Source organism: Tiliqua scincoides, chromosome 5 (assembly GCF_035046505.1).
Source record: "Tiliqua scincoides isolate rTilSci1 chromosome 5, rTilSci1.hap2, whole genome shotgun sequence".
Taxonomy (NCBI): domain Eukaryota; kingdom Metazoa; phylum Chordata; class Lepidosauria; order Squamata; family Scincidae; genus Tiliqua; species Tiliqua scincoides.
This window is the reverse complement of record NC_089825.1, coordinates 87,169,782-87,458,139: the sequence shown is the minus strand read 5'-3', so window position 1 is coordinate 87,458,139 and position 288,358 is coordinate 87,169,782. Positions and strand designations below refer to the sequence as shown.

Sequence of the window (288,358 nt, the reverse complement as noted above, 5' to 3'; positions counted from 1 at the left end):
GCTGGAGGAAGGCCATAGAACTGGACGGAGATTACGTGGAAAAATAGGGAGTGTAGAAGAAACATCATTCTTTCCTGTGTGTAAGTTTCATTGTGTTCAATAAATAATTGTTGAAGAAAAAAAATGTGGTGCATTACTTTCTGGGCGACCCTCGTATGTAACAGGGATCAAATGTGTACACCAGTCAGCTGGGCAAAAATTTAATCTGAGGTTAAGCTTATCAGGGTTCAGCCCCAGAACCAATGTGAAATTCTAACGCTCTACTGTAGATTGGGTGGAGATGCCTTTGAGCACGTGCAGAGTACATTTTCTGCACCACTGAGTGATCATGACACAACTAGCCCAAACAGACCTAGAACTGGAGAGGCAAGGAGGGAATGTTAGAGACTATGCCTAGCGTTACTGGATACAAAGCGGGACAGAACGCCTAAACGTTTTTACCATTGCATAGAATTTGGGAAGGTGCAGCTTTTTTAACCCTTCCATGTTAAGCTGCATCTGCCAAAATTCCCTCTTCTATATAATGGTTAAAGGTAAAGGCACTTTGTCCTCCTTTGTATCTGGTAACTGTATAGGCTGTGCTTTCCAGGTAGGCCTGAATCCCAGCACTTTTTAAAGCATTTCTACCCAATGTTGCATATACGCAACAGGGACAGAATGCGTACACCTGTGGACCAGGCAAAAATGGGTTAGAAGAAGAAGAAAGTAATCAACTAATTGGTAAAAAACAGATTTTGATATTTACTTTCAGTTCCCGTGAGAGGAGCTGTAACTCCAATTTAAAGACACAGGCTACTAATTAGGACTTTGAAGTTTAGAATGGAACTGTGGCTAAGTGGTAGTGCACCTGTATGCCTGCAGAAAATCTTGGGTTTAATCTCCAGCATCCACAGGGCTTACTCTGCCTGAAATGCTGGATAGCTACTGCTAGTTTGTGCAGACAGGACTGTGCTAAACTAGACCAAGGATCTGACTTGGTTGAGCACAGTGGAGTCACTAGGGGGTGACTAGTGCACTGGATGATGCCGCTAGTGGCCAAAACTGTGAAAATCTTGGTATTTTTGAATAATTCCATCATGTTATACATCATTTGATGTTTAATTTAATGCAGAATGCAGTGAAACAAACTGCATTGAAATATCTGCATTCTATCAAAGGTTATAGCCAAATAACTAGAAAAGGAAAACACAACTGCCTTCTGTAACAAGAAGTGGATTTTTCTAACTCGAGACTGACCAGTGAGATTGATTATTCTGAGAGCCAATGAGGTGTCATTATGACACAGCAGGGAACCAATAAGGTGTCATTATGTGTCAGATCTCATTTCCATGTCTCAGAGCTAATAGGAGACCTCTTATTTAGTTGTGCGAGTGCCAACAAGTTGGCCACTGGTTTTTGGTTGGTTACTGATTCGTTGGGTGACCTAAACTATTACATGTTTAAATAAATAAATAAATAAATGACATTAATGGGGGTTACACTAACCCTAGCAATGCCACTACATTTAGGTTGTGTGTATGATATTGTAATTTATTCTGTGTGGTCTGGTACGAGAGGAGGTCCATCTTGGGGGGTGACACAATGAGCTCTTGCACCAGGTGTTGCAAATCCTAGTGATGTTTCTGATTGAATAGCATCCTATGTTTTTTTTTAAAAAAAGAGTAGTTTGAATTTGACCAAAGAAGCAGTTCCATGATTTCAAAGCTGACTTGAGATTCATGTGGAATGCATGGGCTGCCTTGTATTGCAGGCCCCTTTTCCTGCTTGTTGCTACCCATGCTACTGTATTGGGGGAGGGGAAACTAAAGTTGATGAAAAGAGGTACTCTTAAGACTTGAATACCTTGTTTATCCAAAAGGAAACTGCCCATGTGTAACGTCCATGGTGGGAGGAGGCCCCTGCCCTGGGGTCTGTACCGAGCGCAAGGGGCTTACCCGGTCAAGGCGCGGTGGTCAGTGGTGAATTAATGAACGGGAAGCAGGCATAGTGGCTTTACACAAGCAGTTTAATTGAGTCAACCTCTTTACATTCATGGGGGCTCGTTACTTCACAGCCCCCCTCAGTCTAGGCTAACTGGTGTCAGCAGCGTGGCTCAGGCCCCGGTCCTTTGGAGCTGGTAGTCCTAGCCTTCCGACCCAAGTCCCTCAGCCCTGTACCTAGGCTCTGGAGGGCACTGCCCCGGCAGTCCGGGGTCAGGCTGGCTGGCCTTGGGAGGGCCCACGCTACCTTGCTGTTTGCTCTCTTCTCAATTAGTCCCCCTGGGTTGGGGTTGGCGTCGAGCGTCCATCTGGACAACCACCTTTCTCCAGGGTATGCTCTCTGGGTCTGAGCAGGCCCAGGGTCAGGGAGGTCTCTGCCCAGGCCTCCTCTCTCCAGAGATGCCCCCTGCCTATGGAGACCTTTCTCCTTTCCCTTTGGCCTGGGTCACCTTCTCTCACTGGCTTCCCACTGGCCTCCCACCCCCCAGAGAGGAGCAACCTCCTTCTTCCCTCTCCAGCTCCCTTATGAGGCTTACCTCAGGTCTGCCTAGCGCCACCCTTTCTGCCCATGTGTCTTCCTGCTCCCAGCTGTTCCCTGTCCCTACTCCTGTGTAGGTGTCCGGCACGGCCCCCAGTCCTGCTGCCACTCGGGGTTTACTCCCGAGTAGACCTTGACTCCCGAGGAGACCCTTGTGCCCAGGGAACTCCTGGCCACCTGGGCTGGGACCAGGTGACACCATGTTAAAAGTCTGTCCTGTATTATCCCTGGGAAACCAGCAGTGCAATGCTATACATGTCTACTCAGAAGTAAGCTTGGCTGAATTCAATGGGCCTTATTCTCAGGTAAGTGTGTGGAGGTCACTTACCCAAATACAGTAATACGAAATTAAATGCAAATTATGAAAAATAAGCAAAAGGCCTCTTGCTAACTGAGCAAAAAAGGCATTTCTTCAAGTGGTGCTCCTCTTATATTTAGCAGGGAAAAAATAACAATCCTTCTTCACCCCAGAGTGGTTTCACCCCAGCATAATGTCTTTCCATTGGCTGTTTGCTGGGGTTTCTTCTGCATTTTTTTTAGATTGTGGGGCCTTTGGGGCCAGGGAACAAACTAACAAACGATTTGTGAACCTTTCTAGTTGTTGAAAAGTGGCATATAAATCTTCTTTATGACAATAACCACTTTGGCTATATGTGCTTTAATATGGCACGGGCAGCCCAAACCTAACCTGTGCTGGAAAACCAGGCCACAGTGGCAAGTTAGATCTAGGCTGGAGGTCACCTCAGGGTACTCTTACCCTCTGTTGAGTCCCAGCCAGCTCTACGGGGCTACTTGGATCTGCACCAGTTATTTAGCCTGAGAGCGGGAGGTTAGGATCTGACATGTGCTGCCAGCACTGATCCTACCCCTTCCCAGGCCTATTCTGCCTCCCGATCTGTCCTCCCTCACCTAAAAATGCCCCTCCCCACCCCAGAACAGCCCCCTCCCCCGCTATCCTCTCCCACCCCGCACAAACTTACCCCTCTGGCCAGCGTAGGGGCTGGATCTGGCCCTTCTGAGCTGGCGTGGGCCTTTGCACTGGCCTGGCTGACTCCTAAGTCAGCACAAATATGCTTTGACACGTTTGCGACACTCAGGAGACAGCACAGGCCCTGCACCAGCTCATTGGCCAGTTTAGATTGCGCCTTAAATGTGTTTGTGCAGGCTTTTATCCCATTCATTCTCACAACAGCCCTGTGAGAGAGACGCACACAGCCACTTTATAGTCAGGGGACCTGTGGTCAAGAAAGAATGACTTGGTCAAGTCCAGACCGTAAACCCACAGCAGCAGAGGCAGCACAGTTGAGCCCATCCAGTGGGCTGCACTTCCCCTTAGAAACCGACACCTCTTCCCTTCTGAAGTGACTCTGTAAAAAGGGAAATCAAAGGATATGTGAGCTACAGTGAAGGAAAACTGGCATATCAGTTAGCAGCTGGCATATCTGGATAAACTTAGCAGCTGGCATATCTGGATGCCATGGGGCATGAGCTGTGGGCAGCCCACCAAACCCTGCTGGAGAGCAGGCTGGCACGCCAATGTCTGTGCCACCCACTGTTCATGATTCCAATTTCCCATTGCCTTTGTTAAGTTTGATTTCATAAGCCTCTCTCTCTCTCTCTCTTTTCAGTGCCAAAGGCCCTTCAACCAGCTAAGGAGACCTACATGCAGGCCAATCCAGCCAAAGTCCATCAGAACAGTCGCCTAAGATCAGATTTGGGGGGGGGGGTGTGTGCTGCGGTGGGGAGGGTGGCAGCAGCTGATATGGAGAGGGGAAGCTTGGGGGAGGGGAGAGAGGCTGGACTGATAAACAAATATTCTTTGATGTTTGATACCGATGACCCCAAATTTAACCCCACTTACCGCTTTGGAAAATGTTACCCCCTACATAGATCAACTCTGACAGCTGAGATCTAACCCCCTGGCTGGATTTGCTGAGGCACTGTCCACAGCAGAGGAGAGAAAAAATACAGAGGGAGGGGGTCCGGGGAGGGGGAAGAGTCATGTATAGTAATGTCATAGGAAGTTCACTTCTGTCACCTCCCGACAGCGAGATCACTCGCCCTGCGGGCCCTTCCGCATGCTCTGTGTCTTGGGTATTTACACACACACACAGATTTGAAGAAAGGAAAAAGCCCTCCAAAAGCAGGAAAAACCACTCCAAAATGTGCCATTTCCCCAAAGCCGTGACTTGTCATTCCTCTTTCTTCTACATCTTGTGATCTGGGAGAGATGTGCGCATCATGCCAGATCCAGGCCTGTCTCCATAGTTAATTTTAGGTCACTGGACTTTGATCTTTGGCGCGTGTTGATATTTCATCAGGGTAAAGGAGCAAAGTGTTGGGTTAAGGCAGCTTGACGCTTGGAAAGAGAACTTTTCTCACTCTGGTGCCACTTGCTAAGGGCAGGGGAAAGGAAAAGACTGTTACGCATCCCCCAGCAACTGCGGGCAATGGAGACGTTCGTTCTCCTTGGCACTCGAGCCTCCCAAACTCCTACACCTGTCTGTCAGCAGTTGCTCAGAAAATGAAAAGGCCAACAAATGTCTTCCATGACTGGGAGGCAAAGCTCTGGTGTTGTTTAGGAAGGAGAATAGTTTCATGGTTGTAATTTGCTCCTCAAGATTCCTGATTTCCCCTTCCTGCTTGCATGCATGCACAAAATGGCGGAGGGGGTATGGGCCTAATGAGTGGGAGGCAGGCAGAGCTTATGAGAAAACGGCAGGAGAGAGAGAGAGAGAGGCCATTTGCACATTTTGAAATGGAGCTAAGAGAGGCAAGAAAATGATGCCCAGTCTAGACTCTGCCGCTGGAGGTCATGGGAGCACACAGCAGACTTCACATATGTTACTTCTTGACCTGATGTGGCTGGATCTGAACTACAGGCCACAGTAGTGTGAAGGGAGAAAAATCTTACTAGCCCAGGCATTCTCAGGCAACGGTTGGCTTAGGGCAGTAGTTCCCAATCTGTGGCCCAGATTGGTAGTCCATGAGCCCTCAGGTAGTCCATGAGCCCTGGAGAAGTGGTCCACAAGGACTGAGGGAAAAAAGAAAAGACGATCAGCTTCGATCACTTCCAGTGATGGACCACTGAAGTGTTGGCTGTGGCTGTAGGTAGTCCGTTCTCCTCCCTCTCTGGTGGTCCAGTGCTTGCTGATGTGCCAGCTACAGGAGGATCCATTTCCCACCCTTTCTGGTAGTCTGTAGAGGAGTGCTCACTCAGTGAGATGCTTCCCCATGGCTCACCAGAGAGGATTGAGAATGGGCCCCCACCCTGCAGCTGGCATTTCCAGTGTCTTGCTGAGTGCTCCCCCTGCTCTATCACATTGAATGGTTTTTGTGTGTGTGGTAGGGATGGCGGGGTTCCACAACAATTCCAGTGTTTGCCTCAGTGGTCTGCAAGCTACTAAAGGTTGGGAACCACTGACCTAGGGAGTAAACCAATGGCTGTGAGAAGGAGAAAGAAAATCAGGTGAAAACTCAGAGATCAGGATGGCAGGAACTGGGGGGACGGAGACATAGCAAGAGCTCTGCCGAAGGCCCATCTTTGCCTTGAAGAGATCAGGCCAGCCCATCTAGTCCAGCTTCCTGTATGGCGCACCAGATGCCTCAGGGAGTACACAAGACAACAAGATATCTGCATCCTGTTGCCACTTCCTTGCAGCTGGCATTCTGAGGTAGCCTACTTCTAAAACCAGGAGGTTGCACAAACCCATCATGACTTGTAACCTGTGATGGATTTTTCCTCCATAAATCTGTCCAATCTCCTTTTAAAGGCATCTAGGCCAGATGCCATCACCACATCCTATAAGGAGTTCCACAAATGGTTGGCAACCTTCAGTCTCGAAAGACTATGGTATAAGCCTACAGCACCCGGTATTCCCAGGCGGTCTCCCATCCAAGTACTAACCAGGCCTGACCCTGCTTAGCTTCCAAGATCAGACAAGATCAGGGATGTGCAGGGTAACAGTTGCTGCACAGATTACTGAACAAAGGAATATTTTCTTTTGTCTGTTCTCCTGACACTCAATTTTAGTGGATGTCCTTTGATTCTGGACTCTACACATCCCTGCAAGTGGAGTGCTGAAGCAGTGAGGCTGGGAGGGAAGCCATAGTCAGAGTGGAAAGCGCCACAGTGCTTCAGGATGTGCTCGGCTTGTGTCCACCTGGGGGCCTGTAAATGCTTTCAGCAGCTCTGGGAATAGGTGATGAATGGGTGGCTGCCCATTAATCTGCACCACACCCAAGTATCATATGCTCAAATTTATGCTCCTGTGTGCACCCCATCGTAAACGAAACAAGCAGGGAGAACAAGAGGCCTTTCAGCAGAGTGGAGCTCCTGTTCATTTCAATGGGGTTTGTGATGGAGAACCTCCCAATGCGTTTTGTCAGAAATTCATCACTAATCAGGGCGCATTTCCCATTCTCTTTCGCCTTCCCCTTGTTAAGTTGGTTTCTTTTCCATTACATACCAGTGGAGGGTTTCTCGCCTCCCTTTCCCCAAGCTCATTAGCCTGCACTGTTGTCTTCCCCATCACGCATTCAAAGTGAACCAATTTAGTGCTTTCCTTTGATAGATGAACCAGGCCTGTTCTCCTGGTCTCCCCCTGGCTTCTTGGTGCTTGGAGGATTATTTGGCGCGGCTGTTGAGCATGGACCATGTGATGCATTGTGACAAGGAGGGTGCGCACTTCTGCAGTGGATTTCGGGCGGAGCCTCCCACCCTTCTTTCCTTCCTCCTTCCCCCTGCCCCCTCTGTCCCTAGAGGCTCATCATCACCTAGAAGGTGATAATAGGAGAAACACGTTCCGTTTTCTCACATTAAGAATGAGAAGGGTGACGGATAGGAACTGTGATCCTGCAAAGAGTGGGAGATGTTCACATGGTTTCTTTCCCCCTTCCCCCCCTCCCCGCTCCAGGGTTCATACTCCTAAGGGGAACCCAAATATAGATCTGTGCCAAGGGTTTTTGTAGCCACGTACTGAAAGTAAAATCTAGAAGGAAGAAACCCACCACAAATCAGGGATTAAGGAATTAATTCCCATGAAGAATTCTTCCTCCTTAAATGTGTGTGCAAAAATCCAGATTTACATTTCCCCAGTCAAAATTATTGTAAACATTCCCACTTATAGATACTGTTAGATTCAGCAGCTTTATGGGGAGGAAGCATCTATTGAATTTAGCAAGTGGATACTTTAGCATAATTGCCCGAAACGTCATCCACAGAAGATTCATTTCAGTGCATCCCTCCTGGCATTCAGAAGGAGGTGTAAAACGTGTATTTCTGAAGGTAGGTGGCCAAGTTTGTGCAGCTGGCCATTGCACTTTTCTGGAAGAAAAAATATATTTTTTTAATTCAAAATATATATTGTTGGTCTTTTAAAAACTGTCCGTTATTATCTTGATTATATAAGTTATTTGAGATTTTTGAATTGTTGTAAGCCCTCTTGAGACTGTGGGGGGGGGGGATAAACACATCACAAGTAATCATATAACCTTACCAACATATAACTACTGGTACATTACTGCCCCCCTCCTTGTAGCAAATATCCTTGATATGCAACATATATGAAGGTACTTGGGGAAGCAGCAGCAATGAAGAAAACTCTGCTGTGTCAGGGTGTGTAGTCTCCTACCAGTAGTCACTGTGGGGATAACAGATTGAATTCAGAGACATTCCCTTGCAGTCTTGCACTAGGGCAGCCATTTTCAAACACTGTGCCATGGCACACTAGTGTGCCGCAAGTGGTCCACAGGCTTGCAGCGGGAATTTGGGGATAGGGTCATTTATCCATAGGATCATTGGGGGATGTGAGCCCCCATTGACAGCACAGTGCGCCTTGTCAATTATCAAAAAGCCGATGGTGTGCCTTGACCATTTTAGTGCCTTGTCAGTGTGCCACGAGATGAAGAAGGTTGAAAATCACTGCACTAGGGAGATAGGAACCTGCAGAAGCCCAAGAGCTGGCCAGGCACCACAGCAAACAATCCTTTTAAAGCAATGTAGTCTTAACCCCACTGCCTTCCATTCACACTGGGAAATGGATGTTATGTGCCCACAGCTCCAGCTCAGCAACTTGAGCTCAGCTTCTTCCATATTGTGGCCCAGACTGGATTAGCTTGCCTCAAAGCCACATGTATGATGTTCAGGGCATCACTTTCCCAGCTTCCTTAAACAGTTAAACATCAGCTGCACACATTGGTCCTTTGACTGTCTTCTCCAGTTCTTTTCTATACAGAATACAAATGGCACAACGTCTTCCTTCTGTTCAAATGTGCATCATGTCAAATGTTCAAATGTGCATTATTTTAAAGGGGGTAGAATTCTGGCTCCCCTGCAAATCTGGTTTTTCCACATAACCTTTGATACGAAAGAAAAGTGTCTTTCTTTCCTCCAGTTCACATGAAACAGCAGGTTAGAGCCATGGGTAAACACTGCACATTTCAGGAGTGACTCACGCCTGCCTCGGTGTGGACAGGAAGCTGTGGGAGGAGAGAAAGCATTTGACTCCCTCGACAGGTGAGCGAGCCGGGGAGCGAGTGAGCAATATGCAGAGCTTTGAATCTGGTTTCTTATAAAAGGAGAAGCTTCTCTGAAACAAAGGCAGCAAGGTGCGTGGGGCCGGGAGTCCCGTGACAGAAGCCGCAGGCTCTCCCAAGGGTGCCGTGGGAGGAGGGGGAAAGATACGCAGAGAGGAAGCCAGCAGCAAAATGTGGTTCCCCAGTTTGACTGTTTCTACTGAAAGAGGCAAATCACTGGGGAATTATGGGAGTATGCAGCCCAGAACTCTGTATACTTAGGATGTTCCTGATGAGAAACGGGTTATTTTAATTTCTCTCCAATATATTTTTATTATTAATGACAGTTTTGCCCTGCCATTCCTCTATGGAAGCTTTGGGTACCCATGTTACCTTCACAACAACTCCCTGAGGTAGGTTAGGTTACAAGAGTGTGATTCATTGAAGGTTACCCAGTGAGCTCCATGGCAGAGTGGGAATTTGAACTGGGCTCTCTCAGGCCATTGTCTGACTCTCTAACCCAGCCATTTTCAACAACTGTGCTGTGGCACACTAGTGTGCCGCAAATGGTCCCCAGGTGTGCCGCGGGAATTTGGGATAGGGTCATTTATCAATAGGATCATTGGGGGATGTGAGCCCCCTTGACAGCACAGTGTGCCTTGTCAATTATCAAAAAGCTGATGGTGTGCCTTGACCATTTTAGTGCCTTGCCAGTGTGCCGCGAGATGAAAAAGGTTGAAAATCACTGTTCTAATCCAATGACCATGTCTTCCTGGTCCAACACTCTCACAACCCAATCCTATCCACACTTTCCTGGGAGTAAGCCCCATTGACTCTAATGGGACTTGCTTCTGAGTAGACATGCATAGGATTAGGCTCTAACCCAGCAATTGTCAACCAGTGTGCCGTGATACTTTAGTGTGCCACAAATGGTCTGTATGTGTGCCACAGGAGTTTGGAGGAGGGTCATTTATTAGTAAGGCCATTGGGAGATATAACCCCCCCCCCCAAAAGCAGCATGGTGTGCACTGTCAATAGTAAAAAAAAAAAAAAAAAACAACTGATGGTGTGCCTTGACAATTTTAGCGCCTTATCAGCCACGGATCTCCACCGCCCCACGCCCGGGGCAAAACTTCGCGATGGCACCCCCCATGGGCTATCGCCCCCTGCACAGAAATCCACCCCCCCCCACTCACCAGAGGCTCACAGAGCTTCACGCAACCTTCTCCCATGTCAAAGAATCCTCTCTGAGGGTCCCTGACGCTATAAACTGTGCTTCTGGCAAACTGGAAGCACAGTTTCCACCCCCATTGGGAGCCTCAGAGAAGCTTCCACGGGGTCCTAGCAGCTGGCGCCTGGGGCATTTGCCCCAGGAAAGTCTATGGGAGGTATGCAACTGTGCCTTACCAGTGTGCTGTGAGATGAAAAAGGGTTGAAAATGGCTGTTTTAGCCACTATACCACACAGTCTTTCCAGTAATTCTTCCAGCATGAGAAATGTTTAATTTTTGCCGTAAGTTACCACCTCTCTCCAGGTGAGCAGATGACAGAAAAGGAGCTGGTGTGCTCTTTATACTGCTTATACCGAAAAGGGGATATTAGCAGGTTGAATGAGAAAAAGTTGAATTTGGCGAAATTCCCTTTCGTACTCAACCACCAAAAGGTCCTTCTCTTCATTTGGTCTCTATGTGAGACTTGAATGTTTCATGATGACAACAGCATTGCTTAGGGGGCTGCCCCAATCACATATAGAGCTGGCAATGGTGGTTGGTCTTTAGAACAAAAAGGACATGACAGAAAGGAGAGGAGAACCCACACTCACCTGGTGCCCACCTATCCATAGCCTCTCTCCAAGGCATTTTTCTCCCAGATGAGTTCCGCTTTGGAGCCCCACTGCAGAAAAAGTGAAATGACTCTGTTGGGGGGGGGGGGAGAAAGCTACTTCGGGGGAGATTTGAGCATCTCATTCACATCCATGTGCCCCTCCTTACTATAAAAGTCAGGCCCACACCCCCTATTTTATATGTAGACAGACCCTAACTTAGACAAATGAACCTGACATCATCATGTGCTATTTGAGCCCAACAAACCCTTTGCACATTGACTTGTCCTCTGTGCTTGTGCTGGCACAAGCTTGTTGGAGACACTGGAACTTAGTCCTGCACTGGGCTCCTCATGCACTTCCTGCCCTCTCCTGATGGTGCATTGAGCACTGCCACTGGCATGGAAGTTTCTGAGGTTGGTCTGGTCAGGTGTGCCCTCTGATGGGCTTGGGCCAATAGTCTGAGCCAACCCCCCAATCTCTGATGCCCCCACTGCTCTGTGGAATGCCTATACACTGCAAAAGGTTCTGGTGGATATTCTAGGATGCACACTATATTCACCCATGATGCTCACTTGAGCATCACAGAATTGAGAGCATCTCCTAAGATACTCTCCTAAAACTGCATTAAATTGCATTATACATTTTGGAACGAACCTTTAATACACAGCTTTCCTGTGTCCGTTTAACCAGAATATGCTTAGGCTCTAGACCGGTGTTTTTCAACCCTTTTCATCTCACAGCACACTGACAAGGCTCTAAAACGCCCAAGGCACATCATCGGTTTTTTGACAGTTGACAAGGCACACTTTGCTGCCAGTGGGGGGCTCACATCCCCCATTAGTAGGGGACCCTACTAATAAATGATACTCTCTCAATTTCACATGGCACACCTGTGGACCATTTGTGGCACACCTATGTGCCACGGCGTACTCTGTTCAGACAGGCATTAAAACAGAAATCAGATTACATTCACACTAGACCTCCAAGGCTGTATTTCACATCTTTTACACAGAATCTAGTATCTGTCTTGGTTGTGGAATGCCAGACATCAGGTCTGAAGCCAATTTGATTTCTTTGTAACTGTATTGTGTGTCCCAAAAACATTCAATATGCTTCACTTTTCAATTTTGAATTTTTCAGTAGATGTAGAATTCCAAGGGGCCAAAGATCTTACAGACACACCATTATTGCTCAGAGGAAAATGAAATGCATTCAGCATCTGATGAGATGCACACTGTTCTTTGGGGTGAACTTGTGTGTTCAAGGGTAAGCACTGGCGTTGATAAAAGATTGAGCTCTGGAGAGGTTTGACTTTAAACTGAAGGGGAATAGAAGAGGATAAGCAAAGGGGTGAGGTAGCAGTAAGCAGGGAGAATAGAGATTCCTAGAACAGAGACAAGCCAGGTGAATGCTATGGCCTTGTCCACCTTTTTTGCACAGATGAATGTGCACAAGCCTTGCCATATCCCATGTCCTTTTCTTCCTTTGCTGTATATTTCTCACCTGTGCTGCTGCCACATGGCAGGCCCCACCTGGGCTAAATCAATGCTGACACATCTGTGAACCTCACCCCCGTTGCCCACTCCTGGGTTGGGCAGGCCAGAGTTTCCCCAGTGGTGTTCCACTAAGTGCTTTGCACTTCACAGCCACAGATATGGGGGTATTTCATCCAGGCTTGGGTTCAGCAGAAGGGCAAGTGCTGTTCTTCTGTCTCCATCAAACACCGCTGACATTTCACTTATTCATTTGCTGGCTCTGTCTCCTGCTCCCTTGCAGCCCAGCTGCTCTTTTTATTCCCTTTTATTTCATTTTATTCACAGCCAGGGATGAGGTTTGGAACATAAGAAGGAAGGTTGGGGTTTTTTTTTAAACCAAAGAGCATTTTAAGACACAGAAGTGTTGGCAAGAGGAGTAAGTGGGGGGGGGGGAGGCTGAACACTAGTTACTGATTTGCCTGGAACCTTTGAGAAGTTGCTTTCCTTGCAGTTGCGGTTTCGGAGAACATTGCATACTTAATTCACAGGATATCATTTATACAGCACTTTTTGAGTGTACAGAGTACTTCACATTCATTATTTCTGTCATCGTTAAAATAGCACATACTGTACTTTTACACTGTAAGTTCCTTGGGGCAGGGACTTGTCCTTTTACGCTCTGAAAATCACCATGCATACTGATGGTGCTACATAAATAATTTTTTTTAATCATAACCTTCTAAGATGCACTAACATCATGCCTCTCTCTCTCTCTCTCTCTCTCTCTCTCTCTCTCTCTTCCTTTCCCCTCCTTTTCCTTGTTTATTTTTCCTGTCATTCTGTTTCTTTCCTACTTTATATCCTTCTCTCTCTCTCTCTCTCTCTCTCTCTTTCCTTTTGTTCCGGTTCCTTCCTACTTTTCCCGTCTCTCCCATTTTTCTCCTTTCTCACTTTCGATTGTTTTCTTCCCCTTCTCTGCCTTGTTCCTTTCTTTCCTTGTGGCCTTCTTCTTGCCCCCAGAATTCCCCACTGCCTCTAACCCATCCTCTGCTAACTAATAAACTAATAACTAATATGGCTAACTAGGGCCAGCATGCCAAAGAAGTGGTGTGAGGCGACTGCCTCATGCACCAGGTGGGTGCAAGTGCATCATGCACCCACTGAATGCCTCCACCAGCCACTTCACCCATGGGCATCCCCCCAACGCTTACCTGGCAGCAGCAGTCACTGCAGTAAGGCTGGTTGCCCCTGCAGCTCAGCAATAGCAGCCACCACCACCACCCCAATAGATCTCCTGCTCTGTGCTCCCAGCCTGGCCTACTCTCTCTTCTCTGCCCTTTGAAAAAGACAGAGAGCAGGACAAAGAAAGCATGGAGATTTAGAGTAGCACTGTCAGGCTACAGCACTACTGTGTATATGTGTGTGTGTGTGTGGGGGGGAGCTCTGGTTGGGCATGGGGAAGCCATGCCTCACTGCACTAGTGGGGCAGCTGGCATCACCCGCAGTGCAGCTGGAGCCTGGGTCTGCAAAGGAAAATGGGAATTTAGTGTCTTTAATCATTGTGCAGGTCTAGTTGTCTTGCAAGAGTGAGAAAAGCCACAGCTCCTAAAATTCCTTCTTCGGCAACTACTAGTTATCAAAGCTTGGCTCTTCTTTCCCAGTTTAACTTTCAACAGGGGCTCCCATTTCTGTCTAGCCATGTTGCCAAAGGAAAAAAAACTGTTATATAATTACCGTATTTTTCGCTCCATAAGACGCACTTCCCCCCCCCAAAAGTGGGGGGGGGGAGTGTGTGCGTCTTATGGAGCGAATATTGCAAAAAAGAGTGCACGTTGGGGACCTTAATGAAGGGGGGATCTTCATGCCAGTTTATGATCCCATTCACCCTAATAAAGGGAGGGATCTTCGTGCCAGTTTATGATCCCATTCACCCTAATAAAGGGAGGGATCTTCGTGCCAGTTTATGATCCCATTCACCCTAATAAAGGGAGGAATCTTCGTGCCAGTTTATGATCCCATTCACCCTAAGAAGGGGGGGATGGTTCAAATGTTATTCTGTTATAGTTTAATAAATATTTTATTACACTATTTGGTTCAGAATATTTTTTTTCCTGTTTTCCTCCTCTAAAAAATAGGTGCATCTTATGGTCAGGTGTGTCTTATGGAGCGAAAAATACGGTAATTTATAATAAGGAAAGATAAACTTTCAAAGATAAACTTACAGAGATCACTTTCAGCTCATCTGCAGAAACAAACTGGGGCTGTGTGTGTGTTAGAGAGAGAGAGAGAGAGAGAGAGAGAGAGAGAGAGAGAGAGAGAGAGAGAGAGAGAGAGAGATTCTGTCTCACTGAAAATCCTGTGTATTCTTTTACTGATATAAATTGGTTGGATACATTTTTTTAAAGTTTTCAAGTTTCCTGTATTTTAGTTCCAGGGCTTTTAGCCCTGGATGAGGATGAAGATACTCTTGGTACCAGCCCTCTTGTGGTCAGGCACAGAACAAAGTTACACAAACTCACATCCTTTAGGACCAAACTGGGTAATGCACATATTGCCTGTGTGCTTGATCTTGCCAATGTCGATAGCAGCCACACAGGGTCCCCTAGCCTTCTGGTGGCATTCCGGCCTCAGCTTGTGTTTCTTTAGTCATTCATTTATCTGATTGACTTGTGCCACTGCCTTTCAGGCGGAAGCCTCCCAAAGAAGTTTATATATGTAGATTTTGCACCCTCGGCCCTTCAAAAATTTACAGACTGCTTGTGATTGCTCAAAGCTGAGAGGGAGTCAATGTGTTTATGCTGAGAGGCACCTTCCACTTGATTATATTCTATAGTAGCCTTTTGGCAGGTACCACCTTTACAACTATTGTCACTGCCAGCACGTAGCAGCTCTGCCCAGAAGCAGGTGTCTTGCACTACAGGTGGCACTTCTCTTGGCGCTCTCTTTTCCCTACTGTCTTGGTGTTCTTATGAAGGGCTAGGTGGCTGCCCAGCCCCATCTTGTCCATTGGGGAATTACCATCACAGCCACCTCCACTTTTTCAGCAGTGCTGCACCAAGCAGGGCAGTGCCCCATGGGCACCATAGCAATGGGCCCAAGCACCACTTGCCATACTATGAAGTACCCAGAGCCTGTGCCAGGCTATTTTGTATCCTAGGCAAGGCTAACTCCTGACACCCCCATAACTTTTTTGTAAGACTTTATAATTAATTATATTCCATAGCACTGTTGTGGTATCAGTCTTTATATATTGTTGGCATCCTTCAGTCTCAGAAGACTATGCTGTCACGCTCTGAATGGTGGTTCTGGAACAGTGTCCTCTCCAGTGCGCAAAGCCTGGGTAAAGTAGGTATGGAGGATAGGCTGTTGCCCATGCAGCAAATCCCCCCTCTCCGCGTCGCTGAAATGGTCCAATGTAAAGGCAGAGGCCAATACGGTTGGTTCCAGAGGCGTCGCAGGAGTTGCCAGAACGTGACTGTGTTCAGCCATGAACTGCCTCAGGGACTCCGGCTCCGGATTTTGCCTCAAGGTTGACTCCTGAAGCCTTTTCCATAACTGGATGTAGCCACAAGGCAGTGGAGGTTTGGGATCAGAGTTTTCCTTCTCTCAGATGAGCTGCCTTCCCAGGCTAACGAGTCCCATCTACCCGGTGGCTGTTTAGTTGCCTCTTACGACAAGTACAGCCAAACTGAGGGCCTAGTCTTATCCCCAGCCAGGGGATAGTCTTTATATATAGATATAGATATAGATATAGATATAGATATCTTTATAGATATAGATATCTTTATAGATATAGATATCTTTATATAGATATAGATATATATCTAATTCCTCTTTCAGACCAACAAGGCTGCTCTCCTGCTTCCTTGTGTTATGTCTCCTCAGTGATCTTCCTGACCCCTCTTGACTCATACAACACACTTTAGCCTCACTGGTAACCCCATTCCTCTGCTGAAGTAATTCAGGAGTGAGTAATTGCAAGTCAAATTGCAACAACTGTGGTGATGCTTAAAATATTATCATGTGATTTAGCAAAACAGAAGGGCCACCCCAGCACAAATGGAATGTGTATTGATTGACAGAGGCAGCAGCTAGACTGGGCCTGCATTGCGCATGACCTGCCAAGTCAAATGCAGTCCCCTGCCCAGGATTGCAGCCTACCCTGTGCTCGATGACTGACTTTACTGTCATTCCCAGCAGACAGAAAAACCAAAAGGACGTGTCAGATTTGGTAAGCCATCAGCCATGCAGGCCCAATGAGTGCAGAAGTTGTTTTCGGAGCAATTTGCGTGCAACCTTTTTGAACCTGCACATTTATACTGAAACAGGTACTTGTCCCCTTCTTAAAGAAATCCTCCCATATTCTGTAAGTTTGGAAGCCCAACTACACATGTTTGTCACACACACACCCCAGTGGTCACATGTCCAGGTTTCATGAGGAAAGAGCAGTGCCCACAACATGCACCATGAGACCTGGAATTCTGATTTCCCTCTCCTGTGTTGCGTTCAACTCCCTGTGAAAACCACATACGTGGCCCAAGGATGGGGGATGTGATGTGGGGAGAATTTATTGATAAGAGGGCTCCTGAAAATCACAATGGTATTTCTTGCAATTGCCCCAGTACACAACCAACTTAGGCGTAAGGACTACAACCCAGGTTTCAGTGGCATAGCTAGGTCATTTGACAACTGGGGCCCATAAATTTTAGGCACCCCCTATGCGACAAAATTACTGATTGATTTTGTCAGTATGTCAGGGGACATCCACTAAAATTGAGTGTTGGGAGAGTTAGAACAGACAAAAGCGTCTTTACTCGGCGTGTGGTTGGTCTGTGGAACTCCTTGCCACAGGATGTGGTGATGGCGTCTAGCCTGGATGCCTTTAAAAGGGGATTGGACAAGTTTCTGGAGGAAAAATCCATTACGGGTTACAAGCCATGATGTGTATGTGCAACCTCCTGATTTCAAAAATGGGCTATGTCAGAATGCCAGGTGCAAGGGAGGGCACCAGGATGAGGTCTCTTGTTGTCTGGTGTGCTCCCTGGGACATTTGGTGGGCTGCTGTGAGATACAGGAAGCTGGACTAGATGGGCCTATGGCCTGATCCAGTGGGGCTGTTCTTATATGTTCTTATGATTGATTAATATTTTCTCCATTTTCATACCAGCCTTTCTCTAAGGAGCTCAGGGTGGTGTGCATGGTTCCTCCCCTACTTTTGTGCTCACAACAGCCCTGTGAGGTAGGCAAGTCTGAGAGATAGTAATAGTCATGACATGAAATGAGTAATAATAATGACCAAAAAATAAATGCAGTGAGTATTTCCCCATAAGCAATGGATGAACATCAGTGCCCTCCCTTGCTATCGCTCTCCTGCTCATAGTACTCAGTGGCATACAGCCCCTGCATCATGGTGGTTATTATAGTCCACATGAATGTTTAGCATCTAAGCCAGTGACCAACAATACCTAACCTTCCCAGCAGTGGCATCACCCCGCCCGGTGACTCCTGGTGTCATCCCCATGAACTTTATTTTACTGTAGAACAGTACAGGTCACCCAAGCAACCAGTCACCAACAAAAAAAACAGTGGCCAACCTGATGACACTCACAGAACTGAATAGGAACTTGAGTATTAGCTCTGATGCATGGAAAAGGGAGCTGACTCATAACACCATCTTTTTGGTTCCATGCTGTGTCATAATAGCACCTCGTTAGCTCTCAGAACACTCAGACACATTGGTCAATTTTGAGTTGAGGAAATCCACTTTATAACATAAGGACACAATCCAATCTCAGTGCCGGTACTTGGTGTCGCAAATGTGCTGTGTCATAAATGTCATCACCATGTGGCCAGCCGACAGATGCTCCTGCAGCACTGGCTGGCGGAGAGTATTTTCAGGGCAGAGGGAGGTGGGGAGTAGGGTGGGGGAGGGTGGGGTGGGGGGGGATGAACCAGCCTGGGAAGGGGGGCAGGACTGGTAGAGCCCTGCTCCGCCATATCCTATCCCCTGATAGGCTGCAATGCCCAACATGGAGGCTCTCAAGTCTGTGCCAGCAAAGTAGCTGGCGCAGATTTGAATAGTCCTGTTGCAGGCCTGGGCTTTTCCCCCGGGGGAAGGGGACAGAAGTCCCCTTCCCTCAAGGAGACTTCTGCTGGCCCACCGATTTTTGGCCCCCATTTTGGCACCACTGCACCTGGCGGAGCCGCTGGGAATAGGAGTGGGCTGTAAGGGCCCAATACTATCCAATTTTCCAGCACCAGTGTAGCCGCAATGCAGCCCCCAAGGCAAGGCAACAAATGTTCCCATACCTTAAGGAGACCTCTGTGATTGCCTCCCCATCACAGGAGGCAGTGCATGCCCCATTGGCATGGCTGCACTGGCACTGAAAAACTGGATAGGATTGAGCTCTCAGTCAGTTGTGTTTTCTTTTTCTGGTTATTTGGCTATAGCTTTTGATAGAAATCAGATATTTCATGCGGTTTGTTTCATTGCCTTATGCATTAAGTGACAGAATGATATATAACATGATGGTATTACTCCTAAAAATAATGATTTCCACAATTTTGGTAATTAGCGGTGTCTCACACACACACACACATCCCGCTGGGTGTCACCTTACTAACACTTTATTGGTTCCATGCTGTGTCATAATAACGTTTCATTGGCTCTTTGAACAATCGCTCATTGGTCCGTTTGAGCTGAAGAAATCTACTTTTTGTTATGCAAGACAGTTGTATTTTTGTTTTCTGGGTTTTTTTGGCCACAAGTTTTGATAGAATTGAGATATTTCACTCCGGTTTGTTTCACTATTTTCATGATTTTGGTGTCACACATATACCCCCAAGGGTGGCACCCGGGTGGCCCACCCCCTGCTAGCTACTCCACTGCCAGGTTTTATGGCTGTTCATAGCCCTTCATCAGCTGTCAGAGGAATAACAGTGTTCAGTAAACACAACAAAGAGTCATGGAATATTTTGAAGACTGATTTATTTCAGCACACACTTTTCTGGACTACAGTCCACTTCATCAGATGCATCCTGCTGTTACAGCTAACCAGTCATTCCTTTGTTAGGGAGATTGCTTGTTAATGGGTCAGAATTGTTGGCTGATGTGGCTAAGAGAACTCTTCCAGTGTGTTTGACTGGAAGCCTCCTCCATCCGAACTTGGGGAGGGTGGCACAGAAGGAGAAAGGCGTTTGTGTGAAAAGGAGCTGTTTTGGAACAGGAGATAGAGAGCGAAAGAGGTTAAATCCTTAGCATCTATGGGTTAGGAGGGAGGCAAAAATTCCAATCTGAAACTGACATGTCATTAAACATCAGTGTCAACAAAACCAAAGGTCTGACTCATCACAAGGCACTTTCCTATGCTCTCCTTTTTAAAGTTTTGACTGGTGATCAACCCCAAACCCAATGCCTTATTTTAAGGGACTTCTATTCTTTATAACTGTTTTGATACCAGCTTATAATGGTCCCTTAGTGGATGTTTTTTGTTCCCACGCTAAGGGCTATTTCAAGACACATTGTTTGCTGTCTCTTGTTATTTCACATGCATTTTGATCTGAAAACTTTACCCTAAACAGCAACACTCTCTCCCCTCCCCTCCAGCACCCAATCTCATGTGGGTTATGCTAAGCGCTTCTCTCGCTGTGGGTTCTCAAAACTGGGTTCTCAAAACACAGAGATTAGTTTCTGCCGACGCTGCGACGGCTGCTCCGCCACAACCGTTTGTAAGCCTGGGTTATCTCGTTCACACCATCTGGCCAGGCCTTTGTGCTGGTTTGCTTGCTTTGCAAGCCACAAAAGATCTTCAGAATCAAGCTGAACAATGGAGGGGAAAGATAGAGAGGAGTGGGAACACAACCAAGACTGATAAGAACCCTCAAGAAGGCAACCCCAAGAGAGACAAACTACACGTTACACACAAATGCATGTAACAAAGCCCAGTGAGGCATTTGCAATGAAAAAACAGCCTGAGAAGGCCTTGGTTTTGAGTAAGGAGGGGTGTGATGACCGCTTAGCTCCTCCATCAGCCATTTTTCCTGCCAAAATTGCCCCTTCCTCCAAGCTCCTCCGCACAAGGTTGTCTTTGCTAAGCATTTAAAATGATCTCGAACAAGACTTAAAATTGCCAGTCTGTTTTCTGAATAAATCTTTGGTGTCTTTACAGCTGTATGACAGGAAGGAACACAACAGATGCATTGATGTCGCTGAAGTTTAAAGGGGGGGGAGCAGAGACTGTAGCAGTTGAACTTCTCTGTCACCCAGCACAGTCTGTCAGGGAAGGAATTAGCAATCCTACCAGCGTTTGTTTTTGCTTGCTTATCACCTTAAAGTTTCTGATCTAGAAGCCCTTCCTTCTAATCCCAGATCAGTGGTGATTTTTTGTGTGTCTTTAGTAATCATGGAAGCCGCTATGCACAGAGAGCTTTCAGTTTGCCCCAATTATCCTGTTTCTCCATCTTTTTTTTTTAATCTCCCTTTAGCCAGATGGGTGGCCACTGTGGGACAACTCTCTTTCCTTTGGACCTCCTTAGCAGCTGGGCTTTGCCGTGGTGTCAGATATTTCACCCATATTTCAAGGGTTAGCAGTCTCATGACATCACCATGTCCCACTTCAGAAATCTCAGGTCTTTGGGTGCATCTGACCTGGCAACCCCGCTCCGTACTTGATCAGAATCATGCTATATTTTCAGTATTTGGGGTTAGAGATAATGATCTTTTCCCTCAGCTCCTTGAAGACAGTGTGAAAAAGGAAGTGTGTTGCTTGTGTTGCATACCACAATCGGTGTCGGCATATGGCATCCTTCTGCAGCTGCCCAAATTCACCAGGAGGCCCCCACCATTGACAGCTGTCCCAGTGCCCTGGGAAAGACTGGGCCAAGGAGCAACTAGCAGCTGTTGTGTGGGCCCCCATTCCCTTAACTTTGGCAGTAGGTGTGGCAGAAAAATAGAACACTATATCTTCTGCCAGACTCACTGCCAAGATAAGGGGGGGGGGGAATGCCTGCTGAATTAGGAGAGGATCTACCTGCAAGCACCTTGCAGATGCCCGCACCCCCAAACTGAGAGTTGTGCCAGGTGTCTATGCTCTCTTTTCACCTGATGCAAAACCTGTTTGATTAAAGGTGATGGTGGATCAGAAGAGATGTGTTTGTACCTTGGAAGTGAAACTCTCTCAAAGCACTTTTACAAACTATTGTGGGACTCCAACCTCAAACAACCCAGGTGAGCCTGCCAGTGTTGTTATCACACATGCTATGGCAGCAAACCTGAGTTTGCCACCAAGATTGCACTCAACAGGAAGCTGTGGCCAACCCTGATGAGCGCACCTGTCTGATCATTTGCATTGACAATCATGTTTGTCTCATTGACACTTTAGTATTTGGGAGCACACCTCTTGGGTGTGACCTGTTCAGAATGAAACACTTTTAAGCTCCATTGAATTTAACAGGAGAGCTCAATGTCTGCTTCAGCCTCTGGCATGGAAATCAATAGGATTTAAAAGTGCTTCGCTGTGACTTGGTCATGCCCTGTTTGGGCATGCCCCCAAAATATGTGTGACACAGTTCTTGTTAGGATGAGTCCAGTCTAGCAGTTTTTTTTTTTCTCTCATTAGAGAAGTTCAAATTTTTTTTTTTCTCAACTGATCCAAATCATAGCTTTTGACCACCCACTGTCTCACACTCCTTATCTTTCTTTCTTTCTGATTGGCATCCGTACATCTGTGCAGTGGAGTCCTAAGCATATTGAATCAGAAACCAGTCCTGCTGTATTTAATGAGACTGGAGCTCTGGTCAGTCTGCGTAGGCTTACATCCTTCAATGCATTTTGCTTGCTCATAGTGGCGAGACAGTGAATGGAGTGTGGGATTTGTACTGGGGAGTCACCCTGTCTCAGTATAACTGTAGTTTGCAAATGTGTGAAATTTTGATATACATTTCGCTCCAGTCCTTTTACATACTATTGCTCCAACCTCAGTATAACATATCTCACGGTCGTTTGATAAGGATAACATGAGTTGATCCCGTATATATTACCCTGCCTGGATGATGTCGTGATCTGGGAGTTGGACTTAGGACCCAATCCTATCCAATTTTCCAGAGCCGGTGCAGCTGTGCAAATGAGGTGTGAACTGCATCCTGTGGTGGGAAGGAACTCATAGAGTCCTCCTTAAGGTATGGGAACATTTATTCTGTTATCTTGAGGCTGCATTACAGCTGCGCTGGTGCTGAAAAGTTGAATAGGATTCAGAGCCCTTAGACCCTGAAGATCTGGGTTCAAATCCCTACTCAGCCATGGAGCTTCCTGGGTGACCTGAACCCAATCATTATCTCCCAGCCTAACCTACCTTAAAGGGTTGTTCTGAGGACCAAAGAAAGGGAGAAACAACGTATACCACCGTCAGCTCCTTGGAAGAAGGGTGGAACAGAAATGCGGAATGAGTCAAAAAATAAATTTGATGCACTCAGTATCTCAAAAATACAGGATATTTTATGATGCTGCCATCCCTCCCCCTTTTCCTATTTATTTTTAAAACTAGATTAGATTATGTGTGAGTATTGTTGGCAACCTTCGAAAGACTATGGCATCGCGCTCTGAATGGTGGTTCTGGCACAGCATCTAGTGTGGCTGAAAAGGCTGATTCGGGAGTGACAATCTCTGTCCCTGGTCTGTCTCCCTGGCTATGGGCCTTGCCTCTTTGCCTCAGTCTGTTGGACAAGTGTTTCTTCAAACTGGGAGAGGCCATGCTGCACAGCCTGCCTCCAAGCGGGCCGCTCAGAGGCCAGGGTTTCCCACCTGTTGAGGTCCACTCCAAAGGCCTTCAGATCCCTCTTGCAGATGTCCTTGTATCGCAGCTGTGGTCTACCTGTAGGGCGCTTTCCTTGCATGAGTTCTCCATAGAGGAGATCCTTTGGGATCTGGCTATCATCCATTCTCACGACATGACCAAGCCAATGCAGGCATCTCTGTTTCAGCAGTGCATACATGTTAGGGATTCCAGCTCGTTCCAGGACTGTGTTGTTTGGAAATTTGTCCTGCCACGTGATGCCGAGGATGCGTCGGAGGCAGCGCATGTGGAAAGTGTCCAGTTTCCTCTCCTGTTGTGAGTGAAGAGTCCACGACTCACTGAAGTACAGAAGTGTACTCAGGACGCAAGCTCTGTAGACCTGGATCTTGGTATGTTCCGTCAGCTTCTTGTTGGACCAGACTCTCTTTGTGAGTCTGGAAAACGTGGTAGCTGCTTTACCGATGCGTTTGTTTAGCTCGGTATCGAGAGAAAGAGTGTCGGAGATCGTTGAGCCAAGGTACACAAAGTCATGGACAACCTCCAGTTCATGTGCAGAGATTGTAATGCAGGGAGGTGAGTCCACATCCTGAACCATGACCTGTGTTTTCTTCAGGCTGATTGTCAGTCCAAAATCTTGGCAGGCCTTGCTAAAACGATCCATGAGCTGCTGGAGATCTTTGGCAGAGTGGGTAGTGACAGCTGCATCGTCAGCAAAGAGGAAGTCACACATACTATATGCGTGACTATGTGTGAGTAAATTTGCTCAAATTCAGCAATTGTTAAGGAGACAATTTAAAAATCCAAGTCTGCAATGCCTGGAGAAGGAAGTATATCTAAATTTTGTGTGTGTGTGTATCTAGATAATATAGTTACACATAGAGAGGAGATATACACACTGAACAAACCTTCCTGGCAATTTAGGTATATTTGTGCTACATATTTAAACTGGTTTCATAGTCATTCTTAGTCATTGTCATTCTTTCATCCTAGGGAACTTTGGGAATCGTAGTTCTGTACGGTGGTGCTATAGATCCCTGAAAACTTTCAAAATCTCATCAAACTACAATTCCCAGGATTCTTTGGAAGAAACTATGACCGTAACAATGATATAAAGCGGATATAAGTGAAGCATGACGATAGTACTGCTGTGGAGGTGTAGTGTTGGTGTAGAGTTGGCCAAAGTTGGTGTAGAGTTGGCCAAAGTTCCAACTCTAACTGAGCCTTTTGCAACATCTACAAATCCACAGCATCTGTACAATCACTTCTCAAGTACCAAATCAGTCCTTTGCTTGTCGCAGATAACATGAACTGCATCAACCCCTCCCTGAGAAGCAGTTCTTATTTGAGTCAAATTGGGTCAGCTAAGCTTCACAACAGTAAGAAAAGTTGAACAGCCTTGTCTTTGTGAAGGAGAGTGAAGAAGAGGTGTCACCTCCTTTACCTCAAAGAAGGAAGAGCTTATTAACACCTTCCCCACATTCTTAATAATGAAACAGGCCTCTGCACTGTGTGGGTTAGGGTGGTATATTTCTCCCCCACAAAGGAGCATGAAGTATCAGCCACTAATTAAGTTCTAATTATCCTAGGCAAGTTGATTTCCATTAACACGTCTAATTCACAAGCAGGTGTACGATGCCTTAGTTTTAAAGAAGACTTCATTAGCGCTATCCCACACCTGTTTCCGGAAGCTTCCAATAAGGTGGTGGGGGAAGCCATTTTGCTAATTTATTCCTATGCAGAGGCCTAAAAACCAGCCAATTTGTGTTATGCACCACCATCCCCTGGACTTGAGCAAAATGCAGATCAAGAGTTGGGTTATTTCAAACATTTACAAGAAGCCTATGTCTTCAAACTGTTCTTTTATATTTGGAAGCCTTCTTTTACTATATTGGAATTCTATATATTCAAATAATCTTGTGAGTTCTGACTCTGGGGAATATCCAGGAACCACCACCAGTTTCTGCTTCAAGTGTTAACAGCTATGTGTTGATGGTTGTAAGCCTGGAAGGCAAAACTCCCCTCAGCAACAGACCAATGGCAGAAGGATACGCCTGACTTAGCGCTGAGAAGGTGGCATTTCGCAGAAGATGCCCCACAATCATACTGAAAGCTTACAACAATTTTGGATGCCTACATATTGCCCTGGAAGCTACATTGACCCTAGCCTTGATGAAACCTGCTATTGCCTCAGTGCCCATAATGACTTAGGAGCGTGGGGCGGGGGGCGGGGGGTAAACTCAGCTTTTTATCATTGATTTGTAGTTGATTTATTAAATATGGGAACCTACAATAAACAAATACATTAACATATAAAATGAAAAGAATAACTGGAATTTTGATAATGCTGACACTATCTTTTGTACTCGGAAGATTATTGTTCATTTTAAGTTTAAGTTAAGTTTGTTTTAAACTAGTCATGATGCGTTACATAAGAACATAAGAACAGCCCCACTGGATCAGGCCATAGGCCCATCTAGTCCAGCTTCCTGTATCTCACAGTGACCCACCAAATGCCCCAGGGAGCACACCAGATAACAAGAGACCTCATCCTGGTGCCTTCCCTTAAGGGCGATTATTGCGTTATTAGGCGATTCACATCATAGAGAGACAGCTGAATAGCATCCCAGAATGCCTTGTGGCAGCTGGGTAGCATCCCAGAATACCTTGCAGCACCATAGCCAGTGCCGGCCCACAACCCACCAAAAATCAGGTTGTGGCCCACTGGTCACAGCTACACAAGGTTACAGAGCTACACAAGCCCTGCAAGGTTTTTCAGCTCCATTATAAGTGTAAGGAACCACTGTATATGTGGTCCGTCTTTGACTGAAAGGTCATAATGTGACACATATCTGTAAAAAAAAAAATACAGCTATATTAAACCTCTGATTTATATAGGGCTGAAACATGTTCAAAATGTATACATTTAATTAGTACATCAGTCAGTAATTGTTACTAGGCAGGGCCAGCCCAAGACCTCATGGCATCTTAGATGCCCCTGCTAATTGGGTAAGAGGCACTTTTTCAAGTGGGTGCTCCTTTTTTTAGCAGGGGGAGAGTAACTGGCCCACCTCACCCCAGCACTGTCTGTTCTGGTGGCTGTCTGCTGGTATTCCTTTGCATCTTTTTAGATTGTGAGCCCTTTTGGGACAGGGAGCCATTTAGTTATTTGATTTTTCTCTGTAAACCGCTTTGTGAACGTTCAGTTGAAAAGCGGTATATAAATACTGTTAATTAATTAATTAATTAATTAGGTGGTGTGCCAAATGCTATCCTTGTTGTGTTAGACTCTGCTTACCCCACTTCTTAGGTTGCAAAAGAAAGAGGGGGATAAAACAGAAGGGCAGCCCACCACTCAGGAGAAGGAGAAATGGAGGTGAGTGGGGAAACAAAAAGAGGTGCTCCAATCAATCTGCTGCCTGAGGCAACTGCTTCAGTCAGCCTCATGGGTGGACCAGCCTCCCATCAGAGTCCTAAACAAAGAAACAGTTCACACTAAGGTAGCAAATTTGTATCTGGGCTGTACCACCTCAGACTCTTAGGGCTCTTGCCACTAAGGGCTCATGTAGACCACAGCTGCGATACAAGGACATCTGCAAGAGGGATCTGATCTTAGGAGTGGACCTCAACAAGTGGGAAACCCTGGCTTCTGAGCGGCCCGCTTGGAGGCAGGCTGTGCAGCATGGCCTTTCCCAGTTTGAAGAGACACTTGGCCAGCAGTCTGAGGCAAAGAGGCAAAGAAGGAAGGCCCATAGCCAGGGAGACAGACCAGGGACAGACTGCACTTGCTCCCGGTGTGGAAGGGATTGTCACTCCCGAATGGGCCTTTTCAGCCACACTAGACGCTGTTCCAGAACCACCTTTCAGAGCGCAATACCATAGTCTTTAGAGACTGAAGGTTGCGTACAAAGATGGAATGCGCATTAAAAAATAAAAACTTCACTGTTCAGTATGTAGAAAGTAAGGTAGAAAGCTGGGATAGGACCCTCCTCACTGGAATGCTGGGGTGTGTGTTTTTCTTAATGCGAAGATTTTATTTAATTTTTTAAATCATATGGAGACTAGTTTCTTTATGAGAAGTTCACATGTGTAGCCTGAGGTGGTGCAGCCAACACACAGGCAGCGCTGGCATCAGGATGGTGGGGGCCCTTGGGGAAAGCACTGTACCGCCCCCCCCATGGCACCTTGTACCTGACACTGACATTACCACTGCCAACATTATTGAGATTTCAAGGGTTGACCTGGCCAAGAAGGGGTTCCCATCCAGTGGCTGATCTAGCTGACCCATAACATCACCCCTGTGTACAGGGTGATGCCACTTGGCCACCATTATCCATTTTGCCCTGGAAAGGTGTTCAGCAGTTGGCCATTTTATCACCTCTGGAGTATGACCGGCTACTCTGTTGGAAAGTAACCCAGTAACCTTGCAGCCACAATGCCTGAGTCAGACCGATCTTAGTTTTGTTTCAGATTTACTGTGCTGGTAATCTTAGAACAAATAGTCCACTGTGTGTGCAAGTATAAAGTTTTCAAAAAATAGGACAGCAAAAAAGAGGAAGTGAAGACTTTCAGCGAAACCTAGGAAAATCAGAGAGCAGAGCTGATAAGAAATGGGCTCACTGTTGCCTACCTCTGGTTAGAGATTTGCACAACTACAGACCAATACAGCTGTGCTATCTGGATTTACTTCTTAATGCTGCTGGATCAAAAATGGTTTGAACAGTGTCTGTGGTTCTCCCCCATGAAACCATACAACTACCTTAAAAGAAAATTAGACAGAGAATGCTTAACCTAAGGTCATCCAGCAAGCTTCATGGTGATGTGGGGATTTTATCCCTGGTTGTCTTTTGGGCCCTAGTCCAACACCCTAGCTGTTGAAAGGTTATCTTTTAATCAGCGAAAATACTTTTGAGGAGAAGTGTTCCAGGTGGAAACATACATGCCTACAAGTCCTTAGCTATATGCTTTTCCTTGGTGAGGCATGTCAGGATCCTTTCAAACATGGGGCTGGTCTAGCTGATATTGTCTACTCCGGTGGTCATGAATCACAAGTGATTAGGGACAGAACTGCTCTGGGACACCATTCCCCTTCCATACTCACACAGGTGGCAATTCATAGTATTTAAATCATATGCAAAGGGACGCTTTGGTTGAACTGTTACTTTCTCAATGATTACAAAAAGGGGTATATTTATTTGATCTTCTTCTGCAAACTGCTTTTGTGAACTTTTTTGATGAACTTGTTTGTTGAAAAGTGATATTAAATGTTCTTAATAAAATAAAATATTAATACTCATAATAGAGGCCTGGGAGAGGCTGTGGGGCTTATATGTTTCCCAATCCAATCCCAAACTGCTCTGGAACAGGCAGGTCGAGTGGCCTGCACTGTGTCCAGCACAAGATAAGAAGTGGCTGGTGGGCAACTCGTGGTAAGGGGATATTTTGCCCCTTACCACAAGTAATACCCCAGTACCCTTATGGGGCTACTTGGCTGTGCTCCAGCAAAATTGCTGGCACAAATTCAAGCAGCTCATGTAAGGCTGCCTGGCCTGGGAGGGGGGGGGTAGGATTTCACCTGTGTTGCCACAGCCTATCTCACCCCCCTCCCAGACCCAATCCACCTCCTCCTGGTCCACTCTCCCCCACCCAAAACCACCTCCTCCTCACCTGCTCTCCCACTACACTCTCCCACCCTCTGCCCTGGCCAGCACAAACTTTCTCCCAGCCAGGTTGGATCCTGCCTTCCTGGGCTGGTGTGGGCCTCTGCGGTGACCTAGCCAACTTCCAAGGTAGATCAAATGTGCTTTATGGCATTTTCACAGCACTTGGAAGCCAGCACAGTGGGCCTCCACCATCTTATCCAGCTTTCATCTTATCCATCATCTTTCAAGATTGTGCTCTCCATCACTAGTTGCACATGGGCAAGGTGAGCTTGGACTTCTCATCCAAGCCAGCCCATGGCGACTAACCACAAAATTAAGCAAGTTATTAGTGACCAAGAAACGCAGGCATAAATAATGTCTGTCAGTTGGCAACTTTTATTGAAGTTATTCTGTTTCACAGAGCACAAAGTTTCTTCAAAAGAGAAACACACACCAAAAAAGAAAAAAGAAAAGGAAGAAAAGAAAAAGGAATCAGGACAATACAAACAGACCAGTCTCTCTCCCAAGGGTTTTCCTCAGCCAGGTGGCTAAGAAGGCCTTTCGTGGTTCTTCATATTTGGGATTAGTAGAGTCAGGCTAACAAAAAGAGGCTAGAGCAGAGATATCAATTTTCTGATTGGGTAAACTACAGGAAGAAGATGGTTTGGTTTGTACAAATAGTGTGTTTTACTCAGGAGAAATTGCTAAAGCAAAGGTAAGAAATGCAATGAAAAATTTAGGAAGGTTGTTCACAAGAGCACTTAGCATGGATTAATTACCCTTAAATGCACTTACAGCACAATCCTATGCAAGTCTCAGAAGTAGGTCCCACTGTGCTCAATGGGGCTTGCTCTCAGGAAAGTGCGTATAGGATTGCAGCCTTAGCTACCTTTCTTTGATTCACAACCAGCTTTTAACAAGTTGCAAATGTCGCCCTGATGCTTTCAAAAGGCCTTTGACTGGATGGAGTGGAGATTCTAATCTATATTAGAGATTGTGAGAATTAACCACCTAAGTAGCATTGAACAAAAGGTATAAACAAACATTAGGTTGGAAGAACACTCCTATAAATGTACATTTGGAAACTATAAGAGACTTAGGGCCCAATCCTTTCCAACTTTCCAGCTTCAGTGTAGCCACAATGCAGTGCTGTGGTAACAGAACAAATACCTTACAAAGGCCCCAGTGACTGCCCCTCCATGAAAAAATGCTGTGCACACTCCACTGGCACAATTGCACCAGCACTGGAAAATTGGATAGGATTGGGCCCTTAATCACTCATCTTTTTTCTTCTTGAGAACAAGAGAGGGCTAAAGCATGTAAACGTATTCTTACCCTGAAAATTTGCCTTAGAGATTGGCCCAGTGATTCCAAGAACGTAAGGAAATGCCGTGGTTTGGGCCCATTTAATCTGGCATCCTGTTTCTAATTGTGACCTACCAGATGCTTCTGGAAACAGTGCAAGCAGTGCATGAGGGTAATAGTTTTCACTACTGCTTGAAACCCAGCAGTTGGCATTTAGAGGTCCCATTTAACTATTATAATTAATAGCTATTAACAGACCTAGTTCTGGATAGTTATAGCTCTACTACCAACTGCAAGAACAAAACCCAAAGTTGATTTCTTTTTTACCTTATATGCATGGGGTTTTGTATACCCCTAGAGAGCAATTTACTCTGGAGTATATGATTGCGATTGTGTGAATACCCTCCCCAACAGTGGTTTTATAATGGTCTGTACTCAGAGTCAAGGTTTATAATAGTGTCTAACGGAGAAACAGGAATATTCTGTCTTTCTCAATCTCTTGTTCATATCTTTCCCAAGCCATTTCCTACCCACTTTTGATGGGATGCAGGAATCAGGAATGCAGGAATCAGGAATGCAGGATGAGAATGTACATTGTGGACCTTTCCTAAGGAGATCACTTAGTGGGCTCATAGCAAAGGTAGGATTTTTAATCACTCTGCTACACTAGCTCAAATAGGTGTGAGGGATCTTGGGAGGAAATTAGATTCAAATCTTGATTTCCTCATCATCTCATGAGCCACTGCTTTCTCCCCACCCCCATATTTTTTTTGGGGGGGGAGTTATGATTGTGGGCAAGGAATAAGATCTGGAAAATATTTAAGCCCTTGAGATATGGTAAGTTATAGATTTATTTAAATGAAATTAAAGAAAACCCTCCTTCCCATCTTGCCCACCCCTCCACTTTTTGTTGCTTTTAAAAATTATTCCTGCTTCTCATTAACACTGAGGTAGTTTTCACATAGAGAAATGGAAGAAAGGTGATAAGAACAAAAACAGATGTGGGTTCAGCCTTGTTCCTCTGAACTTGGCTCTTTCCCACCCACCCCCTCTGAAAATTCCCAAACTAACATGACTTATGCGGATGGAATTTTTCCGTGGCTAATTTTTGGGGGGATATGTGTTACAGAATGTTGACATAATATGACCACCAGTGTAGCAATGTCCTCTCAAAGCGTTTCTTATGGTGAGTTGTTCCAGTGTGAGCAGCGGTTCGCCCTGTATAGTAGGGGATTTTCACATCACCTCAGCCTTTTCCACTTGGACCATTTGCAGAGGTGCCAAGAGGATTGTCAGCCTTTATGATGAGCTGCTGAGCTGAAGCAATCCATCTTGTGTTGTTAACTCACCAAAGAGAAAGGCAGACCTATCCCCTGCCAGTCCTTAGCACAGAGTGCCACATACAAAGCGCGCACAGCATATTGGGGGGGGGGGCAGCCAGACAATTCGAGAAAGGAAACATCTTTATTATTTACCTCCCCATAGGCCGGCTAACCTCAAATGGGCCACTTTGGACCTAAGTCAACTAGTTAGCTGGTATCAGTCTGAGGAGAGTCAGGGGTGTGTCAGGCTGGAGAAAGGGGAATAGGATCTTAAGTGTGCACAGCTGCCACAGAGATCCTCCACCTCCTGCCCCAATCCCCATGCCCCAAACAGCCCATAATCCTTCCACATCGCCACCTCACCTGCTTCAGTTGATAATCTGCGGCCTGCTACATGAAGCATGGGGCTTCCTGGCTGCTCCACCATCACTAACAGGCCACAGAATGGCAGAAAGGCTGGATTGACAGCAGGTCACAAGATTCATCATCATATTGTGCCCATAAGATTGGACCATGAAGGTGGACTTTATGGGCGGCCATGGGAGTATAACAGCCCTTTGTTATAAAAGATGTGGGAGAAGCATGGCAGAAAGAAGAGGCTTGATCAGACTCAAGTTGAGACAGACCCACTGTGAGGCAATCCCCTCAGGTGGTTTTGGGATTCCACAGAAGAGTGGGAGTCAGGTGCACTTAGCCCATGGGGCACAATCCACTAGGAATTTCTCTTGTGCAAGCCCCATTGCAACGGGTAGGAGATAACACAAAATCCAAGTTCATTTTAAACCTCCTTGCCAGCCAGAAGGGAGCAGTACTCAAGACTAACTTGCAACAAGAGTCTCTTTGGGCCAAAATGGGTCAACTTTCAGGTCAGGTGGGAAAATGTGAATTGCAAAACCGGTAGTTGGTGATGGAGAAAAGAAGCGATACTCATGAATCCTAGTCAATATACATTTCCTGTTCCCCTTCTCTCACATCATAAGAATTAAGAAGGGCCCTGCTGCATAAGGCCAAAGGCTCGTCTAGTTCAGCATCCTTCTTTTCCACTGTGGCCAACCAGATGTCCCTGGGAAGCCCACAAGCACAAGATAAAGTTATGCCCTTCGCTTGCTATTGCTCCTTTGCAACTGGTATGCAGAGGCGTATTGCCAGTGAACCTGAAGAAAACACATAGCTAGGACTAATAGCCATTGGTAGACCTGTCCTGCATGCATTGTCTAATGAGATGCACGAACACTCTGCCTTCACTAGGGACACACACATCCCGGTCAAGTGATGAACTTCTAGTAAGAACCAAGATGGCAGTTCTGACTCTTGGCAGGTGTGCTCCTTAATAGATAAAGGCTGCAGCAGGGCTGACCTTCGGTCTTCAAAGGGGTTGGTCTGAACCTGAAGGGATTCTTATATACCCCCTTATATCCGCAGGGGATAGGTTCCTGCTGCTATTACAGGTACCCAAAACCATGGATAGCAGTGGTTCAAATTCAATTTTTCCCTGTCACACTCATTACTCACCTATCGTGGTTTACAAACACTTTGCAAAAGGAAGATTTTTCTTCCTTTCTCTTTGGAACAGAATGTAGACAGAGAGAACCTAGACTCATAGATGCTAGAGGAATGCTACAGGAGGTGACAGTGAGAACTCTAATAGGAAGTGGATAGCAGAGTTACTTCCCATTAGTGTTCTCACTATTGCCTCCTGCAGTGTTCCTCCAGCAGCTATAAATCCAGGTTATCAATGTCTTCTTCTTGTTCCAAAGAGAAAGGAAGAAAAATCTTCCTTTTGCAAAGTGTTTGCAAACAAAGAGAGGCGAATCATGAGTGTGACGGGGGGGGGGAAGAGAATTTGAGAACCATGGATAAGTGAAACCACAGATATGGGACCCGCAAATATGGGGGCGACATCTGTATAAGGAGAACACATACCCTGCACAACAGCAAGGAATGAGACCAACTGTTTCATCTCTGGCCTATTTTAGGCTTTTGAAAGTAGGGGGATTGTGCAAGTCCCATCCTGAAGAGGAATATGTAGGACAGCAGCAGTCCTGTGTCTTCAAGAGATGAACTACCACCCAACAGCTGAAATTGTTTCCTATTTTACAAGTGGACATCTGGAAGGCAGAAAGCGGTCTGGAATCCTTCTTCCATCCATTGTTCCACTTACAAGCCTTCATCTTTAAGCAACTTTTCTCTTAATCCTTGATTTCTGAGGGCCAGTCGAGATGTGATGTGGCAGTTCCAATGATGGGAATACGCAAACTTTCTCTTTTCAAAAACCAGCTGTAGGGGGGCACAATCTGGATTGGGGCTATAGTAAGGGGGGAGGCTCTGCAAGTATACCAATTTCCTGGTTTAAATCTCCCACCTTAAATTGCTGTTAACCATGGAGGGGGAAACTTATTGGACCCAATTGTGCTTGTAAGTATTCTCCTCAGTGGCTAATGACTTAGGAGTAGAGATCAGAATCACAGCAATGGCACAGAGGGAAAGGGTTACCTCTCCCCCATGCCACAGTCCCAATCCAAATTCGTGTTTCCTACAGCTGCTTTTTGAAAGAGAAAAGAGTTTCAATATTTATTTACTTTGATATTTTATATATTTCTATTCTGCCTTTTAGGACAAAGTACTACCAAGGCAGCTAACAATTTAAAATCAAGGCAAGCGTTAAAACACCACCTAAAAACTACAAAAACAGTAAAAGTCCAAAGCAATAAACTTAAAATAATCAGTCAAAAACAGGATCATGGAAATTCCACATCATGTCTACTTTGATCCTGAGCCTGAAATAAGCCCAGTTAAGAGTAATACAGCCAGAGGGTACCTAGCTGCTAAGTCTCTATTTGAAATTGCTTCCTGAACCCTCCTCACTTTACTGTGGTCTGGTGTCTCCTGCTGACACATCTAGATCCAACTTCAGTATAGGTAGATCCCAGACTTTATACCATAATGGATATAACTCTGATGCATGGAAAGATGGAAATAAAATTTGGGTTAAAGGGGAGAAATGACTAGAGAAGTATCACAATGAAGATGGGGAGGAGAAAAGCGATACATTAATAATCATTTCAAGTCTTCAAAAAATGAGTTGGGGCAGATGGTTGTGGTTATGTAGAGATAAGAGTGTGAGAATTAAGGAACTACAAATGAAAAGGCTTCCTAGCCTATGTTTTAATTCTATCCTCCTAGTTCCCATGCAAATAAGACTGATTAGCCACAAAGACTCATGTCTATTTGCCGCTGGACACCCTGAGCCCTTGGGATAAGGCAAGCTACAAATCTCAAGACATATATTTATTAATAAAGAACCTGGTGATAGGAAGACAGTTGCCGCAAGAGGAGAAATTTGGTGCAGCTCATTTCTTCCCCCTTTCACTATAGCCCAATGTGTGGACAGGCCATTTTGAGGAGACGGTTTTCACATTATGGAGGCACCACACTTGCAGAGGCAAGGGGTCAACTGGACCCCACCCATAGTTTTAGATCAGTACAGCAAAAGATATGCCAGTAAGACCAGAGAGACAGATTGAAAGAGAAACTGTGGATGTCGAGTATGAATAGGGTGTTTTACATTTATGCCGTCGTCAAAAACAGTGTCAACATGCGGTCATTGCAGGATAATGATGATGCAAAGTGTGGCGGATACAATTCTTGTTATACAGGAACTAGCTACCTAAAGCAAGGTGAGGAGTTGTCTATGAGAAAGGTGGAAAACAGTCCCAAAAGAGTCAGATGGGGATGCTTCCTGGAGCCTGACTCAAGTCAGTGGTGCACAGTTCCTCCAGTGTTCTCAACAAATCATCATGGAGAAGGAGCTCCTTTTGTGAGGGAAAAATACACTTTGTGTGTCATAAAGTCCAGTGCAATAACTTAAGAACATTCATGCTACACCTGTGGAAGTTGGCTCTATTTCTCAGCAGCATTGTTAAAAGAAGACATAGACTTTTAATGTAAAAGACCAAAGATGAGGACGCTTGAACCGGTGGTTGGAGGCCAAATTTTTCCAAGTCCGATAAATGACCAACAAAGAGTGGAACCCGAATGCTCTTCTTAATACGTAGCTGAAAAGGCAGGGAGATCTGACCCGCTTGGGCATTCCTGCACTGAGATGGGCACAAAATGAAACCTTTTGATTTCTTTTCACCTGAGTGGCGGGCTATGCCCTCAGTAGTCTGGAGTTCATCTGCCCATTCCCCCATCCCTCGAAATCACACAACCATGGTGATTCCTCACTCGTCCTACCCTGAGATCTTCCAGTGACACCAAAACTGAACCATATAGACAGAGCCCCCCAGAAGGCAATCTCAGTTCTGAACATTCAGAGAGGAGGGGTGGGGGGAGCTTGTGCCCTGAAGCCTGGCCGAAGCATATTTCTCATTGCTCTGTCCCCTTTGGAGCTGGTTCAAGCATTGGAGAAATACTCCAGGTTCTACTCATTGAGGGCAGGAAAGAGAAGAAACCCACTTGAAAAACCAAGGCAAAGAGAAAAGGACAAGGGAGAGGCAAAATTCTTCACTGTTCCGCCTACTGGAGACTTGGAGGTATTTTGGAGAGAGCCCCTGTTGCGCCACCACTTTTCATGCAGCATCCAAGGAGGGTGGGTTGGAGGGGCTGAGGTGGATGGGTCTCATTAAGGAAGCCAGAAGAGGAAGGACAGTGGTGCAGGCCTCAGATCTTACTGTTTTCCAAGTGTGAATCAATGTGTTTTATCAATGCATCGTCTGGGTAACCAATGGGGAAGGCCACCTGGCAGAGAGGGCAACTTCGGATGTCCGAGTCCACCGTCTCCATCAGTAGCTAAGGGGCACAGGGTGGGAAAGAAACGAAGATGAGAGAAAAATTAATTTTAATCATTTTTTGCTGTTCACTAAACTAGATTACTGCATCTTCAGAAAAACAAACCCTTCAGCAGTGCCAGATTTAGGCATAAGGGGTTTTTTGGAAAAAAAAAAATTTGAGAGTGTGTGTAGACCTTTTTTAAATAGCTTGTGCAGCAAATATTGGTGTAATTTTTTTACAAGTGACTTTCAGTTTTTTTAACAAGGGGCCTCTCCAAGCTTGGACCTCACCAAGTCTAAATCTGGCACTGCCCTTCATACATTCCTGAGAGGCACTGCCTCTGTGCAAGAGCTTAGCTGCTCACAAAATTAGAGGTGAAACTGTTTTGTCACCAGAATGGGCAGCCTTCTCTCACAGAAAAGGGGCCACGGTGACAGGGAAAGCACATGGCAGTTTCTGGGAAACTCCCACAGGGGATGCACAGAACTGTTCACGGTGCTATTTAGAACCTCTGTACGATGTACTGCAAGCTCCAAGGTGATTCAGTAGTATTGCATCAACTGCAGTTATGAACCCGTGACCAATTATTTTAATACTGTGTTTAGCTACTCCACCGAACTTAATAGCAAGGTGCGCCAATTTGGCTCCAAAATTCATAGATCTAGCATTGTCTCTGGAGGCCAGGAAACTGCAGTTAGTTCACAATTCAGCTGCTAGGTTATGGACTGGGACTGGTCATGGAGAACATAGTCCATCAGAGCTCGAACAGCTGCCCTGGCTCCCCGTCCATTTCCAAGAACAATTCAAAGTGTCAGACATACTTTCAAAACCCTATATAACTTAAAGCCTGGGAACTGAAAGGATAACTTACGCCTACATTGGTCTGCTTGTGCGCTGTGGTCACCTACATAATACTGGACAAGCTGAGATGAGGTCAGTTAAAATTTTACCTCAGGAAAGCTCAACAACCGGTCAGATAGAGTCATTTCTTCTGAGTACATCCACTGGGTTTTTTGGTTACTTCTCAGTGTGCATTTAAGGGTGCAATCCCTACCCTGCATTGGAATAGGCAAGCCAAGAGGTTTGCGCTGTATCCAGCGCAGGATAGGCGCCAGAATCATAAGGGTAGGGACCAGAATCAATAGGGGCCAGGGTAAGGCGCCCTGGTCCCTATGGATCTCATTGTACCTGCACCACCTGCAGCGGTGGCGCAAGTCTGAGGAGAGCAGAGCAGTTTCAAGTCGCTCTGAACTCCCTGGGATCGGGAGTTGGAATCCAGCATAACTGCCGGATTCCAGCCTCACCCACCCCTGGGGCTGCCCACCCTCACCTGCCCACCACCCGCCCTCGCCCGCCCAGGAACACCTCCCTCCTGCCTCCTCCCCGCCCACCCCAGAGCCTTGTGTTGGCCCAGCTAGGCCGATGCAAGGCTCGCCACACAAGCTGCCACAGAGGCTGGACTCGGCCTCTGTGTGCCAGCGTGGCTTGCTTGTGAGGAGGTGCAAACGTGCTTTACAGCACATTTGAGACCCTCCTGGGTCGGTGCAAGGGACTTGCATTGGCCCAAGAATAGTTCAGGATTGCGCCTCATGTTACTTAATAGGGAAAGACATTTCTAGATTTTGGGATATTTCAGAGGAAAGTACTCCCAATTTATGAAAAATTTTAATGGTGTGGATTTTTCTTTTAGAACACTTTGGATTTAGTAAAATTATTAAAATGATAACACAGGCCAACACACATTTTACTTCCTTAAATGTTACACCAATTCATGGGTATATGTGGGGTGCTGATTCCAAAAATGCCATCCATTTTGCCCTGTCACGTCTAGTTTTGGGGACACTGCATATCCTCTTTAGTGAACGGTTTGAGCAGCTTCCTCATGAGGAAGCCTACACCATGGCTTCCTCATGAGGAAGCTGCTTGAACCATTCACTGAGGTTATACTATATCTCCAAAACTAGACATGATAAGGCAAAACAGATGCCATTTTTGGAATCAGCACCCCAAATTTATATCAAACCACCTAAAGGTTTGGGAAAAACGTTTCTGACCCTCAATTTTGTAGGCCTGTGTAACCTGCCCTGAACCCTAGAGGCATGCTAGGCTGGAAATGTAAATATATAAGTGCAATTTAGGACTGATTCTTATTTTTGTACCTGCAACTCCCTCCTCATGTATGAGGGCAGGGATATTTTGTAACACAGGAATGGCTATATCAGTCTGGGGCTTCTTGTTTTTGCTCCCAATTCCTGAAGCCAGTCAGTCTGATTGTTTTCTAGAAGACAATCCAGAATTTCTGGAACTTCCAGAATGTCTTCCTGTTCAGATTGAATTTTAACAACTGCATTTTGGCAAGTACAAGGGATTTTAATTTATTTCAACATACGGTTTTTCAACCTTTAATACATACTTTACCTAATTGGTTTTACTATGCTGTTGCTTTAACGTATTGCCATCAGACCTGAAAATGAATAATCAAAACATGACAACAATATCTGTGATGCATTGCCCCAGCTTCAAGATGGCTGCTGTTACCATGGAAACAGTGGGCATCACAAATGTTGTAATCCCATTCTTTCACTTGGTATGGTCCTTGGCCTCCAACACTTAATGTACTTCTACGATTTCTGTACAGAGTTCTCACCTATCAAATGTTTATGCCTAATAAAGGTTTTGTTGACTGACTGACTTAATGTACTTGCCATAAAAATCCTTGAAAGTCTTACAAAACCCTGGTTTATAAGCAAAATTAATTGGAAAACATCAACTTGTCAAAATGCATGAGAGGGGTTCTGGGTAGTGTGCTTGAACTGGGAAGGAGGAAGGGCACAGAATACATACAACACTGCATGTTGCTTACATTGATTGAGGGCCAGGACTGGGCGTGTTCAGCCCTGGAGTACGAGGCATCAGTCCGGTGCGTGGAGGTGTCGGGGATGGGGAACCCTGCACAGAAGGAGGCGCAGCGGATACCCCCTGCTTCAGGGCTGGGGGGACTTGGGAGGGCCCAGTCGTCTTCGTCCGAGGACTGCTTCTCAAAGCGCAAATGCTCTTCGAAGGCGTCTCTGGCATAAACCTCGCTGTAAGGACGGTGCTTTGGTAAAGTGGAAGCTTCCGGCTGGAGCCAGAGCGAGCGATTCTGCTGGTACAAAGCCGCATCGCTCACCTCCGAATAGCTCCGGCGCCCTTGGAAGCTTGCTTTTATGTGGTGGCTGGAGGGTTTGGAATAGCCTAGATCCATCATGCTCCTCTCACCGCCAGGAGATCTGTGCTGCGAGCTGATGCCTGGGGACGAGCAATTTGAGGCTGGTGAACAGCGCTGTTGGGCAGAAGGCTGGCTGGGTGGCGGTGCTGGAGAACGGCGCTGTGAGGCAGGGGACTGGCAAGGAGGCGGAGCTGGGGACCGACGCTGATGAACAGGAGACTGAGAAGGTGGGGCTGGAGACCGTCTTTGTAGGGCCGGAGATTGGCACTGAGGGACTGCAGATCTTCCTTGATGAGCCGGGGAAGGGCACTGAGGAGCTGGAGACCGCCGTTGTTGTGCAGGAGAGTGGCGCTGTCCATGGGGAGAGTGCCGTTGACCTGCAAGTGAGCAGGAGCAAGCGAGACAAGAATCACACTGCTGCTATGAGAAGTAGGTGTTCAAGACTGTAGGAGAGCCCTCCCCCACTCTTGTCAAATATTGGAGTGGGCTTTGAATGTCTAACGGGGGCTTCCATTTCAAATAGGTTAAGGCAGTGGTATTCAAACTGAAGGCCCTGGCCTCTACCTCCTTAAGGGGTGGGGGCAGGGGGAAAGCAATGACGCATTCCCCAGGATCGTGTCACTCAGGGGGCTGCAGGGACTGGGATGTACTCATCAGTCCCTGCAGCAGCCTGTCAGGGGTGCAGGGAGCCCTGTGCAAGCATCTGCAGGGCTCCCCAGCCTTCCAAAACCGGAAGTGGGGCGCAGTCACTCCATTTTCACTTTTAGAAGCCTGGGGAGCCCTGCAGGTGCTCACACAGGGCTCCCTGCACCCCCAACAGGCTGCTGCAGGGACTGGTGAGTGCATCCCAGTCCCTGCAGCCCCCTGAGCAACGAGATCCTGGGGATCATGTCGCTGCCTTCCCCCTGCCCCTGCTGCCTCCCTCCCCTTTCCTGCAAGGACTTACTGCAGTTTCCAAACTCCCAGAGAGTTTGGAAACCACAGGGTTAAGGGCTGGTGGGCTCCAGAACCATTGGCTGCACCCATTGATTCAGTCCCACAATAGCAGGGATGCAGATTGCACATGAATCCATGAAGTTGGGGTCAGTCTGTTGGGTTGTGCCGAGACAGGGCTGGTGCTATCATTAGGCCAACCTGGCAGCTGCCTAGGGCACAGACCTCAGAGGGACGCGGTACTGACCTTTGAGGGGGCGCAATTTTATACAGTTTTTGTAAAGCCTTCTGTAAAAAATGCAACTGACAATTTATATTTTTTGTTGTAAGCTAAATACCACAACATTGCTATAGAAAATAATTACAAAGTCTTATAAAAATTATTTGTGGGGTGCAGTAGTTAGCCTTGTCTAGGGCATAAAATAGCCTGGCACTGGAAGTAGGCTACGCTTTTTACCAGGATCCCAATATCAACTGACCATAGCCAGGTGCAAAATAGTATAGGGAGTATATATACTCTTTGACTCAAGGAGGTAGACGGGATTAAGGAACATCTGCTCAGACCAGGAATTTGTTGAACTGAGCTTGCAGTCCTTCCATGCAAAAATCCACTCCTAATTCCCCCCCTCAAAGGTTTCTTCATTTCAGCAGATTCATTGAGAAAATAAAGCCTTTTCGCTTTAAACATTTGACAACCCCTACTGATCTAACTGAAGCTGGGATCTCAGGTAGCCAGCTTGAGGTCGACTCAGCCTTCCATCCTTCTGAGGTCGATAAACTGAGTACCCAGCTTGCTGGGAGAAAGGCAACATGACTGGGGAAAGCAATGGCAATCCTCCCCACTTATAGTCTGCCATGAAAGCACTGTGGAAGTGGCGACTCCCCAAAGGTCAGTAATGACTCCGTGTTTACACAGGAGAACTTTCTTTTTCTACTGATCTGACTGCAGATCACCCAGAGGTCTAAAAGATTCTGATCTATCTTCTGCCCACCTGCACATTAAGGGAATGCCTGATGATCCTATCAACCAGAGGTCAAGCATCACAGTGCAATTCCTACTCCAAGCCACAGGGGTGTAACCTCAACTTGTATGGATGTGGAAATTTGCTCACACTCAATGATTAACATTCAGAGGGCCCGACCTCAGTAGCAGAGCACCTGCTTTGAATGAAGGAACTCCCAGATTCAATCCCTAACATCTCCAGAGAGGGCTGCATGTTACCCATGATTATATCTTTATGCCCAAAGCTCCATCTTCCTCTGAACAGCTGCCAAATTCTGCACACCCCTAGCTGATTCCTCCCACGCCCCGCTCACCTCCATTGATTGCCTGTTCCTGCATGAGTGTCCGGAGAATCTGGTTTTGGAGAGAGCTCAGGTTTCTCAGACGGCATAGTTCCTCCGTCAGCTCTGTGTAGGCAAGGGCCAGGTTCACTCTAACAAAAGGGGAGAAATGGGAAAGCCCCATGGGCATATGAATTGCAACCTCTGCAAAAAGAGACCATTAATTTAAAGGATGGAAAGATCAGCCGATTCACACTACTTTGAGGGAGAGGGGATCTTTTCCATCTGTGGTGACCTTTATGGTGGTGGTGGTGGTGGTGGGAATCACCACTTTTGGATAGTGAAAGCAGTACAGCCATCCTTCTATGCCCTCCCCTACAGTTACAGCTGCCAAACAAATGCACCCCAACATAACTCTCTTTGTAGCACAGGTGCATTCAGTTGGTCCCACTCAGTCATCACCTCCGTGTTCCACTTCTAGTGACAAAAACCAGCTGATTCACCCATGTGCATAAGATACCCAGTTCTCATTGCTCTTTTAGTTGTTTCAGACATTCATATGGTGAAAGTGAGAATAAATGCATACAAGTCATGCCTTGGCATCCGCAGGGGTTCTGTTTCCGGAACCCCTGCAGATGCTGAAACTTGTGGGTAATGAAATCTGCAGGTCAGGGCATGCCAGACCTCCAGACATGACTCCGGTAGCCTCTGGAGGGTGCAAGCCAGTCCGACGCCACAGTATACCCAGATAGTCTACCCGGATAGAACCCGGATAGTCAGTGGATAGCCAAATTCGCTGGTACTGAATCCACGGACAAAGAGGACCATCCTGTATGTTTCAGGGGAGGACAATAGGTCAGTGGTAGAGCACATGCTTTGCAGAATGCTCTCAGGTTCAATCCCTGGCATCTCCTGGTAGGGCTGAGAAAAAACTGACACCCTGGCCATCCATCCTAGACAATACTGACTTTGTGAGACCTATGGCCTGACTCAATATAAGATCACTTCTTGTATTGTGTGCAAGGCAGGTCACTCTCAAGTCTTCCCCATAAAAAAGGAGGGGGGGAGATCATATGAATGAGGATTTCATACATATTGATCTCCACCTGAAGCAGTCTTTCATGCAAACACCACTGTGTTACAGACAAGCAGTGAGAGAGTGTACTGGTTCACCCTACAGCAGTGGTTCTCACACATTTAGCACTGGGACACACTTTTTAGAATAAGAATCTGTCAGGACCTACTGGAAGTGATGTCATGACTGGAAGTGACATCATCAAGCAGGAAAATTTTTCACAATCCTAGGCTGCAATCTTACCCACACTTACCCAGAAGTAAGTCCCACTGACTATCGTTAAAAGAATATACATAGTAGCTTGTTAAAAGTACAGGTCTGTAACATTTCCCCAAATGCAGTTACGTACCATGTCAGCATCAAGTCTAATATATTAAAAATAAAATATTGAACTGAATGGGGACCCACCTGGAATTGGCTTGCAACCCACAGTTTGAGAAACACTGCCCTACAAATTCACGCATTACCACAGTGACACATGAACTGCATTAATAGTGCTGAATGGCATGACAAGTTATGCTCTTGTTCACACAAACACCAAACAAAGCAGTAAAACTATTCCTTGATCCTCCCCCTTTGAATAAGGGCACAGTACAACTCGGTGTTTTTCGATATAAAAAAAAAATGCAGCACATGCATACGTATGTCAAGGAGAAGGGTTCTTGTCTACCATGACGTTCTCTTTTTCTATACATAAGGAAGCTTTTTTTAAAACCAAAGATGACCTGAGATATTTTCATGCCCAAGGCAGAAAATCCCAACGACCCACACTGTGATGGGGAAAATATAATAATAGACTATGAACGGGCAGCCCAATCCTACCTAAACTTCTCCAAGCTGATGCAGTAGTGCCAGCACAGGCTGTGCTCAATCCCGCAGCATATTTGTCCCCTTGCCCCAGGGTAAGACCTAACCTGCGCAATGGGTCAACTCAGCCCCACACCAGTGATATTCCTGGCGCAAGTCTGAGTTTATGCATGACAACAGACCAGGTCCAGGAAGAGGGATAGGATACAGCGCGCCCCAGTGGTGCTAATCCTGGCCCCTCCTGGGCCCGATCCACCCATTCCCTCCCTATTAATCTCCTCCCCACTCCTGTGCTGCACAGGGCAGAGCTTATGTGCTCTGGCAGGTATGGGTTCTTCCACTGGCACCAGAGGAAAGGCTTCAGCCTTCCCGCTGGTGCTGCAAACAGGTGCACTGTCGCAATGTGCTTTATGGCACTTTACGACAGATTATGCTGGCAGAGCGCATGCTCCGAAGGTGCAGAGGCTAGATAGAATTGTGCCACAAATGCATGACATTTTGCTATTCTTTCCCAGGATTCCATAATTTTGGAAGACAAATATTGTAGTTACTTGTTATTCTTGCTAGCCACCTTAGGCAGCCAGCTTGTAGGCGAAAGGTGGAATATAAACATATTAAATAAATCTAGCTCAGGAACATTTTGGTATATACTTCATTAAACGTTATTTTATTTTATAAAATCCTTATCTCACTTCAGCTGTGTTTTCAGGGTGGCTTCCAAAAAACGAAATAAACATAGAAAGTTTAGCAAAAGATGGAGCCTTCTTAGTGGTAGGGCTGGCCCTAAGTTCTTGTATAAGGAGCATTCAGTATCCATTCAGCCTCATATCTCAGGCTGATGGGATACTGATCAGTGGGAGAGCACATGCTTTGCTTGCAGAAGGTGTGAGGTTCAATTCCGGGCGCTTCATTGCAGGTACCAGGGCTGGGAAAGACCTCTGTCTGAACCGCTTGGAAAACTGCTTGGTGAATAGGAAATTGACAGATCAATGGTATGACTCAATGTAACAGCAGCGTCACACATTCATATACGTTCAAAGGACAGGTTCAAAGCCCAGAAACACATTTTAACAACTCCTTTGCTTGTGGAATTAACTAGGTCATTATGTGGTTGCGTCCTACACCAACATAATTTGGCAACATTTATGTAGGAATGACCACATTTTTGGGCCCACTCAAGTAGTTCCTTTGTTGTTCACTGCAGAGAAGCCAGACGGAAACAGTTCCTGCACCCTTGCAGTAATATTTTGAATTGGGCCACAAAAGAATCACAGGAAATGAAGAGGGACTGCCATTGCTATAGTATTCACAAAGTCCTTGTGAATATGTCTTGTCTATGCAAAAAGCTTCATCTTGTAATAGCTTGACTGCCTTTGTCATTATCACAGCTTCCATAAGAATGGGCTCTTTGATCATACTGGTGTGATGCATTCCTTATTTTCTGCCCTATTTTCTTCTGTTTCCGGATACTTTTTCCTCCCCAGATGCCCCAGTGCAAGTTTAGCAGCTTCAAAAGCTGCTGGGACATACTTCGCAAGCAGTCTTTATTTGAGACACCATTATCTCGCACAGGGATTGTCACTCCCAATTGGCCTTTTCAGCCACACTAGACGCTGTGCCAGAACCACCTTTCAGAGCGCGAAACCATAGTCTTTCGAAACTGAAGGTTGCCAATACTAATATACTATCTCGCACAAGGTGTGTTTTTGGATTTTGCTCAGTCACAAATGCAATGGCTGGGGATTCCTTGAGCAATGTAAGTAGTTTAAGCTAGGGACTGTTAAGCTAGATCACAATCAAGGACTTTTGTTGCTTTGTCTACTAAGTGATTCCAGCCAGCATGCAAACTTCCCAGTGTTCAATGCAGCAAGGCCTGGAGGAAGGGGCTGTGGGCTAAGGGGTTTGAGTAGCAACCCAGTGCCATCCGCTGAGTGTTATTGCTAACTGCATCCATTTGGGGAAAACTTTTCTTTATGCCTTCTAGCCAAGCTCAAACTTTTCCCATCCACTTGCTTGTACTGTTACTACCCACTTTTCTTTCCCCACAGTGTTTAATTCCCTTTATTGCTTAGACTTTTAATACACTAGTTACTTTGTTTGCATGGTCCACGTTCACCGATAATTCTGTGAATTCTCATGTCTCTTTACTCTGCAGATGCTACTGTGGGTTTGATTTTTAAAGTCCAAGGCTTCCCAGGAGAGCCTTGGAGTTCAGGCTGTCCTGGGAAGGGAGTTTTTCCTCAGATAGCTCTCCTCTGTCTGGTCTTCGTAGCCTGGGATGGTAGCAGCAGATACAAAGATACAAAGTCATACAAACAGGGGTGAAGACGATTAACACCCGTTGCCCTTCATTCCCAGGTCTTAATCCATAAGGGGCCTAATCCAGCTGTTGTTTACTGAATAAAAAACAACCATGCTAGCCCTAGGCTAAGTAATGTCTTGTTTGACCTAAAGGCACACTTCTGTGAAAACCTAACATGTTTGGCTAGTTGCGCACATGTTTTGGCTGTGCACATTTGCACAGAGTCATATTTGTACTTGTGGCTTTGTGCTTGGAACAGTCTCCTAGCCCAGCAACTTTTAATCTTTTTCATCTCACGGCACGCTGACAAAGTGCTAAAATTGTCAAGGCTCACCATTGGTTTTTTTTACAATAGACAAGGCACACCATGCTGCTAGTGGGGGGCTCACATCCCCCAATGGCCCTACTAAGAAATGATCCTCCCCCAAACTCATGTGGCACTCTTGCAGACTAATTTGCAGCACACTAATGTGCCATGGCACACTGGCTGGAAGTTACTTCCCTAGCCTTTCAACACTCCATGGGCTTCCACCTCTTAAAGTTTACCAGTAGAACCCAAAGGAAACCTTCTAAGAAACTGATCCCCCCGTGGGAAAATCAAGCAAAACAGCAGCTGATTGTTCTGTGGAGCCACAAGGAGCTTGCAGCAGAAAGACTATAAGGCAAAATGTGGTACTATAGGTGCCCTCCCTTGACCTCCTGTTTTTTTGTGTTTTTTTCTGAGACTGAACACAGTCCTATTTGCTCAATGTTTCCTGAAGGACACAGTCCTATTTGCTCAGTGTTTCCTCCTCTTGCACTTGTTCACCAAGCTTCTAAATCCTTTCCAACTTGTCAATGTTCTTCCCAAAGAGCTGTCAATTCCCACCGTTTCTCCCGCCTCAGCAGATATGAGGCTATGGAGCCAAGTAGAGCTTCCAACAAGCTCAGGTATGGCGCTGCTCAGAGAGCGATGCAGAAGTCCAGCCCAACGAACACAATAACACTGGCACAATGAGATGACAACTAGACACTATTCTTCCCTTGAGGGGCTGACCCACTGCCCATCAACGCCCTGACAAAACCATCCACTCTCACAAAAGTCTTGCCCTGAACTTCGGTGTCACCTTGAAAAAACATATTGGGTACATTTATGAGAAGGGAGAACCTGTCTCATGAGGTTACTCGAGCCATATCACCAGGAGGACAACTTTCCCTGAGAAAGCCATGGAGTTAAACTGAGCGGCTGTGACAAGGGGGGAAATGGGATATGGGAGATAGGGTACACCTAACTACATCAGACAGCTATTCCCTTTCCATGGATTTGTCACCAATTGTCTCTTCAATGTTCCTGGGGGGGGGGGGGGAGGACGATTCAATTCTGCCAAAAGAAGAATTAAATTGGATTATTTTCCACTCCTGAGTTCAACAGGACAACACAATCCCCTCAGAGATACAATGGTTTCTCCCAACACATTCATCAAGGGACTTTGATAGGCACTCAAATGAGATGCCTTGAAAGATTCAATTATGAATGACTATCATAGTCTGACAAGTAGCACGTAATGCACACTCACTGAAAAGGCAAGCAGCTCCCAAGATCTGTGCACCTATGTCCAAAAATTGCACATCAGCCTCTCAGACGACAACATGTTCGACCCCAGCACCACACCTCTGGAATTACAGCATGTCCTCTCTTAAAGCTGTTCTAAGTAATTTCATTATAAAGTTGATGAGGGGAAAAAATGGATTCCCAGCCAGGGCAATTGTCCATATGGAGTTTGCACATTCTCCCCGTGTCTCTGTGGGTTTTCTCCAGCCTGGAAAGCTCACGTGTATTTCAATATTTAATATTAGAAGCATTTTGGGGGTTTTATTTAGAAGATTGATGTTTCTGTGACCAGAAATAAGCTGTAGGAACTTAGCTCTTTTTTCCTTATATCTATTAGCCTACTCTCAGGGAGAGTTTGAGCTGCAATAAGTGTGTGCAGGGGTGGGGGGAAGGCAGCAATGTGATACGCTAGTTCGCGCCACTTTGTAGGGGCGCAGGGGATTGCTGCCACTTACCAGAGTCTGCAGTAGCTTTCCGGGAGTGCAGGGAGCCCCCGCACCAGCCCCCGCAGGAGACCCTCAAAATTGCAATCGCAGTCACTTCCAGTTGAAACTGGAAGTGGTCGCGATTGCAATTTTGACTGTCTCCACAGAGCAGGGAGCCCTGCGGAGGCTGGCATAGGGGCTCCCCACACACCCTGGAAGCTGCTGCAGGCTCTGGTAAGTGGCAGCAAGTGTCTGTGCCTGTCCAAAGTGGCACAATCTAGCGCATCAGTCACTGCCTTCTCCCCCTCCTCACCCCTTAAGGGGGCAGAGGCCACGGCTCTCTGGCTGGGGTGTCACGACGCCCTGGTTTGAGACCCACTGGCCTATGGTAAAATTGGTTTCATTAGAAGTCGTTCTGCTTAAAGTTCCAAGAACCGAACAACAACTTTAAGTGAGGTCTTGCTGTAAAGTAAAAGAGGCACAAAGCAGTCTGCCAAATCTCCTGGATTAAAGTTCACTGCCTTCCTTTCCTCTTTTAATTCTGCTCTTCCGGCTTTATTTCTTAATTCAACAGACATGTCTCTTCCCACCATCCCAATCTGGGCCTTGCCACAGTTTAACAAATGCCAAGCATGACACCAATTAGGCTTAGGAGTCAGGCCCTGGGAAAGCAATGAGGCTGGAACGTTTCCCGGGCCATATCCAGATCTTTGCCGAACAGTTGCTCAAAGCTCTTGCCTGAAAATCTCAGCCCTGGCTTGCCAGTTCTTTCCTCACTCTCACATCCCTGAAGATGTCATCTCAGCTACTTAGGATACTGGCTCTTGAGTACATGAAGTCCAGGATTCCTCAACAGCAACCTGGGAGTTTCCAGCCCGATCTGGAGATGCCTGGGATTGAACATGAGGTCTTTAGCATGCAAACTGTGTGACTGACACACACACACCATTCTCCTTTCTTGGGGCTAATGACAATCTGATGGGCTCCTCAGCTCTTTTACTGAGTAGGTTACTCTTGACTTTGGCAACTGGACAAACAGAAGTGAGAATTATTCACAACACTTGTGCCTATTCCCCATTATTCCCATGAGCCCTGGTGTCCCAGAATCCTTCACTGCTGGCTCTGATCCCGTCATTTTTGTGGGGTTAACACATGACAGTTTCACAACTGAAAGCTACAAAATTCAACAGGTGCCTTTTTCCATCATGGAGCTGTTTGAATTTTTCTGTGAACTCCAGCAATTACAGAGCCAGAAAAGAAGCTGGTAACTCTACAGCAATCCTGTCAATACGCTTCACGTGCAAGTCTGCTAAAATTATAAGTCCTTTTCTACTGTCTCACATACCAACATCCATGGCACACACTTGACATTTAAAAAAAAAAAGGGGGCGATAACACTTTCTATATTTATTCTTTCTTTTTTTTTAAGTTTCTAGTTCTCATGGTCACGGGGAAAATGCTTTTTGTACCTATGCCATACTTAGAGAGTGGAACTGCCGCAGCTGTGGTTTCATAGCGCTAACAGCAACCACTAGTACTCAGTACTGAATACTCAACTGTGGCTGCAATCCTGTCCACACTTTCCCGGGAGTAAGTTCCATTGACTATAATGGGACTTACTTCTGAGTAGACAGGCATAGGATTGGTTCCTGTGTGGTCTATTTACTTGGTTAAGTTAAAGTTCACCTAGAAACTAATGAAACCACACCCTTTGTATTTTTTTTTTTTTTGCTCTGTTCCAGAGAGCAGTGGGATCATAGAAGGCTGCATAAATATTTCCTGAGTGCTCAGCGCACTTCACACACACAATTCTAACAATACCTACAAACAGCCCCACAAGGTAGGCCAGCATTATTAGCTGCATATCACAAAAGTGGGGGAGGAAGCAAATCTTACAGAAGATTCTTTGGAGAATCATTAAAGAATCTTTGAAGAATCTTACAGGTGGCTTATAGAAGGCCACCTTGCACAGTGTCCCGAGCACATCTCAGCTTAAAAGGGATGAGAACCAGGGATTTTCCTCATGTTATTCATGTTCTTAACCACTGTGCTGCACTAGCACTTGGATAAAAGTTTGTGACATTCTCAAAAATTATGCAGAAATTTGAATGGGACAGCAGATAATATATATACTGCATGATTGCAGGGTGTTGCTTCTGTGCATGGTGGATTGGTGCACAGAATCCTGTTACCCAGTGCAGATTGTGATGAGTGGATTCAGTGGTGTCACTAGGATTCTCGTCTCGCAGTGCGGGAGGCCTGCGCGTCACCCCATGCAGTGGGCGGGGCAACACCCCAGGTGGTGGGCGTGGTGATGTGCCATCGCCCCGCCCCCACTTGTTCTTTGGGTGTACCTTTTAATAGAATACAGATATTTCAATGTGGTTTGTTTCATTGCATTCTGCATGAAATGACTCATTGATTGATATATAACATGATGGTCTTATTCCTCCAAACTCTGATTTTAGTGATTTTGAAAACTTGTTGAGTCTCACACACACACCCCTGTCAACTTACTAACACCTTATTGTAGCAGTTCTCAATCTTTTAGCACCAGGACAAACTTTTTAGAATGACAATCTGTCCAGGACCCACTGGAAGTGATGTCATGGCCAGAAGTGACATCATTCAAGCAAATTCAAATAAATGATTACAAATAAGTAAATTAAAATAAAATAAATAATTAAATAAGGGGGAGCCAGCCCTGTTCCACCAAGTGAATTTTCTCTGTAGCCTGCCTACAATAACGACCCCCCAAAAAGAATCAGTGAGATTTCCAGCCCTCCCCAGTGCCCAGTTTAAAGTTCTTCTATTTCAGCCATATCAAGATAAAGACCCACCTGGCTTCACAAGTGCAAAATAGAAAACTTTCCCCTTACCAGTTCAAGCCTCTTTTTTGTCCTTTTTAGTGGGGGGGGGGGGCTGCCTTCTGGAGCATTTGTTGAGCTCCAGTTCCATTGGATCTGGACCATTCTGGTGTCCTCACATTCATACTCCTTTGCCTGGCCTGATCACAAGCCAAGGCACCTCTGCCTACTCGCTAATAAACACGACTGTGAGGTTGTTTCGCTTTCCATAGGGCTCAATACATTCACAGTTGGGTGGGAGGGAACCCCTTCTCAAAAAGGAGTGTTGGGGGGGCTGCACTCATTGGATCAGGACCATTCTGATGTTGTTGGAGTCCTCTTGGCTTGCCCTTTCCAACAGACTAAGGCAAGTTCACCTACTCATGAGTAAACGTGGCCACGTGGCTTCGTTTCTCTTTCCATAGGGCTCAATACACTCGCAGCTGGGAGGGAGGGACCTCCTTCTCCGGTCTTTTTGGGGGGCTGCATTCATTGGATCAGGACCATTCTGGTGTCCTTGTCTTCTTCTCAGCCTGCCCTTTCTGACGGACTATGGCACGTACGCCTAATCGTGAGTAAACGTACGATGCGGCTCGGTTTCACTTCCCATAGGGCTCCATGCATTTTTTTCTTTCTGCTTTTTTGGCCATAACTTTTGAAGAAAAGGAGCTACTTCACTCTGGTTTTTTGCATTGCATTCCGCTGGAAATTCCACACCCAACGGTGAATGGCATGACGGGGTTGCTCCTAAACTCACGACTTTAGCGCGTCATCCCCCAGTGCGCGTCACCCCCCCTTGCGCGTCACCCAGTGCGGCCCGCACCGCCCGCACTCCCCTAGCGACTCCACTGAGTGGATTGGTTAAAGCGTGGAAGAGCTCTGGTCTAAGGGTCACAGTACAATGCCTGCCAGGGGTATGCTGCCAAACTGGTCTTCAGGAACAGGTTATAATTAAGACTACTCCTGAGCATATGCAGAATGCTTCTCCAGCCCCGCCCTCGCCTCCTACCCCTTAGGGAGCCACAGTCTGCCTCCACACTCTTAGATTGAACTCCCAGTGCAGACTGTATAGCTCTGTCTAAATTATGATATTCTTAAAAATAAGTGCACAAAATATTATAGAACATAAGAAATACTGCAGCCTTCCCCAAATGTGAGTTCCATTGGTAGACTTTTTCATTCTTAAGCTTTGTACCCTTGCCATATGTTGATGTTGAACTCTGTACAGAATTCCCTTTCCTAGTCATCTGCCGACTAGATGAGAAGGGCTTATTTCTGATCACCGCCCCAGATGGATGCAACAAATCGTTCTCGCTAGTGAAGAGCCTGTTGCGGCAATAAGAGTGGAACGGGGGGGGGGGGAGGGAGATGGAAACAGTGTTAACACTGAAAACAAACAGCCATGTCAGGAGACACCTTTGCCTTTCACACCCTAGATATTTTGCACCTTTGCAGGAAACTGAAGCAAAACAAATAAGCCTTTTGCAATTAGCCTTTAGTCTGAGAACAGAATAAGAGCTGTTCATAAAGGAGAAGGAGTGGGTTCCAGGATGGGGAGGGGGAGAAAATTGCAAAAAGTCAGATTTTAAAGCACAAACACTTTAGAAGGGAAGAGTCGGTCTAGGGCAGCAATCTTCTAATTTTTTCATTTCATGGCAGACTGGTAAGGTGCTAAAATAGTTAAGGCACACCATCAATTTTCTGACAATTGACAAGGCACAAGGCACTGCTGGTAGGGGGCTCACATTCCCCAATGGACCTACTAATAAATGACCCTCCCCCAAAATCCTGCACCACACCTGCAGACCATTTGTGGCACATCAATGTGCCGCAGCACACTGGTTGAAAATCCCTGGTCTAGAGCGAGTGGCTTCCTTCAGGGAAACTAGTTTGTATATGGTCTATCTGTGGTTCCTGTTCAAAGTTTTGTTTGGGTATATATGAGGACCATAAGGAGGCTGTAGGCCACTGGAACTGGGATCAGATTAAGGATTGCTTCATACATGCTCACATTCCCTACGCTCAGTTCACAGCTGAGTTTGTGAGCCAATTCCACTGAAAAAGCATGTTTTGCAAGATGAAAAGTTCTCTCTCCAAACATCTGTTCATTTGCACATATATTGGTCACTGGATCCGGTTGTTAGGAAATGAAGAAGAACCGGCCCATGTGTGAACCAGCGCTCTGATCAAACCTCTAATTGCAGTGGTTTTCAAACCTTCAAGTTTTTGACCACAGTCTACAGACACTGCTTTCATCCTGAAGTTTTTTTGGTCACACTTCCAGTGCAGTTGCAGACCTGGGAACATTTAAGTAATTTTTCATAGTGCTTTATTATTTATGCAATGTTATGAATATCTTGAGCAACTTTCTGTGCTGCTCGTACTGCACAATATCTTGAGAATAGACAAAGAAAGAACCCTGCTTGATCAGACCTGAAGTCGAAGATCCTACTACCCACACAGATGCAGCAGAGTGTGGAGGAAATAGGTCTCCTCTGGGGTTGCCTCCCAGCAGCTAGTATTCAGTGGCATGCTGCTCCTATGGAGGGTCCATGTGAAGACTGTGAACAGTCACCATCAATAGATTTCTCTTCCATGAATTTATGTAATTTTACATGATTTAATAAATTTGCAGTTCCTCAGTATGCTCCGATATGATGTTCTTTGACAGCCTCTCTTACATCCCTAAAAAGATGTGCTTTTTGGACATCTAAAGAGCTTGGTACCACTGAAGACTGAGGCTGCAATCCTATACACACTTTCCTGGGAGCAAGTTCCAGTGAATGTAATGGGCCTTACTTCTGAATAGACATGCATATGACAGGTGGGACCTTGGCATCCACTGATTTGACTCGCCGCTGATACCTGAGTCCACCTTTTAAATGCCTCGCAACAAGGGGTAAAAGCACCAAAATCCAATGTCCTATCTTCGTGCTATTAAACTGCACTGGTTGCAAGCTTTTCTGGGTTAAAGACAGCTTTAAAGACCCACTTTCAGGTTTCTTGCTCCTCCATTGTCACCCCACCCCCAGAATGGATCTGCATACTGCACTCAGCCACTAGATGGGGTGAATAATTAAATCTAATGGAATGAAATTATTCCATTAGGAGCAATGAAGGAGCAAGAAACCAGAAAGTGGGTCTTTAAAGCTATTTCTCCACTGATTTGGTGTCCACTGATTTTCTTTATCCACTGGGCGTTCTAGAACAGAACCCCAGTGGATAACAAGGCACAACCTGCATTGTGCTATGACTCACATATAGTCTTTTATACAATGATTTCCATTATTATCCATTGATTATTATTGGATAATAATAATGGATAATGGATAATATCCATTGATTATTGTCCATTATTATTCAGTGATTTCCTGCTTGTATATATGCAACACAGCTTTGGGAGGGACAAAATTCTCTCTCCTTTCTTTTTCTTTTGTTAATTTTACTTGATTGTATAAGGCTGGTCTTAACAATACAAATGCAGTGATTTTATCAAGGAAATTAATCGAAAGGGAGCTGAGGTGGAAGGAAATGCCATGTAATTGCAAAGGGAATCACATAAAGGTAAATGATCACAAATCTCTGGTGACTGAGCAAAGAATCACAAGGTAAGTGCATTGCTTAGATTGAGTCTAAGCAACAAGTCCTTGGCATTTAGCTGGTTTTGGTATACATCTATGGTCCTCCTTCTGATATTTGTGGGTTCTTTAAAATTATGAGAGGGAGGGAGGGAGGGAGGGAGGGAAGAAGAAGAAGAAGAAGAAGAAGAAGAAGAAGAAGTTGCTTATTGGTTACTTGGAACACTTTGGAACCTTCTCATTCAGAGTTCACCTGTGTTCACATCCAGAGGCATGTATCTAGCCATTCCTAAATGCAGAATCTTGAATTAAATGATCTGTCCAGTCAGGCAATTCTTAGGGAAATAGATGTATCATTCTTTGAAAAGAAAATGTCATATAAAGAGATGTTCTTAAACATGTTTATCTTTTTGCAGATTTTGTTTTTTTTTCCCCAAGGAGGAAAAGCACTTTAAGTGGTGATGTGTTCTTATTCCAATGGTGCACTTTTATGAATTATAATTATAATTGTACTAGGTAGGTGGTATAGTGTCAGCAGATGCAGCCACAGTCATTACCCATGCACCCCCAACCCAGGGTGACCAGACATCCTCTTTTTCCAGGACGTGTCCTCTTTTTTAGACTTGCATCCTGGAAAAGAACTTAAATGTCCTCTTTTCCCCTATGAGCCGGCCCCTGCAGGCAGCACAGAGCCTTCTTGTAATTAATACACTATAGGTAATAAATTATGTGTAGTATAGTTTTAAATTTAACAATAATATGTTTAAATTAACCACATGAAATACATATGTGAGTATTTTTAGCTTTTATTTTGTCATGTCCTACATTTTGCTTAGACGTTCTACATTTTGGGAGGCCTTATCCTCTTTGCAGTTAGGACATCTTGTCACCCTACCCCAGGGGTGTCCAAAGTTTTTGGCAGGAGGGCCACATCAGTTCTCTGACACTGTGTCGGGGGCTGGGGGGAAAAAAAGAATTAATTTACATTTAAAATTTGAAAATTTACATAAGTTTACATAAATGAATATATTAAAGATGAACTTATATGAATGAATGAAGGTTTTCCAATAGCTCAAGGCCTATAAAAGGCCTTGCACAAAACAAAGCTGGCCTTTCCTTTGCTGCCGCTACTGCATCACAGATGTGAAGCAACAAGCAGTGGAGGAAGCCCTCATCCCCTTATCTACCCTTGCTAAGCCTGATGCCTGTACTCTTACTTGTCAGAATTTTCTAACGGCTGCAAGATCTAAATATGGATTAAAGGGGCTTTGCCATCTCATGTCACAGAGTTCTACACGCTTGATAAACTCTACCATATAGGCATTCACACATATATTTTTAAGGTCACCCCATGAAGGAAGTGATTTAAAAATACTATTTCACCCAACTGTTCTACCATCCCAAAAACAGATCTTAAAAATCCCCTTACTGTTTTTTAAAAAGTAAATGTCTATTTAAAAGACAATTGCCCTGCAAGGAGCTGAGCTTCTGCAGTTTGAAAGCATGTGCAAATATAGAGAGATAAATGTCTGAAGTTCTTTTTTTCTGGTTATTATTAATTCAGCTATACTGACTATCAGAAAAGGTTGCTTTTGTGGTTTACATATTTGATTTCAAATTGTTGGTCTGCTCTAGTTATCCCTCCCATTTTCCCCCTTTATCATAGAGCAGTGGTACTCAAACTTTTCCAGCCAGTGGCTCCCTTGACCCCCCTGGCTGTTGGCCATGACTCCCCATCATGTTCCTGACGGCTGGAAGTGACATCATTAAACAGGAAGTGGCCAGAAATATTAAGTATATTAATATTAATCATATCATTAATTAAATGCAAATCTTAAACAAGATGGAAAATAAAAATAGACCATGAAAATATATCAGAGCTGATAAGGGTTTGGTTAGGAAGCTGATTTGTCTCCTATACTAGGAGATGCACAGCTCAAGCCTATGCATGGTCTACTCAGAAGTAAGTCCCATTGGAGTCAATGGGGCTTACTCCCAGGAAAGTGTGGATAGGATTGGGCTGGCCATCAATGGCTGATAAGTATTCCCTTCAAATAGCAAGATTCATCACTTTAAAAATGCAGCCTTTCCTCTTCAGTCAAACAACAAGATTAATAAATCACTTTAAAAAACAGTACCCTTTTTCTGCTCCTGGCCAAGTAAAGTGTGTGCTTGTCTCTCCCCTCCCCCTTTGCCAACTGCATAGAAGCAACTTTAAGACCCCTGGGAAGTGTTATATTTGGGGAGGGAAGCAGGAAGGTTTGGAGATCAAAAGGGGGGAAGAGGGAGGGGGTTGAAAAGAGAGATTTCCTTTGATGAGAAGCAATCCCAGGCTGGGAACTAGGAACCAACCAGACAAGGATCAGCGAGGGTTAAGGACTGCAAGCTGAGCATGCTCAGTACTTGCCAGATGGGGGTTGGAGTCGAAGAGCTTTGGAAATAACATGCAGCTTCAGAGTTGAGGGAGAAGAGGGCGGGGTGGCGGCAGCCACTCTCTTGAAGTCCTTCTCAGAGGGAGCAGCTGAGCAACTCCCGTTTCTTCTGCTTTAAAAAAAAGCACAGATAACTGGCAGAAGATGGCTCGTATTCTGCCCAGGGGTGTGACTGTACTGCTGCAAGAGGACATCCTGCGCCTCCCCTTTGAGTTCCTGGCACCTCCCTAAAGAGCCGCACCTCACAGTTTGAATAACACTGTCTTAGAGTATGAAATGAGTCTGAATGAGTAGATTCTCTGAATAAGTTACTGACAAGTTTGAAAAGTTTCCTTAGTTTGATTGGTGTACAACTGCTATACATTCAATCTGTATCTGATTTTTGAATAGCCTCAGGGCTTGAGGCAATTAGTTATCTGATCTTTCCATCACCCACCAAAAATCAGGTCCAGATCCACAGTTCAGGAACCATTGGCTTAAAACATTTTCAATCAATGAATAGTAGACCTATATTTCCTGGTTATTTCTACTCCTTTCTCAGGGGTCCTGTTAACAAAAGAAATTTAAAATAAACCAAACTGAGGAAAAACTCCTCAGGGATTCCTTGACCCCTAAACAAGTTTCAGGTGGACATCTTTGCCATAAACAAACACTCCTCAAGAGCTCTTGTTTTAAGCAAATGCGCTGCTTTTAAGCAATATTCTTCAATAGGTTTTATTTCATATCCCTGGTAAAGCAGCCATAAACTGGTGACAGAGCATCTGCTTTGCATGCAAAAGATTCCAGGATGGCATCTTCCAGTAGGGCTTGACAAGCCACTTCCAAAAATACTGTAGGGTTTCTAAACAGTGGAAATACAACTGAGGTAGATGGACTGGGAGGGGGCTCTGCCTCAGTCAACGTTAGCTCATATGCATAAAACAGGACTGGGATATCAAGGAACAACAAAATACTATTCCCTGCAACCTCACCATCACAAAAAAGGCACAGTCCCTAGAGCAGTGGTTCCCAAACTATGGGAGTGAGACCCACCTGCGGGTCATAAGAACATAAGAACAGCCCCACTGGATCAGGCCATAGGCCCATCTAGTCCAGCTTCCTGTATCTCACAGCGGCCCACCAAATGCCACAGGGAGCACACCAGATAACAAGAGACCTCATCCTGGTGCCCTCCCTTGCATCTGGCCACAACTTGATTTTTGGTGAGCCACAAAGCTGACAACTAACAAGGAAAATATATTGATCCCTATGGAAAGCAAAACAGAGCAGCACATGTATGTTTACTCGTGAGCAGGCAAACATGCCTCAGTCCGCTTCAAAGGGCAGGTCAAGTGGAATGTAATGCCCCCAGAATTGTCCTGATCTGATGAATGTCGAGGTCAACAAACACTCCAAGAGGCAGCCCCCCCCCCACTGTAAAAAGGATAACAACAGAGGTTTGAGTGGTTGGTAAAGTGAAACTTGTTTTTTTATTTATTTATACAGGTATTTATATACCGCCTTTCTTTGGTCATCAGATTTCTCCTTAGACTTTAATCCAAGGCAGTTTAAATAGGCAGGCTGTTCTAAACCCCTGTAGGGATTTTTACAATAGTTCTAGTCTTTCCTAGAACTCCTCCTTCCAGCTGGATTCCTTCCTGGTCTGGTCTCTCTCTGGCCCTTCACCTCCCACGCTCCACTTGACGGCAACTCCTCTCTGCCACCGAGGGTCAGCTCATCAGTATATCAGCGTGTCGTCAGTTCTCGGGTACTTCCGGTTGTTTCGAACTGGCAGCCTCAGATCTTCAGGCATACAAGGCGGCAGCTCTACCAACTGAGCCAGACCTCCTGTCCTGTTTTAGTCTTGTAAAGCTAGGTGGGTCCCAATACAATGTCATTTTAAAAAGTGGGTCTCGGTGCTAAAAGGTTTCAGAAAAATCTTGAGGCTAGACCTAAAGGCTGGGGCACCCAAAGCAGGCTCTTTGATACAGATCTGAACAGCCAGGCAACATCAGACACCTAACAGCCCAGGTAGGGTTGAAAATAGGATATGCAGCAGAGTGTGGGGGAGAAACAATATTGCCTGAAAGAGAGAAACAGGTTTGATGCTTGGAGATGACAAGAAGCAGACTTGTGCAGGTCTGGCACTGCTTTACTATCTAGCAAAGTCAGAGTGCCCATTTGCTCTTTTTTTGTACAATATGCATATCTAAATAAGCACTGTACCAATTCAATATCACATCTACATTTATAATGCTCCCATCAACAAATGCCATGAGTCTCCATTCAAAAGGAAACTACACTCTGTTGCACAGCCCTTGAACCTTCTCATTGCTCAGGGGAATGGAGAATAAGTAACAGTGCATTTAGATACATTTCCTCTCCACTGGACGTAAAGACTGAGCACAGTATGACACCCTCCCCCAAGTCTGTCCCTTCCTCAAGCCATTCTCTCCCACAGTGTAACAGAACACAGGGCTCTTGGTGCGGTTGCTTTGTGTGGCAGGGAGCAAAGTCTGAATCTACAGCCACCGCAGGTGGAAGGAGCAGAGCGCAGGCCTCATAAACAGGACCAGCCCATATACAGCCAAGCAACAGAGCATAAAACCACAGCATTATCTACCATCTCAGCGTGGCTGAGTGGGCAGAAGAGCTGAGCTGTGTGGGAAGAGGAAATGGCCAGGCAGAACTAACACACCACCCATTCAAAGAACAAAAAAAAACAAAAAACACTGTGTGTGTGTGTATATATATATATATATATACACACACACACACATACACACACACACAAAAGAAAATGAGGCCACAGTGCCCCTATTAGCCACAGATACATTATCACAGCTATTTTTACAACTAGGCTTCAATGCCTGCAAATGTATTACCATTTTGGATGGTATACCAAGGATGGTAACGGCTAGATTGACTCAGGGGTCTGCTTCCGAAGTGAGAATTATCAAAGAATGTCTCATTTACCGTTGTGCAATGTGTCACAGAGACTCCAGAAAAGCCCTGGCTGTGAATTTCAGCAAAATATTGCTTGATTTTCTGATGAAAACGATCATAGACTGTAATTTTTGTGCAAGAGGGCTGACCAGAACCTCAATTCAAAGGAAAACCTCAGCCAAGCGCAGTCTTCCTTAGCTAAGGGTGTGCCAGCCTTTGCTCCTCCCACTCACCAATGTTGCAGCTAAGCACCCTCCTCTCCTATAAATTTCCTTTACTTCTCAACAACTCAACAACTCCCAATCCAAGGAGTGGGAGAGCAGCAGCGGAGGCAAACAGTCAGACAGAGATGGGCATCCACCACCAATCTGCTACCTGAGGCAGATTCAGCTGACTGTCAGTGTGGGAACAGATACTGGCTGCTCTGGATGTTTGGTTCAGATGTTAACATCAAGCCATCGTTTGGGCTTACTGTACATCAAACTGCTATTTGTTTTCCAGATTCAACAACCAACCATGGTTTGTGGGGGTTCCTTCTTCCCCACATGGTATCCCAAAACAGTGGTCTCTGAGAGCAGAGCAAATCCTAAGCCACAGTTTGTGGATTTAGATGCAGTGCCAAGCCATGGTTTGCCTGGACATCTGGTTGGATGACACTTAAGCTCTACAACACATTGTAGTAGATCCACACGATAAGGACTTTTCAATTCCTTTTCTCCTAGATAAAGCAAGACACCCCTGTACTGTCAACCCCCTCTACCATTTTTTACCTCCTCCCATTTTTATGTATTATGCATATGTCTGAAATGGCTTTCAGTAAATTTGTCTGTACGAATTTTAACCTGAACGATAAAATTAAAAACACACTCACACCAATCAAGTTGTGGTTTCAGATCCTGACTTGCTGGTGTCATGTAAACCATGGTTTGGCATTATGCCCAAACCATCATGGCTAAGGCTCTCTGCCTATGCTCAAAGACACTGATGGGTGCTGTATTGTTTCAGAAAGTGGTTCTGGTGAGCCCTTGCCCCTTTCTTACATTAAGATTATAGGGCTAAACTACACATTCCATCAAACATGATGTTTGCATATTAATTTTTTTCCAAATGGAATAGCTGCTGGGGGCTGGGTTAACCCACTCCTCGACAATAGCCCTTATCATGCTCCATTGGATCCAAAAGGAGCTTCTCTCCTGGGCAAACAACTGCCATAGAGATGCATGCTGCTGGGGGTGGGGAAATGATTAAAGCCCCTTCCAATCCTATTTCATTTAGAAAAAAGAAGCATTCAAGGACTAAGTGATGCATTTGCCATAGCATGCCATTTAGCCCATAATCTGTGTTCTTTTTAACATTTTAAGCCACCAGACATCAGAAATAGAACCAAAGGTTTGCTCTCAGAGTTCTACTACAAGTTTTCTTCCTCCCTGTCCTTGAAATGCCAATTAAGGGCCCAATCCTATCCAATTTTCCAGTGCCGGTGCAGCCGTGCCAATGGGACGTGCACTGCTTCCTGTGGTGGGGAGGCAGTCACAGAGGCCTCCTCAAGATATGGAAACATTTGTTCCCTGACCTCGGGGTTGCATTGCGGCTGCACTGGTGCTGGAAAGTTGGATAGGATTGGGCCCTCAGTCAGATAACAAGCACACTCAATAGCAGTTAGGCAACCTTTGGTGTGTGCTGTTTTGTTTTCCAGAAACAGATTTGCATGGGCGACCTCAGAGCAACTGAAGCAGGACTGCAAAATTCAAACAAGCGCCTGTGAAAGACGCATCCCAGAGGGACAGCAGCATTAGTCTGTTACAGCAAACAGAAAAAGTGTCACGTGGTACCTTAGTAAAGAACAGATTTATTGTGATAGAAGCTTTCGTAGACTAGCGACCTGTTTTGATGGATGCAGGAAGTGTTACCCTCAGCTGGTGGATGTACAGGTGGTACCTGTGAATTTGAATATCCATGGGTTCCAAACTTGCAGGGAGAGCCACCTGCAGCTCTCCAAAGACCTTCTGAAGCCTTCAGAGGGCTGAAAACCATGACTCCAATTTTCAGCCAAAGGCTGAAGGGCCCTCAGAAGGACCTCTGGACCTGACCAGAGCACAGCTTCAGGCCGGGTTCAAGGGGCTCGGGCCCACAAAAATCCGCAGATTCCAACATCCATGGATTTCAGTATCCCACGGGGGTTCTGGGAATGGAATTCCACAGATAACGCGCGCCGGCCTTTAGTTGCTTTCTCACATGCACACATTTATATCTGTGTAAAACTCATCCTTTCCACTTCATCTCCAAGGCCTGAAAGAAGTGTACAAAGTACACCATTAAAACTATCAAATCACTATTTCAAAAATGGAACAAACCAACAAAGTAAGTGTGAAAACACACACACCTACATACGCAACAACACAACCAGCAGCCAAAGAAATATATGCAAATACCATGTATGCTATCCACTTAAGGAGGGTACTGACCGGACCAGGGACTGGTAGCTGCCGTTAATGGCATTTCTGGGTTTCGCCACCACCAAACTTGGGTAAGTAAAAAAACCCATTTTTATTTATAAGTGTTTGGTGGTAGTGGTGGCAGCGGGGACAGCAAAACCCAGAAGTGCCATACTAACAGCAGCTGTGGATCTCTGGTTGGGTTGTGATCCTCCTAAAGGAGACAGCGTCCCCCTCTAAAATGTGCATGCCTGCCTGGGCTGTTGCAACCCCCAGGTTGGGAAACACTGCAGGAAAAAAAATAAATGGCACCCAGAAGAATTTATAGGGGACCAAAAGCCTTCCTGTAGAGAGAAGTATCTTTACTACATGCTTGAAGGTATGCAGAATAGAGGCTTTTCCGGCCTCCATAGGAAGAGCATGCCAGGGACACCAACACTAAAAAGGCCCTGCTCCCAATGGCTGTCCACACACCCAAAGAATGGGCCAGGCACCCAAAGAAGCATCTCAGATGAGAATAGAGCAAACAAATTGTAATCCACAGGGTCAAAATACATGAAATGTAGGAGGTACTATGAATCTTTTGTCTCATGGCCCCAGTGTTTATTATTTTTTCCCCTTACTCCTGTATATGTGTGAGATGCCACAACAGGCTGCAACTTTATACACACTTTCCTGGGAGTAATCCCTATTGGACGCAGTTCTGAGTAGACTAGCACGGGATGACACTGTTACTCTATCATGCGCCACATGACTTTTTTGGGTTTTATTTTTTGAAAAGGGAGAGACTTATACCCAAACCATTCACTGCAGGTTGGAAGAGCAGGTTTCAAGGAATAGGTTGCTGGAATTAATTTTAAAAGTCATGTCGCCTAACTAATACTTCACAGTATGTAAAACACCAGGCCCAGTGGAAGGACAGACATGATTCAGGTTAGGATGCTCTAGTTTTTGATCCACAAATATGCCACCTGCAGGTATTAGATTTTCTATGCCACCTCTGTTGACACTACTTGTGTGTTGGAATGTTGTTAACTGTGGATGCCCTTCATACCAATTAAACAACAATCCACTCTTGCTTAATTTAACTAGAATCGCTGTCAAGGGGCAATCTACTAATCACATTTAAGCTGCAATTAAGAGGGTTTCCTTTTGCCATCCTGATATAACCTTTACTAAGAAAAAATGTCTGTTGCTAGGGCAGGTGTGTGTGTGTAGAGGGTAGGTTTACACAGCAGTTTGCACACAAAGACACTGCAGGTCCATGCAGAATCCATCTTGGGAAGGCGAGCCATCTAGAATTAGAATGGAGTGCAAGTTTCACAGGTACTCCACCTCGAGTGCCTTGGAGGAAGGGTGGCATATAACAAATAAGAACTCTCAAATGCAAGATGCACAAATGAACACTCATGAATGCACAATCCTACGTGTGTCTATGCAGGAGTAAGGACCATTAAATTCAATGGGACTTACTCCCATATAAGTGAGCACAGGGTTGTGGCCTCAGTCACTGGTCTGTACAATGGGCACAACAATGACTAGCGACCTGCAGCAAAACGTCTGGCTGGTTCCTGTAAAACTGTAAAATCTTCAAGACCAACCAGTTTATTGTGACATGGACGTTTAATTATATATATTAAACGTCCATGTCACAATGTTCAGAGTGCTGACAATGTCTGAACATTGACAAAGCGCTGAACATTGTCTGTCACATGTTCAGAGCACGATACCATAGTCTTTCGAGACTGAAGGTTGTCAACATGAATGAATATATGTATGTATGTATGTATGTATGTATGTATGTATGTATGTATAAGACCTATCCCATCGGTTGCATGATAAAGTGGATATTTGGGGCAAGGTGCAGCCCTCATTTTCACCCCTTATTATTGCTCAGTCTGACTGTGAAGCTCTTCCAGAACTTTATTTAGCAGAGCAAAACAAACATATCAAAAACATGTAGTTGGAGTCTTAGTGCAAATGCTTTGGGCACTGAAACCAGTTGACCTTATGGAACACACTTCCTTGTGCAACCAATCTGGTTCCCACCTTGCTGACAGTCCACTGACTAGATTGTTAGACTGTGGCCCATAGCCATAGCCAGGGACAGACTGCACTTGCTCCCAGTGTGGAAGGGATTATCACTCCCGAATTGGCCTTTTCAGCCACACTAGACGCTGTGCCAGAACCACCATTCAGAGTGCGACACCATAGTCTTTCAAGACTGAAGGTTGCCAACAACACAGGGCCCTTTTAGGACAGGGAGCCATTCAGTTACTTGATTTTCTTTGTAAACTACTTTGTGAACCTGTCTGTTGAAAAGCTGTATATAAATATTCTTCTTAAATTATTATTATTATTATTATTAACAACATGAGCACATAACAATAAATGATTCTGTCTGGAATGACATGGGTGCTTTGTGATATTTTTAGCTGGTACAGACTTATCAGGGTGTCAAACATTTTGTATAGTGGGCCAAATAGCATTCATGGCACCTGCTGAGAGCCAGAAGTGCAGTTGTGTGCCTGCCATAGGCTGACCTGGGGCAAATGCCCCAGGGGCCAGTCTCTAGGGCCCCACAGAAGCCTCTCTGAGGCTCCTGACTGGGGCGGAAACTGTGCTTCTGGTTTGCCGGAAGCACAGTTTATAGCGCGGGGGAACCTCACAGGAGTTTCCCTGGCGTGGGAGGAGGTCGCGCGAGGCACCATGAGCCTCTGGTAAGTAGGGGGGGCGGATTGCTGCCCGAGGGGGGCGGTGATAGCCTACGGGAGGGCACCGTCACGGAGTTTTGCCCCGGGTGCGGGGCTGTGGAGTTCTGCAACTGCAGAAGTGACATCATTAAGCAGGAAATGTCATTAAGCGGGTGATGACTAGAAATAAGCACTTTGTTCTCAAGTAGGAACTCATCAGCTGCCAATGGCAGAAGAGAAAATATGCAAATCCTGATTATTTTCAAACTATGGGAGAGCATGGCCACCTTTTCAGCAGTGCTGCTTCACAGCTCAGCAGCTGAGAGGTGCTCTGCAAAGTGATGACGTGATGCTGCTGAAAGGGTGGCTCTGAATGGCCAATGATAACGGGGTCCAAATAAAGGTGGCCAATTATAAGGGTAGCCACCAGATAAGGGTGGTCAGTTATAATGGGGTCCAGACAACGAGCTTCCAGGAGCCATATTCAGCCTGTAGTTCAGACCCCTGGACTGTCCTGCTCTTTCAGCTTTATACAGTTTCAGACTGTATCCACTTTGTATCATTTCATGTTGCTGTCTTGACTCTGGTTACTGACCCCAGAGTGCCAATTCAGCAGAGACTGCAACTTACAAATCGCTGAGGTAATAAGCAATTACCACCTATTATTGACATCTTCCAAAAAATGGAAGTGGTGGTGCTGAATGTCCTTCGATGGTGTGAGGGAACATAGAAGCTTTGGCACAAGGCTGGCATGGTCGGAGAGCCAACCAGTCCCCATTTCGTGTACGGGTGATGAGACTCCCCTCTTTGTGCTTTCATTTTCCAACAAGAGAGAAATGAAAGGCGGGGGGTGGGGTGGGGAACAATGAAATAGGAGAACGTGATTAAAACCTGCAATTCCCTCCGCCTTTTTGCGGGCGAGGTTTGGGGGAGAAGTGACTCGTTCAGGAAGTTTAGAAGACCAAAGGAAACAAAAAACAGCTGCAAGTACGTATCACACACTTCGTCCTGTGAAGTGATGGAAAAGCAGAGCTTACAAAAAACGGAACAGCAGTTACAAGAAAACCAATTACAAGAAAGCGAAAAGCTCTGTTCTTTCCTCTCAAGGATTGGCACCGCTGCGAGTCTCTGACAGTGGCAACTTTTGCCCATGCCCAACTTCCCCCCACCCACAGGATTTCTTCAGAATTAAACCCCACTTATTTGTCCCACAAGAGGTCTCATGTTGTTATTACTGTAATTAATGTTCACCTTGAAATATCACACCTTTCCTTCACGGAGATTGGGGTGGTGTATATGGGACACCCCTTGTAACCTCACAATCACCCTGTAAGGTAGTTTAGACAGAGAAACAGCGGCTGGTCCAATATCACCCAGCAAAATCTATGATTGAGCGAGAGCCAGGATGGTGTAGTGGTTGGGAGTTGGGAGTTTGGGCCCAGTCCTAAGTAGGCCTAGTGCTAGCGCTGAGCTCCAGCACTGCTGCCAGGTGTTACAAATGTGCTATAAGGCACGTACATGGTACCTGGAGAGGAGGGGTCACCAACATTGGGCTAGTGTCATTCAGCATTGAGCCTCAGTGCCGCATGGATGGATGGACAGTGCTCCTCCAACACCAGTCAACTGTGATTATTTTTGGGGTGAGTGGGAGATGGGAAGTGGGCAGAATGGGGCTGAGGGAGGGGAGAATCGGGCCCAGGAGGGGCAGAGATGGCAGCAGGCTCTGTCGCCGAATCCTAACCTCCCTCCCAGCCCAGGCAGTCCAACACAAGCTTCCTCGTGTCTGCACCCGCACAAAAGCAGGGGCATATCGGAGGAGTTCCATTGGTGCCACAGTTGCATTACCTGGGGTAAGGGAGCAACCACATGCTGGGTTGCTACCACTTCCTTACTCAAGGAAGCTACCGGTGCTAGCCCGGCATCCATAGGATTCAGGAGCCACTATTTCTGTGCTGCTGGAGCCTGGGACTACCGGGGATATGATTTGGCTGCCCAACCTGAAAGATCCAGGTTCAAATCCCTGCTCAGCCATGAAGCTTCATGGGTGGCCTTGGGTCAATCACTCTGTCTTAGCTTCACCTACTTCACAGAGTTGTTCTGCAGACAAAAGGGGGGGGAGAACTGTGTAGGCCACCCTGAACTCCTTGGAGGAAAGGTGGTTTAAAAATGTGAAAAATTTGATGCCAGCTCTGCCTTGTCCAACATCCTAACCACATCTTTTGGCTCAGAGGCTCTCAAAGGCAGAAACTGAGAGATGGTTCACATAGGAATGTCCATCACTAGAGGGCTGTAAGACTGAATGACTTGCATGTATGAATGAGCAATCCTGAGGGACCACCATAGATATCGTTTTTATAGCACCTGATGTCTCAGCAAATGCAGTCATTTTCGGCTGAGCCAATTCACAGGTTGAATTGCCAGTCACCACCTCTTTGGTTTTCTTAAGCAAGTAATAGGGTACCAAGTGATGCACATGCATGAGCATTTCCAGCACCAGTGGCCAGTGTTGGAAACATGGCATGCACGTTTTTCAGTCACGCCTAATGAAAACACAATTGTACCTTGCTGCTGCAGCATGCTGAGAAATGCTATTCAGTGCATGGAAGCAACACAACAATAATCTTATCCAGAGAAGATGTTTCAGATCTCACTGATAAATTAAAGATCAGTAAGTCACCGGGCCCTGATGGCATCCACCCTAGAGTTATTAAGGAATTGAAGAATGAAGTTGCTGATCTCTTGACTAAGATATGCAACTTGTCCCTCAAAACGGCCACGGTGCCAGAGGATTGGAGGATAGCAAATGTCACGCCTATCTTTAAAAAGGGAAAGAGGGGGGACCCGGGAAACTATAGGCCAGTCAGCCTAACATCTATACCGGGTAAGATGGTGGAATGCCTCATCAAAGATAGGATCTCAAAACACATAGACAAACAAGCCTTGCTGAGGGAGAATCAGCATGGCTTCTGTAAGGGTAAGTCTTGCCCCACAAATCTTTTAGAATTCTTTGGAAAGGTCAACAGGCACATTGATGCGGGAGAACCCGTGGACATTATATATCTGGACTTTCAGAAGGCATTCGACACGGTCCCACACCAAAGGCTACTGAAAAAACTCCACAGTCAGGGAATTAGAGAGCAGGTCCTCTTCTGGACTGAGACCTGGTTGAAGACCAGGAAACAGAGAGTGGGTGTCAATGGGCAATTTTCACAATGGAGAGAGGTGAAAAGCGGCGTGCCCCAAGGATCTGTCCTGGGACCGGTGCTTTTCAACCTCTTCATAAATGACCTGGAGACAGGGTTGAGCAGTGAGGTGGCTAAGTTTGCAGACGACACCAAACTTTTCCAAGTGGTGAAGACCAGAAGTGATTGTGAAGAGCTCCAGAAGAATCTCTCCAAACTGGCAGAATGGGCAGCAAAATGGCAGATGTGTTTCAATGTAAGTAAGTGTAAAGTCATGCACAATGGGGCAAAAAATCAAAACTTCACATATAGGCTGATGGGTTCTGAGCTATCTGTGACAGATCAGGAGAGAGATCTTGGGGGGGGATGGACAAGTCGATGAAAGTGTCGACCCAATGTGCGGCAGCAGTAAAGAAGGCCAATTCTATGCTGGGGATCATTAGAAAAGGTACTGAGAACAAAACAGCTAATATTATAATGCCATTGTCCAAATCTATGGTAAGGCCACACCTGGAGCATTGTGTCCTGTTTTGGTTGCCGCATCTCAAAAAGGATATAGTGGAAATGGAAAAGGTGCAAAAGAGTGCAACTAAAATGCAACTAAAATCATGTGCAACTAAAATGATTGCTGGGCTGGGGTACCTTCCTTATGAGAAAACGGCATTTGGGCCTCTTCAGCCTAGAAAAGAGACGCCTGAGGGGGGACATGATTGAGACATACAAAATTATGCATGGGAAGGATAAAGTGGATAAAGAGATGCTCTTTACACTCTCACATAACACCAGAACCAGGGGACAACCACTAAAATTGACTGCTGGGAGAGTTAGGACAGACAAAAGAAAATATTTCTTTACTCAGCGTGTGGTTGGTCTGTGGAACTCCTTGCTGCAGGATGTGGTGACATCTGGCCTAGATGCCTTTAAAAGGGGACTGGACACGTTTCTGGAGGAAAAATCCATTATGGTATACAAGCCATGATGTGTATGTGCAACCTCCTGATTTTAGAAATGGGTTATGTCAGAATGCCAGATGCAAGGGAGGGCACCAGGATGAGGTCTCTTGTTATCTGGTGTGCTCCCTGGGGCATTTGGTGGGCCGCTGTGAGATACAGGAAGCGGGACTAGATGGGCCTATGACCTGATCCAGTGGGTCTGTTCTTATGTTCTTATGTAATCTTCAGAGAAAGAAAATGAGGCCCAGGCAATAGGAGATCAGGCTGGAAGGACAGTATTTTATTTTATTTTTATTAACTAGGCATACACACAGTTGTGCTAGCAGAGGCAATCCTGGCTCTGGTAGTGTCCAGGGCAAGATCGCAGGCTGCTACTTCCCTGCTGCCAAGCTGCCCCCCCCCTTGGGCAGCCACCCTTTGCCTCCCTTCTGGAGGCCCAAGGAGGCAGCACTTCCAGCTTCACAGAGGAAATGACCTTACAAGGTCCTTGCAAGGACTTGGGAGGGCCAGGGAGGCAGCACACTGCTTTCCAGCCCTTAGAACGCCTCTGGGCAAAAGGCCCTGGGTGATGTGGTGGGGACACTGCAGGGTGGGGGTGGATGCCAGCGCAATGCTGCCACTCCCCCAGCTGGCTTCTAGAACTTTTGTCCTCCTTGTGTTCCCCCCCCCCCAGGTACACCACTGCTAATGAGGTTGCTTGTTGCAGGGCTGGATTATAGGTTAGTGGTAATACCTGTTCTGAATGAGGAAGACTCCGACAATCCCTATTCTTCAAGTTCTACCCCCAGGCCCCTAGCTGAATGAATCACCAAGATACACTACACCAAAATCCCAATAAGGATCAAGTTCACATGAACTGAAGTGTGTAATCAGCAAACCTGATACGGTCCTCTGACTAGAGACTCTACTTGGCCATGTCAAACAGAAACAGAAAGACCATAACATGCCATTTGCTAGTGTTAGGTCAACTGGATTCTTCATGTGTTACATTATTTGCATTTTGATTCATTCTTTACAACACTTTGATATGCATGTGTGTATGCCTTTATTACGTAACATCTCACAGTATAGGGGTGACTGGCCGAGGTTATGCAGAGGTGAGGGAAATGCACTCAGTTTATGCTACAAGAAAGTTTACAAATGTTTCCCATACTCCTGGGCCACTACTTGACCTAGAAAACATTTAGGAACCGATCCCTGTTACGTCCAGCTTCAGAATTACATAACATTTATATACAAACAATTTTTGCATGGTAGAACTCAAGGCAGCATACAGGGATGCACAGATTATTTATTTTTCACATTTCTTTTTACTGCCCTTCCTTCGAGGAGCTCAGGGTGGTGCACATGGTTCCTTTTGTCCTCACAATAACCCTGTGAGGTATGTGAGGCTGAGAGTGACTGATCCAAGATCACCCAGATAGTTTCATGGCTGAGCAGGAATTTGAACCTGGATCTTTCAGATTTAAGTCCAACTTCCAAACCACTACACCAGTGGTTCCCAAACCTTTTAGCAACAGGACCCACTTTTTAAAAATGACACTCTATCACAGGAGTGCTCATTATGTTGATCGAGAGCTACCAGTCAATCGCAGGCTTCTCTCCCATCCACGCATCCCTAGGAGTGAGGCCCTGGCAGGCTTGTGAGCCCAGGGAGTGAGTCCAGGGAGCCTAGGGAGTGAGCACCTGGCAGGCTCCTCCCTGGGAGAGGAGCCGCAGGCAGGCTTTTCTCCCATCCACGCATCCCTGGGAGTGAGCCCCATTGACTCTACTGGGGCTGACTTACCTTTCCCCTGTTTTTGCATTGGTATGTATGGAGATTTGCCCCCCCCCCCCACTTCCATCTGTTGGTTCTGTGTGCAAGGGGTTTTGCACTGGTCTTGCTGTGATGTCTATACAGAGATCTTCCCTCCCCCACACCTTTCCCCTGCTTTTGCACTGGTATGTATGGAGATCTGCCCCCCCCCCAACTTCCATCTGTTGGTTCTGTGTGCAAGGGGTTTTGCACTGGTCTTGCTGTGATGTCTATATAGAGATCTTCCCTCCCTCACACCTTTCCCCTGTTTTTGCACTGGTCTGTATAGAGATCTGCTCCCCCCCCCCCTTGTATTGGAATCTGGTGAGGAGGTAGATGTGGTGTCAGCAGTGGCCCCTTTAAGGGTAAGGCCTGGGCATCCAGCAGAGCGTGCTGCACAGCTGCAGCCACATGAAGGCAATAGGGCCCTCAGGGATATAAGAGCACCTGAGCAGGAAGGGCTCCTCTTATTTATGTGAGTCAGCCTTTTCCTACATGAAGATCATTAAGTCCAAGTACCATTCCACCATGACTGATGTACATTTGGAAGTGTGCTTGAGGCTGGCTGTCAGCAGCTACTGTCCGGACTATGCATCCTTGGCTGATTCACTTCAGTGCAAGTCATCAAAGTAAACTCAAGTAATTCCAAAAAATGTTTATAGTTAATTATGTTGTGTTGTGCAATATTGGCTCATGCGGTTATGCAAGGTACACCAACATACATTGTACACATAAATGTTATATGTTATGATGGCACGAACATTGTAAAAAACTCTGGTAGATCTCCGGGCCTTGCTGGGTTTCAAAGTAGCTCTCCAGCCAAAAAAGTGTGAGCATCCCTGCTCTATCAGGACCCACCTGGCTTTATGAGGCTTTAAATAAAAAAGATATAGAAGGAAATATTTATAATTAATAATAACCAGAAAAAAGACCCTCCAACATTTATCTCTCTGTATTTACACATGCTTGCAACTGCAGGCTCTCAATCATTGCAGGGGAGTTAGCAGCTATCTTGCAAACTGCAGGAGCTGAGCTCTTTGCATGGCAATTAGCAGCTACCTGGTTTCTCAATAGCCTCAGAGCTTGAGGCAATTAGTTATCTGATCTTTCCATCAGCCTTTGGTGACCCACCAAAAATCAGGTAGTGACCCACCAGTGGGTCCCGACCCACAGTTTGGGAATCACTGCACTACAGCACCCTGACTCTCATGGCCCATTCAGACACTGACCAGACCTAGAGCTTTTTTTGCTACACCACAGTAGCAACACCATGTACCCTCAAGACTTGCCTTGCTTCCTCTGACCCTCCTATTGCTATACACCCAGGATGGACCTACTGGCCTGATCTGGTTCTTATAGCAATGCTATGAAATGCAGTTACTAACCCCATGTTCTCTAAGTTTTGCAGTCTGTATTAGCTCTGAGTTGCGTGCACGTGACCCCCTGGAGCTGGTCTCCTTTTGTAAACTTCTCTTAAAATCAGTGAGTCTCCAACAGGATTGCTCTTTCTTTTATTGTGAAAACAGAAACAAAGGATAGCAGAAGCCCCTTCAGCCCTCTAGCACCTCTCTGCCATCTGCACTCCCACATTAGCCCCTCAGCACGATGTCGTCTTCTATCTGTCCACAGGTTGAAGACGGCTTTGTCTCCTCCGTTTCGCTTTTGTTGCACACACAGTGAGGTACAATTTCATCCAGTCTGTGAAGAGTCATTGCATTCTCTTTTAATAATGCATCATTGTCAAAGCACCCCTCACACCTCATGAGGCATGGGTAATCTGGACGGCTGATTTTGACATGCTGGCAACAAAACAGATACCCCCCCCCCAAAAAAAAAATCCACACACAAAATATCAAATGACATTTGAGTCAGACCTGACAGTCTCCTCTGGATCTTTGGGTTCAAAGGAGGGAACATAAGGAAAGCCCTACTGGATCAGGCCAAAGGCCCGTCTAGTCCAGTTTCCTGTATCTCACAGTGACCCATGAGATGTCTCAGGGAGCACACAAGATCTGCATCCTGGTGCCCACCCTTGCATCTGGCATTCTGAGGGAAAGATGACAACTTTAATCACCGAATTTTCTCTTAGCATACAATTGGATAAGCCATTTGCTGAACAGATGGAAAGTGCCTAAAATGGGGACAAAACCAAAGGGCAAAAAAAACCCCCAAAAACTGAAAAACAAACCCAGCAATTCTCTCAGTGGTTCTTCCACAGCCACCCATGGACTACTGCTAGTCCGCGACATGCTCTCTGGTGGTCTTTGGACCCTCCAAAGAAAGCCCCAGGACCCCAAAGAAAAGAATAGAGGAAAATGCTGAAAGACTTTTGCCAAAGCAAGTGCTGTTAAATGCTCTGCCCGGTAGCTTCTACATTCTGATGCAGCTGTACTAAACTGGAGAGGGAAAAGATGAAGCGTGAAGGAATTATTTAGTTTGTGCACATGCCATGTCTGAAATATTTTAATTTCATTTATCACTTGCCTCTAACTTTTCCTTCCCAAAAGAATCTCAAACGAGCTAAAACCACTGCAAGGGAGGAAAAAAACACTACACGGGTTTCCAAACTGTGGGTTGGCACCCACTGGTGGATCACATGACCTGATTTTTGGTGGGTCTCCAAAGGATAATGGAAAAATCAGATAACTAATTGCCTCAAGCACTGAGGCTATTCCAAAATCAGGTACTGTAGTTGCTAATTACCTTGCAAAGAGCTCAGCTCCTGCAGTTTGCTAACATGTGTAAATAAAGGGAGATATTACTATAAATAAATAAAATATTTCTTTCTTGATTTCCTTTTCTGAAAGTCTGGTAAATCTGTGCAAATCTAGAGAGATAAATGTTTGAAGTTCTTTTTTTTCCTCGTTATTATTAATTGTAAATAAATAAATATTTCTTTCTTGAACTCCCTTTTTTAAAAGTCTGGAAAACCTAGTTGGGTCACGACAAGAGTGTCATTTTAAAAAGTGGGTCCTGGCGCTAAAAAGTTTGGGAACCACTGCACGACACCATTTCTATAAAATATAAGATAGTAAACAATATAACTATAATGGTGTCATCAGAAAAAAATGATAAATAAATCAAACCTCAAGTTTATATCAAGGAAAACAATACCATAAATCTCCTACAGTCCTAAAAATTTATTCACAACTAATCTGAAAGAGCAAAACAAATCAGCGAATAGCAGTCTGTTAAATACTTCAAAAACCAGTTTCGAGACAGATACTGCTGATATTTCAAAATCACTAAAAAATCAATTAATAAGATATAGGGCTTTGTGGGTTTAAAAAATGGAGATTTTACAGATTGGGGAGGCACTGAACTTTTTGAAAGGTTCAGGGATGGGCCATTCGTGGTGCAATGTTGCCAGTTGGTGGCTCTTGCAATTTATGTTCATAATCGCATATAGTTTTGCCACTGCCTGTGATGGAAACATCTTCCTGTTGGCTGGCAGTAGCCATGTCTCTTTGCCCATAATGCCCTGGGGTTCCACTAAGTCTTGGGCATTTTGGGAAGGAAACATTACTTTAAAAATAAAAAAGGATTTAAAAAAACCAAAACTACCAGTTGCTGCTGCTAAATCACCAACAAACCCCCAAACTCTTCAAAACATTGCTGTCCCCCAATTGTCCCCGATTTTACCATCAAATTTTATCCCCCTCCCTCAATTTCATCCGACAGACAACTTTTTGCTCAGCCCTAGCAACATTAACATTCTAACAATTCACACACAATAAAACACCTATGTTTGGCAACCTTCAGTGTCAAAAGACTATGGTACAAGCCTACAGCACCTGGTATTCCCAGGTGGTCTCCCATCCAAGTACTAACCAGGCCTGACCCTGCTTAGCTTCCGAGATCAGACAAGATCAGGCATGTACAATTACCCTGCATATGCCCAATCTTGTCTGATCTCTGAAGTCACTCCAAAAGCAGTTCTTTAAGAGGCAAGTCAGAACTGGACCTCTGTCACAGTACATGCCATTGTCACATGTGTTTACATGATATCTAAATCAGTGGTCTTCAACCTTTTTCATGCCATGACCCCAATATATAAATAAAGTATGAGACTAGAGACCCCACTGTCAATCCTGTCCCCCTCCCAGGAATCTATTTGCCCACTCTGGTGGCTGCCCACTCCCTGCCCCCATAATGCCCTCCCATCATTGTTCACTGCAGCCAAATATTCTTAATAGAGAGTGCAGAAAAACTTACCATGAAGCCCGGCACTGGTGAAAGCTATTTTGGCACAATTGCTCAGAACCTGAGCAGGACTGGGACACAGTCTCCTGGTACCTGAAGGGGTACACCAGAGGCCTCGCCCTTTACCTGGTGGTGCTTTAATCCAGTGGTCTTCAACTTTCTTCAGACCCATAAGTTGCTGCGACCCCATGACTGAGACTTAGCAACCCCATTGGGGTTCTGATCTCAAGGATGGAGAACACTGATCTAAATTACCCACTGATTACACAGGCCAACACACATTTTGCTTCCTTAAATGTTACACCAATTCCTGGGTATATTTGGGGTGCTGATTCCAAAAATGGCATCCATTTTGCCCTATCTAGTTTTGAAGACACAGCATAGCTTCTTTAGTGAATGGTTCAAGCAGCTTCCTCATGAGGAAGCCTACACCATGACTTCCTCATGAGGAAGCTGCTTGAACCATTCACTAATGGGGCTACGCCGTGTTTCCAAAACTAGACGTGATAGGGCAAAACGGATGCCATTTTTGGAATCGGCACCCCAAATTCTTATCAAACCACCATAAATTTTGGGAGAAACTTTTCTGACCCTCAATTTTGTAGGCCTATGTTACAGGCCTGAAGACTACACCCTCCTCTAAAGTATTTTTTTTTACATCCAAAGATACCTTTTCAAAGTATTGCAACATTACATCACAGATTGTATGAACTTTATTCTATGAGGTATCTTTCTACCTCATTTTGTTTTCCCCGTGACGTTATAGGTTATATGACAACCAATTCTAGGAAGTATCTTTCCACCGCAACTCCCACTCTTCCCAGATATCCCTACACCATAAGTTCCACAGCTCCCATTCTATGAGACATGGTAGACCCTTCAGCAACACCTTGTTTTCTCACACCACAGGTGATCCTGCACAATTCTTTCCACTTTAATCGACCCTCCCCAGGTATTCCAAGTTCCATAATTCACATTCATTCAGACAACCCTCAGGTTAAATGATACTCACTCCATAAGGCAGGGATTCCCAAAATGTGTGTTGCAATGCCATGGGTTGTTGTAGCACATTCACAGGGCCACCACAGGATGTTGGTGGTGCCCCCTCTTACCTGTTCCTTTGGATGCCACCATCTTGGATCTCTCAAAATTTTGCAAGATTCATGAGGGCGGTGCCTAGCTGAGCCCAGAAGAAGGGGCTGCGGGGATGTTGTGACCCCCATAAGTTTGGGAACCACTGCCATAAGGCAGAGGCCTACCCTTCTCAAGTACTCTTCACAGCAGATTACACCACATTTCACAAGATCTCTCTGCACCATTTTCCACAGGGAAACAGTTCTGCATGAGTGACTGCCTACACCAGTGATTTTCAACCTTTTTCCTCTCATGGCACACTGACAAGGCACTAAAATGGTCAAGGCACACCACCAGGTTTTTGACAATTGACAAGGCACACCATGCTGCCAGTGGGGGCTCACATCTCCCATTGGCCCTATTAATAAATGACCTTTCCCCAAATTCCTGTGGCACACTTGCAGACCACTCGCGGCACACCAGTGGGCCACGGCACAGTGGTTGAAAATGGCTGGCCTACACGGATACCGACATGCGCGCACACACATACACGGAATTCATCCCCAAGAAGTATAAATATCCACTTGATATGGAAGTGCACTTACTGGTCATCTCCAACTTTCTTCACCCATGCCATGTCCCTCTCGGACTGACTAGTTGCAAGATCCTATGAGACATTAAAACAAGCCCTGTTTATAATGGGAGGGAGACCAAGACGAAAGGAGGTGGGGAGAAGAGGACAGAAATAAGCCATCACAATTTTACATCCCACAAAGCTGCCCAACCCAAATTCCATGAGAACGCAGACTAGTTCTACAACTACTGTGTATTATAAAGATTGATTGTGTTAGGAATGTTGACATGGCGTATGTGACAGCACCAGTTGAGGTTCACACCTCTCCCTCCTAAAAACTCAAATGTGGGTTTCATGCCTGCATTGAACCTAGAAGCACTTCAAACATATTGAAGCACCAGCATTGACCTGGAAGCTTCCAGGATGAACTTAGGCAGGAAACCCACATTCAGTATACAACAAAAGCTCTGAGGCCTAAGCCAGGACTATCACCCACCAGCACCTCATTGATCATTATTAAAATAATATGCTATAAATAGAGATGGATGTTGCCTGCCGAGCAAATGGCTATGAATGGCTGGAGTGAGTGAGCCAGGCTATTGAAGGGGGAAGGCAAAGCAACCCATTCATATAGTAATCCAGCATGATCTGAGGAGGAAAATTCCTTTCCGATTCAAAATACAGTCCTTAGTCAGACCCTGAAGGTGTAGCAAGCCTCAGCAGGAAAATGTTATAGGGTTATGAGGCAACACCACCCATTATCCTATCTCAAATTGTGGCAGAACTCATGCCCCAGAGGAAATTAAAGGGGAAGGGACCAAAATCATATTTCACTGGGAACAGACAATAACCACAGGCTGGGAGAGGTTTGCGACACCTGGCGTACACACCTGTTCCCAGTGCCATTTCTGGTCAAGCAGGTTTTGCATGTTTTTGAAACCTTAAAACTTGCAAAATCTGTTTGATCAAAGGGGAAAGTGGGCTGAGGAACACACACCATGAGCACAATTCCTCATTCACATTGCCTTTCAAGTATCTAGAAAAAAATATTACTTGTCTCCAGCCTTCACTGAGCCACAGTTGATCGTGCAATCACAATGGCCTTCACCTCATTCTCAGGCGGCAATCCTAGTCACATGGTTCCTGGGAGTAAGCCCCATGGAACACAATGGAACTTCCTTCATAGGATTGCACTGTTAGTCACACAACATGCCTGCAAACATGTGGAAAACTCTAAGGTATGACCAGAGTCTTCTGGGGATGCAGCCCCTGTGCTCTGGCAGCCATTCCCTCTAGGGCAGGAGCATTTCTAAGGCTGCCACATGCACAGGGATCACTGCTGGGTTGTGTTAGCAGCTGTAGTCAAGTCCGGTCACAGGTTTTGTCTTTCATTTGATTGCATCCTCTGCAACTGATCAAAACATATTGCGCAGAGGCAAGGGTGACAACATAAACCAGACCTGAGATGCAGAAAGAAGCACTATAAGATATCCTTCATCCACGGATCAAAATATTTTCCACTGGAGTGAGCTTTTTTTTTAATCCAAGGAGACCCTTTTGGCATTTTAAGCTACTATTTCCATTTTGTATGCTGCAAATTTGCTACCTTTTGATTCTCCCTGACGGAGCCTCATTTAAACCAGAATTCTGCCCAGAGACTCTCCAAACATTCAACTGTTGGTGAAATCTTACTTTAATTTTCATCCTCAGATTGTTCATGGCCCAGCTGAAGCCATGGGCTCTCTTCTCCACATCTTCTTTTGCTTAACATCCCTGCCCTATAGCACTGGTTCCTCTGCTTTTCTCAACACTCTAACCTGTATCATATACCATTAACTACCACACCATTTCATCTCAGATTAGATGTGTGTTCATTCTATAGAAAGTAGCAAAACACCCAGACAGTTTTCTGAGTCAGGGCCCATTACTGAGCATGAGTATATGTGGAATTTCATGTGCGACAAAGACTGTTTTGGTGTTAGTGATCACCTGGTTTGCAGAAGCACTGTGCAATTCTGTTATCCCAGGATAAAAAAATTAATAATCCAGAAATAATACAGGTGGGATCCCACATTCACTGATTTGATACCCACTGATCTGACTCACCATTGATTGTTGAGGTCCACCTTTAAGTGACTTGTAGCAAAGAAAAAAGCATCAAAATCCAATTTCCTACCTTTGTGCTGTTAAATAATTATAATTTCATTCCACCAGATTCCATTGTTCACCCCATCTAGTGACTGAATGTGATATAGCGTCTATACCAATGCATTCTGGGGCAACAATGGAGGAGCAAGAAACCTGGAAGAGGGTCTTTAAAGCTATTTTTCCACTGATTTGGTATCCACTAATTTTTTTTAATCCACTGGGGGTTCAGAAACGGAAACCCTCAATGGATAACAAGGCACAAGTTGTATACTATTTCAGCAAGAGCACTGATTTTATTCCAATAAATAAATACCTGTCAGGACCCAGCAGAGCGAGAACTGGGAACTCACAGCTCTGTATACAGTCTGGATGATTCACATGGGCGCTAATGGATTCCCAGGTATTGGATGGACTCTGTCCAGGTTTGTCACCTGCACTTGTTAAAACTTTTAAAACAATAAAACTTTCTTGCCTGGGCAATGAGAGTCTTCCCTGTCTCTGACTTGTTCTACCTCTTGGCTTTGTTTGCTGGCCCCAATTCTGGGCTTGTTCCCCAGACTGATGTACTTAAGTTCTGACTCCTATCAGAACTGGATCATTGTCCTGCAACCCAGAATTTGTTGGCTCTGGTTCCCAGTCACCAGCACAACTTTGATTCTTGCTTGCTTACATCTGACTCTGACTCAACAGCTGCCTACAGCTCAGCCCCAACGATACCAACTTTTGACTTGGCACTCTCATTTCTGAGATAGCACTAGCATAACCTGACAATCTGTACTTCTGACATCTGTGAAACAATGGTCTCCATATGCAGAGTAATACAGGGCCCATTCATTTTGTGATCTGATCAATCACTTTTCACACCTGACACCATGCTCTGTTACATGGCATCCTTTAACAATGCAGAAACATTTGACCAAAAATGCATACAACACACTAAGCTGCTACAGGAATGACACACTGATCTTTATTAGACACTAGCTCTGTACATGACAGAAAGATGTAAAAGCACATTGAACTATAAACAGTTTTTCAGGCTGAGTGCTGTGGTCTGACTTTTTAACCTAACAAACCTAAACCAATCCTGAAAAGGGGGGAATGTGTGTGTAAAAGCAGTGTGTAGAAGCACGCTGGTGGCCCGACAGCCTACTCCAAGACCATGCCTGCAATGTTCCCAAATGCACCCTGGGATTTGTGGGCCCTTTCAGGGCCTGAACTCTTCTGAATAGAGAAGTCACAACACCTTCACAAAATTAAAAAACCCAGCATTCTCCAAGTCAGCCTCAAATAAGCTTTTAAGCCTGTTGTGCTGACGTGCCCAAGGTTCTACACTTCTTAAAATTATGTAACTTCTTAAAACTATGTTATTAGCATCACATACAGAAAAACAGGGGGCTCTTTTCACCTCCAATTCTTGCACCTCCATAGCTTTTTGTGATCCTTCATGGTTTGAACAAAAAGTGAAGGCACTGGGGTCTAGCATTTCATTCCAGTATATTTTATTAGGTTTTTTTTTTTTTTCTAATTGCAATTAACTGTTTTTGGTGTGGTATCACAGAAAAGCGATAGCAAATGCTCCTAAATGACTATCCGAATACTCTGCCATTACCCCTCACCCATTAGCAGTAGGTGAGCAGAGCAGTAAAGCGAGTAGGCTTTATACTCACCTGAGCCCGGGTTTCCTGCAGCTGTTTCACCTCTACCTGCAGCCTTTCACATTCGGCCTTCAGCTGTTCTTCCCGGCGCTGTGAGTTCTGGGCTGCCTGCCGTGTCTCTTCCAGCTCCGCTTCCAACCTTTGCACCTCCAAGCCACCTGCCTGTTCTAGGTTCCTGGGGCCCTGCCAGTTCATGGAACAATCCAGGACTGAGAGAGAGAGAGAGAGAGAGAGAAGGACCGAGAGGAAAAAGAGGCAAGCCGATTGACATGGGCCGAGAAGAGAACAGATTTGCTAAGTTGCTATTTCAGATGCAATGAAGTCATTGTTTTGTTGACAATTCCACACAGCTGGAATGACAAGGATCCTTAGTTCACATTAAAAATAAAAAATTCAAGTGGTAAAATGCTCCATAGTACCTTAGTTCTGACTATGGACAATCACCAGCATGTGGTTCAGCATCTCAAGTATTGATAAGCTGGCCACATATATTGATAGAATTAATACTTGGCCAGAATTTTAGAGTTCTACCAGTATGATCACCAGCTGGGCCTGCTGTTAGCATCAGAGGATATGACACCAAACAGAAATGAACCATTTTGCTGTTTGTATGAAGGCATGAGCTGTCTTAGGACAACACATGTCCATTAAAGCATCAGGTGGCAAGAGCAAGGGTGTCCAAAGTTTTTGGCAGGAGGGCCACATCATCTCTCTGACACTGTGTCAGGGGCGGATTAATTTACATTTTAAATTTGAATAAATTTACATAAGTTTACATAAATTAATATATTAAAGATGAACTTATATAAATGAATGACGGTCTTGCAATAGCTCAAGACCTATAAAAGGCCTTGCACAAAGCAAGGCCGGCCTTTCCTTTGCTGCCACTACTGCATCACAGACGTGAAACAGCAAGCAGTGGAGGGAGCCCTCATCCCACAGCTCACGCGAGAGGTGAAACAGTCACCCTCATGCTGAGAGCATTGCGTCAGGCAAGTGTGGGCTCCAACAAATCTCCAGAGGGCCAGAGGCTCATTGGAGACTGGGGGCTCCCTGAGGGCTGCATTGAGAGTCCTTGAGGGCCGCAAGTGGCTCCAGGGCCGGGGTTTGGGCACCCCCAGGCAAGAGGGAGGGAGGAAGGGGAGATGTCTGAATTTCTGCTCTAGTGTGCATTTGGGATTAATGGACACCGGGGCAACACACAGAAAGGCAAGTAGGGAGGGGACTGCTGGTATTTTGACAAAAGTATTCAGTGAGACTGACTCCTGCTGCCCCTAAAAGGGGTATAACCACCAACCACACACCCTTTCAGGGCGTCCTGGAGGGCCGAGCATTCAAGAAGTGTGTTGCTGCTATGGTAGATTTGAGCTCCAGTGTCCTTCACTGGACATCTAACATATGAAGCTGCCTTAAACGGGCTCAGACGCTTGGTCCATCTAGTCCTATATTGGCAGCCACTCCCTGGAGTTTTAGGAAGGGGTTGTTCTCAGCTCTATCTGGAGATGACAAGAATTGAACTTGGGGACCCTCTGCATGCAAAGCAAGTCTTCCACTACAGAGCTTCTGATTCACCCCCAACTAAATATTATGTTATTTATTTTTCACATTTTTATACCACCCTTCCTCCAACAGGCTCAGGGTGGTTACATAGTTCCTTCCCTCTTTTTGTCCTCATAACAATCTTGTGAGGTAGGTGAGTCTGAGTAGTGACTGTCCCAAGGTCACCCAAGAAACTTTGTGGCTGAGCGGGGAGTTGAACCTGGAACTTCCAGATCTGAGTCCAGCTCCCAAACCTCCACACCATCCTGGCTCTCTCAAAATTCCTTGTGACACGCCTCTGGAATCAGATTTCCACATCTCCTGGATCAAAACACATTTCAGATCACCTAGTAGGTGTAAAGCTGCCAGCCTTAAACACCTAGGATCCTCTTGGAAACACTAGTCAGACATATCAACCTGTACTACCTTCATCATCTAATAACCTTGTAAAAACCAGCCAGGAGAATTGGTCCTTCAAGGCCAGCCCAATTCATTCTAAATGTTTTTCTTTTTGGTTAAAAATTCTCTTAGGAATTCTGGGTGAAAAAGGATCAAGAAGGGTTTTTTTCTTCTTTTTTTCCCCCCAGCGTTTTGAAAGTGAACAGCATCACATGTTTTAAATCAAAGAATCACAGCGCCATCTACTGGCTGAAAAATATTGGGTATCAATCCAAATTATCCTGTGTATTCACACACAGAAAATCAACAAACTGGTTTACACCAATCTGAAGAATTAGGTTTTGCCTGTGGGCATAACAGCCCCAGGGATAAGTCCCAGAGTAAATTGGCAACAGCTGGTTTGCACACATCTAATTTATCTAGTATCCCCGATTAAAGTTCCTTTTTTGCTTCTGATCAGAAGACATCCACCTTTCATTGTTCATTGTTGGCAACCTTCAGTCTCAAAACTATGGTATTGCGCTCTGAATGGTGGTTCTGGAACAGCGTCTAGTGTGGCTGAAAAGGCCAATTCGGGAGTGACAATCCCTTCCACACTGGGAGCAAGTGCAGTCTGTCCCTGGTCTGTCTCCCTGGCTATGGGCCTTCCTTCTTTGTCTCTTTGCCTCAGACTGTTGGCCAAGTGTCTCTTCAAACTGGGAAAGGCCATGCTGCACAGTCTGCCTCCAAGCGGGCCGCTCAGAGGCCAGGGTTTCCCACTTGTTGAGGTCCACTCCTAAGGCCTTCAGGCAGGAGGTCTGGTCTAGAGGGTAGAGCCTCCGTCTGCCTGAAGATAACATCCACAAGGTCGCCAGTTTGAGGCCACCGGCACCCTGCGACCTTGGAGCAGCTGACAAGCTGAAGCCGAGCAATTCCATCTGCTCTGAGCGGGGGAGGATGGAGGCCAGAATGTGAAGCCAGATCGGAATGAAACACCTTGAATGTAGTCGTTCTTGAAAGAAAGAACCTTCTTTGAAATTGTAAAAATCCCTATTTAATAGGGATTTAATAAAGCCTGCCTATGTAAACCGCCTTGAATAAAGTCTTGAATAAAGACCAAGAAAGGCGGTATATAAATTCCTGTTATTATTATTATTATTATTATTATTATTATTATTATATTATTATTCAGATCCCTCTTGCAGATGTCCTTGTATTGCAGCTGTGGTCTACCTGTAGGGCACTTTCCTTGCACGAGTTCTCCATAGAGGAGATCCTTTGGGATCCGGCCATCATCCTTATTTTCTTTTTAACATGGCTATGGTTGTTGGATCTAGAGGAAGACCCATATGCACAGCCTCAGTCTGCTCAGGCCATTCTATACCCAGCAAGGAATGCCTGTGCACTATCCTGCTTCTGCATACATACAATCTCTATATGGATATTAGTGTGTGTGTTTTTCAGTCCAACCAATATGGCTAATCCTCTGAATTATTACCATGATAATCCATTTCTGTAGCACATTTCAAGTATTCAAAGCATTTCACACATATTATCTTAGTACTCCTTACTACACTGCTGGAAGGGATGCCGGTATAGCTATTTTGCAGATGAGCTGAAACTAAGAGATGCTAAAGCTACCTAGTGAATTAATGGCCAAGGTAATTTTTGCTGGGGACATCCCAGCTCACAGCTGCTGCACTGAACCAGATAACCCGCCCATCCAAGGCCATCTCTCATAGTGAAACGTTGCAACCCCAAACTTGACAACAGGTGACGCAAATGTCCTGTGACAATTGGGTTCTGGGAGAGCACATGCATTTGCAGAGGAAAAACCACCCCTTTTCCTAGACCAGAAATCGAAAAAGATTCACCATGGGTGCCGTGAAGGGACAGGTACTGAACTTCCTGATTTTGTAACTGAGAGTTGAGGCTCTGGAACGAGTTGCTATCTCGTTGCCTCAGCTGCTGCTCCAGGCTTCGGATTCGATTCAAATGGGTCTCGACCACTGCTCTCTGAGAGACGGAAGAGAAAAGTAAGGAATGGGGGGGGGGGTAGAGAGAGAAAGAGACAGGTAGAGAAGATAGTGAGAAGCAGTCTGTCAACTTTGCCATTCTGAATACTTGACCATGAGCTGCCACTGAGCCAACTTGCAGAAGGACCCTTAAATCTGATGTGAAGGCCAATGTCTGAAATAATTGTTCCTAATGCCTGCATTGATCCTCACCAACTTCTCCATCATTTTGGTGTCCTGAACAATATCACAGGCTTTCCAAGAACTAACAGAACCAAAGCAAAACCCCACCTGTTTTCTTTTGTTTACCTACCACGTTCTTTCCTCTCTGCCACATTTGTCTTCTCTCCATTCATTTTTTTCAACCAGCTTTGCAATTTTTTTTCCTACTAAATCAGCGGTGTCAAACAAAGCCCATGGGCCAGATGCAGTCCACAGAAGCTCTTTATTCAGCCTTTGGGCTCTCCCAACACCACCATCAGCTGCTCTCAGCTGCTGAGCTGTGCTGAGGTGTCACTGCTAAAAAGGCAGCCCATCTGATAATTGGGCTCTCCCATACCTTGAAAATGCGATCAAGATATGCGTATTTTCTCTTCTGCCATTTGCAGCTAATGAATTCCTATGTGAGAAATAAGTGCTTATTTCTGGTCATCACCTGCTTAACAATATCACTTCCTGCTTAATGACATCACTTCTGGCCCTCAGCAGGTATCATGAATGCTATTCGGCCTGCTTTATGAAACAAGTTTGACACCCCTGCCCTAAATCTTGTTCTCAATGGCCTAAGAACATTTTCTGCCCTTCTTCTCCCCTTTCCTTTGTTTTTCTACCTGCAGGCAGAGCTTTATTGATTTTGGCTAGTGCACAGATATTAGGCATTATCAGCAAAACTAGAACCTCCTCATGCAGAAGCAGAATATCTCAGGTTAAGAGATGCTAGGAAGCATATAAGAGGGTAAAGATATCACGCATCCAGCCCTCGGGCTCTCCCAGCACCTCCATCAGCTGTGAGCATCCAGAAGTCAAGATGACCCTTAGAGAGCAACCCTATGCATGCCCTCTCAGAAGTAAACCCCAGAAAGTTTGATGGGACTTATTTGTAGGTAAGTGTGTATAGCATGGCAGCCTTAGTGTAATATTACATAATCAACCATTAAGTTCCTCACAAAAGCACGTTTACAAATAATAATTATGGTGATAGAGATGAAATTTCTGGGTGGATTTCCAGCAATGAAGCCAAAAAGCAAACTTTGTGTAAAGAAAGGATACATCCTTCTCCTAGATGTTGTGAATTAACAAAAGGAGCTGCAGACACAGCCATCCTCTCACTGCACAGGCTCACGCAAAGAGTTGCATTTGAACGAGGGCCCAGCATGCTTTGAGATCTCACTGCAAAAAGGTTGAGCAAAAAACACACCATCTGTCCCAGCTGTGACTCCAGATCAGTCTTCTCGACACACAGCTTCTCATAGGCCTGGATCATCTCCCCCAGTTGTTCTTCTCTCTCCTTGTTTTTCTGCAGCTGGGAGAGAGGCAGAAAACAACAATAATGGATCAGCCACAGCAAGTGATACTCAAATCTGCGGTCAACCACTCTCAAAGGCTAGAAGCAGACAGTCACATTTAAGAGAGCACACAGATATACATAGTTTTATTTATTTATATTCATTTTTCATATTTTACACAAACAAAATGTAAACAAGATCCATTACTGTTCTCACTTTTATTTATTTAACTGAAGGCCCAATCTTATCCAACTTCCCAGTGCCAATGCAGCCACAGTGCAGCCCCAAGGTAAGGGAACAAACATTTCCTTAACTTGAACAGACCTCCGTGACTGACTTCCCACTGTAGGAGTCACAGCTACATCAGTACGGGAAAGTTGGATAGGACTGGGCCCTTAAGTTTTAGACTGCTTTCCCAAGAGATTAAAATGGTTAATCTCTCTTCTGATGAGAATAGCAATCACATCACAGATAATTATTATAAATATTAAAATAAAACTAACAAGTCACAGAGTCAGGAAGGCCTAGTAAACAAAAAACATTTTTAGCTCTTTCTGAAATCACAGATGTGTATGAGCTGTATGAGAGCCCAATCCTATCCAACTTTCCAGCTCCAGTGTAACCACAATGCAAGCCCACGGTAAGGGAGTACATGTTCCCATGCCTTGAGAAGGCCCCAGTGACTGCCCCTCCACCACAAGATGCAGAGCACACCCCACTGGCACAACTGCACCAACACTGGAAAACTGGATAGGATTGGGTCCCGAGTCTTTTTGGGAATGGAGTTCCACAACAGTGGGGCCACCACGAAAAAAAGCCCTGTCTCTTGGGGCTGTCAACAGGATCTCTGTCAATGGCGAGCCAGTAACAGTAAAGCCTCCAGTGTAGATCTCAGGGTTCAGGCAGGCTGAAATGGGAGAACGCAATCCTTCAGGAAATTCAATCCCAGGTTGTTAAAGGATGATAACATTTGTGAATTACCTTAAATTTTGTGACAATGTCAAATGTCAATGTCCCCACCCCAGGTGTCATTAGAAGCATTAAGATTTTCTAACCATCAATTCTTTTAGAAACTGGATGATCATATCCATCTAGCCATCTAGCCATCTATCTATCTATAACCACAAACAAAAACACACAAAGCCACAACTGAGTGGCAACTTCTCCTCTAGGACTTAGTGTGAGTGTATGATGTTATGCCAGGTAGTGGAGAAGGGGCTTTGAGCCAATTGGGGCAGCTATCATGGGAACGGGGTCATATGTTGAATGATTCCATGTGGACTGTCATGATAGATGCCACAGAGGCTTATGCATGCATTGAAACCCTTAGGCCTGATTCAAGATGGCCCCACCAACATTCAGAAGATACTGTTTCACCAGGATCAGTCAGGTGAATTCTACAGAACAATCCACTCTGCTGGTGGAGTGGATTATTCCACAGAGTTCTTTTCTAGATAAGCTCATCCATCTTTAGTTTTAACAGGCACCACATGACCTGCATAGTTAACTTTAGAGATGAACATTTCTTCTCATGAAGCATTTCAGAATTCTGAATCCAGTGCCAGATACCAAATTGTGTGTTTGCACATAGAGTGACTGCAGAACAGTACAATTAAGTATCCATTTTTAGCCCATCGTTCATAGAGAACAAGTCTGTCAAGAACTACTAGTTATGATCATTGTTCCGAGTAAGCTATGTAGCTCAAAACCCAGCCATGCCGAGCTCCGTGCAGCTCAGAGCTTGGCATTCCTGGAAGTTCCATGATGATGTACGACGTCATAGCTGTGCATCTGGAAAAACCTCCGAGCTGCTGCACAGTCAGTGAAGGGGTCCATGTAGGGATTGCACACCACCACCACCACCAACATTTCAGGTACGTTCCTGATTTACCTTATAGGTTTGTTGTAAGGATTACAAGTGATTGTACTCGAAGCACTCTCAGTACTTGAAAGTTCTGTATCAATGCTTAGTATTGTTATACTTAAATCAGGAAGCTGAACTCACCTCACGCTGAAATTGATTCAGCTGTTGCTGGAGATTGGCTTTCTCGCTCTTCAGAAGGGAGGTCTCCTTGGAGTCATAGGCTGAGAAGATGCGCTCCTCTCCAAACTCACTGATCAACGGGAACTGCAGACCAGGAGCCCAAGAGACACACACACACACACATTTATTTTTCTCATTAGCAAAATGTATTGCCCAAGTTTCCAAATATTTGCGCCAAGTGGGGACAACAAGAAATCAGTAAGAAAGATTAAAATTCCCGTTGAATGTCAGAAGGAAAGCCTGACTAGTCTCCGACAGCACACATAACAAAGAGCCTTCTGCTACCTGAAAGACGAACAGATTGAGTGTGGCAGAAGCTCTCGCAAACTACAGCCCACTTCATCGGACGTGTATCAGGAACTCAGCGATGCATGAAATTTTAAAATAACATCACACCAGTAAATCTGTTACTTCCTACAACATGAATGGTATAACAAGTAAATCCAGCATATCAAACAGCAATGGGAAATCTCAAGCCCAATGTCAACATGCCCACTGCCCAATCCTCAGGCAACTGTGGGGCCGCCGACCTGGCAAGGTTTATTGCCACTGCTACTAGCCTGCTTCTGGGCCCCAAGACCGCTTCTCTTGTTGGACCTCCCACAATGACTGCCCTGTTGGCACTGCTCCAAGCTGACTTAGGATCACACCTGAGAAAAAACAGGAATACACATGCTTAGGAGACCATTCATATGGCTCTGTTGAATAAGCCTAATTTATCTCTTACAGAGAGACAAGATATCTCTTACAAGCAGTTTTGCTCCTGGGGCAAACAGCAAGAGGGTTAACCCCCCATCCAGCTCCAGTCCCAGTCCGGACTGCCCTCTCCTACAGCTGCTAAGGACGAAAGAAAAACTGAGCCAATCATGACTAAAAGGTTTCAAGCTCCACAGATCACTGGTCCCAAGCCCTAAAGTTATCTCAAGAGACATAATAGGAGCAAAGTCACACAACAATGACTTCTTTATAGGAAATACTTCTGTCCCGCCTTCCCCTTCAGGAGGTGTCCACGGCAGCTCCCAACAACATTTTAAAAACCACAAAGCAATACAATCACAAATTAAGAGCAAAACTTAATCAAACGATTATAGCGGTTACCATAAAGAGAGCAGCAAAAGCAATTATCGAGGAAGCTGTGAACAAAAATAAAACTGAAGGCGGAGAAGAAGCGATGGCTGAAGATCTCAAGCTACGAGTACATTGCTACTCTAGGTGAATCTTAATTTTGCTGCCCCACATCCTGTTGCAGGTGGGGTGTTGCTGACAATGTGTCTTCCTCTACAGCAGTGGTTCCCAAACTGGTGGGTTGTGACCCACCAGCCAGAGAAGCACTCTCATCTGGCCCCTGAAGGATGGGGCAGGGGGGTGACAGTAACATGATCCCCATGACTGCGCTGTTGACAGGACCGATCGGGGGGGGAGGGTTACTTACATTTCACAGTACTAGCCTCGGGGGGGGGGGTATGGGGAGCCCTGTGGGTCCCTCCTGTGGGTCCCTCCACAGGGCACTCCAAGCCTCTGAAAGTATAAAAAAAGCAAGTAGAAATCACTTCTAGTTTCAAAATCAGAAACTGGAAGTGGTTTCCGATCGTGTTTTTTACAGAGGCTTGGGGAGCCCTGCGAAGGGATCTATGGGGCTCCCCGCACCCCCCTTGGAGGCCGGCACTGCAAAAGTAAGCAAATCCCTCCCCCAATCAGCCCCAGCAGCAGCATGATCCTGGGAATTGCATTGTTGATGTCCCCCTGACCCCACAAAGACTTAAGTGGTTCCCTCCTCCTGAGGAGGACTTTGGGAAGCACTGCTCTATGGTTTTCTTTTTCTCAAACTGCATCAGAAAAAAGAACATGTGGAAAAAATAATGGGGATGAGGCATTCTTGGTCCTCTGCCTCAAAGTTATTCTAAGGTTAACTGGAACTGGAACAAGGGCTAATAACTGCTCTCTCTTCTTGGTCATTTTCAGGAACTGCCCACTGCCTCTTTAACCTGATGCTACAGGCAGGCATCTGTACCACATTTGTGGTAAGGATGGATTGAGTCAGCTTCTCTCAAGCATAGATACCAGGAAACCAGCTCTTAATCTAGATAAGTGGTTTCCAAACTGTGGGTCAGGACCTAGTCATGGGTTGCAGACTGATTTTTGGTGGGTCGCCAAAGTCAGCTCAGATAACTAACTGCCTCAAATCAGGTACTGTAGTTGCTAATTACCTTGCAAAGAGCTCAGCTCCTGCAGTTTGCAAACATGTGTAAATATAGGGAGATAAATGTTTGAGGGTCTTTTTTCTGGTTATTATTGTAAATAAATAAAATATTTATTTCTTGATCTCCTTTTTTTTTTTTTTGAAAGTCTGGCAAACCTAGATGAGTCCAGATAGAGCAGTGATGGCTAACCTATGGCACACGTGCCACAGACGGCACGCAGAACTTTTTGGGTGTGCACTCGAAGCCATCGCCCCAGCTGCCAGGCTCAAGCCTCTGCTCACCGCCCCTGGAAGGTGCCAAAGGAGGGAGGGGCGAGGCCAAGCTTGGAAAAGGAACGGACAGCAGGGGGAAGAGCCAGGCCCCCAGGGAGGAGTCACCCCCAGCAGCCCAATGGGAGCACTTCTTTCCTCTTTCTGTCTGGGGTAAGGCAGGAGGCTCGCATGCATCCTGAAGGTGTGGCATGTCCGCGGGCTCAGCAAAGCTGCTGCTGCTGCTGCTGCAGGCTTTGAGGCGCCAGCCCTGCATGAAGTAGGTCTCATTAAAGTCATTGGGGCTTGCTCCAAGGAAAGCATGGCTGGGATTGCAGCCTCAGAGCCCAAGCCCATGCATGTCTACTCAGAAGGAAGTCCCATTAGAGTCATTGGGCCTTGCTCCCAGGAAAGTGTGGCTTGGATTGCAGCCTGAGAGCCCACTTCTATGCATGTCTACTCAGGAGTCACAGAGTTTCAACTCTGAGTTTGAAGCCCCAGAAAGCCACGGGGCTGGGTTTTTGCGAGGGTGCCGGGTGTGTGGTGGCTCTGGAGGTCCGGCGGGGTGCTGACTGCGAGGGGCGGGCGGCAGCGGCTCTCCATGGGGGTGGCCTCTGTGCCCAGCCCCCTCCTGTACCCCCGGGCTTCCTTGGCCACAGTGGGGATGAATTGACTGCCAGCGCTTGGTGTGTGCTGGCTGCCAGGCTAAGTGGTCGGCTGTTGGGGGCTGCCTTGGTCTGAGTGGCCTGAGTGGGTCTGCGGGCGGGGTGATCGCGGGAGCGCCTGCCCCCGCCATGAACTAGCAGTAGCAGCAGTTGGCCATCCGGGCAGAGATCCAGTGCTTAAATCTGGGAGCACGTCATGGCCATCAAAGCTGGGTCACTGCTCCTCAGTCGTTCTTGGTCTCTGTCCTGGACACGTTCACTAGCTGCCTGGGGGCTTCCTCCCCGCAAATTGGGCATCAGGTGGAAGCTTCAGGCTGCAGTCCTGTCCACACTTGCCTGGGAGTAAGCCCCACTGACTATAATGGGGCATACTTCTGAGTAGACAGGCTTAGGCTTGAGAGCTGAGGCTGCAGTCCTGTCCACACTTGCCTGGGAGTAAGCCCCACTGACTATAATGGGGCTTATTTCTGAGTAGACAGGACCTGAGAGCCCAATCCTACCCAACCTTCCAGCACCAGTGCATCCCAAGGTGATGGACCAAATGTTCCCATACATTAAGGAGGCTTCTGTGACTGCCCCCCCACCACAGGAAGCAGTGCATACTTCATTGGCACAGCAGCAGCAGCACTGGAAAATTGGATAGGATTGGGCCCCAAGTCTGTAGTTGTCCTCATTCCACCCCCACTTCTCTTTCACTTGGGTGTGAATCTGGTGCAGGCTTTCTCAGAAGTAAGCCTTTTTTCAATGTAAACTGAATTCTGAGTAAAGTGTCACAGGATCACTCTGCACATTCCCTGTTCAGTTGTGCCTGCTGCCCTATTCCTTTGCTGTTGTATTTATACAGGGGGTGGTAATAAGTATTAATAAGTATTTATGCAGCACTTCAAAAATGCTGCCCTGGCATTGTCTTGTCCATACCTGCAGTAACTCTCAGGTAGGTCAGTATTATTATCGTCCTGTTGCAGACTGCCACTATTATCCTCCTGTTGCAGATAGTTGACGTCTCTTAGCCACTACACTACATTACACTTGCTAAGGTTCATTTCTCCCTAGTGAGTGGAAATGCCCTTCTTATTCAGTGTAACTTTGGTAACTTCCTTATGTTTAACCTTGTCTAATTGGATCCTGGGCAATCCAGTCATCTTTTAAAGTAGGGGAGAGCAACTGTGTACCCTCTTTACCTGCGTGAAACACTTGAGAAGATAGAAGGGATGACAAAGGACAGCACAGTTAGTTCTGAAAAGGAAATCCTTAAAGTGTGGAATTCTCTGCCAAATAATTTTAAGTCAATGAAAGCACTTGGGATTGCTTTGTTTGGATCATCTTATGCTTGTGAGCAACTGTTTTCAGCTTTGAATGATATCAAATCTGACACCAGAAACAGACTAACAGAAGACCTGAGTGGTGCTGCATATGTTGCTCTCAAACTTATAAAGTATGAGCCAAGGTTATCAGCATGCAAATTATCAGCATGCATACAACAGCAAAAATCACATTAATGATTCAAAAGCAGGCCAAATGCAAACTTTGACCTTTCAATAAAAAGTTGTATCATTGAAAGCTCTGTTATTGTGTTTTTCTTTAACGACAAAAGATGTTAATGTATGAGTTGTTTTTTTCTAAACTAAAACCTCAGTATTCAGGTTAAATTGCCGTGTTGGCACTTCGCAATACATAAGTGGGTTTTGGGTTGAAGTTTGGGCACTCGGTCTCTAAAAGGTTCGCCATCACTGCGATAGAGTGTCCTTTAAAAAAGTGGATCCCGGTGCTAAAAAGTTTGGGAACCACTAACCTAGGTAACTAGGGTCCCCCTGAAGCATACACACGCACACACACACAAACTCACCTTGATCTCATACATCTTCAATTTCCTCTTGAGGCTGGAGTTCTCCCTCTCCAGTCCCGTCAGGCGGTTCTTGATGTCATCATAGGCCGTGATGAGAGCAAAGTGAGAGGCTGAGCACATCTCGCTGGAGAGGTCCGTGTTGGGGCTGTCCAGCCACTCATCATCCTGGACCAGGGCATCTTGGGTAAGAATGCTGATGTCATCTTCAAACATGGAGTCCATGGCCAAGTCCAGAAGAGGTGGGCATTTAGCAGGAAATGCCAGTACATGGCAAGCTCCGGCTGTAAGAGAGGATAAGAGAGAGGAGTGAGTGACAGAAAAGGAAGTTTCCCATTTCGGTCTTTTCCCCTCTATTCCCCTTCCCTTGTGTATCTTTGAGTTTTATGCCTTATTTCCATTTATTCACGATACCTGCCATTGGCACTGGGTATGGAATTTTAACCGCCATGAGCTACTCTAGGGCAGAATTTTTCTCTGAAAAGCAGGATAAGAATAACAGGCAAAATACAGTTTAGGAAAACATCTCTGAAGGACTTTTGCCCATAGTCATTTCTTCCATGCCGGCATTCCTTCCTTTCATATCTCTTCTCACCAATCAGTTAAGAGCACCATGACTGAATCCATCTGCGTCTCTCATTCCTATGTGCATATTGCTGCTCTCAGAGACTTCCTATTACACTCCAGGCATCTGCACATTCAGGCATCTGGTCTTCCACTGTGGACCACAGAACAATGTTTTCCTCCCTTTCCCAGCATACTTAGACTTTTGCTGTGGCCTTGCCAAGAAAAAGCATTAACCCACCCCCCCAAATCTAGACTACATCAATCTTTAGCCTGCTTCTTGTTTCTCCTACTCAGCACAAGGTCTCCTACCATCACTCCTCTTTCCCCTTGCTGTTCACCATGTCTGGAGCAGCTGCCCCATCCCAAGCCAGGTCAATCTGGATTCAATCCTGGCATGCGTGTTCTCCACAGATGAGACCAGTTGAGAGAGCTGGGGGCCTGAGCAAAAGCTAGAACTTGAAGAATAGCTGGGCAGAAGGCAACTCCTCTGCTGAACAGGTAAAGAAAGCTGTCCAGGCTTCTGGAAGTTATATCAGGCCAAACCAGCGGCTTCGTACTGCCTATTGGTCAGAAAGGTTGATCTTATATTCCCCATTCTCTTCTGTGACCAAAAGAGGCTGTGAATCTTGAATACACATAGATTCAGGTTGCTAATTAGGCTAAGGCCTCAGCCCACAATGTCCCTGATTTAAGCCCCAGAGATCAAGGCACTCTTTTGGCAGCCATCGTCCCATCCATCTCCTCTCTCATGTCCCTCCTTCATGACGCAAGCAGAATCAAGAGGTAGAGTTTTTCCCAGGTTGTACTACTTCAGGTGGGGAGGGGAAGGGCTCCTTAGATGAAACTTCCCTCACATCAAAAAGTCCCCGCACAATGAAAGCCATCATGTCAGGGAGAAGTATTCCGTCAATTTCCCCTTCGGCAGCTAAAAATATTTCAGGTGGATTTAGACAATGAAAGACCAGACAATGCTAGCCTGCTCTGTGATCTATTCATAGCAGTATGGGGGGGCTTTGGTCAGTAACAAGCCCAAATTCCATGGCTTAATAACAGCCAACAGGGGAGAAGAGGAAAAAAGAAAGCTCAAAAACTTGAAAAAGACACCCTGATGAGCTGTTTAGGGGAGGCACACTTTTTTTTCTCAGAATTACACAGGAGCTATACATGTTTATTCCAGAAATGGCCTATTATTCCACCATTCTCCAAGTTCATCATCAGTGTTGATTCATCCACTTTCTCTCTTCCTCACTTGACTATTAAGAAATTAGAATTCTTGCCCACCCTTTGCAGTCTCCCAGCTCCAATTTCAACATGAACCACCGATTTTGTGTGGTATAGTATTCCTCAACTGGAAAGAGGAATATCCAAGTTGAAACTCATGCAGAGATATAACAGGTAATCTCACCTGAGGTCAGGCAATTATGCTTTATCCCTGTAACGGAAATAAGTGACTAACTGGACCATAGCTAAGAGCCCAATCCTATCCAACTTTCTAGTACCGGTGCAGCAGTGCCAATGGGGTGTGCACTGAATCCTGGGGGGGGGGGGGAAGAGTCACAGAGGACTCCTCAACATAAGGGAATATTTGCTCTCTTATCTTGGGGCTGCACTGCAACTGCATCAGCACAGGAAAGTTGGATAGGATTGGGCCCTAACGCAGAGATACAGTGGAATGACCTCCCCCAACGAAGACAGACTGAAAGGAAGGAGAAGGGTTAAGCAAATGTTTACATTGTATATATGTAAAAGTGCCTGTATGCATCTACAGTACCTGATTTTGTGTGAGTGACTGTTCATTTGAAAGTGAACCTAGTGGCTGCAGCCATCAAATTTACAGATTATACGTATTGCTATACACATGTTGAACTTAAATGTGTGAATAATTGTACAGCAATACCTTGCACTTTCATCCGGTTAGGGACCAGGGCAGCGGTGCCCAAAGTAGCGACCACTATACACAGAGAACAGCTTCCTCGGCACGACCGAGGCAAAATTTTGGCCATTTTGGTGAAAAACATAACTAGCTAACTCTTTAACACATACAAATATGTGCAAAATCTACATAAACAGAAATAAAATAAACATAAGAACATCAGCGAATGTCATGGAAGGTTGGACGAAACAGGATGAAAGAGGAAAGGATGCAGATGAAATTTGAAATGCAGTCATAATTGAAAGTGGTTGAAAGAGCAAAGCAATGCAAGTCAAATGGATGAATGTCAAGATATGCCTGTATGTCTGAGAACAACAGTCTGTGGATCCTGTACACAGATTTCACATGTGTGCAATGTAATGTATGAATAGCTCAACAGAATCATGCAGAGGCTTTCAATAAATAGTACAGACTCCTCAGCAATGAGTCATTTGGGACTCAATGGTGCTTTTAATTATTTCATTTATCTCATACAGAACATCAGTAAGACTATCAGCATCCATGCTGAGAATGACTGTCCTAGAGGGTCACCTCCTATCTCCGGTATGGCTCCTGTACTTCTCAAGGCTGCAGGGCAGACAAACAAAAACCACATTCTGTCCATGCCATGGGATAGTTTCAGATGCTAAATGTCTTTTCCCCTGCAGTTATAAATGCACAAAAGCCCTGCTGGGGAAAGAAGAGGAGTGATAGCTTCGAGCTATTCTGCTCACCTGGGGTTTTGTTACCAAGACACATCCAAGACTAGTCAAAACATTTTGGTGTCTGAAGTAGAACATTCAAATGCTACCCCCCTTCCCCTAATTACCATAGGGATCGCTTATGGGGAAGTTCTCCTATGCAAGTCCCACTACAATTTATGTTTATTTTATTTGAAAAAATTATATCCCGCCTTTCCCAGCTTACAAAGCTCCATAATAAAATGTACAGTGTAGAACAGCAATGAGCAAAATCATTATTTAAAAACAAAACAACAAAACAAAAACACACATGGAGTAGACCCATTTGGAAGGGAGATAACTATTTGGTCCTGAAAGACGTAGCTGAGCCACCACATAATTAGAGATGCAGAGGGCAGACATCAACCAGATGAACAGATATGTCTTGATGTCCTTGCCAAAAAGCCACGATGGAAGGGACAGATCTTAATTCCCCCGGAAGGGAATTCCATAATTGTGGCACCCCTACAGAAAAGGCTCACCCTCTACCACCATCCCTCTAACTTGGGACAGAGGCAACACTTGATGGAGTGAAATGAATGGGCATCACCTGTTGATTTCAGTGGAGGTTGTGCACTACAAATTTCTCAGTGGAATGTCCCCATGGCAGATGCAGGGGAGTGGCAGTGAGGTGCAAGTATCTGGTGGTCTTGCGTGCTCCCAGAGGCATCTGGTGGGCTACTGTGAGATATAGGAAGCTGGACTAGATGGGCCCTGGGCCTGATCCAACAGGGCTTTTCTGGGTCATACCTGACTTATCTATCACTGTAGTGCAGCTCCAAATCTGGCACCTGAAACAACCACTTTGCCTCACTTCATGACAGGGCCATCTCTGCACTCCCCCCCCCCCCCGTCCATGCACACAGATTCCTTTCACAGCCTATTTAAATGCCCTCCAGCAAAAACAAAAACTGGGATCTGGGAATCAGTGCTAAGAGAATTCTCCACTATCAGATATGCAGGGAGAACATAGATCAAATCAACCCAATACACAGATGGCGAGCTTAAAAGAACGGTAGGACTAAACAGCCAGGGCTGCCGAATGTGAAAACATCCTGCAGCAGGCACTGAAAAACAAAACAACAACAACAACAACAAAAACCCTCAGCAAATATGGGGAAATCTGGCACTAGGGAAAAGCACCAGACCCAGGAAAAGGTAGGTGTCCAAACTGTGTCACAGAAACTTGGATGGCATAGCAACATTTTTAAGGTGGCTGATGTGGGTGTTTTTGTTCCAGAAATGAGACTGCAGATGCTGTTCCCAAAAAAAAGGGACTGAAACATTTTTGCAATCAATGATGGAGGGGTGAATGAATTTTACACTACATATACAAAGCCACCCCCTCATTCTCAGTGATAATAAATCTGAAGTAACTACCAGCTACTGGCTCTGTACTTACAACCACCAATGCAAACAAAAATTCCCATGTTACCAAGAGAAATCCATGCTGACGATGAATATAATTAGGTGGTTAAGGGGCAACTCTCAATTTTACAGAGCAATCCTGTGCTAATGCCAGTCACTACTCCCAGGAAATTGTGCACTGCAGCTTAATGTGATCTTGACTGTGAGCCCAATCCTATGCATGTCTACTCAGAAGTAAGTCCCATTAGAGTCAATGGGGCTTATTCCCAGGAAAGTATGGATAGGATTGGGCTGTGAGGTTCTTGGCCTTTGCAAAGCAACCAAACCACTATGCTAGAAAACTGATGTTTTTTTTTAAAAAAATACCTGCTGTTAGCTAATTACAATCAGTTCTCATTATCCGCTAGGGCAGTGGTTCCCAAACCTTTTAGCATCAGGACCACTTTTTTAAACAACACTCTATTGGGACCCACCTAGGTTTACCAGACTTTTTAAAAAAGGAGATCTAGAAAGAAAAAATATTTTATTTTATTCATTTATAATAATAATAACCAGAAAAAAAGACCCTCAAACAATTATTTACATATGCTTCCAAACTGCAGGATCTGAGCTTTTTGCAGGGTATATTTACACAGTAATTAGCAGCCACAGTATCTGATTTATGAATAGCCTCAGGGCTTGAGGCAATTAGTTAGCTGATCTTTCCATTACCCTTTGGGGACCCACCAAAAATCAAGTTGCAACCCACCAGTGAGTCCTGATTCATAGTTTGGGAACCACTGCTCTAGGGTTAGGTTCCTGGAAAACCTAATGGATATTGAATTAGTGGATACTGAATAATTGAACCTATCAGAAAAATGGAATTAGGTTCCAGGGGACATTATTCACCATACACTTTATGAACCTTGACTTAACTCTAAGGGCTAGGTGCAGTGGTGTAGCTTGGTCATTTGACACCTGGGGCCCATAAATTTTTGTCACCCCATATGACATAATTAATTAATTCACATTTTTATACCACCCTTCCTCTAAGCAGCTCAGAGTGGGGTACATGGTTCCTCCCCTTATTTTGTCCTCACAACAACCCTGTGAGGGAGGTGAGACAGAGATAGGAATAGTCATGACATGAAACGAATAATAGTAATGGCCAGAAAATAAATGCAGTGAATATTTCCCCACAAGGAACTGATGAAATTTTGCATCAAATGGTATATAACATGATAATATTATTCCTAAAAGTCATGTTTTCCAGAATTTTGGCCACTCTAGGGTGTCACGCCCCCCCCCCGCCCCGAGGATGTCTCATTTGCCTATTTTGCGTTAAGGCAGTGGTTCTCAAACTTTTAACACTGGGACCCACTTTTTAGGATGACAATCTGTCTGAGACAAACCGGAAGTGATGGGATGGCTGGAAGTCCCATCAATAAGCAAAATAAAATAAATAATTATAAATAATTAAATTAAAGAAAAACAAATAATTAAATAAGGGGAAGCCAGCCCTGTTTCATCAAGTAAATTTTATCTGTAGCCTGCCAGCAAGAACAACACCCCACAAAAATATCAATGAGATTTTCAGCTTTCTCCAGTGCCCAGTTCAGTGCAAATTCTTATATTTCAAGCATATCAGGATCAGGACCCACCTGGCTTTGCAAGTCTAAAAACAAATAAAAATTGACCTTACCAGCTCAAGCCTCCTATCCTTTTGGGGGGAAGAGTGCTGCCTTCTGGAGCGTTTGTTGAGTTGCACTTTCATCAGATTGGGACCATGCAACTAGCCTTGCATTCCCCTTTGCCTGCACCTTTGCTTACTTGCGAGTAAACACAACTGTGTGGCTTACTTTCGCTTTCCATAGGACTCAATACATTCGTCTGCTTGGAAGGAGGGGCTTCCTTCTTGGGTGTTTTTGGGGGGCTGCTTTCATTGGAAAGGAACCATTCTGGTGTGGTAGGATTCCTCTCCGCCTGCCCTTTCCAACTAAGGCAAGTTTGCCTACTTGCGAGTAAACACGCGATATGGCTCAGCTTCACTTTCCATAGGGCTCCATGCATTTTTTGTATTCCGGTTTTATGGCCATAAATTTTGATGGAAAGGAGATATTTTACTCCGTTTTTTTCCATTGCATTCTGCTGGAAATTCCACATCCAACGATATGCTATATATCGTTGCATGATGGGGTTAGTCCTAACCTCCGTGATGTTAGTGATGTTGGGTAATTTGTGGCGTCACCCCCCCCAAGGTTGGTACCTGGGGTGGACCACGCTGCCCCTTGCTAGCTATGCCACTGGCTGGGTGATAGCAAGGGCTCATCAACACCTCCAACATCTGATGCTTCCTCCTTTGTGCTAGATATCCCTTGACTCATTGACGGTTGCTGGCGCAACACCCAGGCCTCAGAGATCAGCAATGGGGAGAGGTGCTTTACTTGTCCTCCTCTTCCACCTGGCTCCTTCTCTGGGCTTGTCCCAACCCCAGAGCAGCCTTCAGTCAGCCTTCCAGGGACCTCTCATCAACAGCCTCTCATCATCACCAGGGCTGTGAAGGTTTATCTGTAGTCCCTGAGATGGTACCCAAGATGGTGGAGGCAAGTCTGAAAGTGGACACAAATGTGTCCGATTTTCCACAGGCCAATACAAATGCCCATTTGATGCAGAAATTTCACCCAATCCAGACAACTTTCTAAAAAACAACATAATTGACCAGAGCCTATTACTCCAACTCCCTCCCCCGTTGGCCATATATTGTATAGACATCTCTTCCTCTTCCCTCCCCCCCGCACTGCACCGCCTTCTGCTCACAAGGAAGCCACTGTTCTCCTCCTCCTCCTCCTGCACTCTCTCTTGTCCCTGCTTGCCTGCTCATAGCTGTGCTGAGCCCCCGCCCCTCCACCCCCAGCCCTGAGTGCACTGGCATACTATTCTTGGATAAGGAGAACAGAGTTGCAGATAACAAAAGGCCATTCTGGCAATTGCAGTGGCAATTCTGCCCCTTGCAGATAAGTGAATTTGCATATAAAGAGTATATATCAGATGTCACTGCCAACTTCTCCTTGTTATAAACATTTAGGCTGCCCACTTAGAAACATTCTCCATTTGGTAAGGAAGACAATTTTTAAAAATATATTTATATGAGGTTTCTATAGTGGGTGCCTCAGCCAGGAGACGAGGCTGATCCATATCTGCATATCCCATAGCAAGACTATCAGGGACCCCTAGATCAGGGGTCTCCAAACCTCGGCCCAGGGGCCAGATGCGGCCCACAGCAAGCCTCTTTCCGGCCTGTGGCCAACCTCTTGTCCCCTGAAAGCCTCTGGCCCACTCAACTGAACATGACCAGAACTGTGCTCTGATTGTGTCTGGAGGATGTTCTGAAGGCCAGAGAGGTTGAATGAATGAGCCCATTCATTCATTTATTCACTCATCTAAATTCCATCTCTAATTTAGTTATTTAAATTTTATATTTAAATTTTTTTTCCGGTCCTCACCAAATTTTGATGCAGACCTCTGGCCAAAAATTTGGAGACCCCTGCCCTAGATCATGGACTCATTTAATCAGCCTGCTTTCTACTTGAACACTCATCTGTCTACAGACTGGTCTGACCCAAAGCACTTACAATCAGGCAGCCCAATCCTAGGCATGTCTACTCTTAAGTAAGTCCCATTGATGTCAATGGAGCTTACTCCCATGTAAGTGTGGATAGGATTTCAGCTGAAGTTTTAGAACTGGGCAAAAGGGCAGGGTGGAGCAGAGAGACAAAGAGGATGATTTTGAGTAATATATACATGGGGCAACAATCAAGTGGTTAAGCTAAAGCCTTCATGGAAAAGATGTGCTTGGGGCTGTGACTAGACACACACACACACACACACACACACAGATGGCACCACGTAAGTGTTCTGGAATGGAGGTCTACGCATAGGTAACAAGGGATAATGGCCAGTCATTTAATGGAGAAAGACTTTTGGGCAAGAGACTTCAAAATCAGGGAGAGAACAGGCCTTTATTTAGACCAGTGATTTTCAATCTTTTCCATCTCATGGCACACTGACAAGGCATTAAAATGGTCAAGGCACACCACCAGGTTTTTGACAATTGACAAGGCACACCATGCTGCCAGTGGGGACTCACATCTCCCACTGGCCCTATTAATAAATGACCTTCCCCCCCAAATTCCTGTGGCACACATGTGGACCACTCATGGCACACCAGTGTGCCATGGCACAGTGGTTGAAAATGGCTGATTTAGACTGTGAACGATGATTTATACTGTAAGGTGCCAATGATGTACTCTGCATTTCCCTGAGGTTACTACATATCAGTTCCACTAGCAGTCAAACAGGGGTAGAAATTTCATGCCTCTCATACACTCACAGCAGGTTGGTGCTTAAAGGCCCCATGTCTGTGCACAGCCTGTTCCAAGAGGAGGAGGGTGAAAGATGAGAGCTGCAAGTAGACTGGGACCCGTTTCGTTTTGCTTAATTTTTACTATATATATTCCTGTAAGCCAGTGTTTCTCAAACTGTGGGTCGGGACCCACTAGTTGGGTCGCGAGCCAATTTCAGGTGGGTCCCCATTCATTCCAATATTTTATTTTTAATATATTAGACTTGATGCTACCATCGCATGTGACTGAATTTGGGGAAATGTTACAGATCTCTCCTTTTAACAGGCTATTCTGTATATGCTTTTAACAATGGTAGTCAATGGGGCTTACTCCTGGGTAAAAGTAGGTAAGATTGCAGCCTAGGATTGTTAAAAATTTTCCTGCTTGATGATATGACTTCCAGTGGGTCCTGACAGATTCTCATTCTAAAAAGTGGGTCCAGTTCTAAAAGTTTGAGAACCACTGGCTTAGTGAATATGTCCTCCCTGGTTCAGAAGTGTTTCAGGCAGATCCTGAAATCAAGATGTGACCTATTGTCATGGGAGATTAAAATGCAGACAGCTGAGCCTGCGCTATCATATCATTCCTTCTACAAGTGAGTTTCATTGCCCTTCTGTTTTTACAGCCTGATCCCCTTCACAACAAACCCTCAGCAAGGACTGCAATTTGTGCTGTGCAAGCTCGTGCAAGCTTATGCAGAAGTACATCCCACAGTGTTCAATGCAGCTAACTCCCTCGTACGGATGTTTAGGATTGCAAACCGATTTAATCGGTCAAGTGATTGGCTAAAATGTGGGTCATTAAATGGACTAGGGCCAATTTTGGGGACAAATTTTCCTCAGTGGGGCTGAGGGCTGCCAAGTTGTAACCTTGAGAACATGGGTTTAAAACACACTGATGAAGTAGGAGGCAAGGTAGCTATGGTTACTCTTGCCTGTTCCTTTCCTGGCTATTTTAGTTGCCCTCCTCCCATGCCTGTAACAGGGCAAATGAGCAGTGCTTGCTGCCACATGCAGGGGATGAAGGTAGACAAAAAGAATAGAAAATGAATAGGCCAAAGCAATTGTGGCTTGCTGCTTTCCATACTATTGACTCAGCACAGTTAAAGGTGAACGCACAATTTCTAGCTTGCAAACCGTAACAAGGCATACCTAAAAAATCTGATTGAAAATGAACCAAAAACAAAATACAGTAAGAGTCATTCCACATGAAGCAGAATTATCAAGTCCCATTCTGGAAGGGTTGCCTGCTGAAAAAGAAGAGCCTTAATTGCCCATCAAAAAGTGAGCAGTGATGGGACCAGAAGGACTTCTCCCAGCAGAATGCTCCGACATCACAGCATCATAACCGAGAACTGGCCCTTTCTCCTGAGCTCACCTGCCATTCTTCAGATGACGGGGAATCGGGTACAGGGTCTCAGAGGTTGCTAAAACTCATAGGGGTGAAGCTGATCTTTATGATGCTCTGCTCTCAGGTTGCTTGGGGCTTCACCACAATGGATAGTAGATTTTTAATAGTCAAATTGTACATTATTCTACATTTCAAAAGGCACCTGCGAGAGGAGGTGTCTAATGAGATGTCACTGTGTCCCAAGGCATGGTCTGAGGGTACAATCTTGTTGAAACTAAGCAAGTCTATGTCTATTCAGTGTCGGGATGGGGAAGCACCTAGAAACCTCTTTATATTGCCTGGAGTTCCACCACAGAAGTGCTAAATAAATGTGACAAAATAACCAAACAGATGCAAATGTATTTAAATTTGACCAATTAATCCATTAAAGGGCAAAAGATTTAAAACAGCCATAATCTCTTATTGCCATTTGCCAGGTTTCACTAGGATTACCGCTTTACAAATGGGGGCCCCCCCCCCCAAGGATGAGCAACTTGCCCAAGGCCCTCCAGCAACTCCATGGCAGAGGTAGTGCTTGGATGAAAGTCTCCCGGTCTGGCTCTCATGCTCAGTGATTTTCAGCATTTTTTCACCTCATGGCACAATGACAGGGTGCTAAAATGGTCAAGGCACACCATCGGTTTTTGGACAATTGACAAGGCACGCCATGTTGCTGGTGGGTGGCTCACGTCCCCCAACGGCCGTAAGAGGGGATTGGACAAATTTCTAGAGGAAAAGTTCATTACGGGTTACAAGTCATAGTAGGCATGTGCAAGCTCTTGGTTTTAGAGGCAGGCTGCCTCTGATTGCCAGATGCAGGGGAGGGTACTGGGACACAGGTTGTGTCTGTTGTCTTGTGTGCTCCCTGGGGCTTTTGGCGAGCCACTGTGAGATACAGGAAGCTGGTCTAGATGGGCCTTTGGCCTGATCCAGCAGGGCTCTTATGTTCTTACTAATAAATGACCCCCCAAACTCCTGCGGCACACCTGTGGACTATTTGTTGCACACCAGTGTGCTGCGGCACACTGGTTGAAAATTGCTGCTAGCCACTGTGCTGGACATAGTTCCTTTGCCTGTTACATGCAAACTCCCATGGGGGGGGGGGGGAGGAGAGGAAGAGGAAAGAGAAGAGTTAAATGCTAGAACTGGTTCTGTCTAAATGAAATCAACTGCCACTCCGTGGCCAACTAGCTTGTGCATGCCTAATGAGCTGATGCGATGGCAGGCTACATTTGCAGGCTAATCCCAGGAGGCAGCAGAAGCTGCAACTCCCAGAGGCAAAAGAAACACCCCCTAAAACTTCCATTTCCAAAGGTTCCCCGCTATCACCTCTTCCTGCTGCAGACAACTTGTTATTTCCCCCTGCATTCTGTGGCATTGTTTCTTTTCGCTCTGTGTGTATGTTATTACTAAAAGAATTATTTAAATGCATTCCATTAAATAAAAGCCCACACATATCCGAGAGAAACGGATCATTAACAACATTAAGAACCAAGAAAACCACCCCCAAAAAAGTCAGAGATAGAGGGGAACCGAGTCAATCAAAGAACTACTTCAAATCTAAATCAGGAAGAAGGCCAGGCATATGAACACCAGCTCAGGAACAGTGGTATAGCTGAGAGGGGCAGAGGGGTCAATTACCCCAGGTGCCATGCCCGGGGGTGCGTGTTAGGGGGTGCCTTTCTGAGGCCCAGTAAGGTCATACGCACCCTCCTTCTGATGCTCAGGGAGGCCGCCTGTGGCCTTCCCAGGCCTTAGAAGGTCTGCTGCAGGCCTTAGAAAGGCGCTTTTGGTTTTTGCTGAAAACTGGAAGTGCCTCTCGAATGTCTTCTGAAGCCAGGGGTGGGGTATTAAAAACTTTTGTGCCCCCGGGTGCCAGATGGCATAGCTACGCCACTCAGGAACAAAGTTATAAGGTCCCTCAAAACAGACACAAGTCATTAAGGCCTGATGTGACAGTAGTCTTGTTAGGGGCAACTATAAAACAGAATATACAGCTCACAGTATATACATATAAAACCAAGTATAAAGCCATTTGTATCTTACAGCAGAACCCTATGCATGTGTATTCAGAAGTAAGTCCCTTTGTGTTCAATGGGGCTTACTCCCAGGAAAGGGGGTATAGGATTCGCAGCCTTAGAAACTCTAATTTGTCATAACAACGGACATCAAAAGCAGCCTTTTTTAAAATGCTGGTTGTTATGACGTTGTAGAGTGATGAAGGTACAAATTACTTTCGAATTGGTTTTATTTCATCTCATTTTGAAATGTGCTTCTATTGAAAGCTTTTTTTGGTTTTGTTTTGAAAAAGTTGATTATATATATGAAGTGAAAGCAAAGGAATAAAACATCAAAGAGCTTACAAGAAAGAATAGGTGAAAATGAATCTGAAATTGCAGGAGAAGGTGGTCCAAACCAACAGTCTGAGTTCAGGAATTCTATCAAGTTTACGAACAAAACGTATAATTCCAGAATGGTCATGGACACAAGAACTGACGACACGCTGAGCTGACCCTCGGTGGCAGAGGGGAGTTGCCGTCAAGTGGAGCGTGGGAGGCAAAGGGCCAGAGAGAGGCCAGACCGGGAGGGAATCCAGCTGGAAGGAGGAGTTCTATGAAAGACTAGAACTATTGTAAAAATCCCTACAGGGGTTTAGAACAGCCTGCCTATGTAAACCGCCTTGGATTGAAGTCTGAGGAGAAATCTGACGACCAAAGAAAGGCGGTATATAAATATCTGTATAAATAAATAAATAAATAAATAAATAAATAAATGATGATGAATGGGTTCCACGACTTTCCGTTGATATGTTAAACCTGTGGCATATTTTGCTTTATAGTTATTCCTGAAGAAGTCATCTGGACTTAATAAATAGTTTCCAATGCACCTCTGAGGTCTCCTCTTTCCCTTGTTCAAATTTCAATTGTCCAAATTTAGTGGGAAGTCTGAAAAACACCAATCAGTCAATCTGGCAATCCTAAATCTGTTGCAGAAACTCCCTGCAACGGCATGTCTGAGAGCACAATGCTAGGCACATCTACTCATAAGTAAGTCCTATTGTGTTCCAATGAGGTTTACTCTTTGAAAGGTGTGCTGAGGATTGCAGCCTGAGGGCCAAATCCTTTCTAACTTTATAGCGCTGGTGCAGCAGTGCCAACTGGCACGCACTGGATCCTGTGGGGGGGGGGGGCAGCCATGGAGATCTCCTCCAGGTAAGGTAATGTTTGTTCTCTTTCCTTGCGGCTGCATTGTGGCTGCAACAGTACTGGAAAGTTGGATAAGATTGGGCCCACTGACGTGATCAATCACCACTAATATTTATTTGCACTGTGCCATTCATAGTCATGACATTTCACAAAGGATGTGGGGCAGGGTCCTTCCTCAGAGGGGCTTACAATCTAGATCAGCAATTTTCAACCAGGTCCCTGGGAATTGCATCTCTCAGTGCTGGGCTGATGGAGAGGTAGACACATGAACACTCAAACACCACGTAGGGTTCAGTCTGTCCTAAGGGTCAAGATGTCATGTCGCCATGAGAACAGCCAGGATGATAGAGGTTAAGGAGTATGACTTGAACCTTGAGCCAGGTTCAAATCCCCACTCAGCCATCAAGCTTCCTGGATAACCTTGGGCCAGTTAATATCTCTCTGCCTCACTTACCTCACAGGGCTGTTGGGAGTACAAAAGGAAGGGAGGAACCACGTATATCACCCTGGTCTCTTTGGAGGAAGGGTGGTATAAAAATGTGAAAAATAAATAAAAGATAAAATAAAACAAGGGTATTAAGGTACACAGGGGAGGACACCTAGAACACCTTCTATATTCAGAAGGTCCCTGGTTCAACCCATGGCATACCTAGGTAGAGCTGGGAAAGACCCCACCACAGACAATATTGATCTAGATCAGGGGTGCCCAAACCCTGGCCCGAGGGCCACTTTTGGCCCTTGGGGGTTCCCAATCCAGCCCTCGGGGAGTGCCTGGTCTCCAATGAGCCTCTGGCCCTCCACAGACTTGCTGGAGACTGTGCTGGCCCAACACAACTGATCTCAGCATGAGGATGACTGTTTGACCTCTCACCTGAACTATGGTACGTGGGCTCCCTCCACTACTTGCTGTTTCACATCTGTGATGCAGCAGTGGCAGCAAAGGAAAGGCCGGCCTCGCTTTGTGCAAGACCTTTTATAGGCCTTAAGCTACTGCAAGATGTTTATTCATTCATATAAGTTCCATCTCTAATAAATTCATTTACGTACATCTATTCAAATTTTAAATGTAAATTTTTTCCCCCGGCCCCGACACTGTGTCAGAGAGATGATGTGGCCCTCCTGCCAAAATGTTTGGACACCCCTGATCTAGATGAAGCCAAGGGTCTGTCGCAGTGAAAGGCAACTTCCTATGTTCTTAAAACCGTCCTTGACCATCTGTGAAACACTAATGATCCATGCATATGTCCGGAGCACTAAAGCCTAGGAGGGGTTCCCAGTCAGCAGAATGAAGGACAAGCACAGTACCAGTCAGCTTCAAAATGTCAGGTTTGCTTTGTGGCCTGTGACTCCTTCCAGGAGGCCTGGGAATGTTTCTAGAGAGCAGCTGTGCCACCAAGCTACTTGGCCTCACCAAATTCGAAAAGACCCTCGGAGGGTCAGTCTAACACCTCAACCCTGCCCTGACAGGATCTCCTGCACTCCACACAATTCTGCATCAAGAAAAGCAGAATTCTGCAACCTTTAATCAAGAACGTAAAGCAGCATATTTTTTTTTTAGACCATTTCCAGTTGACAAGAAGAGGGGGCAAAGAACCATACTGAAAGCAAGTGTTGTTGGCAACCTTCAGTCTCGAAAGACTATGGTATCGCGCTCTGAAAGCAAGTGTGGTACTGTGGTTAGTGGCAGGTTAGGAGCCAAGCTGAAATCCCCATTCAACCATTAATCTCACTGGGCCAGTGACCCTGGGCTGGTTATTATCTCTCTCAGTCTACCTCACAGGGTTGTTGTGAGGATAACATAGGGAAGGTAAACTATGTATGCCATTCTCAGTTTCTTGGAAGAAGGGTAAGATAAAAGTGTAATGAGAACCAGACACCGAAGCCACACATATCCTTCTGACTGCTAATATTTCACTAGGCATTGCTCATACCTCTTCCAGTTTATCTTTGCTGAAACTTTCCATTTTTAAAGTTAAAAGAGACAGCTTACATTCTCAGGAAGCTGACTCAGCCTCCAAACCAGGATCCAACTCTGCATTTAGCAACGGTGATGAAAGAATCCAGAGTCCTGCGAATGCTCAGATACATTACCTCTTTTTACAAAGAATAGATTTTCGATGTACACGTAAGAAATGTGTTTTTGCAAAGCCTTGCAGTACATACAGGAACATAGGCCAGGAGGTCTAGCTCGGCCAGAGTTCCCCACTACATGTATGCATGGCAGCAAATAAACGTTTATTGCTGTATAATGTGGAAGATCCACAGTGGTTGGGTTGCTGCCAAGACGTCTGCTTCTCTATGCCATTGTAGACTCATCTGCTCCTCTGCCATTGTAGCCTCACTGCACAAACGGGCTGGTCAAAAGGTCGATATCCGAGATCATGCCAGGACAGAGGAGAGGAGATGACCTGAATACATGTAATGCAGCTGACTCTGGAACTCGCTCAGGGGTTCAGAAACTCTGCTGTACCAAGGACCACTATGCTGCTTCGTTCTTTGTACAGCGATAATGTGGGAAGCACTTGAAAGGATTCCAAATTAAAGTATAACTGCTTCATTTTTCCTGTGTGGCCCCAATCAATGCAGCTGCACACAGGAAAGAACCATGCACACTGCCGTGGGATTTTTTTTTTTCCAATTATTTTTTCACATTTCCAGTGAGCCCACTTGCACTGCTGAAGAGGCAAGCTGCTGTTCGGTTTAATGTGTAAACTAAGAAAGTGGGCTGCCTCTTAAACATGAGGCAAAAATATTCAAAGACACATCTAATCCTGCAAAGTTTTCCTCTCTTATTTTCAACACGGTTTCAGGGACCTTCTGAAGTGGCACCGGTGAACGTACACTGGCCAATCCAGACCAAGAACCACAAGAACATGCAAGAACCCATGCACAAATAAGCAAAGGAGAACACAGAAAGTTTAGGAGTAAGTCACACTTCTGATGTAGAACTCCTGCCATCTAACTGCACATGCCCAGAGAATATTTCCTTACTTTGCTTCATAGAAGAACCCACTCTGAGCACTTTTCCATGCACAGATGCACTTTCATCGATTACATCACATGTTCCGTGACCCTGGCACTAAGAATACAGAACATGCTTAAGCCCTCGCCTAAATTAAGCCCTGGAGTATTCAAGTACTCCATTAAGTACAAGTATTCATTGAAGTACAAGACAGAGCAAATCAAAGGCAGCAAGGTTAACAAAGGAACAAAATTCAGGGTTCTTAATTTTGAAGGAGTCAAAAAGCAACCTGCATTTTGAAACATGAATAATTCTTTAATTGATTGCTACAAAACTTGACTGAAATTGAAAAACTCTCAATAGGAAGTCAAATCCGGTAGAGGTTCCATTTCCCTAAAACTGGTGATACAGTGTCCACCACTTGTTAAGAAAATTATTGCTTTTCATGGAAGACAACAGCCTATCTACAGCCATGATAGTTATACAGAACTTACACACACACAATGCAGGCCTCTACTGTAGCAGCTCAATTTCCCCCTGCCATTACAAGGCCATATAAAACAATAATTAACAGTATGCAAGAGTCAGGAACAGAGTCAAAAGCATAGGAAGGCAGGACAAGGGTCTGTGAATCACGGACCTAGCCGGCCAACCCGTGGGCAGGGGTGACACACACTGTAACACACAAGGAAAGCAATGACTATTCACCTCTTCTGAGCATATGCCTCACTTGTTTCCCAAGTCCAGCTCTAAAGGGAGAGCTGTAACTCGAATGTCCAGAGGTTGATGGGGGGGGGGGGGGAGGAATGTAATTAGGATCAACATAAAAGGAGAAAGTAGCAGTTTGCTAGAGGTGGGGAATCTGCACAGAATGAGGAAGAGTGAATAGGATCACATGTTGGGGGGGGGGGGTAACATCCCTGGAGTACAGTAGGACTGGAATAGGGAAGGGAATACAAGGAAAGGGAGGTTCAAGTGCAGTTAGATGGTATGGGAGCAAATCTGAAGCAGAGGGGACGACATATAGAGGGGGTAGTTTGGGACAGGACTGGGACAGTGGTCAGCCTAAAGAAGGGAGGATGGACACGCGATGTTATTAGATGGAGATGGTGAGGGCAGAACAAACAGATTCAGGGAAGAGAAGGGCAAGATAATGGAAAAGGGGGGGAACATTGATCCAAAGGAGTGCATGGGAGCAGATGGAGGAGTCAACACATACAGTGGGATTGCAGGCGCACAATTCCTAGCAGTCAGGTTGTTACAAGCAGGGCAATATGGTGAGGGGAGAGGCAGAACACAAATGCCAATGCATGGTCTTTGGGCACATGCTTAGACAGGGGACCCCCTGTGCATGGTTTTATTTTTTTTTCCCCAGTTCCACAATGGAAGAAAGGCAGGATAAAAATGTGAAAAATAAAGATTGTGGCACAAGCCCAGGAATGCAAGGAGATGGACATCCTAGGAAGCAGGGGACGGTAGCAGCTCTTGAGAGTCAGGAAAGGGCTGGAAAAACACAACACAGGGTGGGGGGGGGGTATATACTATATTACTGAGTGGTGCTGTGCAAGTCAAGGGGGGATATATGGGAGGGAAGGAGAACCAAAAGCAGTTTATCAGGAACGAAAAAAAAAAGAATGTAGAATGAAGACAGTGTGAAACTGGGCCAGGGGACAGAATGCAACTCGGTGGGAAGGAAAATGGGGCTGATGGGGCGCTTCCTAGGATGGGGAAGGGAGTACATTTGGGGGAGGTGTCCTGGAGACACTTATGGGAATTCTTCTTCCAAACACCAGATGGAGATCAAAGCTGTGGGGAACAGGATGCAGTGGGGCGGGCACTGATCTGGGGCAACTGCAGGGTGGGAGTGAAGAACCACGGGGGGGGGTTAAAGAGGGTCAGCATGCATATTAGAGGGGGAGGGGCAGAAGGCTTCGTGGACTGATGGGGGAGGGGAGCCGATGGGGCAGTGGGGGAGGGGGAAACCTATGGGGGGCTGCTGTCTCGGAGAGATCTAGGGGAAGAGTAAGGGGCTTCACTGTGCAATTGCATGGGGACGGGCATCCTGCAAACAGGGATGGAGAGCCTGGCTCGGCGGGGAGAGGCCCCGGGGCGCGCAGCTGGCTGCCCTGCGTTGCCCCCAAGGGGAGCCATGTGGGTGGACCTTCACCCTCCTGGCGGCATCAGCATCTCCAGGAGCAGGGCGCCGCAATCGGAACCCATTCCTGGGGAGGCGCCACCTTGCTGCCCCCCCGCCGCCCTTATGCAACCCCCCCCCTTTTTTCCCCCATAGCCAGGCTGATTCTTACAGGAGGGTTCGACTTACATCACCTCCCAGCTTGGTCGATCATCCATCCTGAAGAGCAGATGTGCAAGTCAGTGCTTTGGGGGGGGGGGGTTGTCTTCAGTTGCTTTCCCCCCTCCCTGCTTCTTCAGCCCCTACCCTCCTCGATTCCCAGCGAGTCTCTCTCTCTCTCTCTCTCTCCTTCTCTTTCCCCCTCCCCCCCAGGCTCACACCACAAAGTGTGCCATCATCCGGCTGGCAAAACCACAACGCATCCCACGTGGTGGCATCACCTTTTGTGGCCCCAAGGCAGCTTATTGCCACACCTCCCCATTGCAAAGGGGGGGGGGAAGGTTGTGAGATTCTCTGCCTCCTTCTCCTTGGCTAGCTGGCCTGATGTAGCCTTCTCTGTCTCTCACTTGCTCTCCCAGCTCCTGTTTCCTCCTCCTGAAACACACAAAACACACTCACACCACAAGCAGGAAACAGTCACAGAGCACAAGAGGTACCCAATTTTTTTTTTTTTTAAAGAGAACCTGCAGCAACGCCAGTCTCCCCTCTGTTTGGATGGCAGCAGCGCCAACCCAACATCAGCACAATAAATCTGATGCAAGAGAAGTGGCATTTCAGCAGGGACTGAAGGTTCCTTTAGATTATGATGATTACAATTCCTGGGCTCAAGCCAATGATTACTTGCTAAAATGAGAGGTGCTGCGGTGAGATCTCAAGCTTGCTCAGTGGGCATTCCTGCCCGGAGAGCCAAATTTCCAACTATGAATGCTGCTGGCGGTGTGAGTTTGATGGGGGACAGAAACAAATGTCAAGAGTACTGGAACTGAGCACTCCATTCAAATTCATCAGCCCTTCTTCCAATGCTAAAGGATCAGCCCTAGCAGTGTGTTTAAGGCAACATTCGAAATTCAGTTCAAATTCTGATAAACAATAAATTCACTCATTTTGAGTGTGTGCAAAATTTCAGTTCATTTCTCCTTTATCGTTTTCTCCACACACACACACACACACACACACACACACACACACACTCAATTTTAAAAGTACAGAAATTTACTGAAGGTAGAGAAAATATTAACAGAAGCCATTTCAAAGAAAATTATGTCACAAACATTATATGACCTAAGTTATGGCTCAGGGGGGAATGGATCACTTTCAAGCATAATGGCATAAACTAGTCAGCTCCGACATTCCTGCTCAAGAGTGGACGGTTACATTGCAAGCGGCAGACACATTTTCTTTGCATTGATATCTGAGTGAAAACCCTGACAAAGTCATCAGCATGTGTTATCTGAATACCGCAGATGTGATATCGATAGCTTTTGATAAAACAGCTAAGGGCCCCAATCCTATCCAATTCTCCAGCACCAGTGCAGCCGCAATGCAGCCCCAAGGTAAGGGAACAAATGTTCCCATACCTTAAGGAGGCCTCTGTGACTGCTGCCCCACCACAAAATGCAGTGCATGCCCCATTGGGATAGCTGCACCGGCATTGGAAAATTGGGTAGGAGTGGACCCTAAGATTGCAATCCGATGAGGACTTACCTGGGTGTGAGGGCCCAATGCTATCCAACTTTCCAGCACTGATGCAGCCGCAATGCAGCCCCATGGTAAGGGAACAAATGTTCCCATACCTTAAGGAGGCCTCTGTGACTGCCCCCCTCACAGGATGCAGCACACATCCGGTTGGCATGGCTGCACTGGTGCTGGAAATTTGGATAGGATTGGTCCCTAAGTCTCACTGAACTCACTGGAACATGCTTGAGTAGTGCATGAGTAGACATGCACCGTAATTTATTGCAAAGCAAGATGCCTTCATAGTATAACATACATTACATGTAGGAATAACAACTAACTGTTAGCACTACTAACTGTTAGCACTACTAACAGGCACTTGGACAGTGGCACTTAGTAAAGCTCTGTTGTTGGGGGCACAGGAGCAGAAGAAGCAGGTTGGCTTGTGGCAATTTTTTATCCTTGTGAAAATGCCTCCTCATCTCCAGTGAAAAGGCTCTTGGGTGGCAGGGTGTGGAATCATCTCTGGCTGAGACCTTGGAGAGATGTATAGCCTGTCAGACTCTCCTGGGCAAAACAGACCCATGGTCTGATGCAGCAGAGGCAGCTTCATACGTTTATGGCAGAGAATACAGTACAGTATTGTCCTTTATTTTATTTTTAAATTATAGGACACATTTCCAAACGCTCTGTCCTTCAGAGTGGCTTAAAATAAAAGCAACAAACCAAAGTTTTGTTTTTTAAAAGGAAGGCTGTAGCACCGCAATTAAATTGATTCAAGGCAAAAACAAAAAACAAATGCACATACCTCAAATGCCAATCTAAGGAAATATGTTTTTGCTAGGCCCCTAAAGGAGCATTTGCATAGGTGCGCGCACATGCACAGAGAGAGAGAGAGAGAGAGAGAGAGTTACAAAAGAGAAGGTTTTACTCTGTTCCTTCCAACCTAGCCTCACATATGGATGGAAACCAATCGCCATCCCCAAACATTTTTTTTTTTTTAAATATATGGGTCCAAAAGGTAGAGAAATTTCAGACTAATAGCTGAAATTTTTAATGTAGCTGGAATGACAAAAATGAGATCTTAATCCCTTGATAAACTTTATCGGTAGACCGGGTCAGCCTATTGCCTCAAGCAGCAGATTGATGGGGGTTGCCCAACCCTGTCCACCTTTTTGCTTCCATTGTTCCTCCTTTTCCTTCTGCTCCCTGGATTGGAAAAAGAAGAGGGGGACAGAGAGGATCCGAGAGTGTGGAAGGGAAGAGAGTCTTGCAGGGTAGAAAGAAGGCAACTCAAGAAATCTCGGTACTCAGGAGTGAAAGTCTGCAGGCTTTATTTCATTGCAAGCAATGGGCATCTCAAGGGACTCATGTCCAAAGCATTGAGAGCAATTTCCCAATATTAACTGGACCCTTTATGGCATTCTGGGTTCTTTGTTTGAAAATTTAGACTTCCCATTGGCTGAAGTTTGACATCATAGATGGGGCTGACGCTTAATAGGCTATAGATAACTTTAGAGCAGGGGTGCTCACACCTTTTTGGCTCGAGAGCTACTTTGAAACCCAGCAAGGCCCGGAGATCTACCAGGGGGGAAGGAAGCGTCTGACAGACACCCCCTTTGATGAATGGAGCCCCTGCTGGACCAGGTCAGAGGAGGCCCACTAAGTCCAGCTTCCTGTGCCCCACAGTGGCCCACCAGATGCTTCAGGAAGCACATGGGAGGCCTCTCCTCTCTCCCCACCCCACATACTGGGGGCAGCCACAGGTCCCCCCAAGAGGCACATGCCCAGCCTTGCTGCACTACGGGGGGGAGGAGCTCCCCACTCCCCGCCCCCCCCAAATTCTTTGTGGCTGCGCCCCGAGACCAGCAGGGAGAGGGAGGCGTTGCAGGTCCTCCGTGGAAGGGGCAGGGGCCTTCCCCGTTTCCATGGAGAGGGGCTGCACGTGCAGGCGACAGGCGGGGGAGACACTGCTCCCACCGGCCCTCCTCCTGCAGCGGCGGGGGGGCCAGGGGAGTTGTCTCACCTGTCAGCCCCGACCGAGAGCAGCAGCGGCCACAGCACTTACCTCTGGGCTCCTACAGGGGTGGCTGGGCCGGGCATGGCTGGGCTGGGTTGGGCCGGACCTGACTGGAAGGGAAGGGGAGGGTCACTCGGGGCCTCCCGTGGCAACCGCCATCAGAGTGACTCCATCTCGAACTCCCGCCCCTCCCCCCTTCCGCTACGGAGCCCCAGGAAGCGCCTCAGTCCAGTGCAGCCCAGCTCCCCCTCCTGCTGCCGCCCACTTTAGCTCCTGCTCTTCCAGTGCCACAAAACTGATGAAACTGACTAGAGTCTAGTCAGTTTCGTCAGATTTGGTGCTGCATGCCTGAAGAGCAGCTAAAAAGTGTCAGTTTCAGTGTCAGTTTAGTGTCAGCTAAATATGTCAGTTTCATCTAGTCACTAGACGAAACTGACATATTAACAGTTTGGAGAGACAGGGCTCCGCGATCTACTCATTTTGCCTTGCGATCTACCGATTGAGCACCCCTGCTTTAGAGACACCTGATAGGCTTGTTTCAGGTTACAGTTCCTATAAAAGGTAAAATCAAACAATTAAACATGTTGAATTACAAAGTTTTCAAAAGCCAGCAGAGAGTGCTATAATATCATTTTTATCCAGTATTGACCCAGTGTTGACCCTTCTTTACATCCATCAATCCAATTAGGACTGCCTTGACAGGTCCTTCTATCAACATCATTAAAAGAGAGCAGTAGAACACAAAAACACTTAAACCCAGGTGTGAAGACCAAATCTTTGGCAGAACTTCAGACCCATTTCTTGGCATACATCCCCTTCAGACTCATTCTAATTAGGGTGGCCTTGCTTGAGCCACCTATCTTACCTCTTCTGCGTTCCTTTCCCTTGTGTTAATCCAAACACTGAAACACCTGTGAAGCCTTCCTGCAATGTTAAAGCTTTTGTCTGTTCTTAAGACTTTTCTAAAATCAAGCAGCAAAGGTTGCTTAAGACTTACTTCTAATGACTACTATGTCCCCTGTCCCCATATATGTTGGTTACACTTTAGGGCAAAGACTATTTTACCTATATGTGTATTTTCTTCGAAAGCATAGAAGTATAACTATTAAAAACTATAAACGAACGCAGGCAGACTGTCCTTGCTAAGACAGGTATACTTCTGCCAAGTTGGGGCCTATCTACTCGTTACCTAGCAATCTTTATGTTGGCAGCCTTCAGTCTCGAAAGACTATGGTATCGCGCTCTGAAAGGTGGTTCTGGAACAGCGTCTAGTGTGGCTGAAAAAGGCCAATTCGGGAGTGACAATCCCTTCCACACTGGGAGCAAGTGCAGTCTGTCCCTGGTCTGTCTCCCTGGCTATGGGCCTTCCTTCTTTGCCTCTTTGCCTCAGACTGTTGGCCAAGTGTCTCTTCAAACTGGGAAAGGCCATGCTGCACAGCCTGCCTCCAAGCGGGCCGCTCAGAGGCCAGGGTTTCCCACTTGTTGAGGTCCACTCGTAAGGCCTTCAGATCCCTCTTGCAGATGTCCTTGTATCGCAGCTGTGGTCTAGCTGTAGTGCGCTTTCCTTGCACGAGTTCTCCATAGAGGAGATCCTTTGGGATCCGGCCATCATCCATTCTTATCTTATCTAGCAATCTTATCTATTTGCATTCCAAGGTGTTTACACCTAAGCAGCTCTGTGAGAATACAATTTTGCCTTTAAATGAAGTCAAACAGCTTCTCCTGTGTTTTTCTATACTTTTGCAGTGTGGCTTTTGCTTTCACTCAAATGCTATGTCATCCTGGTCATCCTGCCTGCCACCTTCCATCAAGAGCACAAAGTTAGCACATTGCAGAGTGGGAGAAGCAGAGGCTGGCACACCATTGAGTAAGGGGTGTAGCATTTGGTATGCCACCCCAGGCATCAGGAGGTCTTGGGCCAACCTTGTCATTATACATAATAGCTATTCAAGTTCCCAGTAGATTTATATATTTTCACCCAGCCATGTCTTCCCCAAACTATCAAATTTCAAGATTTCAAAATTCAGAAGCCTCTAGCAAAAATTCTGAAAGTCTGTGGCCAATTTATTCCATTTAGATCCTGTCTTTCTTCTGTCATGGAGGTCAAATACATGGGATTCCCAAGTGGTTACCCTCTAAATGCAACCCAGAGCTGTTTAGCATTGGCAAATTGACTGCATTGTGTGCACTCAGATCATGCTCTGAGATTCAGGAGCCAGCTCAGAGAAGCAGTCAAAATAATAGGAGATGTTAGCAAGCCAAGCCCTGCGTGCCCAGGGCTTCATTTGAGACAGGGGTCACCATGCCTCAGCACCAGAGTCTATTTTCTGCATCAGGCTTTAGACCTGAAACATGCAATGCTAAAGGTGAGAACATCTCTGAGCATGTGTAGACTGCCTTTCCCACGCTCCATCAAACAACTGCAGCAATTCAGGACTGGGGGCAGGTTCTTCAACATCAAAGAAAGTGTTGTTTTCTGCTAGACTGGAGCGCTAGACTGCTAGACTGGAAGATATGATGTTCAGACTCACTACTGGACCGACAAACTTGAGTGCAGAAAATAGGCAGGAACTGAAAGGTAAGGAGGATCTGAAAAATATTATGGAGTTCTAGAAACACTCTTCCCCATATTCATCATTTGGCTTAGAATCCCAGAAAAATATTTATTTCTTTTTCATATTTTTACACTGCCCTTCCTCCAAGGAGATGAACACAATTCCTTCCCTCCTTTGGTCCTCACAACAACCCTTTGAGGTAGGTGAGGCTGAGAGACAATTACCAGCCCAAGGTCACCCAGGAAGCTCCATAGCTGAATGGGGATTTGGACCTCTAAGTCCAACTCCCAAACCGCTCCTGCATTTTCATAACACATCACTGTGATCTCCTGTGTTGAAGAACTGAACTGCCATAATGATACTACTGTATATGCTATAGAAAATGTTAAGTGCTTCACATACAACTTCGTATAATCAAGTCTGAATCTGCAATGTTCAGACTTACAGATTGGGTGGAAGTTTTGATTTTCTTGTCTTCTGCAGTCCTGATATGGACTACACACACTTAACAAGTGTGTGTAGTCCATATCAAGAGTTAACAATTGCAATACAATATACAAGTGAGGATGTGATGCGGGGTGGGGGTGTAGAAGCTTTTCTTTGTGCCCAGGGTTTAAAAATAAAACTCCTTGCTCACAAATAAGTCTATAGAACGTGAAGTTGAAACGAGTAGGAAGAAGGGAGGCACACATCATTTCCAAGACTTTTTTTGTTTGTTTTTGTTTTCCGATTTGATGTCTAACACTTTGAAGTGCAAACTAGGACTTTGCCATCAGCTCTGATGTTTAAGCAGATCGAAAGGAGGAGGGGAAGGGAAATCAAAACAAAGCAAAACATCCCCCTCATTCCCACCCCCAGCACATCTTCAGTCTGCCTGGCTGTATTGACTCAGAAACAAAACATCACACCTGGAGCTGTACAGGAAATCAACGTTACATAAGAACAACAGCCCTGCTGCATCAGGCCCAAGGCCCATCTAGTCCGGCATCTTCTTTCCCATCCTGGCCCACCAGCGAAGCTTCAATCAAGAGAGGAGGGCATGACTCCCACCACTGCTTCCTTGCAACTGACATTCAGAGGGATACTATACTGCTACCTACTATAGGGCTGCAAAACTTGGACTTTAAAGAAACATGATCAACAGAAAATAGACAGTTTTGCCACCTACTGTCTACATAAAATAATGATGGCAATGACGGAGAAATAAAGATGTACGGACCCAAGCAGACGAGAAACCACCTTCAGTGGAGGTTTTAAAATCTAGGTTGTGCTCATTTGGCCATACACTGCATATGATCAACTCCTGTCTAATTAAGTGAGTAGTCAGTTCTAATTATCCGCTAGGGTTAGGTTCCTGGAAAACCTAGTCGATACTGAATTAGCGTATACGGAATAAATGAGCCTATAGGAAAAAGGGGGTTATGTTCTGGGGACCCTTCACTATACACTCTAACTCAGTGTTTCTCAAACTATGGGTCTGGACCCACTAGGTGGGTCATGAGCTGATTTCAGGTGTGTCCCCATTCATTTCAATATTTTATTTTTAATATATTAGACTTGATGCTACCCTGCTCTGTGACTGCATTTGGGGAAATGTTACAGACCTGTACTTTTAACAAGCTACTATGTATGTTCTTTTAACAATTATAGTAAATGGGACTTACTGCTGGGTAAGTGTGGGTAGGATTGCAGCCTAGGATTGTTAAAAGTTTTCCAGCTTGATGATGCCACTTCCGGTCATGACATCACTTCTGGTGGTTCCTGACAAGTTTCTCATTCTAAAAAGTGGGTCCCAGTGCTAAATGTGTGAAAACCACTGCTCTAACTTTATGAACCCGAACCTTATCTTGAAGTCTATGGGGCTGGGTGACAGTGAGGGCTCATCAACATCTGATGCTTCCTCCTCTGTGCTGGCTATCCTCTGTGCTGGCTAACTTGTTGAAGGTTGCTGACCCAACAACCAGGCATCAGAGTTCAGCAGTGGGGAGGGGGTTGCTTCACCTTTCTTCCTCCTCCACCTGTCTCTTGGCTCCTTCCCTGGGCTTGCCACAGTCCCGAGGCAACCCTCAGGTAGCCTTTAAGAGACCTCTCATCATTGGCCGCTCATCATCATCATCATCATCAGGTTTGTGAAGGTTCAGCTTGAGTTCCCACGATGGTGGGGCAAGTCTGGAAGTGGACACAAATGTGTCCGATGATTCTCCACATGCCAATCTCAATGCCTATGAGAGGTAAGTAGGCTCAAGGAGAAGGAGGAGAAGAGACAGTGGCTTCCTAATGAGCAGAAGGCAGCACTGACGTTGTGCAAGGGGGGAGAGAAAGAGACTGTATAGAGGACTTGAAATATGCAAAATGTGGTTTACCCACTGCCACACAACTTGGTCAATATCACACGGGGTGGCTTAATGTAATCAAGGATGCCACTACGTTGTTTCAACGGGAACTAGTTTTATAACATGGCTGTTGACAATACACAAAGAGCGAGAGAGAGTCTTCTGCTAAACTGGAGGTAGTGCATAGCCATCATGATTGGTAGCCATGAATTCATCCAACCCCCTTTTAAAGCCATCTAAGCTGGTGGGCATCAGCACATCTTGTGGCAATGAATTCCACAGGCTAATTGTGCACAGAGTGAAGTACCTCCTTTCATCCATTCTAAATCTTCCGCCAATCAGTATCACATGATGACCCCCCTTCTTGTATTGTTAGACAGGGAGAAAAACATCTTTTCCTCTCTCATCTCTCTCACCACCATGCATAATTTTATAAGTCTCAACTATATCCCCTTTAAATTGCCTTTTCTCCAAGCTGCAAAGTTCTAAATGTTGCAGTGTCTCCTTAGAAGGAAAGTGCTCCAGCCCTCAGATCATTTTCAGTGCTCTCTTCTGCATCTTTACCAGTCCTAAAATATTCCAGTAGTGACCAAAAATGTACACAGTATTTCAAATTTGGCCACGCTATAGATTTTTATAGTGGCAATATAATATTTGTAGATGTAATATTATTCTCAAGCCCTCACCTAGTGGCCTCCTAGCATGGAATTTGCCTTAGTCACAGCTGCCACACAATGGATCCAATTTTAATTGAGTAATTGAGGATTTTTTCTTTGCCCTAATGTGCATCACTTTATACTTATTGACACTGAACCACATTTGCTATTTGGTTAGCTGTTCACACGGTTAAGTGGGATTCATTTGGATCCCTTGACAATCTGTTTTGGTTTTTACCACCCCAAATAGTTTGGTCTGCAGATTTGGCCACCTTGCTGTTTATCTCTGGCTCCAGATTGTGTATGAGCACATTAGAAAGCACTGGTCCAGAGACAAATCTACTTCTCTGGATCTGTGGTGGTGGTGGGGAATGGACTCCTTATTTCCCTCCACTGTGAATATTGCCCATTAATTTTGACTCTCTGCTTTCTATTCTTTAACTAGTCTCCAATCCATAAAAGAAACCTTTTTCCTTTTTCCAAGACTGCTAGTTTACTCAAGAGCCTTTTGTGAGGGACTTTGTCAAAAGCGCTTTGAAAGTCCAGGTATACAATGCCAACTGGATCGCTGATATCCACATGCCTTTTGACACTCTCAAAGAACTCTGGAAGGTTAGCAAGGCAGGACTTACCTTTGCAGAAACCATGCTGATTCTTCTCCAGCAGGGCTCCTTTTCTGTGCTGAATAATGTTATCTTTAATTATGCTTTTCACAGGCTTGTCCAGCACAGACATTAAGCTGACCAGCCTGTAATTTCCTCCATCCCTTTTAAAATATCAGTGTTACATTGGCTACCTTCCAGTCCTCTGGCACGGAAGTGGTTTTAAAGGACAAGTCACATATTTTGGTTAAGATCAGCAAGTTCTTAAAGAACTCTTGGGTGGATTTCAAGATTTGTTAATTTTAATGCTCAGAAAGAGAAGTCCCCAAACTTTCAAACACCCGGGCCACAGAACTCATAAGTTTACCAGTTTTAAAAAAGATGATCTAGAAAAAATTATTTATTTGTAATAACCAGAAAAAAGACGCTCACACATTTATCTCTCTGTACATATGCTTGCAAACTGCAGGAGTTCAGTTCCTTACAGGGCAGTTAACAGCTGTCTTGCAAACTGCAGAAGCTGAGCTCTTTGCAGGGTAATTAGCAGCTACAACATCTGATTTTGGAATAGCCTCAGGGCCTGAGGCAATTAGTTATCTGATCTTTCCATCACCCATTGGCAACCCACCAAAAAGCAGGTCATGACCCACAGTTTGGGAACCACTGATATAGACATTTTGTGCATACTTCAGTATTTCATAGGAGGAGAAAAAATATCTGCAATACAGTGGGCCCTCTTTATACATGGATTGGGGACCCACAGATTTGATCCCCATGGGTCTCACAGAAGACCTCCCTTCCTGTGCCTCAGAATACCTGCCAGAGCACTTCTGGTTTTCTCAAAAACCACATGCAACCTCCCCCACGACTCAGAATGCTTGCCGGAGCCTTTTAGCAGGCACTTCCGGATTTCATTATCCATGGTTTTCAGCATTTGTGGCAGTTCTAGAACCCCTGTGGATGCTGGGCACCGCCCTGTATTTACAGTTGCAGGACTGCTTTCTGTCTCTCACCCTCAGGTACAGCAATGCAGCCCTGCAGGCACTTCATCAACTAAGAAAAAGATGTGTGGCAGTAGGTGTGAGGGAGAAATTAATGAGGGGCAGAGCATGTTGTGTCGCTGGGGAACAAACTCTAACATTTTATTCCTGGTCATTCCCATTTGATCAAGTTCAAAGAAAGGCGATTCCACCACAGGTAGCTGTCCTGCATCGTTTGTGGTGAAGACAGAGGCACAGAATTCATCCAGTATCGCTTCCATTTCCACTTTAATCTTCCCTTTTATTCTCTTGTCTTCTCATGGGTCAGGCACCTCCATGACAGGTTTTCTGCTTTTGATGCATGGAAAGAAGTGTTCATTGTTTGCCTTCATGTTTTTAGCCGTGTGTTCCTCAGACTCTTTTTCTGCAGCCCTGATTATTATCAGCTTACATTTCTTTTGGCAGAGTTTGTGTTCCTTTTTGTTCTCACTTGGACAAGGCTTCCATTTCCTGAAGGCAGGCCTGTTGCCTTTTATAGCTTCCATGACTCCACTTGTGAACCATGCTGGCATCCTTGTGGACTTGGCAGGGCCTTTCCTACTTGCTGATAACCATTCTAGTTGTGGTTCTGCTGTGGAGGTTTTAAAGAACCTTCATGCACTCTGAAGAGGTTTGGCCGTCTTGACTTTCCCTTTCAGCTTCCTTTGAACTAGTCCCCTTATTTTTTGGGGAAGTTCCATCTTTTGAAGTCAAAAGTGTCTGTGCTAGACTTCCTTGGAAACTTCCCAGCCTTTGGGAGGGGGAAAGAGCAGAGTAATCAGCAAAAACATCCCCCTCCTATGGTAAGGATATCCCACCACCCAGGCAAGTGGCTATCAATAAAACAGACACAAGAGCAGAGGCTAGTAAAGGTTTCAAAACAAACGCACTATTCGAAGATCACAGCTGCTTACATACATCTTCTGAAGTGATCAGAGGACTTGCTCCTTTAAAAGCAGAGAACCCTAGAGCTGTTCCCTTTGTGTGAAGATCTGGTTGAAGTTGGCGAGGCAGGCAGGGAACCCTGGCAGTGAACAACCTTCTTCTGTGGTGGTCTGAAGAACGTGAGGAGGAGGGTAGAAATGCAATAGTGTTAAGGACCACACTTCCCGCAAGAACCATAGAGGGGAGGTAAAGAAGTCTCTGGTGACTGGACATCACACTGCCATCAAAAGTCCTGCAGGTGGTGTGGCATCCAAATTCCGAACCAGTTACATATACAGGTGTCCCCCATATCCGTGGATATGGTTCTCCACACACACCCCATGTCCATTACCTTCATTTTTCTTTAGTAGTGGTTGAAGCACAGGTATTTCTTGCTTAACAGAGGAACATTCTTGCTTAACTGAAGAACACAACCTGCAGGCAACCAGCCTGAATGCTGCAGGAAGTGACTAAACCAAACTTTAACTGGAAGCTTCCTGTTAACATTCTACCTGTCTCTCTCTAGCATGCAGGCTGCCTGCCTTCATGTTGCATTCTTCATTTAAGCAAGTACGTTCCTCTGTTAAGAAATATCTATTCTTCAACAAGTACAAAAGAAAAACCAAAAATTAATGGGCATGGGGGTGCTCATATTTGTATAGGGTTCCTCCATATCCATGGGGGGCTGAAACAGAACCCCCACAGATACAAGGGGGATGCACCTGTACATTGAACTGGATAGCACCATAGTTACTGTTCCCTATTGGTTCAGTGCTTATATCTTGCACTAGCTCAGTGTTTTCTCAAACTGTGGGTCGGGACCCATTAGGTGGGTCATGAGCCCATTTTAGGTGGGTCCCTAGTCATTCCAATATTTTATTTTAAATATATTGGACTTGATGCTCCCATGTTATGTGACTGCATTTGGGGAAATGTGACAGACCTGTACTTTTAACAAGCTACTACGTATATTCTTTTAACAATGATAGTCAATGGGACTTACTCCTGGGTAAGTGTGGGTGGAATTACAGCCTAGGATAGTTAAAAATGTTCCTGCTTGATGATGTCACTTCTGGTCATGACATCACTTCCGGTGGGTCCTGAGAGATTCTCATTCTAAAAAGTGGGTCCCGGTGCTAAATGTGTGAGAACCACTGCACTAGCTCATAGGGTTAAGACACAATTTGAACCGGTTCTCAGCTCCTGAACTTCTTTTCAGTGTTATAAGTTCAGCCCTGGAGAACATGATGAAGGAGTGCACTTCTGGGCTATTGTCTCTTTTTCATCTATCATGTTCCCCCTCCCCCCTTTGTCTACTCTTCTTCCAAGATGCTCAGGGTAACACACCCCAAGCATTTTCATCATGTTATTATCACAACAACTCTGTAGAGGCCATGGTAGGGAAGCAGCAGCTAGTCTGCTTTCAAGAATTAGCTGATGTAGGATTTAAGTCTACCCCAAAGACACATATTGTGTTATTTGATATTCATGGACTCAGGCTGACCAGATCAAAAATGATTCTGCCATCCCTAAAGGAATGTTGCTTTAAAAAATGGCCTCTGACCACTCTTCCTACTATTAATATTCAGCAATTTTTTTTTTGGTCCCTCTTCTAGGGCCAGATCACCACATGTGGGAAGAATGAGATAAGAATATTGAAATGGCAGAACAGATGCTCTCACAGGGGTGTCAAACAGAAGGCCTGCACGCTGAATACAGCCTATGGAAGCTCTTTACCTGCCCCTTTTATAATTGGGCTCTCCCAGTGACACTTTTTCAGCAGTGTAGCTTCTGTGGAGGCCCTGGGGGCGAGAGGGAGATGCTGCTGAGGCGCTGGGATAGCCCAATTATCACATGGGCTGCCCTTTCAGCACTTTGCAAGAGGGTAATTTATTAGGGCCATTGAGGGATGTGAGCCCATTGGCAGCAGTGTGCCTTGTCCATTGTCAAAAAACAGATTGGTGTGCCTTGAGATGAAAAAGGTTGACAATCACTGGTTTAAAAGCTTCCCTACAAAAAAAGAGATTTGCTACAAAATGTACTTGTGCTAGGTTGCTCAGGCAACATCTCCACCAGTTTCCTGATGGTGCCTTAAGCCATTTCTAAAATCTAGGCTGTGGGTTAGGACTTATACTACGTCTGAACCCAGCACCAAAAACATGGGAGAATGAACAAACGAAAAGGCACACATGCTTTTCCTTCACTGCAACATGCCCCCACATACTCCAAGGAGTGAGTAGCAGAGCTTCTTGGATACTTGGCATAGATGTCAGGTAGACTAGCGCCCTAGAATTTCAATACAAGAGAAAAGCATCAATGGTTTCCATTCATGCTGGGTATCTTCAACAAATGAAATAAATTCTTATCTAAGCCCTGATTAGGGAAGGGAAATAAAATCCATATATGTCAAAGTCTCTTTCCTTCTACTGCCACAGGTGTAGATTGTCAAATACAGTACTATTATATAGTTGACCAAAGGGGGTGAGCCCCAAGGACTTGCATCACAAAAATCTGTTATGACGTTTTAAGGTGTCTCAAAGCACATTTCTGTAACAATTGATGAATTGAACTAGAGCCCATGGACCCTATATTGTGGTGTCAACTTTAAAATCAGCTAAAGCCCATTTTTGACAGGTGTATGAAGTATATGATAAAGATGGATATGTGTAGCAGGCTGCTTCAGTATCAGTTTCAAAATTATTTCAACCTATCCCAATATAAAAATCTACTTATTCCTGTTGAGATCCTCCATACATAGGTTCCAAGTCCAGAGTATAAGCAGAGCCCCTATTACCTCCCTTCTGCACATACAAATGCGTGATGGAACATTAGCAGGTCTGGGCATGCCTCCATATCCCCCAATCACTCTTTCCATGTCTTGTATTTCTTGCAGGATACTCCAGGCAGATGGTGCACCTATGGATCATGTGCCTGGTGTTTAGAAGTCTTGCATGGGTGGGGCAGATTAAAAAGCAAAAGCATCGAAGTAGCTTGGCACCACTAATCAAAGTCACGTGGCAATGTTGAATAAATCATTCTTGTTCACAAGACTTTAATTGCTAGAACACACACTTTTCCTCTTTTACATCAACCCATTTTTGAAAGGTGCACCTATGTTATTAGTTTATTTGAAAAAGTAATTTTAAAATAGGATTAGAAAGATGAATGTGCATACCCTGGGAAAGAAAAGCTAGATATCTACAAGGTGAAGGCAGGAGAGCTTAAGGGACACTCTTGCATCTGTAAGGCACAGGACAAGATCTCCTGAAGTCAACATGGGTACTCCATTCGGTCACGTCCAGCAGAAATGAATTCGGCATGCTTTCCAAGGGAATATAAGCAAGTCTCCTCAGGGAAGACTTATGTATATCATGCCATTCGTGTACTTGCTTAGAAATTGGTGCAGGCCCTTTTCTCAATGGCCACCTTCATGCTACAAAACAAGAACTGCCAGACACGGTAGAAAGGGCCTGCCTATGTAAACCGCCTTGAATAAAGTCTAAGGAGAAATCTGAGGACCTAGAAAGGCGGTATAGAAATACCTGTATTATTATTTCCTCATGCCACTAGAACACTATTAGGAAAACTGGATTTTCTCAATACCTTGATCAGGCAAGTTTTGGAAACATATTTGATGCCTGCCTTGAGCCAACAATACAAGCCAGTTGTGTTAGGCTTAAAGAGTTGTAATGCTGCAGGCTTGTCCTAGGCAACCTGCACTGCAAACCTACATTTCCTTACAGCAACTCTAATAGGAAAGGCAGCAGCACAGACTGTTAAATCAAGGAGGACTCTTCAAATTTGGATCCATGGTTGCATCAAAGCCACCTAATATTTTACTGCCTCTCTGCAAGCAGTTAAGAGGGTGTACATGTTTAAGCAGAACAGCTGGCCAGGACTCCAAGGCACAGAATATGTAGTAGAAGGAAACAATAGGGCATTCTGGCAGAATTCCTCTTGAACACATGCAGTGCTCCACCTCATATCTAGGATCAGGGAAACCTAAGCGTCTCCTACAAGGTTTGAGTTTAGTTCCAGTTTCTGTTTTAGAAATTGAATGGCGAGAAAAAAAATAGACACAGTTTTGGTTTCCACTACTAACTCAGTGTACTTTATTTGCGTGCAGCCTACAGCTGAACAGCCAACACTGGACAGAGTTCAGTAGCACTGAGGAATGATCAGATCTCCCCTTCACACACCCCTCTCCCCAATTCAGGAATGGCTTTCGTTTTGTGGGTGTCTTGCAAAGAAAACCCCACCCCAAAGAAAAAAGGCATTAAGAAAGGTGGACCCAGGTTTATAAAAAGCCAATCTTTCAGACTCACACAGGAGCTTCCTGCTCAGCCACCTGGTCTTTTTTTTTTTTTGTACACTGGTTCGTGAAGTCAGCACTTGGGGGCTGCAATTCTGAACCTGGCACTGAAAGGCACACATCAGATACCCTGTACAAGAAGCTAGCATGCTTGCTTCCCAATGAGGATGGGCAATCAAAAAGGGCTCCAGGACAAGCCTGGAAAAGGGAGGAGGCGGGGGAGGGATGAGAGGTTCCTTTTTTAAAAGCATGCTTCTTGTAAAGGTATTGGGGTCCGTCCCCCCCCCAAAAAAAGACAAGCTTGCAAAGCACCCATCTTTTAAAAGCCCCAAGCTTCAATCCCTACATAGTCAAGGAGCAGATGTGTCACAGCCTCTCCAGAATCCTAAATAGCTACAGAACTGCTGCCACTCCTCTCCCCATCCACTGCAAGAAGTTTAAAGGATTGTTTTAAAAAGTTATGCAATATTTGGGGTTTCACAGGCACACTACAGACCCTAGCACACAGCTGCCCATTCATCTGTTGTATTTTTTATTTTTTTGTAAAAAAAGTTGGATTCCCTGTTGATTGGAAAGACCAAGATAAAAAAAGTAGTACTGGGGGAATGTTTGACACCATTTTATTAATCTTCAACTGCAGTGGAAAAATATAACCTTTTACAAGTGCCATCCTGTGTAAGTTCAAGTCAGTATATATATTTATATAAATTTTTCCTTTTTGAAGTGCAGCAAGACTAATACCGTATCAGAATCAAATAAAGAGGACAAATAGGCCAAGCGGTTTCCAAATCGTATTTTTATCTTTTTTTTTTTTGCTTTGTCTGAACATTTGAATTTCAACCTCATTTTTGCAATCCAAAATATTTCCTGAAGTTGTTTTTATTCTTGCTTCTTTTTTAACTCTTTGGCACAGTTTTGTGTGTGGTTCAGGCTGCTTTGTTCACGCCAAGAGGGGCTTTTTCCCTTTGGGTTTTCTTTTGTTGCCAATTCTAGCATAGTTATGTTTTATTTTAAAGCCTCACATCCCATTTGGAGCAACTGGATCCTAATCTCTCTACTTACACGTGAGAGTTTGTGTTTTCTTTTCTGGAGACCCTCCCCACCTCCCCCCACCCCTACCCCTGGTTTCTACATTCACAGTTGAACAAAATTAAGGAAGGAAAGGCGCTTTTTAATGAAACAAGATCGTGAAAAAGTGTCACGACGGGAGCTCTGAACATCCCACCAGCAATTCCCTAAAGCAGCCCTATACAGAGCAACCTCTTACCCCCCCACCCCCCTTAAACTCTCTTATTCTTCTGCTGCTTCAAGTAGACTGAACTTGTTAGTTTATGAAATGCAACTGCTAACCTCTTCAGTATTTCTCTTTTTGGGAAAGATTAACTGCAATGACTTAGAAGTTGAGAATGTAGATACCGCCTCATTCACACACACTCACTCTGGAAAGAAAATCCTTCACCCTTCCCGTTTCTCTCGTGCATCAACAGCATTGTGCGGCCAAAAACGCCCCTCCCCACCCCCTGAAAAGGTGACACTAGGCAGGCTGGGGATCCCACCTCCTCTCTCTCCAGCAACGAAAGCCAGACCTTAAGATATGAGCACTCAAATTGAACCTGAAGCTAGCTCTCCTCTCTCCCCGACTAATTCATCTCCCCCTCCACTGGCCAAAAGACACAGAAGTTAGTCCTCGTCTCTGTCGGAAGAGACTGCACTGAAGTATGGAAATCAATCGTTTTTCCACTTCCTGGAGGCAAGCGATGACAAGGTTTTGTTGCGACGCAAGTCAGTGATTAGCTCCATTAACAGCGCTGCTGCCATTTGCCGTGGCCAGATTTTCACCATGGTGTGTTTTAAGCCTCTCACTCACTCATCCTCTCATTCCCAAACACTCAGCATCCGTGCACACTCCTCACTTCCGGGTTGGGTTTTTTTTCTCAATAGATTGGAGATTTTCCAGTGGGGGTCTCAGGTGTCATCCCAATGGTAACAGATCTAGGAGAGGAAAAAAAAATGGTGAGGGGTAGGGAGGCACACACAAAGGTAAGACAACATGCATGCAGATCTTTTAACAGATGCAAGAGCACTTAACTAAACAATGGTTTTCAAGTTTTACCCTTAGAAAAACATTTCCACATTCATTTGTCGGCCGAGGAACCCAGTCAATTGAAAAGGGCCCTGAAAGAATGTTCTAGAACAGGGGTCGGCAACCTTAAACACTCAGAGAGCCATTTGGACCCATTTTTCGGAGGAAAAAAAACCTCAGGAGCCACAAAACCCTTTTGACATCTAAAATGAAGATAACACAGCATATATAGTGTTGTTGTTTTTTTACCTTTATGCTCTTATAGGTCCCATTTTTATAATGTAGCCCCCTCTTGTAGCTTTTAGTTAGTTTTGTCATACATTCTTGTCCTGTGTTTTCAGATGCCTGGTCCTCTATGGTGTTTTGCCTGATTCCAAGGCCATTCTCTGCCTGGAGAATTATGCCCACTTTAAGCAAATTAGCTCCCCTTCATTCCCCCAACAAATGACCCTGGTTCTGCCCTGTAGTCCTGCTGGACCCCACCTCCAGGGTAGCTCGCCTGTTCCAACCTGCAGAGGTCCTCTCTCCTGCCAGCAGCCTCCCACCACTACAGCAGCCCCTTGGTCCTCAGCAGGTCTTGGGCACAGCAGCCACGCTTCAAACGCCAGTGTCTCCAGCAGTTAGTCACAAAGTCAGTCAAAGTATCCAGGACAGAGTCCAAAGTCAGTAAGCCAAGTCACCGTCCAAGATCAGATTCCAAAGTAAGTCAGTCAAATCAGTCAGAGTATCCAAGCCAAAGTCAATAAGCCCGGTCAGGTCAGGTCAGGTCTCCTCTCTCCAACCCACACCCCCTTCCTCAGGTGCCCCTTATATCCCTGAGGGCCCTATTGCCTTCAAGTGGCTGCAGCTGTGCAGCACACTCTGCTGGATGCCCAGGCCTTACCCTTAAAGGGGCCACTGCTGACACCACATCTACCTCCTCACCAGATCTTCCTCGATTACAATACATATGGCGGTTATGACATCTGCTTATCTTACATGGATACTAAAGAACTCCCCACACCTTCCAGAGGCACCCTGCTGGAAGGAAAAAAGGACACAGACTCCAAAGGTGGGGAAGAGAAGAAGGGGGGGCAGCCACAGGCCAGCTTCTGCCCTGCCTGCCTGCCCTCCCTCACTCAGGCTGCAACCCTCTCCACACTATCCTGGGAGTAAGCCCCATTGGCTACAATGGGACTTCTGAGTAGACAAGTTGGTTGGAGCTCTCAGGTTGCAGTCCTCTCCACACTTTCCTGGGAGGAAGCCTCACTGACTACTTGGGAGTAGACCTGCATAGGAGGGGGCTGAGGCTGCAGCCCTCCACACCCTCCTGGGAGGAAGCCTCACTGACTACAGCGGGGCTTACTTGTGAGTAGACCTGCACAGGAGGAGGCTGAGGTTACAGCCCTCCACACCTTCCTGGGAGTAGCCCAGGGACTAGATCTGGGCTTACTCTGGAACAGACCTGCTCGGGCTCCCACTCACCCGTCCTTGCACTTGGCCTTGAGCAGGCTCCAAGGCTGCCATCCCAGGCACCCTTTCCTGGGAGTAAGCTTCATCCACTGTAATGGGGCTTACTACTGAGTAGACACAGGATGTCTCTGCTGTGGAGGAAAAGCCTCTCCTTGCACTGAGTGGGGACCTGCTCAAGGAAAGGCGGGTTGCAAGGGCTCGCAATGGCTGAGGAGGAGGGCAGCTCAGGATTGGCTGGTGGTCAGCCAGTGAAGGGCCCTGAGCCATTCCAACAGAAAAAGCCAGGAGCCTGCTGGATGCTGATTGGCTGAGCCTGCTGGAGAGTTGGGGAAGGGAAAAACAGGGAGCTTAAGCCTGCAGAGCGGGCAAAATTGAAAAGGGAAACCAATGCGGGGCAGGTGGGGGTGAAGGGAGAGGAAGGCAGTGAGTTCAGGAGGTGAAGGGAAGCAGCCTGCCCTCCCAACACAGGTGCCACCTGTTAACCCCTTTGCCACTTTCACCGGCAGGAGCCGCAGCAGGCAGCTGAAAGAGCCACATGCGGCTCTAGAGCCGCAGGTTGCCGACCCCTGTTCTAGAACTTCAATGCAGTTTGTGCAAGGCACTGGCCAGATCTGCTGGGCTTAACTGTTGCCTCCCCACCCCATGGCTGTGCATCGCACTGGAAAGTCAGTATGGCAGGTAAGCCTTTCAAAAGCAGTGTATCTGTCATTTCTGAGTTAATGTATAGTGTATTCTGCAGGTTTTCCAGGAGGCTGAATTTTTTCCAGAAATATTGGGAAAATGGAAAAAAGAAAAAGGCTTAGAATGGGCTAACGATCAGGGCAAGAGCCATAGAATATTAGCATCAAGGCCACTGACTAAATACTTTAAATCAGTGGTTCTCAAGCTTTTAGTGTCAGGACCCACTTTTTAGAATGAGAATCTGTCAGGACCCACTGGAAGTGATGTCATGATCAGAAGTGACATCATCAAGCAGGAAAAATTTTTTAACAGTCCTAGGCTGCAATCCTACCCACACTTACCCAGGAGTGACTATCATTATTAAAAGCATGTACATAGTAGCCTGTTAAAAGTACAGATCTGTAACATTTCCCCGAATGCAGTCACATACCAGTCTAATATATTAAAAATAAAATACTGAGATGAGTGGGGACCCACCTGATATTGGCTCGCAACCCACCTTGTGGGTCCTGACCCACAGTTTAACCCACTGCTTTAAATGATCCTGAAACAAGCTACATAAGAGCAGCTCAGTCATTCTAAGAGAAATGGCAACCTCCTTACCAAGCTTGATTCTTCAGTTTTCTCAGCTCTTTAGTGGCCCAGGTAGCAAGCGTTTTTGTTTTGTTCGTCTTTGATCTCCTTCCTTCAGTTAGCAGTTCGTGTATCATGGCCCTAGTTTCTACCAACTTGAGGACATCTTTCCCAAATGCTGTGCACAAATCCCTGTGAGAAATAAGAAAACTGTTTTAATGGAAGCATACAAGCTTAGAAAGGTCCCTTGTCGCTTCCAACCTCCATGACTGACTACTGAAGTATAATCCAAATGACACTTTCTTCACAAGGCAGGAACAGGCTAAAATGTCCAGTCTGAACTGGGATTGAAACCCCGCCTCTTCACAGGTCTTGGGACCTGCACTGTTCAGTACCCCTTTCCTCTCAGAATAAGTAATGATAACCCAGTACTGTTGTGAAAAGGTTCCTGTCTGCTGCCCTTCATCTGGAATATGGTTTGGGGCATCTGTTTAGAGAAGGTTTTGTTCCTATTCTAGTATGAGTCTCCTCAAGTGTAGCTATGAAGTAGAACACTAGCATAGCACAGTATGACCCCTCCCACCAAGGTGGCACTTGCATTTACCCTATCAGCCCAGCTGCACAAGCTACGACCCCATCAGTATGATCTTCATCTGAAGCAATATGGTCAATGAAAGACAAGATGAATTCTACTCTGGGCTGCACCAGCATCACATCCGCTGGGAAAAAAAAAAGCATTGTTTAGTTTATCAGCCACTTAACAGTTACCAATATTAATATAAAACACTGTAGTTAAACATTCCTTTTAGCATTCTCTCCTGTGATTGGCAGCCTGATCAGGTCTGGAAAGCCTCTTCCCACCACAGCCCTCTCACCAAACTTTTTTTTCTCATAGCTGCCTGCTATCGACTTAAAAAAAGCATTTCATAAAACCACAATGTATGCATTGTAGTAACACCCATGGCAATCACTATGTTGCTTAATTTGCAGAACCTTAATTTGCAAGGAGGGAGGGAGGGACTGACCTGAAGTCACACACACAAGCATATTCAACATCCTAATCTCCAGAACAATATACACAATATGCTAGATCCCCATGTTACAAGTGTCCACATTAGCACAGTTGTATAAAGCACATCCTTTGGTAGTGCTTTTATACTGGCACAATAGTGCTGAGCTCATAAAAACTGCAAGTTTCAACTTAAGTACAGACCCCTTGAATTTAACCTGTACTCAAGCAGGGGACCTTATACAACAGTAACACACTCTGAGCCTCTGAGGCAAAGCAAACTGAAAAGGACCTAGAGATGCATCACAAATGTCTCTCTGGCCTTGTGATGTATCACCTACTAAAAATGAGGTAACTTAAAGGCCAAAGTGGAGGGTCTTCACCCCCCCCCAACCAAAACCCTCTTCCCAAGGGCATCCCACCAAGTCAGAAGGAATTAAAAGCCATACTTCAGAAGCAGTCACTCCTGGAACCTTAAGGGCATACTCACGATGGACATTCTCTTGATCTCCTTTCAGTCCTTGGATGATGCCTGTATATGCTTCCAAACAGCCCTCTCGTAATTCATTTAGGTAGTCTACCATGTCATAGTCAGACTAAGGAAAACAGGCAGAAAGTTACATTCAATGGAAGCTCCTATGAAGTCATTTGGGATGGCTATCACAACAGAACAACAGGCGGCTACTGGTCTTACCTTATCAACCTGGGCTTGAGAAGCTTGCTGTAGGGTATTCAGTACAACCTCTAAGTATTTCTTAAATTCCCCTCCAATTGCAAGAGCTATATCTCCAAACACTGAGAGAATCTGGGGCTTTACAGACCGATGCACATTTTCATTCTGTAGAGTCAAAAGTGCACGTGCTTTATTCTTGAGCATGTACATTATAAACACACACGTTGCATTTATATTTTGTTGTTTCTCCAAGAAGTTCAGGGATTGTCCCATTTATCCTAACTTTGTAAGGCAATAGACTAGAAGAAATGACTGGCCCAAGGGGAGTTTCATGACAGAGTAGAGATTTGAACCCAGCCTGTGCCCCACACACTATAGTATTCACATTGGAAGTTAGTTTTGCCATTCACCCAAGGACTAGTTGGTTCGTGTCACCTAGTGCTTAACATTCAGGCAAACTTTTTTGTGGGTTGGATTAATAGGTTTTTTTAATTCAGGCTGCATGTGCCATGTGTATGTATCTCCCTTCAGGTATTTATCCAGTAAGTGCAGAAAGGAAAGGCTTGGCTACTGCTCATGGTGATGACAGAAACGTTGTCCTTGCACCTTGCCATTTGCCCTCTCAATTTCAGCAGCAGCGATCTCCCCTTGACTAAAACCCATCGATAGATAGTAAGTTTCAGACAGCCATGTCACCTGACCCATCATACAAACTATTAGTCTGTTTCTAAAAAAGCTACTGTGAGGGGAAAGAAACACCATATAACTGTTGAAAACCCCAGCATACCTTTAAGAAATCATGCTATTTATAGTTGTTACTTCCACTTTGAATATATACTGTACAATAGCAGAGTTTTGGTAAATACTTCAGGATTTTAAAAACCTAATGACATGCAGAGTCCTCTCATTCTGTCAGCTGCCTAGCACAAAGCACAAAACTATCAAGAAGCACTCACCCCCAAGTTTTCCAAGAGTAGCTGCATAACTTCATCACAGAAAGGCAGAATGTTGGACTGCAGAGCCCGGCACAAGTCACCCACTAGGCCCACTGCTGCCAGGCACACCTGTGAAAAGGAATGCAAATCACTTATACACCCACCCAATCAGCAAGCCACTTTTCATGTCCTCCCCCCAGACTCCTCTTCTGCCAGTAAAACCAGTAGCTGCGAGATATTGATTCTGAGGACCTCAAAGCAGAGCTTTATGAAGTCTGTGATACCACCTACATACCCCTTTTATAGTTTCAGGATTTGTTGACATGTTTTGGGATCAGTGCTTAATACGTAAGATCTCAGCTTACTGCAGAGTTCAATCAGTTACACATTCAACAATCATCTCTGCTTCTTCCATTTCGTCCAAGGTAAATTTTCTCCATTAACCTCTCAAGGGTCTAAACACTATCCTGGATAGTATGATCAAGACACCGTCCCAGCTACAGTTGCACGACAGATCCATCCCAAATTCCTACATCTATACAATCCAGATGACAACACTGAAGTGAATGGCAGATTGAGACTGAACTTTAGAGCAGAGAGATTATACTCCAAAGCCATGAATCAAGAAAGAGCCTTACCTGGTATTCAGCATAGTTCTTTAGTCCAATGCTCAGGAAAGGTTTGAAAGCATCCATGTACTTGAGAAACTCTCCTCCTAACACTACAAAAGAAGGGGGGAGCATGGAGATGAAATATTAAACATCTAAGATTAAAGATCTCCAAGTCCACAGCCTACATGTGGAAGAAAATCTATCACGCCTGTTAAGTGCACAAATTGCTATATTTTGTTGTCAGATTTTACAGATAACACAGGCCAACACACATTTTGCTTCCTTAAACGTTACACCAATTCCCGGGTATATTTGGGGTGCATATTCCAAAAATGGCATCCATTTTGCCCTATCTAGTTTTGGAGACACGACATAGCTTCTTTAGTGAATGGTTCAAGCAGCTTCCTCATGAGGAAGAGGCTCATTCACCATTCAATAAAGAGGCTATGCTGTGTCTCCAAAACTAGACATGACAGGGCAAAACGGATACCATTTTTGGAATATGCACCCCAAATTCATATCAAACCACCATAAAGTTTGGGAAAAACCTTTGACCCTCAATTATGTAGGCCTGTGTAATTGAGACAATGCAAAGAAGCACTTTAGAACACCTTGAACATAGCTACTTGATGATCTATCACTTGAGCAACTATGATGCTTTCATCAAGTTCAGCATAAGTCTCACAAATTTTCAATAAAAACTGAAATCTGCAATTGAAGAGCACCTAGATGAATACAGTGGGCACCTTTAGGTAAGAAATGTTGCACCCATTGTTACTTGTATGGCACACCTAATTTTATAAAGTGTGTTACTAAACTAAAAAGAACCATTAGGTCAGTACTCAACAGCTCCAGGAATTGGTGGTGGGGAGAATCTCTGCACAACTGCACCAGTCTAACAGATAAGGCAGAAGGAATAATGTCTATATCAAGCCACTGAGATCAGAGCCCAGGTGTTCTATATCTGGAAGGCAGCTCAGTAGTCACCAAACCACACATGACCAACTAGTCAAAGTGTTTCTAATTTGTGCGCTGCTAGTTTTATTCACACTCTGTCAACAGCCAACTGAACAATCTGTGTCACCAGCCATAGCAACAATATTCTAAATAAAACATACTTCCAACACACATGCCACACAAATAGACCATTGAGTGTTGCAGCCTAAACTTCAGAATTAATCATTCTTACTCACAACTGCATAATTAATAAGACCTTCAGAAACCAGAAAGGAGGGAGAAGAGAGACTTCAGCGCAAACCATCATTCACAATGATTAGCAAATTAGCAGTGGAAAACCACCAAGTACGTGGAAAGGAGCATTGCAGATATAGACCTCTCCTGAATAAATTCTGTATTCATAACTAAGTTGCCCTTACAGCAGGTGAACGTTTAACCATTTCCGAGTGCAGTTTCTCATTTGCTCCCCTCCAGTGTTTTCATTTCAGCAGGGTTCAAAATGAACACACATGCTCTTGGTTCATGGAAGTTGGACAATGGAAGGGAGAAAACTGGGAGCAGTCAAGCAACCTTCCTTTCTCCCATTACACAGCTTCTCTGCTTGAAACTCATGTCTCCCAAACTGTCTTCTCCAAACACACAAAAAAGTCCCTCCACACATGGGGGGGGGGGGGTCTGGGTTTTCACACATCTGTGTGCCATGCATATGTGTCCTAAGAGACTAGATTGCTTCCAATGCTCTTGGCAACAACTGCTTAAGGTTGAGGCACAAGTCAACTGAGTTGATAAATACTGTCAAATATTCCATGAAGCTATACAGGTGACAGCCTCTCATGGCATCATCCGACAGTACTTTACCATCCCCATCACCTCCAGCCTTGCCAAGAGTCATGTTCCACGTATACACGTTTCATTTAAAAGCATGTACCCCTTGACAGATGCTACATCCAGACACACATTTAAAGGAATTTTCATGCTTGCTACGCGTGTTTAATGTCATTTAAACAGGAACTTTTAGAGACTTGCATTTTTTGGACAAATGCCAGAAGCTATCATTCAATTTATTATTCATGCATATTTATATGTGCCTATAACACTGAAAAATTCCTACTGTTGAGAATTTAAATTGTCTCATTAATAGGTAATTGTAACCAATTTAGGCCTATTATAAAAGCAATTCTAATAAACCAATGTTTTACATTCTTAAGCTTTGACAATCTCTAACCAGTTTACACCAAAAGAGTTCAATAAGTGGACATTTAGCTACATTCTGTAATCAATGGATAGCACTATCAGCATGAAGCAATGGGTTATCACAGAATAACTTGCTTTACATGTCCACAGGTTTACAGATGCCAATCCTATTTTTGTTTCGTTGCAATTTCTTGCACAGTGTTGTTGGCTGTGTTACAAGATAGGACTTTTATAGTCACACATACAAGTTATGCTTTGCTGACCCAAGCAACAACTAGACCAATTAAAACACCCATGTATAAATTTCCTGGTGTAACCAGGAAGGGTTCTCTCCATGACTATAGCTTACACATCCGCTACCTTTACACTTTTCATCCCAAACAGCCAGAGTACAGCAGAAATTAAGAGCAATTTTGTGTCAGAATTAAGAGGACTTTAGGAAGGGGACATAGAATATATCCAGACCACATCAAGCATGCGTACTATTGAAAAAACCACCCCCTCCAAGGCTCATGAGAGCACTAACCTTCTACCAGGGTGCTGACAGCCATGAGAGCATCTTCTTGAAGACCCCCTGATCCCGCTGTGCTTTGGAACATCCTCAGGAGAGATGCCATAACCACATCAGAGATCTGCAAAGCATCTTGATGCTGCACTTTACGGAGGACATTCTGAGTTTGGAGAGGGCAAAGTTAGATGGAGACTTTCCTCTTGGACCACTATCCCCCACATATTTTAATCAGTTGTCCTCCCACCCAACATATACAACCCCATAGCTGAGAGACATCTACAAGGATTCTCTAAACTGGGCTTTCAGAGCCTTCATTTATGTTTCCTGCATTTGCTAAAACTGTTAAGGCATTAGCCCAGGCCAGAACTACTCAGCTTCAAAAACAGAATCTCCAAAGAATTCAGATTCTAGTATAAGGATTCAGTTGCAGGAGACATAGGTAGCAGGAGACAGCAGGAACTGTCCATTAGGACATGGGGTTTTACTACAGTAATTTCCAGATGCCCTCTAGCACCCTACTCCTTCCTAGCCATCCCTTGGGAGTATATTCTTACAAACAAGGTATTTTGCAAGGCACCCTCACCAGGTTCATCTGCTTTCCAAAATGTACGTAGTCCCCAAATGCACTTTTGCAAAGAAAATCCACTATTGTAGGAGAAACCATGACTCCAGGAAAAGTCTCTGGACCAGCAACATGTCAGAGTGACTATACTATACAAATATAGTTGGATCTTGGTATCTGCGGGGGGGGGGGATTCATTCCTAGACCCCCTGCAGATACCACAAGCCATGGATAGTGAAGTCTGCAGGTCGCTGTGTGTCCTGGGTGTGATCAGAAGAGCCTTCTCGTCATGTCCGGGAGCCACCCCAGAAGCCACCCTTGGGTAGCCACCCCAGACACCAAAAAGACTCCAAAAGGCACTTGTGGTTTTCAGTCAAAACTGGAAGTGCCTTTTGGAGGCATTCCAGAGGCCTTCTGAGGTCAAAGGAGGCAGAGTAAGGCCTCCCTGCACCTCAAAAGGATTCCCTCTTGGATGTGACTAGAAGACTTTTCTGGCCACATCCAGTAGGTACAAGGAAGGGCCTCTTGACTTGTATTGGGTGAAATCAGCGGGTTTCAGATCTGCGGATAAGGAGGTCTGACCTGTACTATGTGTTCCTGAACTCTGCACACTGTCAAAGGATAAACACTTCTGTAGTACTTGGAATCCATTTCAAGACAGGTTTGTTTACTCAAACAGGACAGAATGGCTTGCTGAAGGCTCTCTTATCAATCTGAGGATGAACTGAGATTTGAACCAGGCAACCCTCATTTCATTAGACATTTGACTCTGCTGTATGCTCTAAAAAATCTTTAATGCATAAGTTAATCTGTGGAACTCCTTGCCACAGTTGTTGCGATGGCACCCATTTTTAAAAGACTGGACAGATTTATGGAGAAAAGTTCAACACAGGTTACAAGTCATGATGACTGAATGCAACACCTGGATTTTAGAGGTAGCCTATCTGAATGCCAAATGCAAGGAAGTAATAACATGATACAAGTATCTTGTTGTCTTGGGTGCTTCCTGAGGCATTTGGTGGCCACTGTGAGATACAGAAAGCTGGTCTAGATGGGCCCTTGGACTAATCCAGCAAGGCTCTTCTTGTGATCTTATGCAGCATCCCTTTTGTAAGTTCAAAGAAAAAAGATCCCATGGTAGAACCAAGAGGCATTTCCTGGCATCTCTTGTGAAAAAGCCCAGCTGTATTCTGCTTTGCTTTGAACACTATTAGTTTTACTGTTAAGTGTTTTCTCTATACCCTCTGTGCAAACAAGTGAAAAAGACTTTACCTGTAAAGTGGCACATAGCAAAGACTGAAGATCATTGAACTGAATTCTGTCAGATGTGCTCTGGATATGGGACTGGGGAGGAGAAGATATTTTTAGCACTTAAAAAGCAATTCCAAGTACTTGACACTTAATCCTGACTGTGCCTAAGGTCATGATTAGGAATTACATCGATAGCATTACCAGAATAAACTCTGATCTCATTTACTATTGTACGTGTGACTGAACGTACAAGTTTACATAATCATCTTTCAAAAAAATGAAACTTATGGTTAGAGAGGCTGCTAAACATAAAATCAGAGGCACATTTATGATTGTACCATGGCTAAATGTATGCATTTGAAATTTAACATAAAGGGATTGTGTTGCAGAAGGCAAAACATCTTAACCTCAATCTCAGGCATTTCCAGACATACCCAATCTTTCAAGATAATTTTGCAGAGAGATATAGAAAGCATGCAAAAAGCCACAAAGAATTACTGGTGCCCCAAACTATACTGCCATACTAGGCACTACACACTTGTTGGGACACCCAGTGCTTTCACACAAGTATGTTTTTGCCTTCCAACCAACCTCCATCTGCAGCACTTGTTGCAGCCGTTCCATAATGACTAAAGTTGTCTTCTGGACAGCAGGGTAACAGTCCTTGGCGCTGTTTTTCACAATCTCCATCAAAGCTTCGTATGCTGAACTCCTCAGGTTATTCTGGTGTCCATCAGGTCTGAAGCAGAAAAGGAGGTTTGAGAGAGATCTCAGGAAAGTTAAACGCCAGCTACAGCGTAACTCTTCTATTTTGTTTGCCGCTCTTGTCAGTTGATATCCAAAATGCATTTGCTCTCCAAATTACAACGCTTTAAGACAATACAAAAAACTTAACATCCTTATCACTCTGGCTAGAAGAAACAGTCAGAGAGAGCATCCTCCCCCTCACTATTGCAACCAGCTGTTGAAGCAGTTTTTCCCTTCTAGTTCTTTCTGGAGGGAGGGAGAATGGGTTTCCTGTAACTGCCCATGCTCTGTCAAATGACTTGTTGCTCCCTCACAATGGTGGTGTTCTTGGGAGGAGTTGCAACCTGCCAATGGCCCGTTCTTCTGGCAAGTGGCACAGGCCAAAGAGAGAGAGAGAGTTCCTTCTTTAGTTTCATTTTTTAAAAGTTGAGGCATGTTCATGTTTTCAGTCAGAAAGTTATGCTAGGTCCATACAGTGCAAATGAAGCAACTGGATATGCAGAAATCCAGAGAGCCATTGAAAGACACCACCACATTTTTGGAAGTAAGCCGAATACAGCACTACACATACAGCAAGGCGGTCACTCTTCAGAAGTTACCAACAAGCACAGACCCCAGGTCTAGTTCTTAGGCTGAGCCAGGACACCTTTCTCCTCAGCCTGAGGAATATATCTGGCTATGATCAGAATTCACTATTTGACCTGAAGTGTTTTATTGGTGTTCCCATTATCCCACAACACTTGTTAAGTTTCTACTTGAGCACAGAGGCCAAGTTACTGAATGGGATTCCAGCACTTGACAACTTAAATTGCCACAATGACAACCTGGTCTTTCAGACTATAACATTCAATTCCAGAACTGAAGAAAAAAAAAAAAAAAGAATCTAGATCAAAAAAAATACCTAAATGGGAATAAACACAAAACAATGAAGATAAAGTTGAACAAGTTTTTGACCAGCAATGAACTATAGAAGTTGGGGAATGGGTGCAGACTTTTCTAAACCCAGGAATGTAATGTAATTCAAGGTCAGCAGGACGGCAGAAAGTTCTGCAATAGATTATCCAGCTGGAAATACTCTTGCTACTGTTGGTGCCTATGGACTTGGGAGTCATCAGCAAAACTGTTATGGAATGAAAGATAGTCACAGTTACAATTGATCAGTTCATGTAAAGGGTCCCCTGTCCCTCTAAGGGGCAGGGCAGAAACATGATCCCCAGGATCACATCACTAATGGGGGTGAAAGGGTGGTGCTTTTTCTTACAAGTGGCTGCAGGAGGTGCGGGGAGCCCGGCACAGCCCTCTGCAGGGCTCACCAATGCTGAAAAAAGCTGAAAAAGTGTGCACAAAGCGCTTCCTAGTTGCAAACACAGAGGAAGTGCTTTGCGCCTGCTTTTTTAACATTCTAAGCATCAAGGAGCCCTATGGAGGGCTGCGCGGGGCTCCCTGCACCTCCTGCAGTCACCTGTAAGTAAAAGAACCCCTCTTAGCAACATGATCCTGGGGATCACATTGCTGCCCTCACTCCGTCCCCCACAAGGACTTATCCCAGGAGTAAAACTCCTGGGAAGTTTGAGAACAACTGCCCTAGGGATCTCCTAGTCCAGGGTAGAAGTGGCTGCATTGCTGAAAAAAGTTATTTGGCACAAATCCCTCCTAAAAAACCAGGAGTAGGTAAAAAGTCTGAAATTTAACTTCTGAGTTCATTGTTCAAACTTATTTTCCCATTGGGTCATGAAGACTGTTCCAATCAGGGTAGTCCTTACTGCAAAGTGTTTAAACACATATATATAGCCTTCCTGCCAATACTATCAAGATGATTTACAAAGGAAAATAGCATACAACCTAATAGACAGGACTGAAAAGAAAAATGTGCTTGGGCAGAGAAGGCAATAAGCAAATCCAGGTGCCATTTCTTATGTCATGTTACATAAACATGGCCCTTGGCCTGACGGCCAGGTGGAAGTCAGCCAGGGAGACTGGCCTGAGATGGAGTCAAATAGCAGTTGGTGCCAGCTGAACCAATACAGTGGACCTTGCTTTATCAACTCTCCCTCACAATCAGTTGTGGTTCAAATGCTTCTGCATGAAGACTACAATGAGATGGGGCCCAGTTTCTTCAAGACAGTAAGGGCTCTCCAAACTAAGGCCCAGGGGCCACATCTGGCCTATCCCAAGATTTACCTGGCCAGCAGTAATTTTATCAGGTCAGTTTTTTTGTCAAAGCATCTGCTAATGTTTGACATTTTTACTTGTTATATATAATTTCTCAATTTAAACATGTTCCTTTGTAATTGTTTCTTAGTAATTGTCACATTTCTCTTTTGTTCCGAATCATATCATGCTGATTACAAACAAAAGATTCAAGTAAAACTTATTCATTCATTAAACCATGAATATATGTAAAATATACAATGAGGTCTTCATACTGAAAAGTTTAGAGATACCCCCCCCACCGTACATAAAGCCATAGATCTGCAGCACAATCCTTTTGATTGCATCCCAAGAGATGGAAGAAAGCAACCACAGACCATTTCATTCCTTTGCATACATCACATTTAACAGGTAAATGTGGTGGGAATGCAAGCTTTCTGTCAAGCAACAATCCAGGGACTGGTATCCAGAGCTATTAGGATGTGTGTCTAGCTAATGAGATGTTATCTCCAAACCAGGATGACAGTCTCAACAACTGCATAGAATTTTGCAGAAAACAGTCATTAATGTTGGTAGAAAAAAAGTCATACCAAGGACATTGCCTAAGGGACACTCTTCATCTGTTTGAGAGGGCCAGAAAAGGAGATTCAATGTGAATTTGGAACTTAAGATCTGTCCATTAATCTAGTCAGAAATTAAAAGATCTGAGCACAATTTTCAAGGAGTGTCAAGAGTTTAAGACTAAATGATCCCAACAGCAGATGTCCATATCCCAGGAAAATTTTGCAAACCAATTTTCAACTAAATCCGGTGAACAGGAGTTCAATGCCTGCGGAAATCCGGTTGGTCAGGATGTACAAGGAAGCAAACCAAACAGCTGGAATGTCAAAACAATGGAATGGTACATTGGATTCTTGAAGTTCAGTCAATGCTTCAGAAAATATATTTGTGATGACAGCTCACCAATCTGGGAAAACACGTTGCTGTCAAATCTAATTAGTGGGTGTTAGGAGCAGTTAAAGCATAGCTTGAGGTAGCTAGCAAAATATTTCATAATGGATATTATTTGGCCCTAAAGTAGTGTTACCAAACAAGTGTAACACCAGAACGTTATGGTATCAAGAGTCAAACAAATCTGGGAAGCTTCTACCAAGAGTAATACTGGAAGAGTTCAGCTAGGTAATTAAAATTTGAAGAAGACTCCCTAATGATATGAAGTTGCCCATCACAGGGATGAATTTATTTGCAATGTGACAAAAGCAACAGGGGTAGCTTCCATAGATTAGGGCTGGAGTCCATATCTTGCCCAACCAATTTGAGGCAGGAAAGATCTGCTACTACTGTATTTCCTCATGATGGCCCAGTAAGCCAGTCCTGAAACTTACCGCCTGCTGCAGCTTCCCACCATTAACTAATGAGTCACCCAAAATCCAAGAACATAGCAAAAAAGGACACAACTGGGAGCAGGTGGCAACAGCAAACAAATCCTTCTTTGCACTGCCACTTGAAACAATAGCAGCAGCAGCAAGACAGCACCATTACCAGTCCACTATCTGATTTTCCTCATCAAATACCATCTACAATGTTCAGCTGGGACAGCTAACTAGGACCACTGCCATCACTGTAGCACAGGGGGACAGCAGGAAGGAGTTGTGTTCATCTGCTGTGTGGTTCCTGGGCATCGTGGGGTGGCAAGGAGAAGAAGACATGTACTTGTCAGCATACCACTGGAGGGATCACATGGGATATTTTCCCCAGGTCCCCACAAAACTGGAGCTGCCACTTTAAGATGAGCATTGGATAAGACTAACAAGATCTAAAGATTTGCAGTTCTTATTCACTCCAAACACAGTGTCCCTAGCCCAACTGATCCATCAGTGAGTCTGGCACAAGCAACAGATCTGACAGGCTGTTGCCCATGACTTTTTTGAAAGACAGCAACTGAGGCTGTGTGGGATACTGATGGAAAACATGTCAAGCACACTTTAATTCCTGTGCTTCAGCACAAGCTGTGTTCCACAAAAGCTGAGGAAACTGTTGCGGTGATTTCTCCGTGTTCAAAGCTGGTCCCCAAATAGTGATCACATCCTATGTGGGAAGACACCTGCATGGATAATGGGTAGCATCCACGGTTGCTTGCTCCAGAGGAAAAGTAACCTCATGTTACCGGAAGTCCTCAAGTGTCACCAAACTTCAGACTAAAACAGATTCCACTGCCATGCTCAAGTTATAATTGTTTGGACACCTGCTTGTTTTTACTGTTCAATATTACCTGTTCCTGAAAGACAGGTCAACAGGCATGCCATGATTTCTTTCAAATCTTCTAGGACTCCCACTCAGGTTCTCCATCAGTGTGACGGAAAAGCATATCTGTTTCTTGTGTCAGCCATTGCTGTTTGGAGTGAACTTGGTGGGCAGCCAAGTCTAAGAGACAGCAAAGCCTTTGAGTTGCTTTAGCCCTATACAGGTATACCTTGCACTTTACTCTGGTTGTGGACCAGAGCATGGATGAAAATCAAAAGTGGACAGATGTCAAAGCTAGCCTTATTTTACTATACAGCAGAGTAGCTGGGCCTTCAAATTTTCCAAGTGGTCAGTTTATCAGCTGCTGCTGCTGGAAACAGCTTAACCAGAGAGAGGAGTGGGCAGTTGCAGCCACAGCCCTTATTTGCATACAGCCTGGAGCATCTTCTGCAGCAGAAAGAGGGGAGAGAAAAAGTTATGCCTCTCCCTCTCAGTGAACAGCAGTCTGTGGCAGGGAAAGGGCCTGGCCTGGCGCTTCCTTTGCTGTGCTAAGCACTCTGCGTGTTTGCACGCTTGCCCGAGTCAGCTTGTTGTTCGGCACGAGGCTGCTTCATGCAAAGCTGGGGTGGAGGGAATGCTGGGATGTGACTGTCTTCTCAGACAAAAAAGCACATGCACAAAAATTGAAACATGGCTATGACCGGAAACAGTCAAAAGAGCAAAGCAACAAAAGTCAAGAGAACAGTCAGGGTGCGCCTGCATACATCTGTAGTCTAACACTTCCACAGGATTTAGTTATCTTGCTTGCCAGATGACAAGTTCTCTGTAACCCGATACTACTCAACTGTAGTCAGAAATCAGTCCCAAAAAGGGATCATCAACTGAACTTAAAACATTGTATTCTTTATTTTCTAGGACCACCACAACTCAAGCTGCAAGCTATTTATATTCAGGACTGTGCAAAGTTGAAACACAAAAACGCAAAATATGCACCAATGCAATCCATACTCCATGAGAGGAGTGGAGTTCTGCAACTTGTGAAGTTAAAAGCAAATTTGTATTATTCACGCAGAGAAATTCAGCATATTTTATTATTATTTTATTTCAAAAAGCTTTTAATTGTTGACAGGCTGGCTGGCGTTCTTGTTTTATATGAAAATCCACGGGGTTTGTTTGTTTTTAGATTTTTTAATTATTGTAAATTGTTTTTTAATGTTGTATTTTTAAGGTGCTGTAAGCCGCCTTGTGTGCCCGTTGGGCAAAAAGGCGGGGTATAAATTAATAAAATAATAATTTTATTATTTTGCATAACATGTCCTGCTTCTGTTTGTTGTGAGTAAGAACAAAGGGCACTATTGAACTCTTCTTAAGCCACACTATGGCTTATGCCCATACTCTTTAATGTCAAGTTCTGCAACAATGGTAAGCAATTTTTTTTTAAAGATGACACTGACTTTGTTAAGAAGCTGGATTCCGAGGCTCTGCTGTACTCCAGTGGTACGATCGCATATGTACCCCAGCCCATAGCAGAATTAGCGATATGCCTCCTTCCCTAGTAATGTTCAGAGATCTTAACCTCTACTTCCTCACAGCATTTCTGAAATATATTTTGATGCTCATATGTTGCAGCAAGACAAAGGCTTGGGGTCTTCTGAATGCAAAGAGGACACTTTGCAATTACCTGTCTGTGGTCTCTAAGAGTTTCTGAACTATTAGCTCAAACGATGAGGATAAACAGTATGTTGCTGGCTCCTCCTGATCATCAGCCACATCAGCAGCTTCATAAGCAGCTTCTGCCAAACTAGTGAAAGCCTGAAAGACAGGGGTCAACAGCTTAGAAGGAGCTCACTACGTTTCTTATCCCCCCACACCCCTCTCCCATTTACATCCAAGTCTTATCTTGAACCATCACCCTCTCTCATGTTTGAACCCCTCACTCCTTTGATCCTTTAGCTTTTCCCGCTCATAACCACTGTTGCATAAATTTGCAGAAGTACTGGGCTAAACAAATTGTGCCCTGTGCACAAAAACTCCTAATATACAGGTGTGTGCCTGTTCCCTTTGGGGAACTGCTGTTATACAAACACCTCCCCCTTTTTACAAAATACAGTCAAGTCTCACTACCAGAGAGAGACCCTGCCTTACCCAGCATACGTTGGAGGCCACTCTCGGCTCTGCGCTCAAGCCTTCAATTAGACACTGCAACAATGGAGCGAGGTAAATATCGTTTATGGCTGCTTCGGGGAGCAGCTCGCAGATCCGACCCACAGTCCATGCGGTTGTGTCTCTGACCACTACACTGGGGTCCTTCATTAACTCTATAAGGGTGGGCATGGCCTAGGAGAGAAGTGAGCAATTCAGCCAAAGGAGAAAACCACACATATTTCAAGTGAAACGTTCCATTTAAAAGGTGGGGCATAGCATTGCCATGTAGAACTTATGATCATCTGTTCATGTAGAACTTATGATCTAATCAATAGGTACACAAAAATGAATACATTTAAGTGGTAGAACCACTGGACTAAGAATCACCATCAACATAACAAAAGATGTAGACATGGTTCCCAATATTTTCTGTTTTCAAGAGCACAGTGAAAGATGTCAAGACAAAAGGAAATGCTCAGTTAACATCAATATCTACACAGTTTGGATGACCTCATGACTCCTGGAGTATAGCAGCTTTTATCCCAGACCGAGAATCTCTCACCTGAATGACAAGGGGTTTGAGCTGGTTGGGCTCTGGTCCTTCCAAAATACATCCAAAAGCCATGACAGCAGCGTCTCGATATCGCCAGTCTATGTTCTTTATGTGTTCTTTAATGAATGGCAGAACATGAGGGACAATGTCATCTTCGCAACAGGTGGCCAGAAGCATGAGGCAGACCCCAGCAGCTTTGCAGGGATTCCAGTCATCATCGTCATCATTCTCATCCTGAAGGGGTTGGGAGAACAGTAAAAGCACCCAAATCAGCCCCACTCTTTACACATCTTACTTAAAATCAGAGCCCTTTCATTTTGCAGCCCTGGTGAGACTACCAACATACTAGACCATCCAAACAAGGCATAATGTTTTAGATCTGGCTATTCAGGGCAAAACAGGTTATGTTTTAAGTAAGCCTCAATTGAAGTAAACAGTTACCAGATGCATGAAATATGTATTAACTTTCTGCCAGGTAGAAACTGGGTTATCAAGACTCATTTAAATACCTCCAACTCCTCACACTTTTAAAAAGAAAAACTTTGGGCACTTCCATGTACAAGCTACTACACAAAGCAAATGATGTTTAACTATGAAGCCGTATTAGGTAAGATCCCCTCATCCCAAAGAGTTGAGGGTGGGCAAGATGACTAAGATTGATCAGATCTGCTTATCTCTGAAAACTGCCGTTCGCAGCACTTATAAAAAATTTAGACACACTAACAGTAAAACACTTTTACACCAATATTTCAAGCTGACTGCCCACCTGAAGGAAGCTGTCAGAGTTTCAATCCATTGTATTGCAGAAGCAAGATGGTCACTGCTAATCAACGCTGTTAGATCAAAAAATGCTAAGAGTTTTTGGCAAGTTATATCAGGTTGTTTTCATAAAGAGTCCAATTGGTACCACCACAATCCCTGCTAAACTGTGGGAATCTCACTTTAAATCAATTTTTTTTAATGAATCCAATTCGACCTCTGTTGTTCAGGCATCCATCCCGCCAGACCTCCCAGACTGGCCTGCTGTCTCAGTGGATGAGGTCATTTCAATTATTAACCAGCTAAAACAGGGTAAAGTAGCTGGCCCATATGCAATTCCCTCAGACATCTCTATAAAGCAGCGCCAGACTGGTGGGCACCAATTATCGTGGAACTATTCACAAGAATCAATAAATTCGGAGTAATTCCAGAATCCTGGACCAGATCAATCTTGGTCCCTATTTTCAAAAAAGGAAATAAGAACCTTCCCTCTAGCTACAGGCCAATAAGCCTTTTGGATGTCACAGGGAAAATGTACGCATCCCACTTATTGAAGAATTTTTCTTCCTGGATATCTGATCATAACATCATAGGTCCACAGCAAGCAGGTTTCAGACCAAACAAATCCACAGTTGACCACTGTGTGATATTGTCCCATTTAATTTTCAAACAGGTGACTCAAAAGAAATCTCAACTCTATGTGGCATTCCTGGATCTAAAGTCTGCCTTTGACTCTATTGATAGGGACAGACTCTGGGAAAAACTTGAGAAGATGGGACTTGACAAAAGATTATTAGAATTAATTCGTGTCCTCCACCTAAACACTTACTGTCAAGTGAAATTATCCCCACAAGGTGACCTTTCAGCTCCAATCCCAATCAACAAGGGGGTCAAGCAGGGTTGTGTGCTGGCACCCATTTTGTTCATCCTTTTCATCAATGACTTGGCCCCCTTCTTAACAAAGTTTGACACGCATTGCCCCAAACTGGGATCGGTGGACGTCCCTTTACTTTTATATGCTGATGACATGGCTCTGATCTCAGGTACAAAAATAGGCTTACGAAGACTGGTTAAAGCCTGCATTGAATATTTTACAATAAACTCTTTGCAGTTAAATTATGAAAAGTCTAAAATTGTGGTTTTTGGGAACTCATGGAAACCACAATCTTGGCTTTTCAGAGGAAAATTAATACAGCAGGTCAAGGAATTCCAGTACCTTGGTCTTCGATTTCATTACAAGCATTCCTGGTCCTCTCATCGATCAATTGCAATTAATTCATCCAAACCAGTGGTTCAAGCCATAACTCGCTTTTTCTTGTCCTGGGGCAACCAGTTTGTACCAGCTGCTTTACAAGCTTTCAATGCTAAAGTCATACCACAAATTTTATATGGCATCCCAGTATAGATGCCGGCATTAAACAACACAATTGAAAGGGTTCAATCTAAATTTTTTTACAAAATTGCATTGCGTTCCCTACGCAGCACTCTGCCTGGAATCAGGTCAACATAGACTAGAGTTACATGCATGGTCCAGTTTTTTAAAATACTGGGCCAAAGTCTTTTTCAGGGCTGATCACGATTTGCTGCTGAAGGGGCTGTTGACTGATTCAACGTTAACTCCTTGCCTAGTACTATTTATAAAATTATAACTAACTAATTATAAAAAAACCTCAACAGATGGGCCTTGAGGCTGATCTACAAGGGGCCCCCTCTCCTGAGGTTATCACCAGGCTTTTGAAAACCAGACTATATGATATGGAAAGGCAAGAGATTCTAGGCGCAGCACGGAAAAAATGTTCCCCTTTGAATTTTCAACATAAAATTACAAGTGGTCAACAACCAAAATATCTGCCCCTCCTAATGCACCCCCTGGAGAGAAGGGCCTTTACCTTGGCACGCTGTAATGTGACCCCCTCTAATGACTTACATGGCAGATTCAGAAATGTCTCCTGGGAAGATCGTTTATGTAGCTGCAATTTAGGCAAAGTAGAATCCTCCATACACACTATGTTGCACTGTCCCAGATATCAAGCGCTAAGACAGCAATTTCTCTCTCCCTTGCTCAATGCTAAAACAGGGCATTCTAAGAACACTATAATTCAATTCCTTCTAGCAGGTGACGTAGAGTATACAACCCTCTCAGTCGCACAGTTCCTAAATTTGAGTAATCTGAATCGAGCCAAGCTTTCTGTACCAAACAATCACTGAGTAGATTACATCTTGGCAATATCTGTAGAGTAACTGATTGTTTTCTATCTTTTAAATAATTCATGTGTGTATGTAAAATGCATGTTTGTATCTGTGTGTACATGTAGGTGCACATATATACATATATTTGTGTACTGCTTAGTTTTCTATTCTCTCTACGGTTTCGGTACAGAGTCTTCACCCATCAAATGTTTATGACCAATAAAGGTTTTGTTGACTAACTATGAAGCCTGTTAGTGGTAAAGCAGAGATTATAGCAAAGGCTTAGACATGCATGATGAGGGTAAAAAGTTCAGCATCCTGTTCCATTTTCACGATAATGCTTGCATAATTACAATTTTTCATTTTGATTTGATCGGTAAGAATGATAGCAGGATGAATTCTCCTGCAAAGGTCAAAGTGGTATCTGCAACAACTCTGCACCAATTCTGAACCCAGCCCTGTAGAGATTTCATGCTCTGGAGATAGAGTGGCACAACACAAATTTGCCATTTCATTCACAATACATTCTGGCACCAGTGCTAAGGTGAGACATAAATGGAACCAGAAAGGAAACTTTCATATATACAACTGACTCTCCCTTTCTGAATTCTCCATTTTGTAATGTTTAAATTTAAAAATCAAATGCCACAGCAAATCTTATCTGAGGAGTAGATAAGTTCAGGTTCATGACATTGGTGCATCAATTGATTAGCAGGATACAGTCTCAGCACAGAAACTGCCACACCTGTTTCAAAGCCTTTATTTGGTAACAAGTCACATGATAAGTCAGACTACTACTGAGAACAGTGAGTCACATTTTGCTAGGTCATTCTCTCCCTTTCAGTAGAATGGGTTGTTCGTACTGAATAACTGTAGGCCCTAAATCTTGTTACACTGGAGAATGCCACAAATAACCACTTACCTGCTTGGTCAGTGTCTGTGTGAGAATCGGGACGAGATACTGGAGGGCACCCTTGGCATAGAATTTGCTGGTGTGCTCGGGAGGTCTTCCTTGTTCTGCTGCCTAGAGAAGTTAACCAGCATATCTCCATCAGTTCCAACTTATATACAGATATGCCCTTTCAGATACTTAAATACCAGACCTTTGGAAAGACTACTGAAAAGTGTTCCTTTTGAAAATGTTCATGTGTGCAGAGCAGGTTCTCAACACAGACTATGCAAATACTGACAACTGCAACCAAATATACTAAGAGTTACAAATGAAACTATAAGTACTGGATAATAAAAAGAGTGCACATGAGCCACTTCTGTTAGCAAGATTTGGTCTCAGTATTCATCTAAAGTTCACATCACTTCAGTCAGAGTGGTGCATGGTGTCTCATCATGGACCAAACATCTGCTACAACTCAGAACTGTCATCTCTGATCAATCACCGTTGATAAAACAGGCTGTTAGCACATTTAACTCACCTCTGATGCTTCGATAGCTAGGTCCATTTCTTCATCGCAGACATTTGACCAGAACTCAATTCCTTGCAGAGCCACTTCATCAATGTCACTTTTCATTGCTTCAATTGTGATCTTTGGAGAAATGAAAGATGTTAAGAGACCAGTATTTCTGCTCCATCCAGACATACAACATGCTTGTAAGAAATCAGGCATCTGTTCCCAACCTGCAGTCTGGAATACTCACAGCGAAAAGTGCAGGACCCATATATGTCTCCATGTACTGATAATAGAGGGACATAATCTTCACCAAGTTCTGTAAGGCAGCTACCCGCACCTAAAAACAAAGAAAAGAATAGGTCCCATTACTTCCATGGATCCTTTGGAAGAAGTATACTGGTGCACTAGATACAGCGTTAGGATAAGGAGAGAATCAGATTCAGTTTGCACTGGTTGACCTCAAATAATTCAGTTCATCCATCATCTGTACAGTGGAAGTGTAAGAGGATGGAAGAAAGGACCAGAAAGCATTTTGCACAACAAGTTACCTGAGAATTTTTTTCTTAAGTATCACAGTAGTAAAAGATGTGCCTAACTAGGTATGGAAAAAAACAGTTGCAAGAGTAAACACTGCAATAATGCCAAACATAATACTCCAAGCCTGCCACCTTGCCAAGATGGTTTAGAGCAGCGGTGTCAAACTTTTTGGCAGGAGTGCCACATTACCTTTCTGACACTGTGTCAGGGGCTGGGAAAAAAGAATTTACATTTAAAATTTAAATAAATTTACATGAATGAACACATTAGACTGGAATTTACATGAATGAAGATCTTGCAATAGCTTATAAAAGGCCTTGCACAAAGCAAGGCCAGCCTTTCCTTTGCTGCTGCCGCCACATCACAGATATGAAACAGCAAGCAGTGGAGGGAGCCCGCAGCTCATGCGAGAGGTCAAACAGTTGCCCTCACACTGAAAGCAGTTGCATCAGGCCAGCGGGCTCCAGCAAGTCTCTGGAGGGCCAGAGGCTTATTGGAGACTGGGAGCTCCTTATGGATCACAAATGGCCTCTGGGTTGGGGTTTGGGCACCACTGCTTTAGAGATTAAAAAAGCTTGGGAAAGCAGCAGCTATCACCATTCACCACCCAGTTCCTGCATCAGCTTTTGCAAAATGTCCACATGGATAAACACAAGTTATCACTTCTTAAAAAACACTAGAAGAATTTCAATATACTTCATAGTTAACCATAGCAAAAGTTGTCACAAGATCCATCACCTCATCATTGGGGCAACAATGAATCTTGCTTCAGGTTATTAGTTTCACTTTAGAAAGCACTGTGAATATAAATGACCTTTTACCAAGCAGTAGCTTAATACACTGGGTACATAAGCCCATTATTGAAGTGGCAACATTGCCAGAGGCACGGAAACGCTCACCACTTCCTGCTTTCTCAGATTTCTAATCTGGTGCAGAATTATGGTGGAACACCCGTCTTTTGATGTAATGGTTGCCAGTTTCCCACATGATTTGGATACCATGGTCATGTATTCACTTGTGCTCCGTAATAGTAGAAGCTGCATCTTTAACACCAACGTGTCTTTTCTAGAACACAGCACATCCTTTCAGTGGTCTTGGACCAGCAGGGCTGCATCCAGTGCAATTATGGCACCCACTTTCCTCAGTCTGGTAGCAGGAGACATACTACATGGGCAAGAAATGAGATTAGAACTTTTGACCCAATGTCCACAATCAAACCCACTCCAATAAGTGGTCATCGTTGCAAGGAAGCAGGAGGGAGGGATCTACTAGCAAATCTATGGAGGGCAGAATTTGAAGGTCATAACAGGTAAAAATGGAATCTTCATGCAGAATCACAATCTGGATTACCAGGAGTCAGGGACAAAAACCAAACACTGCCATCTCTCTCTCTCTTGGGTCTGCTTGCCAGCTTCCAAACAGCACCTGGTTGTTACTATTGGAGACAGAATTCTGGGCTTGACAAATTTTGTAAGCAACTGGCAAGTATCACTTCTGCTACATCATGTTTACTTGCACCTGAAGCCAGGATATAGTTCTAGCCTGTACTGTTGAGTAGGCTCCTTTGCTGGCAAGTTCAACTTGTTAATATCATTTTTCATCGGCCAACACTCTGGTCACCTCCTAAAACCTCTTTTTCTTTTTCCTGGCCACACCTTAGTTCTCTCACCTTTAGCCAAAACTCCTATTGCTCAACTCACCACTCCTATTGCTCAGACCATATGAAGCCTTCCTCACATCCATACACTAACTCCCTAGTCTCTTCTGTGTTCAGCATAAACTCATCTGTTACTTTACACTGGCTTGCTACACTCTCTCCCACATTCACTACTCTGTGACATCCGATAGTCTACATCAGGGGTGCCCAAACCCTGGCCCTGGAGCCACATGCGGCTGTCAAGGCCTCTCAATGCAGCCCTCAGGGAGTCCCCATTCTCCAATGAGCCTCTGGCCCTCCGGAGATTTGTTGGAGCCTGCACTGGCCCAACGCAACTGCTCTTAGCGTAAGGGTGACTGACCTCTTGCGTGAGCTGTGGGATGAGGGCTTCCTCCACTGCTTGCTGTTTCACGTCTGTGATGCAGTAGCAGAAGCAAAGGAAAGGCCAGCCTTGCTTTGTGCAAGGCCTTCATGCATGCAAATAAGTTCATCTTTAATATATTCATTTATTTAAACTTATGTAAATTTATTTAAATTTTAAATGTAAATTCTTTTTTCCCCTGGCCCCCAACACAGTGTCAGAGAGATGATATGGCCCTCCCACCAAAAACTTTGAGCATCCCTGGTCTACATCAGTGATTCCCAGACTGTGGGTCTGTGGCCTACTAGTGGGAAACAATCTCATTTTTGGTAGGTTGTGAAACTGGCAAGACAGATTAGACTATATGCATCAAGGGTTAAACCACCTGCTACTTGGAGAGAGCACTGCTGCCCAATCATCACTCTAGCCACAAAGGCTTGAGTGGCTGGTAAAGTGAAACTTTTTGATAGGTGGGTCCCAATGCTAGAGAGTTTAGGAACCACTGCTTTACACTATAAGCCACCCAAAAGAGCCTTACCTTAGTGCCCCATCTGAATTTCATTTGTTGACTAGGTACATGGTGCCACATCTTCCTTTAAATCCCTCCTATTATGCTATGCAAGGTCTTTGATATGAAGGATTAAGGAGTTAAGAAAAAAGTATCATGCAACTCAATTAGTTCCCATTCATACCTTAGCTGTCATGCCCCATGCCTTCCTACAACTGTCACTTTTAGATACCTGGGGCAGGAACTTTTTATCTTGTTTACTTAACTGTACAGAGAACCACATAGATTTATTGTATTCATAAATCTTGTGGTCCTGTTCATTTTTAACAGCCTCTTCTAAAGAATAAACCCAAGTCTCAGCAGATATGAGGGTGCATCAGCAGAATTCAGTGTGGTGCATGGTTTCTCATCATAGACCATGGATTTATTTTTTATGTTATGAGTCCTACAAACAAAATTTTGTCTCATCTTTTTTTTTCTGGAGAGTCAAGCTACATATTTTGCTCAATTCCATACACCAAGACCACTAAGTTGTAATCTCTTGTAGACAACAGGTTAGGAATTAACTTACCCTTGTATCTGGACACTGTGTTGCTTCACAGACTACTTGCATAATAAAGTGCCTTTCAGACTACAAGAGAAAGAGTAAAAACACAGAATTAGGACTCAAAGGTTCACAAGTTCCCTAATGGGAAGTAACTGGTTTCTGATTAAAGTAGACAACGCCTGAGAAATCTTGCTCAACCCTGAGAATCACAGTTTTTCCCAGTCCCACACTAAGCAGTGCCAGAGCAAGGAGAACGCTTGGGTGCAATGCTCAGGATACTAAGCCAGACTGAGCCCCAATAAAACCCGTCACAAGAGACATGGGGCATTTATTTAGCTCCGTATACCACTTTGTGAATGGCCTTTGGTTGAAGATTATTATTATTATTAAGAATATTTGTATAAGATCTCTCCAGCTCACCTTCACTGAGCAGTGGCAGTGGTGAGGAGAGTCCAGAGAAATATCCCAGAGACAGGAGCCTGGCTCTGTCTCACTAGATGTGCACAGCTAACCCTGCCCCTGCTATTGAAAGTAAAGTCTGCTCTACAGACAACTTAATCCCACCCCATCCCACAGTGCTTTGATTCTTTGGCCAAGGTTGAAGCCCATAGGTTGAGATGGGAAGAAGAAACAGGGGTTGAGAGAGAGATTTGGCACTGCAATCCTAGATGCGGGGACCCAGAAGCCAGCCTCACTTCAGGGAAACTTACTGGTATGCAACTGCAACCTTGGTACTCCAGGTCAACCCACCACCTGTGCTATATGCACATGCAGAGTCACAATTTAGAAAAGATTCAAGGCACCACCAGCCTACTTGGACACCACACATTACCCCTCCCCCAACTAATATGCATAGGTCAATGTCAGTCACTCATTGATGAGTGAAAGACACAATATTCTTAAGCACACAGACTGACTGCCACTCTACAATGGTAAGAAAAACCATTTTTAAACCACTATTTAAAGGGACACTTTACATTTTTATGTGGACTTAACTATCCTTGCTTTTAGGCACTGTGGGGGTTCGAGGAACAGAACTCCAGCAGATGCCAACAGCTGACCTGTATTAGCCATTAAAATGCGGTCTACATTACCTTTTGACAGTTACCACATACTATCCGTCTGGAAATGTGGGCAAATAAGGTATTGCTTCTAAGACACTATAATAATTCCACCTCCTATCTGTTGGTGTATTTTAGTAACTAAAAAACAAGCATGTGGCAAATTTCAATATGTTGCGAATGTGTATCAGTCACAGGAATAGACTCTGTTACAGCCAAAGATGGGAAAAGAACATGCAAGCCAGGCTTCAGAACAGATTGCTTAGGAAGAAAACTATGGGCCCTGCATACCCAAGAGACTGCCTTGCTCCCCACATACTAAAGTGATCTCCAGATGCAAGCACATGCAGAGAGGCACTCTCTATGCAGGTTCATAGTTGCAGAGTTCTTCAAATGAAGATTTGCTAGAGTCCCTTCAGTAGCCATGGCTCAAGCAGTCACAAGCCACATGACTTCTGTTTTAGTTAATAATCTCAACTTAGGGTGGGTACAGGCTTTTCACAGCCGCTTTGAGAGAAAAAAATCCAAGTCTCAGCAGATTATGAGGGTGCATCAGCAGAACTCAGCGTGGTGCATGGTTTCTCATCACAGACTATGGATTTCTCATGTTCTCATCAGATGACGTTTTTAAGACAAGCACACACTCCCCAAACAAAACAAAAAACAAACAAAACCAACCTGGTCTGCTTACCTCTTTGTCAAAATTTGCTTTGGTGAATTCCAAAGAGTTCAGGAGTGCATTGGTAGCCGCTAGCTTCACATTATTACTTGGTTCTTCTTTTCTCATTCCCTGGATGATGGCTGTCAAAATCTCATTGGACTTGTCCTGAAGCTGTTCTGGGTCCTGAAACATGGATTAGTACAGGGTTAACAACAGAGGAAACACCTTCCATTTTCCAGCAAGACTCCACCAAGAGAAGATTTCTCCAGATTACCACAAGCATGCAGGGATCTCACAGGACGTCCTAACATCCATTTCGCTTAGGAGCAAGCCTGGGCCTCCGAGTATTCCATGCATACGCAGAATCTGTTCACGTAATCTATTTATATCTACTCAAAACACGCAATGAACAAAATTTGTTTTCCATTACTTTGAGCCTGTAAGTTCCTATGTGTAAAAAGGGAGTATGTTCCAGGCTATGTGTAAAAAAGGTATACGAAACAAATGAATTTTACATTTAGACTTGGGTCCCAAGATCTCTCATTAACTCCCAATATGGCCAGTACTTCCACTACAGAAAAGTCAATAACCAAAATGCTTCTGGTTCCAAGCACTTTGGATAAGGGATGCCCAACCTGTAATAATAATGAAGTCCACAGGGGCCCTGCACTGACAAACTGGAAGTGCCTTCCAGTTGTGTCAGGAAGGACTTCTGAGGTGCAGGAAAACCTTGGGGGGTGCAGAGGCTCTCCAGCCACAGGCTCGGCATCTAAAGATATTCAAATCCATAGATGCCGAGCCTGCAGATAAGGGACCACTGTAGTTGCAAAGGAAACTGGAAAAGGAATAAAAGAACATTTGTGACAAGCGGACCAGAGCAATAGTAGCCATGGAAGAAAGAAAATTGAGAATCCAGCCACATAAAGTTCATCTCTTCCTATCCAACTTGTTTTAGAGCACTCATACATCTATGAGCTTTCTTTCACAACAGTAAAGCATAAGTCATATTCCAAGGACATTGTATTTCACATGTATGTGAAAAGTAGAAGACCCACATCACATACATGGATAGGGTTGTGGACTGTGTCACTACTCAGACTAGCTTCAGATATGAAGCAGATAAAGAAAGCAAAACAGGTACCCTACACTTTGTCTGGACATTCTTTTCCAAAAAGAACTTTTATATTTCTCTCCAGATGAGAGGCACAACTCCTGAAGGGGGAACGGCTTGTTTTTATCCCAGTCAGGTGCAAAGACAGAAACATGAGACAGAACCAAACACTTGCAATTCTTGTTCCTCAAGCTTCTCATAGCTGAGGCTGCTCAGACTGACTCATGTGCAGGCTTTGAGGTACACAAGCAGGAGATGGTTACTGTAACTACTGCTTATAGATTAAACAATCAATCTAAGTTGGCTTGGAAGCCCTGATGTCAAAACCTCTGTTTTGGAGTAGTTATTCAATGACATAGGAAACTCCAAGCATGTTCAGAAATACTATTTTTAATACAGGTTGCAGACTTGGGGAACTAGTTCACTGGGTAGAATTTATGACTCAAATTACACCATCAACAGCTGCAGCAGGAGAAAAGGTACAAAAAGCAGCAGATTCACATCACTTACTATATCTTGACAGATGTAGCCAATGGCTTCCAATGTTGACTCTTTCATGTGCTCCGTACTGTGTTGATTAGTAACATTGGCTACCAGCTGAGGAATAAGTTCAGGCCACTGATTCATGGGGATCTCTGCACAGGCGATGCCAGCAACGCACTGTGAGGCCGAGCTGGGCCTGTAGGTTTCTGTACCCAAGGTCTGTAAAACCTGTAAGGAGACAAGAGAAATAGATCACCACATCAGCAGAGAAGACTACCATACCTGGAACACTGTTAGCATGACTGTTTAAAAATGCACAGTTTATTACATTCTTGATCATCAGTCTAAGAAGCTTCCTGAAGTAACTAAATAATTTCAGCCTCCAGAGATATAACTTTCTTGACTTGGAAGCAAACAGGAAAAGTAAACTGAAGAGCAAGGCATGGTAACACAGATGTGGAAGCACTACTACGTATTTGCTGCAGTAAAGACGGGGAAAGCTGAACGAAGACTGGGAAGGTTTTACATACATAATTCTTGACTTCTCGACGAGCATTGGCATCGATTGCAAGCCATCTCTGCTGGTGCTGTGCCTTTACATCGGGGTCTTTCGACGTCAGTGAGTTCTTGATCTGCAAACCAGATGCAACTCTGGCAACCTGGCTGTTTCCTGGGTTTGCTAGCACTCTGGACAGTTCCACAAGGAATGTAGGCTGGTTGGCAAGAAAGAAGCAAAGACTTTTCAGTAACCAAAACTAGTTTCATACTCCCTGAGGGAAGTAAGCACTGATTAAACATCAAGTTTAAATAAATTTAATTGCCAGTACTTCCTAGTGATTTTAAGGCTCAAGCAACTGAATAATCTCAGCTTTCCAACCCAAGAACATACATGGACACAATCACTTCCATGTGATTTTCTCTTTTGTATAGCACTTCAGCAGTGCAATAATACACAATATGCAAACAAACCTTGGTTTTTTACTAATTTATAGCTTAAAGCACACACAGTGCATTGCCCAAAGTGGAACTTTAACCCATGTTCCAAGAGTTTTCACTACACCAAAATGGCCTCTTTCCTCATTTCTTCACTTAGTCTAGAGCTCTTACATTTATTATCATGTTACCCATTTCAGAGTCTCTGTGACAGAATAAAGGATAGTAAGATCCATGGGCTTGATTTGGCCTAAGATAGAGGGCCAAATTGAAGGCTGACTGCTCTCCGTTCATGACTATCAATAGATCCTTCTTGTACACATATGTGCACAGACACCAGCACCACCACTCAAATGTAGCATTTCCTTCCCAAATGCAGAGCGAGTGTGAACAGACCAACTGACTGATCATGACAGAATATGCAAGTGTTCCCCCTCTCTGAGAACCACACAGTCTTAAAGAACTGGCCTTAACAAGAGAGCAAAACAGAAAAAACTTTGCAATTCAAAAATGAATGATGCAAAAACAAATAAAAGTAGATAGTACAGGTATGCGCTGCTCAATGACAGGGATATGTTCTGCAAATTCCACCATTCGGTGCCTCCATCGTCACCCAGACAACTGCTAGCCAGATCACGCCCCAGAATGCCTTGCAGGATCGGGAAACAAGGAAGAAGACAGCTAGCCAGTGAAAGCACACACTGAAAGCATGTGAAACGCTGGTTACCCAGTTAAGCCAGCAAGGAAGAAGATAAGGAATACCTCCGGGGAAAAAGGCGGGGTAGAAATAAAGTTGTTAATAATAATAATAAGGAAGTTAGCCCAGTGAGTTTGGTGGGCCCCCCATCATACATGTAATCAATCATTCACTGGAACATCAGTATGTGTTACATATCTGTAAATGTGTATTCAAAGGTTCGTGCTTTTTTAAAAAAGCAGAACTGGAATCAAAATTATGCTAGCAACGATGACAAGTATGCATTATGTGATCCTTTACAAGTTCCATATTGAAATACAGCCCTTGGGTCCAAAAGTTTGCTCAACCCTGCCCTAAACCAATTTTGTCTTTACATGTGATGTTGTCTATTCCTCCGTTCTCCCTTTGGCCCCCTCTCCAAATTCAGTTCTAAAGGAATTGTGTGGGGAATCAAACCTTTAAATAGTTGAGACAGTGCTCTACAATTGCTTCTTAAGGTCATTAAAATTCATACCAAGCATGGAACAATTACCTAAAACAGTAGGCAGAGGACACAGATAGTCCAAAGTGGTTCCAGAGCACAGGTTTAAGAGGAGAGGAAGTGGGTACATGGCAGACAGCAACTAAACATATTTCTCTCTCTCTCTCACACACACACACAATGATTTCTCATGTCTGTAAAACTAAGATAAGACCCAGGAAGTCTGTACTAAGGTGACAATTTCTGATTAAGGAGAAATGGTAGGACAAAGACATCATACCCAACCACACATTTTCAAGGTAAGCCATTTTTGTCCGGCACAAAAATATGCCAATTAGCCGCATCCATTTGGATCATGAGTCATTTTTTGTATTCTATCTAAGCTTATTCCAAGAATAAGTTCTGTGAGAGACAGAAATCCAATTCCAAACTCAATGAATGCCTAGAAATCACTAGCAATAGTTTTCTCTTTCTTTCTTTTTGCCCATTTGTAAAACAATATAGAAGTTGCTCAGTAGGGATCACCCCTGCCCCATTAAATGTCCTTCATGTTCAACAAGGGCCATCAGACAACTGCTTGTTCATGTTCAACAAGGGCCATCAGACAACAAGGGCCATCAGACAACAATCAGGCGACAGTTAGGAAAAGGGTCTTTTCCAATTGCAACATTCTATATAAAACTTCTGGTTCTATCACTGCCAGAATTCTGAACGCAGCTGAAGACTCATCTACTTTAGTATTGACATCTTGCTCTTATTTAATTTCATTTGTTGGCATGTTCTCTTTCATTACTATTAAAAATATTTATACACCGCTCTTCAACAAGAACAAGTTCACATATTGGGAAAGTTTTATTTACAAAGTCTGCTTGTGCAAAAAGGGTAGGACAAGACAAGTTAGCCCAACCTACTCTATGCCACAGGCATAGGGTACACCACAACCTGAAAAATTCTAAGAATACAAACACACTAACATTTGGAAGTGACATCACTTCCAGTGATGAAGACTGATATTGATGTCCAGAAGTCAGAGACTGACCAGAAGTGGAAGTACTACAAGAGTGCTAGGGCTCTGGCATGCTTCATGGGATTTTTGGCTTGTTGAATAGCAGAGCTCCATCACACCAGAAACAGCTTTTGAAAACTACTTAAGTTTCAAAGAGTTGTTTCCTGTTTGAGAAATACAAGACAAGCACCTTCTCAGTCATGCAGATCTTTCTTTGGATCCTGGCCTCCCTACCTTTACTATGATCTAGGGCTGCTACCTAAAGAATTTGATACTGGACTATGAACTCAGTTCTACCGCTAAGTCTCAAATTATTTGGTCAGCTTCCTCAGAGTCCCTACTCTAGTTCAGGGTAGTCATACATCAGTTTATGTCTGTCTACTACCCAGGGTCAAAAGCTGGATGAACTTCTTTCCTCAGCCCAGGCTTGGGTGGTTGGGGAAGAAAGCCGGAACAGGTAGGAGAGATGTGACCTATGTCCCATCATTTACCATGGAGGAATAAGAAATACTCAATAGTTCCTTCCCCAGAGACAGGGCAGGGAGAGGCTTGGGAAAACCATGTTAAATCTTTGAAAGTAACGGGATTGGGAAAGAGCTTATGTAGAAAGATAATTAAAATCATTCTGTGATGATGCAGTCAGGACAAATATGCGACAGCACTTTAAAGAATGCAAACACTTGCTACAGAGCAGGAGGCTAGAGTGAGTGATATTTCTAATTTCTCCCATTTCACCCCTACTTGCTTCTCTACTAACTGCAATATATAATCTTTATTTTAAGTATACTTTAAGACAATGGATTTAAGTGACAAGATAGGAATTCTACAGTGATAAATGACTTATCGTGAAGTAGCACACACTTGTGAAGAACCCAACCTTCCATAACTTTTATTATTTTACCACAGGGAGATGAAGTAACAAGTGGTACCCCATCCTTTTGCAGTCAGTCTGCTGCCAAGTTTCTTATCCAGAATACAACAGAAGACTAAGGGCAGAAATATACATTATCATGACAAGCATGAAACTCATGTTTGTTAAGGTAATGTGATTGTGTGTGTGTAGGGGGTCATATGCAGGGGAGAATCAGCAGGCAGAGAGAAGGATGCTTACCTCTTCCCAATTCCCCCCTGCATCTTGGTTTACTTCCAGTCCTAGTAGACTGTGAAGACAAATGGACAACAGGCATTTGAGAGGAGGCAGGGAGGGCGGAAAGAGAAATTGGAAGTTCATGCCTCCCAGCTTGACCTATCTCAAACAGTTAGGATAAAATATGATACATAATGTACGACATACTATGGAAAAAGAATAGAATACAAGTATGATAAATGAAAAAGTATCTGATACTGACTCTCAATACTTTCAATATTAATTTTTAATATGCAAGATCTTCAGGACCAAAAAGTTTCAAACCCACTCTAGAGGCCTCAGAATGGTTCTCAGAAGCCTTTATAACCCACTTCTGGGTTTCTGAAATGGCTTCTGAAAACAGGAAATGGCTTATGGAGGCTTCTGAGGACCATTCTGGGGCCTGTAGAGTGGGTTGCCAGGCTGGGAGAGGTCTGTGGAGGCTTTGATAAAGTAAAGGGGGTTATGGAATGCTTCCTATTCCAGTGCAAGGGCCCAGATGTGACCCACTGTGCTTGGGCTTGCAACCTACCGTGGGTCACGACCCACACTTTGGGAAGCACTGTCCTAGAGGTTTTCTGTTGCTTAGTTTTCTAGAGAATCAGCAATCACCCTTTCTATAGTCTGAAACTATTTATGGGGGAAGGCCTGCTCTGGTAACAAATATGAACAAACAGTTCAGCGACAATGGTACCTTGCTTTGAACTGTTCATCATTTTAATTTAGTCTAATTAAACACTGTAGAAAACACTGATACTTTTAGAAGTACCAGTTTGCATGAACATCATTTTAGTGCAATCTACCAAGACTTTAACTCTGCAAATGAGAACTGGGAAAGCGGGGGGGGGGGGGACTTTCTAAGAACCTGTATAATAACTAAGATACAAAGCATCTGTTATCACATCAAGCACTGATAAAACACACATACAGCTAGTCAATGACCAAAAAAATCCAAAACACACAAGTTCTCACCAAATCTCTAAGACTGAAAAAGCCTTCAAGAATTCTCATTCTCTTAAAAGCTCAGCCCTAGAAATTTCTCAAGAATTATCTCTTGCAATAGGAAGTATCACATGTACGATTACCATTAATTTCAACTTGACTGGGGCTGCAATCCTAACCACACTTTCCTGAGAATAAAGCCCCACTGAATAAAATAGGACTTCTGAGTAGACTTGGTTAGGATTGTGCCCTGGGTCATATGAGCACTTGCAAGGTATGCTTACACTTTAATAAATTTGTGCACTGCAGTCATCTGAATACCCCACTATCAGCAACATAGGTTTGCTCACATTTATAAAGTCAACAAGCTGGATTACATTTGATTCACCTTCAGATTCTGCCTAAAAGGTACTCCAGTCACAAAACTCAGAAGCTGACATTCCTACAAGTAAATTCACTAAAAAGGTATCTTTTAACATTTCTTGCCTGGTTTCCCCCCCCCCCCAAACAAGTCCTCTGCTTTCACTCTCCAGGAGAGCAAAATCTAAACTGCCACATTAGTTCAGTGTTACATATGCAAGATTCCAACAGAGGACCCCTTGACTATTATGTTCCTCTCAACCCTGTTCAAGAGCAAGCTTTTCAGAAGTAGAGATGAAATGGCTACAGCATTTAACAAAACAGAAGAGCTTGGGGGAAAAAACTTTATTTAAAAGAATAAGGAGGATCCCAGATTTCAACAAAGGGCCTATCAGGAACAGGAGAAGCAGTTTTGGAGAAAGGACACTTGAATGAGAAGAATGGGAAAGTTGGATGAGAAGGGAGGAGGCTGGAACACAGATGGAAACGAAAGTGGGGAGGGCAGCACGGAAACGAAGCCTCCAGCAGGCCCGCCTTGTGAACACACAGGCGGAAAGGCCAGATTGGGGCGGCAGCCTCCTCCTCCTCCCAGCCAGCTACTCATGCCGGCTTCCCCACATGGCCGGCCCCCGCAGGCCCCATCTATCCACCTTCCCCCCTCCCTCCATGCATGCAGCGCGGCACAGACAACCGCCCTCCCCTTCCTTTTCCCTCCCGCGGGCCCGGCTCGCAGCCGCGATTGGGTGGCGCGACTCCCGGGCGCTTCGCTACTGGCCGCCTCCTCTCCCCGCCCCCCGCTCCAAAAAGAAGGGAAAAGCCTTCGGTGAGGCTGCGCCCCTCCATGGCGCTCCGGCCTGCCAGGCCCTGCTGCTCGGCAAACCCCACCCAAGGCCGGCTTCGCGCTTACCAGGTTCTCGATGGCCGCCTGCTCCAGGAACTTCTGCGCCGCCTCTAGCTCGGTGCGGTCTGCAGGAGATGAAGGGGGGAGAAGGGAAGATACACGAGGAGGGGGCGTCAGTGGCGGCCTCTCCAGCTCCACTCCGTCTACAAGGAGCACTTCTTCCAAGCCTCATCTCTGCCGCTTCTTTCCCCCTCCTTCCTAATCCGCAGCCCTCTTCCATCACCTAAGAACCAAGGCACTCACATCCTCCCTCCCCCCGCACCCACAGCCACATTCCCAACAGGGGTCCAGCACAGAGGGTCTGATGCCTCCTGAACAACTTCCTTTCCCCCAGCAAGCTCAGAAAGCAAGGGGGGGGGGAGAAGAGGAGAATAACTTGTTCTGTTTCACACTGAAGAGTTGAGAGGTGCAGACAAGGAGAGCTGCATCTCCTCTCTGTGGGCAGGATGGGGGGGCAACATTCTGACCCACCCGATACTTTGCCAGTACCAGGTACAGCCTCCACACTACCAGGTAGCCTCAACCCCTCTCTGCAGGAGGTTCACCCCATGTGCACTCAACTTCCATCGCCTTAGGTTGGGGCATAACACTTCGCTCACCCACTCCACTCTCCCTGACAGTGCCAGCATACACCCAACCTGGGAAGCCCCCCCTGAACGAATCCCCGCACCTGAAATGAACAGACACCCCTGCACGTGCACACCCCTGCAACTGCAGCCCTCTCCCATATTGCTGCACAGAACTGTAAGTCACACATGCTCCTCCATCAGCCCCACAACTCCACCTACACACCAGCTACCCCCTTGCAAGAAGACATACCTGGGGAAGAAGCCACAAGGGAAGTGGCAGCAGACCCCTCCTCTGCCCACAGCCATGAGTGTGGAGCACTCTTCACAGGGAGGCCCTTTGCCTCTCCCACAAGGGTCACGACAGGCAGGCGACCCCATTCCAGCCCTCACAGGGCTCTCTCCCCACCCCATCCATCCCCCCATCAGTGGAGAGATCGGTGACCCCCAAACCACCCCCACCCCCACCCCCCACACACGTGCAGCTCTAGGACTTCCCAGTGGCCCGATGCCAAAGGCAGGCAGACGGACCGTTGATGCCCGAACACCCGCTTCCTTCCTGCCCGACCCGCCGCATCACCCCACGCCAAGGGCCGAGGAAGCCCCCCCATGGTCTCCCTCCCCCACTCAGGCTGCAATGCTATCCACGCTCACCTGGGAGTAAGCCCCATTGGCTATCATGAGACTTGCTTCCGAGGAGACATGAATACGATTGGGCTGCCCCCACCACCCCAATGGGGGGAGGGGGAGAGGCCTTCAAGCCCTCGACCGCCTCCACACAGAGCAGGGTCGCCCTCGTTTTCAACGCCCCACAACCCTCGTGGCGAGGCTTGGCCACCCTCGGTCTTCCCTCCCCACATTCTCTAGCCTGCCCCCACGAACCCCTTCCCACTATCCCTAAGGGGGGGAGTCCCTGCCCCAGCCATTCCGCTGCGTATGCCTGGCCTCCCCCCCACAGAGGAGGCTTCCCCTCCCCATATCCTCTAGCCTGCCCTGCTCACCAACCCCCATCCCTATACCCCTAAAGGGGGGTTCCTACCCCAGCCGTTCCCTCCTCCATATCCCTGGCCTCCCCCAAAAGGGAGGCTGCCCCCCACTAACCCCTCCCCTATACCTCTAGGGGGAGTCCCTGGGCCAGCCATTCCCCCTCCCCGCTTAGGGGAAGCGTCCCCCCGGCTGCCCCCAGTAACCCCTTCCCTACAGGGGGAGCCTCTGCCCCAGGCATCCCCCTCCATGTACCCGGCCTCTCCCCACAGGGGAGGCTCCCCCCGCCAGCCCTCCACATGGAGGGGCCCTGCCCGGCCCGCCCTGCTCACCTGGGGAGACCGTCTTCTCCAGGATAGTGATCAGCTCCATGGCGGCGGGGAGAGAGGACCAGCGCCGGGATCGCCGCCGACGCCTCTCCGCCTGCTCGCGCTGCCTCTCTGCCTTCGCGCTCTTTACTTCTCCCTCAGCTGTGGGGCGGCCCCACCCCCGGCGGAAGCGCCTCTCCTCTCCTCTCGTCTACTACTCCCCTCCCCCCGCTGCCCACACACAGACCAAACTCCTGGTGGCGGCGGCGGAAGAGAGCGAGGGGAGGGGAGGGGGGACAGAGCGCGCGCACCCGCGCGGGCGGGCTGGGGTTGGAAATGAAAAGAGCGCGCGCGGCGACGTGAAGCGAAGTGATTGAGCGGCCGCGAGCCGGAGGGGGGAGGGGGACAAAAGAGAGAGCGCGCGCGCGTGCGCGAGTGAGTGCGTGCCCCCCCCCGACGCGGCCTGAGATGACGCTAATTCGCTCCCCCCTCTCCCTGTTCACTGAGCGGGACGGGCAAGGCCCTAGCCCGCCTTCAAGTACGCAACGTTCGTGCGTCAGTGGCGTGCTCACGCATGCCTGCGTTCCTTTCTGTGGCGCCCTGATGAAGCCCCCTCCCCCTCACATTTTCAACCGGCCGACGCCCGCCTTGCCCTCCCGAGCGCGCTGATTGGCTGACCGCACTTCGTACGTCATGGCGTTCTCAACTCAGAAGGAGCGCCGCCTTTCCTCCCCTCCCCCCAACTCCCTGATCAGTTTTTTCTAAGGTGGTGCACGCGTTGAGTGCCTATGCAGCTCTACTCAGAAGCAAGCCCCATTATAGTTAATAGGGCTTACTCCCAGGTAAGTGTGAATTGGACTGCAGCCTGAGGCTACAATCCTATTCGCACTTACTTTTGAGTAAGCCCCGTTGACTATAATGGGACTTACTTCTGAGTAGACCTGCACAAGTCTAAGACTGCAGTCTTATTCACACTTACGTGGGAGCAAGCTCCATAGACTATAATGAAACTTCTGAGTAGACATGCATAGGATTGGGCTCTAAACTGTGGGGCATACTTCTGAGGAGACATATACATGGGGGGGTGGTTGTTAATGTTATGCATATTTTATACTTAATATTTTAATTAATAAATGTTTTGTAAGCTTTTTTTAAAATTAGTTGGCAACCTTCAGTCTCAAAAGACTATGGTATTGCACTCTGAATGGTGCTTCTGGCACAGCGTCTAGTGTGGCTGAAAAGGCCGATTCGGGAGTGACAATCCCTTCCACACTGGGAGCAAGTGCAGTCTGTCCCTGGCCTGTCTCCCTGGCTATGGGCCTTCCTTCTTTGCCTCTTTGCCTCAGACTGTTGGCCAAGTGTCTCTTCAAACTGGGAGAGGCCATGCTGCACAGCCTGCCTCCAAGCAGGCCACTGAGAGGCCAGGGTTTCCCACCTGTTGAGGTCCACTCCTAAGGCCTTCAGATCCCTCTTGCAGATGTCCTTGTACGAAGCTGTGGTCTAGCTGTAGGGCGCTTTCCCTGCAGGAGTTCTCCACAGAGGAGATCCTTTAGGATCCGGCCATCATCCATTCTCACGACATATCCGAGCCAACGCAGGCGTCTCTGTTTCAGCAGTGCAAACATGCTAGGGATTCCAGCTCGTTCCAGGACTGTGTTGTTTGGAACTTTGTCCTGCCAGGTGATGCCGAGGATGCATCGGAGGCAGCGCATGTGGAAAGCGTTCAGTTTCCTCTCCTGTTGTGAGCAAAGAGTCCATGACTTGCTGCAGTACAGAAGTGTACTCAGGACCTAAGCTCTGTAGACCTGGATCTTGGTATGTTCCGTCAGCTTCTTGTTGGACCAGACTCTCTTTGTGAGTCTGGAAAACGTGGTAGCTGCTCTACCGATGCGTTTGTTTAGCTCAGTATCGAGAGAAAGAGTGTCTGAGATCGTTGAGCCAAGGTACACAAAGTCATGGACAACCTCCAGTTCATGCGCAGAGATTGTAATGCAGGGAGGTGAGTCCACATCCTGAACCATTACCTGTGTTTTCTTCAGGCTGATTGTCAGTCCAAAGTCTTGGCAGGCCTTGCTAAAACGATCCATGAGCTGCTGGAGATCTTTGGCAGAGTGGGTGGTGACAGCTGCATCTTCGGCAAAGAGGAAGTCACACAGACATTTCAGCTGGACTTTGGACTTTGCTCTCAGTCTGGAGAGGTTGAAGAGCTTTCCGTCTGATCTGGTCTGGAGATAGATGCCTTCTGTTGCAGTTCCAAAGGCATGCTTCAGCAGGACAGCAAAGAAAATCCCAAACAAGGTTGGTGCAAGAACATAGCCCTGCTTCACTCCACTTCGGATGTTAAAGGGGTCTGATGTGGAGCCATTGAAGACAACAGTGCCCTTCATGTCCTTGTGGAAAGATCTGATGATAAAATTGGCATCACATTATGTATGTATGTTGGCAACCTTCAGTCTCGAAAGACTATGGTATCACGCTCTGAAAGGTAGTTCTGGAACAGCGTCTAGTGTGGCTAAAAAGGCCGATTCGGGAGTGACAGTCCCTTCCACACCGGGAGCAAGTGCAGTCTGTCTCCCTGGCTATGGGCCTTCCTTCTTTGCCTCTACATTATGTATATGATCTGAAAAATACATGCTGGGTTCTGTTGAGCTCAGGGGCTTTAGGGTGCAGTCAGCTGCAAAAGTTAATGGTAACTTTTAGACAGGTAAAAGAACCTGTCTAAACTGAATATAAACCCATACACATGCATGATTACTCACATGTAAGCCCTACAGCGTTCAGTGAGCCCTACGCTTACGTAAGTATACATATTTATATAGTTAGATTTTTACTGTACTGCAGTGGTGGCCAAACTGTGACTCAGGAACCACATGTGACACTTTTGACATGTAATGTGTGGCTCTCAGAAATTTGTTGGCCGAGCTCCTTTTTATATCACAATTAACATAAATGGTAAACAAGACATTTTCAAGCTTTATAATGATTAACCAGATATAGATTAAATGATTTAGCAGGTATAAATTGCATTAAAACTTACGTTTAATGTTCATGGTATAATTTAAATGCTTCTTACATATTACGCCCCTCAAACATCTGAAGTTTATCATATGTGGCTTTTACATTAAGCAAGTTTGGCCATCCCTGCTCTACTATATCTTATAGGCTTACAGTTTTTCCATATAGTAATGGGTGAGAAACTATGGAAAGAGGTTTTTGTAGCACCTCAATGGCACTCTTATCCTCTAATCAAACCTTTCTGTCCAGGAAGGCATACCTTGGCCAACTGTTGGATTGTATTGCTTTTCTCCCTACAACTGTGGTACTTGACATTTTTATAATTGCCTAATCTTTTAAAGCTGTTTTTATTAATTGTATTATACTTTCATACACCACTGCACATTTTAAAAGCAGTGTACAGCTTTGAAAAAGTGACAAATGTGTACTTGTTTTTATCAGCATAAATCACACTAAAATTTTGTGCCCAAGCTGTATTGAAACAAATAAGATCTATGCAAGAGCTCTAGAACTAGCTGTAGTACAGTGGTGTACCTGAGAGGTAGCTGAGCTTTCTTCATAACTATACAGAAGGACTGGAAGTTGTTTCTTCAATGACACTCCTACTGATGACTGCTATCTATGATCCACCTTAACTGTTTATAGATCAGCCATTTTCAACCACTGCCATGGCACACTGGTGTGCCGCGAGTGGTCCACAGGTGTGCCACCAGAATTTGGGGGAAGGTCATTTATTAGTAGGGCCAATGGGAGATGAGTGCTCCCACTGGCAGCATGGTATGCCTTGTCAATTGTCAAAAACCTGATGGTGTGCCTTGACCATTTTAATGCCCTGTCAGTGTGCCATGAGATGAAAAAGGTGGAAAGTTGCTGGTTTAGATGTAACTGTTTAGAAGTAGATTGGCATAATAAGCAGAGAAAGTAAGGTTTGCCCTTGATGGGTAGAAACAGTGAGAGGAATTTTGCCAGCGCTTGCTATTGGGGGAACTGGTATTTCTTTGCGGAAGAGTACTGGTTCAGTGCGGCCAGGCTTATCCTCCCATGCTCAACTTGTGTACTTGCAAACTAACACATCACAAAAGTACCTCAGTACTCTTTCTTCACAAGGGTCTCCTCCTTGGGCTGCTGTTCCTTATCCTTTCATCAGTGAAATGGGGAACTGTGAAAATTACATACACTGCTCATATCTAATTGATCCTACTCTTGCACCCTTTGGTCCATTTGTGCAAAGGTGGGCAAATCTGATACTTTGTTACACTAAGTCCATACTACTCTCCTCTTCCTTTGTGCATTCCTAGCATGGCTTACTCTCACCTCTCTCTATAAGCGGGTAGGTAGGCACCCACCCACGCACCAGCTTCCTTTTCTAAAAATGGGAGGTGGGAAGGGGTTTGGGCTCACCCAGACTGGTTGGCCCATTCATGGGAAGATGTGGGGCTTACATTTCAGAGCAGTGGTTAGCGTACATGAAATGGTGGGCCAAACTATCCTTATCGCTATATCTCACTTTTTAAGAGGACAATGTTCTCCCAAGGCAGTTAAACAAATGTAAACATAGTAAACCCATATAAAATCCACCATAACAGGAAATAAAAACCAGTAGCAGACACATCTAAAATATTAGTAATTAAAACCAGCTACATGAAAACTGGCCTGCTGATTCAAACCAAAAGCCTATCTGGTGGCTACACTGGCTGCCAGTTCATTACCGGGCTGAATTCAAAGTGGTAGTTTTAACTTTTAAAGACCTATATAGCCCGGGTCCAGGTTATTTGAGGGAGCACCTCCTTCAATACAATATGACCTGTCCTCTCAGGTCTTCAGAGGTGGCCCTTCTTACTGTGCTGCCACCAGTGGAGGTGAGAGGAATGGTGGCAAGAGGACCTTCTTGGTGGTGGCTCCCCATCTGTGGAACTCCCTCCCCCTGGAACTGAGAACAGCTCCCTCTTTAGAATCCTTTCGGCAGGGGCTTAAGACCTTTCTATTTTAAGAAGCCTTTTAATGCTAACACAAGGGAGCATGACTTTTTTAAAAATTTATTTTAATTTGGGGTTCCAAGTTTTATTGTTTTATTGTTTTTAAATGTTTTATTTTTATACATATTTATATATTTTATGTTTTTATATGATTTTTTTTGTAAGCCACCTTGAGTGCCCTTTACCAGGACAAAAAGGCAGGATATAAATTCTATAAATAAATAAATACCTAGGCCAGCATTCCATTTGCTATTGTGGCCAAAAATTCGTGGGAAAGAACAGATCAGAGATGGGCATTAGCTCTCTCGTATCATTGCTTCCCAGCAACTAGTTTTCAGAAATACATTATTGCTGAAGTAGCCATCAAGACTTGCAGCCATTGAGAGCTTTGTCCTGTGTTAGCTTCCTCTTTTAAAGCCATCTTATGCTAGTGATCATTGCCACATCTTGCAGTGAATTCTGTACATTCATTATGTACTGCATGAAGCCAACCAAAAAGCCTGAGGAAAAAAATGGTTTTCAGAACAGAACACACTGAAAAAGAGGCAAGTTGGGGGCTTGGCAGGTCACCTCCGGGAAGGGATTCCAAAAATGAGGCTCCACCATCAAAGAGCCAATTATGGATCACCACCAACTGCCTTCAGGGTCATATATCAAAAGCCTTTCACCTGTAGGATAGAAAACAGCCTCCAAACACCTTGATTTGCAACCAGCTGTCCTAGGTAATACTAGACACATTGTGAACAGTACTGATGTAGGCTGCACTGCTTCAGCTGGTTTGATTTGTGCTATGGGAAATTGCTACAGCTGTGCCTGGCCTGGAGGATATGCCAAAAGAAAAGATTTCTGTAAATCTTTAGGAACTTCAATAAGCAAGATTAGAAGACTTTTGATCTGGGTTCTCCCTTCTTGTGATCCTCCCAGCTGTTTAAACTCATTGTGTCTGTTTGTAGAGAACCAGTCTGGAGAATGTTAAGTAGGGCAATTATCAATATATGGTACATACATAAAAAAATTTTCTCACCCCTTTACCATCTTGCTCCCACCCCCAAAGAAACTGTTAAAATCCAGACTGCTCTTCTTGGAAAACAGGAATTGCGATGTGTGAGACAGTAGGAAAGAATCTATGAGGAATCTAGTGAGGTTGGCTGAGATTTAGAACCTTCTTTTGGTCACCTGAAGGATATAATTAGGAAAAGGGCTAATGGACCAGATTTGCATAATCAGATGCCAATTACCAACTTCTTGTTTAGTTAATGATAATCTTGAACAGGAGCAGGAAGACCCAGGACCTCCTGCTAAATTTGCAACACCCCTACCTAGGCTGCATTTATTTTTCTAATAGAAAATAGGATGAAGTAATATTTTTAGCATGCCCCAGGTGCAGCTTATTTTTAAAATGACAAAACAGCATCCAGTCAAAGGAGTCATTGAAATCAAATGAATGGAGACTGCCCGTAGAACTCAAATGTATGGAGGTGGCCATCTTTAATAGCTTCAAGCTCAGAGTTCAAATTGCAAGATTGCTAGAATGTGAAAAAACCAGGGTGTTCTCTTCCCCCCCTCCTATCATCTGCATTTCCTGTTCCTCTGTCTGTTTTCCTTTTCCAGTCTAAAGGTGGAAGGTAACACAGTAAAGTAGGTGCAAAGAGATGGGCACCCCATCACAGTAAAGTAGGTGCAAAGAGATGGGCACACCATTCTGCTGCCAAAGCAACTGCATCACAGTTGGCCTCCTGGATAGAGCAGCCCTAGGAAGACCCATATACCTGGCTATGCCACAGCAAAATGCCTGCTCAGAAGCTTACAGGCAAAACCGTCAATGGGAGTGTATAGCTACATCTGCAGGGTAGTGTTACCTCAGTGGTTTCCAACCTTTTTGATACCAGGACCCACATTTTAGGTACGACAACCTATGGGGACCCCTACCCCAAGACTGGAAGTGATGTCATAAAGCAGGAAGTGATGTCACTTTTAATAAATCACACTTTTTAGATAAATCACATGTACTTATGGATGAATCAATTATGTGGAAACACCCACTCATTCTCTTTAGAAGGCCTCTAAACTTCAATATTGGTACAAAGTCTTAAAGATGAAGGAAAATAAATCTTTGAACAGTGTACGTTGTTTTATTTCTCTTCTGTAAAATAGCAGCACTAGTAAGAGAAGGTTGGGTAGGGATATGCATGCTGAAGACAGATGTGGAGTTGTTGCCCACCTCCTCACACTGTAGTACAGGTACGCGTTTAAACACATCACCTATGGAACTGGTATGTGTGAATGCACCATCACCTACACAGCTTTAAATATGTTTTATTGTAATGCTAGTCATCTCTTAGTAAGTGCAGGGAGGGTGTGATCTCTACAGTTCTATGAGAAGAGACTACACAGCTTTCATACCAACAAGCAATCCTGGGGACAGGAAGAAGTCAGAACAAATGAACCATATAGTAACTGAAAGACCACTCCAAAAAGTATGCCAAAGGGTATTTCCAGACACCCAAGTTTGTACAGGGTTGACCCTAGACACTGACACCAGAGGTGGAATATCCCCAACCCCACATTACCATGGGCTATAACCCACTAGGACACTATTCTGCACAAGCCCCATAGAATGAACACTAGCTGTGTAAGAGCATGACTCTTTCAATGGGGTGTATGCAGGAAGTTGTGAGTTGGTGCTCAGTGTGTCAGAGTAACCCGTCTCCAACTATGCTGCCTATAATGGTACCCAAAATCTGCCACTGCACTTTGCCACATGGAAGGGCCAACTGTGAGTTTGAACATAAGCAATCTAATATTGTCAGATTGATTAGGGGGAAGGAACATAAAGACTCAACTGAGTTTACATAAATTCATTCACAGCCATGATGATAAAGTTTAGTACAAAAGACTGTTTTCAGCTTCACTTACCCAACCCCACACACCAACACATCAAAACCAAGACTCTTCAGTTTCACATTGACTTTCCTTTTTATTAACGCCAACTTGTTTTAATTTTTTTCCTTTTGTTTTTCTTTTAAAACAATAGCACAAAAATGTGTTTCAGGGAAGCAGTTTGACAGCTAGTTATCTGATGACCGTCTGAAAATAACAGTTAAAGCCACACCAAGTATGAATTCCTTTTTAAAAAGGTATTTTTAAAAAAGGGAACTGTAAACGTTTGTGGGAGGAGTGGTGTCAGGTTTGAAGTCTGGTTAGCAGGAACATGCTACTCTGGTAAGCAACTGATGGCACACAACTTAGAATTTCATCATCATGCCAGCTAGCACAAGTTTAAGGCTTCTGAATCAAATTACCATCAAACATCACCAAAAAAAGAGGGGAATGGAAAGCTGCAGTCAAAAGGAGTTTTAGGGCAGTGTTTTGGTTTTTCATCAAGGTGAGTCTCTTCAGACAAACTACAGTGTTATGCATTAAGGGGGCCAGCCCTTACGGTGGCACAGAAGGAACCAGTCACAGTACTCAATTTTATTTGCATGCAGTGAGAGGGTATAATTTAAAGAAGGAGAGGAAGAGGTGAACTGAATTCTTCTCTTTTTTAAAAATGTGGCTGGGAAAGGTTTCCATACATTTATTTTTTATATCTAAGGAGGACATCAGCAAATGAAACCAAAAGGAGAAAACAAAAGACACAGAACACTGTATTTATTCCCCCACCCTCCCCAAAAGAGATAATGAGACAAGGGACCAGGAAGAGCAGAATTCTTACAAGCCTTCAAATTTCAACCAAGATTATGGGACGTCTCCCAGAAACCCCCAACTCAGCACTAAAACACTAAGTTATGTCAAGCTGTCTTTTGTAATTGAACCATTCCACACAACACGCACATGTTTTAGCTTTATTGTAGCTCACTCTCCGGCATGCTCAGAGGCATTAACCCACTCCTGCCCTTGCCTTGCCATATAATTCAGCTTGCCTAGAAACCTCTGGTTTCCTTGCTTTTTTGGAAAAAAAAGAGGGCTGGTTTAAAAAATCATTCATCAGTTAAATGTGAGGATGGGAGAGGGCGTTAAATATTTTAATCACTGACAAGGCTTAAGGAAGTTTCACAGTTTTGTTATGTTCTATTTTTATTACTATTATATTTACAGGGTATTTCTTTTTTTGCTGAATTGTTGATAACTTTTTTTAATAGAATTTAGTTCTGGAGTGTGAGCAAGAACCAGTTAACTACATTCATTGTCCATCCCCATTGGTTTGAGAAAAGACTCCAATTTCCTTGGCGTATGATTCAGCTGTCGGGTAGCAGCTCCTCCTCCTCGCACCGAGGCAGTTGGGCCACAGCAGTTGGGATGCCTGGGGTGGGTGAGGGTGGGCTCACACAGCAGTTGGTGAGGCCTTGCGCTGCAGGAGGTACTGGTGGACATTTTCAGCATCACGCTTCAGCCACGCAGCGTTCAACAGGATATTCTCACAGCACTGCTGGATAGTGCGCTCAGCTGATGGAGCTGGATGAGTCTCAAAGAAAGCCTATTTGAAACAAAGACAACAGTTGCTTGGAGTGCCACATCGGATGACATTCAAAATGATTGAATCTTTCAGTCAAAATATAAGGATTCTAAATCCACAGCCTACAATGGGATTTTAATTTCCTTTAAACAAAGTCAGACTCAAACTACAGGAAAAGTGACTGCTAGGTTTGGTACTTGCGTGTCTGGAAACACTATCAGGACAGGATGTCTACCAATGAAGCAGTTAAGGATGTTTTTGCAACCATCTGCTCAGATTGTCTCTGTTAGTTCCATGTTCTCTAATGGGAGGACAACCTATATTCCCAGTAGGGAAGCCAGCTGTTTAACATCCCAATCCTAATGCCTGAGGTGCTCAGAGAACCAGAAGACTCCTTGGGGGAAGGGAACTTTTGTCCCCTTCCCAAGTAAGGGCTCAGGCCCCATAATGGGGCTTCTCAAGTCTGTGCTGGCTATTTCAGCCTGATGTGGAGGATAGGATCCAGTATCAGTCCCATCCCTCCTGGGCCAGTTCCTCCCCCCATCCCAGAACGCCTCCCCCTGCCCCAAAAGGGCGCCTTGCTACCTGGTACTCTTACCTTATTCTGGCAGCGGCACTGTGTTCTCCACACAGTGCTGGGCTTCCATGGTGCCGTAAATGTGCTTTACGACATGTTAATGACACCTAGTACTGGTGCTGAAAGTCAGTGCCAGCTCTAAGGGACTATAGGATCGGGCCCCAAGTATACACTTAGAGAATTTACACCAACTGCCTTTCCACTTAACCCAAGTGTCCAGCATTATAAGCAAAGGGTTAAACGTATCCAGAAAAATTAAACCCAAACTTTTCATTCATCACCATCACAACATTCCAATAGTCTTTAGAACTGAGGCTATCAAATTAATGTTAAGGGGCTATTTCATTATATCTCTTAATAAAGGGAAAAGGTTTCCATGTAACTGTCAAATGTCTAGTATTACAGCACCTTATTTCTCAATAAGCAGCTCCAAAAGTTTGCCAACTCTGTCCTCCCTCTATATCCTCATTGCCTCCATTCCTTTCCCATGTGTATTTGCTTCCATCAGGTATCAAGTTAGTAGGATACCAGGTAGGGTAGGGTTAGCAGTTTGAATGACATATAGGGGCTCAGACTGCATGCTGAGAGCCCCAAAAGATACTGATTGTATTTATTGTGATATGCTACATGGTTAATTCCTCTATAGCAGTGGTTTCCAAACTGTAGGTTGCAATCCACAAGCGGTCACAACCAAATTCCTGATGAATCATGTGCCCATCAAGGCCAGGACACTGCAGGGTAAAATGGTGGCTGACCCAGAAGTTGCTTCCGGGTTGCACACACACCCTGCGTCATTGGCTGCGTTGCACTGCATTTCCCAAACCTGTGTTTCCCAATGACCTGTGTCATTGGCTGGGTTGCAACACACAGTTTGGAAAACGCAGCATGATGCAGGGCGCAAACGTGACCCAGAAGTGATTTCCAGATTGGCTGCCACTTTACCCTGCAGCATCCTGACCTCCATGGGCCCTGGACCCCCCCCCCCCCGATAATGCAGTGAGAAGCCAAGGTAAGGAGTTTGGGAACACCTGCTCTATAGAATAAACCTGAAGGAAATCAACTCTCACCATAAATGTGCCTATAACTGGTAATATTTTTAACAGGTCAAACATGTTGTAGTTTTGATAATTTTCTACAAATTTTTCACAGGTCAGATTGTGTGTCCCCAAGTAACCTGCCCTGGAGTGGCATGGGCAAAGCCTTACTGTTCCATACCACAGTCTCCACTTTTTATAGCCAATCTTCATTGCAACTCGTGCCAAGCAGCTGCTTGCCCCCAGAAATTGGGACACAGAGCTTGCTGGGGTGATGGGCAGAAGAAGCCACAGCCTGGTACAAACTGTGACAAAGATCAGTTGCAAAAAGTGGAGGCTGTGGTACAGAACGGTAAGGCTATGCCACTGCTGTTCCACACTCAGATGGGCTATCTGGGGATGCAGCAGGCTGCAGTATGGAGACTGCTGTCTTAGGGGTCTGTCAAACTCTTGTCGAGGATAAAATCAATTTACCTTTACACTAACAACCATATTCATACACTTGGTTTCACCCATTTGGAAACCCACAGACTAGCCCTGAATTGTTGAGAATCAAAGAAAAAAACATTTTATGATATTGTGCACCCTTGTCTCCCACTCTCTTCTCAATGGGAACAGCCAACAGCATGGAGAACAGGAAGGAGTTTGTGCATATCACTTCCTTCTGTGAAATCTTATTCCAAAAGCCCTATAATGCCAACAGCCAAAATGCAGACTAAGCTCTTACCTTAACCTCTGCAGCCATTTTGTCAATTGCAAATCCATCTACTGATAGCTATATGGGGGAGGAAAAAAATGCATGGTAAATCAGAGAAGAAGGTTTTAAAAACTTCATGTTCGCAATGATTCCTGGAATAAAGACTTTGCATACACACCTTTATTAGCCTGGATATTAAGAAGCCCCCCTGATAGCGATTATAGAGCTCCTCCCAGTTGTCTCTGACAAACTTCCAGGCAGCTTTTCTGCCCTGCTTACTGCCTCCAGCCACTCCACCAATGACGGATACTGTGTCCTGGGGACGTACCTCTTCCTGCAAGTGGAATAAGAAGAACTCAAAATATAAATTCAGTGCATAGCCATTCAAGAAATGTCATTATTATATGCATCATTATACCATCATCTTGTTTGAATGGCCTAAAACAGGGGTATCCAAACTTTTTGGCAGGAGGGCCACATCATCTCTCTGACACTGTGTCAGGGGCCAGGAAAAAAGAATTAATTCACATTTAAAATTTGAATAAATTTATAAATATAATAGAGATGGAACTTATATGAATAAATGAAGGTATAAAAGGCCTTGCGCAAAGCAAGGCTGACCTTTCCTTCACTGCTGCTGTTGCTTCAAAGATGTGAAACAGCAAGCAGCAGAGTGAGCCCTTGGCCCACAGCTCACATGAGTGGCTGAACAGTCGGCCCTCACGCTGAGAGCAGTCGTGTTGTGCCAGTGCAGGCTCAGTGGACCACATGCTCATTGGAGACTGGGGGCTCCTCGTGGGCCAGATTCAGGGTCCCTGAGGGCTGCAAATGGCCCCCGGGCCAGGGCTTGGGCGCTCCTGGCCTAAAACACTGACTTTCAAAAACTTTCCAGCTTCATGAAAGTTCTTCCATACTGACTTGACCGCCTGTGCAAGTTGCAGAGGATCCTGGGAAGTATTCCATGATATACCTTCCATTCAGGTGCAACTAGCCAGACCTGCTGCACCACTGTACAAAGAGTTAATTATTGCTATTTTTCTATGATACTGTGCTAAGAAGCTGCAATTATTCCACAGTCCCTTGCATTGAACAGGGGTGGACCAAGAATGTCATCTTTGAGAGCAGAAGTGGGCCACATGTTAAAATGTGAGAAAAAGGGAAGGGGTTTGGGCAGAGAGTCAGACATTACAAAGCTCTCTTGAAACTCCTTCTAGTTCTTGCTTTGGCACTGCTGTCCATCTTCCCCTATCATGCCTGTTTTGCATAATTCACATTGCTCATGCTAGCAATAAGAAGGGTCAAGGAAATACACGGCACAATGAATGCCCCAACCTCTGCTGGTTTGCTTGGTTTTTTACACATCACCAGAATCTACCCCTGTTTTTCCAACTGTGGGGGCTAGATTTTATTAAGGAAAACACAAGTTTTCAGGATGACACGAGATACAAAGTTCCAGGCCTGGCAGCTGCACAATGCTCAGGATATATATAATCAAATGTTTATCCAGTAACTCACTGAAAGTGCAAAAGTAAGAACTTTCTGTATTAATTCTGGCTGAGATATGGCACCAAGTACACGCTCTATTCGGTTCTTCTCTTCCTGCATATCAGCTTGTTTGTGAAGCTGCAGGGAACCAGAAACAAAAGAAGAAACATTAGACCTCCCTCCTGTCATGAGGTACAGGAGCAGACAACCTCTGCTCTAAGCTAGAGGCAGGAAGCTAAATTAGAAAACTGACATGTGGTATGTTGGCAAACCTGCTTAGCCCTGAGGAGCATGGCCAATGGGTAATCAGCACAGGAGTATTTGCCACTTAGTTTAGTGGGGGTCAGAGGCCACACTTCTGAGTAATTGCATATTTGCTGTGACAAGAACAGAGCCACTAGGTGGCACTCTAGCTACACATAATGATCAAATGGTATCTGCAAGTCCCTTGCAGATACATCAATATTTTAATATGCTATTGACACTGTTGCTTCTGAAGTACATCCCTGACAACACTCCTTGTAGAAGGATAACATACAGTTTCATTTTATTTTTTAAAGACATTTTTTTCTCTTTCTTGGCTAAGGCAACCCAAGGCAGATTACAATCAAAATTAAAAACAAAAAAGAAGAATTATACCCTAAAAATATAACTTGTTTAAAATGTAATAAAACATATCCAACTCTATACTGAAAAACTCATCATCCACTCCCCACTCTCAAGCTTCACCTCCCCCCCCCCCCCAAGGAGAATAGAATTTCAAGTTTCTATACATCTCCTGAACAAATTCAAGATAGGGTCAACCAGCTCTCTGCTGGGAAGACACTTCACAAGGTCAGTGCCACCACTCAAGTCCTCCCTGCGGAATAATCACCATGTCTAAAAAGGCAAGGGCATCTCAAGGAAGGCCCAATGACTGAAGTCTACAAGGAGGCACATATGGGAAGAAGCAGTTCGAAAGATATTCGGTCTCAGACAATTTAAGGTTTTAAAGCAGTGGTTTCCAAACTTATTGTTGTAATTGTGCCTTTCTTTCACAGCAACCTCCTCTTCCTGGCTCTCCCAGGTGCCGCCATCTTGGATCGTGTGAGGTTTTCTGCAATCCAAGATAGCAGCACCCAAGAGAGCCAGGAAGAAGAGGCTGTTGGGGATATTTTGTAGTGCTTCTATGAGGGCACCACAGTGCACAATTTGGGAACCACTGCTTTAAAGGTAATAAGCTTGAATTGAGACACGTACAAACTGGTGGTATATGCAATTCACAAAGATTTGGGATGATGCAATACCGACCAAACAGCACTTGTAAAAGGCCTGACTGCTACATTTTGCAGCAGCTGGAGTTGCTGAACAATTTTCATAAAAACCCCCATCCAGTTGTCCAACCTGGAGGTGACCAGAGTGTGGACAACTGTAGCTTGGTCACACCTGTTCAGAACACACTGCAGCTGGTGAATTCACCCAAAGCTGATAAGAAGATATTCATCACCGTGGCCATCAGAGTCTCCCTGAATCAAGGAGCTTCTCCAGATTGCAAGCTTGCCCCTCAAGGGAGGAAGTGCAACTCTGACAAGGACAAGCTTCGCACCATCTCCCAGATCTTTAGAACATCCAGTTAACGGCACCTCCATCTTATCTGGATTCAGCTTGTTTTTCCCCATCCAATTCCACAAAATACCAGTTATCAGTTCAGGCTTGATCATCTCCCCAGGATCAGATGAAAAAATGAGAGAGCTGGGCATCATCAGGATACCGATCCCTCCACAGCCCAAATTTTTGGACAACTTCACTCAGAGGTATCATGTAGGTGTTTAACAACATAGGGGTCAAGATGGACCCTTGCAAAACCCTATGACAAAGGCTAGAGCAAAAAGCTCCTCAGCACCACTTTCTGAACTCTATCCTTGAGAAGTTAAAAGAACTTTTCTTCAAGACACACGTAACACAGGGACAAATAGCACAGAAATCACAATTCAAATGATCTGAGAACAACTCCTTTTTGTATAAATAAAGAGTTATGCCATATGGTAAATATGAACAAGGATACATCCACATTTGAAAGGCCTTTGCATCAGACTGCACATAAGGTGGTGGGCAGCATGCTTTAGCTTAAGTCCATTCACTGAATACACAGAGCCCACACAATCCCACCACCTCCACCCATGAAAGGGACTTGACAGTTGAGGCAGCCACCCCTTCTCCAGACTTTTGGAATCTCTCCATCTTAAGCTTTAAATGAATTTCTGAAAGCTCTCATTTCTTATCCACTTTGAAGAACATATATTTAATAGGGCTGAATGCAAAACATGGAACTTAAATGCTGTTAAATTCCATGCTTTTAAACAGGAGACATTAAAACACATTTTAAAATCTATCCTACTAATACTCACAGAATTGATACCTATGGCCTATTGCTGTTCTCTATGAGAGATGGAGCAAACAAAATATGCTGTCAATCAACAACAGCAGCAAATACGCAAACCACGTAAGGTTCCTTGCTAACGAAAGAATCACCCACCCACATACTTCAGGATGGCTATATTTTCCTCTTCAATGTTTAAATGGTCAGAAATACAAAGAGCATGCTCACCTTTAACATAGTGTCTAAGGTTGTACTGTCACCGTGCTTCAAAACAGTTACATATACCTGGAAAGGGGACATTACTGATTGTAAGATGGAACTTTTTGAAAAAGTCTGCTTCAAATTGCACACTAAGCGGCACCCATGGTTAACAAATCCTTGTGTCTAGACTCAACCCCCACAATTTCATCCCACTATCCCTCCTATTCCTTCCAAGGAATCAAAACTTGCACCAAGCAATTGGCATACTTTCACCTTATGCACCTAAAAATGTTTAGGTGCAAAATTCAACACCCTGGGTTGGAGAATGGTGAAAGGTTGCCAGGTGAAATTTCTAGCATGACACTAGGAGAGAGTATAAGAGCAGGCAGGTTACATACTCACACCGCTGTATGAAATACAAGGGTATTACAGAAGGGTTTTTTTGGGGGGGGGGATACAGGTGCTCCACCATGGAGAACAGATGCCTCAAATCAACCTACTGGACTTCTCAGATCAGCAGAGAGGATGTGCTTCCCTTCCACGTGGTCCTTAAATCGGCGCCGAGCTTCTTCCAATGTCGCCTTATGGCCAGCTTTTCCTAACTTGCCCAAAACCAAGCCCCTCAGAAGAGCATCTAGATGGCCTGATGGGAAAAAATGGGGGAAAGGTTTTTTAAAGGGCTTAACCCTTCTGCCCCTGAACTTGCAAGATCAAAATATGCCATAATAGTGAAATCTGGTGGCTGAGTCTCTTAGTTTGTAAGCAAAACAGGACTATCCACAGTCAAGACAGAGGTTTCTCCATACTTAGGTAAAGCCCTAACTAAGCAGAAATAGACAGGTTGATAAATTAAAAGAAAAAGGAAAAAGCGCAAACAGATTGAGCATCCTCAGTGATGCCCAGGAAACATGGAACATTGAGGACAATGGGGGGGGGGAGCAGTAAGGAGTTGGCCAGCTTGATTTACATGGAAATTGGGATTCTATGGATGCAACATTTTTTGATGGTCCAACTTATAGAATCCTAAAAGTGAAAAGGAACAACAACAACAAAATAACCCTCAGGGTCTTGATCCACTATTTCTGCTAATGAATCATCACCATAAGATAGGTATGCTAGCTCTCCATTGCCTCCAGCATATTGCTCCCATGTCATCTTGATTTACTCCATCATCAGCATAATTCTCACTCACAACCAAACCCTGAAAGATACTACACCAAGAATGCAGAAATATTTCAAAGTCCTAAATACTATGCAAAGGATTAGGTACCACCTCTGCACAGAGCTTAAGTTTTCTTGTAAATCCCTTGACATCAACATGAAATTTGTACACATCAGTACAAGTGATCAGGAGAAGAGCTGTAGCTTATTGGTAAAGCACATCATTTTCCATATATAAGTTTACAGGCATCTTCAGAGAAAATTCTCTCAAGCAGAAGGGCTGAGAAACATCTGCTATGAGCTACTTGTAGTCAAAGTAGACTGCACTGTTCAGAAGTCACGAATGTTTGTTTTTTTCCAATACAAAGCAGTTAAAAACGAACATGTATGAATGCATTAGAGTGAGAATTTTTCCATCCTTGTGTGTCACTTTTATTCCTATAGCAAAATCTGAGATGCTGAAACTATGAGAGATGAGCAAAGACATTTAGGATGTGACTCCAAGCCCAAACCCCAAATTAACACTATACTTCTACAACTCTAACTCATGCTCCTCACCTAGCCTAGAAAATTATGCTTGTAATGTGTGTAAAGTTCAAACATTTAAGCACAATCAAAAAAGCTAAGTGCACCAAAATACAGTGGAATCCCTCTTGCTAGATGCACATAATTTTCCACACTTCTTGCTATTCAATTATTGCTATTGAATAGCACAGTTGCTATTCAATGAAACTACCACAGCTCCTTGATGACACAGAACAGAAAATTCAGCCAACCTAGAGAGGACACTCCAAAAATCAAATGAAGCAAGTGCCCTGGACTGAAAGAGTAGTTATCTGCTAATTTATGCAATTCTCTTGAGTATCAGTATTCTGGAAGTCTGCACTCCCACAGTAAGTGGTATGATAAAACTCTCATTTTTAAAAAGTCAGAGTAGAAAGAAACCTTCATACCCTCGCCAGGCTTGGGATCCCAGCCAAGTTTCTCTCCTATGGGTGAAAAGATATCACGGACGAATGCCTGGATCTCCTCATAGAAGTCTGTGTGGGACAAGAGAGTCGAGAGAATCCCCAGGTTACAGCTCAGGTCGCTCCACACGGTATAGTTGGGCTCATTCACAAATGCTTCCATGACTTTTAGAACCTCTACAGTGCTAATAATTCCAGCTCGGGCCTGAGAGAGGAAAAAACAGAAGTTATGTCTCATAACTAAAACCAAATTGAAGCATCAAGTCTTACCACACAGAGGGCCCTTTGGATCCCTTCCCCATTATGGGAAGCCTGGATGCTGATTGCACCTTTCTGGTGGTAGTAGGAGAAAATGCTAGTTTACATGAGACTAGAACCAGAGTATTCTGGGTTGGCAGACAGACATAATGCAATGTAGCTGACCTGAAAGACTTAGCATGAGCTGAACTCAGTCCTCTTTCCTTTACCACTTTGCAGAACATCTCAGGCCCCAACTGGCTCCCAGCCCAACCTGCTGATTGGCAGGGCACCATATATAATCCCCAGGAGAGTCAAGTCAATTTCCTAGAGGGGAGCATGAGAGAGGTTTACAAAATTATGAATGGGTGGAGAGAGGCTTTTTTCCATCTCATAATTCTAGAACTTGGGTGATCCAATAAAATGGATTGGCAACAGGACAGAGAAAAGAAAGTGGCACTTATACAACATATAATTAACTTAAGGAATTTACTGACACAAGAGGGGGTTCAACTTGCTAGCTTAGTGGCTTAAAGAAGATTAGGTAAATGCATGCAGGGTACATCTATTAATCATGATATACAGCAGGCTCTTGCTTTATGACAGGCTCACAATGCAATCAAATCACTTTACGATGGACACTGTGTGACAAAAAAGCTCACTATACAATAGCTGTAGGACGGGTTTATGACTGCCTCCAACAGAACTTCATGGGTGATAGATAGGCCAATCAGAGGCAGCAAGTGTCTCATCCAACAGCAGCAGGTTTAATATCTTGGTTCTAGGTTTTTGAGGGAAGGAATGAAGGCAAATGCAAATATAAGGCTTTGAAATAACATTTCAGCTGATGGCTGTGTGCTGAGCGAAGGACTGATGGGGAGGGAAATGAAAACCTTATAAGCAGCTCCTACCAGTGCTCCTACCACTGGCTTTGCATGCCTGAGAGGAGATGAAGAAGACTGAATCTAGGTGTTCTTAAAACATACACAATAGACACCTTAGTGTTTCAGTCTAGTAGCAGTATCATTGCTGTATTTGCACTGAGGGAAGAGTTTAGTTGAAATGAAAGCCTGGAAGCCTTTGAAGTAGCATTACATAGGAGCATTTTTAACATAACAATGGCTCCCAACAGGCACAGTAGGCAATTTTTAAAATCACCTTTTAGAGAGGGAAATAGGTAAGTTCTATGGCAAAAGATGAGATCTAATTATTAAAAAAAGCATCATTGGATTCACATTACAATATTTTCAGAATGGTATCTCTGGAATGGATTACCATCACAATGTGAGGGTCCACTCTACTGCATCTGAACATGACATACTGAGGACATACAACAGGGTGGCCTGTTTGTGGGCTTCCTAGAAGTATCTGACTGACCACGATTAGGAACAAAGTGCTGGGCCTCACAAACCTATGCTCTGATCCAGCAAGGCTTCTGTTGTGTTAAGATCACTACTGAAGACCGTGGCCAAAATTATCTCACTGCCCTCCATTTGAACTATCTTGTCTAACACTGGCTTTCCTTGCTCATTCGTTTCTGGTTCCCCTGATAATTTTGCAGGCCCTTGAGGCAGCCCAAGTCTGAGATCTGTTAATTCAGCCATGTTATTCTAAGAGGGAGTTATGTGATAAACCAAAGATCAATAGCAATGAACTGCTGAACAAGGTCACATCAATTTCTGGATAACTTCATCCAGAGATGCTAAGCAGCACAAGACTTGGACAAACATATGCTGCTAAGAGACATTCTTCTGAAGAATGTCCCTGACATACTCATAACCATGACTGGGTGTAATGCCAAGATGCTCACAGGACTCCAAGGAAAAAGCAGGTCAAAGGGAATGTGGGTGATATTAACCATTAAGGAAAATGCTTCTCTTTCACACTTACATCTGTGTGTGCAACCAGGGAAGATTATAAAATGACAGCAGAAATTTAGAAACTCCTAGACTTGAGTCCCTTCAAGAGAGTCTCCTGGGGTAATCTCACCAACTAACTCTGAACAGGATCTTTTCTTCCTTTGAATATTTTCCTTTTCTATGGTCTGACTCCTCCTCTCTGGATGAAGATTGCTATTACTTTAGATAATAACGATTTTGGAATTATTCTACAGGATTCCCACGTAGCTATGAAACAGCACAAAGCTTTGTAAGTAGACTGTGCAGAAGAAGTCTTGGTCAGATAGGAAGCATAAAGACAGAAGACTGTTAATTGTTGCTATTAAGTATTATTTGCTATTTTGAATTGCCTTGTACTTCAAATGTATCTAAGCATGTTACAAGTTCATCTCTCTACTTCTCATGCAGTCTTTGTATGCTTTACCTGCCATGCCATTGTTTGCAAAAAGCCAATTTAAGCCATATTTTGTTCTATTTAGTGTCTTGAAAACTAAAATTACTAATTTTCTAAAATTATGATGTGTCTGAATGTCTGAATGTATGTGCGCCCCTTATACTGGTCTGGTGCTTCATTCACTGTGGTAAAACAGGATCCAGATTAACAGTTCCATTCTCTGGTTTAGAGTCTCAAGTGCTGCCTACAACTCAAGCAGATCTTGGTGACAGATCCTCAACACTGGGTAGCAGGCCCCTAAAGTATAGATTGCCTAGTCATCAAGACCACCCCTTCCCTGCAATGTGCAAGTACAGGAGAGAGATGAAAATAAATTAGGGAGTTGGTAGAAGCTAGGTCACACTGCACCAAATACTGGCCTGACCATAAAGTAGTCCTCTACTGACTGCATGATGGTTCAGTCTTAAGCAACTGAAAAAGATGTTTTTATCATCTAGACAGATGATAGAAAGAAATCTAGCTTTTTAAAGCATGTATTTATCATCTTGTTGGGGGACCAAAAATACTGACTTGGTTTACTAGAGAGAGCTTCCATACATACTCTCCATAAATCTCCTCTCCCAAGTCCTCAAGTATGCACAGAGGCAGGCATTTTTCTCATTTGCACTGGAGTATGAAAAAGGTAAGAACCAGCAAACACTGGCTGTTTCTTCTTCTCCAAGCCACACTACAAATGAGAGATTAGGAAAGGAGACTGTTGGGTTACTGTGTGCATTCTACACATGTGCAATCTTATAGTGCAAGTGAAGAATTTAGTACTGGGACAGAATTCAGTATCCTACGAACTTCTACTCTTAAAAGTAAATTTCTAGTACTTTGGGTTGCAACAAGAAGCTCCAAAACACATGAATTATGTTTGGCAACATCTCAGGTGCCAGAAAGAGTGGATTTTTCAAGGATCACAGACTACAGGTATTGAGGCTACAATGCTCTGCAAAGTTCAATGCTCTTCCCCATGACTAGCAGGAAAAGCAGAATAAATCATGCCAAATTAGGCAAAGTATGTATAGTAGAAGCAATGAAGATACAATATTTCTTTACATCCTACCCTTCCTCCAACGAGCTGGGGGTGGCACACTTTGTTCTTCCCATCCCCTTATTCTCACAATCCTGTGAGGCAGATTAGGTTTAAAGTTAGTAACTGGCCCCAAATCAACAAGACAAGTTTCATGGCTGAGTGAGAAATTGAACTCAGATCTTTCAGATTCTAGAGCAACACTCTTGACAACTATATAGGGGTCAGCTATTCAAAGAATAAAAGAAAAGTAAGGAGCTGCCGAGTGAATAGCAGAATTCCATAAGAAACTTTTTAGAACACTACAGACATCATATGCATAAAGTATCATGCTTCAGAATATGGGTTCTCTCCAACATAGCATCCACACCACCCTAACTACTAACTTGAAACTGACTGTTCTCCTGTTGTAGGACAAATGCACCGTAGCTAGCGCTTTAGCCAAAAGTTTGTAGCTGGGAACCTGAGGTTTAGGAACTTCATTGGCCACACTGAGGTGAAACATATCCATCTCACTAATGAGACACTAAATTCAATAACTGCAAAAATACTGTGCCTCCAGAAATACTATCTGGCTTTAGGGAGACTCATTTTTATAGTACTGGGAACAACTTGCTGCAAAGCAAAAAAGCGAAAAAATGAATTAGAAAAGGGAAGACAGGCTGCAACTTACCAAAGAAAAGAGATCATTCTGCAGCCCCAGTCTGTCAACAGGAGGTAAGGAGAGGTCACGAATGGCTGGAATCAAGCTCTCTAGCATATCAGAACTGTACTGTGTACGGTAAAACCCTACTGTTCCCAGGTTTAGCTGAAAATTGAACAAGAGAATCAAGTTAGCAGCTGAATAAGGACAGGCTGTTTACCTGTAACTAGTGGTAACCTGTGCTTCAACTGGCAAAGTATTCCACAATCTGAGCACCACCTCAAGGCATGTATGGCTCCATGCCCAGATAGTTCTTTATACTACAAAGATGGGAGTTCCTCAATGTATATGGTTATGTGTTCTTTCCCAACAGTGTACCAAACTTTCTAGTTCATGGTAGTTCCCTCAGATGACCAGTTTACTATGGACAAAGAACCCTTGTTTGTTGCATGCTGTAGAAGCTTCCACGATTGGCTTTGTGCACGTGCAGAACTCCATTACATGACTGCACAGAGACCATGAAGAGGTATATAAGAAATCAATGGGCACGCTTATGTAATAAGACATGATTCCCAAGCCATACTTGTTCTGCATCTTCAAGTCAAAGATGAAGAACCAGGCATAGTTAATTGAAACTTCCACCAGTAGTATAAAAAAAATACCCGGTATTTATTACTGCAACTACCCTACAAGATTTGGTTAGGGTGACAGATAGCAGCTTGCCCACTGACATGATGTGCGCTTAATGGCTGAAGAGGAATTTTAAAACCTAGGTCCCAAGGTCAAACTCAACACTGTTTATATCACCACACTCATTGAGGATATTGAAACATTCATTTGGCTGCCCTCCTAGGAAGATGTGGCACCCAATGGCAACAGCAGGGGAGTCACGATGGCAAAGCCAAAGATAATTTAAGTAACTGGAATTCAATACAGCCACCATCTCCTCTCAAGGTGCTTACATAAATCAACTGTGACAACATTTATGAGTACCAATCCTCCTTTCCCTGTCTGATTAAATCATTGGGAGAGAAAAAAAATTCTCTGCAGAATTTTATAACTAAAATATTGAAATTGAACCTTAAGTATTCTATTTTCAACATTTCTCAAACTGTGGGTTGGGACCCACTAGATCAGTTATCTGAAAAGGTAACAGTAGCCAGCCTTGCACCAGAATGCTTAGGATGTTTTTAAAAATCAGGGATGGATGAAACATATTCATATAGCTTGCCTCTCTCTTAGAATTCAAGCTTCCTGACATAATGCATGCTGCAAATTGAAAACAGAAGAAAGAGACACTCCAAAGTGTTAGTGTTGGGATTTGTGGGGCAAGGCAACATTAAGAGAAAGGGGGAGATGGTGGTAGTGAGCTATTGCTAAAATTTGCATCTCAGACTAGCCTGTTGGCAGTCAAATGCTGCCCAGGTGATATGGGATGCCATGTCTTAGTGTGCTAGACAATCTATCAGGCTCTTTCAGAGAAATCTCTCTCCTTTTACAACTGCTTACCTTCACCCACTGCTCTGGCTTAACATCTTTCAACACCAAGGACAACTCTGGTTTGTCCATCAACACTTGCATTTTGGCATGGGTTGGATCTTCGCTTGTACAGATGCTAATGGGAATCATCCACAGAGGGTAATCCTCCCCTACAGAATGAAAAGAAAAGGATGCCTGACAGAACAAAGCATAGCATGGTACCTTGCCCAGCCTCAAAGAAAACACTCCTGAAGTTTTAAAATAGGAAAGTCACACATGCTTCAAGCCCGCACAATTCTACAGTGTCAATGCAATTATCCGACAAGGAAAAGTTGCTTTTTTGTGTGTTATTAACACAATTCATAAAGCATTTTGGAAATCAAGCATTTATATTTTCTACAGTTAACAGGAGGTTTTGGATATGTTTTTTTTCCTAGATAATCCCAATCATGTTATCTAATTTGTAGATTCCTGTGGATAACACAATTGGGCTATGTTTAATGAACTATTACTTTGGTTTAACAACACTTTCAGTTCTACTCTATTCACTCAGACAGTGCAGCAGCTGCTGAAGTTCAGAATCATATAATACCATTCCACCTGCAAAGTTGTTTGCGTGACATGCAAGCTATAAGGCTGCAGCATGGCTGCTCCCATTTTAATCAAGTCATGTTGGAAAAGGAGAGTTAAACTGAGGTAGTTAAAACATGGTTGCTGTTTCACATAATCCCATGTGGACCCTGTTTTTTGCTACTATCATGTTATTAAATAACGTATGAATTGTGCGCAAGATGGGAGATAACAGAGGCAAGAACAGAAGCATGGACTCCTCTTAAAAAGAGTACAATTTTAAATCCTGCACAATATGCAAAACTAGTCCAGGAGGACATCTTGCACTTCTGATTCCCAGTCACCTCTATCCAGAAGCAATAGCTTCTTAACCCATTTTTGCCTGGCCCACAGGTATACACAAATGGTCCCATATATAATGCTGGGCAGAAATGGCTTAATCAGAATGTTGGACATTCCCATATTATTTCATGGAATGCGTTACTCCTAGAGTGTGAAAAAACAGTAGGTGTGCTCAAAATTTAGTGATTTCACTTTACAAAATGTGTGCATCACTTTTCAACCATAATGCTTCTCAAAAGAGTAAATTTCTTAAAATGCATGAAGATCATAGAATGCACACCCTCCTGAATAAGCACAATTAGGGTACTTCCACACTGCTCACAATCTACAATAAATCAGAGGGGTGGCAGAGAAAGGGAAAGCTGTTTGAGTTATAGACAACTGTGATTATATACGAAGCAAGAGGAATGATTTGAGCTACTGGGAGATGTGAAGATCCACAACAATTAGTGAAGTCAATTCTGGTACCTCAGAGTAAAGAATTTACTCTGTAAAGTAAAGGGAGTAAAGGGATTTTCTCCCATCTATGATAAGGTGGGCTCCCCCAGCTTCTCTTCTGGAGTACAGCAACAAAATGTTATATAGTCACTCCCTCTAAAATAGTCTCGCAGGAAGAGTCACAAAGTAGATCTTATTCACCAATTTTCATATTTATAATCAGGAAGTAAATTTTCTCCCCCTTCCCAAAATGGCCAGTTGCCTTTTAATGTTGTGTCCTCCTTGAGCATATAGACTGACTTGCTTGCAAGTAACTTCTGGAACTATTTGTTCTACAGACCCTGGCTTTAAATGCAGCTGCTCTCTAACTGCGGCCTAGATTATTTGGGCTTATAAGCTTTGCCTTTCAACAGGGTCTGGGCTAAAAAGGCTTTTTAGTTCTTTCTAAGCTTCATGATTCAATATGCACTCAGCTGCCTACCTACCACATACTCAACGAGGGCCAACTGGTTTGCCAAGTGAATGTGCAGTGGAGCAAGTAAGTGCATTGTTAAATCCATTCAACACAAAGTTTCCACAGGGAAGTAAAAAGCCATGTCAATTCATCTTTCTACACTCTTCAGGAGATGCTTCTGCAAGTCAGGTTTGAATACATACAGACATTAATATACATTGTAAAATAATTTGAAAATTATTTCACACTCTACCCAGTTAAAAACACACAGACAAGGAGGGAAATACTAGAACTTCAGGTTTAATTTTTTAAAAGGTGAAATTATTTCAAACGTCTAAATCCTAAAAAGGACACCTGCCTGCACAAACTGACAGTGCAAGTGCTGTTTCACGGAATGGCTGGTGTCGCGTACAAAATGGTGCGTTGCTTGGCTCCCGCCATTAGCCATCGCCTTACCACTATATGGTCCGCTGGCACAGAATTTCTTCTGGACTAGCTTCAGCATTTTGCTGTCTTCTTGCTGGAGTGAAGAATAAGATGCCAGGAGAGTATTCATACATTTGAAAATGCTTCTAGTAAGAACCAATGCCCTGAACTCTTCCACCACAAAAACCTATTTTTCTGTTCTCACAGATCACATTAGGCTTCTGAAGTGTCTCTGAACTTACTGAGTCACTTCTTGCCAACTTTTCACTCTCCTACTGTTGTTGCACCCCCTCCCCAAATACTCTTTTTGCTGCTCCCAACAGAGCCCCTTATTAGAGCTATAAAAACTTCTTATGGGAGTATGTATACCCAGCTATCAGGTTTAGTGTGTCACTGGTGAAATGCATAGAGACAAATGAGACTGCAAGATGACAATTACTGGCCTGGACTAATCCATAGTTTACTTGAACCACATTGGCTTACCCTGATGCAGGATTCAATCAAGGAATCTGCTCTCAATGAAAGGCCTTGAAAATGAGAGGACCCCCTCCAAATCTTCACACAATGCTGCTAATTAATTAGGATACCCAGAAATAGCATACAGAATCTCTCTAACCAACAGAGTTGTTCCCCACCAGAGGTATATTCTGAGGTAGGTTTTTATAAACAAACCATTTTTACCAGAACAAGAAAGCGAGTAGTGGGTTGTGGACACTAAGTCTTATAATTGAAGGGTGGATGGGGAGTATAACACCTACAAGTATTCTGTTTGGTAATCATAGCCATCTTACATCTAATATGAGGGTATTTATCATTGTACTTAATAACCTGCTTAATGATATTACAATATTTCAGTTCCAAAGGACCACAATTTCCAGGCCAGAGAGCATATTTTCTAGCAGATACTTTTCAAAGCAATTTTGAAACAGTTAAACAGATTACCATACCATTGTAAAGCATCATCATTCACTAGCAAAGCCACACCAAAGTGCTGGTGCAATTACTGGTTAAAACTATAAGCCATCATAGTACAGAAAGTCCTGGTTCAAATCTCCGCTCAGCCACAGCGGTGGGGGTTGGGCAAAACATCTGTTCTGCTTCAGATTGCCATCTGCAATAATAGGGATTGTACTGGCTCACCTTACAAAAACTGTGTTTACAACATGTATGTGCACTCTGAACACTCAGGAAAATGCTACTTAATATTCAGGCAATGAAAAATGAGGTGGGTATTCATATAGCATTCATATGGTTTTTTGCCACCTGCACTTCCAAGTTCATACGCACTTCCAAGTTGCCATATGCATGTTCTTCCAAGTTCAATTTCCCTGACTCTATCCCATCATTGCTGCCATCTACAATTGCTTTGTCATTTTGTTGCAGCTCCATTGAGCAATTTATGAGCATTTTCTTTCTGAGCACATAATACTGCTAGTGCTGGTGAGAAAAAAAAGTAACACATTCAACTGGTCTCTAAGGATCTGAAAGTTATCAGAGTAATGAACACAATATGGGTTTGTGACATGAAGTGCTAGAAAATGAATGTTGGGATTTACTCCAATATGTTCCTATTCAGCAGTGGAAGGAGATCCTTGACTGAGCTGTACTTTCTACCTCTCTGCCCGCTTCTGTTATGCTGCACAGTTGGTAAGGAAGAAAATTGAGAGTGTAAATCTCTGATTTTATGATTTTACATATGTGTAATGGGGTGTTGGTTTTAATTCTGTGTATTTTGTTTTGTTGTTTGTGATCAGCTGGTCGGATGACCGTAAATAAAGTATCTATCTATCTACCTCTCTGAAGCTAGACAGGAACACATGACTAAGCCAGACTCAACACCCCCGTTGGAGAATTTTCCTCACAGCTGCAGACTTGCAAAGTTTACTGATCAAAAAAGAACCAATGTCAACAGGGAGGAGACAGTATAATAGTTCAAGGAGCAACACAGATTAACTAGTGTATAATCAAAAAATGGCAGAAGGCTTGATAATCATGCCAATAACATACAGTGGTCAGGTAAGAATCCGTTTGCCCTTAAAGGCCAGAATGAACTAGCAGTGCTGAAATGGATCCAGTGCTCCCTTATTGAAGATGGAAGACAAACCTAATGCTTCCTCTTCCATGAGGAAAGGAAGAGTGGGTATGATTCCTTTCTTCCACTACTGAAAAGGAACATATCACAGTGGAGTACAACATCTGTCATCCAGTACACAAGGAGATTCTTGACCAGGATGCCCAAAAACAGTTCTGTGTCTTCAGGATGGGAATTTTTCTCATCCATTATGTCACAGGGACAACCTGTTGAAAACTTTGCCCACACAGGTGGATGAAGGATGAAATGGGACACCAAGTTGCTGCTGTGTAAATCTTGGCCTGAGTAATGAAGGCAGCAGAAAAGAATTGCTCTGTTCTCTGCACCCACTTGGGATACTTCCCAGACACATACAGGTTGAGACTAATTATTCTGGTGGGTTCCAAGCACTCATATGTATGGCAAAAAGCTCACTATAGCAAATCAATTTAAAAAACAAAGTTTCTTTGTTCCACTGACCTTTGTGATGTAAGGTAAGAGTCATTAACAGGACAATCCAACAATCAGTCTCTCTCAAAGTGCTTAGAAAGGCTTCACTCCAACACCTCCCTTCACCAATGCAAAATATTCTCTCTTTCTTTTTTGCTCAGGGGGAAGGGAGGGGCCCCACTGGAGAGAGAGAAGGATTGATGAATTGTCAGCCAGCTGCTCTCTCTCTCTCTCTCTCTCTCTCTCTCTCATTAAGGAGGCTATTGTTAAATGACTGTTCAGTTTTTTAAATTGATTTTAAAGGGGTGCATTTTTCCCCTTCTCCAGGGATCAGTACAATCCTTCTCATTTGCAGGGGCCATTGAGTCAAATCCATGTATAAAAAAATACGTGTATAAATAGCTGTATATGCTGTTGGTAATTCTCTTCTAGATTTTAAGTCTATCTTTCTTACTATAGTCTCTAAAACATAAGTTGCTAGAATGTACTTTTCAGACTCTTAAACAAGATAAAGTCATGCCAGTTCTGAATGCAGCAAGAAACCGTGTAATTAAAAAAGATCAGGACAAACTGGGAGCATCTATGTAAGCCCAGACTCACAGCTCTAGGCAATAAGAAAGCTATCAGAAGCTCTCCTGTTTTTTCCTCTATAAAAAAAGTAACTAGAGAAGAGTCATAGAAAGTATACAGGGTACCTTGGGGTCATCATGCCTAGTGCCTCTAAATTTTGCCCCATTATGGATAAAATCTGCAAACTATGCATGTCTGTGAGCTTTGTTATTGGTTAGAGAAGGAAGACTATCACTACAACTGGTGTTTTGGTTTTATTTGAAATACCTAGCCAAAAATCAAAGGGGTTCAAATTCAATAATTATGCCAAACCAAGGTTGAGGAAGCATAACTATGGTTTCACATGACATCTTAATTGACAAACCATGGTTTGCAATCAGCGAGAAAACCAGAATCAAAATCCATGGTTTGAAGCATGTTTGCAAAATATGGGCAGGAGGTCTGGTCTAGAGCATAGAGCCTCCATTAGCTCAAAGATAACATCTGAAGGTTGCCAGATCAAGGCCACCAGCAGCTCCGTGAATGGTGAGACCTTGAAGCAGCTGACAAGTTGAGCCGAGTTATTCCACCTATTCTTTGGTGTGCGGGAAGAAGCGCCTTGGTTGCCCTTCAAGTGAGAGATGAAGGAGCTGCTTGTCAGCCAGCGTGGGAGGCAACTGGGGGCCAGAAGTGAGACCACACTGTGAAAGATCCATCTGAAATGTTGTGCGGTTCTTGAAAGATAGAACCTTTCTGTTATTGTAAAAATCCCCTCGGGAGTTTAGAGATTGCCTGCCTACGTGAACCGCCTTGAATAGTCAGAGGAGTAATCTGATGACCAGAAAGGTGGTATATAAATACCAGTATTATTATTATTATTATTATTATTATTATTATTATTATTATTATTATTATTATTATTATTATTATTATTATTATTATCGTCGTCGTCGTCGTCATCATCATCATCATCACCACCAAATGGCTGAATTGACATTACAGTCATTACACTGCCTCCAAAAATCCACTATTGGTCCACAACGGTCCACTATGCACTATAAAATGAAGTGATGAGCAGGTAGAAATGAACATGACAAGTAGGTCTAAAAACCTTCATGTTTAAAAGTTTAAATCATTGTTTAGTATGTCTGAACAGCAGCATAATTAGGAATCTTATACCTACCTGCTCCACTTCCACATAAACAAGTGGAAATCCCATTTGCTTGGTCCACGTATTCATCACGGCAGCAATAGGTTTACCACTGGCATATTCCAGGCTTTCCCAAAGGTCCTCTGCAGAATGGGGAAAAAATCAAAAGTAAAATATCCCACCTCCTACCACTAAACATGCAAAAGTTTATCAAGATACCACCTTCGCACTAGCCCCTAGGTTTTCAGCAGTGCTATTAACTAATTTTACAGCACTATAATATGTAAAGTGCTTTCCAAATCTTGGTTCACTCACACATATTACACATACTTGCACACATCCCATTGCCTCTGGTAAAGCAAGCAGTAATTAATCCAACATGACAGATGGGGAAACAAGATAGTGAAATCTTACATGTGAATTCATGGCTGATTTCTCTTTCAGTCCAATATTAGCAGTTTATCCATCTACATACAGCAACACCATGCATAGGATATTCCAACCTAAATCTATAACTTTCAATTTGCTTCTACTTTCAGAAGCCTGCTTGAAGACAATTTCCGGAAGCAATATGTTTCAGGGCAGCAGCTCAGATGTCTGTCACCAGAGCTTTTATATTGCATTCAAAATCATTACAGGGGCCCCCTGAATCCATGCATCCCGTATCAGTGGTTGCAAGTATACTTGAACCTTACAGAATTACATCCTGAATACCAGGACCATAATTCTCTCAATGTTGCTTAGCTGACTACCAATTGACATCAAAAAAGCTTTTGGCTGCTCCGTTATCACCAACACTGGCCCCCCAACAACAAAATAGGCCAAGACCAGTCTGGTTCACAGCTTGTGCCAGAAACTCCTTAAAGTAGGCCACATTCTAATCTCTGAACTTGATTGGTTCTTTTTTTCACCTGCCAGACTTTCCTCCAAGTATGTTTATGTGCCCAGTCTCCTTTCAATTTGCCTGTCAGCCCCAATCTTTCTACTCTGCTTTTCTTTCACCACATCCTGCCCAAGTACCTATGCTGCTCATGTTCTATTTCATCCATTACTGATCTTCAGAAATTTTATGGATGACCACTTTTTAAAAAACAAATGGAAGCAAGTAGGGACATTAGACTGTCACCTTACTTTCAGGGGAAAAACTGTCCTAGAAGTTAATAAAAAAATCAGATTCAAAATACTGAATCGCCCAAATGTAAATGTAATCCAATACCAACATGGTTTGACAGAAGGTAAAACGAAAGGATTGTGAGAATGGCAAAATACATAGTCTAGTGCTCCTAAATTTTACTGTCTTCTAAGTAGAGATTTTCACTACTGGAGGTCATAACCTCTTTCTGAAATTGAATTTTCTGCACCTGGCAGGAAACCAGAACCCCCCAAAACACAATGGTTGATTACCTGTAGCTGCATTCTTATGCTGGAACTTGGTAAGATACAGGTGCATTCCTTTCCGAAAGTCCTAGGAAAATAACATTTTCATAATTAAAACAAAGCTTTTCAAAATTGGATTTTATCACTGCATGGGACAGGAGAGTCACATTTTCTTTTCTATATCACCATTTTCAAAACCTAGCACAGTTTGCTAACAAATGAAGGCTGTTGTTATCCACTCAAATTGCTGACAAAATGTTTCTGGTATCATGCACACCTTTAGAAATGGCAAATGGCTGAGGAACAACTGAGCAAGAGCTATTGCTTAGCAATGGAGACACAGTGTTTAATTTCTGACAGGGCACACCAGAGATTATTAGCCCTAGAATCCAGTAGTGGAGTATGCTAAGTTATAATAAAGCAGCTACCAGACAGCTTGAAGCCTTCACCATTTTTAGATTATGGTAGTCCTCTGCCAAACCTTCCTAATCACTCATTAAGTTCACCCCTCAGTTGTTCAGAAACAGTTATTTTGTGCTATTTGCAACTGTTTATTTTGTCACACAAATTATTGACCATAATTTGAAAGGCATTCAAAAAGCTGCTCGACTCTCTACTTTTACACAAATTTAGAAATAGCTTTGAAATCAAAAAGCCCCAATAGGACAAGAAAGCAACCTGCTTTTAAATGGTTTTATAGCATAATAATGACATCCGCTCTCAAAGCAAAGAAATCTATAAATATTTTTCAAATTGTTAATTTTAAAATAGTAATCTGTGAGCAGCCTTTTGAAAAGCCAAATGAATGAATTCAAATACAGAAACGGTGCACTTTCTGGATCAATTTTAGCGGAGTACAATAAAGTCTAAGAGAACAAGGCCTAGTTTTGAATGAATGAGAACACTCCACCATAACACACGCAACAGGAATGGAGACTGGTAGAATGGGACCCAATTCTGCATACAGGCAGGGTAAGGGAGACGACATAAATGTCCAAGACTTATTGTTGTGCCATACATGTAGATTTTGTAACTGAACCAGGCTGCAGACTACAGAAAAGATTGTTCCAAGGAAGATCCTACAGTATTTATTTTTAAAAGTTTCAGGGGTAAACATGCAGACTAACAATAGGAGAATCAGAGATTCTAGAGACTGACTCTGTGTCAGTCAGATGGGTGTGGAAACTATGTTTTGGCAGTATAACGTTCACATAGTGATTTTCTTCTAGCTACCTATTCTCAAAAAACACACACAAAATGTTGCCTTCGTACATGAGGGCAGCTTTAAATCTGAGCATGCAACAAACAAGGGTTCTTTGTCCATAGCAAACTGGTCATCTGAGGGAACTACCATGAACTAGAAAGTTTGGTACACTGTTGGGAAAGAACACATAACCATATACATTGAGGAACTCCCATTCTTTGTAGTATAAAGAACTATCTGGGTATGGAGCCATACACGCCTTGAGGTGGTGCTCACATTGTAGAATACTTTGCCAGCTGAAGCACAGCTAGCCATATCTGTTGGCATTCAGACACCAAGATATCAAACTACAATGTGACTTCTAAAAAAACATTTTTGGTATTTGATGGATATGGTTCTCATTGCTGGGATGTATGTTTGAAATCTCCTTAGTTCGATCACGTTTGTTATATTTGGTTTTAAAGTGCTTCATTAGTGATACCTATTCTCATGTCTAACTAGGCTGTACCCCATTTTTGGCACCATATTAATGGCTGAGAATACAGCATACAGATTTTAAATACATTTAAAAAGTTATTAGGCATTCAATGAAACCAGGTTCAAAAGTAGCATATGAATGCCAAAGAGCAGGAGAGGGTAATCATTGCACAGTTTGCATGCAAACTCCCAAAGGTATCTGACTGCATGGCTGTTGCAAACAGCATGTTGGAGGAAGCCATCCTCAGTTTGATTCAACAAGGCCTTCCCTGCCCACGCACTCCCCTTACACCTAAAGAAACGAACACTTGGTTACTTGTGTCAGCGGCAAAGAACCATGCATTTTACCTCATCCCCAATGTAGTCGTGTAACATTCGAATAACCGATGCTCCCTTGCTGTAAGAAATTGCATCAAATATTTCATCTACTTCGGATGGGTGGCCCACACTGACCTGGAGTGAGAAAAACAATCACTAGAACAACTGCATTTGGCTTATAATTCCAGTTTAAAAAGAGACACCAACTACAGAAAGACCAATTAGTCTTCAAGGTACCACGATGGGCCAAGGTATCCTCCTGGTGGATCCCCTACTCCATGGGCAAGGCACACACCAATGTTCATGAGGCACCTACTTGAGCAGCTGGTCTTCCTTTCTCTCATGGGAGGTGCTGACTGCCATTTTTCATCCCCACAATAATCCCAGAACAGGGAGAGATGCCCCCATTGTGGCTGCTCCGTGTTGTAGAATCACATTACACTGGGAGCACTGCGGGGCAGGGGGCAAGAACAGCAGCCATCAGCAATATGGCAAGGAGGGCCAAAGCCAAGTGTCAGTAGTGGGCCCTGTTGTAGCACTACGACACTGGCAGCCGCCCAAGGTGCCTGCGCCAGCACTGGGCCTGAATACCACATTATTCCTGGATTTTAAAAAATTAGAGAAAGGCCTACAAAATTGAGAATCAAAAAAGTGTTTCCCAAACTTTATGGTGGTTTGATATGAATTTGTGCATAGTGTAGGCTTCCTCATGAGGAAGCTGTTTGAACCATTCACTAAAGAGGCTATACTATATCTCCAAAACTAGACGTGACAGGGCAAAATGGATGCCATTTTTGGAATTGGCACCCCAAATACACCCAGGAATTGGTGTAATGTTTAAGGAAGCAAAATGTGTGTTGACCTGTGTTATGAAAGGACATGCAAGAATTGATGTGATAGTGAGCAAGCATGCAAAATCCCAATGGCAAAAACAGCTGGCACTCACTTCGATGGGGTGACTATTGTCTAAGGCATCAAGCTCCTGAGCTCGTGTGTAATCAGCAGATACAAACTGGGTCCAGATATCATATTCTGGAAAACAATGGTCTACACAGAGATACTCAATCCAAGATGCAAAGCCTTCATTCAGCCACAGATGAGTCCACCACTCCTATGAAAATGCAAGAAGACAGTGACACTATCAAAACAGTTTCATGCTGTATTCGAGATAGATACAATGATTTGCCACAGGCTGTCTGGAGTTCAGGCCTTTCTTTTCTAGCCCTTTACACCCATGATACTCTTATGTGGAAATGTGAGGCATTCTACCAATGCTCCTTCCCCATATTGAAGTTCGTATGCATTTTACATTTCTATGGAAGAGCCAAAAAAAGGGAGAGAAGAACCGAATTCAGCATTCTGAGAACATGAACTTTCTTTCTTTTTTTAAAAGCCAAGTTTCTAGCCTCTATAGATTGAACTGTAGGGGTAATGTCTGATGAAACCTCAGAAGAAACTCAGGAAAAACAGTGGCTGCAGTATTCATGGCACAAATAAATCAAACAGGAACATTCTCTCCCCCTCTCAAATTTAGCCATTGAAGGAATGCTTTTGTTTAATGGTCCAGGATTTTTTACTGAACTGGAAATGCAATACAAGTGAAAGCTGAAACACAGTAATCCTTCTGTGATGAATGAAATATATCGAGTCACCATCACTGGATAAGAAATAATTGTGATTGAATTCTACACAGATAAGCTCAACCTTAATTTTGAGGAAGGAACAGATTCCCATTTCTACTACAGTTCCGATTAGATCAAGTTTCAAGGTAATGCTTCAGTGTGTGGGGACACTGTCAGAAGGATTACTGCAACTGTGAAAAATGAAAATATTCTAACCTCACTTGCAGGTTTCCTCAGTCTAGGTCAGGGGTGTCCAAACTTTTTGGCAGGAGGGCCACATCATCTCTCTGACACTGTGTTGGGGGCCGGGGAAAATTTACATTCCAAATTTGAATAAATTTACATAAATGAATATATTAGAGACGGAACTTATATGAATGAACTAATTTTACTGAGCTTATTTATAATACACATGAGATCCAGAAAAGGGGGGTTGTTAAAATAATTCCTGACACATATAACACACCTCTTCCTAGGGCAAAGTACAGAACAAACTTAAGAGGAGTCAGCATGGGTTCCTTCCCCCCCCCCCCAATGCAGGAGCATGTTTTTACTCTCCCCCCCCCCAATCCTGGCAACAAGCAGCAGCAAAGCAACACAATCAGTCAGGGATCTGCTGGGAACCTGCCCCCTCAGGACAGGAGTTTGTTTCTCCTCATTCACACAGAGAAGGGAGCTGCCTGTCTCCCTCTCTCAGTCCCCCCCTTGCCCAGCCTGCACGGAGCACCAAACAAACGTAGAATCAGGCAGAGAGCTGTGTGTATCCCTTCACAAACAGACCCCCATCTTCCTCCCTCTCTGCCAGCAACCCCAACAAGCAAAAGCAGTAGGTTTCCTCCCCATTCAAACATCCCATGAGTTCTCCCCTGCAGTGCCCGCCTCCAAAACTGAGCACACTCAGCCCAATCAACCCACACTTTCCTGGGAGTAAGCCCCACTGACTCTATGGGACTTACTGCTGAGCAGACATGCTCTCCAGCTGCATTCAAGTATTCCCGGGACTTCTCCCCTGCAGTGCCAGCCCCTGACCACAAGCACACTCACAGCCTAATCGGATCCACACTTTCCTGGGAGTAAACCCCACTGAGTCTTATGGGATTTACTGCCAAGTAGACATGCTCTCCAGTCACATTCAAACATCCCACGATTTCTCCCTGGCAGCGCCCACCCCCCCAGCACACGCAAGCAGCACGAATAGACCCACAGTTTCCCATCCCCCCTCAATGCCTACCCCTGCCCCCCAACCCAAACAGCAGGGCAAACAGACCCAGGACTTCGCACCCCCATCCGACGCCTGGACTCAGCTGTAGCCTCCCCAACCTAATGGGAGGGTTGCGGATGGATGGGGCTCCTGCTCTCCTGTGAGTGCTTAGCCTTTTCCTCACTGTTGAGCAGTCGCGTTAGGCCAGCAAGGGCTGCAGCGGGTCTCCAGCAGGCCGAGCACCCATTGGAGATGGGGAGCTCCCTGGGGGACCGGATTGGGGCCCCCCCACGGGCCGCAAGTGCCCCAGGGGCCGGGGTTTGGGCAGCCCTGGTCTAGGCCTTTCTGCAGTTTCTGAAAGCTTAAGGCAGGCACAGACAAATCAAGCCCATGAGGCAATAAACTCTGACCCTACTGAAATTTAAACAAGGGAGGTTAAAAATCCTTTGTTTTTGCCTTAGTTTATGTAGGAGAAAATAGATGAAGTGTACAAGACGACTTGCGCATGGGTGCTTTCGGATGAAGCTGCTAGGTCTCTGATTGCCTTTGACTACAGAACTGCCCATTAATTCGGGGATCAAGTTGTATTGCAAAATCCACTTTCAGTCTGAGGATCACTGAACAAAGTTGTCACTAAAAAAGCATATATTAGCCATCACTGGCTTAGTGAGTTCCTACATTAGTGTCAAACTGGCTGCTGTTCTTTAGTTTGCTCTATATGGCCCTCACTGTACTTCTGCTAATCTTTGCACTTGTTCGTAACATATGATTGTCCTCTTATTTGCTTTGTAAATTCTTTTTTAAAAGAAGTTCTAATATATTATATGTTTATATATAATATGCATGGACAGCTTGTTACCCCTATATGCACCAGTAACTTTGCTGGGCAAAAACATACCAAGGAAAGCAAAGGTCAGACAATTCCAGAAGAATGGAAGCTTATATATATTTAGAAAAAATACACCCTGCCCTTAATTATCTTAATTGATTTGCACTTTTTTTTAAAGCAGCAAGAAAGAAAAAGACTGTCCCTGCTCCCAGTGGCTATTTAAAAAGTGGTGAGTCCCTCTGATGTAGGAATGATGTTATTCCTTTGCTGTGTAAACCAAATTGAAACAGTGTGTGTTGAAAAGCATTACATAAATATTCAAAACAGCTATGTACCAATAAAAGCCAAATTCTGTTAACAATGAATTCTACAATGTGTTAAAATTATTTATACCAGCAGGCTGAAGAATATTTGCATGTTTATTCTGGTCATGGGGAGGGGGAAGAAAAAGAGCCGCACACCACACAAAATCTGATAACTAAATTCTGCCTCAACACATCTACAGCAGTTCCTCCAGCTTTAACCTTTCAGCATTATATTTCAAGCTTACAGTCACAACCATAAGGGCTAGAATTTTATTTTTTTGGTTGGGGGGGGGGGTTAAACAGAAGCTGAAATTCAAGATTTATGAAACATCCTGCTTTTATTTCAGGAAGCAGAGATCAGCTTAAAAGGGACTTGTAGGCAGCCTCCCATCCAGCCACTGACACATTAGAGGGCCTTGTAGCTTTAACAAAGTAATAATACAAGATGCATTTTCTGCATACTTGATTCAGGCCACTGATGTTTGCAACAAAAAATGTCTGATCTTGCATAGTGAAATCAGAAAATTCTCACAGGACAGAACACCTCTGTATAGTGGGCTGGGGACTGAAGAAAACCAGATTTTTAAATTAAGTATGGTAGTGAATACAGAGAAAGGAAGTCAACATCTGTGATGAGGCACACTGTAAATAAATAAAGCATGTAAATGAAAAGCAGGCATCACAATAGTACTTGACGTAGTACTAAATTTTCAGGATAAGAAACTACAGAACAGGGCACTATTCAAATCAGAAACACAAGCTGTGAATGGTACACCCTATGCACACTAATTTTAGACACTAAGCATGTGAAAATCTGTTGGAGCAACCACATTCTCAAGAAACTAAGCATCCTTGCCACAAAGCAACTGAAAGAAGGACTCAGAGAACTTTGTTTGGGGGATCAGAACTCATGGAATTACTCTGCCACCATCTAATTTCTCTCCCTTGCTGTGAAAATGAGCTGATGAACTCATGACTTGGGTACCTGCTAAAGTCTAACATTAGCACAGCAAGTGTGATTAAACTGACTTTCTGTGGAGAGAAAATTTCCATGCACGTGCTGTTGGTTGCCCATGCCAGACATGCAGGCAAAATCTGACAGGATCTTGAAATCATAAGAAAGAACAGTTAGTACAAGTAGCTTCCAAAGAAAATACTGTCTTGAATTGGTAAGATGATTTTCAAATGTCCCAAGAACAGGGTAAACACTGTTTGTACTAAATACTTTAGGGTAATTGTTTATAGAAAGTTGGACTCTCTTTACAGCCCCTTCCCTTCAAGGAAGACCTGACTAGTCACAGAAACACAGCCTCTCCCATGTTTCCAACTGTGCTAGCGTCATGGCAAGTGCTAAAAATATATACAGGTGGTGCCTCTGTATCCGCAAGGGATTCATTCCCAGACCTTCCGCAGATACAGAAAACCATAGATAATGAAATTCACAGTTTTCAGAGCCCAATCTTGCTCTGGTTGCGTCTGCAGCAGTTCTGAGCCTCAGAGAAGCCGGGTGGTGGCATGCAGCCTCTCCGAAACTTCTGGATGAGAAGTCATTAAAAATGCTCCTGACATCATTCCAAGCCTCAGGAGAGGCTGTGCACCACCACCCAGCTTTTCCAAGGCTCAGAAAACCCCCCAGTCATGACAGGAAAAAGGCTCTGCTCTCATCTGAGAGGTCTGCAGGGGGGTGATCCAGGAGTTCGGTGTCTGCGGTGAGGCAAATCTGCAGATAAAGAGGACTCACCTGCTTTCTGATTGTTACTTTTCCATTTCAGCAAATACCACTGTAGCAATACAAAAGTCTAGAGCAGGGCTGATCGAACCCCAGCCTGGGGGCCGGATCCAGGGTTCGGACAGACCCACCTGCCTGGTGTGCGGACCCTTCTGTTCCGTCCAGACACCCTGCAAAGTCCTCCTCGATCAGGGGACAGAGATGCTCTGGGCAGTCGCATCTGCCTGGATGTACTGCCATGTGGTCTTCTGGGACACTGGGCAGCAGATGCAACTGTGTCCCTGTCCCCCAATTGCAGAGGAAAGATACCCAAGCCCCAAATTTCCTCGGTCTGATTAAGGAATGGAAAGAGAACAAGCAACCCTGCCTATTAGCAGACAAAAATCTATTTCCATAATCAGATACTGTTCGCTGGATTGGAATCTGATCTACCTATGATGAAGAGGACTGCAATCCTTGACAACACTGAAATAAATGCATTTAAGACACTGCTTTGCTCTCCAACAGATTATCATGGCTGCTGCTCTAGAACTTTATTGGGATGTATGTTTATAAGCTGATCAATTTAGAACCATAAAATGTATGTGTAATTCATGCAACTGAGTGGAAAGTTTGATAGATCACAAAGAACTCATGGGAAGAGCTCCAAATATTAACAAAACCACACATTTTCATAATTAAATATGCCCACATATGGCTTAATCTGTATAAGTTGTGCATGGGTCAAGTTTCAGAAACTCTGTTCAGAGGCCTATGCTTTAATCATAGGTGACCAACATTCATGAGTCTTAGATTGTCATACAAGGTGAGAAAGTTTTAAACTTCCAGGCCTGATTTAGAACACACCAGGATTTTCCATTACAATTAAATTCTACTCGTAGTTTCATATCCTGGGGTACATTAATAAACTCCAGTTAGAACAAGCCAGATTTGCAAGGTTTGAACACAATGACAAATTTCACATTTTTTTAAAGTCAGAACTGGAAGTGTTAAAAAAGCTTTCTCCCCTTGCTCATGCAAAGTGAGGGAAGCATGCAAGCTCAAGGAACTGTGATCCATGTGATATCTAAACTGAATGAGATGCTTGTTTTTAAATTGTTTGAGTTTATACTTGCTGCCTGTGATAGCAATGAAAGGCCATTTCCCCACAGGATGACTGAATAGCAAAAGATGTCCCATTCTTAAGATTCTTTTAAAGTGGTATATTTGGTCAGGAAATCAAGGTAGAAGAGTGCCCCCAAATGACCGCTAATATTGTCTAATAATTATTGGGTCCAATGTCACTCAGTGACTTACACAGGAGTGGAGATTTGATCTAAGGCCTCACTGGTCCAACACTTTAACCACTATACAAAGCAGTCCAGTCACCCATTCACAGAACACAGATATCACAGTATTCTACAGGGGAACAAACACTATCTCCTTTAGGAACATGTAAACTAAACCCTATCATACTACTAAAGTAATAAGAATGTCAAAACAGACTGAGCCTAGGACAGCTCCCTCCCACATTCTGCTCTGCTGAGATACTTCTAATTAATCTACAATAACTCCCTCTGTGTGTGTGTGTGTGTGTGTGTGTGTGTGTGTGTGTGTGTGTGTGTGCGCGTGCAAAGCTATAAACATGAAAAGATTAAGTACCTGCAGCTACACAGTATAAATAATGGATTAGCCCACCTCACAATTTGACCTTGATCTAAGCCCACAGCACAGTGAAGCTAAATCTACTTAAAACAAAAAAGTACCATAGTCACTAGGTTTCCAAACCACTGGTGAGCAAGTTCGTGACCCACGACAAGAGCCACCCACTGACGGGAGGAGGAGCAGGAGTTTTTGGGATCGATCAGCAGTGCAGTTTCCCTGTGTAAGAAAAATACAGACTGAAGAACACAACTTCTGAAAAATAGTTTTGAAAGCTAGTCATGTTATAGACCCTGTTTAATCAAAATCTAAAGACCCAATGTTTGCATATGAAAACCACAAGGGTTAATATTTTATGTGTGCTTGAATGCAGTAAGGCATTCCTCGGGGCATGCAAGCAGGAAACAAACCACCAACACCCCTGAAAAGTCCCTGAAAAGTCTGTACTCTGTTAAATGACTGGGTTGGAAAAACGGCTCTTTGTTTAGAAAGAGTTCAACTCCAAACATCTTTTACAAGAGGATCTATTTATGGCACCAGTAGATTTAGGAATTTTTACTAACCAGAATAATGAAATCATGGGAGGTGGCTTAAAGGTCCACTCCTATGGCTTGGTAATACTTCTGATTTGTTCAGTGGACCTTTAGCCGAAGTGCCAAATGTTACTCCAACATAACCTATTGTTTGATGCCTAATAATATACCTCTCAAAAGTGAGATTTTACTGCCAGAGACATAGGGATACAGCACACATCAGAAGTTTAAAAAAAAACAACACCTGTCTTGCTGTGTTCTTTAGCACAATACACCTAGAGATGCTAAGAGGCTGCAATTAATCCACAAGGTCTAAGTTTCTTTAAAAGTAGAACTGTGCATACTAGAAAGCTTACTTGAAGTGACACACCAGAAAAAAGCCTCGAGACGTTTACAGTGCCCCTAGCAGAACTCAAGCACCACCCATATATATCCCATTTCAGGTCACCTTGAAGACTCTCACCTAGCCACCAGAGTACAACATGACAGAAAGCATGTGCATGTGCATTTACATAGTGCAGAAAAGTAACTTTTGGAACTTAGATGGGACTGAACCAGAGACTAGTTGAAAAAGGAAATAAAATCAAATATCACACCATGGTGGACCAAAGAAAGGGAAAGCTTCCTAATTCTCCTTGTAATCTTTCGCACATAGCTACCAGACTAAACTTCATTAAAGTGTGAGGACATGTCTAAAACCTTTTATCTACTCCAGATTTAATCATTCACTTGGCCAGCAGAGAGTCATAACTAGCGCTACAATATTTAAATGATTAAGTGGTTGGATTAATAGATAAAACACCATTCTGACAGGCTAAAAATGGTCAATATGTATTGTTTTTATCAGTAGTTTTTTTTGTTTTTTTTAATTACTTATAAAAACAGCTGCAATAGGAAAACCCAGAAGCCTCCGGAGGGTTCTGATCTGCCCACCAGTGGGTTCAGGGGACCTGCGGATAAAGGAATCCACACATAATGCATGTGGACCTGTAACTTTAACCCAAAAGTTCTAAAGGGCATGAAATAAAGAAATAAATTTATTTAATATACATATATACAGTATATAAAAATTGCTTTAATGTTTTTGATATGCTATTTTGGGACTAAGAAGTTAATTAGAAGATGCACTAAGTATCTTTTGAGGACAAGCCCCTGTAACAGAAAACAACCTAATTTTCTGAGTTTGTTTAACACTAACCCCTGCTGCCACTGCCGCCTCAAATTCCCAAACTGCAGCTGGTGAAGGTTCAGGGAAACTATTCCATAAAAATGGATGCTAACTCAGGGGAGTTTCTGCATCAGCAGCCCCAGGACAAATCCTCAGTACTGCTCTCTATATTTCCAGGAGGTTACAAAAGCAGCTGGGAATGAGAATGGAGACAGGGAAACTGACCAACATACTATGCATGTAGCTGAATATGCAGGAAGCCTGATTCATGGGGGTTTAAGGCTGAAACATTTGTAAAGTGAACCACAGCTCCAAAATTGTTAGAGAACATGGAATGTGAATGGAAAGACTTGTTGGAAAAATCCAAATAAAGGACTTACCACCCAAAACTCATATGGGAATACCAAGCAGGATGACAGATAGACAAGACCTATTTTCATCTTGCAGTCTCAGAAATATATCACTACCTAGAAAATTGTTTTTCATTCTCTGAAGGGCTACAGGGACAAGTGAAGATAATGTACGAGCCACAGATTATATGTTCTCTGCCCCTCTCTCAGAGCATGCTTCCCCTTAAGCATTGTACAGCAGGATGTCTGTATTGATTATAGTTAGAGCTAGTCAGAATTTGAAATAAACTTTAAATAGGTTTTGAAATATTGACTAAATGAAAATTCTGATTGGTCTTATCTACAGCAACCTTCAACATCAACCCAAGTTAACTGTACTTCAGTGAATCACGGTCAATTTATTCCTGAGAAAAGGATGGGGAAGAAAACATCCCAAGAGAGATTCCAAGTTTTGTGCCTGATTTTGAATGACTGCTCAGAGTATATTTGAGTATGGCCACAGAGTACTGAAGGAGAGGCAGAAAAGTATCTTAACCAAAAGTACTGCAATTATTAATTATTGTTGTTAAAGGTTTACGCTCTGAAACCATCGTTTTCAATCAATTTGTGCTTGGGAATCAGCTCAAGTACACAGTTTTGCAGATATCTCATATTGCTCAAGGGGAAAAATATTTTGGAAGAAGCTACTGTATTAATCAGCTCCTTGCGTGTCATCTGATAAACCAGGAAAAATTAGTGGAAAAGGATGCAGAAGGGAGAAAAGACAATATTTTAACAGCATACCTATAAGTAACAAGGCCCCAGTTCTCCATGGCACCTTTATAAAATAAATACAAAGGTTTATTGATATTGATACACAGAACCATTTCCTAAAATGTTTTACAATTCAATGAAATTCAGATTTTAGAGATAACACAAAGAACTTTACCAGCTGCAAAGTCTGCAATGGCTATAAGATCAATTTTAGGAAGAGGGTAAGGAACATTGAAGTAGTCCTTATAAAAAGGCAGGGTTTTAGCAGCAACCTGTGAGGAAAAAAATGAAACGAAAATGATAGCAGACATGGTGTTAGTCAAAATTAACTAGAACTGACATTTCCTATTGACCTCAATACACAACATTTTAACTTTTACTCCTAGATGGCTGCAGAAATTTAACAAAGTTCCCCTTGCCTCATCTGAAAAGCAGCATAAACCAGTTTCAAAACCTCAACTATGGACACATCCTTTTGCACACCCATGTGAAATGATCATATACAGTAATGCAACATGGACATTTTTTTGCTGAAAGGATGGAATAAGACTGAAGAAATCATGAGCACCTGGTTGAGGTGCCTAACATTACATCATGATGGTCAGCTGGTGGTCTAGGGGCTGGATACAGGCTTCAAAGTCATTTTAACCGGCCCCTAGAGCCTGTACAAAATTGAAAAACAGGAGTAAGTTAATGTTAGTCCTAGTTTCGCTTTTAAGAAAAAAAAGTGTTGGAGAAGGGATAATACAATGTCCTAATACAATGTCAAATCTAAGATTTTGAATACAACACCACAGGCACTGTCTAGACTCTAGTACATTACCTCTGAAGCCCTTAATTACTAGATTGTGCCAACCTCATTATGGAGCCTCTCCATTCATTCATGAGAGAGTCAATTTGTGTAGTAAACACACCTTGATTCTTGACCAATGCTTGGGAAAAACAGTGGTCCTCTTATTGGAAGGAGTTGGCAAATTAATAAATTAGACTTTGCTGTCTTAGCATTGTGACATTTTCTTCATTTCTGTATAGGACTGGCTGCTAAACATTTCAAGCTTGAAGTTCAAATGAGATGTCATCCTAAGAGTTCATTTTTGCTCGGCCTATAGGTGTACAGATTTGGTCCCTGTTGTGTATATGCAACACTGAGCAGAAATGGCTTAAAGTGATTTCATCTGCTATGAAACAATCAAGGATGGGGATAATTTAAGCATGTTTTACCTCTAATGCAAACTTTCCTTGTTCTGCTTTGCCAACAGGCGTGTAAACACGAACTAATATGCCATCGGTGGACCTGGTCTCAACGAAGTCATATTCTCCCACCACAAAAGCAACAAGATACGTTGACATCACAGGGGTGCGAGCAAACTTCACCTCCACCAGGTTTTCATCATCAGGGTAGGGCTTCCTGTCAGTGACGTTCTTTCAAGAAAAGGTTTGTGATAGACTTGTTAAGGTTACTGCAAAGCAACACATAAGATGGCAAGAAACATTTGGAGCTGGTATTTCCTAAAAATGTTTGCAATACCAAACTGTGAATCTATTCTCTTGCTCTGCTCACTAACGTGCCTTGCTCTCTGTACAAGTTTATTTACTGTGCATTTCCCCTAAAATGTCATTCCCCACACCTATCTCTATGCTTTCTTTCATGCTGCTCCTTATACTTGCAACAACCTTCATCAAAACGCTTGTGAATTTTTCATTAAACCCCAACACAAGACTGTCCAAGTTTTGACTGAATGATCCTAGTCTCTCCTCAACATTGCCTCCACAGCTGTCTGACACTTCCCTATCCTAACCCCATTACTCATCAACAATGTCTCCTCACCAAACACAGCAGAGGTATTTAACTTCCAGACTATATACAGCACTTAAGATGTTTATCGTGCAATATAAGAGTTTGGTAGCAGCAGTGAGCCATGCTATAGCTCAGTGGGAGAGCACCTGTTTTGCATGAAGAAGATCCCCGATTCACTCCCTAGCAAATCAAAAGCCAGCTGGGAAAAGATTCCTGCCTGGAAACTTGGAGAACTCCTACCAACCAGAGTAGAACATGCTGAGATTGATAGACGAGTGATTTGACTCAGCACAAGGAATTTCATATGTTCATTTAACAACTCTCACCACTAAACAAGCGGAAAGTTACTTGTTTTACTTAAGATACCTTTAAGTCACCCTTCAATGAATACTTCTAAGGTGGCATACAATAAAAACATATTAGCAGTATAAAAGGGCAGACAAACAGCAGCAAGTCATAAAACAGAAAAGATTAAAACTATGTTTGTTGATACAAACGTGGCCCGGTATCTGCGGGGGTTCCATTCCGGAACCCTGCCATTAACTGAAACTGCAGATACCAGGGAACACCCTCTCCCACTTCCCCAGTTTTACAAAAAAAACTGGAAGTGACTTCTTTTTACTCTCAGTCTGAGGCTGGCAGAGGCTGCAGACAGACATGCACAGCCTCTGCTGGGCTCAGAGGACCCTCTAGAGGCGAGGCGAGGATAAGTGAATCCACAGATAAATCCACAGATACAGGGGGGCCCTCAGTATTCTGAAATGTCTGGGCAAATACAAACAACTTCATCCAGTGCCAAAAAAATTGTTGGCACCAGCGAGAACATTCCAAAATGGGGGTGCTACTGGAAAAAAGCCTCTCCTCAGTCACCACCCACAGTTTATTTTTAAAGTAGCTGAATGCAACACACCATGAAAGTTGGGCAATACAGCACACTGAAATTTGAATCCAGACACAAACCATTATTTGCTTTTCTTAACCTTTAGTAAAGCATTAATTTGAATGCCTGAAGCATAGCTAAGAACTGGCTAAAAGCCTATAGAACAATTCAGATATAGCATTCCAATCTCAAAACCATACATTGATTGAGAATGTGTAGCGAGTTCAGGCATTCTTGTTTCTCCTCATGCATGCTCCTTCCCTCCATTGACTAACCATAATTTGGTGTTCTAAATGTATCAGACTATGGTCAGATAGCTGCTATCCAACAACATGTTGGAACAGTACAGGACACACAGATTTAAGCAATAATGTCTTCTGCATCTAATTGTGTATTTAGAATCTTTACAAAAGTACCCAAACCTATTTGTTCTTTTATTAAGTTTGCATCTGACTAGTTCACTCTTTAAATATACTTACCATATTTGACAAAGCCACCCTGTCTTTAGGAACCACCAATGATATATCAAAAGTTGCCTTGATGGCCGGCTCATCCCAACAAGGAAAGGCTCTGCGGGCATCAGTAGCCTGAAAAATAATCCAGATTGCTTATATAGCACAATTCGTGGCATCTGAGGTTATGATTCTGACAAAGAAATATTGCAAGTCATAATTGGCTACATTTCTCAAGCAGAATACAACCTTTGGACAACCTGATCAAAGAGCAGTACAGACATGCAGTGGAAGCTGCTATGGAGACTAAGATAAATGAAAACAAGTGATCAAGGAAAAGAGTAGGTACACAGGCATTCCAGAATCATGCACAGAATGGCAAGATCATAGGCATAAAATTTGGAAAGGACTGAGGGACATGCATATACTTTTGTTTTATTATTATTGTTTTAAACTACATGACACTTAGTGGAAGCGACTTTCCAGCTTCTGAAGGCTCTAACAATAAGCTGTCCTCCCTACAGTACTTTTTAAGTGTACAAAATTCATTTCAATCCTTATCTTTTCAACATGGGACATAGGTTATTAGTATCCCATTTTACAGACAGGACACTCAAAAGTAGTGATTGAGTCAAGACCAATCACCAAGTTCATAGGTCAAGCAAGATTCTGAACATTCTTCCAAGTTTTGATCCTCCATCCATGGGCAGGTAAGCAGAAGGGTAGATCAAGTTCTACAGGCAGAACTCTTGGCTACTAGGAAGAGTCTGACTCCCTACCATTTAACAATAGTGTTTTCTCTTCTTAGATTGGTTACTGAAATGAAGAAAGTTTAGGGGGAAATCAAGAGTGGATTTACAGGTGGAAGGACTGCAAGCTCAATTCTAGTACAAAGGCTCAAAAACCAGGATAAAATATTTTACTGTAGCAAAGTTTCAGGACCCTATCCATGCTTACTCTTACAACCCAATGTTAACCCTCTCTGATCACTATTGTCAATCTCCCAGGTTTCTATAACCAGTCAACTCTTCAGTATTTATTGGGGGGGACGGGGGACGACAGATTTATATTAAACTGATTTATATTAAGCATAGATTTATGCTCATTTATAAACTGGCTGCTGCTCCACTAGCAACAAGCAGAAATGAGTTGATTTCAAGAACGGTAACAAAACGTAGCTATAACTTTGAAAGTTCTTCATCTTCCTCATTACAGTCTAAAGTGCTTGGAGAAAGAATGAAGGAAGGGATAGAGTGCGGAAGACCAAGAAAGTTTACCTCAAACTGGGTGACAGCAGCAAACCGAGTGTCTCCAGAAGGGGTGGTGTATTTACTTCGATAGAAGCCTTTCATTTTATCATTCAGTTCTCCAACAAAATCTATCCTTAATGTCCCTGTCCCTATGGATAGAAGAAAAGGACATATGACGCATGAAGGTACTGAAGCCAGGTCATTTAAGTGGGTCAAAGTCTATAACAGTTGCCCTTATTAAGAAGTTTCTCCCTGTGCAGATGCTTATGGTTGCAATCCTATACACACTTACCTGGAGTAAGTCACTGAACAGCTGGAGTTTTCTTCTGAACAAACAATGCAATCCTACTTATGAGTACAAGCCTTCCAAATATATTTCAACTACGATGCCATTTACCTATCACAAGTCCACAACTGATTCTCCCCACTCTTACAACTGCATTCTACTTCTAGCAGACCACAGTTACATAAATCACCATGATGAGGGCAATAATATAGGGAGGATGCTGAAGAGGGTTGGATTTTAGAAGCTTGCTGCCAGCGTCACGTTATACAGCAAAACCAAAAAGTGCCCAGGGTCATAGCACAGAAGTTCCAGATATATAACCCAATTTTCTGAATCGAGTTTATAAAGGTCACACTATAAACCCTTTCCTCTCTGAGAATGCTTAGCATTCAAAGCTCTTTATTTCCAGTCATAACTGCCTTTGACCACGAGTCAACACATCAAACTCAACAAGGCACTAACCCTTTGTCAAAGAGCACAAATTGCTAGGCTTCGCAATGTCCAGGGCCAGCCAACCATAGTGCTGCCAAGTGAAACTTCTCCCGTCCTAAGCTGCACAGCTAGAACTACTTCCTACAATTATGTGCTTAATGTAGGACAACTCCTCCTGACACAGGTATCTGATGAGACATCCAGGTCACTACAGTAATAAAAATAAACTTCTGTAGAAGATAATTTGCTCTTGCTGGCAAAGGTATTCTATAATGAAAGTTTTAACAATTCAGTTCTAGAGGTAGACCAAAAGGGGTGATAAATGGAGAAGCTGCTGAGGAACTTGGAGCGCCCAATAATTACACAGGCCACCCTTTCAGCAGCACCACTTCTGCCAAGATGACACTTTGCAGAGCACCTCCCAGCTGCTGACATCTCAGTAGAGTCAGTGCACCTGAAATGGCAGGCAGTCCATGTGGTAATTGGGCTCTCCTGTATCTTAAAAGTATGATCAAGATCTGCATATTTTCTCATCTGTCATTGGCAGTTACTAAGTGAGAAAAAGTGTTTATTTCTGATAATCAACAGCTTAATGACATCACTTCCAACACCAGCAGAAGCCATGAACACTATTCAATCTGCGTATTGAGTTTGACTTCCCTGGTTTAAACCTTATGCTGCTGTCAATTTTCTGTTCCTATTAGGCAAAGTAAGCACATTTTCAACACTTCAGATTATGAGGTTTTTTTTTTAATTTATTGGCTTTTCCCACCATATGTTTTCTGTATTTTATAAAATAAGACTGATTAGTGACTAAAATGGCCTCATGAGGAAAGAAAAGTACGGACAGGGGGAGAGGATGGGGCAATGAGAGTGTACAGTTACTGAGAAAACAGAATAACCACGTCTATCTTTTGGCAGTGTGTGTCCAGGAAAGTTGACACGTTCATTGTCTTGCTGCCTAGGGAAAGATAGTATAGAAATATTCTACGTAAATGGTTGGCAACCTTCAGTCTCGAAAGACTATGGTATAAGCCTACAGCACCCGGTATTCCCATGCGGTCTCCCATCCAAGTACTAACCAGGTCTGACCCTGCTTAGCTTCCGAGATCAGACGAGATCGGGCATGTGCAAGGTAACAGTTGCTGTTCTAAAATTTCACACAATAATACTGCCAGTTCATGTAACAAGGAGTATAGATCAGTTATTTACTGTTGTGTAGAAGGTGCAGATTTTTCTGTATAAAACATAATGTTATAAAAATGTCAAGATTTTATGGACGACTCTCTTATGCCTTCACTAAATTATGTAAGATGATAGCTTCAGGACACAAAGGCCAAGGAAGCAAATATGTTGCCATCCTCAACGCCAGAGGGGACCCACACCAGACTCTTCCCCAAGTGCAAGTACTGCCCTGACTGACCCTCACATAGGTAGAACGCACAGCTCAGGAAGAAGTTAGAACAAGTACAGGCCCTCAAGTAAAGCTACTAAGAATTTTCCTTCCCCTCCCCATTCACATCTTCTTGGCTTAAAGGGCAAATTATCTTCTGCCACAGTTTATTTTTAAAACTGTAGTACCCTAACATGCCACCAGCCAGATCAAAAGGCTAAGACAGAAAACAGGTGTTCCCTCCTTTAACTGTCTCTCAGGGTCTCTACATAAGAGCCTTTTTCCATCCTAGGGCTCAGTTAGTAAAGGAAAAGGCATTAAATAAGACTACTACTATTATACTGTCCCTCTAAATCTATAGTGCAATTCCAGTTGAGGTTAGGACTGCCCCTACATTACTGGCATTCCAGAAGGGAGTTAATTTGCTCATTTTTGTTAGCATTTGACTGTTGTGTTTGCTCCTAGTAGTGTTGGTTCAGACAATGCTGCTTATTTTTCTTGTATTTTCTTTTGGTTGCTGTAAGTTTGACATTTTTATTTTTAAATTTTATATATTGATTTTATTTACACTGCAAGTTGATTTGGGCTGTCAGGCTAGAAAAACAGGATATAAATTTCTAAAAAAAATAATTTGGAATACTGTGAGCAGGTCTGGTCTGTTCAAGGAATCAAGAAGGGACATGACTGAAACTCATAACTGTGTATGGTGCAGTGAGGTAAGTTTTCTACCTAGAACCAGAGGTTGTTAAATGAAATTTGCTGGTGGGAGATTCAGGTCAGACAAAAGGAGCTACTTCGCACAGCACATTAGTCTGTGAAATGTGTTGCTAAATAATGTGGTAATAGCTACTAGCTTGGATTGCTTTAGAAGGGGATTGGACAAAGTTATGAAAGAGGTCTGTTAAAGGCTACTAGCCATGATGGATATGCATTGCCTCCAGTAGGATGGCTTCTCTCAAGCTTCTTTCACCACCTTAAGGAGGACGGGAAGCATTAGTAAGGCTATTTACACAAACATCCACTTATGCAAAGTTGTAGATTGGATGATACTGCTGTTGCTCCATCTGACTTTGGTACTTCATATCTAGCATGGAAGACATCTGGATGAAGTCCTCACTAAATAGAGACCAATGCTTCAAAGTAGAAACCAAAACTTCAAAGTTTGAACTATCAGTGTTAATGCTGGAGACTGACATAACAAAATACTACAAGCACTGAATCAGTGCTGAGTAGGGACTGTGAGAGACTGAGGGCCCAACCCTATCCAATTTTCCAGCTCTGGTGCAGCTGCAATGCAGCTCCGAGGTAAGGAGCCATACTTTGAGGAGGCCTCTGTGACTGCCTCCGCAACACAGGAAGCAGTGCATACCCCATTGGCACAGCAGCACCGGCACTGGAAAATTGGATAGGACTGGGCCCTGATGCCGCAATCCTAACCAACTTTCCAGCACTGACATAATGGTAAAGAAACGCCGAGATAAGGGAACAAACATTGCCTTACCTTGAGGAGGCCTCCATGACTGCCCCCCAAATGCAGGATGCAGCACATGCCCCACTGGCACAGCTATGTCAGTGCTGGAAAGTTGGTTAGAATTGTGCCCTGAACTGTTGTTTCCATCCTAATTGACAGGGGTTCTGTGGCCAATGGATTCTCTTGGTCCATGTGCTGCCAGACAAGAATGATAACTGAAGTTGCAGCAGTTATTATCCCTGCCCCACATCTAGCCAGGCTACCCACAGTGAGTGCCCAGTGATGATATGGTAAAGGAAGCATTGACACTCCAAATACCTTGAAAGTGAATGCCCAATCAGAGCAATGATGCAAGGTTCTAGGTTACAGATACAACCATGGAGATTCTACAGCTCCAGCTGGGCCCCTTCCTCAAGGCTGGCCATACGCCCAGCTTGGTGTGGCCTTCTAGAGACGACAATTTCATGATGTTTCAACAACCTCCACCTTAAAGATTGTCATGGTCTGTATTATGTGCAATCCAGAAGACGAGTCTAATGATGATATCCTCAAAATCAATCTCAATATGGAGCAAGATCACACCAGGGCCAGATCACCAACAGACAGAGATCAGAGCCTTTGTCAGAGCTGAGATGCAAGTCACTGAGGTTGTCAATGTCGCATCAACACCACTGATGGGACCTCAGAGGATTTTTCCACAAACTTGGCTTCTGAATGACATTTTGCCTTTTTGGAGGGGCAAATGTCCTCTGGTACCAGCTGCCTATACAAAATGGAACTTACAGCATTTGTTACATGTGGTGTTTTGCTTGTATTGTTTTCTACATATTATGCCATCAAATGAGAAATGCAATCATACATTAGGCTAACCCAGTGGTTCTCAAACCTTTTAGCCCAGGAACCACTTTTTAGAATGACAATCTGTCTAGGACTCACTGGAAGTGACGTCATGATCGGAAGTGACATCATCAAGTAGGAACATTTTTAACAATCCCAGGCTGCAATCCTACCAACACTTACCCAGGAGTAAGCCCCATTGATTATCATTGTTAAAAGCATATACATTGTAGCTTGTGAAAAGTACAGAAAAGTAGCTTGTGAAAAGTACAGGTATCCACAAATGTAGTCACATACCATGTTGGCATCAAGTCTAATATAATAATAATAAATAATAATAATACAGGTATTTATATACTGCCTTTCTTGGTCATCAGATTTCTCCTCAGACTTTATTCAAGGTGGTTTACAAAGGCAGGCTGTTCTAAATCCCCGTAGGTATTTTTACAATTGAAGAAAGGTTCTATCTTTCAAGAACCACACAACATTTCAGATGGATCTTTCTGATCTGGTATCACATTCTGGCCTCCAGTTGCCTCCCATACAAGCTGACAAGCAGCTCCTTCATCTCTCATTTGAAGGGCACCCAAGACACTTCTTCACTCACATCAAAGAGTAGGTAGAATAACTCGGCTCAGCTTGTCAGCTGCTTCAAGGTCTCACCATTCACGGAGCTGCTGGTGGCCTTGATCTGGCAACCTTCAGATGTTATCTTTGAGCTAATGGAGGCTCAACCCTCTAGATCAGACCTCCTGCCCATGTTTTACAAACATGCTTCAAACCATGGATTTTGATTCTGGTTTTCTGGCTGATTGCAAACCATGGTTTGTCAATTAAGATGTCATGTGAAACTATAGTTATGCTTTCTCAACCTTGGTTTGGCATAATGCTTGAATTTGAACCCCCTTGATTTTGGCTAGGTATTTCAAATAAAACCAAAACACCAGTTGTAGTAATAGTCTTCCTTCTCTAAACAAAGCTCACAGATATGCATACACTGAAAGATAAAATACTGAAATTAATGGGGAACCATCTGAAATTGGCTCATGACCCACCTAGTGAGTCTTGATCCACAGTTTTGAGAACTGTGGGCTAACCTATCTGTTAGGGTCAATTGGTATTTTATTATTGCTTTTCAGTATAAAGATTACTTTTAATGTATTAGGATATCTATTCTTTTAAGATAAAGATAAAAGATAAAGGTAAAAAAATCTTTAGTTTTTGGATTGGTATCTATTTCTCTTAGGCTATAATCCTATACCTACTCTCCTAGGAGTAAATTTTGCTGAATTCAAATGAATAGTTGTGCACTCGATTGTACTATTGACTGTACTCCTGGAGGAGTTCAAGAACCACCATCTTAGAGACTACATTGGCTCCTTCAGCAACACATTTTGCCTCAATCCAGAGACAATGTACTGTTTGACTCTCCAGCATCGAGAAAGCTGCTGCCAATGATGGAGCAGGAAGCAGGTCTGCAGAGGTATCAACTACTGCTGTAGTGGGAGAGAGGGTCAACTCCCAGAATGCCAACTCGATACAAAGCTCTCTACCCCGATCTTCCTCATTTGCCTGGAAAAATTTTTCAGTGGATGCAGGTATCCACAACTTGCTTTCTCCCATAAAGAGAAGACGTATCATACCCATCACTGCAGTTCTGCTCCACAGCACCAGCAGTTTTTAAAAGATGACCCTAACCCAGTGGTTTTCGAACTGGGGCATCATGATACCCCAGCCTGAAGACCCTGGCCTCTGCCCCCTTAAGAGGTGGGGGCAGCCAGGAGGCAGGAAAGAGGCAGCTGCAGGGACTGGGATGCACTCACCAGTTCTTGCAGCTGTCATCCTGGGCCCTGCTGCAAGCATCCGCAAGTCTCCCAACTCATCAGAAGTTAAAGTGGAGCAATCGCGCTCCAATTCCAGTTTTGCGGAGGCAGAGCGCGATCACTCCACTTTCACTTTCTGCAGGCTGGAGAGTCCTATAGACACTCGCGCAGGGTTCCCAGCACCCCAGGAAGGCTGCTGCAGGGCCTGGTGAGTGCCCTGTGGATCCCCAGGATCGCGTCGCTGCCCTCCCTCCACCCCCGCTGCCTCCCTCCCGTCCCTGCAAGGACTTACTGCAGTTTTCAAACTCCCTGAGTTTGAAAACTGCAGCCCTAACCTATTAATACAAACATTTTAATTTCTTTTTTATAAGAACTGTTAACACAAACAGAAAATAAAGATGAAACTGAAGTTAAAGTCTCTTAAAGTTATTGGCAGGATGAAAGTTTTTCTTTATGTCTACATTGATTGCAAATGAACCAAGGGACTGGGTGTCCTTCCTGCCCTTGAGCACATGGTGCACATGACACTTCCACAACTTGAGGACAGAAAGCTTGACAAAGCTCTGGAAGCTTCCAAGGTCAGCTCTGCATGTGCACAGAACTTTGCTACACAAAAGGGCACAGAAGCCATGGAGAATTAAAACTGTTAATTCAGATTGTTATAATCTGATATAATAGAATATCAGATTTTCTTCTCTTGTAAAGAGAAACCTTTACTTAATGGTTTTATTTTTGATAAAATTGTTTTGGCTCATGAAAGCATGAGCTCTGGTGAAAATTCAAATTAGTTTTTCATCTTCTTACCAAATTAAGAATTCATTCACTAGGCATTAAAATTAAAAACGTATCTGCTAACACTTATATAACGCTGAAGAAGAAAGAAGATTCTAGGATTCTAGGAATATTTGTTATTCTACCTTCACTTCTATAATAAAACTTCTTGGGAAAGGAATGAAAATAAGAGTCTTACCATTCAAATTTGGGTTTAACATAAAGAAGTTAAATTTATCTAATTTTTAATGAAATGCACAAATGTACATTTAGAGCAATGAAGTAAACAGTTTTAGATATCTGAAGAAAAAACTGTCAAAAGTCAAGGACTGAATCAATTTTCTAGTTCAAAAATAATTTAATATGCTTCATAACTTAAACAAAACCTAATGTATTACTCCATAGTTTCATCAGACTCAGGTAAATAAACCTATCAAAATAAACATATTGCACTGATAGTAAGATTCAAATTCACACTAAATTAGTAGAAATGGTTTTTCAATTTGCCAGGACATTAAAAATTTTGGAAAGTTTGCATGAGAAACCTAAATCTGCTTGTTCCAGTTATCAGCAGATCATGACATTCAGAGAGGTGATGACGGCTTTCACAAAGTGTGTCCCAACACAAGGAGGTAATGTGGGAGAAAAAATAGTCTTGCCTTAGAATGGAGTGCATAATATTCTGGACCCAGCTGAGTCAGTCAGATCAAGACATTTAGAGAGGAGCCTTTACCTTTTTGAAGTGTGCTGGGAAAAGAGAGAGTCACTTTCTCATCCTCATTCTGGTAGTTGAATCCCGTGGCATGGATTTCTGAAAAAGAAGCAAGAATGCTTAACATTGAAAAGATCAGCTGAGAACACTTCCTGTGACTTGAGGGCACTTCAAGATGTACCTGACAACATAATTCTAGAAGAATGCAATACATGATAATTAGCACATCTACCAAAACAAGATTTCCTGTACAGATACCCTGTTTAATACAAGAATTTCAAGGCAGTGAATTTAAACATAGCAAAACAAACCAATAATTTCATGGGCTGTTTCAGACAGATCAAAAGCATTTTTACTCTGAGGTTGAAGTCTAGCATCGAAAGACAAAATTGGAAGGATCTAAAATCTAGATAATATACACACCTCAGAGTGTTTTGGTACAAGACACCTTTGTGACATCAGATGAATGTAGCTATCCCTCCAGAAGTTGTTACCTGAGAACATCAAGCTTCCATTTTTAACAAGGACATGTGATGTCAGAGAAAAAATCTGAAAACAGGAGGGCAGCTTTGACCAACAGCTGCCAGCTCACATAGACAACTGAGCCTCTAAGGGCCCAGTGGTCTGACTCATTCATTGGAATATACACAACACTTCCAGGTGTTCATAGTGTTTTGCATACATTATTTTCCCTGGGCTGGCATGTACTCTGTCATTCTCTCTAGTTTCTTTTCCCTTCCTCCTGCTCTCTGGTTGCAATTCTACGAGTTCTAAGTGTTCTCGTAACAGTGGTTGCAATTCTACGAGTTATAAGTGTTCTCGTATGAACACTTACCTGGGAGTACACCTCACTGAACACAATGTAAACACTTCCAAGTAAACACATGTAGGACTGTGCTGTTAGGCACCTCAAAGAAAGACAACTCTTCATTCTTTTCTCTCCCTCACTTGCCTTCCTTCTCTTTCTGATCCTCCCTTCCTTCTACCACTTAACCGTTCTCCGTGGCCTTTTTTGTCCCTGTTCTCTCTGATTTTTCCCCCTTCTCCTGCAGTGGAGAGCAACCAAACTGATTACTGATTACTCATTTCCCTTATGAGGAAAGGCTACAGTGTTCGGGGCTCTTTAGGAAAAGGCACCCAAGCAGGGACATGATTCAGTCGTATAAAATTATGCAGGGGTGGATAAAGCGATGCTCTTTTCCATCTCACACAACATCAGAACCAGAGGACATTCACTAAAATTGAGTGTCAGGAGAGTTAGAACAAATAAAAGAAAATATTTCTTTACCCAGCATGTAAGCAATTTGTGGTACTCTTTGCCACAGGATGCGGCGATGGCAACTGGCCTATATACCTTTAAAAGGAGGTTGGACAGGTTTATGGAGAAAAAGTCCATTACAGGTTACAAGGCATGACTGTATGCAGCCTCCTGGTTTTATAGAAGTAGGCTACCTCAGAATACCAGATGCAAGGGAATGGCAACAGGATACAAGTGTCTTGTCATCTTGCTCACTAATGCATCTGGAGGGCCACTGTGAGATACAGGAAGCTCAACCAGATGGGCACTTGATCTGTTCCAAAGGAGCTCATATGATGTCCTCTCTGGGGCCATCATACATTCTTTGGTGACCAATAGATGGTTCTCCCTTTCTTTCCTCCCTTCCTTTTCTTTTGGTTGTCTTTTCTAGTGGCTGCCTGCTGATGTTCTTTTGCATCTTTTTAGATTGTGAGATGATAATAATAATAATGATAATAAGGATAATAATGATAATAAGGATAATAATGATAGGGCACTCCTTTACTGAATACAAATGTTATGCAGTTAAATAGAAAAAGGCTTCCCAAACCTGCAAGTGCCATGTGCAGACAGAAAAATTGTTTCTGAACATAGATCTGCTGCTATAACCAGGCATTCAAGTACAACATTTCTTTTGTCCAACCCAGGGGTGTCAAATATAAGGCCCACAGGCTGATTGTGGCCCCCCCAGAAGCTATTGATCCAAAACCCATTTGAATTGGGCTCTCCTGCTTGATAACGGAGCTCTCTCATACCTTGAAAATATGAACAAGAGTTGCACATTTTCACTTCTGCCGTTTGTTCTTGCCTAGAAATTCATTAGCTGCAAAGTGCTTATTTCTGGCCATCCTCTGCTTAATGGCATCACTAATGATGTAACTTCTGGGCCTCAGCATGAATGCTAACTTTGGCCCTCTGCACAAGACAAGTTTGACAACCCTGGTCCAACTACTTGGTAACATACAGGTGTATTGGAATTGTGGAAGATCTGGCAAGGAGGTAGATGTGGTATCAGCAGTGGCCCCTTTAAGGGTAAGGCCTGTGCTTCCAGGGAGTGTGCTGCACAGCTGCAGCCACTTGAAGGCAATGATGAAGCACCTGATGAAGGGAGAGTTTGGTGTGGGTAGCAGAAGGAGGAAAGCTTGAAGAAGGACAGACTGGACTGAGGAACTGATGCTAATGGACTGCTGGAACTGCTGATGGACTGACATGTGAATGGACTTTGGAAGCCGCTGGAGCAGAAACTACTGGAAAAACTAAGACTGGTGTTTGGCTGCTGTGCCCAAGAACTGCTGAGGACCAAGGGGCTGCTGTAGTGGCGGGAGGCTGCTGGCAGGAAGGAGGACCTCTGTAGGTTAAACAGGCCAACTACCCTGGTGGTGGGGTCCAGCAGTACTGCATGGTAGAACCAGGGTCATTTTTTGAGGAAAGAAGGGGAGCTAATTAGCTAAAAGTGGGCATAATTCTCCAGGCGGAGCTTGGACTGGGAATTTGGTAGAACAACAGGCAACCCAAGAATTGTTTCTCTGATGACACTGCAGCACTTGCATAGCTTTCTAAAGTTCATTTAGATCTCAGAATCAGCAGTATGGGCTACGATCCAGGAGAACATTACCACAATGCACCAAGAGTGGAAAGGCAAAGATCCTTGCTTCCATGGCAATGTACAGATCATGACTAATATGATTCATTATAACAGTCTCCTCCTGTCTGCACTGAAAAAAAAGACTACAACTCCATTCTTTGACTGCAACTTGGCAAGAAAATGAGCACCTAAAGCACAGTGTTCTGTTAAACAGAAAAATTAACCTCCTTTCCATTCTGCCCAAAGAGTTCTAACACACACACACACTCAATACTCAACAGAAGCAGGTGGTTCAATAAAGCTTATCTATTCTTACCCTGGTAAACAAATCACCACAAAATAAATACATACTCTTAGAGTTTAAAGAATACGCTTGTATTCAATCTGCTTATAAGACCTCAAGAGTAAATTCTAACTTCTAAAAATAGGCAATAAACTGCATGGAAGCATTACGCACGACCACTAGCTTGAAACACACTACCATCACCATGAAACGAAGCCAGGTCTTAGACAGAGAAAAAATTAATGAGTGTGCAAAAAGTCAATTTGGAATAATCCAGTCTTAGAGGCTTATATTCTATGTTTTGAAACATGGATCCTTTCTGCCCAATCACCAAAGTGATGGAAAAATAAGTACTGTTTTTTTTTTCAAATCCAACTCCAAGAAACTGTTTTCACCTGAACTCACCTGCTGAAGAACTACTGCATTTTACCAGGATTTCTGGGTACACTGCAAGCCAACACTTGGTTTGTGTGGGACAGCAATTCCACCCTACTGTTACTTGAACTGAGTGCGTAACCCAAAACACACCAAATATATTTGTGCAGTTGCACACCGCAGGGAAACATCAGCAGTAATCTGTAAACCCGCTTTCAAGAATTCCATTGTATTCATTCCATTCATTAAAATTTCTAACCCAGCTCTCAGTACAATGGGTTTTACAAGACACCTTACACAATGCAATACAGACAATTCAAATGCACAGTTAAAAAGGCACCAATATCTTAAAGAAACTCTGCTGGCTGTGACTGGGTGCTAAAGACAAAGTCAGAACTGTTGTCCATTAGGGCTGTAGCATTGACTCTGGACAAATGAAAGAAAGGCTTAACTAAAGTAGAGGCTCCATAAGGGACGCTTGTAAAGGCCTGATGTATATTATATGTCCAACAATATACTGATGAATACTTCAGCAACACAGGACACTTTGAATGAAAAAAGCAAGCCAAGATCCATCCTTCTTCTCCAAAAGGGCATCTTGGCAGATGTCTTTCTGCCTGCCTCCACCTCCCTACTACTTCTCAGGGATTGAAACGTTGGGGGGGAGTGAGAAGACAGACAAGTAAGTTGAGCGAAGGAAGCCCTTCTTATTCTTCTCATCTTTTTCACCTTCTTTCTGATTGCCCTCAAGGCAAGACAAACTAAAAAAACTGGCAATCCCAGTTCATCAATCCCCCCCAGGAGGTCTGCTAACTTAACTGAACAAATACCTCAAATTAAAGCATTTGTGTCATTAGACAAATGCCATTCCCAACCAGTGCAAGTTTCCTTGTAGTCCCATTTTCTTCAATGGGATCTAAACAAATGACAGACTAAAAACCAGTCCTTGGCTGACTTTGTCTATTCACATTGTTAAAATTTACACAGAAGGAGCTATTTAAAACTGTTCGAGTGTGAAAACAGTATGGCATTTGGAATTCTGAAATGCAGAGCTACACAAACAAATGCACGGCCTTGAACAGGCTGCTAGCAGCATCACTGGGCAAAAGACTCAGTGGATTTTGATCCCTGCTATCTTTAGATTCCAAATGGAAAGCAAACCTGCTCTAACAAGATAGTGCTCCAGTGTTCTCAGCTAACTGAAGTAGGGAGGGGCTGAACATCTGCCTGTGATATTTTACAGTGGCTGCAAGCACACACAACCTAACCAGAAAGACTATTAAATCTGGTCAGTCTTTGACCAGACTAGAACACAATGCAGACAAGCAGGATACTTGGAACGAAAACTTCCCGTGTTGCCCCCTTCGTGAATACGTAAGTGAAAGCACTTCTGTGATTGTTTCATTACTTTTAACTAAACACACACAATGGCATAAAATCATTTAGTGCGAATGTGTTAACCTTTAAAAATAAAATAGTGCTATCATACAATAAGGACACTTAGAGTTAAGAGACTTGGTTCCTTTCTCCTCTCCCCCCCATCCATACTGAAGAAGCAGAGTTGGGATCCTAGCACACATTCTTCCCAGATTAAAAAAACCAAGAGGTGACAGACTGAAGATTTATGAAAGCGCTGGACATATACTCTATTCTACTGCCAGCTTTCAGTATAGCCTAACCTGAAGTTGGAGATAATAAAAATCCTTCAAGTCAAATATTTTGTTTTGCAAAAAACAATAACAGAGATGCCTAAAATTACAACTAGTTCCAGAGGGGTAGAACAGTACATTATTTGTGGCAATAGACTAAAAAATGGCTTAGACCAGCATTTCTCAAATTGTGGGTTGAGACCCACTAGGTGGGTCATGAACCCATTTCAGGTGGGTTATGTAGCACCTAGCTCAACTGCCATTGAAAATACAGAGCCAAAAATACAGGATACAGAGCTGCTGGACTGGGTGGGCTACCAATGGCATGATGCTTTGACTTGAATAGGCAGGAAAAAACGCTGGAAGGGGTGGGGCCTGTATGGTTGGAGAAGAATCCAAGTCTGCATTCTGCTTTGACTTCCAAACTGGAATATTTGAATTCTGAGCTATGCAAGGGAGGTGAGTCCACATCCTGAACCATGACCTGTGTTTTCTTCAGGCTGATCGTCAGTCCAAAATCTTGGCATGCCTTGCTAAAACGATCCATGAGCTGCTGGAGATCTTTGGCAGAGTGGGTAGTGACAGCTGCATTGTCGGCAAAGAGGAAGTCACGCAGACATTTCAGCTGAACTTTGGACTTTGCTCTCAGTCTGGAGAGGTTTAAGAGCTTTCCGTCTGATCTGGTCCGGAGATAGATGCCTTCTGTTGCAGTTCCAAAGGCATGCTCCAGCAGGACAGCGAACAAAATCCCAAACAAGGTTGGTGCAAGAACACAGCCCTGCTTCACTCCGCTTCGGATGTCAAAGGGGTCTGATGTGGAGCCATCGAAGACAACAGTGCCTTTCATGTGGAAAGATCTGATGATGCTGAGGAGCCTGGGTGGACATCCAATCTTGGGGAGAATCTTGAAGAGGCCGTCCCTGCTGACCAGGTCAAAAGCCTTCGTGAGATCTATGAAGGCTATAAAGAGTGGCTGTCGTTGTTCCCTGCATTTCTCCTGCAGTTGTCTAAGGGAGAATACCATATCAGTGGTGGACCTGTTGGCTCGGAATCCGCACTGCGATTCTGGATAGACGCTTTCTGCAAGTACCTGGAGCCTCTTTAGTGCAACTTGGGCAAACAGCTTTCCTACTACGCTAAGGAGAGAGATGCTGCGGTAGTTGTTGCACCTCCCTGCATTACACCTCCTGTAATTACATTGGAATATTTGACACCGCTTGGAGGCTGACACCACTTGGAGGCAGGCTGTGCAGCATGGCCTTTCTCAGTTTGAAGAGACACTTTGCCAACAGTCTGAGGCAAAGAGGCAAAGAAGGAAGGCCCATAGCCAGGGAGACAGACCAGGGACACACTACACTTGCTCCCAGTGTGGAAGGGATTGTCACTCCCGAATCGGCCTTTTCAGCCACACTAGACGCTGTGCCAGAACCACCATCAAGAGCGTGATACCATAGTCTTCTGAGACTGAAGGTTGCCAACAATGAGCTATGCAAAATAGCAGCATGAGCATGCTGAGTAATGGAACTTGTGGTTTATTGCGGCATAGGTTTGAAGCCTAAATGTCTCTTCTGACCAAGACATAATGACATCACATCAGATATTCATTCTAAGAAGTGGGTCCCAGTGCTAAAACGTTTGAGTCTTTCTACTTTTCGTAAAGCTAGCTATTCCCAGCCTCTACTGAACCCATCCAATAATGTTCAATAATAATAATAATGTTTTCATAGTGAAACCAGACTTGGGCTTTTTTTTGTGTGCTTTTTTCAGATGTTTGGAAGCTTGTGGATCCCCAGACCCCCCTCCTCCCAAGAGGCTGGCACTGGTTATAGGTAAGGGTACAAACCCCACCCGCCGACCCCCACCCCCGTCCCTGGCAGCAGTGCAGTTCTGGGGATCACGTTGCTGCCTTCCCCCCTCCCCTACAATGACTTGCCTCAGTTCTCAAACTCCTTGAGAGTTTGAGAACAGTTGAATTAGAGCTATGTTTACTCTTATTCACATGCCTGGATTTCATTACAGTGCATTACATACACATTTTTCAAGGATAGAAAAAACAAACAAGCAGAGCTTGCTGCTATGGTTTCTGCAAATAGGTCTCTTATTCCTATGTAATCAAGTTGCTTGTTTTTAAATAGTGGTATTCTCTATGTATCAAGATACAAGAGATATAATATGGAAGGTTTTCCCCCCCAAAATAGTCCATACAGTACAAGACGATATACCTTATATTAAGAAGTATCAAAGTATACAGGAAAGGCCTAGTCCTATTCATATTCAGCTGGAACAGAGAGATCATTATTAAATTTTTAAACTAAAACTTCAATTGGCAAAATGCATTTTGTCAAAGTTACTTTTCAAATGTTTAGATATGTTGAAAAGAAACTGACAAAATGCATTTTGCAAACTGAAATTTTAGTTCAAAAATTTAACATCTAATAGCACCACGTTAGCTCTGTTAGTAGTGCATTCATTTGGAAGAGATACCACTGCAACAAATGCGGGCTAGAAACATGTGCTAAGTTTCTTGCAGCCAGGGAGTAATCACGAGCTACAACTTGGCCAAGCTAAATGAAGACATTTCTTCAAAGTTCCTAAGAACATTGCATATAATAGGATCTGTGAATGTTGCTTAAAATGCATAGGTAATCTACAATATCAAGTTAAAAACATGTGTGAATATGCTCCTAACTTTTTTTTCAATATAAAGTACATGAAAATATACTTCAGACTACATGTATACATATAAACTACTTAGTGTGTTTTTTGAAATGTCAACACATTGATTCTATAAAGCATCATGAAAGGGAAAAAAAACCAGAAATTGTTGCTCATAAAGCATTCAAAGCTGAAATTTGTGTCCAGTCTAATTAAATAAAGAAATTCAGTATTGGTGCAAATCAGTAACTTTTTTCTTGTTCAGGTGAGCATTTAATATAAAATTTCACATAAGAGCCAGATCCCAGAAAAGATCTATGGTTTACACCTTTATGTATTTAGAAAAAATGCCCTGTTCTGTATGAACATGTAGTACATTTTACCACCTAAGTGAGTATATCAGTGGTACTCAAACTTTTCCAGCCAGTGGCTCCCTTGACCCTCGGGGCTGTTGGCCATGACTCCCCATAATGTTCCTGGGGGCTGGAAGTGACATTAAACAGGAAGTGGCCAGAAATATTAACTATATTAAATACATTAAATATAATATTATATTTATTATAATATAATATTAAATATATTAACTATATTAATATTAATTATATCAATCATATCATTAATTAAATGCAGATCTTAAAAATATATTATTAATACACAGCAATATACATGCTTTATAAATGATCAGCTGCTGATCACTGTTGGAGACAGGATGCTGGAGTAGGTAGATTTTTTTTTTTTAAAGGAAGACTTTTTTTTTTTTAACTTTGTAAGCATACCAATAGAATTGTTTTATCAAATGAACTTTGTGAACAACCAATCTGACCAACATTACACACACACACACACCCCTGTGGACCCCAATCCAACTAGTCATTTCTCCCATTCTCCTTGGATAGCACTGAACCCTTTATTAATTTAATTAAATTTTTCCAGCAGCTGGTGGGGAAAACAAAAATAGACCATGAAAATATATCAGAGTTGATAAGGGTTTGGTTAGGAAGCTGATTTGTCTCCTATACTAGGAGATGCACAGCTCAAGCCTATGCATGTCTACTCAGAAGTCCCATTAGAGTCAATGGGGCTTACTCCCAGGAAAGTGTGGATAGGATTGGGCTGGCCATCAATGGCTGATAAGTATTCCCTTCAAATAGCAAGATTCATCACTTTAAAAATACAGCCTCTCCTCTTCAGTCAAACAACAAGATTAATAAATCACTTTAAAAACAGTACCCTTTTTCTGCTCCTGGCCAAGTAAAGTGTGTGCTTGTCTCTCCCCTCCCCCTTTGCCAACTGCATAGAAGCAACTTTAAGATCCCTGGTGACTGGTAAAATGGGAAGCATTTTATTTGGGGAGGGGGAGAAAATCGGGAAGGTTTGGAGATTGAAAGGGAGGAGTGGAAGAGGGAGGGGGTTCAAAAGAGAGATTTCACTTTGATGAGAATCCATCCCAGGCTGGGAACTAGGAACCAACCAGACAACGATCAGTGAGGGTTAAGGACTGCAAGTTGAGCATGCTCAGTACTTGCCAGATGGGGGTTGAAGTCAAGAGCTTTGGAAACAACATGCAGCAGCAGCCTCGGAGTGGAGGGAGAAGAGGGCGGGGCGGCGGCAGCCACTCTCTCGAAGTCCTTCTCAGAGGGAGCAGCTGAGCAACTCCTGTTTCTTCTGTTTTAAAAAAAAAGCACAGATGATGGGCAGAAGACGGGCTTGTATTCTGCCCAGGGGTGTGACTGTTCGCTGCGAGAGGACCTCCCCTTTGAGTTCCTGGAGCATCCCTAAAGAGCCGCGCCTCACAGTTTGAATAACACTGGACTATATCATCATTGGGCCCCATTCTTTATTCTGTTTTACTATTGGAAGATTTGGACTGGTCAGCCTATTGTTGATCATTATTACTATAAACCCGGGGTGCCCAAACGCCAGCCCTGGGGCCACATGCGGCCCTCGAGGCCTCTCAATGCAGCCCACAGTCTCCAATGAGACTCTGGCCCTCCAGAGATTTGTTGGAGCCCACACTGGCCCAACACAACTGCTCTCACTGTGAGTGTGACTGTTTGACCTCTCACGTGAGCTGTGGGATGAAGGCTTCTTCCACTGCTTCTTGTTTCATGTCTGTGATGCAGTAGCAGCAGCAAAGGAAAGGCCAGCCTTGCTTTGTGCAAGGCCTTTTATAGGCTTGAGCTATTCATTCTTTAATATAAGTTCATCTTTAATATATTCATTTATGTAAACTTATGTAAATTTATTCAAATTTTAAATGTAAATTAATTCTTTTTTCCCGGCCCCGGACACAGTGTCAGAGAGATGATGTGGCCCTCCTGCCAAAAACTTTGGACACCCCTGCTATAAACAAAGAACTATGACAAAAACTGTAAAACACTGCAAGCCTCCAACACTGAGCATTACACATAATTTTGCGGCAAAGAACATCTAGTACAGATTAAAATGACTGTGCATCTACAAAGCAATTCCTGAAATTACACAGTAGCCAGATGGATATGTCAATTAATTAATGATTCCAATTTATAGGCCTGCAGTATAAAAAAGCCTGGATACTGGCCAAAAGTTGTTCACAGTTGCATTCAGAAAGGAGGACAAAGGCAACTGTTCAAGCCAGAATTACATGTGTGAGACGAAAGCTTATTATAATAGGACGCTCACCTCTGTCACTTAGGACTGAAACATTTCATATCACTTGCACCTTTTTTAATACAAGAGGCTGATGCAAGGCTCACAACTAAATGCTATATAAGCAAGGGTGGGCAGCAAAAGTTTGACTTCCAATTGGATATACTTATTTGCCTGATCCATGGGCAAGTTGTAGGAGTTAACAGTTCCCTTCCTTCCCCAGGAGAAATTTTATGCTTAGAAGTAAATATTTCCAGTTTCTGAGGAGAGCAAGTGAAAAATCTGCTAGGGCTGGCTTCATGCCACACTTTACCTCAGTGTATGGTTCTAATAGGGCAAAGCAGTTCACTAGCTCCTCTGCATCAGCTGCTATTTTGCATCTGTCTAGTTGATGAACCTTGGAATCTGGTACGAAACAAAGTAGACCCTGCAATCTAAAGTCTGTTCACCTGTTGACATTAATGGACCACCTCCAAAATGAAGCTGCATGACAATTAATATCACTGGAAGCCCTTCTGCAGATGCCTGCACCATTAGTGGTATAGCTAATGACAAATGGAGAGGGCATTTTTGGTGGTGCCACCCATACTGTGGAACTCTCTTCTAAAGCAGGTGCAATCATCATCCTTTTTGTGTGTTAGTTGAAATCCATCCTATTGAGCTTTTGCTAACTAGTGTAACATAATTCCCCTGGTTATCAATTTAAGCAGTCTGCTTTAAATGCATGCCACTGACTGAATGTTTGTAACTGCTGATGTTTCATTCTGTCAGCCACCTTGGTAAGGTGGGATACAAATCCATGAAATATGTGCTGCAAATGTGTTCACAAAAGAAACACCCTAACCTACACTAGAAAATGTGCAGATGTTTAGGAATTTGGGCATGGAGCTAAGCCAGCTGTTTTCAACCGCTGTGATGCAGCACACTGGTGTGCCCCGAGGCTGCCTCAGGTGTGCCGTGGGATCAGAGGAGGCAGGCAGCAGCTGTGCGCCCACATGCGGGAGAAGCCCGAAGCAGGCAGCATAAGCAAGGAAGCAACCAGGGAAGGAGTTGGTCAAGGCTGCTTTGCATCCCACACAGCAGCTGAAGAGTCCGTTTGGAGCTTGCTCGTGCTACTGAGCACTACTCAGGCTACAACCTGATCCTCACTTTCCTGGGAGTAAGCCCCATTGGCTATTATGAGGTTTACTTCTGAGTAGACATGCATAGGGTTGGGCACGAAGGCAGTTGTTGCCTGCCTATGTGCTGATTGCTCAATCAGAGAAGCCCGGAGGAGCCAGGAGGTGGGAGCTGCAGAATGAGTGAGAAGAGGGAGCCAGAAGCAGGCACGCAGGTACATAGTGAGCGAGTCTGCTGAGGCCCCCAACCTAAGGGCTGGCTGGCTGAAAAGGGTCCCTGAAAGTCCCTTTTCCTTGCCAGTTTGCCTGCAACTCCCCAAAGTGACCCTCCCTGCACTTTGGGGCTTTTAGAGAAAGGGCACTGGGCCACAATCCTATCCACACTTATCTGGGAGTAAGCCCCATTGACTATAATGGGAGGCACGCAGGCATGCACAGGATTGGGCTCTAGGGGTGCTATCCCACCCACACTTTCCTGGGGGTAAGCCCCATTGACTATAATGGGGCTTACTTCTGAGCAGGCATGCATAGGATTGGGCTCTGGGGGTGCTATACCATCTCTGGGGGTGCTATCCCATCCACACTTTCCTGGGAGTAAGCCCAATTGACTATTATGGGGCTTACTTCTGAGCAGCCATGCATAGGATTGGACTTTTGGTGCAACCAAAAATATTTTTTCTCAAATACACAAGCAGGCAATTGGCACTTTTCTCTCTTCTTCTCCCCCACCCCACCCCCTTCCCCAGGCATATTTCTCCTCCCCCAAATCTCACAATCACAGTTAGCAACTCTCTTACTGTCCCTTCCCTCACTAGTTTGCACCTTCTAAAGATATAGAATCACTGCCTCACATTTTCTCTCTCTCCTCCACCCCCAGTTTAATCCTGCACTTGTTTCAATCATGTCTCCTCACCACCCCTCACCTGCATTTCTCCACTATGTGATCAACCTTCCTTGTCTTTGCCAACACTTTCTGGCACTTTGGATATGAATTTGAACAGAGGATTTTTCCTCCTTTTCAGAAACCACATATACTTCCCTCTCCATGCTTCTTGTCAATTTTTTTTGTCATGTAATGATTTAATTGTATTAATTTTATTAATTCAAGATTAATTGTAATGTAGTAATTTAATGTAAGTAAAAAACTGGTAGTGTGCCTTGACAATTTTAGTGCCTTGTCAGTGTGCCCTGAGCTGAAAAAGATTAAAAATGGCTGAGCTAAGGGATAATCAAAAGGGTCTGCTTTGGGGATTCCTACAGCAAGTAAAGAAGGAAAAATAAGGCCTTGAGTGCCCTTCATTGGGATAGAAAGGCAAGATACAAATTCTATAAATAAATAGATAAATAAGAAAATAAGGAAGCAAAGTCACAAACAGGGACATCAGAACACAAAGAGTGAGCAAGAGAGAGACACTAGTCAATACATGTTCAAATAATTTGCTAGAACATAAACAAAAAACCAAAGTACAGTGGTGCCTCGCATAACAAAATTAATCCGTTCCGCAAGTCCTTTCGTTATGCGAATTTTTCGTTTTGCGAAGCGCATTTTCCCATAGGAATGCATTGAAATTTAATTAATGCGTTCCTATGGGCAAGAAAAGTCAGAACAAAGTCAAATTTGGTTTACAAAGTGTTTATTAAGTGCTCTTTAAAGGCATACATACTGTACAGAGGATTTGAAAAACGGGGGGGATGCTGAGTGGGGAGCTTGAAGGCTGTAATCCTGTGCACACTTTCCTGGGAGTAAGCACAATGGGACTTACTTCTGAGGAGACACACACAGGATTGTGCTTTAAGCTGGGGAGGACAGAGCAGCTGCACTCAATTGCTTGCTTTTGCCGTGATCATGGGGGGAAACGTGAAGGAAATGGGGCAGTGAGAGGGTGAATGAGAGATGGGGGGATGCTGAGTGGGGAGTTTGAAGGCTGTAATCCTGTGCACACTTTCCTGGGAACAAACTGACATGAAGATCTTCCCCTTACTAGGGTGAACGGGATCATAAAGGGACATGAAGATCCGCCCCTTACTAGGGTGAACGGGATCATAAAGGGACATGAAGATCCGCCCCTTACTAGGGTGGCCGGGATCATAAAGGGACATGAAGATCCGCCCTTTACTAGGGTGGCCGGGATCATAAAGGGACATGAAGATCCGCCCCTTACTAGGGTGGCCGGGATCATAAAGGGACATGAAGATCCCCCCCTTAAGACAAACCAGGACAATAAAAAAAAATTCGTTATGCGAAGCATAAGTCATAAAAATTTGTTATGCCAGTTACCAAACTTCGCACACCGCTTTCGTTCTGCGGGTTTTTCGCTGCGCGGGGCATTCGTTATGCGAGGTACCACTGTAATTACAAATAATGAAATTTAAATTAAGTGAAAAATATGAAACCACCAGAATTATCAAAACTGTGAAGACTGAAGCAAACAAGATTATGGTAATGAAGACTTTCAGTATAAAGTTGGTATATTTAAGCAAGTGGCTTCTCACACTTTATTTTACTTTCTTATTGCAAACAGGTATTGATTATCATATTTTGTTTGAGATATAAATTGGTTTCCCTGATGAAGGTGAAGGCTAAAGCCAAAATGTGTGGGCCTATGTACAATACCAACACACATTTTTTGTTCTGAGCAATGCTTTGAGACTTTGCCTCTTCCCATCTTCTTTCCACTATGACGATCAAGTAGCAATTAGTGATGCTGCCAAAACTGAAAAACCCTTTTCCCTGAAATTCTTGCTCTTGGTCAAAATATAAATCAAGATTCTTTCTAAATTATGTATCAATTGTTTGCCTGCACGTTCTACATATATTGGGTAAATAGATACTCAGCCTTCAACCACTGCTAACACACACTGCTAAACCTTAAACACTCAAAGAGCCATTTGGACCTGTTTTCCGGAGAGGAAAAAACCTCGGGAGCCACACAACCCTTTTGACATCTAAAATGAAGATAACACAGCATATATAGTGTTGTTGTTTTTTTACCTTTATGCTCTTATAGGTCCCATTTTTATAATGTAGCTCCCTCTTGTAGCTTTTAGTTAGTTTTGTCATACATTCTTGTCCTGTGTTTTCAGACACCTGGTCCTCTATGGTGTTTTGCCTGATTCCAAGGCCATTCTCTGCCTGGAGAATGATGCCCACTTTAAGCAAATTAGCTCCCCTTCTTTCCCCCAACAAATGGCCCTGGTTCTGCCCTGCAGTCCTGCTGGACCCCACCTCCAGGGTAGCTCACCTGTTCAACCTGCAGAGGTCCTCTCTCCTGCTAGCAGCCTCCCACCACTACAGCAGACCCTGGGTCATCAGCAGGTCTTGGGCACAGCAGCCACGCTTCAAACTCCAGTGTCTCCACCAGTCCCTTAGTCACAAAGTCAGAGTATCCAGGGCAGAGTCCAAAGTCAATAAGCCAAGTCACAGTCCGAGGTCAGATTCCAAAGTAAGTCAGTCAAATCAGTCAGAGTATCCAAGTCAAAGTCAATAAGCCAAGTCAGTCAGTCTCCTCTCCAACCTGCACTCCTTCTACAACCTACACCCCCTTCCTGCCTCAGGTGCTCCTTATATGCCTGAGGGCCCTATTGCCTTCAAGTGGCTGCAGCTGTGCAGCACACTCTGCTGGATGCCCAGGCCTTACCCTTAAAGGGGCCACTGCTGACACCACATCTACCTCCTCAGCAGATCTTCCAGGATTCCAATACATATGGCGGTTATGACATCTGCTTATCTTACATGGATACTAAAGAACTCCCCCCACCTTCCAGAGGCACCCTGCTGGAAGGAAGAAAGGACACAGACTCCAAAGGTGGGGAAGAGAAGAAGGGGGGGCAGCCACAGGCCAGCTTCTGCCCTGCCTGCCTGTCCTCCCTCACTCAGGCTGGAACCCTCTCCACACTATCCTGGGAGTAAGCCCCATTGACTACAATGGGACTTCTGAGCAGACAAGTTGGTTGGAGCTCTCAGGTTGCAGTCCTCTCCACACTTTCCTGGGAGGAAGCCTCACTGACTACTTGTGAGTAGACCTGCATAGGAGGGGGCTGAGGCTGCAGCCCTCCACACCTTCCTGGGAGGAAGCCCCACTGACTACAGCGGGGCTTACTTGTGAGTAGACCTGCACAGGAGGCAGCTGAAGCTACAGCCCTCCACACCTTCCTGGGAGTAGCCCAGGGACTACAGCGAGGCTTGCTTGCTAACAGACCTGCCGGGTGCGGGCTCCCACTCACCTGTCCTTGCACCTGGCCTTGAGCAGGCTCCAAGGCTGCAATCCCAGGCACCCTTTCCTGGGAGTAAGCTTCATTCGCTGTAATGGGGCTTACTACTGAGTAGACACACAGGATGTCTCCTCTGCTGTGGAGGAAAAGCCTCTCCTTGCACTGAGTGGGGACCTGCTCAGGGAAAGGCCGGCTGCAAGGGCTCGCAATGGCTGAGGAGGAGGGCGTCCTGCTGGAGAGTTGGGGAAGGGAAAAACAGGGAGTTTAAGCCTGCAGAGCAGGCAAAATTGAAAAGGGAAACCAATGCGGGGCAGGTGGGGGTGAAGGGAGAGGAGGGCAGTGAGCTCAGGGGGTGGAGGGAAGCAGCCTGCCCTCCCAACACAGGTGCCTCCTGTCACCCCCTATGCCACTTTTACCCGGAAGAGCCACAGCAGATGGCTGAAAGAGCTGCATGCAGCTCCCTGCACTAACCCCAACTTCAAACAAATTGCAGTTGATTCCTGAAACTGACTTGGAACCTTTTTTGAATATACAAACCTACTTTACAGAATAATGTGTGCGCGCATGCACAAAGCATTATGAAACACTTGAAAATACCCAATTGTTTTAGTATTCTCAGATAAGACTTGTAACTGCTGATTCGATTCAATGACATCGATTCAATGACACGATTCAATGAAATGGAGTAACAGAGTTATTCCAACAATAACAGAAATATTGAAAATAGAAAAAGATGCTGGCCCATCTCACCCCAGCAGTATCTGTTCTAGTGGCTGTCTGCTGGTATTCTTTTGCATCTTTTTAGATTGTGAGCCCTTTTGGGACAGGGAGCCATTTAGTTATTTGATTTTTCTCTGTAAACCGCTTTGTGAACTTTTAGTTGAAACTGTTGTTAATGTTAATGTTAATAATAATAATAATACAGAACAAATCTGGGCCATAGGTGGTCCACACTGGGCCCATCTATGCCACCTAGTGGGTGAAAGAATACGGAATGTAAAACTTAAGGTTGCACTCATCCTGGCACTTCCTTCTATTTCCATTCCTCTCCACTCAAACAAGAGCACAGGCATCATTGTAATATTTCAAGTTGTCTTGCGACTAAGCCATCTATAACAGGCAATAGAAAAAAATGCCGAAAGAGGATCTTTTGCCAGTGCTTACTCTAAATGGCCAGACCAGAAAAACTATAAGCTTCTTTCAAAGCTATTCAGTACCTGTATCAAGTTTTTGTTTTTTTTAATCTGCAAGAGTTTTTACATATAGGAGTGGTAATTTACATACAAAAGAACTGACTGAAATTTGGGGGGGGGGAGGGAAGAGTTAATATTAAAAGGTAATTTAAGCAAGGGAAGGAGGAACTGGGTCTTTTGCAGAAAACCACTTTTACAGTGCATTTGGAAATAATATCCTGGGACTTGGCAAATTCACAACTACTAAAAGCTTCTGCTAAGTGCTATAATGAACTCTCACTGGGTAGAATAAATATTATACTTTTTAAATGGCTTCCATCCTAAAGTCAGAGGAATCTCACCATTAATTTTTAGAAGCTCTTTGATCCCCTCCCTGATGGAATGAACACAGCTCCATCTTCATCTAATTGGATCCTATACAGCCAGAATCCCATGAACTGAAGAAAGTAGTCTGTATAGCTTTTTTTCCTTCAGAAATAAATCCTGCAATTCCTATCATTCCAAACAGCTCTCAGCTGAAGAGCCCTTGTAACTCAAGCATCCCACCCACTTTTCAGCTTCCCTTCCCAACTGTAGTCCTTCACTAGAATTCCAGGTCTTGAAAAACAAAACGATTCTCTCAAAAGACACTGAACTCCTCTGACCATCAACTAATAGGATCACTTCATTTTCCATCACCTTTCCAAGAGCCACTTGTTTTCCAAAAGCCACAGCCTTTGCTCCCACTACACCCTTTTTGCCATGTGGGGGGGGGGGAGTGGGTAGGTCAGACCATGCCCTTCTGGAAGGCCATAATTGGATCAAAGTTGCTATTACAATTACACAAGGCAAGCAAAAAACATGCACACACACAAATCTGGATATTTTAAGTACTTCACATCACAAGCTTCTTGCCAAAAGAAAGATGGGTTGTCACAAGCTTAGTGGGAAGAATGTATATTTTGGATTCAATCTGGATTCAGCTCCCAACAAAAGGTCATAGCTTAGAAAACCACAGAAAACCAAGTTCTATATACCCAAAGACCAACCTGAAACATACTGATTGTTCTCACTCCTAACTTATTCAGTTAAAGAAACAACTTTAAAGTAGTGATTTTTTTTATTCAGGGAGGGAGAACTGCCCCTACTCACCTTTGTGACTTTTTTTCTACGGATCATGAGCCCTTCTAGAACGGGGAACAGTGTCTTCACTTCTGTCATATCAACTGATCTACGAACTTTGTTGTTGAAGAGTTGGCAAATACTGCACAGTATTAATAATACTCCATTTTAATATGGAGTGCCTACAGTTAGCCACGTCCTGGCAGCTTAAGCAATCTGCATATTAATCTGTGGATAACAAATTCTCATCCCCATCTGTAAGGTGTGAAAATAACAAATAAGTTTCAACAATTTGCCCTGAAGTCCCTATGGCTGCTTGGTGTTGAAACCAGTCCTTCTTCCACTAACAAAGTACAAAAAGAACTCGCCTTAATAGAAACTTGTGCCTCCTGTGCAGGAGTGGCTTGTCTCAAGCAATGAAAGCACAAAAGAATTGTTTGCACAATTAACTGTAAACAAAATGCTTTTTAATTACTCAGCAGTGTGCATAGTTTGGTTACAGGTTGGTCTTTTAGACTTGTATTTATCACTTGCAGCAAAACTATCTGACAAGGCACTTTTTAATTTGAAATGTTTAATCATCTTTTAAGGTAGAACCCCACTATTCCTATTTTAGATGACCGCATTACAGAAGTTTGAGAGCGCATGACTTGTATGAAGCCACACATGAGCCCATGGCTGGAGTGACATTTGAACATAAGTCTTCCAGAACCAAGCCAAACAGATGTGTATCATTCATAGAAGTTGCTATAGCTACTGATCTTGAAGCATTTTTTTTTTCATATTGACATTTAAGCCAAGAACCATATCAGTGGTGAAAAAGCATCCTATTATACACTCACTGTTTGACACTGAAGCGTTAAAGGCTTTGACTTTTGACTCACACCAACAGGGGCACACAAAGCATTAACCAGCAAATCCACTGCCTATTCTATTCTATGTTTAAAGTCATTATAGTCTGGCAACCTACCAAACTGAGGGAGCAATCAAGGAAATGACTTGGGCCCGCACAAGTCCCTTTCACTGGCCCAATGGTCTCGCAAAAGTGCCGTAAAGCACTCCGGGCTGCTCCAATATGCGCCATCTATTGAGGTGGCACAGATCCAAGTAGCCCCAATGGAGCTGCTGCGGTTTTACCTGGGGTAAGGGGATGGAATTCCCATTGTTCCCAGTTGAGCCACAACTGGCCCCAATTCTCCTCTGGATATGGGGCAGGCCAGCTAGCTTCCCTGTTCCAGAACGGGTTAGGATTGGGCTGCCCATGTGATTTCTTAATTCTATCAAGAAATAACCAAGCTATGTGAATAAACCCATTAGGCATATGTTTTCAGTGCAAAAAAGCCATGCATTTAACAGATTTACAATTGTAACAGTTTGAAAGAGATGAACATGTACAGTACCTATGTGTCCTAGAAGGTTGCACAAGACACATTCAGATTATGTCGGAATAGTAAATGTTGAGGTCACCTGATTTTTTTTTTTAAATCAGGTGACTTGGTTATAAACAAATTAAATTTAATTAGCTCTTTATATTAAATTCTACCATCAGCGAATCAAGGTAGCAGTAAGAATTATATACAGGCATGCTGCCGTATCCGCAGGGGTTCTGTTCCTGAAGCCCCCGTAGTTACATGAAACTGCAGATATGGGCAAACGCCTCCTCCCACCCTTTGGAGACAAAGGGAGCTCTGGTCCCCTCACCTCCAGAGGGTCCTCTGAGCCCAGCTGAGGTTGCACATGCCTGTCCACGATCTCTGTCAGACTCTGATTGAGTCCGACACTAAAAAAAATGCAACTTCCGGTTTCTCCATGAAACTGAAGTGATGCATTTAATGCTTTATAAAGTATTTCACTGTTTTTCCATGAAACCGGAAATTGGTTTTAAAAAAAATAGTGTGGGGCTCAATCTGAGCCCGGCAGAGGCTGCGGACAGGTGCCCGTGGCCTCCAAAGGCGTCGCAGACCCGATGCATGGATAAGTGAATCCATGGATAAGGAGGCCCCCCTCGTCACGTTGTGTCAAGTCAGTCTAATTCTCAAGTTATTCCATCTAAGAGCCAACAGCCAGATATATCAGCAATTTACTCAAGAAAGGCACCATGTCACTACTTTTAAATATTGAAGATTACAAGATAGAAGAAAGCTGGAGTTTATAAGAAGTCCACCATCACCTAGTAAAGGCACATATATGCACTGCCTTGCTACTTCTAGAGTTGGGAATTAATTTCTTTTATGTCTGGATGTCCATAGTATGAAGAAATTTGGTTTAGAGCCAATGCATCCTCCATTCTCTTTCAAACCCTTGCAATTTAAAGGATATAGATTGTCCCCAAACTTCTGCAGTTTTCAAACTCTCAGGGAGTTTGAATGCCACAGTAACTTCTTGCGGGGGGGGGAGACAGCGGGGGTAGGGGGAAGTCAGCAGCACGGGGGGTTGCAGGGGCTTGGGTACACTTACCAGAGTCTCCTGGGGTGCGGGGAGCACTGAGCAGCTGTCCGCAGAGCTCCCCGTTGCTTCAAAAGTGAAAGTGGAGCAATCGCACTCCACTTCTGGTTTAGCGGAGGCAGGGCACGATCGCCCCACTTCCACTTGTGAAGCTTCGGGGAGGCCTGCGGACTGCCGCACAGGGCTCCCCACACCCCTAGGAGGCTACAGGAGGCTCAGGTAAGTGCATGCAAGTCCCTGCAGCCCCCCTGAGCAGCACGATCAGGAGATCGCGCTGCTGCCTCCTGGCTGCCCCCGCCCCTTCAGGGGAAACAAGCCAGGGCCCACAGGCTGGGGCATCATGACACCCCAGTTTGAAAAGCCCTGCCATACTGGAACCCCTAGTGGATAAAAAACAGTGGAAAAATAGATTTAAAGACCCACTGCTCGTAATGGAATAAGGTTGTGCCTCAACATCCACAGGAGTCTGATTCTGGGACTCTGCCAATACCATAAAATGTGTTGAATAAAAGCAGTTTAAAAAAATTAAAAAGTGCATCCCTTTACATTTGTAGTTTAAAACTGCTTATCTTACTGTTATAGAAAGGCAGTCAGCAATTAGAACCCCTGCTTTTGCCTGGCTCAGTTGAAGAATGGCATTAACTTACATGACTGTCTCTCTACAACAGGAAGATAAGCAGTTTTTTAAAAACTGATTTTAAAGGCATGCATTTTTTTCCGTTCTCCAGGGATCAGCACATTCCTTCTCATTTGCAGTGTTGAGTCATATATGTGTATTAAAATCAGTGTATAACAAGGTTGGACCTGTACAGTGAGGTGAGAGAAATTAATCACTGAAAACATATCCTCCAAGTCAAAAACCTGAAGCCCCTCCATTCCAGACAGATGTCTTGCAGTTTGAGAAAAGGGACTGCTGCAGAGGTAGCTATCCCCAAGTTCTGCTCTACTAAACCAGCTCTGCTGAGATACACCACAGTGCCACTGCTTGGGCCACTGTTTTATTTATTTATTTTATTTAACCGTACAAATCAGCTCCACTAACTAAGGTTTACCAACTCAACTATGGATATTTCTATGCAGAAGGAAGTTTCTGCATATGCATCTCCTTAGTGAGATCAGGAACTTCTGGAACAAATCTCATGTCTTTTAATGCCCAAAATGGCATGTTGGCCATTGCGTTCCATCGCTTCCAACAGCTAGCATACCCAAATGTGGAAGTACTACTAGATGTGTATCTGAGTGACTATTCCATTAAAAGCAACAAAATGTTGATAGAGCAGCATTCACTCCTAGATTTATGCACACATTTCCTGTTCTGAAAATGGTGTGTGAAAGCCTGCTTCAGCGTACCTATCCTCTAAACTGGACTGGGGTGTGGAAGCTTGGGTCAGGACTGAAGGAGGAAGGAGATAAAAGGAAGAAAATGTTTCCCTATATTCACCCCGCCTTTTCTTCCCTACTTCATGAAGGTTTTTCCAGTTGATCCCTACTCATCACTTTTAAAAAAAGATTTAACCCATTTGTCATAACATACTACAGCAATGACCTCCTTAGGCAGACTGTGCTATATGAAGTATTAACTCCATTTTTTGTCTTACGACTGCTTATTACTTTCAAACTCTGTTCGGAAACACAATAAACTAGTTTTCTTCCATTCACTTTCTCTACATTTCTCATGAGATGCAAAACATTTATCAAGGCCCACTCTCAGCTATCTTGCTTTTTTTCTTAGCAAGTTTAATTCTTTTCACAATAATAAGATAGATGAGCTAAAATCAGGAATTTTCATAGTGAAACATTCCCAAATCACCAAAAATACAGCTTGAGTTTCCCTATACACAGCCAATAAAGACAAATTCTTCTGTCTGCTCTTCTTGCAGGTTGAGCTACCTCTCAATTTAAGAACCTCATGTTCATTTAGAAACAAAATTAATCTCTTACACACTTATTTCCTTGGCCTAGTTGTCACTGAGGTGGTAAGACTATACGAGAGCTGTTATCTGCTGTCAGGAGATGGAATTTTAAAAATACTTCCACAAAGAAAACTAGCATAGAGGGGGAAGGTTCAGTCAAAAGTGTCTCTTGCTTGTTTTTTTATCTAATGGAATCTTTAGTGTGTATGGAAAGTAGCCCATCACATGAGCCTCTACCCGAGGTCTGAAAAAGTGACAGTCCAGACATAAGTTAACACATCACTGGAAAAAGGCCATTGCTTCTTAATGAAAGCTTCCAGAAATCAATTTTCCCTATTCAATTTTCTAGTTTGAGGAATCTACATCTTTTAAGCTGCCAAGCAGCCTTTGGAATGAGAACTATAAATTTAAACATAAGCCAACTCCACAGCTTGAACCAAGTCTCTCTTCCATCACAGTGTTAATGGGCAGCTTCTAAATCTATGTGATCCCCCAACTCATTCTTTTTACACACAACCTCCACAGCAAGTTTCGCTTTTCAAAAAAATACCTTTGAAAGTTGTCTCCATACAATAGAGAAAAGCAATAATATTTTTTTTAATTAAAATATTAAAAGCAATAATATTTTGCTAATATGAAAGGTATAATTTATGGAAATGGGCTGCTAAGGGGTACACAAGTGAAAAACAATGGGAACCATTGCTATAGATGAACTACTGTACACAAAAAACCTGGAGAAAGTATTTTAGATACTCTACATGTTTTCAGCCCTAACCAAAATCACCCAGTAAGTCCACTTGTTGAGCAGTGATTTGAACTTGCATCCCTCAGATAAAATATTCTATCCACTTGCTCACAAAAAAAAAAAAATCACACAGTTGGAAAGATCCCAATGGTCAATTCAACAACCTGTTCCAAATGTGGATCAATTCCTTCACCAGATAAGAAAAGAACATTGTTCTAGAAAACAAAAGTAACTTCCAATGCTTTCACCAATATTGTTAAACAAAAAATGCTGATAATTCCCAGTCCAGAACCTTCTATCAACTTACCAAAGCAGAGGTGTTTGAAAATGCTGTTATTTTACTCTGAAGTAAGTCCATTATGTTCAGCTGACTTCAGCTGTAATCTTATCTTACTCACTGGAAACAAACATTTCTACCATTAAGTCATTAAAAGTTCACAACAACCTGTGTGACTTTGGGCAACTTCTCCTGCAATTCTAAACTTTCCTACCCCATTACACAGTTTTGCAACTTATCACTAACTACTGTGAGTCAGCAGACCAACTAGGCATTTCATAGTACTAGTGTGCACAGGCAGCCTGGCTTTTATACGTCCAGCACACACTCCTCTTAGACTCTCACAAGTGAGTTTGTCCCCCCTTCACTGCCTCTACATCCAAGTAGTCTCTCTCTAGAATCATTTCTGATTTCTTTCACCTTCTCTATGTTTCTACCTCAACTGAGGTCTTGCCCTTTTCTACAACATTAACCTATAAACACTCAAGGCACAGTGATGCAAACAGTTATACTGTCATGCAAATAGGATCTTGGATTAGCACTTTTACCTCAGGCTATGTAGTAAAGTCACAACATGGCAGAATTTCACTAGAAGTTTTCTTTGGCATGCAAGTAATTTTAATTCAGACTGAAAACTCAGAAATCTTTTTGAAACAGAAGGATTCAGATCCATTATTAAACTGGTTTCTTAAAGCACTAGTAGACTTTCCATCAAATTCAATCCTTGCTTTTCAAGCGTTTAACATTTCCCAATTTTAACCCGTGACAGATAATGAGCATCATTTTTGTGATCTACATGCTTGACATGGACCTGAACTCCCCTACCCTTTTTGATACTATAGGAACCTAAGCACCAAGGGCATCGCTTCACCAGCTGAATCTCAGCTAGACATTTTCATAGGCACCTGGAAGCAAATAAAAACCTACAGTATTCACTTAGCTGATGCACTCCACCTGTCAATCCCTTCTTCCATCCTCATGATCTCAATAAATGTCCAGAACCTGTGCAAAGCTTGAAAGATGTTTCCAACAGTTCTGTTGTGGTTCCAGGCAGGAATCTCTTCTCCCTTCTTCCTGTTGCTACACAAAACCACTGTGGTGGAAGGGAAGTGCAGAAGGCAAAACAGGCAGAGTGTCCAGCAACTAACAGCAACTCTTGCTTTCCACTTTCTCTTACTGGTCAAACTGGATTTAAAGGGGAATTGGTAGTATACCATGTCACCACCCAAGACTAGGAAGCCCAGACAGAGAAAGACCATCCTGGAAAAACACCTCTTCCCAGGTTAGCCAAGCAATCACTAAAATCCAAGAGGTGACCTTGAAACAAGCAATGGCAGAACTGGGGGAAGTTTGGTTAAGTGCAACAACCCACTCGCTTTCTAGTGAACTGAAATCAGGGAATAACCCCCGATTATTATAATAATCAATGGGGCGGCAACGGCAATGTGCAACTCTGTGGTGCTACCCTGGATAAAGTTGACAGCTACATCTACTTGGGACGTGAAGTGAACATGGTCAATGACCTAACGATTGAGATCGGGAGACAAAGGAAAGCTGCGTGGGCTGCCATGGGATCAATCCGAGAAGTAACTAGTCAGATCCACGATCTGCAGCTGAGAGCCCACCTGTTTGACTCCATAGTACTTCTGGCTTTTTGCTAAGCCATAGATACATGAGCAGATAACAAGACCATAGTTACTGCCATGCGAACCACCCACTGGGTACTTGAAAGATGTCCCCTCGGGATGAACTGCCAAAGCAATGGCAACATGGTCTCAGAAATCAAGACCTCCGGCAAGAATCCAAGATCTGCGACCCGCTCAAGTACATGGCTTCTGTAAAGCACAGATGCGCAGGACATGTCATCCTCCAAACAGACAACCAATGGAGCACCAGAATCATGCACTAGATCCCATGTCAAATGAACCCACGGCCGATCAGCTACTCGCTGGTCAGATACCTTTTCCAGGTCATTTAAACAACAGGGACTGCCGCACTGGACAACAATCACACTAGATCAAAAAACATGGAGCGAGTGTGGGCCACATTGGAAAGACTGCCAATGAGGATGGACCATCAATGTATCAATGTATGTATTATAATAATAAAGAAGAGTTTCTTAAAAGGCTAAAGGAACCACAGACAGGAAAAAGGAATGGGGAAAAAGGTACAGTTAGATTAGCAACCAGAAGATGCTAAACTAAGAAGGGAACTGTTACCAAAGCTGAGCAAAGAGGTTAAAAGGCAAGTAAAACAACAATAAAACCCTGACACAAATAAACAAGTATTTTCTCCCTTCTCTTGCATTGCTGAGGAGTCCACTCCATGCACTTGCATGGCAAGTGGGTGTGCCTTCTGCTAAAAGAGCAGGCAATGACAGGTCTACAGGAAGGGTATTCAAAAATCTTCTATGCCTCCCACACCAACCTTCACATTATGCAATTCTACATAAGGGTCACAGGATAGAGAGCTGAAGTTACAACAGATTTTGTTCTTCACCATCCTGCTGCAGGACAGACCACCCATCTACCTGCTATCAGGACCCAAGGAGGTCCGGGGGGGCGGCTGCAAGAAATAGGGCCTTCTCGGTAGTGGCACCAACATTATGGAACTCCCTTCCCCTTGACTTGAGAACGGCTCCCTCTCTTGAGAGTTTTCGGCGAGGCCTGAAAACACTGTTGTTTAAACAAGCCTTCTGATTTCTGGCCTTCTTAACTTTTTTATATATCTTTTAGTTTTTTACAAGCTTGATTCCTCGGTGATTTGCTCTTTTATTCTGTCTTTTAATCTGACTACTGTTTTTATGGCCTCTGTAGTGTGTTTTTAAATGTTTTTATCTGCTATGTATTAATGTTTTTAAAATCTGTTTTTTTTTATATGTTGTTAGCCGCCCTGGGTCCCGTTAGAGGGCGGGATAAAAATAAAGTTTTATTATTATTATTATTATTATCACCATCATAATACATCCAAGTGAACAGTAGGCATTCAATCATAGTGGGCCACAAACAGAAACTGTTATTATTGTGTGAACGTTAAGTAGTTCACAGAAAAAGACTATTTCAGGTTATTACTTTAAGCAACCCAAGGCACACATTCTAGAGCAAAACAGGTCAAGTCCAAAATACTGTGACAACTGCATCAGCTGCCAGAACTCGTCTCCTTTCCCATGGGTCTTCTCTTGTTGAAACAGAGGAATAAGCTTTTACTCTTTTATTACAGCCTTGATTTTTTGGCCATCTAACCACATTTTCACTTTTCAAAATGTTGCCTCAAAGTATCTTCAACGCCATACAATAAATGGTGTCTGTTGCATTTATTACTTTCAAACCACCATATCAAACTACCCAGGAAACACTTACTGCAAAGCATGTTTAATATTTTATCAATACTGCATCCAGTGCCTGAACACACAAAAGCGACGTCCCAGTCTCTTCTTACCTTCATCTCCCTCTGGTGCATAGGAAGCTGTAATAATGTCGATGTCAGCACAATTCATCACAATCTGATTGGTCGACTGTTTCACCTGCAAGAGACACATTTCCTTTTATTACCTGACCTTTAATTTAACATTAAATCTAACAAGAAATAGTTCAACATGACCGAAGATATTGAAAAACAATCCAACTTTTCCAGAACTTTCAGTGTCAATAACTGCCACCCACAGAGAAGACCAATACAGTTCCATTCAGCCACAGAACATTTTCATAAATTTGACTGCATTACAACACAATGTTCAAAGAAATCAAAGAAATCATATGCACACCTTTCCGACAAAGTAGTATTATCTCATAGTGAGCAGGACAAACAATTCCATCTGGAAGAACTCACTGTTCAAATCACATTGTGGCCAATATATGTAAGCAGGCAAAATGTATTTCCTCTCATGTCAGATTCTACCTATGCTCAGCATCAAGTCCTACCCATGTAGCAAGATGCAATGCCCTCACAGCATGGGGCAACTACTACCACATTATGTGAGCTTGGCTTAGCAACAAGAGTGATGCTGCACTCTATAAGGCTATATATGTGTTCAGTCCTACATTTATAACTAGGCAGATGCAACAACAGCAGAAGCAGTGTACAAACTTTAAAAAAAAACTAAACACATGAAGCTCAACTGCAGTTTTAACAATATTTCAGGGCCTACCCAGCCACTTTAGATCCTGTTCCTTTGATCTCAGCCTCTGCACCTTTACAACCATCAGGTGGAACAGAATGATATACAGATGGAAATAGCCACTAATATATTACCAACAGATGAAGGTTCAGGGTAGTGTGAGGTGAAAGTGATAGAACGAGAGGAGGCTTGAAGAGTCGATGTGAGAAACTCAACACAGTAGTGGCCTAGTGGCTTTCACAGCCAATCATGTGAGCAATTTGCTCAGCAGTAAAGAACCCCTAGGAAATGGATAAAAACCCAAAAAATCCACTTAATTTACAAGAACAATCTGGATGCCAAAACCAGGGCAACACACTATACACCCACTACATTATTACCTACTGCAATTCTCGGTAGGAGGTTTGATAAGGAACAGTTCAACATGTTTCACTACATGAAAGCAGGAAAAAATGTGCATTGCCAGCCTTACTCAAATGGAAATACACTTACTGCTAACTGAAACTTTTACAGATACTGTATATTCTTGAACGCAGATTTCAGAATACTTAATTTCTGGCACCCATATTTGTGATCAAAAACAGGAAGTGGTTTCTGATTGCTTTGTTTACCTATATGGAAGCTTAGAGAGCCCTGTGCAAGGGTCTGCAAGGCTACCTGCACCCACCAGAGGCCAGTGCAGCAATTGGTAAGGTAAGAAACACCTGATCAGCCCCTGCAGCAGCACAGTCCTGAGGATTGTGTCACTGCCTTTGCTCCTCCCCCGCAACAACTTACCCCAGTTCCCAAATTCTTAGGGAGTTTGGGAACAGCAGCTTTAGCCCACCACTCTCCTTATATCCAGGTAGCAAGGGGAAGACTGGCAGAGGTGAGCAGGTAGACAGAAGTGGGCACCCCCCTGCCAATTTTGCTGCCTGAGGGATCCTCTTCAGTTGGCCTCATGGATGGGCCAGCCCTGTACATGTACTATCACATGATTTATACATGCAGACATCACACTTGCACAGGCAATAGGGGGAAAGATACTTCTGAAGATTGTGTTTGCCAATTAAGTGTGATATGCTAACTTAAAATTCTTGCAAGTATCAACCTTCCAAAGGTTGTGATGTGCCACAGCACATTTATAGGAACCAAGATAACAGCTAAAACATAATGAATTGTTCAGCTGCCAAGACCTGCAAATGAGGTGTCAAAATCATATCTACATAACTTACAGGATACATCTGATGCATGACTGAAGATACTGTGCAGTATCTGAATTAAAATGCAAAACTGGATAGGTAAGAGAACTTCTACAAAAAAGACAGGTAGACAGACAGGTCGACACCCTTTAAATTGTAACTCCAAATGCCTACACTGGAGCAGAACCTCACTGGTTTCAGTGAGACTTCACACTTGTAAGATGAGCTCAGAATTTTATTCTTGCCTCTCAAAACGGCCATGGTGCCAGTGGATTGGAGGACAGCAAATGTCACACCGATTTTTAAAAAAGGAAGGAGGGGGAAACCAGGAAACTACAGGCTGGTCAGCCTAACATCTATACCAGGTAAGATGGTGGAATGCCTCATCAAAGACAGAATCTCAAAACACATAGATGAACAGGCCATGCTGAGGGAGAATCAGCATGGCTTCTGTAAGGGTAAGTCTTGCCTCACAAACCTTTTAGAATTCTTTGAAAAGGTCAACAGACATGTGGACCCAAGAGAACCTGTGGACATTATGTATCCTGAGTTTCAGAAGGCAGTTGACACGGTCCCTTACCAAAGGCTACTGAAAAAACTCCACAGTCAGGGAATTAGAGGGCAGGTCCTCTCCTGGACTGAGACCTGGTTGAAGACCAGGAAACAGAGTAGGTGTCAATGGGCAATTTTCACAATGGAGAGAGGTGAAAAGCGGCGTGCCCCAAGGATCTGTCCTGGGACTGGTGCTTTACAACCCATTCACAAATGACCTAGAGACAGGGTTCAGCAGCTAGGTGGCTAAATTTGCAGACAACACCAAACTTTTCCGAGTGGTGAAGACCGGAAGTGATTGTGAGGAGCTCCAAAAGGATCTTTCCAAACTGGCAGAATGGGCAGCAAAATGGCAGATGCATTTCAACGTAAGTAAGTGTAAATTAATGCACATTGGAGCAAAGAATCAAAACTTCACATATAAGCTAATGGGTCCTGAGCTGTCTGTGAAAGAGATCTTGGGGTGGTGGTGGACAGGACGGTGAGAGTGTCAATCCAATGTGTGGCGGCAGTGAAGAAGGTCAATTTTATGCTTGGGATAATTAGAAAAGGTATTGAGAACAAAACCACTAATATAGTGCTGTTGTACAAATCGATGGTAAGGCCACACCTGGAGTATTGCATCCAGTTCTGGCCGCCACATCTCAAAAAGGACAAATTGGAAATGGAAAAGGTGCAAAAGAGAGTGACTAAGATGATTACTGGGCTGGGGCACCTTCCTTATGAGGAAAGGCTACAGCGTTTGGGCCTCTTCAGCTAGAAAAGAGATGCCTGAGGGGGGACATGATTGAGACATACAAAATTATGCAGGAGATGTTCAGAGTGGATAGGGAGATGCTCTTTACACTCTCTCATAATACCAGAACCAGGGGACATCCACTAAAATTGAGTGTTGGGAGAGCTAGGACAAACAAAAGAAAGTATTTCTTTACTCAGCGTGTGGTTGGTCTGTGGAACTCACTGCCACAGAATGGCATCTGGCCCAGATGCCTTTAAAAGGGGATTGGACAAATTTCTGGAGGAAAAATCCATTACGGGTTACAAGCCATGATGTGTATGTGCAACCTCCTGATTTTAGAAATGGGCTATGACAATGCCAGATGCAAGGGAGGACACCGGGATGCAGGTCTCTTGTTATCTGGTGTGCTCACTGGGGCATTTGGTGGGCCGCTGTGAGATACAGGAAGCTGGACTAGATGGGCCTATGGCAAGAACAGCCCTGCTGGATCATATGTTTGCTTTTGAGAGCAACATTGTAAAATAAGAATTCAACACAATTTAATATTTTGTATTGCACACCACTGAAAATACAAATATTCAGTGTTTTGTAGAGAAGTAGACACATTAAGGAAAGAGCTGCACAATAATGATTAACATTTCAAAGCCTCTTTTGGTGCAGAAAAATCTGTTTTCTGGAAAGCACCTTCTATAAAAATGAGTATCTACATTATAACTACAAAATAAGGAGATCCCAGTAATTGTAACAAACTCCATGAACATTAAAACATTAACTTTCACTTTCCTTATAAAGCCATCCTGAAACAATAACTGAAAATCATAACAACATTTTTGGATACACCTAATGCAATATCTGACAGTTTTAAGAGTTCCACAAAATACCAGCCTTCTTTTTATATAAGAGAGGAGACTCTGTGCCCACATTTTTCAGAGAGAAACTGATGAAAAGGAAGCACAGACCAAGGTGAATATCTCCCCTTAACAAAGTACATGTGCAATAGGGAAATCTCCATGAATAAGTGGAAATTCTTCTCAGAATAGAAAATTGCACCCATTGTAGAAGTTTTCTGTGATATTTTGAGTAACATGAACTTCAGCCATGGACAAGTGGAATGCTGTAAAACCTGTATTTATACATCAATAATTGGGCAAAGGGGCACCTTTTAAAATGGTGGCTCTCTTATCTTTAGCAGGAGAGCGACTATTCCTACTCATCCCAACACGCCAGCTGTTTGCTGGCATTTCTTCTGCTTTTTAGGTTGCAAGTTCTTCAGGACAATCATTTATTTATGTTCTGTAAACTGCTTCATGTGCTTGTTTTTTTTCTTGAAAAGCAATATCTAAATATTTGTAGCAACATTGGTAGAAAATTCAATCCCTTCAGAATCTCATTAGCAGCATAGGCATCAATTTCAACATGCAGCCTTCAACTACCGTATCAATATTACACCATATTTTGCATTCTATGTTTCATTCATACTTCACACCCTAAACATACAAGGATTTCTGCATGAAAAATAGGTTTCTTGAGACCAATCAGCTACAATGAATGAACAAAAGGCAAGGGAGACAAGTGAAGGTGGCAGGCAAAGACTCCTGATCTGATTTTACTTCAGCTTTTAATTAGCCATCTTGAGTGGGAAATATGGGATACAATTGCTAAAAAACAAATGTAAAATATACACTAAGAACAGTACAAGGTATGAAAAATTACATCTTGAAGTTAATACAGAAGGACCTCATAGGAATTTCCATACACAACATGCTTGTATACTAAGCACAGTTTGTCCAAAGGTGCACCAATGTGCACAACCTTCTGTTATAACTATTGACACCTGGATAAGGGCCAGGATTTATATAATGGATGACAAGAACACAAGAAGAATGTACTACAACTGGTCAGACTACAGAGGCAAGGCTCCTGCCGGCTGGGAAGAACAAATTACACCTATTCTAACATCTGCTCTGGATGCCAGTTTGATCCTGAGCCCAAATCAAAGTGCTGAATTTGACCTTTGAAGCAAGTGTTTCCCCAACTGTGGGTCACAACCTGATTGTTGGTGGATCATGAAACTAACAAGCTCAGAGCAAACAACGTACTGAGTCCCATGGAAAGTGAAGCTTAGCCGCACATGTGTGTTTATTCGCAGGTAGGCAACCGTGCTTCAGTTCACTTCCCAGAGCAGGTGGAGAGGAACACTGGGCCACCAAAATGGTTCTAATCTGATGAATACAGGCACAGGCCCAAAAAAACACTCAAGAAGGAAGTCCCTCCCTCAAGCTGACAATGGAAATGTATCGAGCCCTATGGAAAACAAAATTGAGGCATGCATATTTATTCATGAGTAGGCAAACGTGCCTTAGCTCCTGTTGAACACCAGGCGAAGGGAACACAAGGCCACCAGAATGGTCCTGATCTGATGAACATGGAGCTCAAAAAACGCTGCCAAAGGCACCCCGTACCATAGTAAAAAGGATGAAAACATAGCCTTGAGCAGTTTCAAGAAGTAAAAAAAATTTTAAGTCAGTTTCAGTACCTTTATTGGCATACATTTAAGAAATCATTAAACACTTTCATACAACTAAAAGTTCGTTTACTTATAACATACCAACTTACAATTAACTCCCAGAATTCAGAGACTTCAAAGAAATGGGGGCACGCTTCAAATTAGACGCCACAATTTGCGAGATAAATGTGGCTAGCTGAAAAATGGTGTTAGGGTCAGTGGAAGCTAATAAGGCTTGCAATAACACAGAATACTCCAAGAAAAAATTGAGATAGATGTCAATTGAGGGTTGGACATTTCCTCCTGGCCTTTTTTTAAGTCTTGTAAAGCTGGGTGGGTCCTGATAGCGTGTCATTTTTAAAAAGTGAGTCCTGGAGCTAAAATGTTAAGAGCCGCTGTTTTAAGTGAAAAACAGCCTCAGCCCAAGAAACAGCCTTATCTCCTTCTACATGTGCCCTCTTGTGCACTGTGATCTTCCAAATAAGAAACAGTAAGAGAAGCTAGATCCTGACCATAAGAACATAAGAACAGCCCCACTGGATCAGGCCATAGGCCCATCTAGTCCAACTTCCTGTATCTCATAGCGGCCCACCAAATGCCCCAGGGAGCACACCTGATAACAAGAGACCTCATCCTGGTGCCCTCCCTTGCATCTGGCATTCTGACATAACCCATTTCTAAAATCAGGAGGTTGCGCATACACATCATGGCTTGTACCCCGTAATGGATTTTTCCTCCAGAAACTTGTCCAATCCCCTTTTAAAGGCATCTAGGCTAGACGCCAGCACCACATCCTGCAGCAAGGAGTTCCACAGACCGACCACACGCTGAGTAAAGAAATATTTTCTTTTGTCTGTCCTAACCCGCCCAACACTCAATTTTAGTGGATGTCCCCTGGTTCTGGTATTATGAGAGAATGTAAAGAGCATCTCCCTATCCACTCTGAACATCTCCTGCATAATTTTGTATGTCTCAATCATGTCCCCCCTCAGGCATCTCTTTTCTAGCTGAAGAGGCCCAAACGCTGTAGCCTTTCCTCATAAGGAAAGTGCCCCAGCCCCGTAATCACCTGTCGCTCTCTTTTGCACCTTTTCCATTTCCACTATGTCTTTTTTGAGATGCGACGACCAGAACTGGACACAATACTCCAGGTGTGGCCTTACCATAGATTTGTACAACAGCATTATAATATTAGCGGTTTTGTTCTCAATACCCTTCCTAATGATCCCAAGCATAGAATTGGCCTTCTTCACTGCCACCGCACATTGGGTCGACACTTTCATCGACCTGTCCACCACCACCCCAAGATCTCTCTCCTGATCTGTCACAGACAGCTCAGAACCCATCAGCCTATATCTAAAGTTTTGATTTTTTGCCCCAATGTGCATGACTTTACACTTACTGACATTGAAGCGCATCTGCCATTTTGCTGCCCATTCTGCCAGTCTGGAGAAATCTTTCTGGAGCTCCTCACAATCACTTCTGGTCTTCACCACTTGGAAAAGTTTGGTGTCGTCTGCAAAATTAGCTACTTCACTGCTCAACCCTGTCTCCAGGTCATTTATGAAGAGGTTGAAAAGCACCGGTCCCAGGACAGATCCTTGGGGCACACCGCTTTTCACCTCTCTCCATTGTGAAAATTGCCCATTGACACCCACTCTCTGCTTCCTGGCCTCCAACCAGTTCTCAATCCATGAGAGGACCTCTAATTCCCTGACTGTGGAGTTTTTTCAATAGCCTTTGGTGAGGGACCGTGTTGAATGCCTTCTGAAAGTCCAGATATATAATGTCCACGGGTTCTCCTGCATCCACATGCCTGTTGACCTTTTCAAAGAATTCTATAAGGTTCGTGAGGCAAGACTTACCCTTACAGAAGCCATGCTGATTCTCCGTCAGCAAGGCCTGTTCGTCTATGTGTTTTGAGATTCTGTCTTTGATGAGGCATTCCACCATCTTACCCGGTATGGATGTTAGGCTGACCGGCCTATAGTTTCCCGGGTCCCCCCTCTTTCCCTTTTTAAAGATAGGCATGACATTTGCTATCCTCCAATCTTCTGGCACCGTGGCCGTTTTGAGGGACAAGTTGCATACCTTAGTCAAGAGATCTGCAACTTCATTCTTCAATTCCTTAATAACTCTTGGGTGGATGCCATCAGGGCTTGGTGACTTATTGATGTTTAATTTATCAATGAGGTCTGAAACATCTTCTCTTTTAACCTCTATCTGACAACTCCTCGGTTAGGAGGGGCCGTTCGGGCAGCGGTATCTGCTCGAGGTCTTCTGCCATGAAGACAGATGCAAAGAACTCATTTAATTTCTCTGCCATCTCTAAGTCTCCTTTTATCTCCCCTTTCCCTCCCTCACCATCCAGAGGGCCAACCGCTTCTCTGGCGGGTTTCCTGCTTCTAACCCCTTTCCCTAAAGATACGCACATGACCAGCTTTATTGCAGGTTTCAAAAGATTTGTTAAGAGTAAGACCAACCTTCTAAGGAAGGTTTGTGGGTTGCTTAAGTAAGATGGGCAATCTCTAAAATACTGCAGAAGTATTTGTTCCTATCCACTACCAGTTTACCAGTGTTATCACTTAAATCCTAACACAGGGTGAGCCAAAAGTAGGTGCACAGTAAATAACATTTATGTCCACCTACTTTTAGGTCACCCTGTATATTGTTTGTTGCTGTAAGTCGTCTTGGCAGGGAATGCAAGATAAAAATGTTAATAAGGAATGCAGACAGATGCATATCCTAACTTTACACAACATGACTACATAAATACCATGTGAACTACACAAACCCTCACCCATTTTGTATAGCTCATGTTTCAGAAATTAAAAACCTATAATCCAGCCTTGTATTTTGTCAATTGCTTTAAGCATGCTGCATTGGTTAAGTACACATACCAAAGGACATGACAATCATTATTGTCATCAGGTTCCCAGGTCAAAGGAAGAGATGACAGAAAATTTGCCCTTGTGTTATGCTTTCTAGGTAAAAAAAAAAGCAGTGGCAAAACAAGTATAGTGAACAATTGGATGGGCAGTCAACCCCCTCAGTAATTAAGTGCAGTCTAACACTGCTCTGCAGAACTTTACTGTCAATGCCAGACTGTGGACCCTCCTATTCTACCACGCAGCGACTAAACTATTCTCCAGAAAATATGAAAACTGACTCCCACTCAAGAACATAACAACCAAAAAGAACTTTGACAGAACACATCTACAAGCCAGTGTCAGCAGCTGCAGTATTAGGTCTTATCTAGACAACCACATTTTTTTTCTGATTTGCATCCAGTGCTGATTACAGTAGCCAAGCAGTAAAACTACTAACACACACAGCAATACCCTCCCACTGCTCAAGATCGCTGTTAATTCCTGACAGTAAAGGAATGCAATTCAGCATTTAGACTGTATGACAGTCTCTCTGTCAAACAGTCGCAATCAATTCCTAAGGAAACTAAGTTCTAAAGCTTGCATAATCACTTAGTTGAGTTCAATTAACTATAGCACTGCTGACATCAGGAATTCAGTTGTGTGATGGGGGACAAATCAGCAAAGATCTGGAAAGAATGGACATTAGACTCCAAAGAGCTATTATAGGCAAGTTCAATTACAGGTGTGCGCCCCTTAACGACATTCCGGCCAGCGACAGGTTGCATATGCTACAGCCGCCGCTGGTAAGGAGGTTGCACCCCCCCCAAGCTTCCAAAACTGAGGGGAGTAGAGCTCCCCTTGCCTCTGGAGGCTTTTTTGAACCTTCCAGAGGCAGCACGTATCCACACACTGCCTCTGGGAGGCTCAGAACGACCCAATCACACTAGAGATGCAATTTCTGGTTTACCAGAAATCGCAAAACCAGAAGGGGTCATGATCGCCTTCTGGAGAGCTCTGCGCTACGTGGGGAGCCCTACTGAGGCTGGCGCCGGGTTCTCCTGACCCCTGGGAGGCTGCTGCAGGTGACAGTGAGTGGCAGCACAACCCTGCACCCCGATCAGAGTTGGGATGCTGGGCATCACACCTCTGCCTTCCCCCCCCCCACCCCGCCACCTACAGTAAAGACTTAGTGAGAGTTTGAGAACCACTGTCTATGGGTTCTGTGTGTGTTTTAACCCTGTCTTTGAACAGCAGGTCTCCCTATGCCAGTGGTCCTCAAACTTTTAATCACTGGGACCTACTTTTTTCAATGACAATCTGTTGGGACCCACTGAAAGTGCTGTCATTAATCTGGAAGTGATGCCATGGCTGGAAGAGACAACATCAAGCAGGAAAATTTTTAACACTCTCATAACATCAAATCAATTAAGTAAATTAAAGTTTACAATATTGTACATTTAAGTTTTAAAAAATTATTTAAAATAAAGAGCTAATAAAAAGTAGTTGCTGATCTGCTTTTAAAGAATTATGTAATATAAGATCTGTAATATTTCCCCAAATGTAGTCACATATCATGGCAGCAACAATACTAATATTTTAATATTAAAATGCACATTGAAATAAATGGGAACCCACCTGGAATTGGCTCGCAACCCACCTAGTGGGTCCCAACTCACAGTTTGAAAAACACTGCCCTATGCCATGTATTATTTTATTATTATTATTTTATTAATTTGTACCCTGCCTTTTTGCCCAATGGGCACACATTTAACATTTATGTAACTATATGCCTTTGAAAGTATGCTCAATTTCAGAACTTGTTTGACAAGGGGCATGTGCAGCTGTGGTGAGAAACAGCAGTCAAAGCCCCCTTGAGCATATGGAACACATTATGGGATTCCCAGCTACTGACACAGCTATTGCTATTCCAAAAGCTCAGCTAGCCACAGGCGTGGTGGGGAGACTGTAGTAAAACCTTTTGCCTTCAATATTTGCACAAATCATGCAGTAAATACACTGCAAGCACCCAAAGATGTCCAACATCTTAAACACAACAATCTGAAACACAAAATCAATCCCTAATCAGCATGATCCACAAACCTGGCAGATACTGCACAAGCAAGATATAAAAAGCAACAACAACAGGTTAAACTTCACTAAGTATATCAGGATGTCCTTCAGCCAAATTAGAAGACTTATTGGGAAAGGAGAGATTTAGACAGTCCTTCCATTGTATGACCTTTTAGGCACTAGTCATCTCCCACTGAGGAGATAAAGCAGACTTCGTCCAACAGCTTATATACATAGTAGACTTTGTCCTATGTCCTATGTAATTTGGAGAGCTTTGTACTTGCTCAAACACTCATTTAGCTTCAACAGGAAAGGGATAGCACCATAATATAGGATATCTTCTTTATAAGCTGGGGTTAGGGACCAGAACACATGAACTTACAGAACAACTTATAATACTTTTAATAATAATATAAAGGATAATTTTCTTCCATAAGAAATAATGTAAACAGTTAGTGGAGTCTGTAAATATATCACTGCCCTTCACTGGATTTAAAAAGCAGAATTTTCTCCAAATAAAAAAAAACAGTGAAAGGGACTGAAGAGAGTGAAATGCAATCTTGAACACATATAATCCAGTATGCCTCCCGCAAGCACAGGAAGAGGCGGTTCATGACACAGTTTGACATCTTTGTGTTAGGCAGTGAACTAGAGGAGGCTGCATGTTGGTGGTGGGGATGAAGACACTCTGCATTCATCTGCCACCTCTATGGAGACCTAATCAGCTCATCCTTTTCTCACACTGTAGTGTCCAAAAGAAGGATGAGAACAGCTTACCTCTCTCCCTTGGCATCCATTACTGCTGCTGCCATTTTCTCCTCCAATGGCTGATGGAGGGACTGCAGGAAGCTCAGCATTGCCTATGTAGCCTTTACAGGAAGCAGTGGTGCTAGGAGCACAACAAGATACTGAGGAAGGAAGGGAAGGGAAGCAGGGAAAGTTTGCATCTTATCCCTATTTCTTCAAAGCACCGAGGACTTAAATGCTGAGAACTATACATGTTGAGTTTCATTATTCACGAAGGTTTCATTCCCAGGACTCAACTGGATGGCAAAAAAAATGCACTAAGTGCTGATGGATTGTCTTCTTAATGACTTAACTTAGAGTCAAAAGGTCGGCAAGGTTGTTTTTCAATCACTGGAGTAAAGAAACTTTGTTTTTTAAATTGATCTGCTATAGCGCGTTTTTTTTTATCCACCTGAGTACTTGGAACAGAACCCATGGGAATAATTAGTCTCAAACTGTATTTAGAAATTTGTAAACACCTCAAAGTTCAATACCTCCTTCCCCCAACTAACCTCACACACATAGCTAATAGTCACCAAATGTTTGCTCAGACAGAAGGGTCTTATAGTTTCAAAACTACATTCAAACAAAGACTGAAGCAAATCTGCAGTTGAAGGAAATTCCACAGATGTAAAGCAGCTATCAAGAATATCCATGAGCCTTTGATGCTGAAACCTGGCATGCTGGAGCACAGGAGAGTAATCTTAGTTGATCTTAGGGCTCCCAACATAATATATGGAACAAAGCAGTTTCTTAGGTTATGTCAAGCACAGTACACTTAGTTAGTTAGTTAACCTTTATTGGCATTATAAATATTACAGCAAACAACTGACAACAAAGTGGAACAATACAACCGTTATCCACTAGACTAGTTCAGGAAAACTAAATAGAGAAAAAAGAAATAGGATCTAGAAAGAAAAGGAGCCAGAAGGGACAACCTTACCCTTTCAGTAAAACAGGTGTTAGATGGAAAAAGGTGACTACAAAAATTTTAAAGAAGATTTTATAGAACTAAAGTCCGGCGTTTTTTGTAATGTATAGGCCAGGAAACTAGCCACTGAATACGTCAAGGGAGCAATAGAGTCTTCCAACAACTGGGGAAGGGGTGATACCTGAGGGGGAAAATTAGAAATCCAGGATTCTAGATAAATCCTACGATGAGAATCATGAGAGGGACAAAAAAGCAAAATGTGTAAAAGAGTATCCGGGGTCTCCCCACAGAATAAACATAATCGTTTCTCGCGAGGAACTCGCATGAAACGACCATAATGAACAGCTGAGGGAAATATGTTGAGTCTAGCGAGCATGAAGGCTCTCTTCAGTCTAGGATTAGTGAGGTGAAAAAAATAGTTTGAAGTGGCAACAACATGTTGCGGAAAAAGACCTAGGGAAAGGGGGGAACAGGTCAAATTAAGAGAATTTTTTAAAGTATTGAATTCAGCTAGAAAAAGGTGGTCTTTGATAATTTTATAAGCTTGAGATAAGTTTAAATCAGCAAGTAATTCTACTGATAGGTTGATAGAGTGGAGTTTAGTTTCCACTATTTTAAACCAAATAAAGATATACGAAGCACAGTACACTTTAGGGTTTCTAGTTCATGATCAAATGAACAAAAAAAAGCAGCAGTACAGCTCACAAGCCGAGGCATTACTTGTGGTCACAACCAACTCCTTTTAGTTGAAACTTCTTTCAGTTGAAGTATCTTTCAGTTTCCACAAAAATCCAGCAGAAGAAAAAAGCCACACCTTTTCTCCCTCAAATTCCCTATGAGATATGAGACAGTTTACACCGGTGTGGTCAGTGACCCTGCCCTTAGCTTAATGACGTAAGTTGTAAAACTCTGATTACTGTGCTGTAAAGCCATAGGAGGCCAAAACCGACTCTGAAAAGTAGTGTAATAGCATACTTCAGTCGGTACACAAATGACTGGGATTCAAGATAGCTATTACCAAGCTATTTAAAATTTAGTGATTAATTTTTTATTACGTCTTTTGCTTAAGAACTCATGCCAATAAGTCATTTGGTCTCAGCATGACAATGCTATCTATTTTCTGCTACTAAAAAATAATGAAGTGATATAAAACTGTATGCATCCCTTCTTCAGCATGATGAACAGAGTACACTTACAATTTAAACAGGCATATTAGCTTTTTCTTTCAGCTTTGCTTAACTGCAGCAACCCTCTTAGGCAGAACAGACAGGTAACCATGTCTGACTGAAAACGTCTGCAAGTTGCTTAAAAAAAGACCAGCTATACCAGATAAAATATACACATAATACATATCCAATCTACCTTGTTCATGAAATTATTTTTAAAGGATTTAAAAATCTTAGTTTTATCCACACCATCTCTCTGGGAATATTAATAATGAGGTTTTTACAACCTGCTCTCCTAGCTATCAATGTGTGCTACTGCCTGAATGGCAATTCCCTATGTCTCTACATAAAGAAGGTCAATTTCTTTAGTCCAAGAGACTAAAGAAAAGACAACTTCTCAAAAGAATGCAAACAGTTATCTCTTAACTTAGCATACAAGCAATACAATAGTCTATGAAAAATCTCTCTGGTCTGATTTACAAAGAACTGCATGCTTTGGATTTTTGAGCTTCTTCATACAATGATATTGATGTGTTAAGCTGCCACAGCCTACATGCTATCTTGCCAAGACAACTGCTCTTCTACAATCTTTTCAAGAAAAGCTGTCGAGCCACTAACATACAAGGTTATTTCCAGTGCTTTTTTTGTAAAAATAAAAAATAAAAATAGGTGCAGGAACTCCCAACTTGTTAATCTTTTATTTATTTATTTATAAACCATTTTTATTGGAGAAATAAAATATTTTTTATGTGCTTCCCCCCTAAAGATGAACTTACTTCTGAGTAGACATGCATAGGATTGGGTTGTCAATCTCCACATCCCCTTCCCCCTAGCTACTTTTTCTACACAAGGGGAAAAATACAGTACAGGTACACTTGTAGCGTGCAGTATGTAGTGTGGCACTACTTCGAGGAGAGGATGCAGTGAATGGATTCCGGAAAATGGCTTACATGAGTTCCATGTAGTAAAATTACTCTAAGCAACTGTGGGAGTAAGAACAAAAAAGGAATTCTTACACGATAGGGGTCCTTAGGTGCACATAGAAACAGCTATGTTTGCAAACAAGCGATAAAATATGGTTTAATTCAGGTATCAGAATACTCTGTGTCTTTGGGAAGGCGCTTGGCATGCAATTGTATGTTCTCTGCTGCCCTGAGCAGCTGCTGTGCATTGCTGGAGAGGAGCTGCAAACGCTGGCTGGTGGAGGGCATGCTTGTGGGGGAAGGATGAGGAGGATCTCTGGCAAGGCTGGACAGCACATTGTACACACGTAGAATCCCTTTTCACCCTTACCTTTTTATAAATAAAAGCATTTATAAATAAATTACCTTATTTATTTATAAGCAAAAGCATGCATGAGGACTGCAGCCTCAAAGCCAAAGCCTATGGCTGTCTACTCAGAAGTCAGTCCCAGTAGAGGCAGTGGGGCTTCCTCCCAGGAAAGTGTGGAGAGGACTGCAGTCTCAGAGCCCCTCCTCTGCCTGTCTACTCAGAAGTCAGTCCCACTAGAGGCAGTGGGGCTTCCTCCCAGGAAGGTGTGGAGAGGACTGCAGCCTCAGAGCCCTTCCTCTGCCTGTCTACTCAGGCTGCAAGGCTATGACACTTTCCCGGGAGTAAGCCCCATTGAACACAATGGAACTTACTTCTGAGTAGACATGCATAGGCTTGGGCTCTCAGGCTGCAAGGTTATGCACCCTTTCCCAGGAGCAAGCCCCATTGAGAACAATGAGACTTACTTCTGAGTAGACACGCCTAGGCTTGTGCTGCAGATTGGCACGAGGGATGCAGCAGCCAGCTTCCTCTCCTCCTCCACCAAGCCAGTACCTGGGCATTCCGTGGGTGCTGCAGCCCGTCTCCCTGGCTGGCTGGCTGTCCGTCCTCCTCCTCGGTGTCGGCGTGTGTCCCCCGCGCCCTCCACCGGCTTGGAAGCTGCGTGGGGAAGCAGAGCGCGGGGGGAGGGGAGGCGGGCTGGGCTCAGGCGAGAGCTTGGAGATGGGGCAGGAGGGGGGTCGTTGTGCGGTTAGGCAGGGGCCAGGCGCCCGCCCACCCTGTACCCCCCAGCACCCACCCAGCAAATGCCTCTGTTTTGCTCCCCCCCTCCTGGAATGCCTCTGAAGGGGAGGGGCCCCTGCAAAAAGGTGATGGAACTCCATCCCCCCGCGTTCCATTAGAAAAAAAGCCCTGGTTATTTCTATGAAGCTTGCTGACATTCTGTTGTTGTAAACTTCGCCACTGTGACAACAGCTTGGATTTGCTGTGGTGGAAAAGTCATGGCAGAAGAATGCTGTGCATTGGTTATAGCACGTCATCTAGACAGGAAAGTATTTTAATCTACTAACTATTAACAAGCTGAGTCACTGCTTTAAGATACAGCAATTGTACATGCTAACCAACTTATAATTTAAGTAAAATGCTAGTTTCAGCTTTCTTTCACGTTTGAAAATAAAGCAATTTTTAAGTGCCTAGCTTTTTTTACCCCAAGCAGAAAAACAAAGGAATGCAAACATCAAAGACCACAATAAGTGTAATTCATTTACCAGGGTTTTGAAATCACATGACTGGTTACAATATCAATAACAAACCTGTGTCCAATCTGCTGATCACAAAAACGTTCCAGCTCACTAGAACTTGCACATATAACAAGAAGGTTGCCACTTCGGAATACATCCAAGAGGATTGATTCTGATTGGTCATTTAATACCCTAAAACAAATTCAAATATTTTTTTGTCTGAATTTGAAGTACAGAAGTCCTCACCAATGGAAATTCTGTGCCAATGGGTGAACACTGTTACAAATCTCCCTCACTGATATATTGATGACCTTCTGCTAATCTGGTGCTTAAAATGGTTGGTTAACAATACAGGGAGGGCCATATCTGCAGATCCCGTATCCACAGATTGGGTCTGCAAGGCCAGTACATATGCACCCCCTGCGCACCCTCTACAGAGGGTCCTCTGAGCCCAGCAGAGGTTGCACACATCCATTGATGGCCTTTGCTGGGCTCAGACCGAGTCCGACAGTTAACAAACACAACTTCCAGTTTCTCTGTGAAACCGGAAATGATTTTTTTAGTGCCTTATAAGGCATTAGGAGGCCTGGGGAAGCATTCGCCAGTGTCTGCAGTTTCATGTCACTGTGGCAGGTTCTGGAATGGAACCACCACAGATACAGAGGCATGCCTGTATTATGATTTTTAGTGGCTGTTCATTAAGCATATGAAATTATAGAAGAGGAAGTAAAACAATTTCAAGACAGAGCAGCAAATGTTTCTTTCAACATTTGGTCAACTCCACCTCACTCCACTATCAAAGTTTTATTATTAACCTTTGTATCCCACATTTCCTGCAAGGAGCTCAGGATAGCATTTGCAGGGGTTCTCTTGTTTTATCCTAACAACCCTGTGAGATAGTGACTGGCCCAAGGTCACACAACATGCTTCATGGCTCAGTGGGGATTTGAAGTCACGTCCCCCCAGCCAAAGTCCAAAATTCTGTTCATTACGCTACACTCATTACGCTACACTGGCTTCCATTAAGAACCAAGTGAGAAAAAAATATTTTGCTCCAGGCTGTTAGTATGAATGACCACCTGCACATCCATAAGTAACATCACGTTCCTTCCAAATTCCTGCAGGTTTCAGGGCTACTGAGCTTGGAAGTATCCTTGACTGGGCTGCAACTCAGTGACAGAGCAACTGCTTTGCATACAAAAAGGTTCCAGTTCAATCCGTGGCATCTTCAGGTAAGGCAGAGAAAAATTCATATCTGAAACTTTGGAGAGCCATTGTCAGTCAGTTTAACAATACAGTAGTGAGCTACATGGAACAACAGTCTGACTCAGTGCAAGGTAGCTTCCTATGTTCCAAGTTATCACACTTGAAAATGCAGTTGAATTCTCAGCATTGTTATTAAGTGCCTGCATGTGCATGTCTATAACACACTTGGACACAGAAATGCAACAGTTAGTGTAACTTAGAGCCCAAAGCCATTCAACTTTCCACTACTGATGTTGTTGGCAACCTTCAGTCTCGAAAGACTATGGTATCGCGCTCTGAATGGTGGTTCTGGAACAGCGTCTAGTGTGGCTGGAAAGGCCGATTCAGGAGTAACAATCCCTTCCACACCGGGAGCAAGTGCAGTCTGTCCCTGGTCTGTCTCCCTGGCTATGGGCCTTCCTTCTTTGCCTCAGACTGTTGGCCAAGTGTCTCTTCAAACTGGGAGAGGCCATGCTGCACGGCCTGCCTCCAAGCGGGCCGCTCAGAGGCCAGGGTTTCCCACTTGTTGAGGTCCACTCCTAAGGCCTTCAGATCCCTCTTGCAGATGTCCTTGTATCGCAGCTGTGGTCTACCTGTAGGGTGCTTTCCTTGCACGAGTTCTCCATAGAGGAGATCCTTTGGGATCCGGCCATCATCCATTCTCACAACATGACCGAGCCAACGCAGGCGTCTGTTTCAGCAGTGCATACATGCTAGGGATTCCAGCTCGTTCCAGGACTGTGTTGTTTGGAACTTTGTCCTGCCAGGTGATGCAGCGCATCTGGAAAGCGTTCAGTTTCCTCTCTTGTTGTGAGCGAAGAGTCCATGACTCGCTGCAGTACAGAAGTGTACTCAGGACGCAAGCTCTGTAGACCTGGATCTTGGTATGTTCTGTCAGCTTCTTGTTGGACCAGACTCTCTTTGTGAGTCTGGAAAACGCGGTAGCTGCTTTACCGATGCGCTTGTTTATCTCAGTATAGAGAGAAAGAGTGTCTGAGATCATTGAGCCAAGGTACACAAAGTCATGGACAACCTCCAGTTCATGCGCAGAGATTGTAATGCAGGGAGGTGAGTCCACATCCTGAACCATGACCTGTGTTTTCTTCAGGCTGATCGTCAGTCCAAAATCTTGGCAGGCCTTGCTAAAACGATCCATGAGTTGCTGGAGATCTGTGGCAGAGTGGGTAGTGATAGCTGCATCATAGGCAAAGAGGAAGTCACACAGACATTTCAGCTGGACTTTGGACTTTGCTCTCAGTCTGCTGTGACAATGGGACATGCACTGCATCCTGCAGTAGGGGGGCAGTCACTGTGGTCTCTTTAAGATAAAGGAACATTTGTTCTCTTATCTCAGGGCTGCATCAGCACTGAAAAGTTAGACAAGATTGGGCCCTTAGTTTCCATTCTATGTGATCCCCACATTAGGGTTTTTGCCAAATTAAGTACACCACCAGATTGAATTAATTTAACTTGTTAATATTCCCTTTTGTCATTCATCTTCTCTTATACCCCACCCCTTTTTTTGGCTCAGGCATAATGAGCCCAATGACTCCAGTGGTTAAACTGGAATTTGAATTCAGGCTCAGTCCGCAAATACCGAAACACATTTTCTGCAACATGCGTATAGTTAAGCAACTATTTTATCTCTGTTGTACAACTAAATGAACATGAAGACAAGCTTTATATATTGTTTACGTTTTTTAAAGAGCTTTAAAAGTGCATTTTAACTTATGGTCAACTTTTAATGATTTCTTAGAAAGAAGTTCAAATACAAGTAATGTTTGAATTTGTGAAGGGTTATCGCACTATAAATGCTTTATTGTGCTTTACAATAAAGTTTCAATATGTCCAATATCACCATCAGTTGTTAATCAGCACCTGCTAAGATCACATAAATGATCTTGAGAATTAGTGTAGGGTAGTGTAGTGGTTACAGTGTTCAACTACAAACAGAGAGATCCAGATAAAAATCTCCACGAAGCCATTAAGCCTACAGGATGACCTGGGTCCAGCCACCATCTTTCATCTTAAACTACTTCACAGGGTTATTGTGAGGAAAGCCTTGTACATTTCTCCAAATTCCTTGGAGAAAGAACAGGACGGAAATGTAAATAATAAATGTTCAGCATATTACATCCACTCTGAAGATGCAAAAATACATTTTAAATACTAATCATAGCCTTACAAAAACTTGAAATGTGAAAATATGAAGCTACCTTGTGGCAAATTAGAACCTCAGCCCATCTAGATCTGAAGTATTCATTTGATGCATTTGAGACAAGCATCCTTCTTAGCACTCCCTGGAAATGCCCAAGATTAAAGCCAACAAGTTGTTGCAGTCTACTCAGAACACCCCACCCCCAATTTCTATGGTGATTAGGACTCAAAGAGGTCCAATTTATTACCTTTGCTTTTAAACATGGTGTTACCAACCACATACACCAGCACATTTTAAAGAAATTGTTAAAAACAGTTGCAGGGTGCTAGCATAATTGGCCATGAAACCCTGACAGCAAGATGGTTAGGAAATCATTAATATGCCTTGTTCAATCTTGACATTTTTATCCTAATTTAACACCCACCATTTGCAAGTGTCAGCACACTCACTGAACACCACATTTGCTTGAGAAATTTTATGTTTTTATTTAATTTCACTGGTGGCTCCTGTTTATAGCCTCATTCTCTTCCCTCCTCCCTCTGCTGCCACACACAAACCACAGCCCACAGCTAACTTGGAAAGTTGCAGGCCCTTCTCAGCTGGAATTGTTTTCTAAGTCAGAATCATTTCAGCAACTTCAAAACTTGCATTCCTTTTCCCTGTAAGTGGTCTCCATGGTATTTACTCAACTGGTCACCGCTCAGTGTTTCTAATCTCTGCATGTGTAGCCAAATCCTCTCAACTCTTCAAAGTGAAATTTACTCCTGCTGGGCAGCACAAATCCAGTTAAGGGCAAAACAAGTTTCCCCCCCCCCCCATTTGCAACAATTTATGAGAACTGCCTGAACTTTAGAAAACAGGACCCTGCAAATTAAATACTAAAAGTTAACCTAACTTTAAAGTATACAGTGCCTTGAAGCATACCTCAACCATAGAGAAATTAGTTGATATGCCTGAAGCTTAAGGCAGAAATAACTAGTGATAGATCCAAGTCACACCAAAGAATTCACTTGAAAGCTGTTCTTACAAAAGCATATTTACCACTGCTTTTCTCATAGTCACCACTAGATATTGGAAACCTGACACTACTGTTAACAATAAAACAGAGAAAACAGCAAAGGGAACACTAATGATGACTTTCTGCCAAGGCTGAGCTATCGGATTCCTACTGCCAGACAGTGTGTACTGACTTCTCAATACTGAAGCATTCTGAACAGGGCTAACCACTGAGTGATATTTCAGTACTACTTAAAACTAGGAAAAACTTCTGAACCATTCAGTCTGATTTGATGCTGTCATAACCTAAGGAAAACTATTTTTCTGCACTGCTTATATCCTTTTTAAAGGTTTCCAGTTCTAAAGTCTAACAACTGACTAATAGAAACCAAGTGCAAATACACCTTTAGGAATGCAAACCTGGATTTAAACCAATCCAAAGCAATTACAACATTAGCTAAAACAGACACAGAACCTTTATTTCCTATTTTAAGCTACCATTATTTAGTAATAGCTGCCTTCAAGGTTCTCATAAGTTCCAACCACAATTCACTAGGTACCATTTTTCCCTAGTCCAGTGGTTCTCACACATTTAACACCAGGACCCACTTTTTAGAATGAGAATCTGTCAGGACCCACCAGAACTGATGTCATGACCAGAAGTAACATCATCAAGTAGGAACATTTCTCACTATCCTAGGCTGCAATCCTATCCACACTTACCCAGGAGTAAGTCCCATTGAGTATCATTGTTAAAAGACTATATATAGTAGCTTGTTAAAAGTACAGGTCTGTAACATTTCCCCAAATGAAGCCACATACCATGGTAGCATCAAGTCTAATCTATGAAAAATAAAATATTGAAATGAATGGGGACCCACCTGAAATTGGCCTGCAACTCACCTAGTAAGTCCCGACCCACAGTTTCAGAAACACTGCCCTAGTCTATAACCACACCAGAAACAGAACCAGTTCAGCATATTGTTCTTGACCCAGCTGAGCCCCAGGGGATTTAACCAGCCTTGCTCATGAAGGAATCATGGTTAATGACAGGCTTTTAAAACTCTCTATGATAGTTTTACTGTGTTTCAGAGTACCAAGACTCTTCCTGGTATCTTAAACTGTTCCATATTCAACTTGTTTTACCAGATTAAGAAATTGCCCACAGATGTCTTCTACACACCAATTTCACAAGGAAAGCTTCCTCTATCTTCCAAGAGTGTCTAGAGGGCCAGAAGGTTATGTACTGTATAGACATTTCCACAGATAAGATTCTCCTCTCTGATTTCTATTATATCTCTTCTACAGTTTTAACTTTGTGCATAAACTTTATTCAAATATCACCCCATTGTTCAACTAACTGGAACTGTCTAAATTGTAAAAGAAGACAGAGCAGAGCACACTTCACAACACGGCGAGGGCACGAAATGTACTTGGCAAATCTTTATATGGCTTCATAAGTATTTCCTCAAAAGTAAGTCCACTGTGTTCAATGGGGCTTACGCTTTAGTAAGTGCATTTAGAATTTTCAGCCTTAAAAACCAAAACAAATCTCAGAAAAACATCAAGTGCTTTAAATGCTAAATTACAAGTTTTACAATTAGAAATACTGTATATAGAAGACTATGCAGACAAGATCATAAACAAAATCCCTAAGGGATTCATGGGGGGAGGGAGACAACATAAAAGTGGATGTATACAAGAAGGCAGTAAATAACTCTTTTTAAATTACTTTCCTAAAGGAAAGTCTCCTGAGCTCCATCTATAAGGAACAGCCTTCCTCACATCCTGAAATCCATCGCAGGTGCAAGCAAGACTACTAACAGACATGCACTCAGTTGGTTCCACAACCTTAGAGATGTGGAGAGAAATTATGATGTAGAGAAATATGATGTAAGGCCACACCTGGAGTATTGTGTCCAGTTCTGGTCGCCGCATCTCAAAAAAGACATAGTGGAAATGGAAAAGGTGCAAAAGAGAGCGACTAAGATGATTACTGGGCTGGGGCACCTTCCTTATGAGGAAAGGCTATGGCGTTTGGGCCTCTTCAGCCTAGAAAAGAGACGCCTGAGGGGGGACATGATTGAGACATACAAAATTATGCAGGGGATGAACAGAGTGGATAGTGAGATGCTCTTTACACTCTCACATAATACCAGAACCAGGGGACATCCACTAAAATTGAGTTTTGGGCGGGTTATAGGACAGACAAAAGAAAATATTTCTTTACTCAGCGTGTGGTCAGTCTGTGGAACTCCTTGCCGCAGGATGTGGTGCTGGCATCTAGCCTAGACGCCTTTAAAAGGGGATTGGACAAGTTTCTGGAGGAAAAATCCATTACGGGTTACAAGCCATGATGTGTATGTGCAACCTCCTGATTTTAGAAATGGGTTATGTCAAAATGCCAGATGCAAGGGAGGGCACCAGGATGAGGCACCAGGATGATGTTATCTGGTGTGCTCCCTGGGGCATTTGGTGGGCCGCTGTGAGATACAGGAAGCTGGACTAGATGGGCCTATGGCCTGATCCAGTGGGGCTGTTCTTATGTTCTTAACCTCTCACACTACAAAAGCCATCACAATAAGCAGCATGCTCCTTCAGATCCAGTTGTTTGAAGAATCCCTTAGAACAGTGGTTCTCACACATTTAGCATCAGGACCCACTTTTTAGAAAAAGAATCTTGTCAGGAGCCACCAGAAGTGATGCCATGACCAGAAGTGACATCATCGAGCAGGGAAATTTTTGACAGTCCTAGGCTGCAATCCTACCTACACTTACCCAGGAGTAAGTCCTATTTACTATCATTGTTAAAGGCATAAACATAGTAGCTTGTTAAAGTACAGGTCTGTAACATTTCCCCAAATGCAGTCACACGCTATGGTAGCATCAAGTCTAATCTATGAAAAATAAAATATTGAAATGAATGGGGACCCACCTGAAATTGGCTCATGACCCACCTAGTGGGTCCCGACCCACAGTTTGAGAAACACTGCCTTAGAGTAATTTTACAAGAGTTCTTAACGTACAAATACTGACCTACCAAGGAAATCTAGCACATCTTAAAAGGAGGTAAAGACCCATCTGCTAATCATATGTTTCCAACAGGGCTAGCCTTTCACAAACACTATTCCATATAATACTCATTAGCAAGAAAAACTGTCACAGTCAGTACTTCTAGGGCAGCGATTTTCAACCTTTTTCATCTCATGGTACACTCACAAGGTGCTAAAATGGTCAAGGCACACCATCAGTTTTTTTTTACAATTGAAAAGGCATACCATGCTGCTAGTGGGGGGCTCATACCCTCATTGGCCCTACTAATAAATTACCCTTCCCTAAACTCCCGCAGCACACCTGGAGACCATTCGCAGCACACCACTGTGCCACAACACACTGGTTGAAAATTGCTGTTCTAGGGGATAAATCTACAGATCTATTATGCAGTCCTTGCCCACTACTTTCACTAAGGAGATACCCCAGGGCCAGAATCCAAGGAAACTCTCCCCCACTGCCAAAGGGCAGAAAACTCAATGGCACACTTGAAATCCTAAAGACATATCTCCCTTCCCAAGTGGAGGCCCTGCCCAAACCTATAAGATTCTTCCATGCACCCTCAAGACAGGAAGCATCATTAATCACGATTTCGCCTATCATCCTACAAGAATGACACCACCCCCTTTGAGCTTGACTCTGACTTCCTCATCAGAAGTAAAATCTCCTCTCTTCTGGTACAAGTCCCATCTCAGAGAAACTTTGCCTGCCTATCTGTTGGTTGGGCCTGGCGGGGTGCTAGAGAAGCCTCTTCTATTTCAGAAGAGATGCCTCTTCTATCTCAAAAAATATACTTCCCCACAATACCAGCATAGCCTTCCCCCCACAATCCTAGATCTCTGCAAGATGAGGATTCTTCCCTACTCTAAAAAGGTTCACCCATCCCCACAACTATACATTCAGAATATTAAACCCCCAAGAACCTGGCCCCCACACCACCCTTCTCAAACCGAGGTTCATCCACAACACTTCCATGCTTCACCCCAAGGTGATGACCCCTTCCCAGCAAGGGTCAACCACCCAAATCCATCTTTTCACACACATATACACACATATCCCTGCACCTCACTATCCACAAGCCCTTTCCCTAACTTTGTCAGATATCATATCTCTCTCACACCCCTAGTCTCCAAGTCACATGCCCACCACTCACAACAGAGCTGGCTCCCCTCAGTGGCATGCAGCCCCCAACATTCCCCTACCCCAGTGGTCTTCCACCTTTTTCATACCACGACCACAATAAATAAAGCATGAGGCTGGAGGCTGCCACACCCCCCATTTCCCCCTACCTCTGTTCTCAAAACAACAACCCTGTGAGGTGGCAGCCTGAGCAGGGCTGGCCTTAGGAGCTGCCAGGCAAGACAGCAGGAAGAAGCTGTGCAGGATTACATCAAGAACTCAGTTCTGAGAAGGCAGGGCCATGACCTGACTGCATCCAAGCCCTCCCTCTCACAGGCTTAGAAAGGTTGCTGCGACCCCCAACAGGAGGTCTTGTCATGTGTTGTCCCCCCCCCCGGGACATGACCCACAGATTGAGGACCACTACCCTACCCCTTATTAGGGTTCTATTCTTATCTCCTCCCCCCCCCCCCCGCAACCCTCCTCCCTATCACAACTGCCCTTCCACTCCCAGGGCCTTCAAAGCCACACTCCTATCACTCAACCAGGTTACAATCCTATCCACGCTTTCTTGGGAGTAAGATCCATTGACTTTAATGAAACTTACTTCTCAGTAGACACGCACAGCATTGGGCTCTCAGGCTGCAGTCTTATCCACAGTAACCTGTGAGTAAGCTCCATTGACAATAATGGGACTTGCTTCTGAGCAGACCAGCATAAGGTTGGGCTCTCAGGCTGCAATGCTATTCACACTTCCCTGGGAGTAAGCCCCATTGACTATAAAGGAACTTGCTTCTGAGTAGCCCTGCATAGGGTTGGGCTCTCAGACTTCACACACCCTTCCTCCCCTCAGTCCCCTGCCTCCCCTCCTCTGCACCCACAAGGCCAGCCCCTCACCCCCTCTCTTCCCCTCCCCACAGAGAACCCCACCACCTCCGCCCTCCACACACAGCCCCGCAGCCTCACCTCCACGGCGGCCTCGAGCTTCCCCTCGAAGGTGAAGTCGATGAGGTCGGGCTTGAGGCATAGCCCGTAGTTGAGGGGGCGCACCTCGGCCGGGAGCCGCTCGAAGGGCCGCTTCTCCGGCATCGCGGCGGCGGAGGCAGAGAGCCGGAGGAGGAGGGTGGCGGCGAGGGGGGAGGCGGCGACGGCTGCTGTTGCTGTTGCGGCGGCTGACGGGAAGGGGGAGGCCCAGCGCGCGCGCACTGAGGGGGAGGCGGCGGCCCCCCACTGACAGCAGAGGAAGGAGGCGGAGGGGAGGAGATCGCGTGCACCCCGCCCGGCCCAACCGAGAGACTGACTGCGAAGGGCCCTCCCGCGAGCCAGCGATAGCAGGGGACTGACTGCGCGCATGCGCCTGGCCGCCGCTCCCTCCCGCCCGAGAAATAAGGTTGAAAGGCGGAGGGCGCTCACATGATGACGCACGCGCGCGGGCGCATGCGCGGTGCGCGGCAGCGACGCAGTTACACCGCCCGAAACCAGGCGAGCCGGGATAAGTCCACCGCAGGCCATTCGGGGGGGGGAGAGGATCGCGAGAGAACCCAGGCGCGTGCGCTAGAATCTGGAGGGCTTGTGCGCATGCGCGTTGAGGTAGAAGTGGAGGGGGAGGAGCCTAGTGTGCTTCTTGGAGATTTTACTAGCACCGCCTGGGAGAAGGGAAAGGAGTTCCTCCAGCTACCTCTAGGGGGAGCGCGCATGCGCACTCCTCCCTTCCTCTAGCACTCCCCAGGAGAAGTAGCCCAGTCAAGCCCTGCAGTGGTTCTGTGCAGCGGCCACGGACTCAGCCAGGGAGGCGCCTGGGGAGTGTCACTACAGAGCGGCCGCGGACTCACCCAGAGATGCACCTATAGAGAATGTCTGTGTGTGTGTCGGTGGCGTAGCTGGAGGGGGGCGGAGCAGCCAGTGTGGCAGGGATGGACCGCTTGCCCGCCGCGTGTGCAAGTGTGCCCACCGCGTGTGCAAGTGCATCCCTGCAGTGTGGCAGGGATGGCAGCTACGCCACCGGTGTGTGTAGCATATAAACTTTGTATATTTTTTATTAGTTTTTTTTCCTTAGGTTTGGAGTGTTAAGAATGCACCCTGATCCATCCCCAAGCATTGAAATGACGCGGCCTTACAGCTGTGTAACTAGAAGCCCCGTCGCCTGGGGCAGTGGCGTTGCGATGTCACAAAGACATGTGAGGCACTGTGATGTCACTTCCGTGTTGTCCCTCAAGGAGGAGGTGCTGGCGGCTTTGTGCCCCCCATTTCTTAGGATTGGGCCCTAAGGCTGCAGTCTTCTAAACATTTACCTGGTGGTATGTTCTATATCTGAAAATCAATGGGGCTTATTTCCAAAAAGTCATCATGTATAGGATTGCTCTGTAAGTCATGCCCAACTTTGGCTGAATCATGCCATATATTCGTAACAGTTTTTTTGTACTGTACTGTGGAATGTAAATTAGATCATATAGCCCAAAGGATGTGTTTAGTTTATACACCTATATACTGTACTGTATATTTTTCACAGTTCAGTTACTGTTTTCTCTTTTCTTTTTTCTCTCTTCTATCACAAAACCTCTGATATGTCAGCCCTCCACGTACAGGTGACATATTTATCCAAGCAACTAAATGTTGTGGTTGTTGTTCTTGTTATTTTAGTAAGAAACATATACTATATGCTTTCAACATGAATAGTTCAGAAAGCAGTTTAAATAGTAAAATATTTAATTATTTTAAATATTTTAAATATTTATTTTAGTAAATTAGAAATATGCTTGTACAGTATTTTAAAAATATGCAGAGTGGGGCAGGACTGGCAGATCTCAGCTCTACCGTATCCTAAGCCTGTTGTCAGACTTCTTGACACAGAGTCAAGTAGCCCCATTGCGGGGCTTCTTACCTTTTTGGGAGGAAGGGAGTGAATGTTCCCTTCCCCCAAGGAGATTTTGGGAGCTGCTGGCAGCTGCCCGATATCATAGGATGCTGCAGCAGCCATTTGGGCACTGCTGCAGGCCTGGGCGCTGGGGAGTTCAGGATTGGGCTGTCAATCTCCAAATCCCCACCCACTAACTTCTGCAGTGGGGGAGAGGGGAACTGGTAGAAGGGCCTCCCCATATGATCTTAGATTATAGACAGTAAGGATTGCCTCTAGGCAACTAAACAAGGACATTTTTGCAAACAGGAAGGAGGCTGTTCCTTGTAGGCTCTTGGTCAATCACAAATTACTAATACAGATCACATCATACTGTCTTGCCATAATATACTGTTCTTGCTCAAACTAATCCTCAGGGTGTGAGCTGCTCTGATCTCATGGGATACTAAAGTATATATAAGGCTAAATAAGGATGCAATTCTGAACATGTACTTGGAAGTGTCTTCCATTGAACTCAATGAAATTTACTTCTGAGTCAATGTACTTAGATGTGCACTGTTGGTAACCAAATTGAATGCAGACGTTTCTCCTGATTACCTCACCTCCATCTCTCAATGCTTCTGTTGTGTCAGATTTTAGATTATAAGCATCTTGGAGCAGAGAACTGTCTTTTTATCATTGGTAAAGCACATACATGTTCATTATGTTATAAATAAATAATAATCATTGGTAATAAAAGGGGTGTGGGGGATTTGAGGGAATAAAAAATTTTGTGGGCTAACTTTTGTGAACTTTTTGCAAGACAATTGTAATGCGTGTCTTGACACATATGTGTGCATGCATAACTGCCATGATTTATTTGTGGCTGGCACCAAGGACATGCAACTTTTCTCAGATATCTGTTTCTCAAACAGAGACTGGTATGCTACTTGATTGAAATTCAGTGCCCACTCACCACTTTCTTAAGCAACCCCCTCCTGTCCCTTGATGCTGCAGAGGCAACAACCTTATGTACAGTTTCCTGAGAGTAAGAACCATTGAATGGAACTTATTTCTAAGTGGAGAAGCCTAGAATTATGTTTAGTTTCACCCAACCCAACTGATGTTTAAAAGAGAGTGCTCTGGAAATTAAACTTCTGGCTTAATTTGAAGAGGGATCACCAATGGAACTTTATCTCTCCCCTGCCTTTCCATGAAACCTGAGGCAACCTATTCCCTTTCCATTTAGCTTTTTAATGTTTACCATTTCCCAGAACAGAATAATTTTAAAACCTATAATTGAACTGGGATCCAGCATGTCTCCTTTTGGTTGTAAACATCAATCTAATTAAAATCTCAAATGCCAATGAAATAAAATGTAGCTATCAAGTTCTCTCTGCCATGTTACGTAGCCTTCTTTATCAGGATTTGGGTGACAGCAGGGGAGAGAGTGCTTACTGGGGAGATTGGATGGTTTAAGTTCCTCTTATCCCTGAAAACTGTGTTTTGCAAAAGGTTTAATTCCAGTTAAAAGTGATATCTCACTGCTTAAAATATAAGTTAGCACAGAGCATGAAAGAATGTGGGAGAAAGAGAATGCTAATTTAACACCAGCCTGGAGGCAATGCAGCAAGAAATTGGCACAGGAGGGAAAGAACAGAGATTTTTAAGCATAGTTCAAAGACAACTGATAAGGGTGGGTGCAGTAATGTAAACTAGTTCTACAATTAATGGGTGTATCCATTTTGTGGGGAGAAGCACTGGAAGAGCTCAAGCTGAGGTCAGTATGCCCCTATATATGGCAAGGGGTTGACATCCCTCTGCCATTTCCATGGCCGCCAGAGTCAAACGCTGCATGGCTGCACTGTGCTCCCACACTGATTGGCCAATAGTCTTTATAAAACAAGAGTGTCCGAAGTTCTGAAGTGTGATGTCTCTCCACAAAAACAATCTCTAAAGCAGGGATGTCAAACCTGTTTCCTGCAGAGAGCCAAAGTTAGCATTCATGGTGCCTGCTGAGGGCCAGAAGTGACATCATTAGGCAGGAGGTGTGGTCTAGAGCAGGGGTGTCCAAAGTTTTTGGCAGGAGGGCCACATCATCTCTCTGACACCGTGTCGGGGGCCGAATTAATTTACATTTCAAATTTGAATAAATTTACATTAATGAATATATTAAAGATGAACTTATATGAATGAATGAAGGTCTTGCAGTAGTTCAAGGCCTATAAAAGGCCTTACACAAAGCAAGGCTAGCCTTTCCTTTCCTGCTGCTACTGCATCACAGACGTGAAACAACAAGCAATGGAGGGAGCCCTCATCCCACAGCTCACTCGAGAGGCCAAACAGTTGCCCTCACGCTGAGAGCAGTCGCATCGGGCCAGTGTGGGCTCCAACAAATCTCTGGAGGGCCAGAGGCTCATTGGAGGCTAGGGGCTCCCTGAGGGCCACATAGAGAGGCCTTGAGGGCCGCAAGTGGCCCCCGGGCCGGGGTTTGGGCACCCCTGGTCTAGAGGGTAGAGCCTCCATTTGCCTGAAGATAACATCCGCAGGTCGCCAGTTCGAGGCCACCGGCACCGTGAATGGTGAGACCTTGAAGCAGCTGACAAGCCAAGCCAAGTTATTCCACCTGCTCTTGGAGAGATGAAGGAGCTGCTTGTCAGCCTGTGTGGGAGGAATCTGGAGGCCAGAAAGTGATAACAGACCACAAAAGATCCATCTGAAATGTGTGGTTCTTGAAAGATAGAACCTTTCTTCAATTGTAAAAATCCCTACGGGGATTTAGAACAGCCTGCCTATGTAAACCGCCTTGAATAAAGTCTGAGGAGAAATCTGACGACCAAGAAAGGTGGTATATGTGTTTATTATTATTATTATTATTATTATTATTATTATTATTATTATTAAGCAGATGAGGGCCAGAAATAAGCACTTTGTTCTCACACAGAAACTCATTACCTTCAAATGACAGAAAAGAAAATGTGCAGATCTTGTTCATATTTTCAGAATATGAGAGAGCCCAATTATCATGCTGGGAGAACCCAATTATAATGGGGGCCGGATAAACTGCTTCTGGGGCCACATTTGCCCCGGGGGCCTTAGATTTGACAGCCCTGCTCTAAAGCGTTGAGAGGCTGAGAGTAGGAAAACAAGAATAACCAGATGTCTGGGACAAAGTTACTTTTTCTTCGCTGTGTAGCAGAAGAGGAGTTGGTAAGCACAGTGTTTTTCACCCATGCATGATAAGCAGCACCTGTAAAAATTGCCTTTTTAGCAATTAGTGCAAACAAACAAAAAAGGAGGCCTGCATGCCCCTATATCTGGCACCTAAAGGGGACACACAGGTGTATATGGTAAAGTATTTGAAATTAGTCCCATGTTGCCCTTCATGTCCATGATCTGAAAAGACTGAAGACTGTTATAGAGGAGTCACTCTTGGTTCCCCAGAAATGTGCTTTCTCCCCCCCCCCGCCCCAATTTATCTTCTCATGAAATAGATCTGTACAGTGGTAGTACCGTATAATCTTTGGATAAAGAATCCATCTGCAGCGGTAATAATAGAATGGTTATTATAAATTACAACATTCTATTGTGCGAGACTGTATTCAACAGGCCTTTATGAGGGCTGTTAGTGCCCTGGGAAAATAGCCAATTGCATGTTTCTGCATAGGTTAAATTTGTTTAGGGATGAATCTTTTCACCACCACCACCCCTCACTAAAAAAATAGCTTGTGCACAGATGCTGGCAGTGGCTACAGTCTGGGAGCAAGTGACAGGCCTCCTGTGTTGGAAGGAGCAAGCTTTGGTTTGGCACTGTCCGAGCACATTTGGAATAGATCTATTCCTGGAATAGGTTGGCTTCTTGTTCTGCCTCAATCAAGGGATGTTTGTTTGTTTCAAATGGCTTATTCAGATCTCAAGTGTCTGTCCATTTAAGCACTGTAGCCTGAGAAGAGCAAAGGGACCCGTCATGCTGCCCAGAGTTTGTACGGCACCGTGGAAAATGGAAGGGTGAACAACAGAAGTGGCACAAAGAAATTTATCATCACCACGCTGTGCATGCAGCTCGCACCAGTGACATTGACGTTGCTGTGCTGGGAATCCTTCCAGCAGAAAAATGGCATAAGTGTAAAAGTCACACCCAGATGTTGCAGAAAATGACGCACAACAGGAATACTGCAGAATTTATAGCTTGAATGTTTAAAGTATTAATGGTTTGCTTTAGAAATTTGACTTTGGCTGCAATCCTATGCACACTGTCCTGGAAATAAGACTTTATTGAACACAGTGGGACTTACTTCTAAGTAGGCATGCACAGGATTGTGCCCTTAGAGAGATATTTCAAAAGCCATCCACAAGACTTTTTTTTTAATCCATGCATGTTAAGAATTAACTCCCCACGATCAATACTTTAGCACCTTGCTTGCCTTGCCTTTGTTTTTTCTTAAATTACATCATTTATAGTTGACAATGGTGGCGATGGTACTAGTGGAGGATTCAAGTTAGGAGAATTGACTTACATCTGCTCCCAAGTTAATTTTGGCTCAGAAGCCTTTGCATTGATCTGGGTCACCTAGGTCACCATAAAAATGTGCCATGGTTTTCATGAGCTGCACTTTGGAATTAATCATCCGTATGGTATGAAATTCACATGCAATGCAAACTGGGATGGATTACACCACCAGGGTCAGGTTGAGGTTGAGCAAACCATATCTACTGAATCATCCTAAGGAAGCTTTATTGTTGGGTGCGCTTCAGGCATGTGGGGTGGGGAGTGGAAATGGAGTTCTGGGAATTGTTCCACAGCAGGGGCAGCGCTGCCTCTGAAACTTTAATTCAACAGGGTGGGGGGGGCAGGCCAGGTGGCGGTTTAGGCCAAGCCGAATCCTATCCCCCTCCCCTTCCAGGCCTTGGAGCCTGACATGGTTCTCTTTGGCTCTGCTATTGGCACAGCTCCAAGTAGATCCATCCGGGCTGCCGAAGTTCTGCACAATGTTCCCTTACCCCAAAGATACCTCTGGTTGCTTCTCTGGCCCTGCAGGATACACCAGCGATTGTTTCATCACCAGTGTTGGAAACTCGAGTCAGGTGACTCAGACTCGAGTTGCAAAAATGTGTGATTTGGGGTGACTGCAACTCATGAGTCACGCATGTGGAAGACTCTGAAAAAGACTTGAGTTAGGGCCCCCTGACTTAGCACTCATCCCCATGTGTGCTGACTCAAGTCTGCTTATGTCTGGGGGTGCTTGCTTACTGTTTTCACAGCTTGGAAAACCTCATGGGGCTATAATTCTGACCGGCAAGCAACAGGGAGTTCCAGCCCAGAGGTGGGAAAGAGTTAATGTGAACAGGAGGGGGGAGATGGGACTGCGCTCTCTTTTCCTGTCTCTGATGGGAAGGAAGAAATGGATGATCATTGGACAAAGGATCGGCATTGTCATATTTCCATTGGCTGAGGAAGGGCAGGAGGAGGAGCCAGCATGGCTGGTGGGAAGCGGGAACCCTCATAGAATGACCGGCTGTAGTGGGGTTACTTCTGAATAGGGCTGCCAAGGATTGGGTCATCCTGGTAAGCATCCCAGCTGCTACTTGTGACCCTCCTTCCTCTTGCCACTTCTGTCCCGGCGCTCATGCAGTTCCTCCGACCCCTCCCACCCTGTTTACAGATGGAAGGGGGTAGCAGGGGAGTAGTTAAAGAACTCCCAAACATACATACACAGAGCCCTGTAGCAGCCCCATTTTTCCCACAGCTGGCTTTTTAAAGGGGGGGGGGCCTTGACTTGAGTCCATTAGAATCACTAAAGGGTGACTCAAAGACTCAGAAAGTACCCCATTAGGACTTTTTTGAGTCAAGTTGTGGGGGGTGGTGACTCAGTGACTTGAGTCAAGCCACACTGGCTTTCCCATCCCTGTTCGGCACTGCTGTACCGCAGGGCAGCGGCCCAGATAAGATTGGGCTGTTAGGCTGTAATCCTATCTTACTCACCGGAAACAAACAGTTTTAGGCCCATTACTGTTAATATCACATTTTTGCTACAGATAATCATGTACAATATATTTCTGGTCTTTCAAGAGAAAAGGGAGTGAAGGAAACCTGAACAGGCCAGGACAAGGGATTACAACGAGATAAAGGATTTTGTATCTCTTAGACTGAACACAGTGAGCTTACTTCGAAGTAAAATAAATGACACCATTTTCAAACACCTCTAGTAATGGCAACTGATAACCCTTCAGTGGCATGATTAGAATCAAATGTTTCTTAATGTGGTGACTTAACGTGGTACAGCTGCCACACCCTTCTGTTCTGGGAAGGCAGACCTGCCCTGCTGCCTTCATTTGGGTGGATGTCTGTATGAGTGAATGAGGAGGACTGTTCCACAAATGCTCAGTTGCTCAGGCCCCAAATAAAACTTGGAGCTGGGCCTGACCCTTTGAAAGGTTTGTTTTAGAAACACATTGTCCTTGCGATACACTCCACAAATCCAGCGGGCAGGCGATTCCTGCAGTCGGTCCTGTTGTTATATACACTGTGACATGCAGAATCGTGCTACAAGCTGTTTCACGTACTCTCCCCTTCCCCACTGTTCATCAGCTGTGAAAAATGTCTCTGTCGCAAGACTTGTGAATGCCATAAATTCCCCACTGGGATTTGAAGTCCAGCAAGCGAGTCAACCCTGCCCTCAGTAGCAGAAGAAAAGCAGTTCTGTTCCAAAAGCTACAAAAATACTGGAGCGTCTCCAGCTCTGGGCTGAGCTATTGAAGAAGAAGTAGTGTGAAACCACTGGCTACATGGCAAGGAGCCAAACAGGACCTCAGATGCTGGAGTCAGCAAAAGCAGGGTCAGGCAGGCACATTTATCGGACAAGATAAATAATTGCCCAGGATGCTTTGTTGGGGGGGGGGATGGGGGACACACATGGACAACAACACTCGGATCACCACTCCTGTCTCTGCTGTAGCCGCCAACTTCTAGTCTGTGGTAGGTCCTCTTTTTAGTTTCCCAAAAATGTTGTGGGGGAGAGGGAAGGTGGGGACAGGAAAGGAATGACTATTTAATTGCAGAGGCTACTGGGCAACTAGCTAACATTCTCATGACAACAAAATCAAGTTACGGGACCCTCTGCTAACTGTAGTCCCTAACATTAACCACACAATGCATGTCAATGCCTTTCAGTGCTGTCCAGTGAATTCCTTTGCAAACCATTGCTGAATTTTCTGGTCAATATAACGGTGACTGAGGTGAAAGTGTCAACAGCTTCTAAAATTTAACATGATCACAGCCCAACACACGTTTTGGTGCCTTAAAAATCAGACCTATTCTTGGATATATATTTGGGGCACTGGTTCCAAAAATGGCTTCGGTTTTGCCCTATCAGCGCCAGTTTTGGAGATACGCTTTTCATAGATTCAATGGAATTTCAACAGGCCACCAATGCCATTTTTGGAAACAGCATCCCAAATATATCCAAGAATAGGTCTAACTTTCAAAGCATCAGAATTAAAAAAAAATTTTTTTTGTTGGGCTGTGCATTTCTATTACACTTTCCTACAGCACAGGACTCAAAGCATTGTTCAGTAATTGGGGGGAAAAGTCAGTTGCACCTACAGCCCAATCCTATGTATGTCTACTCAGAAGTAAGGCCCAAATCTTAACCAACATTCCAACTCTGTGCCAATGGGGTGTGTGCTGCATCCTGCAGTTGAATTGCTGAGGCTTCCTCAAGGTAAGAGAATGATTGTTCCCTTACAGTGGAGCTGCATTGCCCTTACCTCAGTGCTGGAAAGTTGGTTAGGATTGAGCCTTAAGTCACATTATAGTCAGTGGGGCTTAGGGCCCAATTCTGAAGAATGCATGCCGGCTCACTGCCACCATACACTTCGCAAACGTGCCAGAAGGCACACCTGAGACTGTCAGCGCTGGCCCAGCACTGGAGCTGGGCCAGCGCTGGTCGGAGGCCAACAGACTGCCGCCCGACGCTCGCCCAGTGCGCCGGGTGGCAGAGAGGTGGAGATATGGGGGAAGGCGTTCTGGGGCGGAGGAGGGAAAGGCGTGGCAGGGGAGGGAGTGGGGTAGGAGGGGGCAGGACCACCAGAGCTCAGCTCAGCTGGATCCATAGCCCCATGTCAGACCATACAGCCTGACACAAGGTGTCTTTATTCTGGGCAGCTAAAGAGCTGGCGCAGAGTCGAGTAGCCCCATTGCAGGGCTCCTTAATTTACTCAGGGGAAGGGTCCCCTTCCCCCAAGGAGGAAGCATGCCCAGCATGCTCAGGATGCCGCAGCAGCATCCTGGTACCGCAGCAGCATTTTGGTACCACGGCAGCCCTGGGCAGCTCAGGATTGGGCTGCCCATCTCATGTAGGTGTGCATAGGACTGCAGCCCTAGTTCTCTTTTTGCTTCTCTGGGGAAGGGCTGTGGCTCAGTGACTTGCTATGCATGCGGAAGGTTCCAGGTTCAATCCCTTGTGTGAAAGCTGTGAACTATTTCCAAGTAGGCCAGGAAAACAATTCTTGTTTTGTAGAGCTGCTGCCAGTGTTTGTTGGCATTCTTGACTTATATGGACCAATGGTCTGACTCAGTGTAAGGCAGCTCCCTACAGTCTGACCTTCTGCAGACTTAATAACCTTAGGTCGCAATCCTAAATCCTTAGGTCGCAATCCTAAATCCTTATGTCAGTGCACTGGCACAGCAGTGCCAATGGGACATGTGCTGCATCCTGCAGTTGGGTGTCACTCATGGAGGCCTCCTCAAAGTAAGGAAATGTTTGTTCCCTTCCCTCAGAGCTGCATTGCCTTTCCACTGCACTGCATTTCCAGTGCTGCATTTCCACTCCCTCAGAGCTGCATTGCCTTTCCACTGCACTGCATTTCCCGTACTGCATTTCCACTCCCTCAGAGCTGCATTGCCTTTCCACTGCACTGCATTTCCAGTGCTGGAAAGCACTGACATAAGGGATTAGGATTGCACTCTTATTCTGCTTGAGTTTGTGCCTCTGACCTCATTCACTGCTGTTGACTTCTTGGTCTGGGCTATGTCTCTGATCCCTCCTACTTTTGTTCATTGTTTTTGATTTTGATTGTATAGTCTGACCTGGTCCATGCACATGCTTCTGGCCCATGTGCATGGACCAGGTCAGACCTGACCAACCACTTGTAGGCCTAATCCTTTCATTCCCCCCGCCCCAAAGGATGGCATCCAAAACAAAGGGCACAATCCTAATGAACTTTCCAGCACTGACATGGCTGTACCAATGTGGTGTGCAATGAATCCTGCAGTGGGGAGACAGTCAAGGGGGCATCCTCAAGGTGAGGGCATGTTTGCTACCTTACCTTGGGGCTGCATTGTGGCTAAGTCAGTGCTGGAATGTTGGTTGGGATTGCGCCCAAAGCTTCCCCAGTCAATCTCAGTGGGCAGGAAGTGGAAAATATGGAGAAGGAGGAGTGACACCGCTGTGGCAGGAAGGGTAGCATTGGCTGAACTCATCCTCAGAATGCAGCCTGTCCACTCGGAACCACAAGCAATTGTCTGTTTAAACTCTGACTCATCAAGGGAGTAGGCTGGGAGTTGCAGGACAGCACAGCATGGGAGATGTAATCCAGGAATTCTTCAGATGCCTCTTCAGCCCTCACTGAGGCAGTAAACATGTGCCTGGAGAGTGCATTTCAGGCTGCAGATTGGGAGCTCATACCACGGTATGTGCCTCCATTCAAAAGAATCCTTCTACACAAAAAACAAAGGTAGAACTTTGAAATAGAAAATTAGAATAGTTTTGTCTGACACGTGGATGCTTTCTATTATGTCGAGGAGCAGGGTGACGCATTGACAGAGATGTGAGGGCAAAGGGTGGGGCTGACAAACCTTTTTTTTTTCTTTGCTTCCTATGCATACCAGTTCACTCCACAGGGCCTTCTAGCTCAGTACTGCCTCTGCTCCCTGGCAGTAGCTCTCCAGGGTTTCAGACACAGATTTCCCCTCCCAGGAGTGACCAAATGTCATAGCCGCAAAAGAGGACAAGGCACCCCTAAATGTAAGATATCCAAGAAAAATACGTAATGAAATAAAACCTAAAAACACTTGTCTATTGATTTCACGTGTTTAATTTAAACAATAAATTAAACAATAATATTATTTATTATTAAATTTTAAACTATATTACATATTATTTATTAGATAGTATGTATTAATTACAAGAAGGCTCTGCACTGCCTGCAGGGGCCTGCTCACAGGGAAAAGGAGGACATTTAAGTTCTTTTCCAGGACGGAAGGCTAAAAAAAAGATAACATGTCCTGGGAAAAGAGGACATTTGGTCACCCTACACCCTACCGTACCTGAAGGTATGAGGGACTGAACACAGGAACTTCTGCGTGCAAAGCATAGATCCTCCCACTGAGCGATGATTCCTTCCTCTCTTAGGTCCCCACTTGCTGTGATGATAAAGATGTACTTTATAGAACCATCATGAGGATTTCTAAGGTATCATGGGAGAATGGTTTCAAATATCAAAACACTTATACTAATTATAACATTACACATAACAATAACTTTACCAAAAGTTCAAAGGGGGTGGTGGGCTACATTTTTAATGCACATCTTAAGAACATAAGAACAGGCCTGCTGGATCCGGCCGTAAGCCCATCTAGTCCAGCTTCCTATATCTCACAGTGGCCCACCAAATGCCTCAGGGAGCACACAAGACAAGAGACCTGCATCCTGGTGCCCTCCCTTGCATCTTGCATTCTGACATAACCCCCATTTCTAAATGGAGAGAACAATCCTGGTCTGACTCTTGTTGCTTAATCCTATGAGCACTTTATGCTGGCAGAGTGAGTGTTCCGTTGGCATGGCAAGCTTTGTGTCTGTTGCAAACATGACACTGCTGGCGCGGGTGGCCTGGCCACCATCACAAGTGGTGAGCAGCTTGGCTCACAAGAGGATGGACTAGGCCTT

The 288,358-nt window shown here is 44.2% G+C and overlaps 3 protein-coding genes and 1 pseudogene across 4 annotated transcripts; all 4 read right to left on the bottom strand.

Annotated features, from left to right (window-relative positions):
* Positions 1–34,861: 34,861 nt before the first annotated feature.
* Positions 34,862–111,607, bottom strand: TBKBP1 (TBK1 binding protein 1). 2 transcript variants are annotated; one of them, XM_066628623.1, is made up of 10 exons: positions 111,567–111,607; positions 92,721–93,001; positions 87,722–87,844; positions 85,629–85,733; positions 84,071–84,212; positions 80,292–80,488; positions 76,508–76,569; positions 41,620–41,738; positions 39,025–39,746; positions 34,862–36,179 (listed from the first exon to the last, which is right to left on the bottom strand). In XM_066628623.1, exons 2-10 carry the CDS (start codon positions 92,940–92,942, stop codon positions 36,051–36,053), a joined length of 1,821 nt encoding a protein of 606 aa, XP_066484720.1. In that variant the 5' UTR covers positions 92,943–93,001; positions 111,567–111,607; the 3' UTR covers positions 34,862–36,050. The 2 variants fall into 2 exon arrangements, with proteins under 2 accessions (XP_066484720.1, XP_066484721.1); XM_066628624.1 differs by having other exon boundaries at positions 39,331–39,746.
* A 16,468-nt stretch (positions 111,608–128,075) lies between these two features.
* On the bottom strand, positions 128,076–167,774 carry KPNB1 (karyopherin subunit beta 1). The gene is made up of 22 exons (XM_066628549.1): positions 167,414–167,774; positions 165,538–165,596; positions 159,616–159,798; positions 159,113–159,313; positions 157,522–157,674; positions 155,794–155,853; positions 152,407–152,496; positions 152,184–152,294; positions 151,676–151,777; positions 147,814–148,038; positions 147,252–147,443; positions 146,788–146,918; positions 140,556–140,703; positions 139,986–140,057; positions 138,167–138,311; positions 135,517–135,599; positions 134,900–135,007; positions 133,965–134,108; positions 133,761–133,866; positions 132,866–132,980; positions 132,292–132,453; positions 128,076–129,464 (listed from the first exon to the last, which is right to left on the bottom strand). Coding segments are annotated over exons 1-22 (2,631 nt in total). The 5' UTR covers positions 167,454–167,774; the 3' UTR covers positions 128,076–129,463.
* Positions 167,775–174,680: 6,906 nt separating this feature from the next.
* NPEPPS (aminopeptidase puromycin sensitive) lies at positions 174,681–275,946 on the bottom strand. The gene is made up of 23 exons (XM_066627646.1): positions 275,546–275,946; positions 250,021–250,105; positions 223,128–223,205; positions 215,409–215,530; positions 214,159–214,266; positions 212,223–212,423; positions 211,177–211,273; positions 211,032–211,065; positions 208,302–208,416; positions 201,817–201,981; positions 200,901–201,005; positions 198,899–198,959; positions 197,528–197,637; positions 193,305–193,368; positions 191,075–191,214; positions 189,596–189,730; positions 185,304–185,523; positions 183,690–183,832; positions 183,217–183,273; positions 180,660–180,767; positions 179,323–179,478; positions 179,175–179,222; positions 174,681–176,857 (listed from the first exon to the last, which is right to left on the bottom strand). Exons 1-23 carry the CDS (start codon positions 275,930–275,932, stop codon positions 176,705–176,707), a joined length of 2,892 nt encoding a protein of 963 aa, XP_066483743.1. The 5' UTR covers positions 275,933–275,946; the 3' UTR covers positions 174,681–176,704.
* LOC136655003 (5S ribosomal RNA) lies at positions 217,133–217,252 on the bottom strand (annotated as a pseudogene).
* Positions 275,947–288,358: the final 12,412 nt, after the last annotated feature.

Bases quoted from the DNA above. Each gene is read 5' to 3' on its own strand.
- TBKBP1 (XM_066628623.1), bottom strand. From the start codon at position 92,942: ATGGACTCCATGTTTGAAGATGACATCAGCATTCTTACCCAAGATGCC. The intron at 85,734-87,721 runs GTGAGTTCAGCT...CCTCTCTCCCAG, and splicing joins TGAATCAATTTCAGCGTGAG to CTGCAGAAAAACAAGGAGAG. The intron at 36,180-39,024 runs GTAAGCAACATG...TGTGCCCCTTAG, and splicing joins AGTCCTGGCCCTCAATCAAT to CTACTGATGGAGACGGTGGA.
- KPNB1 (XM_066628549.1), bottom strand. From the start codon at position 167,453: ATGGAGCTGATCACTATCCTGGAGAAGACGGTCTCCCCAG. The intron at 155,854-157,521 runs GTAAGCAGACCA...TTTCTCTTGTAG, and splicing joins AAGCAAATTTTGACAAAGAG to TCTGAAAGGCACTTTATTAT. The intron at 132,981-133,760 runs GTGAGTATGCCC...TTTTTTTCCCAG, and splicing joins AGATCAAGAGAATGTCCATC to CGGATGTGATGCTGGTGCAG.
- NPEPPS (XM_066627646.1), bottom strand. From the start codon at position 275,932: ATGCGCGCAGTCAGTCCCCTGCTATCGCTGGCTCGCGGGAGGGCCCTT. The intron at 212,424-214,158 runs GTAAGTATATTT...TTTTCTTGAAAG, and splicing joins GGGTGGCTTTGTCAAATATG to AACGTCACTGACAGGAAGCC. The intron at 211,066-211,176 runs GTAAAGTTCTTT...TATTTTATAAAG, and splicing joins CATTGCAGACTTTGCAGCTG to GTGCCATGGAGAACTGGGGC.